The sequence below is a fragment of the Uloborus diversus genome, chromosome 6 (assembly GCF_026930045.1).
Source record: "Uloborus diversus isolate 005 chromosome 6, Udiv.v.3.1, whole genome shotgun sequence".
NCBI classification, from domain to species: Eukaryota; Metazoa; Arthropoda; class Arachnida; order Araneae; family Uloboridae; genus Uloborus; species Uloborus diversus.
Window position 1 is genome coordinate 24,846,756 of NC_072736.1, and position 288,358 is coordinate 25,135,113.

Below are 288,358 nucleotides of genomic sequence, written 5' to 3' on the forward strand. Positions count from 1 at the left end.
GAAAAATTTCTGAAACTGCTTTGGGCGTTAATAAAAAAATACCAAATCGGCCAGGAATAATGCATCTAATTGAGTAAAAACGTTACTAGTTAATTTCATCTTTTATCTTAACTAATAAAAAAAGCTGAAAGTCTCTCTGTCTGGATTTCTGGATCTCTGTGACGCGCATAGCGTCTAGACCGTTCGGCCGATTTTCATGAAATTTAGCACAAAATTACACTGGTGTAAGAAATTAAGAGAATTTTCAGTTTTAATCTATTTCCTCAGAACTACTGGACCAATTTTAATGAAATTTGGTATGTACATACATTGAAACTATACAAAACAAATAACCATCTAAAATTTAAAATACATAAGCATGATCATATATAACACTCGTTAGAGTCGGATGGTATGAAACAGGAATTGCAAAATTCCAAAAAAAGGGGGTTTAGTAGGGGGTACGGTCGTTTCTAACAGACATGTAGGCCTCGCAATGTGACTCCATACTTGAAATAAAGCAGTTCATGGAATCCTTAAGCAATTATTTCCACTCGTTCCACAACGCCGTTCTCAGGCTAGGGGTGTTGCGAGTTACTGTTGCCCTCCTGAGAGCGTTTCAGACATGCTCTACAGGATTGGAGTCTAGAGATCTACTTGGCCAGTCCATCGAGTGAATATCCTCCCCTTCCAGAAATTCGTTGACCAGAAGAGCTGTATGTGGTCTTGTGTTAACATCCATTAAAACTAACTCGGGGCTAACAGCGCCCCTCAAGAGGGGATCTTATTGCTCCAAGACCACATCCCTATGTCTCGCAACTGTCACAGAGCCTCTCTCAAAGACATGGAGGGGTGTGCAGCCATCCAACATGATGTTATCCCAGACCGTCAAACCACCATTGCCAAAATGATCGATTTCGCGGATATTGGAAGGCAAATAGCAAGTCGTTTCAGCTTAAACGACTATTCTTGTCCTACGTTTACATGGATAGACGCAGGAACCTGCTACCTACCCTCCAATATCGGCGAAATCGACCATTATGGCGGTGGTGGTTTCACGGTTTGGGCAGGCATTATGTTGGATGGCCGCACACCCCTCCATGTCTTTGAGAGAAGCTCTGTGACAGTTGCGAGACATAGAGATGTGGTCTTGGAGCCCTAAGATCCCGTCTTGAGGGGCGCTGTTAGCCCCGAGTTAGTTTTAATGGATGTTAACACAAGACCACATACAGCTCTTCTGGTCGAGGAATTTTTGGAAGGGGAGGATATTCACTCGATGGATTGGCCAAGTAGATCTCTAGACTCCAATCCTGTAGAACATGTCTGGAACGCTCTCAGGAGGGCAACAGCAACTCGCAACACCCCTCCGGGGACCATCCATAGCCTGAGAACGGCGTTGAGGAACGAGTGGAAATAATTGCTTAAGGATACCATGAACTGATTTATTTCAGGTATGGAGTCACACTGCGAGACCTATATGTCTGTTAGAAAGGACCGTACCTCCTACTAACCCTCCTTTTTTTTTTTTTTTTGGAATTTTGCAATTGCTGTTTCATACCATCCGACTCTAACGAGTGTTATTTATGATCATGCTTGTGTATTTTCAATTTTAGATGGTTATTTGTTTTGTATTGTTTCAATGTATGTATGTACCAAATTTCATTAAAATCGGTCCGGTAGTTCTGGAGATAATTGACCAAATCTGAAAATTCTCTTAATTTCTTACACCAGTGTAGTTTGTAGCGTGGGGGTGTGAACCTAGAATTGATTTTTCGAAAATTAGATATTGTTCTTTTTCTCTATTCCAATTTTAAGAACAATTTACCGAGCAAATTATCATAACGTGGACAAACAAATTACCGTAACGTGGACGAGCAAGCTACCATATGCGACCATGGGCGAACAAATGAACATAGGAAATTGGCGAGAAGTTCATCATCCATTATTGGTAAATATACAAGCGAACCAAATAAACTTTTAATTTTCTACTTCGGCCAAAGCCTTGCGGGTACCACTAGTAAGCAATAAAAAGACGTACTATTTTAAAAATGTACTTTTAAAGTTCTTAATGAATTTAAAAGATAACTTACTGCAATCGTCTACTTTTTATTCGTGAATTGTTTTATCACGATGTGGGAGTATAATAGTGTCGACGGTTTAGGGAGAAGGGTCATGACCGCCATGAACCTCCCCTCCTGCTAAACGATCGAGCCACCTCAAACTCTTGTCTCGTATTTATCACATTAAATACTAAAACTCAGTTGATATTGTTTTAATTTACAAAAAAAAAAAAAAAAAAAAAACAGTATTATTTGCTTGTTGGAAATTCTTGAATTTCGGAAAAAAAATGTTTTATGTTTCCTTTTCTGCTTAAGTAGAACCTAACCACTTCATAAAACACTCTCTAGTGCTCATCAGCTACACATTTCAACCTCACAACCATAAACTAAATTTTAAACCTTCTTTGCAAATTATTTTACACTAATTTTGCAAAAGGAGGACATCAAAGTTCAACACTACTGAAATGCAATTAAAATTCTTATTCGATGATTGAAAACTTGAGCAAAAAACTTTTCTCATTCAAATCTAAAACGACTGGAATTCAATCATTCTCAACGCTTGTTTATCTTAAGTTAATAAACTATGAAACGGAAAAATGTCTCTTTTTAAGACGATCTGTGCGATATCACTGGCAGTAGCGTTTTTGAAATAAGATTGGTCGAACAGTTTTGAACTTATGCATAAACAACGCTTTATTCCATTGCAACTTTTATTGCGATATATGCTATTAACCTAATTCAGACTTTGCTTTACTGCAAATAAGTATTCACAAGTAAAATTGTGCGCCATTTTGGATAGAATTTATGAATTATTTTCCACAAACTTTAAAATATCTTGCGAAGAATTTAAAAAAAAAGTTTGAGAAGTAAATATTTCTTTTTGTAATGGGGTCGTTTCCAAAGTTTTGAAAGTATTTTTTTCTGAAAGAGCATGCTTAAAAACATAGGATCAGACCATTTTTTAAATAATTTACTTAAGTTTAATATTTTTAAAAAATTACTTAAATCGTTGCGCTTTCATTGTTTACACTTCTGTCGTGTGACATCACAAATGATGAAATGCCATTCAATGTTGCCATTCACAGAACAAAATATTTAATTCGCATCTTTACTCACGTGTATTGGCAACGATATGGTTGGTAACAAGCGTAGAGCACAATTTTAATTCGCTGCTTGATTATCATAACGTGGAAATGTAGTAGAAAGATGCGCCAAATTGCATCATTTGTGACGTAATAAAGACCACGCCTTGTTTGAAAAATCAGACATTTAAAAAAATTAATTTAAAAAAAACTGTAGGGAAATGAAAGTATTTTCTGGGTCCATGTATTTTTTTTTTTTTTTTTTTTTTTGCTCATTCTATCCATTTCAATGACTAAAAGTAGTACTTTTGACTGAAGGAAACCACCCCATTGCTTGTACTTGTTAGATTTTCTTCTACATGCCCCTGCTTTCTATTTTTTTATCAGTGTAACATGTAATTATTACATTGTAATACATAACTTGGAATGTCACAATTACTTTCTATGTGTCCGCGAACGTTTTATACATAAAGCATTTACTTTTTAAATCCGAAAACGCAATTATTCCCTTACATTGCTCATACATTTACAAAAATGTTTGGTCACGGAGAGTCAGTGTTTGAACTGGAAGCGGAAACAGACCACCTCATTTAGTAACAGGTAGGATCAACGAAGATGCACAAGCACTCAAGTTTTTACTGCTCGTGCGGTTCTCACTCATCTTACTTATTACAAAATGAAGGGTTTTGCTTTCTCTTTCAATTCGTGCGCCTTCTCTCTGTGGCACAACTATATTTGTGTGTCTGCGTCTGTTTTGGTATTTCTAAACATTAAGGTCTAATTCAACTGGAGAAAGGAAAGGGTTCAAAGTGATATTTACTGAAGAGAAACGGCTTTAAAGAACGAAAAAAAAAGAAAAACAATTTTTAAGAAAGGAATTTAATGATTTAAAGACCCTTTAAATCACTAAATACGCAAGACTAAATTATTTTTTACAATTTTCTGTAACTTAAAAAAAAAAATTCTGAAACAGTCATCTACGTGTGGTATTTTCCGTCACTGTCAAGGTCCATCGTCGTTACTTTATCATTATGTTCAGAAATTTTACTGTTATTTCATACCAGCTAGCTTATGAAACAAGAGAAAGAGACACTTCATAAAAGTTGTTGCGAAATTACATCAACATTTTGCTTTTTACAGTTTTTTTTTTAAACCGAAATGCGACATGTCACCCCTATTGTTACTCTTTCCCTTCACCATGTCACAAACTCACAAACTCCCTCGAATTGTAACATCACTCGTAGACAACCCCTAACTGTCCTTACACACGCTCTGAAAAATTAATCGGTTCAAGTGCCCTTCGGTGACGCAATACGTCACCAAATCACCGTTTATTTTATAAGACAACTGTAACAACATAACTGATTTCGGTCACGCCACAGACCACAGAAAAAACAAACAGAGAGAAAGCATTAAATTTTTATCTTCGCAGACGAAATCAGGCAACACCAAATCTGCCATAAAACTCCACTATTAAAGAGACATAAAAGCTTTCATTAGTCGAGAGCTATTGACTGGATTGCTTTGATTACATATCCCCTGAATATGAATTAATGACTTCGGGAATAAGTGGAGTATCCTAAGGTCAGAGGCGACTGACATGCCCGAAAACCAATCGTGAATATCGGAATTGAGGATATGGTGCTGTGGTGGAAATTTAATAAGATGCTACAGGAAATGCTTCATTACCTCCTCTTGGTCTGTTAGCTAGTGTGTGACATAGAAAACTAAGGCGTAACTGCCTGCAGGCCTTGCTGTTGATTTCGTATCTTTTCATGCATTTTATGCTGTCTGATGCTATCACGATAAAGCATGTGAACTTTTGTTACAAATGAGTCATTTGTTGGGTAGATGGCGAAATATTGCTACTTCTATTGGTAATGGCAGTTCTGTGTAGCAAATAATGTAAAAATTATGGGGGCTAATCGATAAAGGTAGACTCTTTCGTAGTGAATAAATCTCATTAAAACTATATTTGCGCCATGGAGTAAAGAGATATACATAGAGAGGCCCCGTCTATGGTAAAAAGGAAATGAAATTGAAACCGGAATTATAGGGGGATTATGGGATACAGTGGTGCAATTATGGGAATGGTTATGAAAGCAACCAAATTCGGAACTCCAGTGCTCGAATACGCTACCTTGCGGTGATTTACAAAACTGCAAATGAAACTAAAACATTGCCACGTTGCGTTCCACGTGTGTCTGTTGACGTAAACACAGGCAGTTTGTTCTGAATATTTATTAACGCAATCGATGTGTCTTAGTTTGCTTTCAGCTACAGAAATTAATTCGTCCCTTAGTAGTATTCTCGAGCTTCTCAAAATAATGTTAGTTTTCATTATTTCCTTAATAATTGGTGAAAGCGAAAATTCTGGATTAACAAACTTGGATAACGTTATAAAAGGTAAAAATTTTTATTGTTTTGTATGAATTTGTAAGAATATGGGTTTTTTTTTTAATCTTAAATTAATTAAACTTACCATATTTTACAGCAGCATTTAGTTGGAATGGACAGTATGCAAAATATTTTCTTGAATATATTATCGTAGAACAAAATGAATAACCGAGAAAGAATTTACTTTATTCCTTTTATTCTCAGCTGAAAGGTTTCGCCAAATTTGTTTAGGGTTATAGTTTTAGTATAGTGCGAGCAAAGTAGCCTTGGCGAGATTTTGCGTTTTTAGTTAAACCATTTTTAATTTTTATCATGAGTGGAATAAAATGGTAGTAAGATTACAGAATTCGATAAGTGAAAAGAAATAATGGTCAATCAACTGAAAAGAAAACTACCACCATATATCCGTGAGAATTTAGTTGATGATTTGCATAACATGACACAATTAAATCGTAACTCAGAAATTAGAAAAATCGAAACAGAAAATTTTTAAATTAACCGATTCGGGAATTCGAGAGAAATAACTCAGCTACAAATGGAAAACAATAAGCGCTAGCCAAGCAAGGCAAAAAAGTATCATCTTCTTTCGATAACAATTTGTAATGTCATATTGAATTTTCTAGCATTAATTGTTATTCTTGTCAGGCCACAATTATTATTTAGTTTTATCAAGAATTGATAAATATCGAATTCAACATCGTGGAAATGGCTGCTTAGAACTACGAACTACGTAGTTTGCATTAATCTTTGACGTTTAGTAATGCTTCTTGAATTCTCATTTCTTTCTACGTGGGCCAGAATATCCACAAGACTTTGAAAATTAATTTAAAAAGAATAAAGCGAAAAAATCATACGTACGAACAAAAATCACAACACTTTTAGCATTTTCTGTGCGTTTGTCGCAAATGTGCGTTTGTTTTAGTTTTTAAGTCCGCCATTAGACAGTGACTTCAGTGCACCCTATAGTTCGTTGGAGTTGCGAATAAAGTAGCTGGTAGATTGGTTTACATTTTAACTTATGTTGTATTGCACTTTCAAAAGCGTGCTTCATAAACTTGCAAGAATATCTAAGTTTAAATTAACTACCGATTGAGATTCAGTAATGGAATGTTTTGAATCAAAATGTATCTCAAGATATTTAGCATGAAGCTAAGGATCTTGGGATACAGCGGTGCAACTTCCGGCTTCAATTTCTCTGTATAGCGGGGCCTCTCTATGTAATTTCTTTACTCTATGATTTGCACCCAGTTTGAGAACCCCCGCGCTATACTATAAGGCTGCAATAGAGTCTTAAAATGCGAAAAATCGACCAAAATTTCGATTTTCCATTTGTTTTGTAAAACTCATCTTTGAACTGCGGGTTATTCATAGCAAAAAAAAATTTTTCAATTCGGACTATTTTTACTGAAATTACAAGCTGTTCTGTCAGTGTGATATTAAACATCTTATGAACGAATGTTTCATTTAAATGCAAATATCTCATAATTGTAAAATTTGAATTCATGTGTATTTTTCTAATGCTCCCAGCAGTTCAGGATTTGTTTAATTATTTTGAGTTTTTTTCAGATTGATAATGAGATAAATTTTTTTTAAAAATTAGAAAGCAAATTGTCAAAACCATCATTTCTTTTTTTTTCTTTTTTTTAATCAGGCTTAAATCTTAATTTTATCGATTTTTTTTTACAAAAATTCGAAATTTTATCAAAGACTCTGTTTTTGACAACTTTTGAACAAAATATTGTGGTTAATGAAATTTTGCTCCCCAAGTTTTCTTTAAATATAAAATATGCATCTAGAAAAATAGAGAAAATCAAGTTTAAAAAAAATGGTGCTCATGGAGTGATTTTTGTGGTTCAAATATTTACGAGTAAACCAAACAATATCCTCTGTATTTAAAAAAAAATATTCAGAACTTTTTAACAACACTTTACATATTACATCCCCTCATAAAGGTCTACAACTCATAAACATTTCAGAACTATATCTTCAAAATTTAAAAAAAAAAAAAAAAATGATTTTCTTACTCCATTGAAGCTTTAAAAGTCAATTGCGGGTTTACCATGCCGCAATGCCATGGGTCCCCACGACATAGAGTCCCCAAAATTAATCCAAAAAATCAACCGAAATATATATACAGGTGTCCCTCGTAAAACACGTTAATTCGTAACTAGTATCGAAACCGTGTTATACGAGACTTTTTATACAAACTAGTTTTTTACTTATTTTTTATACTAACTAATCACGTACGTAATGTAAAGCAGGTCAGTATCTATCGTGCTTAGTGATTGCAATACCGGTATACCGAATACCGGTATTTCAAGCAATTTTGCTATTTCGTAATACCGGTATTTGCTAAGGTAAAATACTGGTATTTTCGATATTAGATGAAAATAATAAATAGTTTCAATAGAAGAATTTTCAACTTAACTTATTAAATTTTTTGCTTGTATTGGAAATGTACATTCCTTTTTCCGTGATACAGAACCAAAATCAATCTATTGATGTTAAAAGGTGGCTTCAAAAGCACGAACTAATAGAATAAAATAAAAGTAGTTGAGAGATTGCAAAATGATAGTATCATTTCTAGATGGTGAAATGATTCGCATTTTTGTGCTCTTTTGTGCACCATGTTTTTATTAATTCCATTCCCCTGATCAGTCACTTTCTCTTTTGTAAAAGTTAATTTAGAGTGTAATTTTGAATGCATTTGTCCTATGAACAGTTTATTCCAACCATCTATTGCAGTAGTAATACTTTTTAATGATTTGTTTCAACTGTACTAAATTTTGAAAAAAAAAAACTTGGTCTTATTATCAATTACAAATGGTAATTTGTTGTCACCAGTATTGGTTAGTTGTCCTGTCTCACTATTTGGCTTTATTCTTGGCAAGATAATATTTAGAAATTATACAGTGCCTTGAAAACTTGCATATAGGTAAAGCACAATCAATTGAAACATATTTTCAGATATATACATAATTATAATTGTAAAGAATTTTGAAAAGAAAGCGAAAACGAATAAGAGAAACTAACAAGATCAAATTTAGTCAAGTTTAACGTAAATTTCATACCAAAGGCTTATAAAAAGCAAACACAAACCTCTCCATCTCAAGAGAAAATGGTATTAATATTGGAAAAGTACCGTCTCTCTGAAAAAAATTACAACTAGTTATAAATTTGAAAAATAATGATAATACACACAATGCAAAAAAAAAAAAAAAAAAAAACACACACACACACAAAAGATTTATCTGAAAATGATTCGCAAGAGACCCAAAGTTATTTGAAGATGAAGGTTGGTTGGTTGATTAAATTTTAATGGCGCAAGAGCCCTTGTGGGCCATACTGCGCCAAACGACTCTCCATCCTATAATATTTATTACTTCCTTTTCCAAAAAAGGTAGTATTACGACTCTCCATCCTATATTATTTATTACTTCCTTTTCCAAAAAAGGTAGTATTGTATTCGCGAAAAAATTTTCACTCAAAAATCGGCCTTAATTTCCATTTTGCTCACCCCCGAATGAATGTTGAGTTTTTTTTCAACCCGACCACACGCGGATAAGTGCCTAAGAACGTATAAACACTCGAAATATCCCTTTTGACATTCCCCGAGTTAATTACAACGACTTTTCTCGTGACGTTCGTATGTAGGTATGTATGTATGTGCGTATGTATGTCGCATAATTCAAGAACGGTATGTCCGAGAAAGTTGAAATTTGGTGCGTAGATTCCTAGTGGAGTCTAGTTGTGCACCTCCCCTTTTGGTTGCATTCGAGTGCTTCTAAAGGGGTATTTTGCCCCTTTTTGGGGGGAATCATTGCTAATTTCGATGTATACTTAAGTGGTGTTATAATTTGGCGGACACTTGGTAATACATTGCCAGTCTTTTGGTCGCCAAATTTTGTCGCCAACTTGGTGACAAATTTGGCGGTTTTTTTAAAATCTAGTTTCAATTTGGCCACTGGTGGTGATACTTAGAGAGTAAACTATCGAATCACATTAAAATTTCTAATAATGGGAAAATGACATTAAAATTGGAGTAAAAGGAAGTCATGTGATGCACACATTAGCTCGTTTTTCATTCAAGTTCGTAAAGCCAGGAAATGATAAAAGTAAACGTATCCAAAAGTAAAAGGCACAGAACCTCAAGACGTTCAAAGTACAAAGTCGTTAAAAACATGTAAACATTTAGAATAATAATTGAAACTATATCTTGAAAAAAAAAATTTTTTTTTTTTTTACAATATGAAAAGGACAAAATCACATGATAATACAAACACTAAATTAAAAGGGAGAAATCGATCTCCCGGAGGAAGGAGTATAAATTGCGATGGGGTGGGTACCCAAGCAAAAACTTCAAAGATGGATTAAAATCATTAAAATATTTAAAGCGAATTTGATTAAAATTTGGGCAGTTACATAAAATATGTAAAACTGTTGATGTTACATTTAATACACGTTGGAGCTGGTTCACAGAATATGAGGTATTTATAAGTGAACCTCGTATGACCAATGCGAAGTCGAGCTGGTAAAACTTGTTCTCTCCTGGTGAGATGTAATAATCTAAAACCTTGAGTCGAGGGCTGAATCGGATGTAATTTATTTTGGGTTTCTGAATTCCAGGTCCGCTGCCAATGCGTGTTAAGAGATTCAGAAATGGCGTTTTTGATGTCAAATTAAGGAACACTATCATCGACCAGAATTCTTGCGGCTCTGGCAGCTGAGTCGAGACCCACGTGATAACAGACCAGACAACTCCTCTCCCCCCCACTTCGTTACGCCACCAGTCGTCGATCTTTGAACTTGGCGCGAAACTTTGAAAGCAGTGCAGTTTGCAAGCAAACATAATGCTGCTTGGTTGAAATAGATGAAATAGGAAATATGTAACTTCGGATGCACATTCTTGAACAGAATACTGTTGGATTTATCTCATCCTTTAAACGTACCGGAATGTAGAGGCAATTAATATATATATATATATATATATATATATATATATATATATATATATATATATATATATATATATATATATATATATATATATATATATATATATATATATATATAATAAGTCTTGTAAGTGTCTGAGTGTCTGCTGAGTGAAGTGAGTCAGCGATTTGCGCTACCGAACAACCTGCATGAGAAGAAAAAAATCGGGCGCCTCATGGAATAAATTTTAAAGTTCGGAGGTAAGTACTTTTCTCAGATAAATAAATTAACATTTTATGCTTCATGCAGTTAAGGTTACTTAACTTTTCCTCCATTACACAAGCAATTGTCAGTTTCCTTTCTGATATCTTTGTCTGTAATATATAATTTCAGCATACTGCTTTAATATTTGAAACGGTTAACTTGCAACTTTTTATTTCTTTATTTTTTCAACCTTGTACACGCATTTATTCGAAATGGATTTTCCAAGCTGACGATATACATGTGTCAAAATTTTCTGCGAATATACTTGTTGCTATCAGAAGCAACTAACTTGGTGTTGATATTCAGTTAATATGTAAACAAGTTTATTGAAACAGGCTTTTAACTGAACTAGTCTTATATTTTCGGTTTCGATTAAATTGTTTCATACGCTAGCATGTGTTATTTTGATCAAAAAACATTCCTTGTTGGGCTTCCGTAATTCTGAGGTAAGAAGATTAGCTTTGAACGCCAGAGGTGGTGGGTTCGATACTCAAACATTTTCCCCCAGACTGTAACATAAATTGAATTAAAGGGCTGTCCATAAAGGATGTTGCAAAATTTTGAACAAATCCCCCCCCCCTCCTTGTTACAAGTAACGCTGTTCAACATGAGCATATTGTTATAAACAACGCGTGATGTCACACTTCTTGTTATCCTCTCCCTTCCCCCTGTCACAAAAATGTCACACTGAATTCCTAAAAGAGCCTACTCAGCAAAATGTTGATTTAAATTTAACATATATGAGGTTTTAAGTATTGAAGAAAGTTGATAAAATGGTCATTCTATGAGAAGTTTTTTGAAAAAGGTTACTTTGTCATCAATTAATGATCTTTAAAATAATTTTTCAAAAGCCTAAAATGATGAACTATTAAAGCCCCCCACCCCACCCCACCCCACACAAGAATCATTAGCAGCAGAAATAGCTGAAAATGGAAAAGTAGCCAAATTCCAAAAAAAAAAAAAGCTGCTTTGATATTGAATACATTTTTTTGATGTACAACATACAGTATTCATGATGCTGTATAATTCATTCTTTAATTAACGTTTTTCAAGTTGAATTCCTGTGTAACTTTTCGAGAGTGCCCATCGAAGGGGGGAGGGGGAGGAATCATAGTTTCATAATAATGATAGCTTTTCAACGGCTATAATTATAAATAACTGTGCCCTTGGAATTTTAAGGGAGATGGGGGAGATGTTTATGGGGTATTTTTCTTGAAGTTTTCATAATTGAAGGAGGTAGGGCACCGTTTACTTTGGGGGATGGCAGCCAAACATTCATGTCTTTTTAAAAGTATAAATTTGCTAAGCTAAGTTAACATTAATAATCTGGTATTATGTATTTATTTTGATGTTATGTCTTTGAAACATATTGCAGTTATGTTTCTCGTTTACTTTAGTAAAAATGTTTATTTATATTTTAAAATTTCATTTTATTCTTATTCAAATACAATGGTAAAATTATTTTTTGTTTTGATGTAATTGTAAAATGAAAGTTCATTTATTTATTTGAATACTTCTTAAGACTTAATGTTTCAATACAATATACGAGTAGTTAAAATGCGATTAGTGTTAAAAAAAATTTCAAATGAAAAATAAAACTATGTTTATTTATTACTTTGTTTTTACAAGATTGTAAAATAAAATTGTGTTTAGTTATTTGAATACTTTGTAAGACTTATAAATGTTTTTATGTGAAATACTATGAATTAAGCTCAGTGTATTTTTTAATGTATGATTATTGGTTCCTTTTTATGTTTTCAAATGAAAAAGTAGAAGTTTTAATGCTACTAAAATAGTAGAAGACAATAATAAATAAACCAAATAGTTTAATTAAACAAAAATACTAATCGAAGCTCTCACTTCCCAATATTCATTGTGGATCGACGAACGATGACGTCATTTGCTAGTTGGATGGCCTTCCTATCTCGAAGGCCTCGGCTGAGTTGGTTGCTTCATTGCGTGCAATGCCCGCATGACCAGGTATCTAACAAAAGAGAAATGATTTTGCAAAAGATTTTTGTATAAATGATATGAATGGATTACTTGATTGGATGACTATAGGGTGGCTATTGTTATTGCAGTGTACGATGGCTTCCACTGAACTCTTCGAATCAGTGTATATTACCCATTTTTGGTGGTTTGATTGGGCTATTAATTGGAGGGATTTAAATATAGCTTTTATTTCTGAGATAAATACTAAGCAAGATGGGTTCAGTTTTTCTGCGGTAACTTGATCATTGATTATTGTAGCCAAACCGACGTGATTGCTTGCTTTTGACCCGTCGGTGAAAATAGTGTAACGGATTCGGTGCGACTTCCACTTTCTTGAAATGAAGACACAGTTCTTGATAAAAAAAAACACAGGAGATTTATTTACACTATATACAGGAAAGATCTTCAACAACTGCTAAATTATTCATCAGCAATTAAGCAATTATCACACAACACCGTAAACTCAACGTTTACACACGTATTTACTTCCAAATACGAAAACAACACAGCGAAATGCCTCGCTATAAACAGAGCAAAAATCTTCTCAGTTCGAAATCTGAATCGAAACTGACTGTTTATCCATCGCTAACGGCTTAAGTACACCGAAAAGAATTTTCTCAAATATTCCACACGCTTCTCGAAATGCGTTGACCGTTATCAAATTTTATCAATGAACAAAAAGGGAATAGGGGTCGTATATTTTAGCCATATGAAAAAGGGGTTGTATATTCATTACGGGAAACTATTTACAGGTTACGTTACTACAATAATTACTATTTACAGGATTTGTAACATTGCCCCCTTCCTAAGGACTGCACGTCCCGGGCAGTACAATCCCCAGAAAGGGTGCCAAACTCCTATCACATGTTCACAAATATACACATTAATTAATAACTAACAGATACAGAAAATACAATAATAACAAGAAATATTACTAAACATTAAAAGCAAAAATTATCTACAACTTTTATGTTATCAACCATGGTTGTTTACGTAATACTCATGAACTATGGCCATAGTATGGGGCTAACCTATCATAATGTACAACCCTAGGTTTTGCATTAGGTGATTTTTGGATCCTCACTACGACGTCATTTAGTCGGTTAAGGACTTTGTAGGGTTCATCCCAATGCGACTGCAATTTGGGTGACAGACCTTTCCGTCGGATGGGATTCCATAACCAAACCTTGTCGCCTTCGTTGAATTCATGTCCAGTAGACCTTGTGTCGTATCGGGTCTTCATCTTCTCCGCCGCGATGTTGATTCGCTCTCGTGCGAAGTTATGAACGTCTTCCAACCGGGCCTGGAGATCCTGGATGTACTCCTCAGGCGATGAAGGCGCATCCGGAGGACGACCGAAGACGAGATCACAAGGTAGCCGAAGCTCTCGTCCGAAGAGCATCTGAGATGGGGCGAATCCGGTAGTCTCGTGGACAGCACTGCGGTAGGCCAGCAGGAACAAAGGTAGCTTCTTGTCCCAATCCTGTTGATTTCTGGATACCATAAGCGAGAGATTATTTAGGATTGTGCGGTTAAATCTCTCCACCATGCCGTCCGATTGTGGGTGTAGTGGTGTTGTCCTAGTTTTCTCAATTCCGAGAATTTGACACAGGCCCTTAAACACAGCAGAGATGAAATTCCTCCCTTGATCGGAATGAATCTGCAAAGGTGTTCCATATCTCGAGATCCAATGTTGGACTAGAGTCTCTGCTACGGTGGTAGCCTCTTGATCTGGAATGGGATATGCTTCCGGCCATTTGGTGAAGTAGTCGATGGAAACAAGAATGTATTTGTTCCCATCAGCAGTTCTTGGTAGAGGACCCAGGATGTCGATCCCAATTCGTTCGAAAGGAGCTCCAACGTTGTACAGATGTAGCTTCCCTCTGCTTCTCTTCTTCGGTCCTTTACGAGCAGCACAGGCGTCACAAGAATGGCACCACTTCTCCACGTCATCCTTCGCCTTGCTCCAGAAGAAGCGCTCCCGAACTTTATTGAGGGTTTTCAAGACACCAAAATGTCCTCCAGTCGCACTACTATGTATTTCTTTCAAAACATCTGAAATCCTTGATCGGGGAAGTAGTAACAGCCACCTAGATGTTTTGCCGTCGTCAGATTCCCATTTTCGGTGTAGCACGCCGTTCCGTAAATGGAGCGAGTTCCATAAAGCCCAGTATCTTTTTGTTGCAGGACTGAGGATGGAAACGTCCTGCCAGCTAGGTCGCCGACTGTCACTCTCCATGAATTCCAAAATTGGTTTTATGTCGGGGTCTTCAAGTTGATCTTTTCGAACTTGGTCGTCACTCCATGGATCAGGTTCTGATGATGTTGAAGTCACTGTCACCTGATAGGCAGTAGGGCTAGTCGTTCCATACCGTTTCTCGATTCGGGAACAATAGTGGCAGTTCTCAGGACAGGGTCTCCTTGATAAAGCGTCAGCATTACCGTGAGATAACCCTTTTCGATGCTTGATCTCCATGTCATATTCCTGGCGCCGCTGTATCCATCTGGCTATCTGACCTTCCGGATTTTTGAAGTTCAAAAGCCAAGTTAATGAGGCATGATCTGTCCGAAGCAGAAATTTTCGGCCGTAGAGGTAATGATGGAAGTGTTCTACAGCTTTCACTATGGCCAGTAACTCCTTTCTGGTGACGCAGTAATTTCGCTCCGACTTTGATAAGCATTTGCTCCAGTAAGCGATGACATGTTCATTTCCGTCAATTTCTTGGGATAAAACAGCTCCGATGCCCTCGTTGCTCGCATCAGTGTCCAGGATAAAGGATTTTTCAGGCTGAGGATAGGCGAGGATAGGCGTTGATGTTAAAGCCTCCTTCAGTCGTAGAAATGCATCTTCGCATTCTTTGGACCATTCAAACTTTTGCTTGCTCTCCGTCAGCTTATGCAAAGGTCGTGCGATGTTGGAAAAACCCTTTACAAACTTCCTGTAGTACGTGCAGAGCCCCAGGAAACTTCGCAGCTGATGGATGTTTTCGGGACGACTCCAACTTTTGACCGCAGATACCTTTTCTGGATCGGTTTGTACACCTTCAGAAGAGATGATGTGACCAAGGTAGTTCACTTCTCGGCGGAACAAATTACATTTGGACGGGCTTAACTTCAAATTGGCTTTTTTAAGCTTTTGCAGCACCTTCCTAAGGTTTGCCAGATGTTCTTCGAAACTGCGTCCCACGATGATGATATCGTCTAAGTAGACAAGACAGGATTCGTAGGAAAGTCCTCTTAACACTGTCTCCATAAGACGCTCGAACGTAGCTGGTGCGTTGCAGAGGCCGAAGGGCATCACTTTAAACTGCCATAAGCCTTGTCCAGTTGTAAACGCTGTCTTCTCTCGGTCATCAGGGTGTATCTCAACCTGCCAGTAGCCGCTCTTCAAGTCCAGGGTCGAAAACCACTTGTGTCCGGAAAGAGTGTCTAAGGTGTCGTCTATCCGTGGAAGAGGGTAACTGTCTTTCTTGGTGATTTCATTCAGTCGTCGGTAATCGACACAAAATCTGGTGGAGCCATCTTTCTTTCGGACCAAGACGATGGGAGAGGCCCAAGGACTGGATGAAGGTTCGATTACATCATTCTCCTTCATCTCTTTCAGGAGGGTTTCAACCTCTTCCTTCTTAGCGAACGGTAGTCGTCTTGGATGCTGTTTAATAGGGGGGTGTTCTCCAGTGTAGATCCTATGCTGCGTTAAATTCGTCCGACCCACATCCTCCGATGTAGATGAAAACAGATGCTTGAAGTCGTCCACCAATTGTTCCGCAGCAGTTCTTTGATCTTTCGTTAATGGTGCACTCCCAATTAACTTCGATGTCAAGGACTCAGAAGACACAGTCTCGGGGGAATTGATTCTTCTAATGATGCAGTTTACTGGAGTACAAGTTGCTAACTTTTCACCTTTCCGGATATTCCTTGGCCTTTCACTCACGTTGGCGACTCTCACGGGAATTACATCCTTAGAAAGGTCCACAAGCGTAGATGCTACCAGCACTCCTTTTAGGCTATTGCTTAGGTTAGGGTATTCAATGAGTCCAAATCGAAAACTATTGGTTTCTTCAATGGAGCCAGGTATTAATGATTCTGACCTTGAGGGAATCGCTAAATCTGTTTGGGCTATTATTTGATGAGCGGATTTTACATCACTTTCTGCAGGGAAAACGGCTATGTCTTCTCTCATCGAGTGCAGCTCATTAGTCTTGAAGTCGAGAGTGAAGTCATATTTCTTCAAAAAGTCCAATCCGAGAATGAAGGGGTCCGTGATATCAGCGACGAATGCCGTATGATGGTAGGTGGCATTCCCAAACACTATTTCCAAGTCCACTTTACCGTCAATCTCGATTTTGTCACCTGTCACAGTCTGGAGACTTACGCGTGGCGATGTCCACAGCAGTTTCAATCCAAATTCACGAGCCACATCTGTCCTAACGATTGTCACATTGGCTCCAGTGTCGACAATCAGTTTGCAAGGATTCCCATTTACATGGGCGTAAATGAAAAGTCCATCACTGCCACTACTAAAAGAGGAAATCTGCAGAGCTCTGGTGGTGGTGATTTCATTCCCTCGCGTAGCTTGGCGAGCCGGACAACTCCTTCGCAGGTGTCCTTCACTACCGCATTTCCAGCACTTCTGCTCTTGTTTCTTTTGGGCTGTTATGCTGCTCAGATGTCTTGCCAAGTCACCGAGTTGTCTCTCGAGTTCAGCGAGGTGAGACGACCTGGAATCAGACTCATCAGCTTCCTGAGTCCGGATTAGATGGCGATCCACACCGGCCTCGTATCTCATCGCATACACAACAGCAGAATTCAGGTCTTTGACATCCGCCATCCGTAGAGCTTTCTGGATTTCCGGATCTCGAACCCCGTCGATGAAGTAGTTGAGTGCCAGGTTGTCTCGAACGTCCGCAGGACAGTCACAAAAAGCAAGATGAGATAGTCTCTCAACGTCCGCCGCTAGCTCTTGCAGGGTTTCCCCGGTTTTCTGGAAACGGGACTTCAACTGGAGTCGGCTGAAATCTTTCTGGCACTTCTCACCGAAGCGAAGCTCCAACGCAGATGTGAGGGCGGCGAAATCCAGGCGCTGGCCGTCCGGAAGGGTCTGAAGAATGTCCGCTGCATCACCTCTCAGGGATGCTGCAAGATGGCAGGCCTTGGTAGCAGAGTCCCATCCGTTCGCTTCCGCCACTATCATGAATTGAGTTTTGTAAACCTGCCACGAAGTTTTCCCATCAAATGTGGCAAGTTTAATGGACGGTCGAGCAACCGATGTGGGAGCGCCAAACTGTACAGAGCTGCTTTCCGCGGTCGCCAATCTCCTTTCCACGTCCTTAATTATTTCTTCCTTAAATGAAGTCAATTTCTTGTCCTCTTCTTCCAACTTATTTTCCATATTGGCGATGCGCTCTTCCACAGTATCAAATTTTTCTTCCAGAGCATCGACTTTATCTCCCATGGCGGTTAGTTGATTCTCCATCATGGTTTTCATCGACGTTAGGTCACTTTTCATTTCATCGTGACTTGTAGTAATTTTAGCAGTTAAATCACTATTTAACAGTTCTTGGTTAGTCGCTAATTCATTTTTCAATTGTTCTTGATTAGCCGCAATGTCATTTTTTAATTGTTCTTGATTTGCAGTAAAACTTGCATTCAAATCACTTTTTAATTGTTCTTGATTAGCCGCCATATCATTTTTTAATTGCTCTTGATTAGCCGCCAAACTTTCAGCCAAGTCACTTTTCGCAGCATTAATTGCTTCCAGAAGTTGTTTTAATTGGCTATCCATTGCGCGAGTAATCACCATAAAAACAAAGTCTATAAATTCAAACAGTCTTTATGAAAAAATGTCCAAAGTCACACTTACTCCAAGAAAGTCCAGAAGAAGCCCCACGTTGGGCGCCAATTGTAACGGATTCGGTGCGACTTCCACTTTCTTGAAATGAAGACACAGTTCTTGATAAAAAAAACACAGGAGATTTATTTACACTATATACAGGAAAGATCTTCAACAACTGCTAAATTATTCATCAGCAATTAAGCAATTATCACACAACACCGTAAACTCAACGTTTACACACGTATTTACTTCCAAATACGAAAACAACACAGCGAAATGCCTCGCTATAAACAGAGCAAAAATCTTCTCAGTTCGAAATCTGAATCGAAACTGACTGTTTATCCATCGCTAACGGCTTAAATACACCGAAAAGAATTTTCTCAAATATTCCACACGCTTCTCGAAATGCGTTGACCGTTATCAAATTTTATCAATGAACAAAAAGGGAATAGGGGTCGTATATTTTAGCCATATGAAAAAGGGGTTGTATATTCATTACGGGAAACTATTTACAGGTTACGTTACTACAATAATTACTATTTACAGGATTTGTAACAATAGAATTGTATTCAGAATATTTGCTTTTATGTCATAAAAGATTTGTTGGTAAGCTGTAATGTTAGAATTTTCTTTGGGGAGTTTATCCAGGTCTTTCATTGTAGATGGAATTACTTCACACCAAGGTTTAATTGGTTCTATTGTGTTAAGAGTTTGCAAATCCGATATCTGCAGGTCTGAGAGCACCCGCTGCATTCGTATCCCAAATTTTGGGGTCATAGAAGGACGGTGTAGAAATAAAGCAACATTAGATGGATTAAAAAATATGGAGATGAAATGGGTGATCTGTGCAAGATATTGTTTTGAAATAAAAATTTAAAGAAATTTTAAGGCGTCTATTGTTTAGAGACTGTTCGTGTGCAAGGATATGAATAGTGTTAATAGGCGAAGCTCGGAAGGCTCCTATGCAAATGCGCAATGCCTGATTATGTATTGAATCCAGAGCTTTCAGATAGGTTTTTGCGGCGGAGCCATAAATTTGGCATCCATAATCAAGTTTTGAGCGTACCAGAGCCCTGTATATTCTTAACAGAGACTCTGTAGCAGCACCCCAAGAAGTGTTCGCTAAGACTTTAAGGATATTTAATTTCAATGAACATTTCTGTTTTAACTCTTGTGTATGCGGTATAATTTAAGTTTATTATCAAGTGTGAGACCAAGGAATTTTCCTTGATCTTTTACAGCTATTGGTTGATTGTTAAGGAGAAAATTTGGATCAGGGTGAAGCCCTCTTTTACGTCAGCTTTGAATGTCCAAACCGCTGGCATTTAAAGCACCGGAGCGGATTTGGAATGTACACTCTCACTGGACAAAAAAGATAGCCAGCTTTGACACGTGGAGGGAGGACAGGTGTACTAAACGTTAAAATAATGTGTTTTGTATTTATCATCTCACTATTACGTTTAATGGTGATTCTCTTAACTCCGCTTACGTGTTGGTCCTGTAATTGCTTTAATTCCTGTAGTATTTCACTCTCTGGAGTACAGAGAAGGTCAGGCTCAGAAATTATGCAGCGTGAAAAATTAAGTGTTGATGATCTGAGACGGTGACTAGGTATGATCCTATTTGTTTCATTGACATTATTTTTAAAACTTGTTTGGTGTCTTTAATTTCGACTAAAAGTTCGCCTTTACGTATTTTTTTAACAGTTTGAAATTCACCTATCTGATGGACCAAGGCTTTATTGATGACAAAAAGGGATATTTTTGTAAAACTTAAATTATGGTCACTTCGTTTTATGCGAAAGAATTACGCCGAGCTCGAATATACCGTCTGACGCTCCCCACAAGGGGGAGAAGTGTTCATTTTACTTTCTTCCATAAAAGAACCAGAGAACTGAGGGGAAAAGTGGGGTCTAGCCCCTGTCTAGCCCCCCTGCACTGGGGTGAGGCTTATACACCCGGGTTCGCCTGCTATCCCTGACGTCAATCATTTGAGGCACCGACTACCCCCGGTACCACGCAGCCATCGGCACGGTAGAGACACCTTAGCTTAGGGGTTTTTGTCTGAACTCGGTAAATGTGATGGGGGAAGGAAGGGAACAAAAGTTCCTTCCCGCCGATATTCTGTTTGAGCAACTGGGGGTTCACTACTCCGCCCAAGAGTTCGCCCCGAACTCACCACACCGTAAGCCCCCACCAAAAGGTAAACAGACACGGGGGGAGGGGGGTGAAGATGAAGGACTTTTGAACAATTCGAGGAGGTGTATATCTCATTGTTAACATTACCACCGACCTGCGTGAATTCAGAAAGAGTATTTTCAACTGTAGGAAAGTTGAGCACTAAAATGAGTTCCAGGCTTAGAGACAAATCAATAGATGCATTATGTTCTTTATCTATTATTGATTTTTTATTGTGACATTGTTCCTTCATTTTATATTTGTTCACATTACGCGCGTTTTCATAAATAATACAATATTTGTACAAAATTATGAAATGTGGCAACCAAACAATATGTTTTCAAGCATCTCTTTAAGAAATTTCAAATACCGGTATTAATACCGGTATTCCGGTCTCACGTTTTAAAAATATCGAATACCGGTATTGAATTTTTCGTCCGGTATTGCAATCCCTAATCGTGTTGTATCGAAACTTGTTTCATGTTATATCGAAACCGTGTTATATCAGATTTTGAAATGTTTAAATCAAGCAATGTGTACCGCGTTGTATCGAAACCAAGTCTTAAGGTACAAATTTTGTAATTGCGGAAATTTTATTTCATTGAAACATACAAACAAAATCTGGGAACCAAAATATACAGCAGCCCTCTGATCAAAATTAAGATTTGCTATAAACTATACCACTTAATGGGGTCCTTTCCGAAATTATTAAAACTATTTATCTTTGAAAGAGCATGCCTAAAAACACAGGATCTGACCATTTTTTAAATAATTTGACTAAGTTTAATATTTTTAAAAAATTATGTTAATCGGTGCATTTTTATTGTTTACGTTTCTGCCGATGACATCACAAATGACGAAATGCCATTCACTGATGCCATTCGTAGAGCGCAATATTTAATTTGCATCTTTACTCACATGTGCTTGTGCAGGCGACGTTACGGTTGATAGCAAGCGTAGAGCGCAATATTTAATTTGCTTCTTGATTAGCGTTGGGAAAATGAAAGTTTTTTTTTTTTTTTTTGCTTATTCTATCAATTTCAGTGACTATAAGTAGTACTTTTGACTGAAAAAGAAACAACCCCATTATTATTCATTTTATTTCATATCTTGTTTTGTCTACATTTTTAACCGACTTCAAAAAGGAGGCGGTTATCAGTTCATACCGTATGTATGTTTTTTTTTTTTTTTTTTTTTTGTGTGTGTGTGTGTCCACTCACAGCGTCTCACCCAGTGAACCGATTTTGATGATTCTTTTTTTAATGGATAGAGGATGGCTCAACTTAGGTCCCATTACTTTGTTTGACCATATTTGTCCTTTAGAAAAAAAGTTATGGGCAAAAAACCATAAATTTCATGCAATTTCCCTATTCTATTCAAGAGTCACAACTGACTTCAACTGTATTTATGTCGAGGACTGCATACTAAGTGCCTTGCCTCCATTATTTTATATACCGATAGATGGCAGCACCATCACCGGATCGAACAGTTAATGAGAATTTAGAACTGGTCCAAGAGCTAATAGCTACCTGGTACTAGCACCCCCAGAGGTATCGTTTCACTTGGAGGACATTGGACAATTTCCCTATTAAATGATTAAATTTAAAACCCATTGTTATGAAAGTTTGGTGCCATACGACAGTAACATTAACAGTAATTGTAATGATAATTTTGAATGAAGGCTTCTCTGAAGCAAGCATCAAGTTTCTTCAGGGGGATATTTCGATAATAATAGGGAATCTGGCGCTGTCGTCTCATTTTTTGGCGTAAATAATTTTATTTTGGTAACCTTGCTGATTTATAGTAACAATACGTGAATTATCGAAATCTTCCCTTCTTCAGTGCTATTGCTCCATAGTGGGGGTAAACTTAACCTGGAAGCGAGGTGATGCAGTGATTAGGATCTGCTTAGCCTTCACAATGCTGCCATTAGGTTTGCCTCAACTACGATTTCGATTTCAATTCCGAGTCACAACTGACTACAACTGTATTTATGTCGAGGACTGCATACTAAGTGCCTTGCCTCCATTATTTTTTATACCGATAGATGGCAGCACCATCACCGGATCGAACAGTTAATGAGAGTTTAGAACTAGACCAGGAGCTAATAGCTACCTGGTGCTATCACCCCCAGAGGTATCGTTTCACTTGGAGGACATTGAGACCACGAGCATATTTAACGTTGCCCAGTCTGCCTCAACTACAGTAGTATTTTTTCCGTTATCATCTATGCCAATAACAAATGACGGGAGCTAAGTAAGAAAATACAGAATTGCATCATGAGCAACTTAAATGCTGTGAAATGTAAATTAGTTAGTAAAAACGTAATACTTAAATGGTTATAATTAAATTAACTACACATAAATTCCAAAGAGGAACAAAGATAAGTTTTTAGTGCCAATCGCTTGAAGTTTAACGCGTGTTTATAGTTTTTTTTTTAGTATGGAGCATTTTCATGAAAAAAATAAGGTGAAGTTTCGTGATGGTAACTTCTTACTATTTCTGAAATACCTACGTTTACACTAAAAAGAATGAAATAAAAAAATGTTGAAAAAAAAATAGAACCGACTTCAAATTTGCTCTAAAAAGTGAAAAATAATTTTATTCTTTAAACACCATCGATAATGCTTTTAAACATAATTTTTGAAGTTGGCGCAAAAACGATAGATAAAATCATTCACAGCCATAACTCAACTACAACTATAAATTTAACCAGGCCCAGTTTCTTCACTATCACATAAAGTATGCATTGATGACAACATATTTGAATAACGATATAAATGTTTCGTTCGTAACTTTGGATGCTTTTCTGAAAAAAATATGAACGAACCATGGTTACACTGGATTTTACGTTTTGTTTTTGCGCCAACTTCAAAAATTAAGTTTAAAAGCATTATCGATGGTGTTTAAAGAATAAAATTATTTTTCACTTTTTAGAGCAAATTTGAAGTCGATTCTATTTTTTTTTCAAAATTTTTTTATTGTATTTATCGTTTGCCAAATTTTGCTTATGTTTAATCATAACGCTTTTTTTTCTTACAATGCCTTGAAAACAAAATAATTTTCTTCTTTTTGCTTTTCACTGATGAGAAAAATATAATTTTTTAAAGTTAAAAGTTAGTGTTACACGGTCCAAACTTTCGACCCAGAGACAGACACAATTTTTCGTATCAGTTTCATAAAAACAAAGAAAAATCTTTTTAGAGATATCATCCATTTTCTTAACAAAGTGTATAGTACAAAAATAAAATTCAATCTTTTCAAGTTTATTTTACGTCAAAACCATGTAATATTAAATTCAAGTTTTAAAGTTCAAGTTGGCCAAATTATTAGACTAAGACTGTTTTAAAAGCAAATTCTTTATTGATTACATAACTATAGACACATTAACGAACAGTGAAACAATTATCTAATATTTAGTATGCATTCCCTTGTTCTTGATGAGCATTTTAAGTCTTTTTGGCATACTTTTCACAAGGTTTACACCATTTCTTAACACTTTTTTAAACAGGAGGGGAAAAATTGTTTATACTCACTATTATATATACTCACATATACATACTCACTAATAACCTAAAACTAACTTTGAATATAACAGAACACACTAATAAAAAGAACTAGTGAACTGTTTAAGCTGATTGAGGTTATGTTCCTGGTAGGAAAGAACATAAACAAAGCAGACAGTGCTGCCACCTGCAAACATTAAATTATGCTAAAATAACGTAATAATCAGTGTACAGTATGTACTGTACTTTAACAGTAAAATAAATAGTATTTTAGTACAAGTAGTGTACAAAAAAAAAAAAAACTCTTTAATCTAATAATTTGGCCAGCACTGTACTTTATGGATCGTTGCATCAATAAATTAGTAGTTTTATTCTCTTAAAAGGAAAGAGCGGAGCAAAGTTAAACGGTAAAATATTATATTCCGTTTTCACCACCATCTACTTTACTTTAGTAACTTTTTAAAAAAATCATTTTCAAACTTTGATGCTCAGATTCTAATATTTTTTTCTTATATCAAAAGTAGTTTTTGTTTTTATGAAGTCATAAAGCTCTTGTTGTTAACATTTTTAAAATTAACCAAGATCTATTGATGTTCAATATTCAGTGCAATACTTATTCAATTAATAATAGGCATGTTTTAATTTAAATGTTCAGTAAATTTTGCCAAGTGCATTCTGGGCAGTAAATGGAGCAAACCGAAATAGTTTATTTATTCATCCTTTAAAAAAAAACATTTACTTCTTAGTTGAATAATCATTTATTTACACATTCATTCCCTTACTCATTTACTTATTTGGTTTATTTATTTATTCCTTTGTTAAATTATTTACGTATCTATAATTTTTTTACATTCATTCATTTATTCGTTCACTTATCGATTCATTCATTCACTCATTTTCTATTCGTTCAATAATTTATTTTATATCCACCCATTTATAATTTCATTTATTTATTAAATTTTTTATTCGCTCATATTCATTTATACATTTCTTTCTTCATTCCTTCATTTATTATTTCATTTATTTATTTAATTTTTAATTATTTTATATCCATAAGTTCATTTTTTTTCATTCATTAATTTATTTGTTCATTTAAGAAATATTTTTAATAATCAAATAGAAAATTATTCTTTAAAAAATGCTTTGATTATCGCCATTTGTTAAAATTTGTTTGTTGTGTTGAAAGAAAAACCAGTTTGCTCCTCTAATAACAGTTATTGTATCAACATAAACGTTCCTTCTTTTCCTCCCCAAGCAGAAATTAACTCCTCCAAGGTCAGACATTTTGTTATCAGAGCCATAATACACACTGCTCCAGAAGTTAAATTTCTGCACAGAGCACCTGAGAGGAGAAACAGGGGCGTAGCTAGGGGGGGGGGGGTTGGGGACAACCCCCCCCCCCCCCCGAAATTTTTGTCTCAAAAGAAAGGAGAGAGAGAGAAAGAAAGAAAAGAGAAGAGAAAGAAGAGAGAAGAGAAAGAAAAGAGAAGAGAAAAAAAGAGAAGGGAAAAAAAGAGAAGAAAAAGAAAAAAAAATCAAAACGACTTTTTTCTAAATAATAATGGTCAAAAATTCACTTCGCTCCCCCCCCCCCCCCCCCCCGCGTGCCATTGAAAATCAGCTCCATGAGTGACCCTCAAGCGTAAAGACGCCTCACTCCTCTCTCTGCTGCGACTTTTTTTTGATAATTGAGTGAAATTTTACACTTCGCTTTAGAAATGAGATTGATTTGTTAAATCCGCGTATATGTAGCTTTTTTTTGTCATAGATTCTGCAAATTGTTAAATATGTTTAATTTTATGAGCGGCGCAGTGGAAATATTACATACAGTTGAATCTGTATACTTCGAATTTCACAGGAAAGAAAAAATTGAGATAAAGAGGTTTTAAGATACGGGAGCTTTAAAAAACTTTATAGAAATTTGGAATATGATGGTGAAAATTTGAAATCTATACTAAAGACAATATGGGCTCTTGATCAAAATTACCCCGTATTAATTTTGTTAGGTCTGAATTCTATTTTTACATTATTAAGGGAAGTCAGAACCCCGTATACTGTCAGTGTTAATTTGCACAGGTTTTTTGAAAATCTATTAAAGATACAATTAAGAAATTTTTTTCTTTACCTTAAGTAGACTCTTTTCTCTATACTGAAGTAAAATTTTACAGTAAGAAAGCTTAGTTTTTTTTTTTTTTTTAATTCTAATGTGTAAGTCAATGTATTTTTTTCAAAAAATGCTATTTTGCAACACGAAATCAGCTCTATAAAAAAAAAAATCGAATATGAGAAATACAGTAAAACCTGTCTACAACGATACTGTTTGGACCTAAAAATACCGTAATAGACAGGTTATCGTTATAGACAGTTTGATTATTCATGCTGACATTTTGCTGGGGCCAAAAAAAAAAAAAAAAAAAATATAGACAGTTATCGTTATAGTCAATATTGTTATAAACAGGTGTCACTATATTTTACTTCAGCATATGCAATTAGATGTATGAAATAGGTGGTAAAAATTTCAAAGCCTAACACAATTTAGTTTTGGAGAAAAAGGAACATTTAGTTTCAAAAATATGATTTCGAGATATTGCAATTTAAAGGGGAAAATCATACCTCAACAAAATAGGTTTATAATTTTTTTAAGTTTATTTAGACTTACTTCTAATATGAGCACGATCAAGAAGTTTGTATCATTAAAAAAGTATTGAAATAGAGTTTCAAAACATATAAAAATAAAAGAAAATTGAAATTTTGAAAGTATTTAGGGTACTGACTCCCCTTAAGGGCTTAATTGCGAATTTAAGGAATCATTTTGACAGTAAAAGAAACTTTAAGCATATCTTTTTCAAGAAAAAGTCTTTTTTTTTTGCTTTTTAGTGCCTGATTTTTTTTTTTTTTTTTTTTTTTTTTTTTTTTTGATTCATTATCTATCCTCTTGAGGTTAGCAATTGCTGCAAATCTAACCTGGCCAATATTCTAGGATTTTCCTTTTTTCATCACTTGAAAAAATCTTAAACTTTCTTTTCACTCCTATTATCGCGGTTTTCTGTAAGGAATCACAATTTTAAGAAAGAGAGCGACCAAAGAACAGTACTAAACCATATAACAGAGCAAAATGGCTTTTAACTTGAATGACCTTTAACCATGAACCTGAAATACTCATCCATAATGCAACTAATACTCAACTTGTGAATTTCACCAATTTAAATGGAGAAAAAAGGAAAAAAAAAAGTTAAATTTTTCAAAACATTTAAAAAAAATAAATAAATAAAAAATTTTTGCTTTTGTTTGACACAAGTATCGAACTTGGGGCACCCCATTCCAAAGTATGTAAGATTCACTTCCCTCTTACTATTATTTTTTAATACTAAAAAAAGTTTATATATATATATATATAAAAGAAGTAACCCCCCCCCCCCCCCGAAAGTCGGGTCTAGCTACGCCTCTGAGGAGAAAAGTATGTTTTCTGTAATACGACAAAGAAAACATAGACTGGACGAGTTTTGATGTTGCTTAATTTTCTTACTCCTTAAAATACAAGGAAAATATTTGCTTACAAGCTCTCAAAAAGCGAATAAGAACTTGATTTATAACTTAACTTTCAAACACAAAAATAAAAATTTGATTTAATTGCACTGATCTTATAAAACAGACTCGAATTTTCTATCAAAGAAGAAAATAATAATAAATAAAACGCATGCTTTCCCTAAACAAAATTAACATTACCATAGTTTTTAAGGAACAATTACGGAAGTTTCAATGAAAAAAAAGCAGATAAAATCTAATCTAAATATGAAATTTTTTTTCATATCATCGTTTGGAATTTAAATAAGGTGAAGTCAGTAAAAGCCAGTTAAAGCACACAGTTTCGGTAGCAACTTATAATATTTACGATTTTTTCGCTTCCACTTGATGTGCCCATCTGTATGCCGAACATGCCACCTCTTTAGATGGAACGACTTTACTTTTGTTTTGCACGTGAATAAAATACAACTAACGCTTTTTAATTCAAATCTTAAAATAATAAAAATTCAAATCGTCTGCTTTCTTTATGTTTCATATGTAACTTTTCTTTGATACTTCAGACCACTATGTTACAGTCTAATCAGTTAAAGAATAAAATTTGAATAACTTTTATTGTTAAGAAAAAGAACGCAGGTGTTCAATGGTGAGATATTTTTTAAGATGCAAAACTTGTTTTTAGGTTGAGGGGAAACTGGCGGGAATCTTAACGCTGCGAGCGACAGTTCTTTACTCGTCACATGTGCAACCAGACGAGAGTTTGTAATTCTAGTATTTACATATTTAAAAACATGTAGCGAAACATTCTGACGCCGTAGGAATTTAAATTGCTACTGACGGAATTTGACAGAGTTGAGAATTTTGACAACTGAAAATTCTTAAAATTGAGGAAAAACTTAAAGGGACTGGAGAGAGGCCACCGGGAAAAAAGAAAAAGAAAATTGGGAGATTCTCCAATTAGTTAACTCTCCATGCCCGCAATAAAAATGTCTCTAAATATAAAGAAAGAAATGTTCATTCATTTATTTTCTATTGGGTATTTATTTCTACATTTGTCTTTTAAATATGCATATTGTTACGAGTCCAGCCACTTCAAGAAATTCTCTAATGACGACATAGTCCTTGAGAAAACACAGGAGATTTATTTACAAATATGTACAAGAAATATCCTTCGCAAATTTACCATAGCAATTAGGCAAATATCAATTAACACCGTAAACTCAACGGTCCCACACGTATTCACATCAAAATACGCAAAAACACAGCGCAAAGGCTAATTAATACACACTTCCAGCGGAACGCTGAAAACGAGACTCCACAGTTAGAAAACAAACAAACTGACTCTCTCATTCAAATGCCACACGGCTTTTATACTGCTTTGGAAAGTTCGACAAAATTCGAAATGCTTCTCGATGTTTTCTTTTTATTCCTTCACAAATCTTATCTTTCAGAAATGGGGGGACCATATACTTCATTCGAATGTAAGGGGGTTGTATATTCATTACAAGAAACTATTTACCGGTCAAGTTGCTACAATAATTTTAGATGAAAGATACTGGAATAAACGCCAAATTTAGCCAGATTACAACAAATTAATCATAAAAATAATTACTTTTTACGGAATTTGTATCAATATATTTCTTTAAAAAATATACATAGGGGAGGGTGGCCCAAAGCAGGTAGGTTTTCGAAGAAAGCTCGAAAATTGTAGTTTTTGGATTTTAACCGCAACAATTTCGATTTTATTTCCTAGCAGGGTTCTTGAACTTCAAAATAAAAAGTGATTTTTACATTATTTCAAACCCAATATTTATTTATTATCAAAGTTTACAAACATTTGAAAAACCCGTTTTACCCTACCAGGGAGCCCAAAGCGGGTAAGCTTAACTAATTGTGGTTTAGTACATTTGCCAATCAAATATGAAATTATAAATGATTAAAATAGTTGACTAGCTACCTGCCATTATATAAAAAAATGAAACTTACTTATCCAATTTAAAGTCAGCATATTTGTTTATAAAACATAAAGAAATAACTGATTAAATTAATAGACAAATTAATTGCCACCCTAAAAAATAACTTTTTAAAGGTATACTTATCCTATTGAAATAGAAAATCTAAGTCAGCACACGAGTCAAGAAGTTATAAATAAATATATGATTAATAAATCCTATACCCGCTTTGCCCGAAGGCACGTTTTTTTATTTCAATAATTATAACCTTAAATTTAAAAAACAAGCAAACGAAATGACTATCGTAGTTTGTAGGTGGATGGTATCAGAATAACGAAAAATTATTGCCAAGCAAAAAAATAAGCTGGTCTTCGACTAATCACAAGCTACAGAACTTCATTGTTTTTTTTTTTTTTTTAGAAATGTATCTTTTTATTTTATTTTAAGCCTGGTTGCGCCATGCGCTTTACTGCTGCTTCGCTGGAACTGATTAAAACTCGGGGGGGGGGGGGGGGGGGGGGGGGTCATGTAAACACGACATACGTATGCATCGCCGCTTACACACCATGGGGGGGGGGGGGCATACGACGGCCTACCCGCTTTGGGCCACCCTCTCCTATGTATTTCACAAATAGGGGGACGTGGGGTACTTTGGACCGTGGGGCACGTTGGACCGTTCTCAATTATTTTAATATTATTAATATTTTTTATTTTATTTTATGACCAACAAATAGCACCTATGGTCCTACAAATCCTATAATGAAATCACATGGTGCAGTTATATTGAACACATTTTACTCCAGAAAGTGTTATTTCAGTACTCCTGACTAATTTTCAGAAAACTGCAACTTTATTTTATTTTATTTTTTTAATGGTTTTCATCAAGATTGTGGGAAAAAAATTGAACTCCTTTCTAAAAGTAAGTTTTTTAGTTCACAGTAATTGGCATTTTTTTATTTTTTGTCAAAAAGAAAAAAATTAGGACATCACTTCATCAGATCAAAAAGGTGGGGTAGGTTGGTTCACTCTTTGTGGGGCACGTTGGACCCGATCAACCTACCCCACATAATTTAAAAACTTATTTTTTCTCTGAAATCTCAATAAATTATAACAATATTCTAAGTTTTTCTATATAATAAATTCATTTCATCCAAAATTTTACTTAATTAATTTCACCAAAAGATTTATTTCATATTTGCACTTTTTTACTATTTATATTTTCAAATACACTTACAAATTTTTGCAAGCAATTGTTTTCTAAGAGTAAAATATGTAATACATCCTATAATAAAGCTCCTGTATTAAACAAAATAAACAAACTTGTTTGTTAAACTTGCTTAGCAAAACAATTTTGCTAAACAAGCATTCTACATAGAAACAAAATAAAACAAATAATTGATTAAAGGAATAAAAAATATACTTTTACTTAAGATTATTTAATTTTGATTTTAGAACACAAAGATATGCCAACTTAAAGCTTTCAGTTTTATTGTACTTTTTCTTTGAAATATATGTATTAGTATAACGGGATTCTTTTCTTTCTGGAGTTGTTTCATGCAATGCAATGAGGAAAAAGAGCTTTTTTTTCTCCCTAGCAAATATTGATGTAACTTTGCATAAAAGTAACATATAACTTATCCTTCCGAAACCCAGTCCAATAAAAAAAGCTACTTCCAAAGCTCTGAAAGTAGCACTTTTATATTCCCAAATATCATTTAACGCATCTTTAGTTAACTTTAATCTGCATTAATTGTCTCATGAATATTCAATAGTTGATACTTCTTTTGAGTTTTAAAAAATAATTGTGTAGAATTGGTGAATGCTTATTGCTGTTTTTAAATAAAGATGATTTATCAATTAAAATGAATTTAATATGTTATATTGATCTTTAAACTCCATATTTTTCACTGTACACACAAAAAAGAATAAGGTAGTTACAAAGTTTGATAGTATTTATCACTAAAATTATAACAAATCTTCTTTGAGTAACACGGTTCAACGTGCTCCACCAAGCAAACCAACGTACCCCACCCGTGGGGCACGTCGGTCCACTTTACGAGGTTCCGTTAAAAAATTATTGTAAAAAAAAGTTTGTCAATTCGACGCTTCCAAAAAAATCTGTGGTATTGAGAAGTGTTTAGTGAAACTTATTGTAGAAAATCGAACTATTCATTAAGTTTTTTTGATAAGATAAAAAATGATAACTAAAAAAGCGAAACAACGTGTCCCACCTCAGCTTACAAACGAATCTCGTTTATCAAGCCTTCATTAATCCGGATCACCGTCTTTCTCGGATCAAATTTGTAAATTGAAAATGAATTTTATAAATAACCGCCCCCTGCTCGCTGCCGCTCACCAATCCCCGAAGATTGCTTCGCTTTCTTAGTTGGTCCACGAAGATTTAAAGTGCCTGTTTAGAAGAATCAGTTACAATACGCGTTATCATTAGAACGAAGTAAAAATCACGCTCCCCTTCCCGTAGGAAACAGAGTTTTAGTAAAACACTCATTAAACATAGAAAAATATTAAAATCCCACTCCATCCCGAAGACAGAAAGATCTTCATAAAAATACGTACTAACGAAATTGTTTAAAAAAAAAAAAAAAAAAAAACGCTTCAAAAAGCGCCCCTACCCCAGTCCAAATTAACTTGTACCAAATTTCATAGCTTAAAGGCCTCCTGAACGTAGCAAAACGGCCGTTTAGTATGTTTTAAAAGTCGCTTTCAAATTCGTGGTCTCCAGTAATTTAGGATGTCCGAAAAGTCCTTAACACATTTAAAAAATTTATAGAAAACCAACAAATTGTAGTATGAATTTGCGGTTTGTACCATAATGCTTCACAGGTTCAAGAGTTTTTATGACATCAAAAAAAAAAAAAAAAAAATGAAAAGAGGAAAAAAAGAGAAGAAAAAATGCAGTTCGCAGCCAGGGTGTCAGTATATAATATGCTTGTAATTCTACGTTTAGTAATTTTCATTCCTTTTTGCGTTTTCCCATGTCAACAAACACGATTTAAAAGTAACTTTTAAGAAGTAAAATATATGACTGTGTTAATTTGAAACTGATAACTACAAATTAAAAAACCTTGATAGCATCAAGATGAAGCTATTTCCTCCAAGCCTTCCAATGCTATTGAAAATCACATTGTTATCTGTTGTTAGTTTTGATCGAATGGGAGAAGGAACTACAGTTCCTTTAGCACCCCCCCCCCCCCCCAACTCACCACTAATACGCCTCAGTGTATATATTTTTAAAAATATAATGCATATTTAAATTCGGAAAAGTATTGAAGTATTTTGAAATCTTTGAAATTTCGGTTTTGTTATTTCTGAACTCATGGAGGGAAGGGGGGGGCTATAGCCCCCTTAACCTGGGAACGAAGTTAATTGTATATGGTTTGTTTAATTTGAAAATTATGATTTTCAGATTTAAAAAAAAAAACGATTGCAGAACGAAACTGTTTCCTCCAAGCCTTTCCATTCCATTGCAAATCACAATTTAATCTGTTTTCAGTTTTAACCAAATGGGATAATGGGCGGGGCTACAGTCTCCTATTCCCCCCCCCCCGCCATCTATTAATATGCCACTATACATTGTAGTTATATTTAAATTTAATGAATATTTAAATTCTCAAATGTATTGCAGCATTAAAAGTATCAGAAATTTCGTTTTTATCTAGTGTAAGTTCGAACCTCAAGGGGGGGGGGGCTATAGCCCCCTTAGAACCCCCCTTTGATCCGCCACTGTGCAGGGGTGCCCACAAAGAGGGTGGGAGGGATTATGGCGCAAGTTACGTTATCAAGATTTTGGGGTGGGTGGTGTTAAATTTTTTAATTTATTTATTTGAATTCATTTGTTAATTTATTTTTAGTTTAAACTGTTTATTTTATTTTATTTTTATGTTTTTATATTTTATTTTAATTTAATTTTATTTAATTAATTATTTCGTATGTATGTGTGTGTTTGTGTGTATGTTATTAGTGTAGCAGGGAACTTTTCAACCAACACAATAATAATAATAATAATTTGAAATAAATAAATAAATATTTAAAATATATTTTTTAAAAAATGAATAAAATAAAAAAAGGGCAAAAGGGATGAGAAAAACTTTTTTTTTGGGGGGGGGGCACCCCTGGCTTTATGAAAAGATAACGACTTTCATTTTAATCAGGTTGTTCAACTCACTGCGACTGTAATCTTTGAAGAAAAAAACTCGAATTCAAAAATTGAAAATCGTCAATAGTAAAACACCTTAATCCTCACTCTCACCCTCCTGACCTTCGTCTATCTTCACCAGGAATAAACCCGGCTTGTAATATGAAATGAAGTAATTATAAACACCTAGTTACATCCATCCAGCGCTGTGAGAGGGCACGGTCAACGAACTTGGAATTCACATAATTTCTTTTTCCAGAAGATGTAAGTCGAAGACAATGCTTTTACCCTTCAAACCAGTTAGGCATCTTGTGTATTAAAAATAATAAAAGTTCTGAGAGTTGATTCTATTTGAAGCTAGGAGTGTTTTTATGTTTGCAGTGTGGTCAATTATAAACACGTTTTGCGTCAGTGTTCTAATCAGCTTGATCAGAAATGAACACCCCTGAGGGCTCGGGTGGCACTTAGTTCGTGGAATTGCCACCACAAATACATTAAATGAAAGCGAACTTATTACTTAATTGATGGTTTTATTGTTTCCTGATAGAGGTTATTTTAGCTGTCATTGTGTCTACAAATAGATATTTGGACATATTTTTCCGAAAATATCTTTTAGTGTTTCCCTAACTAAAACCAAACCAGTCCTTGCAAAATTCAAAAATTGTTTGGCGGACTTCTTTCTATTGCAAGAATAATACGAAAAAGTCCAAAGACAAAAAGACTAAAATTTTAATATTAAACTAATAAAGACTAGTGGTTAAACCAGTAGACAACTTTTAATGTTCAAGTCAAATCATTCTTTGTAAAGTTCGAAATTGTTACGTAGATTTCTTTCTATTGTAAGAATAATACAAAATGTCTATTTTGATGATTTGAACGTTTGGTACTGGGGTAAGTACTAACACACAATCATTGTTTCAGAATTTTGCCTTCGGAAAAGAAAATAACTAAGAGCAAAGCTGAACGATTTGTAACTTATTGTTTTAAAACACATCTCATTTAATCTTTACTAATAATAAAGCTGAAAGTCTCTCTGTCTGTCAGGATCTCTGTGACGCGCATAGCGCCTAGACCCGTTCGGCCGATTTTCATGAAATTTGGCACAAAGTTAGCTTGTAGCATGGGGTGTGCACCTCGAAGCGATTTTTCGGAAAATCGATGTGGTTATTTTTCTATTCCAATTTTAAGAACAAAATTTTCATAAGATGGACGAGTAAATTACGAAATTATCATAACGTGGAACCGTAACACGGGCACAAGCCAATTGGCGAGATACGAAATTATCATAACGTGGAACCCTAACATGGTTACAAGCCAATTAGCGAGAAAATTCACCATACATTATTTCCTATTCCTATTCAGAGTCACAACTGACTACAACTGTATTTATGTTGAGGATTGCATACTAAGTGCCTTGCCTCCATTATTTTATATACCGATAGATGGCAGCACCATCACCGGATCGAACAGTTAATGAGAATTTAGAACTAGTCCAGGAGCTAATAGCTACCTGGTGCTAGCACCCCCAGAGGTATCGTTTCACTTGGAGGATATTGAGACCACGAGCATATTTAACGTCGCCCAGTCCCCTTTAATGACGACGGTGGGTCTTCGACCATCGAGGTTCGAACCCAGGACCCTCCGGCCCCGAATCCGACACTCTACCGATCGGGCTACCACGGCCCCCATACATTATTTGTAAATTCATACAGGCGAACCGAAAGATCTTTTAATTTTTCTATTTCAGGCAAAGCCGTGCGGGTACCACTAGTATATAATACTTTGAAGGCTTGGCGGTTACTTCAGCTAAGGTGTCAACGGTTGGCTTGACTAACACTAAAGCAGCATCTTTTTTTTTCACATCTTGAGCAATTCCATTTTGATAGGCGTATCAATGCTTGCATAAAACACCGCTATAATGATCCCAAGTATAGTACTGATTCCTTGTTTCACTGCATGAAAATTAGGAAAAACATAGACTCTGATTCTATATACTGTTAAATTTTGAAGAATAGGGTTGAATATCTTTTCTGAAAGACATGGGGAAACATTTATCTCAAAAACATGGGGTGAGTTTTGACTTATTTTCTCTTTTGAAAAATAATCTTAAAGACGTTCAGTCGCTGTTTTCATTTTCGCTGCTGACGTCACAAGTAAACAAGTCGACAGGACTACCAGAACAAAGATTCAGGACATTGCCAAACTTCGCCAAATAATCTTTTTTTTTTTTTAAACTAACAATTCTCTTTCCGCTAATAAAGGGAAAAATAACCAAAAGGCAATATCTTACCAGAAAAGACAATCGCGCAATCCGATTCAAGATCGCTCTCTTCACTTGTGGGCGTCACACGATGAAAATCTTGTTTGAGAAATCTGACATTCAAAAACTTTTATTAAAAACTAAATGTTGGGAAAATAAGTTTTTTGGGGGCTCCAATGATTTTCAGGGGTGATTGAGAGTTCATCAAAAAATACCTGAAAGTTTTTTTTTTAAAAATAGGGGGGGGGGGTAATCTTTGGCCCCTATTACTTAAGTGCACCTTTGCCATAGTATTAAATAGTTCTGAGTCAAAATATTGTGTGTACATTTGATTAAATTTTTAATGGGTTACAAAGTTACTTTTGAGCTGGTGTTATACAAATTATCTTGACATTTGTACATCTTAAGGGATAGGTGTCCATCTTAAGGGCTCTTACAGTTATATTTGATGAGTATTATAAAATTAAAAGAAATTGCGGAGGTTGGGAGATAAAAGCACAACAAAAAAAAACATAATTCCGGTATTTTCGGACATACAAAATACCGGAAATACGTCCGAAAAATACCGGAAATTCGGTAAAATACTGAAACACAATCACCCCTGGGTTTTCTCTTTTTTTTTTTTGCTTATTCTATCAATTTCAGTGACTAAAAGTAGTAATTTTGACTGAAGGAAACACCCCCATTATAGGGAAAAAAAATTAATTATATCTTTTAGCTCAGTAGCAAACGTAGCTTAGGAGATGCGTCCGTTACTGAGAAAAGATATATTAATTAACGATTGCTTCTGAAAATCTTCAAAGTATAGTTGCATTTTGAGAAATAGAGTTCATGTTCTTCCTGAAGTTCATTCAATGAAACAAGGAGCTCTAATACTATTTTTGGCGTCTTTATAGTGCATTTTGTGCAACAATGGGGTCGTTTCCAAAATTTTAAAAGTATTTTTTTTCTGAAAGAGCATGCTTAAAAACATAGGATCTGGCCATTTTTTAAATAATTTGACTAAGTTTAATATTTTTAAAAAAATATTTTAATCGGTGCGCTTTCATTGTTTAACGTTTCTGCCGATGACATTCACTATTCACTATTCAAGAGTCACAACTGACTTCAACTGCATTTTTATGTCGAGGACTGCATACTAAGTGCCTTGCCTCCATTGTTTTTATATACCGATAGATGGCAGCACCATCACCGGATCGAGCAGTTGATGAGAATTTAGAACTAGTCCAAGAGCTAATAGCAACCTGGTACTAGCACCCCCAGAAATATCGTTTCACTTGGAGGACATTGAGACCACGAGCATATTTAACGTCGCCCAGTCCCCTTTAATGACGACGGTGGGTCTTCGACCAGCAAGGATCGAACCCGGGGCCCTCCGGCCCCGAGTCCAATGCCTTACCGATCAGGCTACCACGGCCCCTGCCGATGACATCACGAATGAAGAAATACTATTCACTGTTGCCATTCAGAAGAGCACAGTATTTAATTCGCAACTTTACTCACGTTTACTGGCAACGATATGGTTGATAGCAAACGTAGAGGCAATTTTTAATTCGCTGCTTGATTATCATAACGTGGAAACGCAGTGAGAAGTGCGCCGAAGACATCATTTGTGACGTCTTAAAGACCACGCCTTGTTTGAAAAATTGGACAGTTAAAGAAATTAATTAAAAAATAACTGTTGGGAAAATAAAAGTATTTTCTGGGTCCATATTTTTTTTTTTTTTTTTTGCTTATTCTGTCAATTTCTGTGACTAAAAGTAGTACTTTTGACTGAAGGAAACAACTCATTGATACGTCTGTTACCGTTGGAATTGTCCGTTCTTGTTCAATGAAAATGTTTCTGCAGAGGCTATATGTCTTGTCAGTAAAATACATGTGAAGGGAGAGAGCGGGCGGTTGCTAGTATTTTTTGCCATGCAGTGTTTTTGTACACAAGGATATAAAAATTTTAGAAACTGTACAGATAATGTTATAAAGTAGTCACAATATTAACAGAAAAAATCGTCTAAAATTTTATGGTTTCAATAAGAATAGTTTTTGAACGTGGACAGGTAAAATCTATTTTCTAAATATAATTCTAAGAGGGGGTTTTCTTTTAAATAAATAAAAAAAAAATTCCGGTCCTTTTTGAGCCAATGAAACACAAAAAGAACAACATTTGTTGAAATGTTAGAACTACAAAACAGTTTAAAACATCCTTCCCGTAGACAAGAAGCCATTTTAATATTGAAAGTAAAGCACATCCTAGATAACATCAGTAACAAAATCTTCTGGAACAAAAATCACCTGTAAGTTATGGCGTGCAATATTAAACGTCAGAGAAATTTTACGACCTCGCAGCAAAGAGGTCGGCTTCCATCGTGCAAAAAACACACTGGCACTTTTTTTTTTTTTTTTTAACATGGTGTCGCCATTAATCTCCGTTGATCCCTGATTTCGATCAAAGTTTGTAACCTTTTCCTCTTCACTTTCCATAGGAGTAGATTTAACGGGAGTAACTTAAAAATGGGCCAGAATGACGGAAGTTATCAATTCGAGGCAGGGGGTGCAGCGGGGTTTTGAAACACATTACTAGAACAATGTTTTCCTTTGACCACGGTGATTCACCACATCTTGACAGGTCGCGAGGGGGATGAAGTTTATGTGTCTAGGTAACCTGACCCTTACCTGTAGCCAGAAGAGAAGTGATTTCAGTTTATGAAGCTATTATCATATCTTTCGTAATAGATGTCAGAATTAGTAGCAATTTACGTGACGAACGAAAATGTTAATGTAGTTTCGTGATATATGTGCAAATTTTTATGGCGTGCTATGCAGAAAAAATTGCCGCTTGATAAATTTTCAGTTATAGATTTCTTTTCTGCCATGAACGGCATATTATTGAACAGTTATTGCAAACAAGTTCGAAAGAAACAAATATTCACTGCTCTAGAGACTGAATGCGCTTGAGATGATTTAAGAAGGTAACAGGTGATCGTCTTAAATTAAAAATTTAAAAAAACCCCGACTGAGTCGCAAATGTAGAATCAGGAGGGAAAATTTAAAATCCTTTTAAAAGCCTTAAACTGTTAAAAATCAATTACAAGTATTTTATTTGTTAACAAATAGAAATCGACAACAGATAAAAATTTTAAATCATTACTTTAAATATCCTTGCCGACCATAGAGTAAAGAAATTTACATAGAGAGGTCCCGTCTATGGTAAAAAGGAGTTGAAATTGAAGCAGGAATTATGGGATACAGCGGTGCAATGATAGGCGGAGTTTTGATAGCATGATTGCTTCGCGAGAATAGTTTTCTCCAATCTTGGAAAGGGACCGAGTAAAGTAGCTGGCGGATTGGTTTGCATTTTAATTCATGTTTCCATACAATTTCAAAAACGGGCTTCATAAACTTGCAATAATATCTAAGTTTAAATTGACAACCAATTGAGATTTAGTAATAGAATGTTTTGAATCAAAACGTATCTCTAGATATTTAGCAACAAGCATCCTGGGATACAGTGGTGCAATTTCCGGCTTCAATTTTTTAGTATAGCAGGGCCTCTCTATGTAATTTCTTTACTCTATGTTGTCGACCAACATTGAATTCGGTTACCAATCGCTGAATAAAGGCGAAGCCGATTTAAAATCTGCTTTAAAAAAGCGTTATAATTGAAACCCTATATAACATGGAAGTTCCAAACACATTCTATCAGACGCAGAAAAAAAAACTCTTTATTTTGGTTTAAATTTTTAAACATGTTTTCACTGCAAAAATTCCGAAAAACCATTTAAAGATTATTAATATCTTCGTTAATTGATGTCATCCGAAAACGCAACCTAGCTAAGAGCACTCTCGATCAACTCTCATTTCGAACATTTTTTTTTTTTTTTTCAAAATTATTCCATCCGTTTAGGCGCTAGAGTTCCACAGACATACACAGACACGTCAAACTTATAACCCCCTTCCTTTGTGGGTCGGGGATTAATAAGAGGTACAGTACCCGACCACTAATAAAATCACTGGATTATAAAATCAGCCGTTTTTTAAAAATCAAATCTGGAAGAACAGAATCATTGCAATACCAAAACATGTTAAAACCATCTATGTAATAAAATCACTATCGCCGTTTTATAAAATCAAACTTTTGGACATCATAGGTAAAAAATTGTTAAAGAAGCACCAAGAAGTGAAGGAATCGGTCTTAGAAGATGAGGAGATCTCAGAGTCAAATTTGCCTCTTCAATAGAGGTCAGAAAAGCGCTTGATAATGTACGATGCACTTTAGAGCAAGGAGGAAAATATAAATGTTGAATGTTACAAAAAACTTTGTAAACTCTCAAATGATATTGAATCTTTGCTCTCCTAATACTGTTAAGCAAACAACAATAAGCCTATACTGCCATGTGCAGGTAAAGGGCAGTAACTGCAATTTTTTCATTTTTCATTTTTTTTGCATTTTTGTCATCTATTGATACGTTATCTTTATTGTACAAGCTCGCTTATTTGGTTTCCGCTTTAAAAAAATGCGCAAAAAAGACATCTCATTCCAACATTTTTTTCTATTGTTAGTATTAAATCCAAAATACGTTTCTCCAAATACCTTGAAAACTCATTTCTGCAGATACTGCTGTTTACCTCGACATGGCGTTATAGTGTAAGATTCTAGTGCAGATAATAAAAAAAAATGTACCTTGTGTTTAATTGAAATGATAACTGTATTTTGAAATACTTAAAACAGAAATAAATAAAGTAAATCAATTCATTTTTAGAGTATTTAAACATCAAAAACCTTTCATTTTTTTAATGTAGAGGTATGCCGGTTAATGAAATCAGCCGCTTTATAAAATCAAATGTCCTCAGAACGAATGTGATTTTAATAAGCGGCGGACACTGTAAAACATTTCAGTTTCTCTCGGGTCAAAGAGGTAAGAACATTTCACTTTTTCGCGGACAATGCACGTCTCATTGGACAGATCATTTCCTACGTAAGTGGCTCGACCTTGATTTTACTTCTCACAGCCGCACAGTGGAGTATTTGACTGAAAATCCTGGCCAAAACTAGTTTGAAATTTTCACCCTTCTGAAGGCGACATCCTTGTGTGCGTTTGTGCGCTGTACGGCGAAGCTATCCCACTTATAGACATGAAACTTGGTATACAAGTTGTCTGAAATGTCTAATGTTACAATTTGAAACTCGATTTTTAAAATTTGAATTAGAAAATGAAATATTTAATATTTTATCCACGGTTTAGACTTTTTGCATGTTTACGACCGTAAAAACGATCCTAGTAAACGTAGAAAAAAACCCAATGCATCACTAGATAGGAAAAATATTTTTCTTCAAGATTATGGTTTGTTTGAAGATCAAACGTAATTAACCGAATTTCTAAGAATTTACAAAGGGAGGTCACTTTTTCGACTTTTTTCAATTATTCAATCCATGTAAACTAAAATTCTTGCATCCAATATTCTAATAATGTTATGGCTCTGAAACTTTTTAAGGAAATAATATAAACACCTTACCTTCATTTACAGCGAAAACGGTGAAGTTATGTTCTTTCACTGATTTATAATGAATTTTTTTTCAATGAGTTGAAATAAAAATTTTCAATAATTTTCACTCGATCCGAAATGAATGCCACGGTTGGCTCTTTGCCAATAAAGCTTAGACAAGTAATAAGTAAACATGTTCGATGCGAATTGCTGTTTTCCTTTGAAGATATGTAATTAAGTGCACTGTTCGAGGGGGGAAAAGAGCAAAAAGCGGTTAAAAAAATCCTAGTATTCTGTACAAAACACTAATTTGAAACCAAAAAAATAATCAATTTTATTCTTTTCGTTTGGTTTCAATTATTAAAACCCTGAGTTACTCATGCACAAAAAGAATTAAAGACAAGGGTTTCGGGGTTACAAAGAACCTTTTTTCTATTGAAAAAATAAATAAATTAATAAATGAACTAGGATATTATAACTGTAAAAACACTCGAAAATGGATATTCAAAAGCTCTTTGTTTTTGAATTGTATATAATTGTACTCGTACCTTGGGTCGATCCTTAGTTTTACATCGTGTGATGTGTCCCGCTAAAAATTGTACAAACAAATTTTGGAACTAAAATTTTATATAACTTTAATTTCACAATGAGTAGGTAAAATGTCTTAAATATGGATAGCTCGCTGCGTAGGAACGTTAGGAGACAATTACAATTGTCTCCTAACGCTAGCAAGTGTGTGTGTGGGGGGGGGGGGTATTTCCCCCTTTTTGCTACGTATAAGGGGGGAAAGACCCCCCTCCCCCGGCACATTATTTGCAGCAATGATCTGAAAAAATATAAATATTTATTTATTTTATCTAAAATCTATCTCAATTTTAAGGAAGAGCAAATTTTCTTAGCGAGATCACAAATATAATTTAATTTATTAACTCATTAACGTACATGAGAAAATTAACATAGCTGAACGCAAACACATGTTTTAGGGGTGCAGTGAATCTCTTTAGCGATGCATAAAGGTAAGCGTTTTCGAAATTAATTGGATGATTCTCATTCCATAACTTATATCTTTACACATTGATGAAGCGGTTTCTCATAACCATGAAACTCGTGTCTGAAATTTTATTGTTGTTTGTGCGCTCAAATATGTCGATCTTTTCATTCAGTAGTACTTATGATAACTTTTTTGCAAATTTATTAAATCTTTGTAGGTAAATTCAGTTTAAAATCATGACTTGTCACAAAAGATCGGATTATGCACTTTTTTTTAAAAAAATCATTTTAAAAAAGGGCAGTTGTAGGCGGAAGATTTTTTTGCTGAAATTAGCACTAGAGACTTTGCCAAATACGATGCAACTTTCAAAACAGCCCGACCAAGCCCGACACCCATTTAAAAAGCTTTCTCTAGTTATAAATTAAGGCGAAAAACCTTTAAAAATCTCACGTACCAAGTTTTCTTTATTTTTTTCACTAAAAGAAAATAAAAATATTTACTTTGATTTATAATTAGCACTAAGCCCTGGCATTTCTTTATACCGTAAAATTGGTTTGGTTCAATTCCATTTATTTAGAAAGCCACAAAAAAATCTACATTGAAACGTAATAATTAAGCTGAAACGTAACAAAAAAGCGAAAATTCTTATAGAAATCTCATCTTTCACTGAGGCTATGAGCAATTGTATGTGACTCAAGTTTCCAAAACAGGTGCCGATTGATGCACCAGTTAGTCAACTATCATGGAATAAATTTTCATAAAAATCGGGTAAATTTTTAATTTTGGACTTTTGGCCAGGATTTTCAGTCAAATACTCCACTGTGAGCCGCCAAGAAAATGTGAAGAAATCACTTGTAAATTTCTTTACTCTATGAGGTTAATCCACTTTAGTCAACACCACACTACAGACAGTCTCTAGTGTAGTGTTGGTTATATGCTCTCTGAGTAAACGCCACAGTAGCATTCAAGGTTTCTATTATTCAAACTTTCCCAATTTGCCAAGCATGAGCAATATATTTCTAGTACGGAGTTGGTGTGAGACAAGCTTGGTGAACTATGTAATCTTTTAGCAAAGTTACATGCAAACCTACTGCTTAAACACCTCAAGTTTTTCCTCTATTTGATAAATATTTGCAGATCAAGTTGAGCCTCACAAGAAAATTTCTCGTAACTTATTTATGAATCTGAGAAATATTTTGCTTATTGTTTTAAAGATTTGAGTTCCAAAATCTTGGCATCAATACAAAAGGTTCAAACAAACATTGTAAGTAAGCAAATTATCTTAAAAGGTTTTATGATTTTACGTTGAAACATTATTCCTAAACACATACATAACTTTGAGCTATTATTATTATTTTAATTCCACATTTTAAAGTTTTCAGTATATTTTATGGAAGAATATTCAGTCGGAATCTTTCTTGTGTAAGAAATTTATTGTATTATTATCTTTTTTTCTGTAATTTTTATTTTTACTTTCCCCAACCCAGGTTAATGTGGTCAAGTATTGGTGTATTTCAGTGCATTTTAGTTATGTTTTTTTTCTTTGCTTTGTTTATTACATTTATTGGCAATAAAAGGCAAGGAGTGTATCCCACTTTTAGCAAAGTCTTTTGGTGAGGAAGTTATCAACATTTAGCATGCCAAATTGGGGAAAATATTTCGGGGATTTATCATACAGTTGAACACTTGGGGCGTTTTCAAAAATTTTGCCAAACCAGTCAAATCGAAGTGCTTATCTGCTTGTTAAGTGTTGCCAAAATCAGTACTACCGAGCTTCAAAATTTAATATTAATATACTTTTTTTACCGTTTAAAATTACATATTAAAATAGAAAAAAAATCCTCCAAATGATTAAATTAAACAATTCAAATCTTTACTATTAATAATGCTCAAAGCCTCTCTGGATGTCTGTAGGATGTCAGTGACGCGCATAGCGCCTAGATCGTTCTGCCGATTTTCATGAAATTTGACACAAAGTTAGTTTGTAGCATGAGGGTGTGCACCTCGAAGCGATTTTTTCGAAAATTCGATTTTGTTCTTTTTCTATTTCAATTTTAAGAACACTTTTCGGAGCAAAATTATCATAAGATGGACGAGAAAATTACGAAATTATCATGACGTGGAATGGGAGAGCGAATGAACATAACCAATTGGCGAGAAAATCGTCATTCATTATTTGTAAATATACAGGCAAACCGAATGAACTTTTAATTTCCAACTTCGGGCATAGCCGTGCGGGTACCACTAGTATTAAATATTCCGCTAAATCAATAAAGCAAATAATTAACTAGCATGAAAAGTTCCATTAAAATGCAAAAGTAAAGCATGTGGAGCAAAAATGTCAACAGCTACATATTTGAGCCGTGCATGGGATATTTTTTGCCTATATGGCATGCTCCACATTACGATAATTCTCCCAAAATTTATCATTGCTAAAATCGCTTTGGCCATTCCGACTTCTCATACTTCATGTTATGGGGAAGATTTGGGCGTGTTATCGTAACGTTTGCCGCGTTTTTGAAAATTTTCGCCAAGCAAGTCATAGCAATCGTTACAGATATGCGCTTTTGCCTCTTAATTATTAAGACCCAATTTTGTAAAAACAACTATTTGTTCACGCCAATAATTTTTTTTAATCTAAAATATATTCGATCTATATTATCACTACAAAAATTAAGGGATTATTTTTTTTTACAACATAATTCTGCTCTTACCATTTTGCTTAACATTTCCGGATGAAATAAACACATTTTATTTTATTTTTTTGTTTTCCGTCATTTTTAATTTAGAGAATGCAATAAGTTAATGAGGCTCCAGTGACATTATAAACCGCTTGCATCAAAATCCGATGGCTATTTTCCCTTCTCCCCTGCTAGGTTCATTCAGATGGAATCGCCCTAACTTGGCCGCTTACCAGATTCCATGTCTTCGGTGGTCGGACTGTACCTCCAAAAAGTGCCATTGGAGGGAGCACTGCTTACAGTAATCTCAGCGGCAATCAGACAATGGCATCGCCAAGTGTTAGGCTACTTTCTTTACCTGTGCAATCATTTCTCGTGAAATGTGCTACAGCACAAAGCTGACAGAAGTTTGTCCTTCGATGGCGAAACAAGATGGCGCTGGCGCTTAACCGAGCCTTTACAATTTATAACTTTTCTGTGCTATACCGATGCAGCTCATGCATCCACCAATCAATGCCAGCGTTTCAAAGTTTGTTTATTTTTGATTGTACATTGCCCATTTTGACCGCAAGAGGCGCTGAATGAAACCCCTGCATCCACCAATCAAAAGCAACGTAATGGAAACTTTGGTTTCCTGTAGCTCCCTCTTTGTTGCCATGAGTTCCTGCATCCATCAATCAAAGGCAACGTAATGGAAACAGTGGATTCCTGTAGCGCCATTTTTGTTGCCATGAGTTTCAGCAATTACCACGACCTGTAAGAATTAAGTAGGGTCATGGATTGAGCAAATGTATGTAGCTTTACATATTGAGAGGTAAACGCGCAATCGCCGTCAACTTTCTAATTCTAATAACAGATTTTTTAAAAAAAAATACTAAGCACTTTTCATAATGCACTCAAAAGGACAAAATAACTTTTCTGGGTCAGAAAAGACAATTTAAGAATTCCTGTAGTTTTCGAAAATTCCAAGAAAATGACACCACAAACGAAGAAAAGTAAGGCTCAAGTCATGGAGAGAATCTCTCTCTCTCTCTCTCTCTCTCTCTCTCTCTCTCTCTCTCTCACACACACACACACACTCTCACACACACATACACACACAAACAAACATTTAGTGAAATCCCGAAGTCTCTAAGTGGTCTAGTTGCTGAGATATAAGCAAAACCAGGCCTCAGATTTCTCCGTGACAATCAGCCCAAGTATAATAAAAGTGCTTAATAAAAAGAGTTTCATTTTCTTCGTAGATGAATCGATTGGTAGTTCCCCCACAAAGACACTGATTGAGTGACTATGCCTAAAAAATCCAAGGAGCAAACAGATTATTATCGTGATCATTTGAACTACGGTATTGACGCATGGAAAGGAGATAACTCTCGCAGAAAGGACAGCAACAGAAGAAATACAAAAGAAGACGTATCAATGCCTATGGATAAATATGGTAACTAAGCCAGATCACTAATTGGGGATTATCGCTACTGAACACTAAATGTTTTTTCTTTTACGACGTTCTGTAACTTTACGGCAACCTTAGCATTTGCCACCAGTGTTGGTTAGTTGTATTTGAACTATACTTGTTTGGCGATATCATACATTATTTTTGTCCTTTTAATTTACTTGATATACCACTAGTTAAAAGTTCCTTCAAAATGCAAAAAGATTCCTCCAAATAAAACCCTTCAAAAACCATTAACATGTAGAATAGTTTGCCGAATAATTATATCAAGTTATTAAAAAAAAAGCTTTAAAAATTCCATTAAAGGGTAAAACTAAAAAAAAAGGGAAGCAAACATGGCGGTGAAACAAACGAAACTTTTTGTTTTCGCCAAAGTAAAAAATAAGCAGGTGAGCTGATGAACCTCTATTCCACACTCTCACTATTATGCTCGTACTGCTCAAGTACATCCAAAATAACTAGAATAGTCCAAAATAACTAGAAATATTCTTAAAATTTGATGAATTTATTCCTGAAGATGCGCAGTACTATAGTCCGGTCAATTTAGACAATTGAAATAACAAAAATTACGGGAAAGCTAAATTTTTTGTAGAGACCTTGGGTTTTAGCATTACAAATAAAGTGCCAAAAGTCCCCGTCGATCCCATGTGCGCTAAAAAAGTTATTCGGGGTCAAAGGTCAAAATTTTAGGTTTTTTGAATTTTTTCTCAAAAATGGTAAGTTTTATCGAAAAGTACCTCAGACCAAAGTTGTCGATCTCAAAATTCTCTATAATAATGGTCCTTATGATTTTTATCTCGAAGACCAAACCATTTCCCAGATATTGCGTACTCTCAAAAGACAGCCAGTCACTTACAGAATCCCCTCTACTCGCATGGCCTAGAATAACGTCTGGCTATTCTAGTCCGTGTGGCGTCGTTCACATACCCAGGGGTGCCCCAATCCACTAAGGGCAATGGGGCGCACCCCTCAATATCGCGGAGCGCCCCCTCAAAAGCAAGAGCCCCCCCCCCCTCCAAAACTGGGAAAAATACCCCTTAAAACAATCCCCCTAAAAATTTCGATGGCGCAGTCTGGGCCATGACCCCTTCTAGGTGGGCTGACGTACATGCTTCTTTTAGAGTTAAACGTGCAATTCGAGTGAATAAACGTATTTATTACACGCGTCTACTGTTTGTGCTGATCAATATTTAAGAAAAAAGTCACAATTTTGCTTTATTTGCAACAAACTTTTGACTGAAGGTGAAACTGTTGTGCTGGGCAGCAGGGTCGGATTTGGAAGTGTGGAGGGCCCCGGGGCAACGAAGGAGTGGAGGCCCCTAATCAGGGTTCGAAAAATCATCATATTTTCGAAAATATCCGATACATTGATATATATCCGAATATTTTGATATATATGTATATATCCAATATTTTCGACCCGTGAAAGTTGGGATATCTTGTAAAAATTTTACTGTGGGGGCCCCTTTGTTGTGGAGGCCCAGGGGCAGTAGCCCCGCCTGCCCTCCCCTAAATCCGGCTCTGCTGGGCAGTCGTGGACTGCCAACTTTAATCGATGCAAGTGTCGGGAGAAGTTATAAGAATGCTGATTATTTAAGAAGTCAAAAGTCCGTTACAATTCGCGTGAATTGCAAAAAATCATATACCCGGAAAAGGTCAATCTCTGCAGCAACGTGAGGATTTAATTCCAAGGCCAAATACTTCAAAAGTAAGTCCTCCTCGTACTGTAGCACGATTAAGTGAATTTGAATCCAGCTTTTGTTTTCAAAAACACCGCTTTTTTTGTGGCTGTGAAGCGGATGAGGAGGCTGAGAAGAAGAAAGCGCAGAATTATCGCAGAAATATTCGTAAAGCAGCGACTAAATCATACTCAACATTAAAACGTGCAAGGGCAGCTCTTGTTACATCTCCGAACGATCTTTAGCTAATTTTAAAAGGGATTCTTTGAATGCAAGTGTAAAAAATTTAAGAATTTTTCTGCGATAATTCTGCGTTTTGTTCTTCTCAGCCTCCCGCTTCCTCGCCACAAAATAAGCAGTGTTTTTTACAACAAAAGCTGGATTCATATTCACTTAATACCGCTCTAGTACGAGGAGGACTTACTTTTGAAGTACTGGATATGTTCATTAGGGTGGATTGAAAAAAAAATCAAAATCTGATAAACGCTAAGTAATAACCCGGGAAAAGTTGCCTTTTGTAGAGATATTTGTTTATGCAAAAGGATTTCGACCGCAAAAGGGTGTCGCTCCGCCTTGAAGTTGATCATAAATGCATAAAAACTAGAAAAAGTTACAATAATTTCATCAAGTATCAAAATTTGATAAATTTGATGTTATCGCTCTTAAGAGCAGGCTTAAGAGCAGATATTTCAGGGGAAATGAAGAAACGAAAAAATGGTTGAAATTTACGCTATCTACTGGAGTTTAGGGTTCATCCACTGGAGTTAGGGTTAAAATTTTAACTATCAAAATATCACCAAACAGGCAATTGCTTCGTTCAAATGTAGAAGAATAGAAGCAATTTTCACCCGTCATACCTTGAGGGGCGACTTTCTAGTTCCAGAAAAAAGAGGGAGGAAGAAAAATCCTGCGGTTTATAAGCAATTGTTTTCCGGGGTAGAAAAACTTCATTTGAATATGCAGGGTCCGGCATGTCAACCTCTTGTATTTTGAGAGGGCGCTGTGTGGGTTGTGTTAGGAATGGTAAAAATGTTAATAGACTACGTGCTATTTGCAGTACTAGCAATGGCATGACTCTGTGAGCGTGTTCGTGTGTTGTGGAAGATTATGTTTGTAATGGTGGTTCCTTGAAAACTCAGCGAGCATTTCGCATTCGGTTCTAACTTGGCCGACATGATCCTATTCGTCTAGAAAAAATAATAGTTTAAAAAACTAACAAAACACGCTTTCGTAGCAAAATGAAATAAAAAGTGAAAAATAATCTTTGGATGATAGTAGTTGACCAATCACTTAATTTTAATGTAATACAAAAAACCGTGGGGTGCTGTCTATTTACATTTTTGCTTGGACATCAAATGGAAGAAATTCAAGACAACTGATAAGAAGCCCCCCACGCTTTTTTGTATTACATTAAAATTAAGTGATTGGTCAACTACTATCATCCAAAGATTATTTTTCACTTTTTAGTTCATTTTGCTACGAAAGCGTGTTTTTTTTAGTTTTTTAAACTATTATTTTATTTTTCTGTTTTTTAGTCTTATGTTGGACAATTATCAGGCGACGAAATTATTTATGAAACGAGTGCGAGGTAATATCTTTCATATTTATATTACTTTGAAAATTTGAGATGTATTTGAATAAAAGTTTTGTTCTACAATGGTCTGATCAGTAATGAATTTCCAACTGAAAGCTCGCCTAAATTTTGGCGCGAAATTAGTTAAAAACAATCATATTTCGTGTTCTAATTACCTTGGAACATTGGAACAAATTTTGTCTGATGCAGAAAAATTAAAGGTTTTTGTAGATATTTTTAAATAATTTTTGCGAGCATTTTTTAATGTATTTTTTAAAAATTTTCCTTTTCCACAATGTTGGGTTTATGCCAAAATATTGATTAAAATTGGAGGAAACTAACAATTAAAAGAGTTAATTAATTAATTTGATTATAGAGTATTGCATTGTCATCGGGTCTGAGGTCGCGTGCCAAATTTCAAAAGAATCCGATCGCAGGAAGTGGGCGAAATTTGAGCTGCAAAATTCCGTTACAAGATACATACATACATACATACATACAGGTGAAGCTAATAAAAGCGTGTTAAAAACTATTCATGTTGTTAAGACTACTGTCCAGTATTTTTCTTACATTCCGATCAGAAAATCGCTGGCTAGCTGCAATAGACGCTCCCACTTGTGCCACATTTTTCAGCATTGTTACTCTCTGGAGTCGGACAGGCGCATTTGTTTTCAGTGAAGTACCTATGGCTGTAAAGTTTGATACCCGAACGTGAACTTTGTTCATCTGAACCAGGATCATGTTAGCCAGATTGGAAAAGGAAGCCAAATTCTTGCTAAATAGTAATAAATATCCAAATTGCAGTGTACCCCAGTCTTCAGGATTCAACCTTATTAAATAAGGTTGAACCTTAAAACCTTACTCAATGAGGTTGCAATCCGCCTGCATTTATTTTTCATAAATTTGAAAAATGGGATACAACTGCAATTTGGAAGAAGTAAACAAGAAGAAGCCGTGTTTTCACTGTTAAACTACAGGTTGCGATTGGCACTTTTCAGGGGTGAAAAGCTTGTTCACCAGCGGCACTCAATACGGAGCCGGAAGTGCCACCTCATACTGGGTGAAAAATAGACAATGTTTGAAAGATAGACAGCGGAGGTGAAAAGAAGGAACCTTCGGAGAGAAAAATGGCACCCCTTTACTGATTTCTACTGTAGATCCTCCTACCCCCTCTCCTGTATTTTGTGTTTTTGAATACAATTGTGCAGCTGTTTTTTTTTTTTTTCCTTTTATAGTTTTGATTAATGATTTTCTGCTTTTTAGACATTTATCACATTGAATTCAGTACTAGAAATGATTAAAACTTGTAACTACAGCATTTGATCATATTTCAGAGTTTTCAACATAGTTAAGAAGTGCTCACTGTTTTAATTCATCTGATCGTGCTCTAACTCAGTGTTTCTCCACCTCTTTTTTACCCACGGGCCGGTAAAAGCAAATGAGAAAAATTGCGGGCCAGTGAAATTTTAATCCTTTTCTTAAAAATAAATAAAATAAGTAACAATAATAACTCTGAGGCCGTTTAAAACTTGTCAAAAAATTCTGCGTACTGATGAGATTTTTTAGTAATATTAAAAATAAATAAAACAATAAATATCTACCCCCCTTACTTGGCATCAAAGAGCTGTCACAAATATATTTAAATTTAAAGACGAGTAATTATTTCAATAATCATAGTTAAGTTAATAATCATTTGTAAGAAATTTCTGAAAAATACTCGATTTATTATAAAATTTATGTAAAAAAATAAAATGATATTATTATTTTTATTCTTTAATTTCTTTATTTTCTTTTAATTTACTCATTTACTTATTTATTTTGAGCAAAGAAATAGCAACATGGATGAGGAAAAACCTCTGAGGACCGGTAAAAAATTTCCGAAGACCGGTGCCGGTCGAGAATCGCTGCTCTAACTCCCCACTTGGATTGCTCAAATATTTTAATATGTTATTGACATTTGCTACAGCATGATCCGTACCGAAAATGATGTGTAGAGGTACTTATGAATTGTTTACAAGGAGAGCAAAAAACATTCTGGGATATTACAGTTACTGATAAACAAAATCGTTTCACAAACGTTCACAATTTCAATCAAGAGTAACAAAATAAAATGCACAGAAGTTTTTCGACAGCTTAAAAACCAAATGAAATTTCTAACGCTATATTATCGGCTTCACAAAACACCATCGAGATACCGCTAACAGGAAATGATTCCAGCACTTGAATGAAAAGCAAAAAAAAAAGGTAGACGGAGAGAGATTTTTTTTTCAGTTATGTTTTTTATGTTTATTTTTTCCCACTGTTGTATTCTGTCATACTCTACGAAGCACAAGAATCATTTTTATATTCAGGTTCTCACTTGTTGATTATTGATAATCTTATTGCCGGTTATTACTTTGGTGATTAAATGTTGCTTATCGAGTACTCAAGAAAATAACGATAGATACTTTTAGTAGCGTTTTGAATGACGGAAATAGCACGACAGTAACGGTTGAACAATAAAAAGCAGTAAACGTACTTTTAATTGTGTTTGAAAGCCCTAAAAGCTACAAAGTGATCAAAAGCTGTACTTACTTGTTATTTTGGTGATTAATCCAAGAAAAGTTGAGTCTTAATCCAATATTTTAGTTAATTCAATTTGAACGCCACATCGAGCAAGTTGTCTTACGTCCGCCATATTGAAGTGGTTGAATGAATGTCAGAGTCAAAGCGCATGCGTTACGATTCATTCTGCGATTGCCTGCTGTTTTGGCACCCCTGGTCTATTTCCTGGCCAGCATGGCATCCTTGAGCATCATGCTTTTACCTTAGGGATAATATATTCACTCGTCTGGAACCCCTGGTTATAACAGTGTTGGCTTACTCTGTTTTCTATTATCAACGCGTCAATTGTCACAGCTTTATCATTCAAGCGAAATCAATTTTACAGACAAACTACTTTTTTTGCAGACGTTGCACTATCCACCTCTTATGAGGATGTCTCACGGGACACAAAGAACGCGCACCGGAAGTCCAGAGATGTGGATAAAATCGCGTACCCAGGAGAAGCGTGGAGGGTCGACGACTACCCAGAGAAGGAGCTCTCCAAGAGAAGAAGTCAAGATTTGGTGTACAAGGAGAAGGTCAACAGGCACTATAGAGCAGACACTCCACAAGAACCGATGGGCAGGTACCGCATGGCACACGAATTCGATGTCAAAGAGCCAGAAACGACTAAGCAATCGCGAAGCAGAGAAATGGCCGGAAGAGAAGTCTGGACACATCAGGAAGACGGCGGGAATGATTTCGAAACGTATGTCTACGAATATAAGAATGATAATTATCAGTCACCTAGAGTCAACAGACATGGCCGGGTGAATGAGTACGGAACCAACGAGAGAAGGGACTCGTACAATGCTCGGCGATATTCACCAGAAAATATGGACAGGAGGCACCGCAAGGAATCTGTTAGGCATAATGAAAGAATGCCTTTACAGGTAAAATCTTTTCAGAACTTTTTCTTGTAAATTTAAGAAATCGCTTTTACTCATTTCGCAATCGTCAAGAATGATTGTGCAATGAATGACGGGCCTACGCAGGCCCATCATTTCGAATTCTTCCGGGGTGGGGGGGGGGAGGTTGTGTGCTCAAGGTAAATTCTTTCGGAAGACAGCAGAAGCCACGCCCACTTGCAGGAGAAAATATTAATTTTTCAAATCCGGGGAGGGGGCAATTCACTCCCCGAAATGACGGGCCCCTGTCTACGACTAGGACATGTGCATCTCGTTAGTAGTCAAATGCTGAACTGATCAGCGTTGCTTGAATCTACTTTTTTTTTGTAAAAGGGACTGAGTGCTTCAAAGTTCAGCACGAAAGGAAACAATTTATTCAACCCCGTTGAAATCCACAAAACTCAAAAACAGCCTAAGAATATTTGGATGCCTCAGTTTCCAAATCGATTAACTCCACTTAAAAAAAAAATCCTTATTTCTGCTTGAATAGTGCTTTATCAATGCTCAGCATGTGAATTTATATTAAAGTTTTGGTTCGGTACATTTCTGATCTTGCGATGGCAGAAAATGTAACACGAGAGCCCATTCACTCCTATGCATAACACTATTTTCTTCATCACTTTTCTCGACTTTTTGTTTTATGGAGATAGCCGATTTGGAAGTGAAGCATCCATTTAATAACTATTCATCCAGCAGGTTCATCAGAACCATCAGTGATGAAACAATCATCATTAAGTTCGTTACCATAAGTAATTCATATTACGGAACAAAACACTTCTAGTTCCCGAGGATTACTCAGAACCATTAGTAGCTAAACGCTCATCAAGAAGATAAATTTCATCAGTACTCATATTCAGGTGCAAAATGCATCTGATCACCGGGGATTTATCAGAACCGCCAGAAGCAATGACTATCAAGTGAATTTCCATAAGTAACTTGTATTCAAGTGCAAAATGCATCTAATCACCGGGGATTCATCAAATCACGCAAATTTAACGTCATCCTCAATTTTAGGATCCTCGTCAATTTTTTGGAACATTGACCGAAACGAAAACCAGTGTTTGATATTTCCGTCGAATTCAGTAAGTTGCAGTTTCAGTAAATTTATACTCAAACGATTTGTTGACGGGGAGCTGTTTTATTCTTGCTGTGCTGGATTTTCAAAAGTTTTAAAAAAGTCTTGGTAATGAACTCTTGCAGAGGTGAAAATGGAAGTGCATTCTTCCCGAGCGCTAATAGCGCTCTCTACACGTAATGGGGAAGATGCAAAATAAGTTGTTAGCCATAAATTAGTTTAAGAAACCTTTAACATTTAAATAGTTCTAATTAAATTAGCACACAAATAAATTATAGATAGGAACAAGGATTAGTTTAGTGCCAATTGATTCAAGATTTAGATACGTATAAAGGTGGGGGGTTTTTTTCTTTTAGTATAAAACAATTCGCAACTCCAACAAACTATAGGGGACGCTGCAGCCACTGTCTAATGGCGGATGAAAAAGGTAAAACAAATGCACGCCGTAACGTATGTAATATGCTTCTAAGCTTAGTAAATGACAGAAATTTTTGTTCGTATGTATGATTTTTTTTTTTTTTTTTTGGTCTTCATTCTTTTGAAAATATTTTTCAAAGTCTTTTGGTTATTCTGACTCATATAGAAAGAGATGAGAAATCGAAAAGTATTACGAAAGTAAAAAATTAATGCAAAACACACAGAAAGTTGTTCTGAAGCAGCCATTTTCACGATGTTGAATTCGATATTCATAAATTTTTTGTTCACTTCGAACAACATTTTAATTTTGTACTGTTTTTTTTTTTTTTTTACTGTTGCATTAGTACTTATTATGTCCAGTTTCGTGATATTTCCGGCATTTGTTGACATCATTGACACATAGTGCACATACGTGACCTTAAGACTGTCAAGAGTAACATTCAATTTTAGATAATTTGCTAGCAAAAATACCCGGCGTTGCCTGGGTCAATAATAATTATGAGAAAAAATCGTTACTTGCTTTTGTTTTCTGTTTAAGTGAAAGAATTTAAAACACGTCTTTTTTGACGTGATTAAAAATCGAGTTTCTTCCTTACCCATAAAACTAAAATAACAATAAGTATAAAGAACGAAATAAGTATTGATTTAGAAACGAAAGAACGATATTTAAGCATATACAAATTTCCACAGTATGACCATGGAGTATAAAACATTCTCTGTATGGCTATTGAAGTACGAAGTGTTTAAAAAAAATGTAGCTGTGCTCGTAATCTCCTCTTATACTTGCTTTAGTTATTTTGGGAAATTTGAATCATTGTGGGCTCTTGGTGCGATTTTACCGAATTTGCGGGAATCGTTTTGGGATACCTTCGATGATGCTCCCCCTCCTTTCCTTACTTTGTAAAACGATATGATATTAATTTTCGTTACAGAGATATTGTCACCAGATGCTGAGATACTTTTGGCCACCATAAAATGGCGCTAAAGAGTTTCATCCGAAATGCTCGCAAAATAAGTAGTAAAATTTGGCGATTGTTTGAAATTGTGCAAAAAGGAAAATTAATGGAAGTTTTTGTGCTGTTTATGGATTTGCCTAATTTAGTTGCTGGATTTTTTAACACAATAAAAAAAAGTTTTTTTTTTAAGATTCTTTGATTGGCGATATTTTGTTTACATGGTGAGAGCTGAGAAACATTATGACGCAGTCTTTGACTTCAAAAACCGCGACAGTTGAAAAAACTGCCAAATGCATCCGCTACTGAAGTCTTTCTGTATTAATTTTGGCGAGGTTTCTGCTGTTAGATTGGATAATGATTAAAAAATCCAATCAGCACAAATAATAAAAGAAAAGACCCATTAATTACACTAAAATTACGTTTAAATGGAAAACAATCAATGAAATCTAGTATTATTAGTCAATCTTGGGATAAAAACGTTTCTTTAAGATTTGACTTGAGAAAAGCCTCAAACAGTCAGACGAAACACAAAAACATTCAACAATTCTAACTATGAACTGGGAGTTGAGATGATACACTAAATAATGAATTGGGTTGAGGAAGCCTTCGAACATGGACCAAAAAAAGCTCATAACTCGTTTTTCATACAACTTAGAACTTTCTAACAGATGCCATCTTCAGCAGAAAAATAAGCGCTTTCGATGGACACACAATTTTAATATGTGCACGTATTTTTTCACCGTCATATTGGGGATTTATGCGAAAATTTGGGCAAATTAGAATAAAAAAGGAACTATCAATCGGATTTTTTTCGAACTGGTCTACAAACCTCCCCAGTACCAAAAACAACAAACGGTGAAAGTTTCAGCCAAATCTGCCGGGTAGTTTCTGAGATCTTAGGGAACAAATTTACCAAACTCCATTTTTATGTATACAGATTTCAATGACTATATGATTGAATATCAAAAGAGGAAGACGATATTTCATTCTTTTACTTAGCTGCCGTAAATTGTTTTATTTACTTAAGTGAGTTATTTCCTCGAATCAGTTCGTTTTAATTCTCGCTGTTTCATTGTTTCTATTTCTCAACTAAATGATAAAATTCGGTCATTCTTTGCTGTGTGAATCATTTACAAAATGCTCACGGTTATGTAGTGGTAGTACTGTTTTAAATCATCATGCATTTAATTCATTCGTCATGGAAATGATTTTAACTGATAAGCGAAATCTTGTCAAGATACGTTATTCTTTCCCACAATACTAAACCATAACCATAAACAGATTTTTGGTGAAATTCTTTTACCGAGCTTTTCTTTTTTAGTGTTTAAATTCTTAACGTTCTTTCTGGATTTTTCAATCCGTTCTGCGATAAATATTTTCAAGAATATTTACAGTGGCTCCCAAAAGTGTTCGTACACTTTGAAATTTTTTAGTAAAACCAAAATAACTCGAAACTGAATTCAAATATGGAGTCTAATATTTTTTTACATCATTCCTATGTCATTCTAAATACAACCCATTGGTTTTTTCAAAATATTAACAGATCTACTTTTTGAAATGGGTCAGAAAACGAAGAGACAGAGAAATAACACGCCACAAAAGTCATCGTACACTCAAATATTTTCGAATAAATTCATGATTAAAATTATCATATGCCGTTTATTAATATTTTTGCATTGTGTTGACCCTTATAAGTCATTTGGCTTTAATTTTTTGTTTATTTATTCCTTAATATTGTGCTTATTGCTATAAAATCGCTGGTATTCGTAAAAAACCGCAAACACCATTCAAAATTCGAATTTGTTTCCCACAGTTGCGGTAAATTGGTTTGAAATGACTCTAAATTAGTTAATTTATTTGTTTGTATAGTAGAGTTCTTGATAAAATGCTTTAAAGAAAGGAATCGGACCGAAAACAAGGTAAGAAAAGGTCATCCGGCAAAGTTGACAAAACGTGATCGGAGATTTAAAGTTGAAAAACTTATAAAAAAATACACATTTGAGTGCTGTAAAAGTTTCTACAGAGTTAGAAGAAAAGTTTTACGTTTAATTTTCACCTAAAATTGTTCACCAAGTTCTCTGATTAGCTGGATTAAATAGGGCCTCTTTCCGCAGAAATTTTCTTGTTCGCACGAAAAACACAAAGCTTACGCTTTTCGTCGCAAAATCAAGGATAAATAAGCGAAAAACGTTTTAAAATTACGTCTCATTTACAGATAAAAATGAATTTAACATTTTTGGTTAAATTGTTGCATAATTGTAAGTAGAAGAAAAAAATAGGAACTTAATCTTAAGAACTTAGTTGGATCAGTTAATCACGACGGTGGAGGTGTTCTAGTGTGAGGGTGCATATCAGCATCAGGACTTGGTAGTTTGGAATTTTTTGATGAAATAATAAATCATACTGTTCCTTTAAATATTTTAAAAACCAATTTTGAACTCTTAACCAAAAATTTGGTTATTGGAAACAACTTTGTTTTTTATCAAGATAACGATATGAAGCACTCGGTTTTCAACGTTTGCGTCTAGTGCCTCAAAAATCGTCCTAAAATTCAGAAAATACCCCCTCAATCTCCAGATTTGAACTTAATGTAACGTATTTAGAGATATCTATAGGCTAGATTACGAAAATACGGCTTTAAAACGAAAATAGAGCTAGAAACAGTAAGACTCGAAGTGTGGTTGAACACTTACTCAGAAATTACGCAAAAAAAGAAAGAAAAAGAATGAAATCTATTCCCAGGCATTTAAAAGGTGTTATGAATACTGTATGATATTCTACTAATTAATAACTTAATAAAAAAATTTGATTATTCAATAATATATAGAAAATTTTAAAGTGTACGAAGACTTTTGGGACATGGAATTTCCGGCACCTTTTGGTTTTTGATTTTTTTAAAATTAACTTTTAATATTTTTGAAAAACTTTCCATGTAGTTTTGTTAAAAAATAATCATAGATCTTATAAGTAAATACCTATTCCGAAATATTAATTCTAACCAATGGATTGGAGCCTATTTCGTTGAAAATCGTAGGTGTACGAAGACTTTTGGGAGCCACTGTATTTGCATACTGTCCATTTCAGTTAGATGCTGTAGTAACAAGGTTATTTAAATCAATTATGTGGAATTAGGTTAAGGAAAAGCAGTAATTTTTCAGCATGACCCTAGTGTCCAGCCAATGTTGTTAAGTTCGCTTCTTTTTATCGAAATAAAAAACTAATATTTATTCAAATTCACTCAGAACAAGATAAATAAAATGTGTAGTCAGTTTTTTAGCAGATATTTTTGATGTAACGCTGCTGCGAATGACGATTCCAAATGATGAATTACGCAAAAAAAAAAAAAAAAAAAAAAAAAAAAAAACACTTAACAAACTGTTTGTTTTGCCCAAAACGGAACACGTGGAACGCAATGTTTTACCTTTTTCGGCAATTTTATAAATCACCGCAAGGTAGCGTATTCGAGCTCTAGAGTTGCGAATAAGGCGAAATTTCGTGGTCGTACATTATTCTGTTTCTGAAATATATTTACACTAAAAATAATAAAAAAACATTTTTTTTTAAATACTAAGCACTTTTCATAATGCACTCAAAAGGAAAAAATTACTTTTCTGGGTTAGAGAGGACAATTTCAGTATTCCTGTAGTTTTCAATTATTCCAAGGAAATGACATCACAAACGAAGATAAGTGCGGCTCAAGTCATTTCAAATTAAAACTTTCCCAATACGAAAAATATGCAAGTTTCAAAACTCAAAGTTATGATTGAAAGCTAGATAATGATAAGAAATTCTCCTCATGACTTGAGTCGCACTTTTCTTCATTTGTGGTGGTATTTTCTTTGGAATAATTGAAAACTACAGAAATATTTAAATTGTCTTTTCTGACTCAGAAAAGTTATATTGTCCTTTTGAGTGCATTATGAAAAGTGCTTAGTATTTTAAAAAATAAAATCTGTTATTTTATTACACAAACAATACGTTTTTATTGCACTAAGAGAGGAAATGACCTGAGTGGAGTCAGAACCCCCCAGAACGCGAATCTCACTCACTCCCAAAGCAATAGCTTCTTCAGCTCGGCTACCAAGATCGGTTTACGTTCCACTAATAAGAGTTTACCTGCTCTGCGCCGATTCTTATTTTTACGCATGCGCTTTGAGTTTTACTCAAACCATAATGCAAGGTTCTTCCGACAATTCCAGTTTTTTAAACAATGATGCTACTCAGAATTCGTATAACGTTACACCCATTGATAATGGAAACCTTACACATTTTTCTTAATAGTGTGATGGGTCGGTCAAAAATTTCATAAAGGGTTTACCGCAATCAAATGAAACGGCATTCCTACCCAACAATAGCAGTAGATATAATATATACAGGATTTCCAGAAATAATCTGACTGATTTCAAAATTTATAACGGAAAAGAGTTAATGATAAAAAAACAAATTCTTGTCGAAAATTCATGTGGTGGACCGTAATTTTTTTCTCCAGAGTTACAAATTTTAGTGCGAAAATTTTTCAATAGATGGCGCTGCAGATAGTAACCTTTTAAGTCAAAAAAGAAGGATTGAAATTCACCGATTTTTCCTCCGATTGCAAAATGTGGTTGAGCCCGTGGTAGACATTTTGAAAATATTGTTGCGTAATTTTGTTTATTAAAAACATTTCACGAAAAACGATGATTTAATTTTCTATTTTTCTTTGATTTATTGTAAGATCTGTGTAGCGCCAAAATTAGAAAATTCTTGAACTAAAATTTGGAACTCTGGGGAACAAAACTTATAGCCCGCCACATGGATTTTCTGCAAGAATTATTTTTTTATCATTAACCGTTTTCCTGCTATAAATTTTAGAAAACAGTCAGTCGACTTCAGGACACCCTTTATACTAAAGTTCTTTTCGAGACTTCACCTGAAATGGCAGGGCATGGTACCATCGCACGATTACAATATTAACTAGTATGTTGTGGCCATCACGAAACTTTCTTCTATAATTTTTCCTTTTTCTGATCCCTCCCCATGCTTGACGAGGAAGCAATATTCCTAACAAAAACAAAATTACACATGCAAAAACTTGACGACCATCCCAATGTCTGAATTATTGTAAAAACAAAACAAAGAGCGCAAATTGAAAGTTACTTTAAAAGCCTTACTTGAATTAATTAAAAATATTTTATTTATTAACAAACATAAGATGGCAACAGTTAAAAATTTTAAATCATTGAGATAATATTTCCGATCATTTCCATACAATTAAAATCACGAGAAATACGCAGACGACAATCTATTACGATTTATCTTTCTTATTATATTGTTGCATTAATAAAACTATTTTTATTCGCAAAAAAAAAAAAAAAAAAAAAAAAAAAATCAACACCTCTTGGAGCGATTGGAGTCAAAATTGAACCAAAGCCTGTTTACGTATGGATTCACATATATTCCAAATTTCAACCAGAACGTAGCATTACTTCTTGAGATAGGGCACTCACAATGGAAAAAAAGAACGGGCGATTGCGCTACCCCCTTTTTACTTTCTTCTATATCTAATATATAGAAGAAAGTATTGGATTCGTGCAAATTTTCGAATTTCGAATTTTGACGGATTCGTACGTTTTGATGTGCGCTGAGTCCATTTCGACCATTTTTGGAAAATGTCTGTCTGTCTGTGTGTATGTGTGTGTGTATGTATGTATGTGTGTGTGTATGTATGTGTGTCACGTCTGTGTGTGACCAGTTTTTTGTGGCCGCTCTACAACAAAAACTACCGCATGAAATCGAACGAAATTTTGTACACATATGTGCCCCTATGTGAACTTGTGCCCATTAGTTTTTGGCGCGAATTCCTCCAAGGGGGGTGGAGCAATGGGACGTTTTTCGAGTTACGCGTGCTTGCTATTCCTCAGGAAGTAACTGGCGGAATCAAACAAAATTTGGTCCATATGTTGGTATTAACAGGAACAGGTGCTGATTCAATTTTGGTGTCAATAACTCAAACGGGGGTTGAGCTATAGAACGTTTTTTGTCGTCAATTGTGACTGCTATATCTCAAGAAATAATGAACGGAATGAAAGAAAAATTTATCGGCAAGTAGCCCTTAGTGGGTATAAGAGCTGATTTTATTTTTGTGTCAACAGCTAAAAAGGGGGTAGCGCAAACACTCGTTCTTTTTTTCCATTTTGAGTGCCCTATCTCAAGAAGTAATGCTACGTTCTGGTTGAAATTTGGAATATATGTGAATCCATATGTAAACAGGCTCAGGTTTAATTTTGACGCCGATCGCTTCAAGAGGTGTTGATTTTTTTTTTTTTTTTTTTGCGAATAAAAATATTTTTATTAATGCAACAATAAGAAAGATAAATCGTAATAGATTGTCGTCTGCGTATTTCTCGTGATTTTAATTGTATGGAAATGATAGGAAATATTATCTCAACTAGCAGCGTGCCCGGCGTTGCACGGGCTACCTAAAAAATGTAAGAGCAGTCCAGTTGATGCTTTTGTAGTACACTGACACTAGTTTCTAACGCGTTAAGGAATAAATAAATGCGCGTAAAGCAAGGTTTGCAAAACACCAGTAAAACATATTTTTGCCAAAACACCTCATCAACGTTAATAATCGTTATCAATGATACAAGTTATGAGTACATTTTCAGTCAGCACAAAAGGGGAAAATTATCAACTATAATCTTTACTCACGTTAAACTGAATTACATCCGATAGACTATATCGGAAATATTTATGCACAATAACAATCCGCTTTTTACATAAAATAGTCTACTACCCGGGTGTTTATTAATGCAACATACCACTCAGATAAATATTTGGATGGATTCTATCCACATGGTCGTACAAGAATTACATCAATCCGTTTTCCAGGTACAAACCCTCAAAGAACTCAAATAACTTGTAAATCACTCATTTACTTTACGACGTGCACGGTCCTCCTCGAAAATGAAAGTTATGTCATGTGACGCGTATTTAACAATCAGGCTTGAACAAAAAAAAACAGCAAAATTTTGCTGCAGATTACGGCAAAATAATCGAAAAGTAAACAACTTAAACACCCTGATTACAGGAAAAGCCTTAAAACAAAAGCCTAATTTTATTTCTTTATATTCGAGAAAAAAAATGGCAACAGATGTTTCTTTTCAATGATTTTCTTCACGCTGTAAATTTTAATAAAAGCGTTCATCCGGAAAGTTGAGTTGAAGCACTGAATAATAATTTGAATGGAGGAAAGCCTTCGAAAAATAGGGATTTGATTTTGAAATCTAAGAGTCATAATTAAAAGTTTTTAATTGATATCTCCGCTAATTATTATCGGAGAATTATGTTAAATAGCCAAACATGAAGACGGGAGGATTACGAATCCATCGATACCTGGTTCGATGGTCAGTTCACTGTCGTTCGGGAGAAGAAGCTTGGACATAGATAGATAGATAGATAGATAGATAGATACTCAGATTTTATATGTATAAGATGATTTAAAATTTTTAACTGTTGCCATCTTATGTTTGTTAACAAATAAAATATTTGTAATTAATTCAAGCAAGGCTTTTAAAATAACTTTCAATTTTCGCTCTTTGCTTTGCTTTTTAGCTGTTGACACCAAAATAAAATCAGCTCTTATACCCACTAAGGGCTACTTGTCAAAACATTTTTGTTTGATTCCGTTCGTTATTTCTTGAGATACAGCAGTCACAATTGACGACAAAAAACGTTCTATAACTCAACCCCCGTTTGAGCTATTGACACCAAAATTGAATCAGCACCTGCTCCTGTTAGGGGCAACATATGGACCAAATTTTGTTTGACTCCGCCAGTTACTTCCTGAGGAATAGCAAGCACGCGTAACTCAAAAAACGTTCCATTGCTCCACCCCCCTTCGAGGAATTCGCGCCAAAAACTAATGGGCACAAGTTCACATAGGGGCACATATGTGTACCAAATTTCGTTCAATTTCATGCGGTAGTTTTTGCTGTAGAGCGGCCACAAAAAACTGGTCACACACAGACGTGACACACATACACACACACACACACACACATACACACACACACACATACACACACACATACACACACACAGACAGACAGACAGACATTTTCCAAAAATACTCGAAATGGACTCAGCACACCTCTAAACGTTCGAATCCGTCAAAATTCGAAATTCGAAAATTTGCACGAATCCAATACTTTCTTCTATTAGATATAGAAGAAAGTAATAAATAGGTCAGTCAAATATCATAAATGTTTCACCATACCAAACTAGTATGTTGTGGCCATCACGAAACTTTCTTCTATATTTTTTTTTTTTTTTTTTTCTGATCCCTCCCCATGCTTGACGAGGAAGCAATATTCCCAACACAAACAAAATGACACATGCAAAAACTTGACGACTATCCCAATGTCTGAATTATTGCAAAAGCATAGCAAAGAGCGAAAATTGAAAGTTATTTTAAAAGCCTTGCTTGAATGAATTACAAATATTTTATTTGTTAACAAGCATAAGATGGCAACAGTTAAAAATTTTAAATCATTGAGATAATATTTCCTACCATTTCCATACAATTAAAATCACGAGAAATACGCAGACGACAATCTATTACGATTTATCTTTCTTATTGTTGCATTAATAAAAATATTTTTATTCGCAAAAAAAAAAAAAAAAAAAAAAAAATCAACACCTCTTGGAGCGATTGGCGTCAAAATAGAACCAAAGCCTGTTTACATATGGATTCACATATATTCCAAATTTCAACCAGAACGTAGCATTACTTCTTGAGATGGGGCACTCAAAATGGAAAAAAAGAACGGGTGATTGCGCTACCCCCTTTTTAGCTGTTGACACAAAAATAAAATCAGTTCTTATACCCACTAAGGGCTACTTGCCGATAAATTTTTCTTTCATTCCGTTCATTATTTCTTGAGATACAGCAGTCACAATTGACGACAAAAAACGTTCTATAGCTCAACCCCCGTTTGAGTTATTGACACCAAAATTGAATCAGCACCTGTTCCTGTTAATACCAACATATGGACCAAATTTTGTTTGATTCCGCCAGTAACTTCCTGAGGAATAGCAAGCACGCGTAACTCGAAAAACGTCCCATTGCTCCACCCCCCTTGGAGGAATTCGCGCCAAAAACTAATGGGCACAAGTTCACATAGGGGCAAATATGTGTACTAAATTTCGTTCGATTTCATGCGGTAGTTTTTGTTGTAGAGCGGCCACAAAAAACTGGTCACACACAGACGTGACACACATACATACACACACACACATACATACACACACACACACAGACAGACAGACATTTTCCAAAAATGGTCGAAATGGACTCAGCACACCTCAAAACGTTCGAATCCGTTAAAATTCGAAATTCGAAAATTTGCACGAATCCAATACTTTCTTCTATATATTAGATATAGAAGAAAGTAAAAATGCAACGGCGCGGTGTTTTCTCCCAAATGAAGCTCTATATATTTATAACACAACTAATAAGGTCCTTTTCGAAATTTCAGCCCCGAATGTCAAGACGTGGTACCATTGCACAAAATGATCCAGGCTATTACGATGACACTGGAGCCATGGTCAAAGCAGCAGTGAAAATACAATCTGCTTTTAGAGGATATAAAACAAGGAAGGATTTCTGGAAACAAAGGGTAATTAGCATTTTCTTTGCCGGTATTTCATTTAGAAAAGTCTTGAAATTATTTCAACAAAAAAAAAAAAAAAAAAAAACAACAATTTATACTGAAAGGCATTCACGGTCGTAATTTTAACGTGAAAGCATGACAAGACAAATCTTTAATGACCTTAATTATTTTTCGAATAAATGAAAGAAAACAGAGTGAATGATGAAAATGATTTCATTTGTGGCTCATATTGGTCAGTTCAATTTGCCATGAAATAGTTATCAGAAAGAGAAAACTATGAAGTTTTGCTACATTTCCAGCATCAAACATTACGGAAAAACTCAATATCCCACTTCAACATTAACAGTTGTAAGAACAAGACACGAGATACAATTGCACAACAATTGCATGCTAGGAGTATCAGTAATGTCGCAATACCCACTGTTGAGATTTTTTGTCTCAAGATTAATAGTACAAGAAGTATTTGCCACATTTACGGTTTTCTCTTCTGTATGGCCGATTCTCTTCGTATTGAACGAAGGTTAGTTGTTTAGCAGGAGGGTTTCGCATTAGCCAAAGCTCTCATAACACATGAAACTTAAACAAAATCAAAGTTTAATCTTTAGTCCTACAAAAGAAACTTTTTCCCAATGCTGTTTTTGATTCGATTTTAAAAAGACATGTTAGAAGTCAAATAATTTTTATGTCTCTAAAAAGTTCTATTGCCAAGCAAACAACGGTATCGCCGAGTTTCACGTTACTCCGATTATCACTTTTCGTCAAATATAATATTGATCCTATTTTTCAGGAACGCATGCGTCGGCAGAGCAGCATCCATGCCAAACAACAATACAGGCTCGATGAGAGATCGATCCCGAGCGTCACCTCCATCGTCGACGATGGGAGTGTCTCGGCTCTGTCCACAAACGCAGATCCGAACATTGGACTCGTTCCACCCCTGCCCACCTTGGACACCACTCAAAAGTAAGAAAGGAATGAGTCATTTCTTCTTGGTAATGCATTGTAGACTTCTCATTAAACCCGACCGGCGAACCATACGATGATGGGGAAAAAAATTAAACTTAGTTGCATTCGAAAAAGCGTAGTAAAGTATGTTCTGGACGTAAATTATTTACCTTCAGGTCTTTAAATCAGAAGAATTTTTTTAGAAATGCCTCCAAATACTCTTTCACACACTTTGCACATAGATATCTTGCCACACGCAGACTGTGAAATCTAAAGGTAGCTTCAATTTCTCGCCAAATCTTTAAATTTAGCGCTTTTCTTGAGCTTTCAACAGATTTTAAGACCTAATATCTGGTATCTCTGAAGCACCTAATGCAACTTGTACCACCGAAGCACAGTAGGTTCCAAAAGTAAACACCCGCTAAGAGCCGGGTTGCGGTAGCGTAGTCGCTTGGCGAGTTGACAAACAATAGAGTTACGGAAATATTTTACATTTGAACGATACTATTTGATATCTTTTTTTGGTTATTTGTTGAAACATTTCAAATTGCTGATAAAAAAAAACTTCTTTATTCGGTAAAGGGCAGGATTACGGTAGCGAGGTTGCTTGGCGCGTTAAGCGATGTTGAACAATGATTTTGAGTTTTAAAGCTACTGTAAATATTTTAAAATGTTTTAGCGAATAGTTTTAAATTTCAAAGAGACTTTAAAAGGTTTTTTTGAAAAATGATCATTTCACATTGGGGGGGGGGGGTGAATTTTTTTATTCAACGGGCTTCCTTTAAAGTCTTAGCACGGGCATCGCCGTGCGGGTACTGCTAGTTTCTAATAAAAGAGGAATGTCACTTTTTTCAATTAATTGTCAAAGCCTTAATGCTCATAGCCTCGATCCTATTGATTCGGTCTCTCAACGCTGTAATATTCTTTTATTATGTAAAACATGGTTTGAAAATGATGATACTAAAATTATTCCATCTTTTAAACGCATTGTGCAATAAAAGCGTCAACATATAAGAGCAGGAGGCGTAGCAGTTTATCACAATGATCTTGATTGCATAAATATTGACAATCCAAATATAGAATTACATGTTTATAATGCTACAAGCTTTAATACGGCTACACAAAACGATATTGGTGAAATGTGTATAGTGGAATATCTCAATGAAGCAAAGCAACAAATTATTATTGCCAACATATATATATATCCAAACAAAAGTATTTCAAGTATTTTTCAATTTATTCATAAACAGCTTTTTAATTATACACAAGATGGTTCTGCTCTAATAAATGAAGATTATTACACAATTCCTTTAATTTTAACCGGAGATGTTAATGTTAATTTTGTTTCTGATCGAGCTAAAAATTTAGTATCGTTTACAATCCAAATTACAATTACAAATGATTAATAAGCCAGAAGAAGCTTCACTACAAGTCACGGAACTGTATTTGATGCAGTCTTTGCAAGATTTTTTGGTAACATACAATGCAAAAATTTCATTGCTTATGATAGCTACCATAAGCCAATTGTTACTTTCATAGGATTAAATTATGATAATAATTTAATCCTATGAAAACTATCACTTCTGCTGACCGTCCCCGTAACGCATTTTTTTTTTTTTTTTTTTGAGCAATCACGATTGCTTATTGTTCTCATTTGTCGGTCCTTGGCGTTGTGGTTCCTTTTTCAGCTTGGACGACGGGCCTCAGCAGCACCACCGCCCACCGGCCTCCGGTCCTGATCAATATCCCCCGGTAGCCGCTTCTCCTGGTCGCTGCCGTCCATATCCTACACAGACGCTCACACACACGCATCGTTACGCACATACACACTCCCACACAAAAGCCGTTACACACATACACACATGCCTAAGTGCATACACACAGGTCTACGCAGACACACAAGCCTACACATGCACACACGTGCGCCTGCATACACATAACCAACTATAGACGCGAAACCCCCAGGAGGAACGGCAGGCTTGGGGGGACAGGAGTCGTTTCTAGAAACAATAAATCCAATGAGTAGGGTTCTGTCGTGATTGCGAAAAACATAATTTGAATTCAAAATTATAGAATTCAAATTAATTTCATCCTTTTATTTTTTTGAGCAATCACGATTGCTTATTGTTCTCATTTGACTGTTTTGATGCCCTATCATTTTATTTTCTCACCGCGCCACCCTCCGCACCATCACCGTCGACCGGGTCCTCACGATGCTGTTCCTATAGCGAAAGCCGTCTCCGGGTTGCATCCATGTCCTACACACACGCGCATACATACACAACTACACACATGCACGCACACACACACAAACACACACATACATCTGCACACATATACACAAACACATACACACAACTACCCTCACATTCATACCTACACACAGACTGAAACACATGCCTACACACACATACACATACCCCCCCCACACACATTCATACACACAACTACCCACACACTTATGCCAGCACACAGACACAAACACACACACACCCTACACACACATACACATACCCCCTACACACAAACACACATACCCCCCACACACAAACACACTCCCTACATACACACACTCGTGATTGCGAAAAACATAATTTGAATTCAAGATGTCAAAATTCAAATTAAATTTTTTCTCTTTTTTTTTCTTTCTTTCTAATGAAGCTGCGATAGAGGCCTTTTGCAGACCTAGTGCGATCCCCCGGCATTGCAACCACTCTTTCACGTGGCACCTCTATTGGTGGGATGCCACTGCTCCGAGAATTTCAACGCCCAGTTTCCCCACTAGATGGAGGAACCTGGGCTCTATTTGATGCGAAACAGCACTAGGAATTCAATTTTGCCAAGAGATACTCCATGCCAAACGAGTACTCGAGGGATCTTTTGCGTGCCGCATAATCATACGATATGAACGCTGTCGATTTTCTGCATCTTGAAAATCCACCGACGAGAACCAGGACCGAATCTTCGCCTTTGGGCGTAAGAGACCAGCATCTAACCACTACACCACTTTGTCGGCACATTGACCATATATGGTGGTATAAATACCACCATATTAGTTTATAACGATTGGCCGGAAAAGATTTTTAACATTGAGCAGATAGGGGAGAAAAATCGATGCCTTAGAAAACAGTCATTAATGGAGTGGGGATTGCGCGGAGCCTGATAGGTTGAGAATCCCCGATTTAGCACAATAAGAGCTTCAATGTAATTAATTGATACATCATTTCACTGAAGATAACTGAATGATGAACATTTCAAACAGTTTGGGGGGGGGGTGCATCTTAGAATTAAAATACCGCATGAAAATTTTTCTTTTTGTTCATTTGAACCAAAAGTGCAAATTTTATCTCCCCTCAATTCAAAATTTTCCAACGCCCCCACCCCCTTCTATTCCCCAATGGCATTCGCTCCACCCTGGTATGTATACATATTACATGAGGGAAACAAAAATATTGCAAAAATTCCTTGTAAAAAATAACTGAAAGGGATAAATTATTTTCGTTATTTTAATTTCAAAAGCAATTGAATAAATTATATGTTACATTATTACTGACGCTTTAAGATAAGAACCCTTAAGGTTTCCTTTCCTTCCAAAGAAGAAAAAAAAAGACCTGTGACCCACTTCCCCCAATTAACTCTAATTTGAATTCCGAAACTTTGAATTCAAATTATGTTTTTCGCAATCACGAGTTGCGACAAGACCCTACTGATTAGAGTTATTGTTTCTAGCAATGGCTCCCCCCCCCCCAAGCATGTCCCTCCTCCTGGGTGGTTACGTGTGTACAGGGCCCGATTAAGACGTCGAGGGGCCCTAGGCCAAACCCTTTTTCAGGGGCCCCTGTAATCAAACATTACCGTTTTTTTTCGTTAGGTAAAGCAATTTTAGCAATTTGGGGGCCCCTAAAGAGCGGGGGCCCTAGGCCAAGGCCTAGTTGGCCTATTCAGTAATCAGGCCCTGCGTGTGTATAGTCGTGTGTGTGTGTGTGTGTGTGTAGGGTAACGAGTGTGCACGTAGGCGTGCGTATGTGTGTAAAGGCGTGCGCGCGTAGGCGACTGTGTATGAGCATGCGTGTGTAGGACATGGACGCCACCGCCCAGCAAAAGTGGATTCCGGGGGGCAGTGTTCAGGACCAGCCGCGCCGCCACCGGTGGACGTGGTGCTGCAGCCCTTCCAAGCTGAAAAAGGAACCACAACGTCAAGGACTGCCAAATGAGGACAATAAGCAATCGTGATTGCACAAAAAATATTGCAAAAAAATGTGAGTTATGACCACCACAGAAATATCCAAAGTCGATTTTATAATATGACCAATCGGCGTATCTCTACAATAAATATTAAAAAAAAAAAAAAATATGGACTTTGTTAAAATGCAAAAGGAACACATTTTTCCTGAATGTGCGCTGATGGTATCAGTTGGGTTTCTAATCAGGTTCATCATTTAAAATTTTCCCAAGGGGAGTGGTATATGCTCAATGCATGGACTATTTAGAAAAGTCTTTTAGTTGTTTAGAAAAAAACTTATTTCATTTTAAGGATAAAAAGTTATAGCACTGAAAGTAAAAACAAAAAATTAAAACCTGGGAACCGCTTCTCCCAATCAACTCTTAATTTGAATTCTGAAAATTTGAATTCAAATTACGTTTTTTGCAATCACGAGTTGCGACAAGAGCCTGCTCATTGGAGTTATTGTTTCCAGAAACGGGTCCCCCCTCAAAGCATATCATCCCCCCTCCTGAGTGGTTACGTGTGTATAGTCGTGTGTGCGTGTGTAGGCTTACGTGTGTGCAGGTAGGCGTGTGTGTGTATGTGTGTAAAGGCGCACGCGTGTGTGTGTATGCCTATGAGCATGTGTGTATAGGACATGGACGCCACCGCCCAGCAGAAGTGGATTCTGGGGCGCTGGGGGACAGTGCTTAGGACCAGAGCAGCCGCGCATGCAGAGGACGGTGGGCGGTGGTGCTGCAGAAGCCCCTGGTCCAAGCTGAAAAAGGAACCAAAACGTCAAGGACTGCCAAATGACTGCCAATAAGCAATCGTGATTGCTCAAAAAATATTGCCACATCTTTTATTACTATTCTTTTTTATTTTAAAGTACATTGAGTTCTACTTCTTTTATCATTTTCTTTGTAAGCATTTTTTAAACACTCGCATTTTTTGGAAAGCATTTCCTTTGATGATTTTTTTAAACATTTACTCATTTTACAAACCTCACATTAAGGAATACTGCCTTGAGAGAGCTAAAAGCCAAGCTGAGCTTTGAAGAAATAGCCACTACAAACCAATTACAGACAGAAGCATCACCGACCATCGTTCTTCTAGGTGGCATCAATCCCCTTGAAGCAAGAAACTACACTTTAGGTAAGAAAAAACTCGATTTTTCTTTCTTTTAACTTCTACCTTCTGTGTTTGCTTTTTTCATTGATGTACTATTTCTTGCAATGTCTTCAGTTTATTAGGGGAAAAAAGTTTTTTTTTTTTAATATAAATGTACGATTTTGCTTTAACGGCACACTAAATCAAGTTTAGAAACAAAATATTCTTCTCTAATAAGGCTGGTTTCTCTCTCTCTTTCTCTTTTTCTCTCTTTGGTTAAAAAAACAGTTCCATGTTTTTATTATAATTCACTTACAGCAATATTTAAATGTAAAGAAAATGAATCGTGGTAATTTATATAGCTGTGCCAGGTAGAGATGACACATGAACTGGAAGTGGAACCAGAGCACTTCATTTTGCAATTGGTTAGAACAGCGAGAACGCGCAAGTGGAAATTTTTCTACTACTCGCGGGATCTCGTTGATCATACCTACTACAAACTAAAGTGTTTCATTTCTGCTTCCAGTTCATCCGCCATCTCTCCGTTATCTAGCCATACATAAGTGAATGAGATTTTGAGAAAAATCACCGAAAAATTCTAAGGTAAGTAGAAGAAGGGATTTAAAAAAAAAAATGTGACATTTGCTTACGTATCGAGAGGGTGCTATAAAAAGTAATCATAAAATTTCTTTAGAAATATCTAAACAGTGTTGGTATTATTTTGTGAAGAAACAAAGTTTTTTGTGTGCGGTTAGATAAAAATCTCCACCTACTGGTCAAAATTTTCCGATTAATCTATTCACATAATGCTATTTTAATTTTTCATCGTAAGTTTTGTTGTATATCATGGTATTTTAGCGTTTTAATGATTTATATTTTCTGAAATAAATGCCAACAAAATTTATGATGGTACTTTTTGATAGGTGGAATCATGTTTGTTTACAATGTGCGAAAGGACAAATGGTTTTTCGGGGGAACTATGCCGGAACCACGGAACTATCACGCAGCAGTGTATTTGAACGGCAAAATATACGTTACAGGTATAGTGATTTTCATACTATCAAATAGAGTTTCTTCAAAAATGTTGTTCTTCGCCTTCTACAAAAGCGTTAAAATGAGTGCTGCTTCTTGAAAAGCTAGTTCCACTACTTACTGGAAGCTCTAACCAGTGAGCCATCATAACATCATGTTTCACAACAGAACGTAGAGTATCTATGGTTCCGTAGCAGCAACCACTGCCCCCCCCCCCATCGAACGCGTGCATTTGACGGGCAAAAGTGTTGCCCACCCGATCGGTAGAGTGTCGGATTCGGGGCCGGAGGGTCCTGAGTTCGAACCTCGATGGTCGAAGACCCACCGTCGTCATTAAAGGGGACTGGGCGACGTTAAATATGCTCGTGGTCTCAATGTCCTCCAAGTGAAACGATACCTCTGGGGGTGCTAGCACCAGGTAGCTATTAGCTCCTGGACTAGTTCTAAATTCTCATTAACTGTTCGATCCGGTGATGGTGCTGCCATCTATCGGTATATAAAATACTGGAGGCAAGGCACTTAGTATGCAGTCCTCGACATAAATACAGTTGTAGTCAGTTGTGACTCTGAATAGGAATAGGAATAGGAAGTGTTGCCCACCCAGGATGCAAATGCAACCACTGATCTCCGATGGATGCAATGTTGATTGCATCCTCAACAAGAGTTATTTGCGTGCATGCGCTAAGCCGCGCCAAGGGTCACCCGAAGTGCTGATGGCGTCCTGAGCGAAAGTGTCCTGGCGCCCCCCCCCCCCCCCTTCGATACACCAGGAGTTAGTTATAACATCAGTGAACGCGTCATACTTGCGTTTTTTAAATATTAACGAAGAAACTAATCAGAGGACTCGGATAATACAATTTAAAACGCAAGCAATGAATCTGTTTCTAATATTTGTTATACATTAATATTTATACATACATATACCCTTCCCCTCCCTCCCCACACACACACCGGAATGATTATGAACTATCTGAAATTTTGCTTCCAGGTCTTCAATTTCACGAAATTTCCGGAGAAAGCCCCGAAATACTTAACAACATCAAAAACCGCTCAGAATTGCGTTTTTGGAGCTTCAATTTCGAAAAATTGCTGGCCCTAATATTACAAAACATGGCCGTACAATAATATTTTTAAGACTTGAGTTTCAGACAATATTCGGGCAAGGATTCCCATACCGCCTTTTGTTTCACAAGCAATGGGTTTTTTAAACGACACTTACAAAAAATTTAAGTGGAATTAGCCCCTGAATATAAAGCAATGTTTAAGTTTCTTGGAACAAAGTTTTGAAAAAATTTCCAGGGAAGAACTCCTTGGCATAAAATTTACCCAGTTTGTGTAAATTCATTTTTGAAACTGTATTTTCGAAAATTTGCAGGGGAAGAAGGAATTGATTTCAATCTGTTTTAAAAAGAAAATTGGTCGGGGACAGTCTCTGAGCTTCATCTCTTACCTTATCGTCAATAAACACGGCCTATAATCGCGTTTTTAATGTTTCAATTTCAAGAAATTTTCGCTGAGACTCCTTTACCTTTTCTCCCCGAAGCTTCTGCGAAGAAAAACTAAAAGTACGTTTTTTAAACTATAAGTTTCAAAACTTTGACCGGGCCCCCTTTTCTTATCAGATCAATTTTTTTTTAATGTGCCCCCTAAAATTTTTGTTTGATTCAAAACAGTTATAATCTCAGAATTTGTATTTGCTTCAATGATGCAAAGGAAACGAATGTTTTGGAATGTTTTCGTATACTTTGAAAAAATAGAGAATCATTGCAATGATTCTCTATTTTGTGTGTCTACGACTGTGAATCTATGATACACGAAGTGAGGGACAATTGCCCCGTTCGCCCCCCCCCCCCTTTCTGACGGTTTTGAAGCACTGACAGCGCCATCTATCGGCACATTTTTACGCTATTGTTTTTCATTCGCCAAACGAAATTCGATGTCTTCACGATTATTCTGGTGAAATATCAAACGTCATTCTGACAAGTAGTTTTAAATTGTAACTTCAAGTATGATTACCCTGTATTTTGTGGAGATTTTATTTATCATTATCATGATTGCTAATTACGCTATTAACTCTTACACTTTTGCTCTGAGATTTTTCAAACCCACATTTGGGACTTATTAACTTTTTCTCCAGTTTAATTTTAAAGCCCAATTGATCATTACTTTAAAACAATTTTCAATTATTTGTTTTCTGCATTGATCGCTTCAAGCTTTATTGTTTAAATACCACCTTCTTACGTAGGTGGCTACAACCCGCTTCAGGCGGTGCATGGCCACATGATGTCGACCTCGAGCACCCTGCAATTGACTGTCCGGTCCAAAAGGTGGAGAAAGCGCGCCGATATGCACCAGGCACGATCCTGTCACGGATTGGTCCTTATTGGGGAAACCGTGGTGGTTCTGGGTGGCAGAGACGCCACAGGAAAGTAAGTTGATTATTGTTCAAACCAGGACAACCAATTTCAAGTCATCTCCGAATATTTAACCGTCTTACTTTATTAGTGACTAGCGGTACCCGCATATCTTTGCCCGTAAAAGAAAATTAAAAGGTCCTTTGGTTCACCTGTATATTTATAAATAATGGATGATAAATCACCAATTTGCTATGTTCATTTGCTCGCCCATTTTACGGTAGTTTGCTCGTCCACGTATAATAACTTGCTCGTACATGTTATGATAATTTTCTCGGTAAAATGTTCTTACAATTGGAATAGAAAATGAACAACATCGAATTTTCGAAAAATCGCTTCGAGGTACTCACCCCTATACTGCGAACTAACTCTGTGCCAAATATCATGAAAATCGGCCGAACGGTCAAGGCGCTATGCGCGCAACAAACATACAGACATCCAGAGACACTGACTTGCAGGTTTATTGTTATTGAAGATAAAGATTTGAAATCGTTTAGTTTTCTCTCAAGTCACCGGTGAGTTTCAGGCAGTTGGGTTAAAAACAACAACGTTTTATTATGACAGAAACCGACTTGATACATTTTTTTAAAAGACAAGATTTAAATCCTTGAAGTGCACTGTCGGTCATAAGCAGAGGAAAGGGTATACCAAATGTTCCAAATGTTCCATAAAGAACTGGTCAAATTTACAAGCAATATTTTTTTCCAAATGACATTTTTTCATGTAGTTAAAGATTATGGAAAATATTGCATGTCGGAATACAGCCCATAAACACGGGGCTGCAGTAAATACTTTTATGTGAAAAGATACTACACAGATTTTCAGTATCAGCTTAAGGGAATCTGGATTACACCCGAGTTAAAGGTGCGTTTGAGGCAGTGAGAAGCACAGGGATGTAAGTGCAGAAACTAAAAATTTGGAGATACTGTTTGAGTGCGGATTGTATGTAATTTGGCAATCTGCCAAGTAGAGACTATTCCATCTGAATGAATCTAGCAGGGGAGAAGGGAAAATAACGATGGAATTTTTATGCACGCGTTTTATAATGTCACTAGCGCCTTATTCATTTATTGCATTCTCTAAAAAAAATAAGGGAAAACAAAAATAGTTATGATGGAAACAACAAAAAGAAAAGAAAATGTTTTCATTTCGTTCAGAAACGTAAAAGCAAAATGTTAAGCTCAAAACTTTATTGTGAATAAATAAATCAATTACTTTTTTCCGAGAGAATATAAATCAAATATACTTTACATTAAAAAAATGCAAATTTTTTATTTTTACAAAACTAAGACTAAATAATAGGCAAAAGTGCACACCTGTAACAAACCAACTAACACCCCTATAAACTAATAGATACGCCGATTTCCGCCTATAAACCGGATATTAGCCTTTCCATGCAATCGATGGTCAGACAGTAATCAGTACAAATGGTAGGAGAACCTCTCCTCAGTTTCAGGGCAAGAGATGGTACAGTGAAACCTGTGTAAGTTGACCACTCGCGGGGCAGTATTTTGGCGGTCAACTTAGACAGGTGGTCAACTTATAAAGGGCAGTAATACTTTTTTCTTTTTTTTTTTTGTCATTTCTTGCACCATGTATTCATTTTTTGAGGAATTCACCCTTACTCTTTCTGTTCAGCTCCACTTTCATTTTTTAACATTATTGAAAGTCAAACAATAATTAAAAATACTATTCAAATAATTTTTTTAGTTTTTCCTTGTTTTTAACTATATTAGACACTTTAGTTTTAGAAATTCCTTATATGCCAGCTAATATTCTCTGGCTTTTTCCATTTTCAATTACTTTTAATATTTCATACTTTTTATTGATCTCAAGTTCAGCTAATTTTCTTTTGAAGCCTTTTTATGTAAAACTTGTAGCACAAAGAGCAACAAGTTCGACTCTCCCAGTTCATAAAGGCAAAATCAAAATGTCCTATCTCTTAATCCCTTGCACCAGAAACATGTAACTTTACTCATTAGCAAGCCCAGATCTGCGGACCCGCAGTGCGAGAGGCCCGCGTCCTAAAAGGGGCTAACGGCCCTAGAAATTGAAGAAAAAATAGAAAAAAAAAACTAGTACTAAGACTTACTCACTTTACTAAGAGACACTGCTGGCCTGTAAGTATGAGCCCTACATATTTTGTTGCAGGGGAATCAAAATGTATAGATCCGGGCCTTCTCTTTTTAGTACAGTTCCTGTGTTGTCACAACAATCGCAACTGAAAGAAAAGACTTTGAACTTTACTACTGACACCTATTTTCATTGAACAGAGTACAAAAAGTTATTTCAAATAGAACAACAAATGAAAAACAAGTTTGGAGAATAAAGAGCAGCATAAGCTTTATGCTGCTGTTTAGTTAGTAAAATGTTTGTCTGTCATCAAAGCATTAAAAACATTTTTGGGAAGACATCAAAAAAAAAGAAGAAGAAGAAATAATAGTAATAATAATAATAAATAAATAAATAAGTAATAAAATAAATAATTTGCTGAAGAAAATTAAAAAAAAAAAAAAAAACAAGTAGTCAACTTACAAAGGGTTTTTTACAATACTCCAAACCAAATTTGGCGTACATTAGTGGTCAAGTTACAGAGGTTTTCCTTCATTATATGAGATAGGACTAATGCCGTTCCTGACAAAAGCGGTCAACATAGACAGGTGATCAACTTACAAGTGTAGTCAACTTTACAGGTTTTACTGTACTAGCTGCTCTGGTGGATGCTGCTGCTGTACTGCATGATTTAGCAAAAAATTTCAATGAAAGCCTACCTTGTATCTGAACTTTAACCACGTTTTATTCAATAAATTGTCCACTTGCATCCCTCTGGTTCTCACTGCCTCATGTGTCTTCCACGGAACGAATGCCGATAACCGATAAATTCTTATTTTCAATAATCGGCTACTCTTCTGTATACGCCATCTAAGGTAGAAGCTTATTCCTTGAACAGGAAAAGCATAGCGTTGTCTTTATCATGTTGAAATATAAATTTCAGAAGTGTATTAAAGGAAGGACAAAACTTCCAGATTCTAGAAATAGCTCGTTGTTAATATTGCGACGCAGTTTTCATTAGCGGACATACCCAGTTAAGAATACGCAACATTTAAACGTTTCATGAACGTTTTAAAATGGTTGTCACTACGTTAGCAACCGTTTTAAAACGTTTATGAAACGAAATGCTACCTGGATAGTTTGTGATGCCTTATCCTCGTATAATAAACAGCCAAAACCACTGATCGAGTAACACTCTGACGTTACCAACAATAACTAGTATGTTGTGGCCATCACCAGGGCCGTATCCAGAGGGGGGGGGGCCTGACGGGCCCGCCCCCCCCCCGAAACCCAAAATGTTTTGCACCGTAAAACAGAAGGTTTTTTTTTTTTTTTTTTTTTTTTTTTTAATTCCTAATGTCAGAAAAGGAAAATAACAAAGTTTTTTTTATTCTTAATTTTTCTACTATTCAAAATTTATAATATTTTGAAGAAATACAGAAAAAGCAGTTCTAGTTCTCATTAAGCCGCAAGGCACACTTGAAATTTAGACCTTTAATTAGGACTTCCTGCTCTCTTTCCCAATTCAATTCAGTGCAGTCCAGGGTTAAGACAGACCCTTTGTCAGTTCGTTGTTTTTCAAGTCCACCAAACTGACTTCTGTGCACTTCCTCCTCCAGGGGCGTGCACAGAAATTTTGGGGCTGTCACGAATGTCTTTTTTGGGCCCCCTCCATATTGTTTACCCATATTTTCAACCCTAGGTTTAAAAATATTGGGCCCCATTTAAGCTCGGGCCCGGGCCAACAGGTGTCCTTTCTCCCCTCTGTGCACGACCCCGCCCTCCTCCCCCTATAACTCTTATACCACTTACACTGTACTGATTTCGAGGCGGGGACTCCCCAAAGGCTGGGTCCCTATTTTCCGATTAGGCGAGTATCTTGTTACCAAGATGTGTCAAATTCAGCTCCTTGATACATCCTGAGTAAAAAATGCAAAAATCACGATTCTCGCGTTTTTGTAGCATAACTTTCAAGATCATTTTTGTGACTGATATGTTTCATGTCTTGCATTTATTTAATGCCGAATTCAGTATCATGGAAGTTCTTTTGTTATTGCTTGTTTTTTTTTTTTCTTACCTCTACTGCATACTGTTAATACCTTAAGTATGAGGGGAAAAAAAGCAAACACTCTACTCTCTTTCATTTTCTGCACTACTTGTGATTGAAAAAAAAAAGTTTGTTTCGAGAAATATTTCGTGGCATTTATTTTTTAACTTAAAACGGGTGTGTCTTACAAAGTTATAATCATTTTGTAAGACTGTACAATCAACTTCTGAAAAGTGTAAATAAAGAGCTTCAAATAATTTCAACTGTTCGAGAGTCTTTGAAAATTAAGTTTTTGAAATTCCTTGAAAAGTTCTTCAATTTTGTATCTTATCAAGAAAATAAAGTATGAATTGTCCAAATGGCCAGAATATTACTCTTCTGTTCTTATTTTCTGAATGTCTACACCATTTCTTTTAAACTATTTTGTAGAATTTTCATACTGTAGGACATTAAATGAAAAAAAAAATGGGAGTAGGGTTAGTGATCAAAAACAAACTTCACTAAAAGCCGATATGAGCAGATGACTGGGTGCTTCTCTTTTCTCCTCTCTCGTTTTTCCTCTCTGTCCATTAATTTCCATGATTTGTCGAGCAAGCAATTTTTATTTTGTTTGATCTTGATTTGCAAAAGAATGTATAACTTTTGAAAGACTTTGTTTGCCTATTTTTTTTTTTCAAATTTTTGTAGTCTCAATTACTTAATATAAGGCCTCAAAATACAGATTTTTTTTTCAAAAATTTCTCGGGGTAAAAACTCCCGGACCTCCTGAAATTATGGATGTTCTACATCCGACTTAAAGGGACACTCTCCTGTTATCCTTACCACTACAAGGTGAATAAGAAAAATAATAAGAAATTTAAAATAAAATAACAGTCCAAACAATGGAATCATTAAAAATCGAGACAAAAAGTCTTCTATGTTAACATTTTTATGAGTTTGGTGTGTCTATGTATACTATATGGGTGTGTGTGTGTTAGGGCAATGTGCTAAGCCGGGCCCCTCCCGAAAAAAATTTCTGGATACGGCCTTGGCCATCACGAAACTTTCTTCTATGTTTTTCCTTTTTCTGATCCCTCCCCATGCTTGACGAGGAAGCAATATTCCCAACAAAAGCAAAATTACACATGCAAAAACTTGACGACCATCCCGATGTCTGAATTATTGCAAAAGCAAAGCAAAGAGCGAAAATTGAAAGTTATTTTAAAAGCCTTGCTTGAATTAATTACAAATATTTTATTTGTTAACAAACATAAGATGGCAACAGTTAAAAATTTTAAATCATTGAGATAATATTTCCGATCATTTCCATACAATTAAAATCACGAGAAATACGCAGACGACAATCTATTACGATTTATCTTTCTTATTGTTGCATTAATAAAGCTATTTTTATTCAAAAAAAAAAAAATCAACACCTCTTGGAGCGATTGGCGTCAAAATTGAACCAAAGCCTGTTTACATATGGATTAACATATATTCCAAATTTCAACCAGAACGTAGCATTGCTTCTTGAGATAGGGCACTCACAATGGAAAAAAAGAACGGGCGATTGCGCTACCCCCTTTTTAGCTGTTGACACCAAAATAAAATCAGCTCTTATACCCACTAAGGGCTACTTGTCGATAAATTTTTCTTTCATTCCGTTCATTATTTCTTGAGATACAGCAGTCACAATTGACGACAAAAAAACGTTCTATAGCTCAACCCCCCTTTGAGTTATTGACACCAAAATTGAATCAGCACCTGCTCCTGTTAATGGCAACATATGGACCAAATTTTGTTTGATTCCGCCAGTTACTTCCTGAGGAATAGCAAGCACGCGTAACTCAAAAAACGTCCCATTGCTCCACCCCCCTTGGAGGAATTCGCGCCAAAAACCAATGGGCACAAGTTTACATAGGGGCACATATGTGTACCAAATTTCGTTCGATTTCATGCGGTAGTTTTTGCTGTAGAGCGGCCACAAAAAACTAGTCACACACATACGTGACACACACATACACACACATACATACACACATACACACACACAGACAGAAAGACATTTTCCAAAAATAGTCGAAATGGACTCAGCACACCTCAAAACGTTCGAATCCGTCAAAATTCGAAATTCGAAAATTTGCACGAATCCAATACTTTCTTCTATATATTAGATATAGAAGAAAGTAAAAAGCGGACGATAGCATGCGTGACGGCATTATTTCATTGTTGAAGCACCTAAAACTCAGTAAGTTATTTATGATTTGATAATATTTTTTGGCAATGTTTGACATGTAGGAGAATGCTTTATTTTGACAAGGCTGAACTGACTGATATTGATAAGACTGTCATTTTAGGAGAATGAAGAAACGAAAAAATGGTCAACAATGAACGCTATCTACTAGAGTTTAGGGTTCATCCACTTTAGTTAGGGTTAAAAATTCAACGACACTGGCCTCAAAAAGTTAAGGTACAACCGATTTTTTGTGTCTAAATTGCAAATGATTCAATGTAGAAAAAAAAAATTTGGAGGATATGTGCATTAAATAGATTTTTATTGAATGCGTCATAGAAATTTGTATAAGTGTGTTGCAAAAACGATTTATAACAAAAAAAAGTAATCTTTGCGGAAAAGTCCATTTTTGGAGAAAACAGAACATCACAGTGTTGTGTAGTAAAATGTCATAGAAACAGTACAAAAATGGGTTCTAATAAGGAATGTGTGCCCCCCCCCCAACTTGGATGCATTGACGGCATTGATTTTCCATGCTGTTTATTAATTTGTCGGATACCGGAATAGGAAGCGAAAATCAGACATAGAGTAAGCCTTGTTCCAGCTCATGCAACGACCTTGGGAGGAGGATTTAAAGCAACAAACTGTCTGCCAAGATAGTCAAAAAATTATTCTATCAGATTCAGGTTTGGAGATTGAGCTGGTCATTCCATTCGTACCAAACCGTGATCCTCAAGATATTCCTCAACAATCCGAGCTCGGTGAGGTCGTGCATTATAATCCATTGAAGTCTCATTGCCAATAACACCAGCATATGGGTGGACGTATGGATCAAGGATCTCATCGCGATATCTCAGTCCAGTCAGAGTTCCTCCATGAAACACATGCAGGTCCGTGGGACCACCGAGAGAGATCCCTGCTCAAACCATGATTCCACCACCTCTATAACTGTCTTTCAACAGCGTTTGTTTTATGGTATCTAGTGCGCTGTTCCCGCCAGATCAGTAGACGCCCTGAATCACTCTCCAATGTAAATCTGAACTCGTCTGTGAACAGCACAGAAGCTTCGAAAAGCATGTTGTACCTTAACTTTTTGAGGCCAGCGTATCAAAACATCACCTAAAAGGAAATCGCTTCGTTAAAATATAGAAGCAATTTTCACCCGTCATACCTTGATGGGCGATTTTCTAGTGAGACTATTATGCTTGAATAACATTGAAATACATTTGTGAGCGAAAGATTAACGAAGTACCACTTTTATTAAATATTAGGTTTGCGAATTAAAGAAAGTGATGACAGGTGATCATTGTACCACTTGAAATGGAGTTTCCCGAAACCATTTTTCACTTCTAATCGGATGCTTCAATTGCCAAATCGATTAACTCCACTTTTTAAAAAAATCCTCATTTCTGCTTTAATAAGTGCTTTATCAATGCTTAGCACGTGAATTTATATTAAAGTTTTGGTCAGTACATTTCTGACCATGTGATGACAGAAAATAACACGAGGGCCTATTCACTCTTATAAATGACACTATTTTCTTCATCACTTTTCTCGACTTGTTGTTTTATAGAATTAATCGATTTGGCAGGTGAGACATCCAATTAATACAAACTGATCTTTCTGTATAGGAAGAAGAAAACTGCTAAATTTTAAAAATATTACAATTTTATTTCCAGATTGCTGGCAACAGTGGAACGGTATTTTCCGAAGCGTGATCAATGGGCGCTCATGAAGTCGATGCCCGAGCCCATCATGGGGATGGCCTGCACCGTCTTGGACGGCTGCATCTGGGTTATTGGGGGAATCGTCAATGATGGCCACCCAACAAGATATGCTGTTTCGAATCGCTGTTACACATTCGACATCGAAAAACAAACGTAAGAAAAAACTCGTCCTAATATATTTACGTTCCTGGTTTTTACTGCTGGATAATTTCTTCTATTACTGGATTCGTATGCCACAGAAAATACATCTGCTAGTCATCATCATCAGCATTGACTTTTAGCAGCATTAGTCGTGTTTTAACTTTCTAATGCAATAAAACAGATTATCCTGTCTGAGTATGAGAGCGAACATAATTAATGTTTCGATAAAGTGGGGAAAAAAGAGCGAGTCTGCTCCAATCGAACAGGTCCAAAACTATATTGACTAGAAAGTGCCAATCCACAAAAAACGATGCCAATTGTACAAACATGCATGGTCGTTTTCAAATTGATCTTCCACGCCGCTTTGCCCCATTCTTAGCAAACAAAATCACTTAATCCTTTCGCCCATCGAAATTCATCATACCAGTTCCAGACCACAGATCTTGAACAACTGATAAATAGAGAATTTTATTTTCAGTTGGTTCCGCCAACTTCAGCTACCAGAAGGTCGCGCCTTCAGCTGCGCAGCCACGCTGAAGCGCGAAGTGTGGCTCTGGTGTGGGGTGAAGGACGCCCTGAATGAAGACGGATATCTGATGAGCACCAACACCGTCTTCGTCTATAACCCGGAGCAAGTCAATTGGGAGCAACATTCGTCAATTGGAACTCCGAAGCATGCTGCGACATTGGTCAAAATGGGTATGTCTTTTTTTTTTTCCTGGTCATATTTTAAGGAAGTATAACTACTTTTATAACATATAGAGTTAAGAAAACAATAGCTCCTGAGTAATTGAACTGATCACTTTGTTGCAAAACAGGTAATATAAAAAACATCGTAAGCCTACTCCTACTTAGGCCAGGTTTGTCGCATAAGTGAAAACCGTATTTATACTGCTCTAAAAATTGGTCATACAATCCACGCTTCTATCCATATGAACGTAGGACAAGAATAGTCGGTTAAACTGGACAAGCTACCTGCCCTCCAATATCTGCGAAATCGACCATTATGGAGGAAGAAGTTTTGACGGTCTGGGCAGGCATCATGTTGGATGACTGCACACCCTTGACAGTTGCGAGGTATAAGGATGTGGTCTTAGAACAATAGGCTCGATTCTTGAGGAGAGCTGTTATCCCTGAGTTAATTTTAATGAATGATAATACAAGGCCACGTAAAGCTCTTTTGGTCGACGAATTTCCTGAAGGGGAGGGTATTCACTGGATGGATTGGCCAAGCGAATCTCTAGACTCCAGTCCTATAGGGCATGTCTGAGACTCTTCTTGGAAGCACAATAGCAACTCGCAACACCCCTCCGGGAACCCTCCATAGCCTGAGAACAGCGTTGTTGAACTAGTGGAAACAATTGCCCCAAAATCCCATAAGCTGCATCATTTCAAGTATGGAGTCACACTGCGTGGCCTATATATCTGTTAGAGGGGACCAAACGCCATATAAACCCATTTCTTTGTTCAATTTTGCAACCGCTGTTTCATATCCTCCCACTCTAACGAGTGTTATTTATGACCATGCATGTGTATTTTAAATTTTGGATGGTTATTTGTTTTGTTTTGTTTCAATGTATGTACATACCAAATTGCATTAAAATCGGTTCAGTAGTTTTGAAGGTAACTGACCAAATCTGAAAATTCTCTTAATTTCTTGCATCAGTGTATTCCGTGATCTGGTATTATATTGGCCTGTTCAGACAGAACATTGCGCAAGATGATCTCATTTGGGTAATAACTAATGATTATGGGGGACCAAAGCACTACGCAATGACGCGGATGATGCTTTTTAAGAAAACTCAAATTTTTTTTCCAAACAGCTAACCTTGGAGGCCGAATCGTCAAGTGTCGTGTCCCTACATGTAAAAGTTCCAAAATTTCAAAAACATTTAGCTTAAGTTCAGCTGTTGAACATTTCGTTTATTTTCCCTTACCATCCCATATCTATACCGCAGAGCCAGAATGACGTAAGCCAAATTATGATAATTTTGCAGTACAGAGGGGGAACTTTTGATGGGACGCGTGCTCTTTTAACCGTGGTAAAAAATTGAAAAGGATTTTTTTTAAAGAATTACGTACACATGGCTCGATGCGGAATAAGCTTCTAAACTACATACACTGCACCAATAAACAGAAAATCGCAATGTTTGGACTTACATCACTTTGTTTCTGAGGTACAGATATTAGCATAAAAAACCAACTAAATTTTTTGCTTAAGATATCTAATGACTGTCTTCTGAAATGTTCATTAGGCAGACGTATTTTCATCCTGGGCGGCATGACGAACGCCTCTGGGTCTAAAGAAGTTCTGAACGAAAACGACTTTTACGACAGAGAAAACGACAGATACATGGAGGGAGCGCCACTTCCCTTACCACTGACGGGCGCGGCTGCAGTACCTTTGCCCATAGACTATGTCGCAACGAGCGATCCCAAATGGGTACGTGCAAAGAAATATACTACGGTCGGATCTCGATAAATCGAAGCTTATAATTCGAACATGCCTTTACCACAAAGTTTTCATTGAGTCCCAAACTCTTGTGACTGTTGTGGAAACTCCATAACTCGAATTAGAGCCGCTACATAGATAGGTCGACGCATCAGCTTAAGTTTAGCCATTTTGGATCGGATTTTTCAATGTTGCGGAGCTACGGTTACCAGAGAAAAAGTTTCGGATTTTGTCAAATTTGCCGAAAATATTATTTTATTTAATAAACAGTTCACGTGCCGCTAATTGCTCACAGTGAACAATCACCAAACGCGATAACTCGCCAGAAAAGACAACTACTCAAACACGCGCTCCGATCCAAAATGGCTAGTCTTAAGCTGATGCGTAAGTGTATTCGGTGATATTCCGTTCGTGTATTCTTCTTGTATATACGGGCCTTAACTCGAACGGCTTAGTTGGTCCCAAGGGAGTTATCGAGAGTTGACTGTACATGTACTGAAATAATGAAGTTCAGAGAAATTCCCGTATCGGTCGAACGTCTTCCCCTGCCGTTTTCAGCCAGTCACGTGGACGAAGTCGCATCCGGTTTACAGCAGTGGCAAGGGTATTTTTGTTTATCAATAATTTATGATTAGTATAGAAGCAGTTTCAAATCGCTGTTATTTTTCGATGTTAATTTCAAAGAGATATTTTGTGAATTCCTATATTCTAAAAACAATAATTTCAAAAATAACGAAAAAGTACTCAAATTAGCAGAGTCAAAATGGCTCCGACTAAGTGGTACTCAAATTTGAAACTTTCAAATTCTCATCAAATATTCAAATGAACATATGCTCATTTTTGAGGTATTTGTGCTCACTTTTGAATATGTAGTTATTTCAAAATTGAGAATTAAAAGAGTAATGTACTCATTTTTGAGTATGAAATAATTCAGCACACTATTTGAGAACGTGGGTACTCATATTTGAAACAAAAGTTTTCAAGAAAATTCGATAGCACGAAATGTACTCATTTTTTGAACACTTCATTTTTCTCAGTGTGCCTAAAATTTAATTCTTATTTCAAGTCAGCATCAAATACACTCAAGTTCCTACATTCTTGCATATAATAATATACTAGCTGACTAGCTCACCCTCATCAAATTTTTAAAAAATCTGATTTTTTGAGTGCAAGTTTTTGAACAATAGTTAAAATTTGACTAGATTTTATTTTTCGACAATGGGGTCGTTTCTGAAATTTTAAAAGTATTTTTTTAATAAAAGAGCATGTTTAAAAACATATGACCATTTTTTAAATAATTTGAAAAAGTCTAATATTTTTAAAAATATATTTTAATAGGTGCGCTTTTATTATTTACGCTTCTACCGATGACATCACAAATGATGAAATGCTATTCACTCTTGCCATTCGCAGAGCATAATATCTAATTCGCTTCTTTACTGACATGCGTTGGCAACGATATGGTTGATAGCAAGTGTAGAGCGCAATATTCAATTCGCTTCTTCAATATCATAACGTGGAAACGCGGTAGACAGATGCGCCAAAGTACATCACTTGTGACGTCATAAAGACCACGCATTACTTTCAAAATCGGACATTTAAAAAAAATATTTTTTTTTTTTTTTAAATAGCAATTTGCTGTTGAGCAAAATTAGTCATTCAAAAACTAGCTTTTCTGGATCTTGGGAAGTTTCTCATGGGGGGAAAATCTCTCATGACTTTTCCGTTAAAAGTACGACGCTCTTACCAACTGAGCTAATCTTCGGATGCAATACACTAAAGCAATGCGTAATAGAGCAGCAAATGAAATTGAAATCGATGTTTCAAAATTAAAAAAAAAAAACTTATTTTACCACGTTAAAATTGGTGTTTTGTTTCCTGATTTTAACAACAGAACTGTGTTTCACAACTCTGCAATGAGTTTAGATAACATATTCATAAAAAATTCGATCGGAAATCTGTTGAAAGAAATGAGGTATTAAAACGGCTTTTTTTTTTTTTTTTTTTTGGTCCCATACGGATCTGAACTCACGATCTTCGCATTATTAGCACGACGCTTCTATTAAAACAATGGTCTTTCATTTCGGGATGCTATACATTAAAGCAATGCGCAATAAGAAAAAAAAATCGTTTTATTTTCGACAAGACATCAAAATCCTGAACTGTCTGTTTATTTTTCTGTTTATTTTATAAAATATATTCAAAACATTACCTTACTTAGGAAGTTTGATGAAGAATTGAGAAAGTTCTTGCACAAAAGAAAGCAACGTGGTATCCATAGTAGTTTCTTCAAACTGAGACTACATCTGAAACTACTTGGTAACATTTGTAATTTCAGCCTTATTTTCTTTCTTAGGGCATTTTATGTCCCTCAAAAAAATATAATGATGATATTAATAATTATAGAGATTATGATTTTAAAACGACAAACAACTCTGGTATAAATTTTCTTATATTTTTGATGTCGTTTCTTCTCGTTTCAGCAATATGATAGTTTGAATGATGAAGTACTACATGAAGCTGCGACAAAAATTCAAGCTGTTTATCGTGGGTACAGAACACGAAGTTTAATTTCAGAGAATAAACTACCCGTAAGTATATTCGTAAGTTATAAATGAAAAAAAAATGCTTCTTACACAGTTCTTGCTGATATTTATGCTAAATGTTCCCCTGAATACAACGGGCTCATCTGAGGTGTGCGCCACTGGGGGAGGAAGTGGGGAGGAAGCTCTTCCCTAACACAAGACCAGCGAAGCAGAAAATTTGTCCCCCCCCCCCCCCCAGTAAATCTGCATGGGAACGTATTGGTAACCCCTTCCTTGTTTGGCGAGGATTTCTTGACCGAATGACTTGAGCAGCGAAAAAGTTGCCAATATGATTGAGAATTAGTTCAGTCAAAATACAATATTTTTAAAACTCATTTAATTAATTTTGCTACTTTAAAGTATAAAAAAAATGTTTTTATAGTCATTTATAAATTACTTATAAATTTAAATACTTTGGTGAGACAGTTTGAAAAAAAGAGCTATCTCAAAGATAAAATCTCGTAGGAGTTTTTCTTTTTCTTTTTGTTCTTTTTTTCTTTTTTTTTTTTACTTCCAAGGATAAAAGTCATAAATTTAAAATTAAATTGATTCCTACACTTATATTTTTGAATTCATGAAAAAACTAATGATTTTAATGGTGTTCTTGTTTTGTGGAGAGAGATCAATAAAATTACAAATTAATCTAAAAAAATAAAGGAAGACCAAAAATGATATGACACTACAAACATACGTATCATTTTTGAATAAGAAAATTCAACAAATGTTCGTTTCAACAATTTCATGATATTAGAAGATAAAAGAATATATGTGTCAGGATTATTATCAATAACTATTGCATACGACATTTTCTAAAACACAAGACACAAAAACCTACAACTGTAATATTCGTGATTTTTTTTTTTTTTTTTTTTTTGCTTCGTCATAGTTCGAAACTCGAAATACGGAATATATATTAATGCATATGCTTATGTGCATATATAATCGCACATTTTTACTCTTTTTGTCGTTTAATGCATATAAATACATAAAAAACGGCACATTTTAAAACAAATGCCTATTACTGCTTTTCCCACTGGATTTTTTTTTTTTTTTTTTGACGAAAAATAAATTTAAAAAATGAACATCTTGTTCTTTACAGAAGAAAAATCAGATGACCAATAGAAAACTTTCAAAGAAATAAATTACTGATCCTACTGGAAACTAATGAGAAAAAAAATCCTCATAAATCACATGAAAGTCGACGCCTAATTAGAGAAAATATTGAAGAACAAACACATTGATTTATTGTACAAAAAGCAATAAATGTGCATATCATTTTATTTTTGAACTAGCCGCCTGCGGTGACCAGTTGGTCCGCCTTTTTACGCCATCCGCCTTTTTGCGCCAGAGTTGCCGCCTTCGGCGGCTGCTTAGACAATTTAGCGACGGTATTAATCAATGTTTTTCTCTTTTTTCTAAATATTATCATTCGCCTTTTTACACCGATGTTGCCGCCTTCGGCGGCTGCTTAAACAAATTTCGTGGCGGTATCAATCAATCTATATCTATCTATATCATTAGTAGTTTGAATAAAATATTTTCTAGATCTATCTCCAGTTCCGTCGTTTGGAATATCTTTAAAGGATGGGGAGACACAAACGAAGTACTCTTCATGCAAATTTTGTCGAAAAATAACAAAAAGCACTTCCACTTTTATGTGAAAGCATTTTTTTTTTTTCAAAGTCATGGTGTGTGTGTGTGGGGGGGGGGTGGCACTGACACCCCGTTGAAAATCCTTAAATGACGGGCATGCCTCTTTTTTTTATGTCCATCTACTATATCGAACTCTATATTTGTCTATCTATCAATCTATACGATCTGCGCATATCTACCTCCTGACAGTACAATCTTTTTTTATTTATATAAGTATTAATTCGAAAACAAAAACATTTTTTGTCCACTCAACCTCTATCTATCTCTGTATCTACCTAACCTAACCGTCAATCCGTAACAAAAGCAAAGATCATGCAAAAAATCGCTGGCTTTATTTATTTAATCAAAATAGCCCGCAAAAATAATGGCTCTATGTTCCCCGTAGTGTTCAAAAAGTAGCGCTTGCAAAAAAAAAAAAAAAAAAAAAAAGGTGAAGAGAAGGCAAACGATTTCAGTTGGATCACGTGATGAGGTAAGCTCGGAACTCAGCCGGCAAGCGAACAGCTCGCGTTGTGTTCTGCCATTAAAAAAATTGTAAAAAAAAAAAACTATTGCGTATTTTTCGAAACTTTTTTCTTCTGAAGGGGGCAGAATGTTTTTACTATTACCAACTAAAATTTTAAAATTGAGGGTTCAATACTTGTCGCAGGATGGGTTTCGAAAAAAATTAAACCCAGAAAAAAATGCAAAATAAAAGTTTTTTCAAAAATTTATAAAAAATACAAAAATTGCTCTATCTTCAAAATTTTTTCATTCATTATATTTAAAATTAAATTTCCTACACTATAGTACAAAAAATATTTGTGTGGCGCGATTGGTTCGGAGTCTGTGAGGTTAAAAGTGCAAAAAAAAACCACATAAAGCATTAAATAACTTTTTTCTAATTAAAATATCAAAAATCGAAGCCCGAGGTGCACATTTTCGGCAAAAACTGCACCTGTGTACCAAATTTCATCTTTCTAGGCCTTTCCGTTTTCCCAGGATGCGCGCCACACACACACACACACACACACACACACACACACACACAAACATCTTGTTTTATTATATGTATAGATAGAAGATAGATATGTATAGATAGAAGATAATAGATTTAATATATTTTTACTGCCTTATTGACAAAATATAGAAATAGAAAGGGCGATTATTTTTTACAAGACATTGTGACACGTTTTCCCTATGTCGGTGAGTAATTAAAAACAACGTGCGGGGGGGGGGAACCCTTCAAAATGCTTATGACATAATTCTTGCTGATTCCTATGCAAGAGTGATGAACAATATGGATGGTTTATCCCCAGAAATGTAAATATACATTACTGCAAACTAAAAGCATATACTTAATTTCATCTTAAATCTTATTTATATCTGTGTATGTAACTTGAATAAATATAAATAGTAGAGGTGTTTCATTTCTGAAGATCTGAGATGCGACACATATGCAACATACGATGCTCACAAGATGTTTTTTATATATTGTAACGGATTCGGTGCGACTTCCACTTGCGATGAAGACACAGTTCTTGATAAAAACACAGGAGCTTTATTTACACTATGTACAGGAGAAATCGTTAACAACTGCTAAAATAATCACCAGCAATTAAGCAAATATCACTCAACACCGCAAACTCAACGGTTACACTCGTATTTACTTCCAAATACGAAAACAACACAGCGAAATGCCTCGCTATAAACAGAGCTAATACACACTCTCAGTACAAATTCTCAATCGAAACTAAACTTTTTATCCATCGCTAACGGCTTATATACACACCGAAAAGAAATCTCAAAGATTCCAGAAAATGCTACAACGTTCTACAACTACACTTTCATTGATAAAATCAGTGAATGAAATAAGAAAAAAAGAATAGGGGGTTGTATACTTTAGCCATATGTTAAGGGGTTGTATATTCATTACGGGAAACTATTTACAGGTTACGTTACTACAATAATTACTATTTACAGAATTTGTAACAATATATAACTAGAAATTATACACAGGAGGGAGACCCATACTCTGGTTTTAGACCGGAAAAAAAAAAAAAAAATCCTGGAGAAAAAAAATCGTTTGATGATTTTACATTACATAACTTTTTTTTTCTCCCCCCGTTGTAAAATCACGGGGTTTTTTGAGGAAAATCGCCTGTACAGGTGAACTTAATAACAAAGCTTCATCTAAATGCAAAATTTCCGGATTTCTATTTCCCATCATTTAAGACTGATAAGAAATAAAATTACGGTATACGCTGTAAATAATCTTTATGATAATTGTACGAATGAACATTGGCCATAATAACCATATCTTTATTACCGCTTCATGATATAACTATTTCTTTTCTTATATATATATATATATATCCGTAGCGTCAATGACCGGGTACCCGGGTACCTTTTTGCGGCTTTTATTATAATTTTTACGCTTTGTAACAAGGTCTTTTTAAAATTGCTTTTAGTCCTTGTTATTTACATGAATCTGAACTAAAGAAAGTTGTTACCGTGTTTTCAAAAAAAAAAAAAAATTCGGGGGAGTTTTTTAGCCTTTAAAATTTTTATACCTAGATTCAATAACCAGATACCCGGGTACCCATTGCACTGCACGTCAAAAAATACCCCTTCAAAATGCTTCTGACACCAATTTTTGATGATTCTCATGTAAAATGAGCCTTTGAATCAAAATATGACCACCGTTTCCCCCCCTAACTCCCCTCTTCCTTTGACGTCGCGCCCCCAAATTGTATAACGCTTTCGGCAATTACATAGTAATTATTTATATTTGATAGGGAAAACAGCATTGTATTAACTTTAATATTCTTTTGAAGGGTTAGAGAAGAGTATAGTTCAAAAACATGAACATTTGTAGCAAGTTGGGACACTCCAAGCGCTAACCCCCCCCCCCCCCCAAAATGTAAAATTTCCTCAGAAACGATTTTTTTTTCGATAATGGTTCGTTTTCCAATTTTTTCACATATTTTCTGGTGTAAAACCGAAGAATTGAACTCACTTCCCGTGTCCGAAAAATTTTTCGCGCTGTAAAAAAAATAAAATAAATAAAAATTAATAAACACTTGAAAACACTGCAATTGCACACGAGTCACACTGCAGATCGTAGACGCAAAGAAAGTTTCCGTATAATTTACATTTATTCAAATTACATTTACAGATATAATTAAGATTTTAAATTAAATTAAGTATACTCATAAATAGTTCACAGGGCGCTACACCCGTTGGTTTTCACCATTCGATCAAATGCTTCGAAATCATCAAAATTTGATCAGTCGTGTCAACACTACATTTCGTTTTGTTATAAAACGAAATAGTTGTGTCTTTTGGTTGCTAAAGAACTTCTTTTGTTATGATGTGAAGTGGAAAACAATATTACGGCCTTTTCTCTTTTTGTTGTGTACGAACATATTGTTACATCATCAGTGATACCGAATTAGGAACTATGTTTCTCTCAATATGTAGACAATATTTCAGTTGGAATATAATATCTGCCTTTTTTTCTTTTTCTTTCTTTCTTTCTTTTTTCTTCTTTTTTTCTTTTTCTTTTTTTTTTTTCTTTTTTTCTTTTTCTTTTTTTTTTTCTTTTTTTTTTTTTTTTGAGTATACTTACGAATGTCAGACAGCATGACAGCAAAGGTTGAGCAAATGATAGTGAGGATAAAATTACAGATACTATTTTTTGGAACAACAGGCATATGTGTATATGGTATGAATTTCGCGGGCCTCATGTGGTCCGCGGGTCGTAAGTTGAACATCACTGGTATAAATAAATGAAATACTACGAATTCACTATAAAATACCAAAGTGTAAAACCTAATACATCCAGTATTACGAAAAAACTGGAGAAACACATTTGTTTCTAACAGACAATTTAGCGTGAAACTTAAACATAAAACGCTGGAAAACAATAAACTATTTCGTTTTTTGGTAAAAACAGGATACACAAACTTCCCCAGATGAGGGTGGAAGAAAACGTTTCAATTAAATGGAAGAGGTGTCAGAAAAAAAATTATTTTTCTGCTCTAAATCTTCGAAATTCAAAATGGGTACCCGGGTACCCGGTTATTGAAACTAAGGGAAACGTTTGGTCATTGACGCTAGGGATATATATATATATATATATATATATATATATATATATATATATATATATATAGTCCTCGCATTATCTAATCTAGAAAATCACCAATCATAATATGACGAGCGCCAATTTTTCGCCATTTCCTTTCCATTCCATTTATAAAAACAACAAACCCAACGAGTAGGATCCTATCGCAATTCTTGTTTGCGAAAAGCATAATTTGAATTCAAGACGCCAACATTCAAATAAATGCCAGGGGCTGGATGCCGGATGTTTAATTTTTTGAAATACTGTCACGATTCAACTTGAGAAAAATGTTATATTATCTATAACGTACTTTTTATTTTAGGTTTTCCTTTCACCCGCAGAAATGAGAGCAAGATTAGACTCCTACGGACGTCCAGAGCTTATCAACAATAAATGGAAACTCTTCCAACGTGTTCAGATCGATGTAAGTGAAACTAACTTTGAAGGAACCACTGCTAAATAAAAGGATTTTGTTTCATCATGTCAGGGGTGCCCATCCCCCTAAGTTCGATGGCACAAATCCTCCCCGTCTCAAAAAAAATTCTCATGTCTTTATCCCCTTTTTTTATTTTGTCATTTATTTTATTTATTTACTTCAAATTACTTTCATTGTTATTATTATTTTGTTAGAAAAGTTCCGCGCCACACCAATAACACACACACACACACTTACCCACAAAATAATTAAATAAAAAAATTAATTAAAATAAAATAAAAATAAGATGAAATAAATAGTTTAAACTAAAGATAAATCAACAAATACACTTGAATAAATAAATTTAAAAAATTAAAAATTCCTCCTCCCCCCACTAAAAAAATCTTGATGGTGCTATAATCCCCCCCCCCCCCACCCTCCCGAGGGCACCGCTGCATCATGTTTGAATATTTCGCAGCAAAACATTGCAAATAGGCTCATGCAACGGCGCAGCGAAGGAAGGGGGGGGGAACACCCCCAGAGACATTAGTTTTAACATAAATGCAAATTCCAATATAATACAGTAGTATATGTATATGAAAGGATTGTTTTGATTTAAAAAAAAACCCTTCAGAAAGAATTTTTGATTAAAAGACCCTTTCCAGAATGTATTTTTGATCACAAGAAACACCCCCTACAGAAGGTATTTCTGGATGCGCTAGTGGGCTCGTGATAAATTATTACTGCTGGATATTTGTTTCTAGGGAAGGTTAATGTGTATGCGTTCGATATTGTCATAAATGACTGGAAACAAGATCTTTACATTTTTGTTGGAAGTCTTAGGACATGGGGTAACGACCCCAGTAATTGGCACTTTAAGAGTTTGTCCTTTAAACTTACCTCTGTTTTCATTACTTAGAAAAAAAAATATTCACTTGCAAATATTTTTGCATTAAAGAATGCACATCTGTGCATCTACTTAGTTCACTAAAATCAAAAATATTTGAACTGATATTTTTATAAAAATATGTGTATAAAAAGTTACCGAAATAACCAATAATTGGCACCTGATACCCCAGTGTATGACACCTTGAGATCCAGTAATTGGCACATGTTAATAGAACTGGAAAATCACTTTATTTTTCACTTTTAGATTACATACAAATTTTATCACAATAAGAAGCATAATTCATGTTAATTTAAAATAGGTAATTACACATAAATTAATGTTAGATTAAGCATTTTGACGTTGAAAAAGTATTTTAGAGAAATAAAATTAAATTTGAAGTGTTGCATAGAAAAAAATATCGAGATTATTGCTGTTTCATTAGTCGGTATGCAGTTTCGATTTTACGAATTATAGCTGTTTCCATAGAAAAAGGAACATTAGGAACATTGATCCGATGAATCTAAGGGACCATAAAAAATGAACCGATTTTCCACTGTCGCAATATCGTAGCCAAACATATTTGTTTTTTATTATTTCTCTTAAAATTTTAACAGTATATTCTGTAGGATTCAAATCAATAGTAGAACCCATGTAATATAGTTGCTGCAGAAGTATCAGAAATGAAACTAGCGACATATTGCACAACACATTAGTGTTTATAGGCACATGTGCCAATTACTGGAAACTAGCAAAACTGAAGCACCACTAAATGGCATCCATCATTATTTCAAAAATCCAACAAGAAGTTCTGTCTAGAACTAGACGAGCCTACTTTCCCTTATACCCATACTACTTTCTAGCACCTGATCAATATTCTCAAAAATAGCTAAAATCGCAAATTTTTTCAAACATATTTTTAAAATACTTTAAGCTGATTTCTAGGAATAAAATATTCCTCACTCATCTAAAAAAATTAGATGCGTAAAAAAAAAAAAAAAAAAAAAATTGCAACTTTTAAACAAAGCAGCTAATACACTTTTTTCCATTAAAAAATCTTTAACAGCTTTCAAAACGAAAAAATAATAATTAAAATTAATAAGCTCATTAAAATAAATACATCATATCAAAAAAAATTTTTTTTTCTTTTTCCCCTGTTGCCAAAAACAATTTTTTAAATGAATTAATGCACTTACCAAAATAAATAAAAACAATAAAATGTCAACTTAAAGTAATAATTTTCATTGACAAAAAAAATCGTCTGCGCATATCTTTATGTAGAAACATAAATGACTTCGAGTTTATTCGCCGAAAACTGAATACCTAAGTTAAAACTTCAGCGTAAAATAAAAACAAGTCAAATCAACAATAATTATTTCACAGTCAAAACCATAGCTGCGGAGTCGGAGTCAATCTCATTTTGGGGTAAAGGAGTCGGAGTCGAATATCTAAGAATCGGAGTCCGTCATTTGTCCTCCGTGTATAAATTTTTGCCAAAGTTCCGAAGTCAGAGTCGAAGTCGAGGAGTCGGAGTCCGATTAATTGTCGGGCACAGGAGTCGGAGTCGGAGTCAAGTGCCCCTAAATTCTCGGAGTCGAAATCTGGAGTTTGGCGTCAAGAGCTATTTCCAACAAAATTTGTTTGAAGTAAATCCGCCTTCAAGTACGGAATCTACATTGACTTTCAGTTTCCCCGTAGGCGCTAATGTTAAGGGAATTGAACTGATCAAAATTGAACGGAAAATTGTTCAAATCAAAAAGATATTTTATATACAAGTTTTTCATCAAAAGCTTTTTTCTACAAAGTTTGTTTGAAGCAAATTCGCCTCACAGTTCGGAATTGCCTTGAATTTCCCAGTAGGCGCTAATGTTAAGTTTTTTTGAACTGTTCAAAATTGAACAAAAAATAGTTCAAATCAAAAAGTGAAATATGGGAATGAGGTGTCCTCGCCGAGATCTTTCGAACAAAAAAAAGTTTGTTCGAATCGGACTATTCATTCAAAAGTTATTAGGGGGGGGGGGGTCCGACAGACCGACAGACCGGCAGACATTTTTCCCCATCTCAATACCCTACTTTCCAATTCTTAATTTTTCAATATTTATTTAATGATTTTATTTATTTTTGACTTTTTTTGTTTTTCGCGATATTTTTAAGATGCATTAAGCCTTCTTTCATGCTTTTTTCTTCTTTTTCTGACTTTTACTGGGAAAGTAGGCTAAAAAAGGACAAGAATATATTTCTACCCACTCAAAGTAACACCTTTTAACTAAACAAAATTTTTGACAACGAAAGTTTAAAATATATTTTAAGTCAGATTTTAATGGATTGATGCGTATGCTTCCCTTGGGCCAGAGAAGAAGCTTTTGCAACAAGAATGGCTGATTTGACACAAGCCACAATTTTTTATCTTTCCTATACACTGCTAACATTTAGTAACATGAATTGAAATTATAATCTTTAAAGTAAATGTACATTCAGTTAATATATAGCCTTCTACTTTTAAAAGATTGGATATGAATCCTATTTTAGGATATTTTCCTATTTTTGTAGGAAATGCCAATCACTGGTGACCTGCCAATTACTGGGGGTGTTACCCTACTTACGAGTGTTTTACTTTATTCACACAGCTGAAGTGTCAAGAACTTTACCAGAATTTTAGACTTAATTTTCTAGACTTTCAATAAATTGTTCAATATCATAAAAAGCCAATCATTCATAGCAATGTAATATGAATTTTTAATTGCTGTTCCTTCCAAGAATTTCGTTTTCGCGCAAAAAAATTACAATTAAGTCATTTTTTGGCACGTTCAGAATTTTAGGAGGCACAGTGAATAAGGCATTAGGATCGGAATCGGAGTGTTCCGGGCAGGGCCGCGCCAAGCCTGATCGGTGCCGTCGTGCAAATTTCTTTTGAGCGCCTTTTTGCAGTGGTGTTCGGAGAAAATATGGTTAACAAATGGAGTGAGGTTTAGTAGACAAATATAATGTGGGAAACAAAACCTTAGGCATTTAATTTATTTCAAAAAACAATGTGTAGGTAAACATTCGTGCTTTTCTAAAAGGTATATTTATACATTTGTTGAAACATAAATTTTTATTTATTTATTTATTTATTTATTTTTGAAAATAGCATTGAAAGCAATTTTATGTTGTTGTTGTTGTTGTTTTTAATCTCCCTTTGATCTGACGGAGTCAGACCAAATCGATGAGCCGTTGACCCTTATGAAATCTGACACTAGCAGTGGACTGTCAAATATGTCGTTCCAGTCCAATCCCAAGCAGCTCAAGATATGCTGTGGTGATGCCTGGTCTTGTTGGCATTTAGGGCAGATGGGGAACCTCTTGGCGCTTCCAGAGAAAGTGAGACTTTTCAGATGTCCACTGGCGAGGCGAGACAGAAGGCCCTGGCTACTGGGCGGTAATTTACTGAAGAAGGGTGTTAGTCTGCCTGTCACAGGGAAGGGCAAGAGATTGTTCTGGCCTTTTGCCTTTGTACCAATTGTGAGATGGAGGTATTAACCATTTTTCTTTATTGTTGGCTTTTTGCTTGGAGAACAGTTCTAGATAGGTGAGCTCCGAGGTGAAAGGTGTTGGTTGGGCTAGACTCTCTTTGGCAAGAGTATCGGCCAGCTCGTTACCATAGATATCGACATGGGAAGGGATCCGTTGAAAGTGGACTTGATGCTGAAGGGCTATGAGCTTTACTTTACGTAGGATTGATAGGCTAGTTTTGTCTTCTATGAGGGACCAGTTTCTGAGGCGTTGAATTGAACTTTTACTGTCAGAAAGTATCCAAAGATCTCCGAAGTTGTTTTCGCAAATAATTTTCTCCAGTCCTATGTGAATAGCAATTAATTCACTTCGGAAAACTGAACAAAAATCTGGATTTCGTTGCTTTAGGAAGAACTTATCTTGAGGAGTTTTAATGTAAGTTCCACTACCTGTCTGAATATTCATTTTGCTGCCATCTGAATGTATTTTAATATCATTTGGAGAGATTATATTGATGACTTCCAGGACCAGTTGTCTAAGAAGTTCAGGAACACATTCTTTCTTATTGAGGGTGGTAAGGAGACCATCACAAAACTCAACATTGGAGAGGTCTGTACAAGTATTTAAGTTACAATGAATATAGTGAGGTTCCAAATTTGATGCAATTAGTTGTTGTGATTTTATCAATGAAAAGGGGCTGTTTCTCTTTAGTCTTTTATTGCTTGTCCAACTGTTTAGGTAGCAAGCAGTTTTGTTTCCATGATCTATACTAGAAAGTTTATTGAAGTATTTGACTAAACTGGCCTGGCATCTCATAGAAAGAGGCTGTAGGTCTGCCTCAAAAAGGACGATTTCGGATGGACAGCTGCGTTTCATTACAGTAATAATGCGAGCAGCACTCAACTGGACTTTTTCCAGTTTATTCAAGTTGGTTTCAGATGCACAACAATAAATGGGATATCCATATTATAAGATTGGCCTAATAAGAGCCTGGTAGGAAGTCTTAAGAGTTTTTGCGTCTGCTCCCCAGTTTCGACCTGCAATGTGTTTCAAAATGTTGAGGCGCTTCCTGGCTTTCTGGACTATGAAATCAATATGTTTATTACATAAAAATTCTGGATAAAGGATGAAGCCCAGGTATTTTGGGTGTTTCTCGTAGGTGAGTTTCTGGTTTTTGAGCATCAATGTAGGTTGATAGTTATAAAGCTTTTTATTAGTGGTAAAAAAAGTGGTTATTGATTTATCTGGGTTGAAGTTCATTTTATGTTCATCTGCAAACTTTGAGATGGCGTCCAAGGTACTATTGAGTTCTGATTCAATTTCATCGATTGCTCTGCCTGAGCTTCAGATAGCAATATCATCTGCAAACCTTCCAACAAGAGTCCTCGGGGAAACGGTTTTTTCAATTCCGGCCATAAACAGAACGAAGAGAGTTGGGCTGAGAACGGTTCCCTGGGGAACACCCTGGCCTAGGCTAAAAGTATCGGACAGGGTTCTATTGAACTTAACTCTAATTGTTCTCTGTTTAAGGTAATCAGAAATCCATACTAAAGTGTTTTCCCGGACTTTAAAGACATCGTACAGTTTTATTATAAGTTTATCCTTCCAAACTCTATCAAAAGCCTTCGTAAGGTCCAGCAGAGCTGCGACGCTGTGGTGGGTTGGCCTAGAGTTTTGGGCATCTCTGATGGTTTGGGCAAAATACAGTACTTGAACAATCGTGCTGCGACCTCCCCGAAAACCAAATTGTTCTCTAGGGAGTAAATTATTTTTGCTCAAGAAGTATTGGAGTCTGATCGAGACCATTTTCTCCATGATTTTGTTTATGGTACATGTCAATGCTATAGGTCTGTAATCACCAGAAGAACAGGTATTATTATTTGGCTTCTTTATTGGTATGATAGTGGCCCTTTTCCACTCTTGAGGTAATCGTCCATTTCTCCAAGAAAAGCTGAAAAGGTCAAGTAACTTTTGTTTTCCAATGCCTCCAAGATTTTCAATCATATGACCGTGAATTCCGTCTGGGCCTGGTGATTTGCTAAGGTCAAGAAGGGACAAAGCGAGCAAAAGTTCTTGGTTGTTAAACTGAGTAGTCATTGTTGGGTCTCCATGGTCCGAGCTACGGCATCCATGAACAATGTTTCTTGCTTTAAGCAAAACATGTTTGTCATCGATTGTGAAGTTTAGTCTGCTAATTTGTTAGTAGTGAGCAGCAAGGCCATTGGCGGCAGATTTATCATCTGTAAACATTGGTCCATTGCTGTCTTTAATTGTTTTGCAGCTTACGTGCTGGGGTTGTTCCTTGTTAATGCCCTTAAGAAGTTTCCAAAGTTTTGTGTCCGGCGTCCTTGCGTCAATATTACTACAAATCTCATTCCATCTATGCCTTTTGAGCTGAGAATAGGCTAGTTTAATTTCTGCGTTAATTTGGTTGATCTCAGTTCTCCCGTTATCATTTGGGAGACTCTGGTAGAATCTAAAAGTAGTTTTCTTTTTTCAAATAAGGGTTTTAGAGTGGTCATGAGTTGGGAGTAATGAGGGATAAAATGTTTTACATTACCCCTAGGGACAAAGGACTTTGCATGCTTAAGTATGATATTTCTGAAAATCAGCCAACGTTGGTCGATTTCTCCTACAAATGTCGATGAGTCCAATTCTTTATCAACAGCCTCTCTAAATGAGGTCCAATCAGCTTTTTTGAAATTCCAATATTTTTCACTCGTATTCCAGGCCTTCTGTTTCTTCTTGAGTTCTATCATTATTGGTAGATAGTCGCTTCCAATATTGTCTTGTACAGTCCAAGAGCACTGGGAAAATATCTCACAGCTGGTCATGGTAATGTCAAAGGCCTCAGAGGTGTTATAACTAAAGGAGGTGTGTGTAGGTGCTCTTTCATTAAGTATCATAAATTCATTGTCATCAACGATCTGCAGGATATCTAGTCCTCTGTCATTATCTCTAGAACATCCCCAGGAAGAGTTTTGCATTGAGATTACCAAGATAATAGTATCATTGTCCATAAGGTTGCAGAAAAAATCAGGTAAATGTTTTTGGTTGGAAGGACAGTAAACATTGAAAATACTTAAGTATTTTCCTTTCCAGCGTGTTTTGATACCCTGAATTTCCAAATCTGTAGCTGCATCTGAAGGAATGTCTAAACTTTGGTAGTTGAAATCACGGATGAAGAAGGCCAAGCCTCCTCCTCCCTTAGTAGATCGGTCTTTCCTGTATATATTGGAGCCTCTGCACTTCAAGATTGTTTCCGTCTTTAACTTGGTTTCTTGCATAGCAATAATTTGGACTTGGTTTTCGTCTGCCATTTTCAACAGTTGGTCCAGTTTGACTCTAGTAGCAGAGGTGGTTAATCCGTTGACATTACACTGCAGGATTTTAAGGGTCTTCAGTTTAGGGGGAGACTGTAGCTCACTTTTCGAACGAGGCCCTCTGCCTAGACCTCGAGCGCGTGCCGGATTATTCTGCGAGACGCACGATGCAGCATCAGGATCATCTGTCAACATGTTCATGGGAGAGAAATGCAGCCTCCGTTATCCAAAGGCTGGAGCACCCGAGGGTATAGGTCTGTCTTGGCTCCATGCCTGTTAGTGTTAGCTGGGAAAAGATGGTAAGATGGAGTGGCCTTCACGCCTTGGGTGACCCTACCAGGAGTATATACTCCCGACGTACTTCACCCACTCCTCCCAGTGACACCCCCTTGCCACGATGAGGCCACTAACAGGACTTAAGGGGGAGCAAATTTATACATACCGAAGACATCTTATGCTGAATAAGTGACGCAACCGGAAACTTTTTTTATGGGAGGGGGCGGGGGCACTTATTTTTTCCCCCCATACAAACTTAGCTTCAATTCTTCATCAGCCTAAACACGCAATTTTATACGATCTTTGAGATGTAAGGGGGAAAAGAAGTTCCGAGAACCTCTCCAATATTTTCCGAAATTGATGTCTTAAAAACGCGATTAGACGATCTTGTTGCCGTTAGTTAAAGTAATAGGGCTTAGGGAGTTTCTGATCGATTTAGCGTCCCCTCCCAATGTTTCGAAATTTAAGTCCTAAAAATGAAGATTTTAGACATTCCTAATGGTATTATGTAGAAAAGATCAGAGGTTCTCCCTCTTAATTTTTTTGAAATTGTAAATTTTAAGAACTCCATTTTCGTCTTTCTTTGGTGGCATAACAATGTTTAGGAGCATGAGTTGAAATTGAATACTTAAAAACGCAACTGTAGACCGTTTTTTAGTAGGGGTTAGGGTCCCGGCAATTTTTCGAAATAGAAGCTCCAAAAACGCAATCTTAGACAATCTTCAAAATTGTTTAGAGCACGAGATGTTGGGGGCTTTCCTTAAATTGAGGACGATCTGTAATGATTTTTTTTTGGGGGGGGGGGGGTTGAGAGGACATCCAGGACTTGGCATTTTGAATTTTTTTTACATTTGGATACGGTTTAAAAGGGGTAATAAAAGGAGGGGGGAGAAAGAAAGAGAAATGTGATTGAAACATAATTAGCTGACCAATAATCTGCAACATGGAAATTTTTAATTTAAAATTATATAAAATTAGTTTATAAAAGTATCATAAAACATTTCACGGGGAGAAACAGGAAGTTAAAATTTTTATTAATTGACTAATACTACTTACTCACGAAAATTGTTCATATGCGTTTAAATCACTTTCGAGTATCACCTTCGTTTTCAGTGCGAGGTGCATTCCGACCCTTTATTGACGTTACGGATTTATTATACATCTGAAACCGCTAAAGTAAAAAATATGAACCATCAATACATGCCAAATGTAGCTCCAGCTGGTGGTGGTACTCTCTACACTTTTTATTTACAAAAAATAATCTAATTTGAAGAATACAATTTGGCCATTCCACGGAAAACGATCATTTTGTACCGGACGTGTTCCTTATATAAGTTATTAAAAAATAATACTTTAAAATATTAAAGAACAAATCTTTTCTGCACAACAAATTACAAACTTATGTGTGATATTTTAAGCAAAAAATGTTGTCATTCCCCTTTAAAATCATTACTTTTTAATTCAATATCTGAACCATCACGTGTGGGACAAGCGGTTTACTTTTTCGTTTAATGACCCATTTAAGACATAATGAACGAATGAAAAAAAATTCCTCTGGTTTTCCGAAAATACCCGAAAATCGGAACATGGCAAGCATTTAATTTTGGAATACGGTGTACATTTTTACTTCATATCTTGAAGTTATTTCGAGTTCAGTAACGAAAATGGGGAATAGCAAATTTGTTGCGCCTCGTGTGCTAAACCAGAGACACACCGGAAAAGCATTCACGGCTCCACATTATTAGGAAGAATAAAGCTAATTTTCGCATTAGTTAGCATCAAGTGTTTTCAGGTGTAAAAGATTGCACTTTTGAATATCATATGAAGACAATAATTCTTTCCTTTCAGATAGGCAGCGAGACGGATTGCTTGTTTCAATGAGCAGTATCACTTCACCGCCGCCATTTAATACAATGAAAAGTTCTTTTTTTTTCAGTTGGAGATTTTTTTTCCTCCTATTTGTAACATTTTTGATCGATAGAGCTTGACGCCTTTTTGACTCTGGCGCCGTCGTGCGCCGCACGACCTTGCACATTGGGACGGCGCGGCCCTGGTTCCGGGTTCGGAGCCCGACACCGCCAAGTACCCTTCGAGTACGTGCGGGATACGCGCTCGTTAAATCCGTTGGTCTGAACGTCCTGTGATTCTGTAGCTAGGAAGTACCATGTTCGTACTGTCCGCCTCTGGCAAGTTGAGCTCCGCTGCCCGACCAATTCAACGATTCCATTAGTTGAAATGTGGGTGAGGAAAAACGGTTTAAAACTTGCGGATTTAGTTGGCAGTGATATTGCCCATTTGGCAAACAGTATTATTGTGAGGCTCTGAGAAGTTGAGCTCCGACTCTAACAATGTTTACCTCTGCTTCGGTAAATAGGGAGGGGTAATTGGCACTAAGTTGAGTTAAGAAACTTCCTTAGTAGCTTTTCAAAAATATTCCAACTAAAATCCGAACCAATAACACGTCTATTTTTCACTAAACTCCCCTAAAACAGGTAAACAAAGTCAAGGTCACAGCTCAACTAACCAGAGCTGCACTATACTATTCAGGTAAAGAGGAGCAAGCAGTAGAAATAGACTTGCTCAAGGCCATAGCTCAACTTCTCGGAGATGGACTACAGAATAACTGGAGGTTTAACCACCCCTTCAGAATTATGCCTGAGTTCTGGCGGTTGTGCTGCCACCTATTGAGGGTAAAGTTGCAATCCTAACCATTAGGGGACCTCACTTTCTCAGGCTCTCATAGGCCTCTCCCTTCTGCCTTAAATACATATTACTCAATATGGGAATTGAGCTTGAGTCTCTGAAGTTACAGTAACAACAGCAGTTTTCATTGTATTTGTGATATTTTCTTCAAACCCTACGTCTGATATATTCTTGCTCATATTTTTCGACATTTCCAACTGAATAAAAGAAGATAATCCTGTACTTTTGAGGCACACTAAGGCAAATCCAAAAATGGCGATTTTCAAGTTATTAACTGCATTGTACGTAAAATCCTATTCCGCATCAAGTCATATGAACATATTTCTAAAAGAAAAGAAAATCCTTCATAATTATTTACTAGTGGTAAAAGAGAGCGCGTCCCAACTTTTGGGTTCCAGACAATCGTTTTTACGCCCTCCTGAAAAGTAGTGGCAATGTGACCTACGTTATTCTGGTTTTGAGGTACATAATTTAACCTGCCAAGCATAAGGGAAAAAAATTAATAGAAGATTTTAAATTATTTTTAAAGATTCTTCAACTTCCGTAAACAAAAAAAAAAAAACTTTTACCATCTAGCTAGCAATGCAGCTACTCTTCATATATATAATAGCGAATGATCGAGTAACCCGTATGTTTCAACAATGAAACTCGAGCCACGGCATGATAATTTGATAATATGTTTTGGAAATATTTAACATGCGGGGAAAAGCTTTACTGTGACAAGGCTGAACTCGATCCGGTCACTTAACTGTTTCACTGGTAAGACTCATTTTAGGGGAATGAAGACACAAAAAAATGGTCAACAATAACCGTTACCTACTGGAGTTTAGGGTTAATCCACTGAAAGGATTACCATTTCAACTATCAAAATATCACCGAACATGAAATGGCTTCGTTCAAATGTAGAAGCAATTTTCACCCGTCATACCTTGACAGGGCGGGGGGGGGGGGACTCGAGCCCCCTCCCCCCTTGAAACTAGAACTTCCCTGCTTTTAGTACTTTTTTCTTTGCAAAAATGTAAAAACATTTCTTCTCCAGCCATTAATGAATAAGTTATTAAAAATGTCAAATTTTAATGACTCTAATCTATCCTGAATCGGTTTCTACGGGGGAAATATCCAGCTAAACCACGGGGAAAATATTCGAGCTCCCTCCCCCCCCCCCCCTGCAACTTTGCATATGGGCGCCCTTGACGATCGACTTTGTAGTAGATATAAGATTTCTGACAATTTGAGAAAATCGTTCGATCTCCTTCCCGTTTCAGGAGTGGCCTCCCATCCCCAACCCGCAGCAGTCGTCTTCGGACATGCACATCAAGCTGGGCACCCAACCCAAGGGGTACACAGTGTCAGCCAGCTCAACTGCCGGCAGGATGAAAGTGCGCCGCCACGTCGCACTGCCACCGCACGTGGACCCCAACTTGTCGATGTGTGGACACATGTGCAACATTTACAAGAGAGCCAAGTGAGTCCTGCGAGCGAGATACAGGTGTCCCTCGTATAACCCGGTGCTTCTACAACACGGTTTCGATATTACACGGTACCAAATTTGCGATTATTATAACACGGTTTCGATGTTACACGGTACACAACTTTGCTTCATAACTACTGTCCAACCACGGATTGTATGGAATTGGCAAACGTCCAGTTAAGAAGAGCCTATCCGAATGAGGGAGAAAAATAAAAATCTGATGCGCGTGTTCCGCTCATTTGAATGAAAATCTGCTTAATTTAGAGGCTAACATACATCTGAAAAAGCTGACATCCCTAAAAACTAATAGATACGTCCATTTCCGCCTTTAAACCGGATGTTTACATTTCCATACAATCCGTGGTCAGACAATACATGGTTTTGATGTAACAGGAATTTTAAAAGAAGGAATTCAATTTTTTATCAATACACTGTTAAAAAATTTATGATAACAACTGTAATAAGCTTTAACTCTGTTTGTATGAAACTTTTACGAAACATTGTCTGTCTTGGGCTCAAAAGTTTGGTTTTCCCGTGTAACACTAACTTTTAACTTTTAAATACATACTTGATTTTTCTCATCAGTGTTCTGAAAGTAAAAAGGTGAATATTATTTTGTTTCCAATGCATTGTAAGAAAACAACATTAGGATTAAACATAAATTAAATTTGGCGAACGATAAATGAAAAATGTAGTCAAAACAAAATATGAAATAAAATAAATAGAATCATTCTATTTATTTTATTTTAAATTTTGTTTTGTTGTTGTTGTTCAGATAAACTTAATGGCTACAGAAAAGCGCAGATATTTTTTCTTATAGAATGCGTTTTGTTCTTAGTACTGAAAGAAAAGTGGATTAAGTTTCTTCTTGTTGTGCATAACAGTTTTAATTTAAGGTATGTAAAATGATTAAGTTTAATCGTGTATAACAACTCTTATTTTTAAATCAGTGGGTCTTTGTATGTCCTGGTTGCCAGTTTTCGTTTATATGTTCTATTGAACCGAAATTTCATCCATTATAAAATTTGCACCTTAAGCCGTGGTTTCCTAGGAGCGAATCGCCGATCTTCGACGTCGCTCATCGACGTAACGCTGAAATCAAAGTCAAGTGGATTCCGGCGTGACCACTCAGGACGCCGAATTGGCTCGGGCGCGCATGAGCAGAAGAATCAAGATTTCGCCTCGGCGAGGAGCGACGCCGACGCTAAGCGTGTTCGCTTCTAGGAAACCAATGCCTTATGAATTGGTTTCGATATAACACGGTACACATTCCTTGATTTACATTATGTCAAGGTCTCGTATAACACGGTTTCGATATAACACAGTACATATTGACATGATTTATGATATGTACGTTATTAATTAGGTTAAAAAATGAGTAAAAAAAAACATTTATAAAAAAAAAGTCTTTTATAACACGGTTTCGATGGATACCTGTACTTGTAAGGAGAGGCAGCGATTGGGACTGAAAAGTGAGGTGGGGGGGGGGGGAAATAAAAATCTATATATATAATTCTCTTACGTGCCGGCAAATGAAGGGGTGAATTTCTAAACCTCTGTTGGCAACACTTCGCCGATAAATCATGTAAACAAACTTCTACGTTGTTTTGAAATCTTGAATCACAGAATACTCAACGAACTTTTTTTTTTTTTTGAGATGAGTTTGAGTCGGGCTGTGGCCCATTTCAACCTTAATCAGCAAAGAAAAGCTCAAAGAAGGCAGGAAACCGTTCTTGAATCCAATTTAAGACGAGCCATTTCCAGAGTTGTATTCTCTGATTCGCTGCCGATAATTTTTAGCGGCTGGGGAATTTTCAGTCAGCAGTTCCTTCAACAGATCAGGTGCGTCACACAATGCCGGTAACCGCACCTTTCCGTCATGGCAACATTTAGTATATTTATTTGCAGTATTACGCTCTTTCTGCCAATAAAGAGCACCACAAAATTCGCATTCTTCACACATTGCTCCACAATCATGTTCATCGGCAATGTTGTTTTGAACGCGTAGGCGCTTTGAGCGTCGTCTATTCTCTGCTTCAGTACGACAGTTCAGTTCAAAATGAATAACCGAGAAAGAATTTACTTTATTCCTTTTATTCTCAGCTGAAAGGTTTCGCCAAATTTGTTTAGGGTTATAGTAGTTTTAGTATTGTGCAAGCAAAGTAGCCTTGGCGAGTTTTCGCGTTTTTAGTTAAACCATTTTTTGTTCGTGACGTGGCAAGGATTCAGAATAACAACAAGAAGGACAAACGTTTGAGAAAATATGTTTGGTGCTCTCTGAGCCTGTTTTTAGTCATGGCCAGCTCTATGTGGCATTATCAAGAACAAGATCTTTTGAAGCAGTGTCAGTTGTGGCTCCCAAACGGGACATTTTTAATTGTGTATATGAGGAAGTTTTCTCAGATTAGAATATATAAGAGTGTAAATATGTAAATATATAAGAGTGTAAATAATGTAAATACATCCCTCGGGGGAGCCTGTAACCCCTAGAGGGCGCGTCCCCAGGTGGCGGATAGGGGAATGCCTTCATTGGTTTTCCAATGGGTGGTAGAAGGGAAATAAAATACCTTCCGCGGACCAACAGGTAGAAGTGCAATCTCTCCAAAGCAATGACAGACACTTTTGTATCTATAATGGTAAAGTTGTGCACATTGCCAAGGCAGTCATCTTACATACAGCAAAGTTAAACTGTCGAAAATCTGGCTAAAGCAGACAAATTAACATTATGAACGTAATTTTCATATTGGTTAAATGGATGGTGACCTAAATGCAATTACCAACTTTAATTTTTACGGAAAATTTTAGCTAGGCTAATGTATTGGCATACAGCGAGCGAGCGAAGCGAGCATGGATCGCGAAGCGATCCACAGGGAACTGCGTAAGCAGTTCCGGGGGTTGGCGAGCGATAGCGAGCAGGGGGCGATAGCCCCCTAGTGACAACTAAAAGCCGTAAGACTTTTAGTGGCAGCAAAAAAAAATTAAAAAAAGGGGACAAAATTTTACTAAGACTGGTTTTGACTTAACTCACTATAATTATGTACACAATAACTTTCCCCGAAGAAACACTTATTGAATTAGAATTGCATTATTTACTCCAAAGTATTTCGAGATGTCACAAGCACTTGGTACTTGGTATTAATTTCATTAAACAAGTATGGCTTGCTTTTGTAAAACAATTGATTTACTAATATCTAAACAATGAATACATAAACTAAAAGTTACTGCTTGTGCTAAATGATGTTTCGTAAACAGATGTACTAAATAAAAACAAATAATTATGTTCTGAAAATTTTGACATTTCTGCTTTTTTTTAATAATTTCTAGTTTTTGTTTCTATATTGAAAAAAAAAATGAAGAAACCGTACCGTGAATGTGAAAACTCTATACCGTAGAGTTTTCACATTCACATAAGGTGAAGAGAGGAAACCTGACGTGGAAGAAGAAAAGAAACTGCAATTTTATAAAGTCAGCATGCCTCTTGACTCTAAAACAGTTTAAAAATATATCTTAGCAGAACTTTTGCTAAAAATTGTTCCCCTGTGTGATATACATTTTATTTATGTATTTATTTTAATCTTAGAAAGATCATAGGCTTACGCAAGGTGGAAAACCTTCCTGCTTTTGCTGAAAATTTGGTCACAGTTACCACTCTGCAAGATGACTCCGTACCTGTTATATTAATTATGGGCGGTTTACAACCAAAAGATCCAGTGAATTTGAGTAACGGTAAGTTCATGAAACGTATCTCAATAATACAGTTGGTTAAGTTTTATGGAAGACAGATAATGATTGTTCTACATTTGGGTAAAGAATTCTCTTTTCAACAATATCTCGAAGTAAAAAAGATTTTTACCATTCAGAATCCAAACAAACGAAAATGTGAAAATTTAGAATGCTATAGTGTGACCCTGATAAGTTGAGCAATGACCTTGACGATATTTACCTATTTTTGGGGAGGAGAAGGGTAGATAACACTGGTCTGCAATCAAAAAACTACGTGGGATTTTTTTAGTTTCATATAGATTTTTAATTACTGAAACCGGAAAATATAGCAAAAAATTTCCATCGCGTCATTTTTTTTTCTTTTTTGCAAGACTCATATACAGTGGCTCTCTCTATCTGAACACTCCCTAATGCGAACACCCGGATATTCTGAACACATTTTGATGGTCCCGAAGAAACTCCATGGAATTGAAATAGGCTCACCTCTCTATACTCTGAACACCCTATAATATGAACACCCCATTATTACGAACGCCATTTTTAACCCCCTTCAAATATTACCTCTCTATGTACTGAACATATTCACAATCAGTACTCGGAAACCTGAAATACCTTCACAGTTTCTTCAAAGTTTGAGGAGCATTATGATGAAGATTTTCATGAATATTGCTGCGTTACATAAAATCCTCCAGCTGAAAAATATGAGCCTGAAGTTTCTGCCTTCTGACCTGCGTATTTCAAGAAGCCATCCATTGTACGCAATATGTGCGGCTGAGAACCGGCACCTGAAGAGCGTTTCACTGAAACAACTGGATGATAACACGTTCCTTGCATGAGAATACACAATTCCGAAACATATTTAAACTACTCTTTTCTGCAGGTACCGATAACTGTTTTGTAATATTTTATGGTTGAATATTAAGTACAACTTTTTACTTCCTTTTACAAAAAAGGAAGTATTGTATTCGCGAAAAAAATTTCACCCAAAAATAATTTCCATTTAATTTCCATTTTGCTCACCCCTCAACGAATGTTGAGTTTTTTTTTCGACCCGACCACACGTGGATATGTGCCTAGGAACGTACAGACACCCGAAATATCCATTTTGACGTCCCCCGAATTAACTACAACGAGTTTTCTCGTGACGTATGTATGTATGTGTGTATGTGTGTATGTATGTCGCATAACTCAAGAACGAAATGTCCTAGAAAGTTGAAATTTGGTACGTAGACTCCTAGCGGGGTCTAGTTGTGCACCTTTCTTTTTGGTCATTCGTATGTTCCAAAGGGGGTCTTTTGCCCCTTTTTGGGGGGAAATCATTGTTAATTTTGATGCAAACTCAAGTGGTGTTAGAATTTGGCGGACACTTGGCAATATATCGCCAGTCTTTTGGTCGCCAAGTTTTGTCACCAACTTGGCAACAAATTTGGCGATTTTTTTTTTTTGATTTTTTTAAAGAATTTAATTTCAATTTGGCCACTGTTGGTGATATTTATAGAGTAAACTATTGAATCATATTAAAACTGCCAATAATGAGAAAATTACATTAAATTGGAGTAAAAGGAAGTCATGTGATGCCATCAGCTCGTTTTTCTTAAACGAGCTGATGTGTGCATCACATGACTTCCTTTTACTCCAATTTAATGTCATTTCCCCATTATTTGCAATTTTAATGTGATTCAATTGTTTACTTTCTAATTATCACTAACACTGGTCAAATTGAAACCAAATTTAAAAGTTAAAAGAAAAATAGCCAAATTTGTCGCCAAGTAGGCGACCAAAGGACTGGCGATACATCGCCAAGTGCCCGACAAATTATAACACCACTTGAGTTTACATCGAAATTAACAATGATTTCCCCCAAAAAAGGGGAAAAAAAACCCTTAGAAACATCCGAATGCAACCAAAAGGGAAGGTTCACAACTAGACCCCACTAGGAGTCTACGTACCAAATGTCAACTTTCTAGGACATACCGTTTTTGAGTTATGCGAGATACATACACACATACACACATACGCACATACATACGTACATACGGACGTCACGAGAAAATTCGTTGTAATTAACTCGGGGGTCGTCAAAATGGATATTTCGGGTGTCTGTACGTTTCTAGGCATATATCCACTTGTGATCATGTCGAAAAAAAATCTCAACATTCATTCGGGGGTGAGAAAAATGGAAATTAAGGCCGATTTTTGAGTGAAAATTTTTTCGCGAATACAATGCTTCCTTTTTTGTAAAAGGAAGTAAAAAGAAAGAAAGAAAGAAAGAAATGCAAGATTTTAGGTCCTACTGATTTTCATTAGACATTGCACTAGCAGCCAATTCAAAATTCAGCACCTCTATCTCAATAACTTGTATAGCTCTGCTCAGTAGGCAAAGTAAAGAACATAGTCCATTTAGGATACATGTACATGCATTTCCAGTATTTCTCTATAATCAGGGTTGCCCTCCCCCCTACTAAGAGCAAGGGCACCCCCCCCTTCCCCCGACCGACCGACCGACTATCGAGCCAGAGACCTCCATTGTGCGAAAAATTACTGGCCGCGTAGTCGAGTGAAACCCCGATTTTGCGTTTCTCATGGGACTGAGTTAACGTAAAAAAATGAGGAAAACGTAAAATACGGGAAATATATAGCAGCAAAACAAATGATGGGACCCGATGAAAAAGCGTTAAATGCTGGGTTTCACCGAATATTCAACTTTAGCTATGCATTCGATCCAAGATTAAATTTTGGCTCAAGAGAAAAAAAAATATCTTGAGAAAACAAATTTATTATTATCTTTTCTTTTTTCAAAGGAAAGCTCATTCTGCGTTATCACATCCTGAAAGACACATGGGAGTATTTTGGAGCTTTGCCTGAACCGAGAAACTACCACACTGCAGTGTATTACCACGATCATATTTATGTAGCAGGTAAGTGTGGTTGGCCACTACTGTCCGACCACGGATTGTATGGAATTTTCAAACGTCCAGATAAGACGAATCAATCTGAATGAGGGGGGAAATTAAAAATTTGACGCCGGTATTCCGCTTATTTGAATGAAACTCTGCTTCTGCAAAAGCTGATATCGCTAAAAAATAATAGATTCGTCCATTTCCGGCTGTAAAACGGATGTTTGTCTTTCCATACAATCCGTGGTCAGACAGTAACTGCGTCATCCTAATACACTGGTGTGCAAAAATTAAGGACGAGACGGTTTTTTCAATATAACTTTGTACAAAAGCTTTCCAAATCAACACATTTAATACCGTAAGATCCCCAATACGTAAGGACATGTGTAATGTAAGCAACACTTACTAAAAGAGAAATCAGAGGGATAAAATGAAGCTTTATTGAAAAAGTACCATGGAGCGCAATGCGACTGAAGGCCGAAACATCCCTGTGACGGGTGTCCAGCAAGAAACATCCGGTCTTTAGTAGGGGATATGATCTCCCCCGACTGCCAGGCAGGTTTCACAGCGTCTGCCCATGCTGAGAATGAGGGTGTCAATGAGTTGTTGAGGCATTGCTGCCCATTCGTCTTGCAGCGCCAATCGAAGCTCCCGAATCGTTACTGGTGGTAAGGTACGAGCTGCCAAGCGTCTGCCGAGAAAATCCCACACATGCTCGATGGGATTGAGATCCGGAGATCGTTCCGGCCAATCCATGCGTTCAATATCCTCACTCTCTAAGAGTTGTTCGGCAGCTACTGTGCGATGACATGGTGCATTGTCGTCCATGAAAAGGAACTGCGGACACATAGCGCCTCTAAAAAGACGCACATATGGAGGAAGAATCTCGTTACAATAACGGGTCCCGTTGACTGAACCTGTGTCGAAGATGTGAAGGTCTGTACGACTACCAAGCATGATGCCTCCCCAAACGAAAACACCGCGACCTCCATACCTGTCCCTTTCAATGATGTTCGAGGGATGATTGCGGCTTCCCCGCTCTCTCCAGATGAGTATGCGATGAGAATCGCTACTCAGACTGAATCTGCTCTCATCTGTAAAGAGTACTCGTCCCCATTCATTGTCTCTCCGATTCCGGTGTTCCCGGCACCACAGAGAACGCCTTCTCCGATGGGCAGGCGTTAGAGGTACACACCGTATAGGGCGTCGTGCAAACAGACCGCCACCGTGCAGTCTTCTGGCCACGGTAAAACGCGATATCGGCCGTCCAGTCGCCTGTGTCGTGTGTCTAGCGATTTCTCTCGCTGTTTGCCACCTGTTTCTTCTGGCCACGGTAAAACGCGATATCGGCCGTCCAGTCGCCTGTGTCGTGTGTCTAGCGATTTCTCTCGCTGTTTGCCACCTGTTTCTTCTGGCCGGTAAGACAATATACCAGTCATCTGCGGGTGTGGTTCCTCGTGGACGACCACTACTGAACCCCCGGATAGCTGTTCCTGTAGTTTGAAATTGTGTCCAAAGTCGTGAAACGATGCTGTGAACAATTCCGAACTCTGCAGCCACACTTGTCACACTGCGGCCTTCCTCCAACTTCCCGATGATTCGACCTCGGGTAAAAGCATCCAGATGTCGTCTAACAGATTGATTATTCGCCATTTCTCGCTGATACAGAAACTCGGTGTGATTTTAACTGCTATACGGCGTGCAATCTCTTTGCCAGAAATACTGATCTTACACCTAAAACATGCTTTATACTACTCAGACACTCCCCCATTACGTCTGCCTGCATATCTGCGCATGTGCTACCGTACATCACCTTACTTAATCTCCTGAATGGTCTTTCTGTCCGCTCTGCCTCTTCGTTCAGCTGATATGCTAATTTTTCGACTTCGTCCTAAATTTTTGCACACCAGTGTAGTCTAAGATCCCACTAGGCTTGACCTAACCACATAGAGTTTCCAAAAATTGCTGCCATAGATGAAGAGTAAAAGTTGTAAATAAAACGCAAAAGTAAGAATTTCTACCTCTTTCACTTGAACTTCAAAGTAACAGGGGTTGAAAAGTGCCTAAAAATGAGTAATTTAGGCTCATCGAGTTTCCGAAAACCATTATTATAAATGAAGAGTAAAAGATGGTAATAAAACGCTTAAGTAAGATTGCCTACCTTTCTTGGGTCCCTAATTAGGTTTGTCAGGGGCTAAAAGGTTCCCAAAGAGGGAGATAGTTTCTCCTCACCGAATTTCTGGAAATTGTTGTCAAGAGTAAAAGCTGTAAAACAAACCCGCTAAAATAAGGTTGTCTACCATTTTCCGGTCCCTAAGCAGGGTCACTATTGGTATACCTTTCCTTGCAAAGAAAAATATGTAAAAGGATTAGCTGTAACATTTTACAACTATGCAGTATTATTAATTTTACATTTTATTTAATTTCTTGCAATTTTTCTTTTTCGATCCGTGTTTTGCTATGAAATTTACATTTCTATTAAATATTAAGTTACCTCAGTGAAACACCTAGAAATACATTTTATACACTATTTTGCTGATAGCTTCTGGTAGTTTTTTATCCTCAGAGAAGTGAAATGCATTTTGAAAAGGTTTTTAAAGTGTTAGCAAGTAAGTCTTAATGTTGGCGACAATTTTCTCCCGCCAATTTGAAAGATCCCCTTTTTACTTTCTTCTATATCTAATATATAGAAGAAAGTATTGGATTCGTGCAAATTTTCGAATTTCGAATTTTGACGGATTCGAACGTTTTGAGGTGTGCTGAGTTCATTTCGACTATTTTTGGAAAATGTCTGTCTGTCTGTGTGTGTGTGTGTATGTATGTATGTGTGTATGTATGTATGTGTGTGTGTATGTATGTGTGTCACGTCTGTGTGTGACCAGTTTTTTGTGGCCGCTCTACAGCAAAAACTACCGCATGAAATCGAACGAAATTTGGTACACATATGTGCCCCTATGTGAACTTGTGCCCATTAGTTTTTGGCGCGAATTCCTCCAAGGGGGGTGGAGCAATGGGACGTTTTTTGAGTTACGCGTGCTTGCTATTCCTCAGGAAGTAACTGGCGGAATCAAACAAAATTTGGTCCATATGTTGCCATTAACAGGAGCAGGTGCTGATTCAATTTTGGTGTGAATAACTCAAAGGGGGGTTGAGCTATAGAACGTTTTTTGTCGTCAATTGTGACTGCTGTATCTCAAGAAATAACGAACGGAATCAAACAAAAATTTTTTGACAAGTAGCCCTTAGTGGGTATAAGAGCTGATTTTATTTTGGTGTCAACAGCTAAAAACGGGGTAGCGCAATCGCCGGTTCTTTTTTTCCATTGTGAGTGCCCTATCTCAAGAAGTAATGCTACGTTCTGGTTGAAATTTGGAATATATGTGAATCCATACGTAAACAGGCTTTGGTTCAATTTTGACTCCAATCGCTCCAAGAGGTGTTGATTTTTTTTTTTTTTTTTTTTTTTTTTTTGCGAATAAAAATAGTTTTATTAATGCAACAATAAGAAAGATAAATCGTAATAGATTGTCGTCTGCGTATTTCTCGTGATTTTAATTGTATGGAAATGATCGGAAATATTTCTATTTCTATTTCTATTCAAGAGTCACAACTGACTACAACTGTATTTATGTCGAGGACTGCATACTAGTGCCTTGCCTCCATTATTTTATATACCGATAGATGGCAGCACCATCACCGGATCGAACAGTTAATGAGAATTTAGAACTAGTCCAAGAGCTAATAGCTACCTGGTACTAGCACCCCCAGAGGTATCGTTTCACTTGGAGGACATTGAGACCACGAGCATATTTAACGTCGCCCAGTCCCCTTTAATGACGACGGTGGGTCTTCGACCAGCGGGGATCGAACCCGAGCCCCTCCGGCCCCGAGTCCAATGCCCTACCGATCAGGCTACCACGGCCTCCTTCGGAAATATTATCTCAACTAGGGGGCTATCGCCCCCTGCTCGCTATCGCTCGCCAACCCCCGGAACTGCTTACGCAGTTCCCTGTGGATCGCTTCGCGATCCATGCTCGCTTCGCTCGCTCGCTGTATGCCAATACATTAGCCTAGCTAAAATTTTCCGTAAAAATTAAAGTTGGTAATTGCATTTAGGTCACCATCCATTTAACCAATATGAAAATTACGTTCATAATGTTAATTTGTCTGCTTTAGCCAGATTTTCGACAGTTTAACTTTGCTGTATGTAAGATGACTGCCTTGGCAATGTGCACAACTTTACCATTATAGATACAAAAGTGTCTGTCATTGCTTTGGAGAGATTGCACTTCTACCTGTTGGTCCGCGGAAGGTATTTTATTTCCCTTCTACCACCCATTGGAAAACCAATGAAGGCATTCCCCTATCCGCCACCTGGGGACGCGCCCTCTAGGGGTTACAGGCTCCCCCGAGGGATGTATTTACATTATTTACACTCTTATATATTTACATATTTACACTCTTATATATTCTAATCTGAGAAAACTTCCTCATATACACAATTAAAAATGTCCCGTTTGGGAGCCACAACTGACACTGCTTCAAAAGATCTTGTTCTTGATAATGCCACATAGAGCTGGCCATGACTAAAAACAGGCTCAGAGAGCACCAAACATATTTTCTCAAACGTTTGTCCTTCTTGTTGTTATTCTGAATCCTTGCCACGTCACGAACAAAAAATGGTTTAACTAAAAACGCGAAAACTCGCCAAGGCTACTTTGCTTGCACAATACTAAAACTACTATAACCCTAAACAAATTTGGCGAAACCTTTCAGCTGAGAATAAAAGGAATAAAGTAAATTCTTTCTCGGTTATTCATTTTGAACTGAACTGTCGTACTGAAGCAGAGAATAGACGACGCTCAAAGCGCCTACGCGTTCAAAACAACATTGCCGATGAACATGATTGTGGAGCAATGTGTGAAGAATGCGAATTTTGTGGTGCTCTTTATTGGCAGAAAGAGCGTAATACTGCAAATAAATATACTAAATGTTGCCATGACGGAAAGGTGCGGTTACCGGCATTGTGTGACGCACCTGATCTGTTGAAGGAACTGCTGACTGAAAATTCCCCAGCCGCTAAAAATTATCGGCAGCGAATCAGAGAATACAACTCTGGAAATGGCTCGTCTTAAATTGGATTCAAGAACGGTTTCCTGCCTTCTTTGAGCTTTTCTTTGCTGATTAAGGTTGAAATGGGCCACAGCCCGACTCAAACTCATCTCAAAAAAAAAAAGTTCGTTGAGTATTCTGTGATTCAAGATTTCAAAACAACGTAGAAGTTTGTTTACATGATTTATCGGCGAAGTGTTGCCAACAGAGGTTTAGAAATTCACCCCTTCATTTGCCGGCACGTAAGAGAATTATATATATAGATGATTTAAAATTTTTAACTGTTGCCACTTATGTTTGTTAATAAATAAAATATTTGTAATTAATTCAAGTAAGGCTTTTAAAGTAACTTTCAATTTTCGCTCTTTGTTTTGTTTTTACAATAATTCAGACATTGGGATGGTCGTCAAGTTTTTGCATGTGTAATTTTGTTTTTGTTAGGAACATTGCTTCCTCGTCAAGCATGGGAAGGGATCAGAAAAAGGAAAAATATAGAAGAAAGTTTCGTGATGGCCACAACATACTAGTTTAAACTGAAAACAAGCTTGAATTTTAATTCTATCTTTTATGTACACATACTGTCTTTGAATAATTCGTAATTCCATGTTGAAATTCTAAAATTTCCGAGATTGTTAAATTTGATTTCTATTAATTTGTGATGACATCCGTTTAGTAATGTTTTGACGTTAATTAGACAGTTTGAAGCACCAAATTCGTTTTGAGAAGACAATTTATTGCTATCATATTGATTTAAGAAAGTAAAGTGGGAAAATAACTCAGTGTTTAGTTTACTACTGTGGCGAATTTCTAACTTGGCTACTATCTAGTAGTTACGGCGGACAACTTCCGTAGAGAGCAAATTTTTGAAATTCTAAATCCCGTCAGCATTCATTAGAAACGTAGCATCCCATAATTTCTTTCACTATTGCAAGAAATGTAGTATGGGCAGTATGTTTCAGCATAATATAGACAGAAATTTGTTTCAACTTGCTTGCGGCGAATACTTTTAGTTAACACATAACATTACACTTAAAATGATCAGTTCCAAATTAAATAAAAGTTACTCAAAACTGTTATCTAAAACTAATTACTAATGTTAAAATAATTCATGACTAAAAGAAAAGCAGTTCAATCTCTGCACCGGGGGGGGGGGAGAAAAAATAAGCCGCCATCTATCAAGCATACCGCCAAAGTTTTCGCCAAGCTCCCACACCATACATGTGTGAAAAATTTTTCTTCATGAGCAAGCCTGGGAAAGCTCGGTTTACTCTCATTATTAGTCTGTGGTTTGCACAGGAAAACATAGAAGAGAGCTTTTTTTTTCTTTTTCTTTGTGTGTGTGTGTACTATTTAATTAAATAAAGCGCGCGGTTTTTTAGTAATCTTTGTTTTTGTTAGTTCATATTTTGGAAATTCTTCAAATTTTTATTTGCTTCAATTCGTGCTTTCGTTTCTAAATGAATACTCGTTCTTTCTTTATACTTATTGCTATTTTACTTTTATGAGTAAGGAAGATCCTCAATTTTTAATCACGTCAAAGCGGTGTGTTTTGAGTTCTTTCAGTTAAAACAGAAAACGAAAGAAAGTAGCGATTGTTTCTCACAATTATTACTGACCCAGGCAACGCCGGGTATTTTTGCTAGTTAGCAAATAAAATACTTGACATTGAATTTAAATAATATAAGGCTTTCAATTTCCCCCTCTTGATTCTACACAGTTGCCACTCGGTCGGGGTTTTTTAAAATTTTTAATTTTATCGTTGATTTTACATACTGTTTTTGAGCAATCACGATTGCTTATTGTTCTCACTTGACTGTTTTGAATTCCTATCATTTTATTTTCCCACCAGCACCCGCTGCCAGCACCACCGTCGCGTCGACCGGCCTCACGATGCTATTCCTCTTGCGAAAACCGTCTCCAGGTTGCGTCCATATCCTACACACACACGCCTACACACACATACACACTCATGCCTGCGCACAGACACAAACACACACACACACATACACATACACACACTCATGCCTGCACACAGACACAAACACATATGCCTACATACACACACACATACACATACACACACTCATGCCTGCACACAGAGCACTGCATACACAACACGCACACACATACATACATACACACACACGCGCACCCACACACATGCGCCTACACAAACACACACGCGCATTCATACACACACACGCTCGTGATTGCAAAAAACATAATTTGAATTCAAGATGCCAAAAATTCAAATTAATATATATATATTTTTTTGCTAATAAGTAAATTGTGTTGTCTTTTCATCTGTGGTTTCCAGGTGGCTGCGACCCTGATCAAAGGAATGGCGGAGAAATGGTCTCCACCAACACGGTGTACTGCCTGAACATTCACTCCAGCGAATGGGTACAGAAAGCCGACATGCACTGCTGCAGATCACATCACAGCCTCGTCGCCGCATACAACCGGCTGTTTGCAATCGGCGGGAGAGACCACAACGGAAGGTGAGGCCGGCCTAAATGCATGCTTTTGTAAGCAAACTTGCGGAAATTTTTCGTTTCCTAAACAATATAACATGTCGTCAAGTTTTGCCTGAGGGCAGTAGGACGTAAATATCAAAAGTATCTTTTGAACCCCTTTTGATTTTACGTTTCTCAAGGGACTGGTTTAAAAACGTAAAATACGGGGGAAAAGTAAAATACGGGAAATACATAGCAGCAAAACTGATGGAGGGACCCGATGAAAAATGTTAAATGCGGGAAAAACGTAGGTTTTGGGGGCGTAAAATTGGGGTTTCATTGTATTATCACACAACAAGTCACATCACACTCCAAGTCCCTTGCACTTAGTACTATTTGAGGTTTCACCGGTTGGATGGGGCAATGAAGACAGTTCTGTTCTTGATCTGAACCAAAAGCCGAGCAATCCCTGGTCCAACACCCCAGAAGTGTGATTATGTCACTATTAACGAGCACGGAGGATCTTCGACCAGCTGGCATCGAACCCGGAACTCTTCATTTACGAGTCCGAAGCCTTACCGATCAGGCCATCACGACCACATTCACCCTAGTACAGAATTACCGCGTTTACACCAGACTTTTGTATTTCGCCTTTCCCCGCTTCAGCTCTGAAAAAAACCAGTTGGAAAATTCACCGTTTACATGCGAAACGAGTCTGTACCCTGTACCCATGTGGTTTTACCCAGCATTCTTAGCGGCTCTACCCAGCTAGTAAACAAACTCGTTTCGCGAAGTGTATTCTGAGTAAAAACCCAGCATTTGCTTCAGTCGAAAGCAGAAGGGAAAAACATTCCGCAATTACCCGGGAAATAACCAGAATGCGGTTTAAAGCTGGATTCTTTTGGAGGTAGAAAGGGTCCATGTGAACCGGGCTAATGTTTAAGTGTGATCACAAATAGCTGAATGTGAACGTGGGTACAAATGGAAGCACATAAAACTGGACCACAAATGGCGGACGACGCGATTGACTTTTTCTACCTGAGTGTCTTATTGCATTTCAAGCATGAGTAGCTTGAGGCTGATAATGGCTGGAAGGTGAAACGAGAAGACGCTGAAAAAGAAAAGAATCAATAACGGGTACCAAACAGATCGAAATCGCTTAAGGCTACGTCTGAGCTCTGAGGTGGATAAGGCCCCGGGTGGATGATATTGTACAGCGGTCATGGACAGATACGACGACGTTCATCACGTAGTCCTACTGTGGATGAGACAGCAACCGAAAGATTTTTATGAAGCTGGAATTGGAGCTCTTATAAAATAGATGCATCAACGTTGCTGGAAATTAAGCCGAAAAATAAAAATTGTTTCTAAGATACTGTCGTGGTATCTTTTTTTTTTTTTTTTTTTTTACCAGTTAAGTAAGTCACAAAATTACTTACTTAACTACTTTCCCTTGTAATACTTGCAACAATGCAATTTTTTTTTCTAATGGGGGCAGCGTTCTAAGGCTATTTAGCCTTTAGCAGACCTAGTGCAATTCCCCGATACGGCATCCAGTCTTTCATGTGCCAAAATTAAGGCGCGGATGTCAATGACACGGATAATTTGGACGCTCAGTTTCCACCAGATGGAGGCACCTGGACTCTCGATGCGAAATTGCACTAGAAATTTGATTTTGCCTAGGGAATTCTAAGCCAAACGAATACCCAAGGGATCTTTTACATGCCGCATAATCATACGACATGGGCGCTGATGATTTTCTGCATCTCGAAAATCCATCGACTGGCCACCCCAGATCAGAACCTGAGTACACAGGCGTAGAAGGCCGGCGCCAAACCATCACGTCACCAGCCGGCCATATTGTGCAATATGAAATCAAAGTGATTTTTTCAAAATTTCTGCTACAGATTTAGTGGCTCCTAAATTTTTGAACCTTGGGCCCGTGCCTTAATCCGGCCATGGATCCAGTTCGTTATTTTAATCATTTCCTTTGTTCTAATCTTACAGGTTGGTTGCGTCCATCGAATCGTACGACATCGAGGGCTCCTAAATTTTTGAATCTTGGGCCCGTGCCTCAATCCGGCCATGGATCCAGTTCGTTATTTTAATCATTTCCTTTGTTCTAATCTTACAGGTTGGTTGCGTCCATCGAATCGTACGACATCGAGAAAGACAAGTGGTCCATGATGAGGCCAATGAGTAGTCCCCGCATGGGCATGGCCTGCGTAGTGTATGAAGATCATATCTGGTGTTTGGGGGGGATAGGAATCAGCGAGGATTCGGACACCGTGTCTTACCCGGTACTGTCGAGTGTGGTGTCTTACGACCTTATCAACGACAGGTGAGAGCTCGCTGACAAGTCTCAGTTTGAACTTCCTTCTTTCTTGAATATTTACACAAGGCATTGCAGCCAACATTGAAAGCTGAAAAATAGGGAGACTTACGCATCTCTTTGTATGAATAAATTTAACGACAAACATTTGAGAGTATAAGGGATTTATAAAATGTAAGTAGTGATTTCTTAAATGGACCCTATTCACCTGACGTCACTGCGGGTATTAAACGTATTGTACTAGACGTAAACTTGATTCTCCAGTGTCTATTAACACAAGCATTTTTGAGACTTATAAACTCTTCTTTCCATTAAAAAAAAAGTTTTTAACTCAGAAATGTAAAAGAATGATGAACGATTCATTTGGTACGAAATATTCTCTCCTGATTTTAAGCCTCTTGATTTCTCATCAGAAACATGGTATAAAAACTCATTCGCTTTTTATTTATCCCTTTTTTCAGCATTTTTCATGCAGTCATAAATCTGTATAAACCCTACGCATGTTGATAATGTATTAAAGTCCAGTGATTATTAAATAAAACGAATTTCTATGGCACTTAACACTTGAACCTTTCCCCTCTAAAGTCTGTTCACATATCGGCCGTCCGTTCCGTCCATCACGGTTTTTTGAACCTTTCCCCTCTAAAGGCCTGTTCACATATCGACCGTCCGTTCCGTCCATCACGGTTTTTTCCTCCCGAAACAAGTTTTCTTTGCTGGTTGCCATGACAGCAAGCCATCTTGGACGGGACCGGTTTCAATCAGAAGAACCTTGATATCTGACGGTCGTCAAAAGTAGAACAGCATTTCATTAGTTTCCGCTAAGCAGCGTGCTCTTCTCTCTGGCTGGTGAATTCAGTCACGTGATTGATGTACGGCGACCGTATGTGAATGCTACTCTGCTTTCGTCGGCAGTCCGTCACATAGACTAATAAGAGTAGACCGAGCTATGGCAACCCTTTTGCTGCTCATAAACCAAACCATGTGACTGGTGGATATCCTAGCAACAGCGGGCGTTGAGCGTAGCAGACGATCAACGCTCGCGAGAAATAAAATAAATAGAATTGATGGAACACGGAAGAATGATCTTTTATGGAGTCCGATTTGTAAATTTGTTATTCTAAGATGTAAATATTTTGTTAATATAGTGAGTTTTTCGTTTAGATAGTACTGTGCACTTTCTTTAGTCAATTTCAATAACTCTTTTAGCAATTAAAAATGCAAGAGCCGAAAAAGAATCGGCAAACGGTAAGATTTTTACCTACAATTTCAATTTAAGATACCGATTAGTACATATTTGCGTTAACGCAAAACGTTTACGCCATTCCGTTCACGCCAACACTGACTTAGCACTTCCAAAAGAAATAAAAGTTACTGAAAACTGTGATCAAAAACAAATTACTAATGTCAAAATAATGCAAAACTAAAAGAAAAACAGTTCAATCTCTGCACCTGGGGGGGGGGGGGACTTATAATGAAAACACATTACGTATTAAAATTTCGTGTCGAGTTCCAAACCAGAGATAATGTTGCCATCTAGCAACCATGCTGCCAAAGTTTTCGCCAAGCCTTCCACCAGTCACATGATGTATCCATGAACCAATTTTTTCATCAGCAAGTCTGAGAAAGTTCGGTCTACTCTTATTATTAGTCTATGGTCCGTCACGTCAAAAAACGAGATGGACGGGTCGGACGGCCGATAAGTGAACTGCCCTTAACTAGGCCGCGCTCGCCCATCACCTGAAAACTACGTCACAGCAAGAGGCTGACGGAGAGGGAATTGCACGATGAAAATCACCTGAATTTGTTAAGAATCAGCAAAGAATGTTGATAGATTTTCTACTTTGAAGGCATATTATGCCACGCCGTGTTATTTGGCTACGTATCCCTGTTATTTAAAATTTCCGAAATTCTGCATACATTTTCAGAAAACTTGCTAAATTTAGCCAAGTGAAAAAGTTTCAGAAGCTTTTAGATGGATGTCCTCTCACATTCCGACCGTGAGATCGCGTAAATTCAATTTCTCACAAAGTCCTTACATTTGACTTTTTCTTAAAAAGATTTAAGATCCAAATTCTCTATCACGAGGATAAATAATTTTTGCGTCAAAAATTGTTCCGATACGCTCTTTCGATTGCTATATATTACGGGTTTTCTTACAACACTACTCGTGTGGTTTTCTGATGGTTAGGAGCAGGAAACCTCGGAAGTCATAATACATTGGCGTTTACAGATATTCAATTTTCATATGCTTCTGCTCAGGGGCGTACATAGAAATTTTGGGTCCGTGACAGATGTCTACCCCCTACGTCCCTACATTTATTTCGCCCCTCATTTCGGAAATCTTGGACCCTTATCAGGTTTGGGATAACAGATGTCCCTTCCCCCCTTTTTCAACTTCGTTAATCGTATACGTAAGGAATTTTCTCACGAAAGGAGTTGCTGAGCTGAAGAGCTTAATTTTAGTAGAAATACTCTGCCAATGCTCGAGTAAACCGCGAGTTTCAACAATGAAACTTGCGCCACTGCATGATAATTTGATAATATGTTTTGGTAATGTTTAAAATGCAGGGAAAGGCTTTATTGTGACAAGGCTGAACATCGATCCGGCAACTTAACTGTTTTACTGGTAAAACTGTGTCATTTCAAGGGAGTGAAGAAACGGAAGAATGGTCAACAATGAAACACTACCGACTGGAGTTTAGGGTTAATCCACTGGAGTTAGGATTACCATTTCAACTATCAAAATATCATCAAACAGGCAATGGCTTCGTTCGAATGTAGAAGAAATTTCCAACCGTCATACCTTTGGCGGGCGATTTTCCAGTTTTTTTAAATATTGTTCGCAACAACTGTGCACCGGGGTTCAAAGCGAGTGAAGCTCCGATAGATTTTGTATTGTACCAACCAAGTATCTACGTCAAATCAGGACTGTTTGTGAGCGAGTTTGACAGGGGTGCCCCCCCCCCCGAAGGGCAAGGGCGCATCTCCCTAAACATCGCGAAGCCCCCCCCCCCCCTCCCAAAGAAAAATACCTTTTAAAATATCCCGCTCCCCCAAAGCTGGGCACCCCTGAGTTTGATCACATATTTATGTACAGATCAGTCTTTTAACGTGTTATTTCGCTTTCTGTAGCTGGATATCGCGCCCACCTCTACGATGTCCCCGTGCTTTCGCGTCATGTGTGGTTGTTGACAACTGTCTTTGGCTTTGCGGAGGAGCGTCAAGGGATCGCATCAGCAACTGTTTGATCAGCATGGGTTCAATCGACAAATATTATCCGAATGAAGCGGAATGGATCAGGAAAACGCTCATCAATAATCCCAGACATTGCGCAGCCGTTGTTGCAGTTGGTAAGTGAAATTTTCTTGGAGGAACCATAGTAGACGAAAACCTGGTACTACAGCGGTTCATAACACTTGCTTTTATGCGGCTTATGCACTCTTCTATTTAACAAGAAGTTCCGTCTAGAACTAGACGAGCCTACTTTCCCGTATACCCATACTACTTTCTAGTACCTGATCAATATTCTCAAAAATAGCTAAAATCGCAAATTTTTTCAAACATATGTTTTTTAATATTTTAAGCTGATTTCTAAGAATAAAATATTACTTACTTTTCTTCAAAAAAACGAACAAATAAAATAGCAGCACCTTTTAAACAAAGCAGCTAATACACTTCTTTCCATTAAAAAATTGTTTTAACAGCTTTCAAAACGAAAAAATAATAATAAGTTCATTAAAATAAATACATCATATAAAAAAAATCGTTTCTTTTTCCCCTGTTGCCGAAAATAATTTTTTAAACGAATTAATGCACTTACCAAAATAAAAAAAAACAATAAGTTATCAACTTAAAGAAATAATTTTCATTGTCAAAAAAAAAAAAAAAAAAATCGTCTGCGCATATTTTTCGAGTTTATTCACCGAAAACTAAATACCTAAATTAAAACTTTAGCGTGAAAATAAAAACAAATCATATCAACAATAATTATTTCACAGTTAAAACCACAGCAGCGGAGTCGGAGTCGGAGTCAATCTCATTTTGGGATAAAAGAGTCGGAGTCGAATATCCAAGAATCGGAGTCAGTCATTTGTCCTCCGTGTATAAATGTTTGCCAAAGCTACGAAGTCAGAGTCGAAGTCGGGGAGTCGGAGTCCGATTAATTGTCGGGAACAGGAGTCAGAGTCGGTGTCACGTCCCCCTAAATTCTCGGAGTCGGAGTCGGGAGTAGTTCGTCAAGAGCTATTTCCAACAAAGTTTGTTTGAAGTAAATCCGCCTTCAAGTACGGAATCTACATTGACTTTCAGTTTCCCCGTAGGCGCTAATGTTAAGGGATTTGAACTGTTCAAAATTGAACTTAAAATTGTTCAAATCAAAAAGATATCTTATATACAAGTTTTTTATCAAAAGCTTTTTCCTACAAAGTTTGTTTGAAGCAAATTCGCCTCACAGTTCGGAATTGCTTTGAATTTCCCCGTAGGCGCTAATGTTAAGTTTTTTTGAACTGTTCAAAATTGAACAAAAAATAGCTCAAATCAAAAAGTGAAATATGGGAATGAGGTGTCCTTGCCGAGATCTTTCGAACAAAAAAAAGTTTGTTCGAATCGGACTATTCATTCAAAAGTTATTAGGGGGGGACAGACAGACAGACCGACAGACAGACCGACAGACAGACAGACAGACAGACCGACAGACAGACAGACAGACCGACAGACATTTTTCCCCATCTCAATACCCTACTTTCCAATTTTTAATTTTTCAATATTTATTTAATTATTTTATTTATTTTTGACTTTTTTTTGTTTTTCACGATATTTTTAAGATGCATTAAGCCTTCTTTCATGCTTTTTTCTTCTTTTTCTGACTTTTACTGGGAAAGTAGGCTAAAAATGACAGCTTTTGGAAGTTTTTAACTAAGAAACGTTGTAAAAGAATGATGAACGATTTATTTATACGAAGTATACTCTCTTTATAATAGTACTAGCATTCCCGTATTCGGCATTGCTCGGGTAATGGAATTAGCAGGGGTTAACAGTGCTTGGTGCACCTAGTTTCGAAAATCCCCTATAATAATTACTTATTACCTATAACTTTTTCTAATTTGGGAAGGATCCCGGGGTCCCTGGACTCCTTACATATATGCCCTTGTCCTTAACCGATCTGTAACTGTTATTAACTGTCCTTTTAAAGTATTGATTATCTTTGCAAACACAGGCCATCCACATTTCATTGATATACCTATGTTTAAGCAAGAACTTCTTTGTATACAACATGTTTAGTTTTTTTTTTTTTTTTTTTCTGTTGCTAAAATTATTAAGCTGCTTGATGAACTGACTTTGGAGCAAGCTACATAACATTGGCCGAGTGAAAAAAAGTCTTCTCTTAAATCGATCCCTGCTACTTTTAATGTCTGTCATTGTGACTTATTAATGGTTATTGCAAAGCAAACTTTAACAGGAAACTGCACTCTTCTAAATTCAAAAGGATAGTCCGCCTGTGATAATGTTCTTAAAAACTTCGTTTCTAGTTTTGAAAAAATGAAAGCAATAGACAGAAACATTATGATTTGACTTGAGAAAAGCCTCGAAGAATCACGTGAGAAACAAAAACAATATCAAATTTATAGTTCGCTATCGACCAAAAGTTGAGATAAAGTATTGAATAATGATTTGAATGGAGGAAAGCCTTCGAAAATAAGGGATTTGAATTTCAACGACAGGTTTTAATTTCTCAGGAATTAATGGGTTTTAATTAATTTCTCCCGAACTAATTGAGATTTCGAAAAATCCTTTCTTAGTGGTTACTTTCGTAATCATGCGGATATGCCTGCCAAATTTCAAGTCTGAAGCTACAGTGGTTTTGGCTGTGCGTTGATATATATATATATATATATATATATATATATATATATATATATATATATATATGTTATCTCAGGACATTGATTTTTATATATTAAGATTTTCATGGTTTTAAGCCTCTTTGGTTGCGTTCGATGAGCGACCGGTAGCTCACCGGTTAAAATAATGACGTCACGTGATCAATCAACCGCGTCGAAAGTAAGCTTTGGTTCCTCATCAGAGAATCACGGTGAAAACTCAAATTCTCTTTTTACTTTTCCCTTTTCTCAGCATTTTTCATGCAGTCATAAGTCTGTATAAGCCCAAAGCATGTTCATGAGGCGTATGAAGTCCAATTATCTTTACAATTTTAAGAACATTTTACCAAGCAAATTATAATAACATGGACGAGCAAATTAATATAACGTGTACGAGCAAATTACCACAACATGGGCGAGCAAACTAACATAGCATATGGAGAGAAATTCATCTTCCATTATTTGTAAATACACAGGCGAACCAAACGATCTTTTAATTTTCTACTACGGGCAAAGCCGTGCAGGTACCGCTAGTACTTAAATAAAACGACTTTATTTTAGCACTACCAACACTGCGTAGTTGGTCAATATACGCGCAACCAACAGCTGAAGGGACCGTTGCCAAACGTGACTAGGGTCCATTTTGAGTTAATGACAGAGTTTGGGGAGAGTTGAGGAAAATCGTACAGCTCCAGATGTATTTAGGCAGGTGCCCCAAACAGGATGAAAAATACTAAAATTGCATGGATGTGTAAACTAACCACAACACTGTTAGTATATTGTACTACACCTGAAAGATCTACCATGTATTTTTATCAGTTGGCATCCTAAAAGGGAGACTTACTTTAGGCTTTGTTGTATATTTTAAGAAAGAGAGGTCGCAGATTCCTTTCCATTATCTTTTTCGCTGGGGTCAATTTTGGACTTTATTATGGAAAGGATGGCTTTAGTGCTTTTCTGTTATTCTAGAGACAAAGATTAATGCTATCTTTGTCCACGCGAAAGATGGTGGGTTAGGGGCCCTCACCCAAAAAGTTTTCGAAATAAAAGTTTTAAAAACGCAGTTTTAGGCTATTTATGGAGACTGTAGATGAGAGGGTAGCTACCGACAGATCTCCAGCGGACAGTGGCAGATTATCTAAAATAAAGGGAATGGCATAAACAAACAGCCATTACCCTCGATTTTAAAAGCCTTGATTGATTAGGAAATTTACAATGAATTATGAGGACTTTTAGAGTAGACATGATGAGGAAATTCGAAAAAAAAAGAAAACATTTTGTTAAATTCTGTAAGTAGTTATTATTTTTGTGATTAATTTGTCGTAATCTAGCTAAATTGGGCGTTTATTAAATTATCTTTCATCTAAAATTATTGTAGTAACGTAACTGTAAATAGTTTCTTTTAGTGAACTTACAGCTCCCGTACATTCGGCTGAAGTATACGGTCCCCTCATTTCTGAATGATAAAATTTGGATGGAAAGAAATAAGAAAGTGGTAGAACGGAGTAGGATTTTCTGGAATATCTGAGAAGCTCTCTTTCCATGTCTATAAATAGCCGATTTTTCTTTATTTTTTTTGTTAGATACCAGAGTGACAAAACCCTGCAATTTGGAAATAACTAAAAATAGGTTTTATGGGTAAATGTTTGAAATTTCCCCGGAAAAAGTATTTTTTGCCACTTAAGTTTAATTAATCATTATTTCAAAACCACATATTGAGTGTAGATTAACTTTTCGAGGTTTATATCTGTCAGGGACTGATTACCGCACAGGCCTAGGGCCCCAAATTACTTAAAAGAATTATGCATAGCCATTACAACTAAACAAAAAATACACATATTTTTAAAATAATAGCGTTCAGGGGAGCTCCAAATTATTGTGGGCCTTGATCACAGTAAATTGTTCAATTAGCATGTTTGCAAAGTTTCAAATCTTTGAAGTTAAAACCTTTTTCGCTAGAGCTGTTGGCGTAAATAAAAACTTGAAAATGTGTGGTTACGAGAAAATCAAGAAAGAAAATAAATTTCAGTTGTAAGCAGTACATCTGAGTTTAGTAAATTTCTTCTAGTTTTCTAAACAATTTCGGATTTAGAAAGAACACTAGAGCTCTCTAAATTTCTCAAAATCGATTTTTTTTTTCAAAAATTAGGGTGTTCGCCTATACTTGAATGGATGATACATTTTTGGATAAGTTCAGGGTCTATTTTATACCAATATATCCATCTTGGATGGCGAATTTCAACTTGATTGATGTAAAATGTCTGCTGTAAGTTACCCATTAAACCGTCTTTTGACTGGTCCTTTTCAAGTTTCAACAATTTTGGATTCTTTTACTACAGGCATGATTTCAGAAATTTCATCCATCTAGCTCAGTGGTGCTCAACCTTTTTTTTTTTCTCGTGGGCCGCACCTCATATTAAGATTATCTCGCGAGCCAGAACAAATATAAAACTTACGGGCCATAGGTTGGGCACAACTAAAGATGAAAACAATCGGAAAAAAACCGGAAAATTTCCGAAAAAAAAACGTTTTTTTTTTTTTTCTGAAAAGGTTTATTTCCACTTCGGAAAAATTGAAAAAATGAATGAGTTTTAATTGAAATTTTCAGCAAAAAGTGATTAGAAATTTCTTATACTTAAATTCTGATGCAATCCTCCACCCTTATACAGGGTTGCCAGACGTCCCGGATTTCAAGGGACAGTCCCGTATTTTGAAAAATTGTCCCGCGTCCCGGAGAACTTCCATACGGGACGGCTGAAGTCCCGTATTCTACCTGATAACAATAATTTACAGAACGAGACTTTATTTTAAGGGGAAAAAAATAAAACAACACGTGTGAAATAATGAGCTATAAGAAAATCATGTAGTAGCAAACGCAAAAATTATTTTCCTTCCGATTTGGTTTGTATGTTTTTGTTTTGGTGGCAGACCATGAGGAACCGAATGGTTGCTTCCAGGGGAGGGTACAGAAATAATTTTTGGAGGGAGCCCGGAAATTGCATAGTCCCCTCCCCCCATACAACGTTTCAAAACAAAGTTTTCATGACTTTATTTCTAAATATTTTTTAGGATCCCTTGAGTCCAAGTAATCTTTTTTAGTACATAAACATTATGCACTTATATACTTTGAATGTGGAATAAAAATATGAATTTATATTTTAACTATAAAATATTAAGTAATTAAAAAAATCATAGCTTCATAATGTATAAATTTTATTTAACAACTAGGGGGCTATCGCCCCCTGCTCGCTATCGCTCGCCAACCCCCGGAACTGCTTACGCAGTTCCCTGTGGATCGCTTCGCGATCCATGCTCGCTTCGCTCGCTCGCTGTATGCCAATACATTAGCCTAGCTAAAATTTTCCGTAAAAATTAAAGTTGGTAATTGCATTTAGGTCACCATCCATTTAACCAATATGAAAATTACGTTCATAATGTTAATTTGTCTGCTTTAGCCAGATTTTCGACAGTTTAACTTTGCTGTATGTAAGATGACTGCCTTGGCAATGTGCACAACTTTACCATTATAGATACAAAAGTGTCTGTCATTGCTTTGGAGAGATTGCACTTCTACCTGTTGGTCCGCGGAAGGTATTTTATTTCCCTTCTACCACCCATTGGAAAACCAATGAAGGCATTCCCCTATCCGCCACCTGGGGACGCGCCCTCTAGGGGTTACAGGCTCCCCCGAGGGATGTATTTACATTATTTACACTCTTATATATTTACATATTTACACTCTTATATATTTACATATTTACACTCTTATATATTCTAATCTGAGAAAACTTCCTCATATACACAATTAAAAATGTCCCGTTTGGGAGCCACAACTGACACTGCTTCAAAAGATCTTGTTCTTGATAATGCCACATAGAGCTGGCCATGACTAAAAACAGGCTCAGAGAGCACCAAACATATTTTCTCAAACGTTTGTCCTTCTTGTTGTTATTCTGAATCCTTGCCACGTCACGAACAAAAAATGGTTTAACTAAAAACGCGAAAACTCGCCAAGGCTACTTTGCTTGCACAATACTAAAACTACTATAACCCTAAACAAATTTGGCGAAACCTTTCAGCTGAGAATGAAAGGAATAAAGTAAATTCTTTCTCGGTTATTCATTTTGAACTGAACTGTCGTACTGAAGCAGAGAATAGACGACGCTCAAAGCGCCTACGCGTTCAAAACAACATTGCCGATGAACATGATTGTGGAGCAATGTGTGAAGAATGCGAATTTTGTGGTGCTCTTTATTGGCAGAAAGAGCGTAATACTGCAAATAAATATACTAAATGTTGCCATGACGGAAAGGTGCGGTTACCGGCATTGTGTGACGCACCTGATCTGTTGAAGGAACTGCTGACTGAAAATTCCCCAGCCGCTAAAAATTATCGGCAGCGAATCAGAGAATACAACTCTGGAAATGGCTCGTCTTAAATTGGATTCAAGAACGGTTTCCTGCCTTCTTTGAGCTTTTCTTTGCTGATTAAGGTTGAAATGGGCCACAGCCCGACTCAAACTCATCTCAAAAAAAAAAAAAAAAAGTTCGTTGAGTATTCTGTGATTCAAGATTTCAAAACAACGTAGAAGTTTGTTTACATGATTTATCGGCGAAGTGTTGCCAACAGAGGTTTAGAAATTCACCCCTTCATTTGCCGGCACGTAAGAGAATTATATATATAGATTCGGAAACTATTTCTTTTGCGAATTTCAAAGCAGCTGCTGATTTATTCTTAAAGCTATGATACAGTTGAGGTAACGTTTTGATACTACATGACACTTGCATTACTAATATGGTTTCCTTTCATTTTGTATTTTTCATAAGCTGAAAAAGAAATTTATTATTTCACAAATTGCTTCCTGGATCGAAGTGACTCTTCTAGGTTGTTTACTTTTTTTTTTTTAAATGTTAATAATTATTGATTAAATCAAAGAAGAATTAATGGACGAATCGCGATATTACATTCCCTTAAGTTTGAAACCAATGAGTTAAATGCGTTCTGCTGCTCTGGCCTCTGAGTCCAATATTACTTCTTTAGCAAACAGAAATGTTTTTATTCATATGAACTTTGTGTTCTTTTTACAAAACTAAATAAAAAAAAATATTTATGTTATAGAGAAGTCAACTAAAAATAATGAAATTAGTTGATCCCTTTGGGAGGGGCATGCCCCCCCCCCCTCCCTAAAATCCGCTACTGGTTGCTTCTTTGCTCATTGATTAATGTTGGAAATAAATCTCTGCGCATGCGTCGTCAATCGCAATGAAAACGATTTTTATACTTTAAAAGGCACATTTTGTGAGGTTTAATGCTTTGTTGCGAATGAATTTTTCAGATTTATCATGAATAGACGTCTCAAAAATCCCCCCCCCCCTTTTCACTCATAGAAAGCCTGTCCCGTATTTACTGTTCCTAATTCTGGCAACCCAGCCCTTATATGTTAAAATACTGTTCAACTTTGATAATGCAAGTTGTATGATAATATAACACGCAAAAAACGTTAAATTCTTTTCGCAAAAAAAATTAAACCCAACCCTGATTGTGTGAACCAAAGGTACAGGGTGCGGCAAAAAAAAAAAAAAAAAAAAAAAAAAAAAAAAAAAAAAAAAAAAAAACAGGCAAGCAATTTTCCGTATAATTTTATTAAAATTATATAAATTAACAAAACACAAATAATAATATGAAAAGACTTTTAGCAATGAATAAATTAATTGGTTTCAAACTGCCCGCCTTTTGAAGTAAAACAAAGGTGCAAGTGATTGAAAATTTTCATTCAAGGGCCGCAAGTCCTTTAATCAATCCTATTCCCTATAAAGCAATTGCTTTAGAGAGTCTAAACTTATGTGTAGTTTAGGGTAAACCTTTGAGTCTATACAGTGTAACAGATGTGATTGAGGTCTAGCGAGTAAAGAGTCCACTCTAAAGATAATATCAAGTCGAAAACAATGCGCCTTGCACCACTCGTCTTTTCGGCCGTGTGTGAATAAATTGAAACTCCAGTTTAAGTTCTGGTTAAACTTTAGAAATCATTCCGCAGTTTTGGTTTGGGGTTTCTGTTGGAAAGGAAAAGAAAAACCAATTTAGGACTTAGACTGGATTAGAAAAAAATCAAAATCAATAGCTTTCATTTTCAGACACTAAAGTTACATTGTAAGGAAGGGAAATAATACTTATTTTTCTTTCAAACAATATCGATCATGTTTGAAAATCAAAAATTACAATAATTATTTCAAGTCAAAAGCAATCTAAAATAGAAAATGTAATTGTTATGACCAGACACATATTATATTTTATGATGACACATATTATATTTATATCTTATTTGAATGAAGACTTGACTTATTTTTGGTGTTTGACCAAGAAAGCTCTCAGTATATAACAAAAAGGTTTTTTTTTTCTTTGTTTCTTTTTCTAATGAAACTTTTTTACGCGCAATCCTGTCAAACAGAAAAAGAAGATGTGTAAATTGCATATATTTTTTAATGCTTAACCCTTTATATGTTCCCAGAAACACAGAGCTATTAAGAAACCCAAATTAAAAAATCAATTTTAAGAATTTAAAACCCCTCATTAAAAAATCAATTTTTCCCCGAAAAACCCCGGTAAAAAACTGTTTTTTTTCCACCACTTCAAAATTTCCGGAAATTTTACATTTCTAGGCACAACTGATCTGTTCATTGAAATTCCTTTTTTTTGGCAAGAGAAAAATATTTGTATCTAATGATTATTTCATGTCATGACACATGCCTTCTAGAGTGCAAACGCTTTTTTTTATTGCCAATGCAACAGAGACATAGCGAGCCAGTTTTGCTGTGTACGAGCAACTTCCACATCCTATACTTATAGTTAGGACAAGTTTTTTAATCAAATACTTTCCTGTAGATACGAGCATCAGCATCGAAACTATATAACGCTAGAAGAAAACTGTGGACTACTTTAAATTTTTTTTTCAATCTAAACTTCTTTTATTAAATTATTTGCATATCCTATCTTAAAAAAGACCTGTGGGAACTTTACAGTCAAAGTTCATTACAAAAATAAAACATGCTGGGTATGCAAGAATTTTTAAATAATAACACAAGTGAAGTAAGCGATTGTGTCCAAGAATTATGCTAAAAAATTAAAACTAAAAAGCAAAGTTCCCATATATTTAATAAGGAAATCAACCAAGCTTTCTAAAATTCCACTAGTTTTAAACCCCCACCCCTAAAATCACTAAATGAAGTGAATTACATTAATTATCAAATATTTCACTATGTATATTTCTAACTTTTTCTTTCCAGAGAGCTGCATCTACATATTTGGTGGAGTGAGCAGCCAAGAATGGAGCGCTGTATCCAAAAATGAAATGATAGTAATCAATGACATTAGCCTACACAGTACAATAGAACTACCGATACCTCTAACAGGATTGAGTGCAGTGGCAATACCTCCAGCATCACCATCTCTTCGTTCAGTGAGTTTAGCTATGCTTTTACACAACAAGTTGACATTTCACTGACAAGAATTTGACACCTTTACATTTCATAAAAATGGCCAAAATTAAGAACTTCATATAAAAATGGCAACAGTTAAATTTTTTGAAAATAAAATAGTTATAAGAATTAATATTAAATTAGATTTGTTAGTGGTGTATGCTATCTTCATGAATGTTGTTTGTTAACACTTGTCATAACCCTCATCAAAATAAAGAGAATGAAATAAAAATGCATAAATGATCGAATGAAACAAATCCACTTGATGATAATAAAGCATTTTATTTAAGAAAAGTTATTCTGCCTTTTTCTTGAATACTTTCTTTTTTGGTACTACATGCCTTTGACTTTTCAAGATAGCACTAGCTCTCCTCAAAGCAAGCTGAAAACAAAAGAAGAGTGAGTTTAGATATAATGTAGATTTAGTCACAGAAAAAAAAAAAGACTGTTTTAATAACATGGGTAACCTGTTAATCTACCAGCAATGAAAAAATGCGCAGCTGATAAAAGTTTTAAATGATGAACTGAGTCTTCAAGTGACTTCCTTCGGCACCAGTTTTCATGATTGATTTATTTTATGTATTTAAAGACTTAATGCAGGACTGCCCAACTGCAAAGGGCCACGGGCCAGAATTCCGGTCACTGATCCCCTGGCGGGCCGCAGTTTGAAAAAGTTGAACAATTACCTCTTATACAATAACATTTAATAGTTGAATTATTAATTATAAAACAATGAAACAGAAGGATTACAAAACAATTTGCTGACATTTTAATGAGAAAACTGAGGTCGATCTGCCTTCTTTTTACAAGGGCAGGCGTGTCAACATTGATACTTGTCATTCCCAGCCGAAGAAGGTCTAACAATGTGTTTAGTTATGTCGGAGAGAGCTCCTGTAACGATTCTTGATAAAGTGTATCTCCGAAAAAGGACTTTCGCATAAACAGGGACCGCGTTAAGCATTCGCCAAGCGCCAAATGCGATAAAATCGGCGAACAAAATTCAAATTTGGCGAATTTATTGGCTCCTTTCAGATGTCAATCTTGATAAAAATTAGGTCTGTTCACAAAATTTGGACCCCTAAAAACGACAAAATTCTGACCCCTAAAAACGAACCTTTCACAAAACTCCCAGACTAGCAGTCACTGAAAGTTGTTTTATCCTTGGACTACTCTGAGCAGATTGAGGTGTGCGCAAGTGCGTTAGCATTGGATCGGAACGTTACCGTCCATCGGATCGGAGGAAGGATGACGTTTGCCTCTCGCCTCTTTGTGCCACTGGACTTGCGCCTCTCGCCAATTTATCGAGTGCGGAGCGTGGGTACCGAGTAGAAAGTGTTGGCGGATGCCTTGTTGAATGCAGCGTTGGTTTCATTGTGTTCGATGTCTGAAACATCGGAGTAAGATTGGAATGCAGTCTTTATTTCGTTAAAAGCTTTTTATTTCTACTCTCAAATTTATTCAAGAATGATAAATATCACTTTAAGTTGTTTTTAGCCATTTTTTCCTTTGAAAAACTACATATGATTTGTGGAAAAACTACTTAATTTGCAATTTTTTTCTCACCAAATTCCTAAAAATGGACAAAAATTCCTGGATATACCCCTGCCCTTATCCTCAAAAAATTGTCAAAAATTAAGTTATACTTCACTTTCTGATTAAATATTTCTGCAGACAAAAATACATTAAAATGAGTAAAAGTTAGTCTTTGACTAAGATTTTTGAAATTTGGCTAACATTTTAAAAATTTGGCTAATTTACTGGCGAACAATTCGAAATCCTAAGCGCGATCCCTGCATAAATATATGCTTCCAAACATGGTTAAACAAGTTATTTTCAGTCCAAAGTCAGGCAGATTTGGAAACCATCTAGTTGGAAGCAACTTAAAGAACTCAGGCTCCCTCTGTTCTTGTTTGAAAGAACGGGTCAGCCTGGAGATCACAGAGCTCTATTCGTAGGTTGGTCGGTTGTTCTTTAATGCTTGCTGTGACTGGGTTACTAAACAGAGCCCAGGGTTGCCACGGAAGTTCAAGAATGAAATTCCCTGACATTTCCAGGTTTTCCAGGTGGTTTTGAGAAAAATTCCAGGTTATCAATCTCCACCTTCATTTTGCAACATTAATATATACATCTCAAATTTTGATAAAACTTACCTCATTTTCAAATTTTACAAACAATGGCTACCAAATTTAATTTACTCAAGCTGAAATAATCAAAAATATGTACTAAGGTGGTTCAATTTTTTTTTCTCTCTCGGCTAGAGGCCAAGACACCCCTTATTTTTTTTAGACTTACTAATAGTATTGTGCTGTAAAAGTTTTAGCTTCTTGCTCAAATTTTAAGAGGGTGCTCAATGACCCCTCCATTTAACATTAGCTCTAGCATAGAAAAAGTCAAATTTAGAAACATTTAATTTCCCCAGCTTTTTTTTGGGGGGGTAAGTAATTATTTTATTGCAATGAATATGCATATAACTCGTGTAGATTATAGTATGTAACATTGTTTTTTCAGTTCAATGAATTTTTTTAACCCCCTCCTCATACTAATGAAGTTTGAGGGAGGGGGTCGAGCACCCTCTTTCAGTTGGAATAGGAAGTTAAAATTCCTCCAGTATTTTACTATCCACAAGTCTAAAAACATTGAGTGGTGTCCTGTTTTCTAGGAGAAACCTTTTTTTTAAAGTGTATTTTTGAACTACCCTAATGTACTAACACAAGTGAAGCAAATCACTGTAATAAACAATTAATGTAAATGTAGCATATCTAATTTTCAATAGCGAGGAGCCACTGCCTTACATCAAGTGAAAGAACTGCAGAATTAGCAATTGTGACATCTGTATCACAAAAATAAAGTTAATTGCTAAAATAATCTGAACTAAAAACTTATGAAACCTAAACTTTTTCAATTATTGCTTTCTACCCCTCCAATCCATTAAACTCAAAGCGCTTTTAGACTTTGGCCTGTAAAAAAATCATGCACCTTTAAGCTTCACATATTTCCCCTGTTTGTTGCTCATAAAACAGGGGTGCTCCCCCCCCCCAAGTTCAATAGCACAACCCCCCCCCCCCCCCAATATTTCTGAACGCCTTAGCGCTTTTTTTATTTTTAACCCTCTTTTTTAATTTTTTTTACCTATTTATTTATTTTTAATTATTATTGTTTTGAAAAAAAAAGTGTGCTCGCTCCCCAATAAAATACACACGCACAGATGAAAATAATAAAGTAAAATAATATGAGTAAATAATTTGAATAAAAATAAAGTAAAATAAATAATTAAAAAATCCCCCTCCCCCCCCAAAAAAAAAAAAATTTGATGGCGCAACTTGCGCCATAATCACTCCTGTGGGCACCCTGTCATAAAGTTAAAGTTTGAGCATTGATCAGAAACTTCTCTGATGTGCAGATTTTTTTTTAATCGGATTACTTTTATTTTGAAAGAAAGAAGCGCATTGGAAGTCTTAAAAGATCACTACCAAAATACTAAAAGATTAGCGATACTTCTGTAAAAAAGAAACTTTCTAAGTTTAAAATTGTCTAATGAATTAAATTTACAGAACAAAATTGTTTAGAATAATACGATTTCATTAATTAATTTAAAGAAATAATATAAAATATGAAAAGATTATTGCAGCTCATTAAAAACTTCAGTCGGCACTCCCAGACAAAACAACGTGCTGTGCATCATAACAACTTCAGAACTGCTGACGTAAACAAGCAGCGCTTAAACAGAGCCCGCTCAAACGAGGAAGAAAAGAAGTACCTTCTGCGCATGTCCGCCGCTGACTGCGCTGGTGCACGCCGACTGCTATGGCGCACGTGCCAGTGGCAGAGTTGTTGATAAAAAGAACTGCAGGGGGAAGAAGAAAGAGGGGAATGACAAAACGACGAATGGGAAGGGAATGGCGGCGAAAAAAAACAAGGCAGAAAGTTTTTTTTCTGACGTCATAGACCGCAGGCCGCGCTAAGAACGATCGGAAATATGCAATTTTTCATTTTCCCTGACATTTCCCTGATTTTCGGCCATTTTCATTTTCCCTGACAATTCCAGGTTTTCCCGGTGCGTGGCAACCCTGAGAGCCACATCATTCTTGATGATCTCAAAATCTGAAAATCTCGTAATGAATTCTTCAATAATAGCCTGCCACTCAGGGCAAAATTCAGAAAAACAAGGTACATCCTCTCTCTGATGCCAAGCGACTGTAGCTTGGGAGGTGAGATCAGTTATTTTCCTCCAAAGCTTCCTGATAAAAATGTGAAAAAAAGAAATACACGCTAAATAAGAATTTGGCGGGCCGCCAGTTGGAGAGCTCTGCGATCAAAATACGCATCTATAAAAATGTACATGCAAAAACTTTATAATTTAAAATATTTTTACTGAGAGTAACTATTTTTAACATAACAGGTATAAAAGATAAACTCTTTTCAAAAAAATAGAAGATTTAAATCTTACAATAGAACTCTAAGCATAAAAAAAACCCTGATAAATTAAAACTGAATACAATAGGGAGGAATGAGCTCAGCATTGATATTTCCATACAATTTACCTTATTTTAATTAACATTTCATTTTTTTTTTTCAAATGTAGAGCTAGAACAGTGATTCCCAACATGGGGGCGATTTGGCTTCACAAGGGGGTGAAAAACTTGTGAGGGGCGATGAGTATGACAAAATAATAAAAAGTCAGCGATTATTAAAATTGAAAAAGTATATGAACTTAATTGTCAAGGGATCATAAGTTTAAAAAGGAACAGTTCAGGAGCTTCCTAATCACACCTCAGTTGAACTTTGAGGAATTATTTCATCATTCTTAGTCAAGTTTCTGATTTTTCAAATTTCAATGATTTTTAAATCTTGTGAAAGAGAAATAAACGAACCAAGTTGTTAAATAATGCACTAAACCTAGTGATGTAAAATACCTGGGTATTTATTTTTAGGGGTAAATACCCAGGGTATATACCCAAAATGGGTATTTACCCGGGTATTTATTTCAAAAATTTATATTCAACTAAAATACTTATCTGTATGTATTCCACTATGTATATATACAGGATGTTTCGTTTTAACCTTCAAAAGACCTCTTTTTTTGCAACCGTTAGTCCTAGATGCATACTTCCAATTGCAAAAATGTTCAAAATCAGATGAAGACTTAAGATATTGAAAATTTGAAGTAAAAATAAAAATGTGTAAAAAAAATACAAATTTTAACTTTTTACACGGGCTCCAGGTCCTCCGACTTATATTTAGGGAAATAATCTCCATTGAAAAACAATTCGAACAAAAAAAGTTTGACATTAGTACGACCAATATTCACCGAGATATGAAACGCAGCGTTTTGTGACTTACGCCACTTAACACTCGCCGTCAGTAACATCTTTTGGGGGAAAATACAGCAGTTAATGAGTGTTTATATAAAATTGTGTGTTTTTTCAAATTGTTCAAGGTTTTGCAGCGTGTTTTGCGTATCACAGCATAACATTTGCATGAATTTTTGAATAGAAATGAAAAATGTAAATACCTTGTGTTTTTTACTTTGCCAACCTGTCATTCTTCTGAAAGGGTAATAAGTTCTAATCTCATCTTCTGCATGGTCCCTTAAAACTTTCAAATGGAATATCTCCTTGAGTTTTGATTGCACAAATGACAAGTTTTTTTTATGTCAGTTTTAAATGCAGATCATTTCTCTAAACATAAGTTAGGGGACCTAGGGCCGTATAAAAAGTTAAATTTTGTAGTTTTTGAATCATTTTTATTTTTGCTTCAAACTTTCAGTATCTTTACCCCACATCTGATTTTGAATATTTTTGCAATTGGAAGTATACATCTAGGACTAACGGTTGCAAAAATAAAGGTCTTGCAGGTTAAAACGGAACACCCTGTATAACCAACCATATACAAAACAATAAATTTTCCCCTAAAATTTTTATTTTTATCACATATTTAAAGAATTATTGTGTGAAACAACTCAGCAATCTAATATTCACATTAAATGTGTCGGATATGCCTAATCAATGTTGATAGCCAAATTTCAGATATAAAAAGCCATTCTACAAAAAGTAAAAAGCTGAACTGGTTACAAAAAAGAAAGAAAAAGCAAACATCTTCTCCAATTATGGCATTGAAAGGAAAGACTCTTTGGTTCACAATATGTTTTTTACATAATTTCATTAAGTCTTGCAATAAAAAATATTATAAACTGTGTAATACATATGTATGTATCAGTTTTACCAATTATTTCATATTCAGATTTAAAAAAAAAAAAATTCTCATTCACTTTTTGCATTTTTTTTTTGTAAAATACCCAGTTTTTGGGTATTTACCCAGGTCTTGGGTAAATACCCAAAAAGTATTTACCTATCCGCTGGGTATTTACCCGATCCACATCACTAACTAAACCTGACTTAACTCTGTAAAAAAAAAATGGATTTTGGACAGAACAGGGATCAGTTGGGATCCCTGAATGTGTTCAAACAATTAATGTTTACAAAACAGCAACATACCATCTTCAAGTCCTTTCTGTACTTGTTCTGTTTCACAAACTTCTTAATAACAGTCATTGTTCTGCGAGCATTTCTCGTAAGTTGCTCACGCTGCAGAGCTTTTACAGGACGATTCTGATCTATATATGTAAAAAAAGAATACATACATGAACAAAACTTACATAATATTTAAATTAAAAAGATAGTATGCAAACAGTGTTATTAATGTGTAAAAGCACAATTACTAAATAAATCTTTGCCATTTTCCCAGAATTTTTTTTGAGTACGATTAATTTGGGTGTCCTAGGTTCCCAGAACCCTAAGTTATGCAGAAGTTGTGTGTCCTTATCTGGTGAATAAGTGTAAAAAACCGGCTATAGCGAGTAAATACGAAAACTGGCTAACTATATTGCAAAATGTACAGGCTTCAAGACACTATTCATTACTGAAGATTTGGTCGAACCAGGGAATACAATAGAATTGGCAATTTAAGTCAAAAATACGGGTTCTGGACCCCAGGAAGAGAAAAATCTTTCTTTTAAGCTCTGATTCTTTTAAACTATTTGTTCTTAATTTTAAACAATCAATACTTGATTTTTCTATTTAATAATTTTTAAAACAAATCAAACATAAATCTGTCAAGTCTACACTTCATCAATGTTAAAATTTTAAATTCTACATTATTATTGAGTAGAAACACCTAATTTTACAATAGAAAATTTGGTATTTTCTATGATCAGTAACAAATTGAAAATTTTAGTTACATTCTGCAGTGATGCAATCTACATTTGCTGGCAATCAATACAGGTCTCTCACTTTTAGTAGCCAACAGTTTTTAAATTTAATCATTATACCTAGAAAGTTAACCAGTTACATGGTGGGAACAAAATCTGGGAAATCTCCCTTCTTCACAGGTTGGGATAAATTTTTGTAACACTGAAAGAAGTGTAAGCATTTTAAAAAAATTTTTCCAAGTTTTATACTGCACATTAACAGCTTTTAATCTTTTATTTGAGCGGCACTTTTTCAACATTTGTTATTGATTTTTCATACAACTTACTATTTCCTGAACAGTAGACAATACAAAGCTGACTATGTAAAAACAATGCTTTTTCTCAATTTTGATCATTAAGGTGTTTTGTTCGAAAAAAAAGATATCTTTCATTTTGCTCAATGACTCCCGCAAAAAAATTACTAAGATTAGCTGATTTAGCGACTGCAAACGATCATTTTTCCCTGATATTAGGAGCAGGGTTCGTACTCAATTTCAAAAATAAAATGAAGTTTTGAAAGAGTAAAATGAGATTTTGAAGGAATACTTTTGGGCTATCCTTAAATGTTCTCACACTTCGTTTTCAACAGATTTGACCCCCTTCTCCTTTCGTCACACTTTACATTACTCCTTCCCTTGTCACATGTCAAATTTTTCATAAACATATTGTTATAATAACTATGATGTCACTTTTTGGCACCCTCTCTCTTCCCCTTGTCACAATTTCAGAAGTCCATCTCCTCTTTAAGGCATGACATTACTTGTGGATGACTTTTTACAATGTCAAAACTGCAAGTGATTGACATTTCAACAGCCAATGGAGTGGACGGTAATCGATGTAAGGCAGGAACACGTGACCTGTCACAGCTGTCATTGTTCTGGAGGGAAAGAAACCCCTAAATGACCCCCGTCGTGAAGAGCAATCAAGGAAATTAGCTGGCGGCCGAAACCCCACTTGAACAGTACCGATGCGAAGGTTGAACAGAACAGAAAATAAAGTCAGTACCAAAGGGTCTGCCGTAATTTTTGAAACAAAGTTTTTTTTTTGGATATGCGTTCCCAGATTTTATATTCATGAAAAATTTATGAATGAAAAGAAAATTTATCATAAATTGAACAGGAAAAACGATTGTCTTATTTTTTTTTTTAAACGATGTTTTCAATTGCCACGTCCGAATCTTATTTCGTTCATAAAGCTAATTAGTTTCTTGTCTGATGTTTAATTAAAGAATGCAATTTTTTGCGTTAGGATATGATTATATATATATATATATATATATATATATATAAAACAAGAGGTATAAGCTTAGTGTAAACCTGTGGTGTAGTCCCGGAAAAAAGGGTGAGGGGTGAGGAGGGAAGATTACATATCGGTTATCGGATATTTACAGTCAAGAGGTGGAACGATGCTGATTTTATTTTTAATTATTGTGAGAACGGCAGAAATGTCGTAATCAGAAAACAATTTCATATTAGGATATGGTTACATTTCAAAGAGGGGGGGGGATCCCGCTATTTTTAGTATATATGTATATATATATATGGTCGAAAAAGGAATACTTCTGCAATTCGATGGAGGATATGCAACGCTGAACTGACATTTTTGTTAATTAATCAATTACTGTTTTAGATATTTATTTATATTTTTCCGGTGATTCATCATGCGCAGGGCTGCATTTGTTTACTATCAGTAAACAAATCATCCCGCAAAAACATAGATAATCAGCATGGTGACTAGAGCAGCATACACAAGACTAAATGATTAATATACTTCTTAAAATTGAAATTCTTTTTCAAAAATAATAATAATAATAATAATAATAATAATATTTTACGCATTAGACGAAAAGTGCAACAGGCTATAATAATAAGTAGTTGGTAAGTCTTTTATTGAAGTGTATTTTCGAAGCAGCAGTTATATGATGTTTGAGAACATTTGAAAATACATTTCGTGGGTGGAATTACACGAGCAACAGGGAATTACTTGCAATAATGTACTTAAATTAAAAATACAAGCTGCAGTTTACTTGCAGTACACTTGGAACAATGTACTTCGACTTATTCAAATGCAAAATGTTAGGAGGAATAGAATAACTTTTTAAAACTTTTGATTTTTTTTTTCTTCTCAGGTCTTTTTTTTCCTAATGGTTTTCAATTTTTGGTTACATTAGTTATGCATTGCTTTCTGCGATTCAAAATAGTAATAATAACAATAAACATAATCAGAAATGCTTTCCTTTCTGCGGATACTATGGTGAGAAAAGCAACGGCTAAAAGCATAATTTTCAGAAAATTCATTCATGCTCGCATTTCGAAATTAAATGAAACCTCTTTATTACCACACAATGTTGACAGCTTCGTGCAAACGAAGTCCTAAACTTGATAGCTGCACTCAATCAAGCTTTCATTGATGCAAACTATTGCAATCAATCAAACAATCGTAACAATTACGTGGAATATTCCCTATTTACGTCAATTGTTTGCTTGTAAGAATGTGAACAATGTCTTACATACGTAATTTATATTCAGAAAAAAATATCAGAATTGAAAATATAATTCCACATTTGCAAATCACACACATTAGTATACTATCCTTTAAATTTTACAAATATTTCAATTTAATTTTTCTCTTTTTGTATAAAAGTATTCATGAAGCATAATTTATAAATTGTTGAGTGTACTAACATTTATTGCTCTAATTTTTCTTTTTTTTTTTTTTTTTGATCTCTTCTCGACTTCCCGGAGAAATTTTAAACTGTTAGCAAAATTAGGGTAACTCAAATAACTCCAGAACGTGGAAGAGAAATCTGTCAGGCCCAATAAAAACTTTTGAATGATGTAAAAGACAGAAACACATGTATCTATCTCTATTGATAAAGATGTTCTTAATAACCCCGAAACAAGTGTAATTTAATTTGCACGTTTTTACATTAAAATAGTGTAATTTCTATGTCAATAAATGTTAACATTTAAAATCAACAAAAGTTGAGAGATGTGCGCAAAGTTGCGTGAGACTAATACCAATCATTCGCCCTCGAATACCTTATTGCTTGACCAAGACCAAATATATTCTTTTTTTGAGCGACCACAGTTGGTTATTGTTTTCACTTGTCCGTAGTTGATGTTCTTTCGACTTTAATTTTCTATTCTTTTAATGCAAACTCGTCTGTTCCACGTGTCTTCGCGAGCATGTCCCTCCTCCTGGGCGGTGAAGTTCATGTCCCCGCCATCGATTTTACTTATTCCCGACCCTCTCGATTTTACACAATACTTTTCAGACAAAAACAGCATTCAGTCAACAACGTCCAGCATCCAGCCCCTGGAATTCATTTGAATGTAGACATCTTGTATTCAAATCATGACTTTTACAAATATAATTCTGATAGGAACCATTTGTAGAAATAAGAAAACCAACGAGTAGGGTTCTACCACAATTCGTGATTGTGAAAAACATAATTTAAATTCAAGACGTCAAAATTCAAATGAAAGCTATGGGCTGGATGCTAAATGTTTCTTTCTTTTCTGTTTGGTATTAATTTTTTTTTTTTTTTTTTTGAATTTTTCCCCCCATTTATTAATAATATTAAATAATGATAATGTTTCAATGAAGCTTTAACACCATTTTAAATCGGGTGTTCCAAAATAGCTTCAATTTTTAAATGTGTAAATTGTAAATAAAATATGGACTTCAAAAAGCATGAGCTTTGTGCAAGAAATAGATAAAAGTCAAAAACAACGTCTTAAAAGCACAAGTAAAAGATGTAAATTATAAGTGTAGAAAATGCATTGCTTGATTGAAAACTTGTGGCTATGTATTTGTTTTTTTATCCAGGATATTAAAAAACTTTGACCTTTGACACTTTGAATTAAAATTCAACTAGAAATTTGGTTTTTCGTACTAATATTCAAGCCGTATATATCGTATTTATGGTTCAGTTCCCTTCTTGTTGTTTACCTTTTTATAGCGAAATTGAGGCTGTATACGAAATTGTTATTCGGTTCCTTAGACTTCACTATGAACAGACGCGACTGCACAGTGCATACACACAAATATATATTGATAAAGACCGGCTAAAATTGAAAAACCTTAGGTTTCGGGGAAATGTTTTAGACGTCAGACAAATTATTTGTCTGAGCTTATGAAAATTTCAGTGTAACACGACTACCGAAAGATTCTTAGAACATGGTGTATTCATCCAGTTAAAAACAAAATGGTCAGTGTTCTCCCCCTTCCCCCATCAGTTCTCTAATTATCTGTAAATTTAAACCAGTGGTTCCCAATCTTTTGCACGTTGCGACCCTTTTTTGACTAAGTAAAGGACCTGTGATCACGTAGCCTACATGTCAGTAAAGTATCGCAAGGTGTGGACCTAACCTGGCAACATTGTGAAAGCTACGTTAGATCCTACATTACAAAACTGCTATGTTAGATTCGATCCACCCCCAACTATACTGTGGTAGGAATAATGTTTCGACCGAAGAAGAAACGCTACACGACCCCATTTGGGGTCACGACCCTGGAAACCCAACCCTGCTTTAAAACAATTTTTTTATACTCATTCATGCTTTAAAGAAATGCAGGTATGTATCATTTTTCTCCTTAGAAAGTCTTCAAAAGAAAAATTCAGTGAAATCCTGTTACAACGTATATCAGTATAACGAAGTACCCGTTTCAACCAAATAAGTTTTCAGTCCCGATTTTGAAGTTCATTGTTACTGGATTTCACTGTATTATGAATTACATGATCAATGTGTACATACCTTGTAAAGAATTTTTTACGAGTTTGGCTCGAGAAATTATTTTCAAAAATGTTTGTTGAGCTGTGGAAAGCATTTTATGCGTTTACATTTGTAGTAACATAGTATAATATAGACAAAAATAGAATCCAAATATCTAGTAAGTATCTAGAATACGGTTTTGGACTCGTTTTTTTTTTTTTTTTTTTTTTTTTTTAGAAATGGTCGCTTTATTTCGAACAAAGTCTCAAAAGAGTGCTGGAAATATTTTGCCAGATTTTTTATGGAGCAAAATATCAAACAGTACCTACCACCTATTTCAACAAAATTCATTTTTTCTCGAATTTTAAACAATCAAAGAATGGATATTTCAAAAAAGGAAAAAGTACACGACACAGATAGAGGCTTGAAAAATACCCGGAAAAAAATTTACATGAAAACTTCAAAGGAATTTGTAAAATCTTCATCCAACTTTCCCCGCAGGTTAACATTGGATCCGTAGGCTTTCAGACTCTCAGTGAAAAGCATCCTTAAATTTGCTTATAAAGTAGCATTAATATACATATTTATCTTTCTTTGGATGCACCAGCTCCATTGTTTATGCCTTCTTGATGTTGTGAAAAGTAATGGGGGTAGTGCATCCCCAGAAATAGAAATATTCATTAATGCTATATTATAAGCATACTTAAGATAATTTTAATCTTAATTATATCCGTGAATGAATTTGAATAACACGAAAAGGTTCTTCACTGAAGGTCTGCGATGCAACTTTACGCAAAATGCGATACTTCCTTTTTTTTAAATTTACAACGTGAATTTTTTTTTTTCGGATATAGGGTTTATAGGTGTGAGTCCTATACTCTGGTTTCATGCCAAAAAATAAGGGAAAAAATTGTAAAACAAACCCCTAGAAAAAAGGATGGATTTTGATGATTTTAAAAATATAATAAGTGGTAATACCCCCCATGAGTTAACCAATTTCCTTCATATGTTCTTGCGTACAAACGTAGCACCTCTCTAGCCCCTCAGAAAAGTATTAATGTATAATATAACGATAACTTCCCCTCCAAATAAAAATAATGGCTATGAAACTCAAAAACTGAAAAAAATTGCGGGCGACATTTCCAAAAAAGCGGGACGTGTGAATGGGAAAAGGTGGTCATATTTGGATTCAGGAGGTCATTAAGCACAAGAATTCACAAGAATTATCTCAGAAGCACTCTTTAAAAACTATATCCTTTCTAAACACAAATCAAATCGTGAAGATGTTTCCAAGCATGTGGATTCACTTTCAAAAGCACTCATTCATTCCTTCATTGAAAAATGCCTCCGGAAAAGAGGGGAGTAGTAAATGGAAACGGTCGTTTGCGCTAATGATCGTAAATCTTATACACCTCACCCGGTTTTTCCCCTCAAGAAAGGAGGGACTAGTGAAAGGCGTGGCTTAGTAGAGAAATTGAGCTTTTTCGAAAATATTTCAGATGGTTGGAACTCCGATATTTTTTTAGAAATGGTCGCATCATTTCAAACTTAGTCTCAAAAGAGAGCTGGAAATATTTTGCGTGTTGGGGCGTTCTTAAAATTTCGATAGCACGATTTGCAGCTTTTTTACAGAGCGAAAGGTCCAACAGTACCTTGTTTTCGAAGAAATTCATTTTTTCTCGAATTTTAAAAAATCGAAGAATGGACGTATCAAAAAAGTAAAAACTAATATACACAGACATAGGCTTGAAAAATACTCAGAAAAAAAATTGACCCGAAAACTTCAAAGGAATATTGTAAAATAACCTTTAACTTTCCCCGTAGGTTAGCATTGGATCCGAAGCTTTCAGACTCTCAGTGAAGAGCACCCTTAACATAAGCACATCTACTTATGTATTTTTAAATATTAATTAGACAAAACTTTTGCCGCTGAGAGTGTGGTGGAGGAAAAAGCAATAATCATAAAACTTGAAAAAAATAGCCAAGCACCATTTGATTTACTATATTTATAAAATGTCTTTATCATCTATAATAAAATTTTCACGTTCAACTTTTATGACTTCTATACTCAATTTGTAAATCATATCTTTATGGGGAAATATATCAAATTATTACATTAAAATCACTCTTCCTTTGCCCTTGTGACGAAGTCAAGTTGTTGACCAGGGGCGCCGACTTGCAAAAATTATTGGGGGGGGCCGGACATCACCAGGGGTTTAGGGTGTTATGTAATCCCTCTGAGGTCCCCCAACCCAAATAAAGGTCAGATTTTTGTACCTTGAAAATGCCATATTTTCTGGTTATTTTAACAAATAAACAGTATGTGACACGGCGTTTTCGAAGTAAAAGAATCTAAAAATTGGATTACAAATTTTCTGGTTCAACTGTTAAATCCTATCACTTGTCTTAGTAAGAGGTTTTTTGTTCTATTTTATGGGGAGCCGTGCAGTGCCGTAGTTAAGCATTGGTATTATAAGGAAGGACACTTGACTTGAATGGAAAGGCACTCCCAGAGACGCAGACTTTTAAAAAAATGGGGAAGGGGGGGAACCGGGGGAAATTTTCTAAATTTGAGATGAAAAATAGCGAGTTTTAAAGTTTTTTTAAAGCATTTTAAAGTCATATAATCAACATTAGAAGCCCAAAAACTCGACAAGCCTGACACATATTTTTTGGCTTTGAAAAAAGGAATTATAAATACAAACACGCACAGTATTTTCGTAAAAAGGTAATTCAATTTACGCACGCTTTTTTTTAAGACCAGTTTTTTCATTAGTTATACCGTCTAACATATTCAAGTGTAAACGCAGTCTCTCAATGTCTAGGTTATTTTTGAAAACTCAATTGATTTTCCAAAATTTGTTTCACCTCTGTTTAATAAAAGCAAGCACTCTTGTTCAACTGCAATGTTCTGTGCGAGTTCAGTTGATGTAAACCGCCCAATAATGCAAGATTGCACCATTTCAGAAACCTCAATGTAAAGTGCCTTTGGGATTTTGAAAGCATGCGGTGAACTGGCTTCGTTGTTTTCATACTTTGGTATACGTCGATTCCGAGGAAGCGAAGGATCATCATTTTGTGAAGATTTTTCTTTTAAACACAATTCCCAAAAGTACTCAAAACAATCACGCCTCCCATTTAATATACAAATCAAACCCTCATATATTTTTTCCAGATCAGCAACACTTAAATGAGCTCGCCGCAGCGCTGCCCACCGGCAACAGATTTGACCAGTAAGTTAGAGCACTGGGACAAATTTTAAGTGTGCTTGCAGCATTATAACACCATCATTATTCACACTCCTTTTCAGTTAACCTGCTTACTACCGTAATAATTATTTGTTTTAACTAATTACTGAATGTATATTACAAGGTAAACTATCTTCAAACAAGGAAAATAAAAGATAAATTTATGAGTTTAGAACACATAATATAACTAATACTTTTCTTGATTTATTGGGGGGTCTCTGCCCCCTCAAAAATATTTTTGAGGGGGCTCGGGCCCCCTCAGGCCCCATGGAGTCGGCGCCACTGTTGTTGACTGAAGTATTTTAAATTACTGTCACAGAAGACGATTATGGAGTCTAGATCTAAAAAAGAAGGAGTTTTGAAGGAGTTAAAACCAAAATGAAGGAGTTTGAAGGGCCCTTCAAAAAAATTTCCTAATTGAAGGAGTATAGGAGTTTTGAAGGAGTATAGGAGTTCTGAAGGAGCGTACGAACCCTGTAGGAGAAATTTTTAAAATCCTCTGATAATTTCCCTGATTTTCAGGTTGTGTTGCCCTCCTGTTCGATACCATATTGTTCGTCTAATAATAATAAAAATGAAAGGTTATTAACACTTTACTTACGGCGTGCTTTCTTGAAAACAAGATTAACCCCATTATTTTGGGCATGAGGTTCGACCATGATGGCCTTCTTTTGAACTAAACCACAAAACCTAGGAGAGTGGATATTTTTCATGTTGAGAGGATCCTGTGAAAAAAAAAAGGAAAAACAGAAGTATGATTAATATGGCAAGTAAGGACAGGAAATTACAATGTTAAAAGCTAAAACATTAATATAAAACCATACATGATACTTTTTAACTTGCAAATTTTAGGCGTAAATTGATTACAGAGGTGAAGTGATTTTATTCCCATCATGAGATGATTTATTATGCTTTACAGTTATTTCAATCTATGAAATTTTCATCCATTCGGCAAAAGAAATGATAGTACACAGAATTAAACAAGTGCAACTTTTCAGATAGGAGCGAAAGACATAGGAAATTCATCAACAGAAGTCAGCTGAACTATAATTTCATCACTAAAATTGCATGCTTGTTTCACATAACATTAGGTAAAAATGAAATATTGCGTGAAAAGAAAATTGTTGAAAAATTCCGTCTTCTATTCGAAAAAAAAAGTACAATTTGATAACATCAGCAACACAGTACTAAAGCAACACATTTGGCTCCTACAAAAATAAATAAAAATCAACTAATGTAATGCAAAGATGTTACAGGACACATAAACATGGAGTAGCTCCTCGATCACATTACACTTATGTTTAGGTATTCTCCACTTTTCATTTGAAAAAGGTGACAAATTGGTAATATCAGCAACACACACTGTATCACTAAGTACCGAGTGTTAGACACAATTGTGTGAAATGCACTAAGCATGAATTTAAGAAAGAGTTTATTGTATGCATTAAAAGTATAAAACTATTATGCTAGCAAAAAAGTTTGAAAACTCATGAACTTTGCGTCAGAAAATAGTAATATCACAAATGTCATTGAATTGGCTCTAATAATCATCATGAAGTCCATCAGAGGATATTTAAATTAAAATTTTTAATTATTTTTATTTGGCTTCAGACTTAACATTGTCTAACATGCAATATTCAGACATATGCTTGTCAAAATGATCATCACATGCCAACTTATTTTATGATGTAGCACTACGATGAGTGAAGCAAAAACATTTCTAACCAAGAATCGGAGAAGAGACATGATTCATCGTAGTCATAGTTTTTTCCTAACATGCAATACTCTCTGGTAAGTTGCCATGATGACAGGTATGGGGGATCTCTGTGGTGGCAATATACAAATTTGGCAAAATGAACATTTTCATCAGTTGATACAGAAACACAAGTCAATTGTACAAGAAATCATTTGTCATCTTATTAAAATGCAACATTGGCTTTGATAAGATGACACAAAAAAATGGTTCCATGGGTTGCCGAGTCCAAATAGTAAATGAGCCAGCCTTTAGAAAGGGTACGCATGCAAGTAACTTTTGCTGTTGCCTACGCGGATGCAAGCAGCATTGAATCTACCATAGATTGGTGGTTGCATCCTCCTAGACTATGTTTTTGCCTATGTACTATGCATGTTCAATGCATGCCGCTAAGGAGTTGAGTATCTAGTTACAGTACATCTATGGGTTTGTATGAATAACTAAATGCAAAATATTGTTTACTTTCAGATCACGGTAATTCTGAAACCAAAAGCACAAAAAAAAAAAAAAAAAAACACCCATAGGATTAGTATATTTACACTTTTGTCAAATACTACATTATAATTTAATATCTTGTTAAATCTGAAATGCCCATGAGCAAATTTCCTGCGCAAATAGCTACAGTTGACGATCTTTTTTACGAACCTTTAATTTATGAGCACTGTTGATTTTATTAAAATGTCTCTTATTGAACAAGTTTGAATGCTTTTCGCCATTCTGAACAGTTCGCAAAATCACAATCGTCAATTATATAATTTATAAACTGTCTCTTGGTATTAATCTAAGCGTAAAATTCAATATAATTAACAGTTCAGGGGGGTAAAACTATTTAAGGGTCAAAAATACTGACTTTACTGGCCAAAAATTTTAAAATACTGACCAATACTGACTAAAATTAAAAAAATTAACTAACTATGGAGTAACGAAAAAGAATATCATACTTAGTGAAATAGATACTAGCTTTGTTTGTAATATGCAGCAACATAATGCACAGCTAATTTGGTACAAATTTTGACTAAAAGTTTAGTTTAATTCATATGTTGATTGAAATAAAACTTCTCTGAAACTTGGGATAAATAAAAGATCTTGTTTCAAAAAGTGATTGAAAGTAGTTTTTTTATTCACTTTTCTTCTTTAAAAACTCCGTGGAAAACAAATTTCAGAAAAATTCTGAAATCAGGAAAAATAAAGCAAAAAAAAATACACAATTCATACATTTAACCCTGTTAATTTTTAATTCCCTGAAAACCATGTGTTTGAAGTAAGGGTAACAGAATCACAAGTTCATATTAACATTTGAAACTGTGTTTCTCAACCTTAAATCACATTTATAAATTAAAAAGCATAGGCAGATCGAAAGGGAGACAACCGCCCCCTCACTTCCAAAAATAAAGGATCCTTGACTCCCCTCCCCCTACTTTATAGAGTAAAAATTTAGAAATCAATATAAAAGTAATTTTTTAGAGTGGATTAATTTTTTTCACAGAAATAAAGACTAAAAAAGTACAAATAAATTGACTTTTCTTATGCTAATTCATAAGAATGCAACTTTGAATTGGAAGGGATAAGTTTACGCTTTTTATCTGTTCTAATTTTTGAGGCCACATTCCATACTTTTAGAGATATTTTAATCAGTAAACTAACGCTACTATCTAAAAATATAGCCTAATTTTACGAAAAAGAAAAAAAAATATGGGTTACACTTTTTCTCCTAAATAAATTCAATACAAAATGCAGGGGTGCCCATTTTTCTATGATCAATGGCACATCCTGTATAAATATCACAAAGGTCCCCCCCCCCCTACCCCTCAAAATAAACCCATCTAAAAAATTAAATGGCATATTCTGTGTCATGACCCCACTAGGTAGGCACTCCTGCCTGATATTTTTTCTAATTAACTTTACTTTGTGCTTTAAGTACTGTTTATTTTTAATATACACATATGAAATTAAATGTCCTACCATTCATATTTTTACTGAGAATTGTATTCTGAGAATGTTTCTGTTTAAATTTTTGGGACAGAATTGTAATTTCACTTATACTGCAAGAACTTCTGAAGAAAGTTAAAGGCAACAATTAAAATAAGAATTTAAACTTAACAAATGTTTACTAATCTTGATATTGTACACAAATGTAGCTGTCATGTCTATTGTATACCTTAATGCTTAAAAAAATCATTATCTTACCTTGTACTTTGAGCAAAAAGAGGAAAATGTTTTTAAGAATGTACCCAATATCGAACAGGTGTGGGGGGGGGGGGGGGGGGGGCGTTGGAGCAGGTTTTCCCATAAAAATAGTTCATCTCAATCCAATGAAAGAATAGCAAATATTTTTATCAAGTAAAAGTCTACCAGGTTGGTGAAATTGGGCTGCTATAATAGCAATTTATTGCTTTTTTGGTATTTTTAAAAGTTTATCAGAAAATGAAAACAATATTGATCGTGAATATTATCTTGAAATTAATTGGTAAATTTGCAAAAAAAAAATGACTATTGACTTTTTTATAAATACTAATTTTTAAAATAATGACTTTAACTGACTAGTTTTATGCCCTGAAGTTATACATATTTAAAGCTTTTTTCTCACTTCTAATATTAATTTTACACAAAAAAAGTTGCTCAGTGAAAAAAAAATCATCAATGTGAGGTCAGTTGAAGAAATTCATCCAATATACACCATATTTTCATCATTGCAACAAAAAGATCAATTCATTGAAAGATCTATTGAAGAAAAATGTGAAAGATTCTAATCATCATTAAAGCTACTTATAAAATTAAACCAAAAGGGGATTGAATCAATCAATGCATTTGCTTTGCAGAGATAAAGATATAGTAAGTTCCCTATTATCTGCAAGCAAAAAATTTTCTCTTTCAACTATCCTTTGAATGAAACTTATTTTTGAAACATAATATACGGTTTTGACTTTTTTTTTACCAAATATATATTTTATTTAAACCAGACTCTTGTGAATGTAACACAAAGAATCTAGGCTTGGGGCATGCAACCCCCAAAGCAGAATACTACTTAATTTGCAACATACGTCGCAGAACAGATGCCTGAACTGCAGAACAATGCTGCTCAAATGTGAGAGAAAAAAACTCAAGACAAATTTTCTGCAAATATCTTCCAACTCAAGATAACATTTTTTAAATTCTGCAGATTTCTTTAAATTACAAGAAAATCTAAAATTCTTGGAAATTACAATAACTTGGAGGAAAACTCACAAAAAATGTTGAATTTGATAAGTCATGCAGGGACTTAAAATTTACTTTTAACTTAGAAATCGGCAGAATTTCTGCAGAAAGCTTCTGTAAAAATTTCATATTTTAAATCTGAGAAGATTCTGATTTTTCTAGAGTTTTTGGTTCCCTCTTTCCTTATTTTCCTCAATCGACCTGCATCCACTGCAATTTCCTCCATAAACGTATGTTTTGGAAACATGCCAACGTCTATCGCCAAAAATGATGTGTCTTGTTTCATATTTCAATCCTTTTGCATCCTGAAAATAATTCAGTTATTAAGAAAGTTTTGAAGTGTTTTATTATTTGCTACCCTGACTTGACTCATTTCACTTATTATTCAAGTAATTTCTTTATTAACCTTATTTTAATTTCTCCTTTATGCCAACCAAAACAACATGGTTTGACACATGGGTTCAGATGTTTAGAAAATTTTGTATCTTTGCTCTTTCTATGCATTTTAGAAAGCATGTAAAATATTTTTGGAGAATCTCCATCGGTTTAGGTTCAACAGATGCATAGCCCCCCCCCCCAGCAGTAAAATTTAAAAACTGAAAAAACTCCTGTACGAAACTATTTTGATTTAGGATTCCTGATCTGTGGAAAAGTCACCGTTGGTTGCTTGTATATACAATGCTTGAAGTACTTGCAGAACAATTTTGGTCAAATGATTATATGTTGCAGAACATCGTCAAGTATTCTGCTTTGGGGCAAGCAACTAATAAACAAATGTTAAACAAAGCATTCAGTAAGAATTGAAAGCAAGTGATTAATATGAAGTTTTTACCGCATGCTTTAAAAATATGAAAGTTTTATCCAGGCAAAAAGTTTGAAAACTCATGAACTTTACATCAGATAAAACAGATATATCACAAATCTTATTGGATTGGCTCTAGTATTCATCATTAAGTACATCAAAGAATTTTTAAATAAAAAATTTAATTGTTTGGCTTCAGACTTAACATTGTCTAACATGCAATATTCAGACATATGCTTGTCGAAATGATCATCATAAGCCAATTCATTTTAAGCTGGAACAGTACGAGTAAAGCCAAAAAACAGGGTTCAGAATGTAACGTGCTAATCAAGATTCATACGAACGAGACATGATTCATCATTGAAGTAGATTTTTTTCCTAATATACAATAATACTCCACGGTAGGTCTCCCTGATGACAGATAGGGGATCTCTGGGGTTACAATATTCAATACTAGTTTAGCAATCAGACAACAATAATCATTCATTTCTAATCAGCAGACCGTCGTTTGTTGTCATCATTCTAAACCGCAGGATATTCATGATTCCTAAGTGCTTAACTGCCGTGCTAAGTACTAAAGTCGTATCTGCACTTTTTATCAAAATTGAGTTACGGTCCATCAGGTGATTCTTTGCCACTTATTTTACCTAAATTTATGGTCATTTGTGAATGGGAAATTTTTTTAAATTTCAACCATATCATGTACACGGAGGCACACAACTTCAAACGGCAATTTCTCATTTTGAACTCAGATGAACATACGACTGTTGCGCTTAGGACCGCAATAAAGTCATCGACACAACAGCCTATGGTGGTCAAAACCTAATGTGCCCATCTCAATTTTTGCGACTCATGGATATGGGCACAAGGCAGATGTTCTGGCATGACTTAGAAGGACGAAATGCTGTCACTAAATCACTGGCTTCTTTAGAATTATTAACTGAATAAAATAATCACGGCAAGACATAATAGTGAAATAGGTTTAACACAAAAACGCTTAACATGAAAAATTTGGTTGATACGAAGTGATATAGTACCCTATGCACTTTAATACAAATCTTATAACATAAAAAACATTTTCAGTCTCTTCAGCTTCGTGTTAAAATGTTTTCCACTGTACTTAGTTGAAGCTTAATTTTCCATTTGAGAGATAAGACAACTTAATAACATCAGCAACACATTCACATCACTTAAATCAGAAACACAGACCAATGTAATTAATCATCATGTGTTATCGTATGACACCCAACTTTTAAAAATTATCGTGATTTGCATTAAGCTGGACGAGCTTGTTATGAATAGCTAAAGGAAAAAATAAAGATGAAATAGGATTATCATACTATTGTGTACTACTACAATTACACTAAATTATTCTTTACATGGTTGCTTTTCTTGGAAATAATGAAACGCATATTTAAGCAAATTTCCTTTGCAACTACAATTTTTCTTAGACATTACTAATCAAGAGCCTTATTCAGCACACTACCAGCTTTTACAAACTGTAACACAAAATAATTATTAATTGCTCAGTAAGAGATATCATCAATATGAGTCAGTTGAAGAAATTCATCCAATATACATCATGGCAAAATAAAAAAAGAATCGATCAACTAGTTATGTTAACAAATGTTTAGAACTGTAAAAAAAATTCTTTTTCAAATCTATGTATACAAGCCAAAACAGAACTAAAACATTTAACTTGATGCTGTTGCACAAATAAAAGACATGCATTAAATGCATGAAACTATTGTGCAAGCAAAACTAGTCTGAAATCTCAAGACTACTTACGTCACAATGTAAAATTTCCGAAAAATTTGAGGCTCTCAGAAAAATTGCTCCCCAGAATAATTCATTTTTTACAAATTAAAAATGTATTTAATTGCTAGATTTTTTCACAGAAAATTAAAATTATAAAACAACTTTGGCTTCAGAAATTAACATTGTCTAACATGCGAGATTCAGACATATGCTTGTCAAAATGATCATCATAAGCCAATTAATTTTTTGTTGTAACACTTAAGAGTATAAGAAAAATATGGCTTAGAATTCAACGTTGTTATCATGTAAGATACATACAAGACTCCTCATTGCAGTTATCTCTGCGAATAACAGAATACAATCAGACAATGATAAATAGCCTTTCATTAAGATTCATTAGACAATTTGTTTAATACAGTGGTGCCCTTTAAAGGCTATTTTACCATATTTTATATTATGACAAAGAAAATCACTGCACTATGCAGAAACAGCTCCGTGCATTGCAGAAGTCTTTAAACTTCTTAGTTTGGGAAGAAAATTACTTAAAAAAAAAAAAAAAAATCTGAAGTTTGAGCTAATGAATATTTGTACTGTATTTTCTGAAACATAATTCGCAAGTTGCCAGCACTTGTCAATTCACGGAAGCTGTACTCCTTTAACTTGAAGTTTTCATTGGGTCCTAAGCTTTTGAGAAGGCTGTAAAAAATTCTCTACCTCTAACTGTCAATAACTGGAACGTTTTAGCCCATCCCGTAGAAATTTTGAGTATTGGAAAGTCAAATGTAGCATCTTCATTTAATGCCAGTTTATCTTGCAAACTGTTTTGATCTTTAATCAGCATCGCAGACTGCTGGTAAATATTCTGCAACTGGGGCACTGGATTTTAAACATGCGAAATATCTAAAGGGGAGAGGATCGAAGCGGGAAAATAGCCTCTGAACTGTGGTGAATCCGTACCGAGAAATGAACCACCACAAGAGAAATGGAAAACTTATGTTAAATAGGCAAGAGAATAGGGGAGAAAAAACGAAACCAGTAGATACTATTATCATTCCACTTAAAATAGACATTGTATTTAGTACCGTTCGCTATGGACTTTGTCCAGGGCTGACCCCTGGGTTATTAAGCTTCGCAAGCAATTAAAATAAAAACATATTGAGAAATTACATGATACCGATTCTGTGGAATTAGGTACCAAAATTTTTTGCTACTTACGGGTGGAGCATTCAGGGCATACATTCCAAGAACGAGCCTACCTTTGACCTTTTAACTACATCAATCAAGTTAATAATTATTTTATTCAATTACTCACATTACACTAATATGAAGAGTTAGCTCTTCAAGCGAGCAAGATTATGGAGCAGATTTGCATTTATTAGAGCTATAACGCAAGATGCATTTGAGAGATAATGATCAGTTTACTTACCGAATTGAAATATTTCTTAACATTTCGCTTTTTTATCATAAAACTGGAGCGATTTCGGATTATCATCCAAGTCAGATGGCTGGACATCTTTGAAATGTGCTGCAGGAAAAATTAACGAACATGAAGAGACAGAAAGTTACAGCAGAAAAAGCTCTTAAAAGAGAAATATATTATTATATCCAAATTTTATTATTTTAATCAGTAACAAACATTAAAATAACATACCACGTGGATCCTCTTGTGACACACAAATGGCGATTTTAGGACTCGATGTTGTAACGCTACAGTTACAGTGTAAAAATACGTGTATTTGTACTTTAAACTTTTTAATATAAATCTGTTCAAGAAAAATCAATCATGATAGGATTTGAAGTAAAAAAAATACTTCTAATTTTATAACAAAAGATTTTTTATTAAGCAAGTAGTAGTGAAAGCTGCAAGAAATCGCAAACTTGATATCTTTTATGGCAACGATTTAGCAATTTGTTATTTGTTTATAAAAATTAAAACATGGCCGGTGTCACGCGTTTAGGATTTTATAATTTGTATTTAAATCAAACAGCTAGAAATGTTTTTTCTTCTACCGGCTGTCATGTGCGAATGATTACATCTTCTGCTCATAAACGTAAAATATTTAAAATTCAAGATGAAACAGACTTTGAAGAAAGAGTTGTTAAAAGTGATGTTCCGGTTGTAATTGATTTTCAAGCTAGGTAGGTATGTTTTCCACTACATGAAAAAAAAATCATTTGATTAGGAAAAGCCCTACTGCTATTGAAAAAGAAAAGCAATTGAATAATATAATAGTTCAAAAACTAAAAAAACACGCTTTCGTAGCAAAATGAACTAAAAAGTGAAAAATAATCTTTGGATGATAGTAGTTGACCAAACACTTAATTTTAATGTAATACAAAAAAGCGTGGGGTGCTGTCTATTTACATTTTTGCTTGGACAACAAATAGAAGAAATTCAAGACAACTGATAAGAAGCCCCCCACGCTTTTTTCCATTACATTACAATTAAGTGATTGGTCAACTACTATCATCCAAAGATTATTTTTCACTTTTTAGTTCATTTTGCTACGAAAGCGTGTTTTTTTAGTTTTTGAACTATTATATTATTTTTCTGTTTTTTAGTCTTATGTTGGAGAATTATCAGGCGACGAAATTCTTTATAAACCGAGTGCGAGGTAATATCTTAAAGTTAAGACAAGGGCTCCCCGATGGGAAGCTACTGTGAGTCATCGATATATGTTTGCGGAAATCATATTTATATTACTTTGAAAATTTGAGATGTATTTGAATAAAAGTTTTGTTCAACAATGGTCTGATCAGCAATGAATTTCCAATTGAAGGCTCACCTAAATTTTGGCATGAAATTAGTTAAAAACAATTATATTTCATGTTCTAATTACCTTGGAACATTGGAACAAATTTTGTCTGATGCAAAAAAATTAAAGGTTTTTGTAGATATTTTTAAATAATTTTTGCGAGCATTTTTTAATGTATTTTTTTTAATTTTTCCTTTTTCACATTGTTGGATTTATGCCAAAATATTGATTAAAATTGGAGGAAAGTAACAATTAAAAGAGTTAATTAATTAATTTGATTAAAGAATATTGCATTGTCATCGGGTCTGAGATCGCGTACCAAGTTTCAAAAGAATCCGATTGCAGGAAGTGGCCGAAATTTGAGCTGCAAGATTCCGTTGCAAGATACATACATACATACATACATACATACAGGTGAAGCTAATAAAAGCGTGTTTAAAAATAAATTAATTCCTCTCAAAAGTTGCCACGGTTCTTTAAAATCCTATGAAAATCCAGTGGTGGCGCTAGGAAATCCTTGACGGGTAGGCAAACTTGCCTGACAGGGGGGCATAGCCAATTTTTAGTTAGCAAGATTCCCCCCCCCCCCTCCTCCAATTTAGGTGACCAAGAAACTAATCATTCCCCATAAAAATTAAAAGCAAAAAATAAAAATCTTAAAATAGATAAAATGATATATATAGGAAAAAAATCAAATTTAAAATAAAAAACATGAAACTAAGCTTTTGTGAGCAGGGTCATCGCGAGATCAATAAATTAAAACTGTCTGAGAATCAGAATTTGACGAAAAATCTGAGTATAATGCAAAATTATTATAAATGTGTGCTCTACAGAGTTTATGCAGAGAAAGAAACTTAACAACAGGAATTAAGTTGTTAGTGTAATGCTGCACTTACCGAAATTCAGGGAGGTCCGGGTATTTTTTGGAATGCATCAATGAGTGTGTCTGCACACTTGACATGCTGAAGAGCTGTTTAGCAAATTGTAATAGAAAAGGAAAAATCTCCATAGCATGTTTTCTCACTGATGACCCCCTCGCATCTCCTTAGCTCATCTCGTCCTGGCTATTGTCATTCAGTAAGGAATTTCTCTCGTAAGCGGGTAACCAGATGACGCTGCCTTAAGTCATCTGGTTACTTAAGGCATTCACCACTACATTCAGAAGGGACGGGGATGGTACTCTTTTAGTCTAAGTGGACACCCTGAGGTGTCAAAACCAGCTCATTGACAAACAGAAACTTCAAGTATGAAAACACACCATTTCCCCCGTAGCAATAGCTATCCCTTCTTTCGTCACCATCTGGAAGACCTTTTACGGACTGGCTAAATTGCGGGTGACAAGGTGGGTGGCCTCGAAGGGGATTGACAATTTAAAGGGGATGATCAACTTTTTAGTAAGAAAAACATTTTAAAATAAAAATACTAAACAAATTTTAAAAAAACTGAAAAATATTAATAACAATTAACAATACATTTACTTACTAATTATAAGAAAATAATAATTATAACAGGGGATCTGGCCAGGGGATATTTGGGTCCGTTAACGGACCCTTCACAAAAATCCGATCAACCATAACGGACCTTTCACAAAATCCCGATCAAACAAAACGGACCTTTCACAAAATCCCGATCAAACAAAACGGACCCTTCACAAAATTCTGATAAACAAGATCGGATCTGTCACAAATTGTTTATTGAAAGAGCAAATCTGAAAGCAGAAAAACGCATATTTCTGTGTATAAACCGATAATTTTTGGAACCTTTTTTTAAGTCAAATTAGAGGGATCAGCTTATACAAAATCGGCTAATTTTGAAAAAAAGAAAAAATCGGCACTCTTGCGATGCTCCTGCAAGTGATAAATAATTGCTACTGCCAAATAAATATAATGGTTGTTTGTTTTATCACAGCTAATTAGCAGCGGTGTTGTTGTAAACTTTTTTGAAAAGGCATTGGTAAGCACTTTTCTCCACTCATGATTTAATGAACAATAATAATATATATATATGCGAAATGAACTTAGAACTGCAAAGGGATAGTAAGGGTGAGGAAAAAATATGATCGCTTCAGATAGGGTTATCAACTTCAAAACTATCACCACTTAGTGTCTGGCGTTGAACCTTTATAATGACTTGATTAGAAAATATTCTCATCATTTTGTCGGCTTGTCAATATTTGCGTTTTTACGGTGCAGTGCGATGTTTGATTGTTACTTTGGGAGAAAATTATATGGGTTTTGATTTTTCGATGCTAACAAGGATGATTAACTTTAAATAAACTCTTTTAATTACCGTTTTTTTTCTTTAGATGTCTACATTTTGAAAAATGCAATTCTTTTTAACATCCGATATGAGAATCATATTTTGTTCTTTTTTCAAGCTAACTTCGCTTTATTAGGATTCAAATAAATGAAAAGTCTCTTTATTTAACTCTCATTTCAAGTTTTTAAAGCAAAATTCCATTTTCTGTAATGAGTCAAAAATAAAAATGCTGAATAGATGGTTTATTTTATTTTATTATTATTTTTTGGGGGGGGGAGGGGGGTCAACTGTGTCCACAGATATTAATGATATGTTATCATAGGACTCTAAAAATGAAATTTTAAAATAATTTTATTGAAAATATTTCTTTTACAAGCCGTTTTTATACTTTTGATGCCTTCACTTTGAGAATTGCGATCTCTTTGCATCCGCTATGGGAATCCGATTTTTCGAACTTTTGATGATTATTACGCTTTCTTAAGAGGTAAACAATTGAAATATCTTTTTATTTTTGTTAAAATCACGGAATTTATAAGTTTTAAACGAAATTCTGTGCTTTTTAAGAGTGTCTTGGGTCAAAAAGTTGAATGCCGAACTCTATTCTGAATTTTGTTTTATTTATTTTATATTTTTGTTACTATTATTTTAAATACTGTACAGAAATATATCTAGTATAATTTAACATAATGCAGAATTGTAGATAAATATTGATACTTGAATGAGCGATTGCCCCCCCCCCCCCCCCCCGCCAAATATCAGAAAAAAAATTCAGAATGATTTTCTCGTCATAGAAAAGGAAAACACTCAGCTCTAAGTTTAATTGATGCAGTTTGTGCCATCTCTAAATTCTAAAATTTCGTTTTAACATTTTTTTTTTTTTTTTTGCGAAATTTTTTGATTTTTCACAAAATTAATTCATTTTTCACAAAATTATTTGATTTTTCACAAAAAACGGACCCTGTGAAAAATCCTGGACAGACCCCTGTATAAATATGTACTTATTTTTTAACACTTAAAGCATTTTACACTTATAACAATATTACGGAAAGCGGCTATGAGAACTGTTCACTTGTGCCCCCAGATGTTGTGTTTAAAAGTGCCCCATTGTCTACTTTAGAGCTAACTCGCAAAAGGTAAGAATTTTTAACTTTATAAAAAAATTTGAACATTGTTATAAATTTATTTGAATGTTCATACAATCATTCGTGACACTTAGGTTTAACATAGCAGTTAGTTTTTAAACTGTTTTCACTTGAAGAAAACAGTGATACAAATTTTTCAACATCTGCTAAAAAAAGAAGTTCTCACCACACAAACATGAAATGGCTCATTGCTCTAAATGTTTGTCCAAGAGGTACAACCAGGGGTTGCCAGATGTCCCGGATTTCAAGAGGCAGTCCCGTATTTTGAAAAATTGTTCCGCATCCCGGGGAACTTCCATACGGGACGGCTAAAGTCCCGTATTCTAGCTGATAACATTATTTTACAGAACGAGTCATTATTTTAAGGGGAAATAATAAAATGAAACAATGATCAATAAGAAAATCATGTGGCAGCAAACGCAAAACTTATTTTCCTTCTGATTTGGTTTGTTTTTGCTTTGGCGGCAGACCAAGAGGACCGAATGGTTGCATCTTCTTTGCTCATTGACTATTGGAAATATAATCTCTGCGCATAGCGTTGTCAATAGCAGCGAAGACGATTTTTGTACTTTTAAAAGCGACATTTTGCGAGGTTTAATGCTTTGTTGCGATTGCATTTTTCAGATTTATCATGAATAGACTTCTCAAAAATCTCTCCCCCCCCCCCTCCCATTTCACTCCTAGAAGCCTGTTCCATATTTACTGTTCTTAATTCTGGCAACCCTGGGTACAATTGGTACTGTCCTTATTTGAGAATTTTTCCAGATTTTTTGCTTGAAGTAAAACATACCATGTTCACATCTGCCCCGTGTTCACATGAGTCTCCTTTCCCCTACCTATTTTTACCCTGGTGTACACCCATTTTACCTCGTGCTTCGGGATAAATCATTATATGCAATATACCAGGCTGCCCAGTTATCATATCCAGAGACTGCAGTTATGTTTTTAATGAACTCCTCAGTCTGGAATTGTGAATAACCCAGCTGGAGCTAGATGTAATCTCATTGAAGCTGAGAGTCAATAAACTGGTAGATAAAGTGAGTTTATCTCACCAGCGAGTGTCTGAGGCATAGTGTGATTCGACTCGTGAAAGCTTTACCTTCAATTCACGAGACTGTAGACTTTTTACTTAATGGCCACTGCATATGGGGTGTATCCAGAGGGGGGAGGGGTGTATCTGCTCTAGTAATTTCTGATTTGGAAAGTATATTCTTTGGGAGCTTGTTGAAAAGGAGACGGTATTTGTGTTATGTTGGATAATTATACCATGTATAGGTTATATTTAGATATTTGGTTTATATGTTACTGTGAAAGACTGAATTTGGAAAATGTCAACATTCATCCGAAAAATTAGAACTTTTGGCGATGTTTTTGCTGTGTGAATGTTGACATTCACCTTTAAATATCAATACATACCAGGTTTTTGTCTTTCGTGTAGGAACGCCGACAGCCAAGGCGGCCCTCGTCACTGGTTGCCAGGCTTCCCTTTCCCTATAAAATGTATAATACTACTTGTACTGCAAACCAGGCCTCTAGTTTCTGACTAGGCTTACATAGCCTCTCATAGTCCCTGCTTTCATGGTAACTGGTGTCTTTTGGCCAGGGCACCGACATTTGGGAAAATGCCAGTGAACCACTTTAATTTTTAATAAAAGACGGCAGACCGTTTCATTTTTTTCTTTCCTTTTTCGTGTTGCGTATTTTTCATTGTATTATTTTTTTTAATTGAAAAATGTAAAAAAAAAAAAAGAAAAACCTATTTAAACCTGCCCTAAGTCTTATTTCTCTCTTACAGACAAAAGTTGCTTTTGCCACTTCTTATCTTTTTTGAGTGACAATTGTGGGAAAGAAGGGTCAGCGACTAAAAAATATTTTTGTTTTTCATGTGTGACTTAGAATTGCTCCAGAACGTTGTAACTCACATGGGAACATCTTGCTATTTTTGTTTCCAAAATTACTTCTTTTTCAACTGCACCATTTTTATTGTCCCATGCAGGGACAATACAGGTTCTTAATTTTTTCAATTTGTTGCTTCCCCTAAATGCATGGATGATGTAATTTTTATCAGAACTTGTCAGCTGAAGCATACTTTTCATGTGACAAAAGTTACAGAACAATTGGTCCCTTATTTTTCTGGATATTCATAAAAATGAATTTTTAAGAGTGGTGCTTTTTTTTTTTTTTTTTTTGTCTACTGCTATGTATCTTTTACTACAATCCTTTTTTACGACTCAAGTTCCCAAAACCTATCCGCCTCAACGGTATCGAAGATTCAAAGAGCTGAAATCTAATTTTCTCTTTGACTCTACAGCCCTGATTATTGCTAACTAATTTTTAGGGGAGTACATAAAATTTGTCTCCAACATATTATTGTGTAAAATTTTAAATTTCTTATTGTAATTATTGCTAATTTTACAGTTGGTGTGGGCCTTGCAAAATTCTTGAACCCAGGCTGGAGACTGTAATTGGTACTAAAAATGAAAAGGTCCATTTAGCAAAAGTTGATATAGATGCCAATGCTGAGATAGCTATGAAATATGACGTAAGTTTATTTGATTTTCTCAGATGTGTGTAAGTAGTGTTTTCTTTTAATGTTACTAGGGGCTCCGCCCCTGTCCTTCTCAACCGGATTACAATACTCCTCCTAAAATCATCTGTCTGCTGGAAGTGCTTTCTATTGATGGCGGTCTGGCATTCTCTCTTATTACAGTGCCCGCCGCTTATTAAAATCACATTCGTTCGGAGGACATTTGATTTTATAAAGCGGCTGATTTTATAAACTGGCACTCATGCACTGAAGAAAAAAAATGTTTTTAAGTATACTCTAAAAAAGAAATAAATTATGATTAGATGTATTTTATTTTTATTCTAATTGTATTATTTTAGTTCAGTTGCAAAATACAGTTGACATTTTAACTTACATAAGGTACATTTTTAAAATTTCACAAGGGTCTTAAAATATTGACTTATTGTTGTTTGAATAAGAGAATTTGAAAGTAAAGTTTGAGAAATCCCTAATTTAATTGCTGATCACACTAACTACATTTAGGAAGCTTGTCTTATTCAAAATTTCAAATTAATCTTTCACACTCAAGTCGTCACGACTTGCTAGCTAACAATTTTAACTCAATTGTAAAAATGAACTGTCAACCCCTGTAGATAGCTGAATGAGCACGAACTGATTGACTCAGTGTTCAGTGAGCAGGGCTGTCGAAACAGTTCTGCAAAGTGGAAACATGCAGCACCAACTAAATATATGACTCTGAAACAAATCTCTTGAGACTGCTTCATTCTTCTTTTTTTTCATTCAATTCCCCAAGAAAAAAAACGTACAATCTTCACCTTATGTTTTTGTTTATGTGGAATTTGTAATTTTATTAGTGCTGCAATGTTTTAAATCCTTGAAAGAAGATATAAAATCCTGTTTCTATGCAGAGAAGAATTAACATATGCTCTCCCAAAGTTTGATTTTATAAAACGGCGAGGATGATTTTATTAAAGGATAAACCTAACATGTTTTGATATAGAAATGATTCTGTTCTTCCAAATTTGATTCTATAAAGTGGCTGATTTTATAATCCAGTTATTTTATTAGTGGCGGGCACTGTACAAGTATCCTCCAAGACACAAAATTTCTTCGATGATTCGCCTTGCAGAAATATTGGCATGAATATTGCCCATTATACAAGTTCCTTCTTTTCTAACTTACTTCCTGTGCGTTGGAGACTACTCATTTCATGTTGTTTGCATGACTCAGTGATGTCCGTCTGCCTTAAAATTTGCATAAATTTCTGACCACGCCTTCTTGCTGTAGCATTTTCAATGTCGAACAGTATGTATTGTGGCGGCACAAAATGCCATTCAAATGAGCAAGCCAAAGGATAGTGAAGTGAATTGAGTAACTTTTGACTAGAGGTCAAGGTGAAAAGAACAAATGTGCCAGAAGCTGACGTTTTCTTAGCCATGGATGTGTAAATGATTTTTATCGGTTTTTATTCAAGTTTTTACCTTTTATGTTCTTTTAAAACTTTTACCATTTTATTGTTCTTACAGTAAATGTTTAAATGTGAATTGTTTCCTGTGATGAATTGTCGAATTTGCACTAACGATAACTCTACGGTGTGGCATAGAAACCCTTGGTATACATGTAAGAAACTCGTGTACAGGGAAGAGCTGCAAGTATGAGCCAATTAATTATTTTAATGTTGCTGTGGAAATGAAATAGACAGTCAGAGGGTTAATAGTCTCAAACCAACAGAGCTCCAATGATTGCAAATGGCCGTTAGTAATTATTTTCAAAACTTCTTCTGGAATATTTCTCCCTAATGTGTTTTTGAGTGCTTTTTATCTTTAAAATAATTGTTTGTTTTTTGGCTTTCTTTCTTTAAAGGTGCAAGCTGTGCCACACGTAGTAGGTTTCAAAAATGGAAAAAACTCAGAAGAGCTTCACTGGAGTAAAGGACGAAGATCAGTTAGAAAGTTTTGTTAATCAGCTAATTGATGCTTGAGCTTAATGTTTTAATTTCTACTTATGAATTTTTTAACTGCTATTTTTCGAATTTTGAGAGGTAAACTGGTTTACTCTGCATTTCCTAATTTAATGACCATTAGTTAGGTAAAAAGAGCCTCAATATTCCATCGTGTGTAAATATTAGTGAAATATTTTTCTTTGAATATTCTTAATGATGAATAAAATTTCTTTATAAAATGTTTCCCACTTTTCTTTTTTGTTTATATCATCACTTCACTATATCACAAACAAATATCAACTTCAAAAAACTGCATATACATAGGCGGATTTAGGACCGAGTTCCTGGGGGGTCAGGTTTTTTTTTTTTAATTTTTTTTGTGAGCAATGTTTTTAAATGTTCTCCTCCTCCCCCCCCCCCCCCCCCCCGCCCTATGTTTTTGTCTTTTTACTGTGTATAAAGCTTTTTCAATTTTGTAAGAACAAATAGTGCAATTTTTGGTGAGTTGGGGGCCCACCTCAAAGCAGGGGCCGTAAGCTATTGCTTGGTTAACTTATAGACAAGTCCGGCCCTATTTGTAATTCACTCTAACCAGCAGATTTTTGTTTGATTTTTTGTAACTTTGCAAAAATTCGTCAGCGTTTGCAGATTTATAAAGGATTTTTACAATTCTACCAATCTATATTAGGTTTTTATCGGTTTTTTTTTTTCATTAAATTTCAGTAAATTTCCCAAAACATTTGATGGCTAAATTATTTAGGTTTCAATAATGACAATGACTAGCTAGACATTACTACTTCCTTACTTTTAAACAGTATTTAGAAAGTAAGTAAAATGTTACTTTCCCTCTATGTAAAAAAATCAATTACTCAGAACGCTCAGGTAACTAAAATTTATTCAGTTTGTGATGGCACTTATTTTTTTCTGTCTCTCTCTCAAAAACAAAAAAAAAAATAAATAAATAAATAAAGCTTCCAGCCGAAAATTTTCTGAGCGCATGATGCACAATTCTAACTATTAGTTTCATTGACATACTTTTCTCCTTTAAAAAATAAAGAAAACGCAGGTAAAAGAAACATTTCATTGGGTAATAAAGCTATTTTGCAAGATAAGTGCAAAACTTTTGTGTCGGAAATACATCTCCCTCACCGTTTCTTTTATTCAGACATTTTCTCTATAAATTCTAGAAAATCTGAAATTTAATTTTGAACTGCTTGGTAGTGAGATTTTTTTTTCTTTAAAAAATCTAGATTGTTTATAGTGCTTTAACTTTCTGTGCAATGGTTGGACAATTTTTCCAGATTTTTGATTCATTGCTACATAAATTCGTTGAGTATGGTGTTAACTGTTACATTTAAAAGTATTTTGCTGCACAAAAACCTTTTAGCTCTGTACTTCTTTTGCAATAGCATTCACTTCAAATCAGGCCAATTTCATTTGAACACTTAAAACCAGAAGATTCTTCAAAATCTTTCGTCTACATTATAGATGAAAAATTTTGAAAAAACAACAACCCAACCCAAAATATCTTACTTTTTAAATCATGCAAATTTAAATTAAGCATTCTGAAAAGAAAGAAAACAAATCATAACGAGTAGATCATTCTGTTAGCAATAAGGGGGGGGGGAGATTTTTTTTCTTTTATTTTAGGTTTTAATTAGGTAAAGTAATAGTGGATTATTTGCAGCTGAATGCATAGCTCATTTAGCCTATATTTTCATTTATATACTTGCCCATTGTTTTCAGTCCTAAATAGTAAATTTAGATATTTTTAGCACACCAGTGACAGCTTTACTATTTGTATTTGATATTCGATGGTTTTTTCTCTTTTCTCCCATCAGTAAAGGACACTGGCTATTCTCTTCATTTCCCCTTATAAATTATTCAAAGAAGAAAAAAAAAAATCATGATTTTTTGTTTTAAGATTTTGAAAGAAGCGTTGTTACTACTACATAAAGTCTTCCCGAAACTGGGGGGCATTGCCCCCTTCTGCCCCCCCCCCCCCCCCCATAAATCCGCCCATGTAGCATATATATTTTTGGGATTACGGAGAACACCTTTTAAGCCTGAAAAATGTGCCTTCAATTATTATAATTGCTATCTGTGAAACTTTAAGATTGCTTCTTGTTTGTTACTATTTGTAATTGAGACTGTCTTTTACCTAAACTGCTTTAACAAAGACTATGATGGGGTTCTAGTATTTTGTAAAAGTGCTTGGCTATCATCTTGTAAGAACTGCTTGCCTTTCATTTTGTTTTGGACTTGTTTTTTATGCAAGTTGAAACACATTTTATGTTTTCTCTCCCCAACTTTTCCATCCTGTTTTTTGAGCAATCATGATTGCTTATTGCTTTCATTTGACTGTTTTGATATGCTATCATTTCATTTTCCCGCCCGCACCCTCTGCAGCATCACCGTCCACCCGCTCCTCACGGTGCTGCTCCTCTAGCGAAAGCCATCTCCAGGTTGTGTCAATATCCTACACTTACACGCGCGTATAAACAAACATATCCGTACACATATTGGGTTGTTCGGAAAGTCATTTCGTTTTTTTTGGGGAACATGAAAGACAGTTTTCGTATAATGAATAAATATTTTATTAAATTATATATTGGCCATTCTGGTCCAACACCTTTTGCCATCTTTCTGGCAGTAACATAATTTCCCTCTCATAAAAGTTTTGGTCCTTGCTGGCAAAAAACTGGTTCAGGTGGTTTTTGACATCTTCATTTGAGGTAAAGGTTTTGCCATCCAAAAAATTTTGCAGGGACCGGAACAAATAGTAGTCGGAAGGCGCCAGATCTGGAGAATATGGTGGATGTTGCAGTACGTCCCATTCAAGCTGTGAAAGTTTTTGGCGAGTGACCAAACTTGTGTGAGGCTCCGTAAGGACATGGGGCACCCACACATCGAGCTTCGAGGTTAAGCCCATGCCTTTCAAATGGCCATAAACAGCCGAATTCGACAAATTTAATCTCTCACCGATCTCTCGTGTGGTTATTCGCCGATTTGCATCAACTAATGCCTTTATCGCATCTTTGTCAGCTTCGACCGGCCTTCCAGACCGTGGTGCATCTTCGACATCAAAATTGCCGGATCGAAATTTTGCAAACCAGTTCTGGCACTGGCGTACTGTTAACACGCCTTCTCCATACACATCCGTCAATTTTTTTCTCGCTTGGACAGCATTTTTATCTTTTCTGAAGTAAAAAAGTAAAATATGACGAAAATGCTGCTTATTGCTCTCCATATTTAAAAGGGCACCAACCAAAAACTACTGCGTAGAATTAATAGAACTTTTTCACACACAAGCCTTGCAATATCAGCTCTCAAGACATATAATGGTTATGCGGCTTAAGTGTGAAGTTGGTTTCGAAAAAACGTAATTCAGTAATCTGACGGGAAAAAACGAAATTATTTTCCGAACAACCCAATACATACACCTACACACACAACTACCCACACAATCATACCTGCACACAGGCACAAAAAAAAACATGCTGACATACACACACACACACTCGTGATTCGGAAAAACATAATTTGAATTCCAGATGTCAAAATTCAAATTTTTTTTTTAAACTGCGGATTAGCAACTAGTTTCCACAGCTGTTATACTTGTTTACAGCTCTAACATAAATTTTATAAAATAATCATTTCTGTGATGTAGGATTTTAAATTTGATGCCAATTAAAAGTTGTATCAATCCACAAGATTCCCTTATTATCAGCTGGTACCAACCAAAGGGAAAATGCATATTTCTTTTCCCTTCCAATGAATCTGGTGCTCTGAATTCTAATAAAATCTACTTCCTGATACAGTGAAACCTCTCAGGAGCGACCACTCTCCGTTCCTGAAAAAAGTGGTCGTTAATGGAGGTTGGTCGCTCTTAGAGGTCATTAGGTCATTTTTTAACATGCAAAGGTAATGTAACACTTATGGAAATTATTCATATTCTTCCTGCAGGGTAATCAAAAACAATAGAAAAAGAATGTTTAAACAAAGAAACTTTTTTTTTTGTTGAAATTTTTAATGCAAAATATACTTTTTATATAATTTTTACATTTAAACACTATTTAGTAGCGCTAAAATATGTAAAGAGATTTCCCTGCTTCAGGCTTTTTGTTTTCTCTGAAACAACTTTAGATTCTATTTTAGCTTTTAGTTGTAAAAATAAATTATTAATGTCCTCATCATTAGTGCAATCTGAGTGCAACATAAGATTATCTATCTCTGTTAAAGTTTGTTGAGCTGTGACAGCCTTGGTCATACAGCATCCGTCAACTCCACGTTTTCATCACCTTCATTAAATGTATAACATCAATACGTTTCTCGAGCGTGAGATAAACTTGATTTTTTGACATTTTTACTGCGATGTTGATCAAATGCAGATCCAATGCAACACTGTAACCAATACTTTAGCTATTCGAATGAGCTGTAGATTTTGTTCACTCTAATGACCTAGGATTGGACAGTTCCAACACTCCTCTCCCGTAGTAACCAAGAAATTCCAAGAAGCAATCCTTTAGAGAACTTCTATTCTTATCACCCTTCCTCAATGATAATTGACGTACGCCTGACTTGACTGGTGATATACCTGTGCAACCTTTTAACTTCCCAAGGATCCGAAAAACTACGCCTTCCTTTTTGTGACATTTTTGAGGTAGAACAGGAGAAGAAAAGAAAAGAACGTGTTTGAAACCACCGGAGAATAGATTTTAATCCCTTATTCTGGTTTCTTTCTACTTTTGTTAACAAGAGAAGACTGATATGTGTGTAAACTAAATGTTCTATTGCTTTTCATTTGTTCTCTCTCTCTTTTTTGGTTTCTAACGAAAAATTCCTAGCATTTGTTACAGCTGAAGTTTTCGATATGCCGGTCGTTGTGAGAGGTTTCGATGGTCTTTCCCAGAGGTATTTTAACATTAGGTATATACTGGGGAAAATCGGTGCCATAGAAAATAGGTCCGTCAATAGAGGTGGTCGCTGTATAGAGGTGATCGTTCATAGAGGTTTCACTGTAATATGAAATAATTTTCCAAATATCTTTTTTTTTTTTTTTTTGAGCCATCAGTTTTTTAGGTGTTAATAGCTGAATGCTAATCATTTAGTAACTTTTGTCAAAAGATTAACATTTCAATTAATTTCTCCCGGAACACTACCCATGCAAGTACTTCTTCAGCATTATGTGAAAGTACACATATTCGAAAAATGTCCTTCAGTGGTGGTTCGTCTTCCATGAAAAGACTCAAGAAATTTAACAGATAAATTTTGCCAGGCATAGTTACCTTCAACTGAGTCCATTATTACCTGAAAAGCAGTGAAAAAAAAAAAATGCTGAAAAAAGAAAACACAACTGAGAGTTGCATAAAAAAAATACAAAAACCATCATTGAGTGCCATGTGTACTCCCTCTAAGAGAACCCCTTCCCTAAATATCGCGAAGAACCCTCAATTGTAAGAGCTCCACCCCCAAAAGAGTGAAAAATACCTTTCTACCCCCCCCTAAAAAAATTTAATGCCAGTCCTGCGCCATGACCCCCCCCCCCCCATTGAGGAAGGACATAAGCACAGGGTGACCTAACGATGGTGCTTGGTCAAAGGAAAAAATATTTGAGTCAGAAAAAAAATATCTAATAATTATAAAACATCTAGCTTCCAGTCGTTGCCTAGCATTCATTTGAATTTTAACGCCTTGAGTTTAAATTATAATTTTCAAAATCACGAATTGTGAAAAGACCCTACTCCTTAGGCTTCTTGTTTCTACAAAAGGAATGGAAATGGAGAAGAAAACCGCACCCTTTATATTAGGATAGGCCTGAAAAGAAAATGAATGAAGGCAAACCGCAGCCGATTTATATTCAAGGGTATGTTAAAACCAGTGACTGATTAGGTTACATCGGTTACTCTACTCGAACATACCTGTTCCAAAAGTTGACACCTTGGCGATAAATTTGGCAGAATGAAAAAACAGATGAATCATTTCACCCAATCAGATAGCTCCATTTTTCGGAGATTGCTCACGCATGCTCAGTGCTTGATGAGCAACATATCGGTGCATTTGACACTTATTCTGTGCTGTGCATTTAATTTTTTCCTAAATGGAAATCATCTTTGTTGATTCAATTTTTCCATTTTCAAGTTCAACATGAGTGGCTTTTTATGGAGTTTAACTAATGGTGATTTAGACCAAGTGAAAGATTTTGTTGAAAATCAGGTAACTTTTCAGAATTAATAAATTTTATTGCTTAAACTTTGAAACTATAACAATAATTAGGCGTTGGTCCTTCTTGTGTTTATGGATGTCTAATGCTCTTATTGTTCATGAATTAGAACGTCATAAGTTAAAACCCTTAAAATTAAGCTAAAATGTATTCATGTAGAAATTTGATGGATTTCAAGACTTCAACTACGTTTTATTGGGAGGAAAAATATTTTACTTAAATCCACCCTTCTCAGTATGATTCTAAATTCGTAAAAAATAGGGTAAAATTGCCTGAAACTTGAGATTATAAGTCAGTTTGCTGTTAGTTTATTGCAGGCGAGAAATCTATTTCTCAATCTTTCTTTCTAAGTTTATAGGTGCCAAATGCCGTCACAAGTGCATTTGTCTATTAGGTTACCTTTTCGCCGACACGAAATTTCTTTCCCCTCTTTTACAGTTTCAACTTTATCTTTGATTAGCATTACCCGCACGGCGGTGCCCGTGCTAAGAATTTAAAGGAAGTCGTTGAATAAAAAAAAATCCACGCCCCCCTCCCCCCATGTAAAATGATCATTTTTCAAAAAAACCTTTTAAAGTCTCCTTGGAATTTAAAATTATTCGCCAAAACATTTAAAAAGATTTATAGTAGCTTTAAAACTCAAAATAATCGTCCAACTGTATAGTTCATCGATTAAAGCGCCAAGTAACCATGCTACCCCAGAGCATTTTTTAAGGAATTTTTACTAGGTGACACAAGTTTATCATAAAGGCTGTAACATTCCCAATAATGTTCCTCGTTTTTCAACAAAGGTGTGCATATATCGTCGCCTCAAAGTGGTATTTCTGTAAGTACTGTTTGTTCTGACGTGACTCTTATAGAACTTCTGATTTACGAGGAAGCCGATATGAACCTACCGTAAATATAATAATAATAATTACAAAGTAAAGGGGGTCCGGGGGTTTCTCCCCCGTAAAATTTTCAAATTTGTAGTTTTAAAAACGCATTTTTGTCGATCTTAGGTAATGTTAGGAAAGAAAAGGTTTGATGGCGCTCACTTCAGGGTTTGTTTTTGGACTGTCCAAAACTGGTTTAGGACAGGACAGGTGGTTTTTACCATCCGAAAATGTCCAAAGCTATGCTAAAGGCGTGTAATCTAATCAATTTGTTTTACTGCAATATTTGTATAGATATTAATGAGGTTTAATTAATGAGTATTTGATAATATTTTTCTCTAAATGTTCATTTCAAAAATATTTTACTGAAAAAAATGCCAGTAACTAGTATAAAACTTCCTTATGTAACAGTTGGTAGAGTTATGAAAAGAAATACACAACACTACCAAGACAATTAATTTCAGTTCCATTTATAACTCAAAGGAATGTTATTAAATGTGCAATAAATATTGAGGTGAAAATAAAAGCTTAATTTTTTTAATGGTTTTTACAAATAATTTTTACATAATGAAAATTACTTTTGTAATCATAGATTAAAAAACAAGAAATTGATGATTATACACTTAATTATAATACTTGTGCTATTCTTTTTTAGTTCATATTTTTAATATAATGCAGTCTATCTACAAAAATTTAATTTATTGCATTTAAGTCAATTATTGAACTGTATTTTGAACACTTTCTTTTGCACACATGCATAAATGTCAAAAAATTTAGTTAATGAAAAAAAAAATCTGCACACAAATTGAAATTTTTAGTGAAGAAATTAATTTCTACGTAACTAGATTAAAATTAGCTGCATAAATAAATTATATATATATATACTTGAATATCCGCATTGAATAAATTTATTAAATAGTCCCAAAAAGAGTTTTGACACATTTTGTTCCGTTGTTGATATTTTCTCACAAAATATAGTTTCTCAAAAAATAGTTTTGAACACTTTCGGATACAAGGGTTTTGAACAGGATGGTAAAAACCTTGCCAATCCTACTTTCATTTGCACACATGCATAAACATAGGGAAATTTGGTTACTGTTATCAAAAAAATAAAAAATAAAATAGACTCATGCATACAAATTGAAATTGTAATCAAGAATTCATCTTCTGTATAACTAGATTAAAATCAGCTGCACAAATAAGTTGAATGTTCTTATTGAATAAATGTTCAATCTAAAGCATTACTTTAATACATTTTATTCTGTCTTTAATGTTTTTTTCACAAAATACAATTTTTCTAAAAACATAGTTTTGGACAGGACGGTAAAAACCAGGGTTTTTACCGTAGTGTTCAAAAGCTTGCCAACCCTGAATGTGATTAAAGTTAACATTGTATACTTACTTTCATTCATTTAATTGAGTTGTGAACTGTGAAAAATGGAAGAAAAAAAAAAGAAATTTATAAATGTTGTTTCTGAGTGTCTGTAAATTAAATTATCTATTTTATAGGGTGTAGATATTAATGCAAGTATTGATGGCCGTTTACCCATTCATTATGCTGCTGATTATGGACAGAAAGAAGTTTTAAATTATCTTATCGACAAAGGAGCTAATATAGATGTGAGTTTCTTGTAAAACATATATGAATGTGTGTTAAATGCCGACATTTATTGTGTGTCATGTTTAACGCAAGGCATTCATACATTTTCAAGTTAATTATTCCTCAATTACGCTACAGAAGAAAATAAAAATGTAAAAAGTAATCATATTGTTTATTTGCAATCAGGGTTCACTGATATATATCACGATAAAAATCCGATATTTATTTTGAAAATATCAGGATATTTTTGATATTTATTTTGTCAACTAGGGTATTTTCAATATAAAAAGTAGTATATTAAGCATAGTAATGTTGTTCATTTATGAAGGTAACCAAAAAGTTATGTGCTATATTTTTATGATGTATTAGTACATCAATAATATAACAAAGAAATACAATATTCTTTTTTTACTCGTATTTTATGTTCATAAAATTATTAGAATGTAACAATTTTAATTCATATTAAAAGTGCCTAATTAAATATCAAATATTGCTCAGAAAAAAAAGAATGCTTAGACAGTGCACCGAATAATGTATATTAGTTATTTCTAATGCATCACATAACTGTAAAAGTAGCTGAAAATGAAGAAAAATGTGTAAAACAGCTAATGCTACATTATGAATGTTTTACTCATTATGATGAAATACATTAAAATTGATAGAAATGTAAAATAAAATATTAGATAGAAATGATGAAAGGAATCTTAATTTTAAATCTATATATTGCATTTACAATATAAAAAAATAAAGTTTGATTTGAGGATGCATTTACTATTTTGAAGACTTTAGTTTGTGCTAATTGAAAATATCGGATATATATCAAAATATCGGATATTTTCGAAAATATCATGATATTTTTGAACCCTGTTTATAATCCTTTTTCACTTCTGAGATGTTCTGGAGTTCATAATATTTGTGCTGGATTGGTAGGAGGACAAAAATCGTGATTATAGAGTTTATCAAATTAATTTTTAGATTTTTTAACTGAAGGGGCTGCTGCTATTTTCAAAAATTACAAAGCTTCAAATATATTAAATTTCCATCTATAATTATGGGGTGCATCTGCTTAAAACTGATTGTAAATATTTTTTTTAATTTTTTAGTTTTAATGAATTGTACGTATTACGGATTGCGGGAGCGTCCTGGCTGCTAAGAAAACCAAATGTCAGCCACTAACAAAGCCAAATATCCACCGCCAAGAAAGACGAAAGAAATTAAACATGCGACTAAGGTCAGTTTACAGGACAGAACAAGTTGGGGTTTTCACCCCTCTGTATCTCAGCCTCATCAAGAGCCCCGGAGTTGATTTTTGGTATACTCCATCCTTTGTGGCCCCTGACGACATATACTACAATACAACTCCCAGGACCATCAGGGCGAGGAGGAATTTAAGTTAGGAAATCACTTTTCAAAAACCTTTTTGTGTTATTTGACAGGGCTACAGCCCAGACAAAAAGAGGAATTGAACTGAAATCTCGCACACACATTCCTTGTGCCCTACTGAAGTGCCTTTTGTGCAATTTGACCCCCCACCCCCTTGTTTTTATTCCCCAAATCATACCTTCCCAGGGGTCTGTAACAGCCCCCCCCCCCTCCGGGTCTCTGTTAATGATTTTTGTATACATATTCTTGAGGGGCCATTCAAAAATTCATCCTCAGGGGACATCATAGGCTGGAGTAATTAAAGTTTGAAAATTACTAATTCCCCCTAAATTTTTATGTACTTACTCTCAGCTAATAGGGTTTGTTAATCTATGAAATTGCAAGGCTGAAACAGATCTAACATTTATTCAAAAGTTGTCTTAGGAAATGAAATACAATCAAGACTGAAACAAATCCAACAGATCTACAAAGATCTTCTGACACATCCAAGTTTAATGTATTTAATGGCTTAGTTTTTTTTCTTCGGTGTTACCATATGTTATTTCGTCTCTTTAATGTACTTTTAAACAAAACAAGGTGTAAAAAGTTTTATTAAAATGAAAAATAATTTACCAAATAATTAATATAAGCAGTTAAAATGTAAAATAATCCTCCATGTAAGAACAGAAGCCCTTAAGTGAAGTGAAAATCTCGATTAAAATAACCCCCTCCAGCATGAAGACTGCTTTGTACTTTTCAGCTACAGGTACATTATGCAGCTGCTTTTTAACCTTTTGGAGATTATTTTTATTTTATTCATATTGCCGCCATTACATGTTCAGCTGTACCATACGGTATTTTGTGTTGAACTTAAAAAAGAAAAATAAAGGTGTTAAACAAGACGAAGAGTTGCATTTAAAAAAGGGATAAATCACCAAACAACTAAAATTAGCACATAAAATGTAAAATAACCCACCATTCAAGAAAAGAAGTCATTAAATAAAGTGAAAAAGCCAGTTTAAAATAGCCCGCAAGCTGCAAAACATTTTTAAAAAATGTCATGAAATTAATCCATTAAATAAAGAAACTATGTAATAGAATTTATTGCCAAGTTGTAAAACAAACAAAATAATTTAGAACATAGTATTTTATTATCAAAGCAGTTTTCTTTGCAACAGAGAGGATACAAGGATTGCAATAAATTTAAACGGCTGAACTCTCGCCAAATAAACATAGAATCTTACTTTTCCGAAAATAACATGACAGCATGATGTAAAATTATGCTTGTCATTATTGTTCCTTAAAAACACAAAATACGTTGTTTTAATTGAAAATATACGATTTGAAATTCTCAATTTTAAAAACACAAAGTAATAATATCTATGCAAAAAGATTTAATTCAAAGGATCTATCCTCACTGGTAAGGAGTTGGTGGTGGGGGCAGTTTCTAGCGAAAATAGTTGTGATGAAAGAGGAAAACAGAGAGGATGGTAGTTTGGCAGATACTTGGCGGGAAAACTAGATATCATAACTTTATAATGCTGGGGGGTTTTTGGGTTCAGGATGAATTCTTTCTTTTTTGCAGGGAAGAGTTAAAGGTTTTCTTGGCGGGGAAATTTTTACAACAGGGTTGTTTTTGATGAGATTTTACTTTACATAAAGTAGCGCATAAAAGATATCCAGGTTTATGCTAAATCATCTTTACTATAAATTTACTCTTAAGCATTTACATTTTAAGAACAAACACAAACACCTGTAAAATATGTAGTGGTTAAAAATTCTTTTTCATTTTGTACTTTTCTTTATGTTGACATAACCTAAAAAATATATTTTTTTGCAAATGATTTATAAAAATAAAAGGCTTAGTGTTTGTAGAAATATTGTGAGACTCTGAGAAGTTGAGCTCCGACTCTGACAATGTTTTCCTCTGTTTCAGTAAATAGGGAGGGGTAGTAAGGGCTAAGTTGAGTTGAGAAACTTTCTTAGTAGTTTTTAAAAAATATTCCAACTAAAATCCAAGCCAATAACACATCTATTTTTCACTAAACTCCCCTAAAACAGGTAAATATAGTCAAGGTCACAGCTCAACTAACCAGAGCTGCTCTATAAATGAATTATATTTGTAGAAATGAGGAAATAAAAGTTCATTTAAATAATGCTTATTATTTTTCTTACATAGGCAAAAGATAAATATGGAATAAGCGCTCTATTAGCAGCAATATGGGAAGGACACACTAGTTGTGTAAAATTGATGATTGATAAGGTGATGTATTTATATATTTTTTTTACTTATTATCTTTGATTTTTCATTTGTGTAAGTTTTGGAAAAGTCTTCATACAATTATGCATAAATTTCAGGAACAAATGGTATAGGTTATGCTTTATCATACCTGCAACTTTTTATGCTTAAAACATAAAGTTAGCCTTTTCGAAACCTTTCAATGTTTGACGGCGCTCCTAGGTGGGAAAATCTTGCATTAGAAAATCGGCTGTATATCAGTGTATTTAAAAGTATGTTCCCAGGCAAAACTACTACTGTGGGCGCTTTTGAACGCATTAATGTATTAGGGGCGTTTTTAGTAAGGCTCCAGGTAATGATTCCCAAAATGTGTGCCTCCTAGAGGAGCCATGATTCCCCTACAAGGGCGCCGCCACATTTTGCAATAACGTTGAAAATAATTACCGTAAAATCCCGAAAGTAACCCCCCTATCGATTATAGCCCCCCCCCCCCCTTTTTTTGTGAAAAGTGAAATCACTTTAAAATCCTGAATATACCCCCCCCCTTTTTTTGTGAAAAGTGAAATCACTTTAAAATCCTGAATATACCCCCCCCCCCCCCTTCACCTGAAACTTTTCCGATCATCTTCATTTGCCACTCCCTGCAAAAAAAGGATAACATTTTCTGCTTTACTTGGAAAGCATTTACAAAGGTTAAGTTTCCCCCTCCATGTGCAGTTTTGCTTTTCTAAAAAAAAAAAAAAGGAAAGAAAGAAAGAAAGCACAATTATTTAAAGAAAACAAAAATGGTCTCCATAGTTTATTCCTTCCAAAATGTCTAGACTCCTTTTGATGCAAGGGAACCCTTTTTTTTTGTTCATAAGTATTACAAAAGAAATTTATACGATTGTACTGCTTTTTATTCCATTTGGAAGGAGCGTTTTTGTTCTGATTGGTGAAACTGAACGATCTTCAACACGGAGCCATTTTGAAAACGTGACACCATTTTGGAAACGTGTTGCTTAAAAGGTAGCACGAAACTTAAAAATAAGCTTTTTTAAAGGAGAAATAATGTAACTGAACGAGTTTAGGATCATCAGAAATGTAAACTTTACTAAATCGAGTAAGAGATTTGTCTGTGTTTGCGTTCGCGATTTTTGCAAAGCTCAGTTTTCGAAATTACAATCTTCGTAACGAATTTGCGGCCGTGATTGCGATTTTCGCTTCTTTTCTGAAACAAGAACATTAAGATTTTAATTCTTTTACTGTAACCTTATTACTTTCAGTACATAATGAATTTTCAAGCGATAAATTATATGGGTTTTGCCAACTTAAGGTGCAAAATCCTTTCTTTCGAAAAAAAAAGTGCGCCCTCATGCAATTTATTACTACTAAAAAATTATGACAAGTTTTTATTAATTAATTTCTCTTTCTTAATTAATATTAACTCTTATTTACTTATTATTTCTTTTCTGTACTCTAAAATTAATACTACTAAAAACAATTATTTTCACTAATTTTTCAGAAAAATCTCGATTATAACCCCCCCTTTTGAAATCAACAAGTTTTGTTTTGAAAATAGGGGGGGGGGGTACTTTCGGGATTTTACGGTACAAATTTATTAATGAATTGTTTCCATACTTCGCTGCTCCCCTAAATGGCGAAAACTTGCTTTAGATAATCGGCTCTCTATCACTGGTTAAAGAGAATGTTCCAAGCCCAAACAACAGCTGTGAGCGCTTTTAAGCGAATTAGGGGTGTATCTGTAAGGCTCCAGGTAAAGATTTCCAAAATGTGCACCTCCTAGAGGAGCCATGAATCCTCTACATAGGTGCCGTGAAATTTTGCAATATCGTCGCAAATATATAATTAGGTACTTAGTAATAATAAAACTTTTCAATATTTTGCTGATCACCAAGATGGCAAAATTTTACTTTAAAAACTCAGCTCTATTCACTACATTTTAAAAAACGTTGAAGAACTTCCCTGGCAAAACCTCATTCCACATCTGTGAGCGTTTTGGAATATATCATGGGTTAAAGGCATGATTCAAATGGGATCCGACAGAAGGTGATAACTAAAAGGTCCGCAGATAGAGTATACACGTACGTCTAAAAGGTCCGACACACATAAGGTCCAGCGGACATAAGATCTATCGGATATAAGTTCCAATGATAGAAGATCCTAATCATTGAAGTAGAAGGTCCCGATTTTCGACAGCTGGGACATTAGGTCAAGTTTTCTGAGCAGCTGGGCATAAGGTTCGGATTTTGAAGTTTAACCTTTGCCTCAAACTAATTATGTTAAATGTTAAATTGAATTCCAATTGATTTAGTGAGACCTGACAGGCAATATTCCCCAAAATGTTTTTCCTGGGCAGTCCAAAAATAAGAAAAATATCCTCAAAATGTTATGCTTCGGAAGCCCCCCCCCCCCCCCAGCCAAAATCATTAACGAGCGCCTCAAACCTTGTTTCCAGGGGTTCAATTTTGTAACATTTCCAGGGGGAGAATTACCAAACACCTTGCCTTCAAACAACATCGAAAATTGTTTAAGACTGCTTTTTTGAAGCTGCAGTTTTGAAAAATTGCAGAGTCCGGAATGTTACCAAATATGGTGTACAGTCGCGTCCTAAGACTTCAATTTCGGAAAACTTCCGGACAAAGGCCTCACCCCTCGAACCACTCCTTCTAATATTATACAAATGGTCGAAAATTGGATTTTTAAAAATGAGAATTTGTTGAGGTGCTTAGCACGCTATCCTCTTTATATAGAGTGAACCGATGTGCCAACCGTATGTAGCCTAAAAATGAAAAAAAAAAAAAAAAAAACTATAATTCCAAAAAATAAATAAGGTGGAGACCTTTAAACTCTTCACCCTAGTATGACTCAATATCGCTTAAACAAGATAATAGTCACATCATTGTGAATGCGACTAAGTTGTGTGACTTCCACGCCAAGAAGGTCAACTTTCTTGTGACCTTTCTATGACAACGCGGTAAAACTGCATTGTGATTTACAAGGGAGGTTACCGTGACGTAGATGCGACTAACTTATGTGTCCGAGTGAAAGTCAGCAACTCATTTCTTTTCTTCTGTTTCCTTCGATTCCCAGCTAGTCTAGTGGTTAGGATTCTTGGCTTATTTTCAAGCGGCACGGGTTCGATTCGCGATGTGGGAAGATGGGCTCCCCGGTGTAATGATTAGCTGTATGGACTGTAAATCTATTGAGCTCAACTATCAGTGATTTCAAATGCATGTAAAGCCTTCTTTTTAATTTAAATTTTTTTTAATTAAATGAATAAATAATGCTGCAAAGTAACGTTGCAGCAACTTCACATGAAAGTCACAGCTGGGTCGCAACGGTAGCTGTGACTTCAATGTGAGGTCAGAAAACCCGCACTCAGTGACATGGGTTGCAATATTGTTATTGGACATCATCACTGCAATGTCGCACTGTGTAGGTCACTGCGAACTGACATTCGTAAGTTGAGATTACCTGTTTGCGACATCGCTTGTGACGCATGCGAGGGTTACAAAAGCGTCACAACATTGCTGCAACTTCACACATAGGTCACATACAGGTCGCAACGGTCGCTGTGACTACCATGTGCAGTCAGAAACGGGCGCTAGGTGACCTGGATTGCAATTTTGTTGTCACTCTGACATCGCACTATGTACATCGCCGCAAACTGACATTCGTAAATTGCGGCCACCTGTCGGCGACTTCACTTGTGATGCACACCAGGGTCCCAAGAGCGTCTTATTTTGATCATGGTGCTATAAGGGTACATTTGATTTCAAACATTTTTGCAATTGGAAGTATGCATCTAAGAATAACGATAGCGAAAATAGAGGTCTTGCTGGTTAAAATGGAACACCCTGTATATAACCCCCCTCCCCCCCACCTTTTTTTCTTAAAGAAACTGTGCGCCTTTGGGTTACTTGTCCACCGCCCTTTTAGGGGTCTCAGTCCGTCCCTGAACAGGAACTATGCACAAACTCAACAAGGACAAAGACAAATTACTGCCTCAGAAGCACAAGCTTTAGGATGGGAGGGTCCATCGGGGAAAACGGTTTTGTTTTTTTATCGGAAATTCTTTTTAGCTACGTGTGAAACATTGTCGCTATTTTTGGTCATTCACAAGATGGAAGTAGACACGATGCTTAAATGCATAAGTTTCCAAAAACAAAGCAGAATTGGATGTTTTCTTTAACTGCAACTAACAAAAATAACATAAATTGCGTGTGTGTGTGTGGTGTTTTTTTTTTTTTTGCCTTGGACGCAAATGTGCTAAAAAATTTCAACTGAATGGTAGTTTCATGAAGATTTATTATTTTTGAATTGTTTTCATGCTACAAATTCAAAATTATTTCTTAATTTTTGGCGTAGCCGCCATGATTGGTCATTTCCAAGATGGCAGTACACAAGACTTTTTTAAGTGACTAGGCTTCTGAAAACGGCATTGGATGTTTATTGCAATGCAAACGATTGAAAACAACACAAAATGTGAGTTTTTTCAGATAATTCATAATTGTTTTCTGGAAAAATACGAAATTTTATATTTTGGTTATTTTTTTTTCTAATTGATTTAGATGCCTAAGTGTTAAAACTGACTCTTTTGCCTTCATTGTAGTTTTCTAAGGATTTTTTATTATTTATAACTACTTTTATGCTACAAATTTAAAAAACTTCTTGTATTCTTTGTCGCCATATTTGGTCGTTTGCAAATTTAAGTTGATGTAAATTTACAAAAACAGACTTTACAACAAAAGGCTGATGTGCATGACACTTAGCATCAAAGAAACGGTAAAATAAGTTGAAAGTACTTTGTTTTCAACAAGTTGTAAATAAATAAAAACAATTTTGAACAAAATGTTTTGTAAAAAATAAATTTTGACAGCAAAAAGAAAAAATTTTCAAGAATTTTTTTTATTAATTCAAAAGGGGAAAAGTTTCAGTTCTTACGCATTGCTACTTCAAACAATTTTGATTACTTTGAAAATATAGTGAAGCACCGTTTTTCCTTTTTTGAAGGGACCCTATGAAAAAAGCGTACAAATGAAAAAACGTATAATAGGTATTCGTTAATGTGTATTAGACTCTGCAGGGACCAATTTAAAAAATGTGTAGTTGATAAAAATGTATAAAAGAGAAACATACAAACTGTGCTTCACTGTATTGTTATTTAAACTTAATTTTGAATGAAACAAGTAACCTGGAATTTTCTAAAAAAAACAACCTGGAAAACCTGGAAAAGTCGGAAATTTTTTTCACCACAAGTGTATGAACCCTTAATGTTGATATAAAGATTTAAAGTTACCATTTTAATTTGACCGTAGTACAAGCTAATAATGCCTTCTTCGTTGATTTTTATTTTCTATTAGAAAATTGCCTCTCAAGGTATGACAGGTGAAAATTGCTTCTACATTTGAATGAAGCAATTGCCTGTTTAGTATGTTTTGATAGTTGAAATTGAAACCCAAACTCCAGTGGATTAACCCTAAACTCCAAAGATAGAATTCATTGTTAACCACTTTCTCGTTTCTTCATTACCCTGAAATGAGTCTTACCAGCAAAACAAGTAAGTTACCGTATCCAGTTCAGCCTTGTCAAAATAAAGCATTTCCCTGCATCAGGGTTCACTTTTCCAGGTTTTTTTTAGAAATGTTCAATATTTTCAAAGTAATTAAAATTGTTTGAAGCTGCAATGCATAAGAACTGAACTTTTGCATAATGCATAAGAAACTTTTCACAATAAATTTTTTAAAAAATCTTAGATTTTTTTCTTCTTCTCCCAAAATTTAAGGTTTTTTTTTCTTCATAATTGTTTTTATTCATTTACTACTCATTGAAAACAAAGTACTTTCAACTTATTTTAGAGTTTTTCGATGCCACATGTCATGCGTAATAGTAGAGTTTTGCTATAATCGTGCAGCCATCTTTTAGCATCCGCTTTTGGTTTAAAATACTTTTTATTTTCTTATTAGTATGTAACACAAAACATATTTAGCAAAATTTTTTTTCAAAATTCATATTTTTTTGCACATTTTATTTTATTTTCAACTAGCAAAAATACCTTGCGTTGCCTGGGTCAGTAATAATTATTAGAAAAAATCGTTACTTGCTTTTGTTTTCTGTTTTAAGTGAAAGAATTTAAAACACATCTTTTTGACGTGATTAAAAATCGAGTTTCTTCCTTACCCATAAAACTAAAATAGCAATAAGTATAAAGAACAAAGTAGTATTGATTTAGAAACGAAAGCACTATATTTAAGCATATACACAAATTTAAAAAACATGAAATTGATCTTCTCATGTTTAAAAAGATTAATCTGTTGATACTTTTTTTTTAACATGGAGTCTAAAACCTTCTCTGTATGGCTAATGAAGTACGAAGTGATTAAAAAAAAGTATCTGCGCTCGTAATCCCCTTATACTTGCTTTAGTTATTTCGGGAAATTTCAATCATTGTGGCTCTTGGTGCGATTTTACCAAATTTGGGAAAGTCGTTTCGGGATACCTTCGATGATGCTCCCCCATTCTTTCCTTACTTTGTAAAACGATATGATATTAATTTTCGTTACAGAGATATCGTCGCCAGATGCTGAGATATTTTTGGTCACCATAAAATGGCGCTAAACAGTTTCATCCGAAATGTTACCGAAATAAGTAATAAAATTTGGTGATTGTTTGAAATTGTGCAAAAAGGAAAATTAATGGAAGTTTTTGTGCTGTTCATGGATTTGCCTAATTTAGTTGCTGGATTATTATTTAATACAGTAAAAAAAGTCTTTTGAAAATTTTTTGATTGGCGATATTTTGTTTACATGGTGAAAGCTGAGAAACATTATGACGTAGTCTTCGGCTTCAAAAACAGCAACGTTGAAAAAACTGCCAAATGCATCAGCTACGGAAATCTTTCTGCAAATATTTTGGCGATCTGCTGGTTGTTTGGATAATGAGTAAGTGTTCAATCAGCATAAATAATAATAAAAACCATTAATTACATTAAAGTTCCGTTTAAATGGAAAATCATCAGCCAAATCATGTATTATTTGCCAATCTTGTGCAAAAATCTTACTTCAAGATTGACTTGAGAAAAGCCTTGAACAATCACGAAAAGCAAAGAAAGTCAGCAATACAACAATTGTCGCTATCGACAGGGAGTTGAGATGATACACTAAATACTGTATTGATTTGAGGAAAGCCTTCGAACATGGATCTAAAAAGCTCATAACTCGTTTTTTATTCTACTTAGAAATTTCGAACAGGTGCCATCTTCAGCAGAAAAATCAGAGCTTTCGATGGACATATAATGTAAATATGTGCAAGTATTTTTTCATCTCAATATTAGAGAATTTATACAAAAATTGTGTTTTATTGCCCCCCTAAGGGGGTTTTGCCCCCCATAACGGGACGAAAACTACCCTATGTGTTATTCTGATGCATAAGCTATATTATTGTAAAGTTTCATCAAAATCCGTTCAGTAGTTTTTGCGTGAAAGAGTAACAAACATCCATACATCCATCCATACATCCATACAGACAAACTTTCGCATATATAATATTAGTAAGATAGTTTACATTGAGATAAACATCAATTCTATTTTTGGAAATTTACATCTAAACTTCCATCTTGCAAATGACTGAAACAGGCGTATAAGTGAAAATTTAAGATAATGAGTAGATTTTTCAATTTGTAGCAGAAAAGTAGTTATAAATAAAAAATCCTTAAAAAAACTACAATTAAGACAAAATAGTCTGTTTTTAGCACATAAGTGTTAAATCAATTACAATTAAAAAAATGTTCTGAGGAGCACATTTTGTGTTTTTAACAGTTTGTATTGCAATAAACATCCAATGCCATTTTCGGAAACCTAGGCACTTAAAAAGCCTTAAGTACTTCCACCTTAAGAATGACCAAACATGGTGGCTACACCAAAAATTAAGAAATAATTTTCTGAATTTGTACCTTAAAAACAATTTAAAAATAATAAATCTTCATGCAACTACTATTCAGTTGAAAAGTTTTTAGCACATTTACATCCAAGGCAATGAGGATAAGATTAAGTTTTAAGAACAAAATTTTTTATTTCTCAAGAAAATTACATAAAAAAAAAAAAAAAAACAATTTGCAGCACATTTTTCTTTACTTTCATATGTTTGCAGTTAAAGAAAACATCCAATTCTACTTTGTTTTAGGAAACTTCAGCATTTAAGCATCGTGTCTATTTCCATCTTGTGAAAGACCAAATATGGTAACTACGTTTCAAAGACTTTCCGATCAAAAAACGATTTTCCCAATCGACCCTCTCATCCTCAGGCTTTTACTTCTGAAGCAGTAAATTGTCTTCTCCCCTGTTGAGTTTGTGCATAATTCCTGTTCAACCGAGGAATTTCTTTCTGAGAAAACTACTGAGAGGCAAAAATGGCGACTGCTGAAGTTTTTTTTTTTTTGGGGGGGGGGGGGGGGGGTTCCCTTTTCTTTTATTGCCAGCATCATTTTGTTCCAAAATGTTTAATTTTTTTCAGGAAACATCGATAAAAATGAAGATTAGATCTCATGATACAAAATTCCCTCAGAAAAAACTGGGATTTTTTTTGGGGGGGGGGGGGGCAAATTGGAAAATTCCCTGACATTTTTAACTATGTCAATTTTTCCTGACAATTCCAGATTTTCCTATAGCGTACTAACCCTGCTGCATGTGAAACATTACCAAAAAAAATATTATCAACTTATCATGCCGTGGCGCGAGTTTCATTGTTGGTCAGACGTCGGTAGCATTACTCAATCAGTGAATTAGCTATTAATATATGAGGATGATACTTTCTGCTGTTATTAATTCTGTTCTCAAGTTCAAGTTCAATCCAAAGACTAAAAAATTAAAAGAAAAAAGCCTCTTAATTACAAAAACTCTGAGTAAGTGTAGCACAATTTTAAAAAAAAGGAAGAAAAAGAAACATAAATATATTTTCTTCAACTGTAAATTAAAATTTATGAACAAATATTCTGCATGAATTGCAAGTTTAATCATTAATGAACTGCTTTTTATAATAGATTTCTCTATCTTCTCTCCCCCCCCCTCTCCCCAGAAAAAAACCCCCAATTACAATGCTGTTGATATTTTTAAAAAAAAATTGATAAAAACTCATCTTTTATCTAATCAAAATCTTTTCTTTTCTAGGGAGCTTCAAAAATTGGATCTACTCCAGATGGAGCTAGTTATATAGAAGCAGCAGAAAAACCAGAAATAAAAGAATTGTTAAAATGTTGACAGAGAAATAAGGAAATATATATTTATATTAACGTCGGAATCTAAAGGAAAAAAAGCAGCATACTTTTTGAAAAAAGTACATCTTTTCGGTTATGTAAGTTTGTTGTGCCAAATCATTCACTTAATAGCATACAATCTTTTGGTATGACTATCCTAAAATACTTGGGGTCAAGCAGTTACTTTTTTCTTACAAATATTTCCCTTTTAAAAAGTTGAGAATACTTTTATGTCCCCATCACGAAAGGAATTTTTGTCTGTTTAATAAAAATTGATTTAAGCTCAGGAAAACCTATTAACTGAAGCAAATGTTTAAAAATAAGCATGATTTATTTTTATCTGTGATACTATGTATGAAAAACAGTCCAAAATATTGATATTGTATTAACATCGTGGTCATAATAGTTTGAATATTTATTTTATAATGTTTACAGTATTAATATCTAAATATTAAGTACTATCTATATAATCAGACTTTATAGTTTTTAACAATTTAGTAGATAATTAAATGCTGTGTCAGAATCCTTTGCATAAGTCTTGGATATTTTGAACTGTAAAAAAAATTTGTGATGTTGAAAGATCAATTCTATTCCATTTTCATCTTCACTTTGCATCTATTTGCACTTGCAGAAAAGCAAATAAAAACTGCAATTTTGTGTTTTGCTGTGTGTTAAATTGAATGTTGTAATACTAATATTTTAATGTTTATTTTAGAATTAAAATTACTTACAATCTTTGTAATTTTTAAGTAAACCTTTTAGAAAATTTGCAATAAATATTTTGAAATGTATATGTGTATTTTTTTTTTTTACAATGTAAAAAGTGCTAAAAATTTTGTTCTAAAATAAATTTCTTTTATTTGAAATGGGAAAATATTCTAGTTTTTTTGAGCAATCACGATTGCTTATTGCTTTTATTTGACTGTTTTGATGTCCTATCATTTTTCCCACCGCCACCCTCTGCACCATCACCGTGGACAGGCGGGCTCCTCACGCTGCTGCTCCTATAGCGAAAGCAGTCTCCAGGTTGCATCCATGTCCTACACACACGCGCATACATACACAACTACACACAAACACACATACATACAAACACACATATACACGCACAAAAACCTACACACACACACAAAAATACCCACACTTTCATGCCTGCACACAGACACAAACACACATGCCTACTCACACATACCCCATACGCGCATACATACACAACTACACACACAAACACACACACATGCATACAGACACTTACACATATACACACACACACAAAACTACCCACATTTTCATGCCTGCACAAACACACATGCCTACACACACATACCCCATACTCACAAACACACATATCCCCCCCCCCACACACACTCGTGATTGCGAAAAACATAATTTGAATTCAAGATGTCAAAATTCAAATTATTTTTTTTTTTTTAAATCAAATTTCAAGTATAGAAAGAGTTGAGCCTTAGTGTACTTTGGTACACATTAAGTCTTGTTAAAACAGTGTGAGCCTAAATCAGCAATAAGCAGCCAAAATGAAATGTTGATCTAATTTCCAATTTTGATGAATACAAAGATCGACTTGGAGCCGATTCTCCCCTTTGCTGCACCACTAGTAAAATTTTATTTAAAACTATGTTTTCGTTGGCTATTGACATTGCACTTAGTTTTACATTTTCAGTACAAAATATTTGGTTTTAACGTTTTTCTATTTTAAAAATTATAAGATATTTATATCAGGTTTTATCTGTAAATCTGCAGTAACTTTTATAAACATTTTTCTAGAACAAAAGGCAAAAAGAAGATTTTATTTGAAAATTAAGGCATTTCCAGCGAGCATAAAAAGTTCTGAAAAAAAATTTAAATAATTTTTTGATTAAAAAGTTCAACCTAATTGTTTCAGTCTGAGGGAAAAAAGGAAATATTGTGTTGTCGAAAAATAAACTTATTTTAGAAAAAGAGGAAATTTTATTTAGGTTCGTTAGGTTTGTCCCAACTTTTGTATATATATTACACACAAAAATTGGGAGAAACCTAACCTGACAGCATCGCAATGCTGTGATTAGGATCTGTGTGGCCTTCACAATTTTATGAAATTTCATTGTTTTTATAAAAAATGGGAATTTTTTGATAAATATCAGTTCTTATTAAAGTATTTTAATTATATAATTGAGTTTTTGTTCACTGAAAAGTTTTATCACTTATTTAACCATACTAAGCAATACACAATTTAAAATTTTTCAAAAATATTTATTTAGGAAATTTAAATGACAAAAAATAATTCAATTTCATAATAAAAATAAACCAGTTAATCTTTCCACTACAGCACTTATAAATTAAACACTTATAAATTGAGGTGTAATTTATCAAAAAGGAACATATCCACTTTTTAGAAAAAATCATTTTATGACATTTTCTAAATCTTTCAGACGACCTTTATCAAATCACTAACTCTCAAGAAGTCTAAACGTGGAAAACCCTCTTTTATTTAAGAGTTAAGTGTGGATTTTTGATCAAAAGGTAACATCTGTCCCCTGCACGTTTTATTTGAACAAAAGGGGATATTTCCTGAATCTGTAGTACAAAGACTTTTAGATCTAAAAAACACATGTCCAACTTCTTCAAATTTTAATCCACTACTTTTAGGTTTATGTACTTCAATAAGAGAATATGAGAAGGTGAAATATTAGAGTTTTGGTGAAATTGGAATTTTCAACCTTCAGGTTTTTGTTCAAAAGGGCACATATCCAAAATTAAGATGGCGATATCTTTTTTTTTCAAACATTTACTCTGGGCAATAATTTGCTGTGATTTTGTGCTCAATTCTGTACCAAGAGAAGTTGATAAAACTGTTTTGCTCTTACCCTAATTTGTTTTTCTCACCTCCTGAACATTTTTGGAAAATGGATATGTCCCCTTTTTATGAATTAGTCCTCAATTATTTCTAATGATAAGAAATAATATTCTGATACAATATGTATAAAAATAGAACTTAAATACTTGAAGTATAAAGTAAAAAAGGGGGTGCTTGGTTTATTGTACTGTCCCCGCTTTGACCACTAGTAGAGCCCAATAACCGAAACGAATTTCAGCAGTTGCCTAACCGATATATTAGGCAATTCCCAGGGATCCACCTAATGGTATCCTAAGCTGCGCAGAGTAGAAGTCGCATTCACACAGCACATGAATTGAGCTCTCCTCAGCCATATGGCATTCTCCACACAATGGATCGTCGGTAACACCCATCAGATTAAGAGGGCAGTGTCCAGTTAGCAACCCAACAGACATTTTGATCTCATTCCTACTCAAATTAAGCAGTTCCTTGGATCTAATCCAGGGAGTCTGCTGGTTGAGAGTCTTGGCCTATCTTCGAGACAATACATATGAAAAGAGAACTTAAATACTTAGGGACCATTCCATGGAAAAGTAGAAATTTTTTTCCTGCACATGAGCTCTATATTTCATTTCAAAACATGTAATAAACAAATTTTTTGTTTATTGAAAACACTTGCGCAAAGTTCAAAAGTCATAGGTGCCCATATGGGGTGGGGGTAAGTAGGGCTCAAGGCACCCCCCCCCCTGAATTTCGAACTTCCTTGCTTTTAGTATTTTTTTTCCTTGCAAAAATGTAAATCATTTCATTTCCACTCATTAATGAATTAAATTATTAAAAATGTCAAATTTTAATAACTAATCTGTACTGAAATAGATTTCTATGGGAAAAATATCTGAGCCCCCCCCCCCCCTTTAAAATTACACATATAGGCGCCCATATCAAAAACACTTGTGTTCAGAAAGGTAAAAAAAATTGTTTGCTACATTTTCATATATTGAATGGGACAGAGAGAATAGGACAATACAAATTCTATAACTGATTTTGAAGCAGCATTCATAAGTTTTGTAACAGCAAATACTCTGTTGGTTATAAAATAGTTGCTAAGAGCATCATCCGTATAGCAGATTAAAGGGAAGGTGTATAGCATTCTAAAACAAACCATTGTTTAAAAACATTTTTGCGCCAAGTTTGTAAAAGAACTAATGAATAATCACAACACAGTGGGTGAAGCAGTTTCAGGTCCAAAAGGTACTCAAAAGTCGGACTGGTCGTGCTGGATCAAACATCATACCATTGTTATGTGTTCACTGCCAAGGTAGACAAACCTAACGCCTTGCGATTTTTTACTGTGGGATTTCATTAAAGACTAAGTGTTTGCCTCCGATTGTCCAAGACTTATTCAAATCCTTAGAAAAAGAGGTCAATACTCTGGAGCTGTCAATAACTGAAGGGCTTGAATCATTAGAAAATATTTTCTATTTGGAGTGACAGGAACTTAAGTACCATAAAGATGTTTGCTATATGACTGGAGAGCCCAGGGTCAAAAATATCCGATATTTTGATATATATTCGATATTTTCAATTAGCACAAACTATAAAGTCTTCAAACACTTCTTAGTAAATGCATCCTCAAATCACTCTTTATTTTCTTATATTATAGTTACAATATGTTGACTTAAAATTAAGGCTTCTTTCATTATTTATATCTAATATTTCATTTTACATTTTTATCAATTTTAATGCAGTTAATTTAGCATTAGCTGTTTTACTCATTTTTGTTAGTGTTATGATTCAGATCTAAATAATGTACATTAGTCAATGCAGTCAAGCATTAGCTGTTTTACTCATTTTTGTCAGTGTTATGATTCAGATCTAAATAATGTACATTAGTCAATGTAGTCATGAGACATTTTCTTTTTTTCTGAGCAAGGTTTAATATTTAATTAGGCAATTTTATTGTGAATTAAAATTGATACATTACTAATAATTTTATGAATATAAAATACAATTAAAAAAAGAATATTATACTACTTTGTTACATTAATAATATATTAATACATCACAAAAATATAGTATACAGTGAAACCTGTGTAAGTTGACCACTCGCAGTGCAGTACTTTGGTGGTCAACTTAGACAGGTGGTCAACTTATAAAGGACGGTAATGATTTTTTTTTATCTCCTTATTTCTTGCATCGTGTATTCATTTTTTGAGTGATTCACCCTTATTCTTTCCGTTCAACTCACTTTCATTGTTTAACATTATTGAAAATGAAACAATAATTAAAAATACAATTCAAATAATTTTGTTATTTTTTCCTTCTTTTTAACTACATTAGACACTATAGTTTTAGAAATTCTAAATATGTCAGCTAATTTACTCTTGCTTTCTCCATTTTCAATTAATTTTAATATAATATTTCAAACTTTTTATTAATCTTAAGTTCAACTAACTTTCCTTCTCAAGCCTTTTTTTGGACAACTTATAGCACAAAGAGCAATAGCGCGACTCTCCCAGTTCATAAAGGTAAAATCAAAATGTCCTATCTCTTAATCTCTTGCACCAGAAACATGTAACTTGACTCATCAGCAGGGCCAGATCTGCGTACCCGCAGTGCGAGGGGCCCGCGTCTTTAAAGGGGCTAACGGCCCTAGAAATCGAAGATAAAAAAGAAAAAAACTAGCAGTAAGACTTATTCACTTTACAAATAGACACTGCTGGTCACTAAGGGGGGGGGGTGAATGTATAAATCCGGGCCTGCTCTTTTTAGCACAATTCCTGTGTTGCCACAACATATTGCAACTAAAAGAAAAGACTTTGAACTTTTCTACTGACACCTATTTTCATTGAACAGAGTACAAAAAGCTATCTCAAATAGAGCAGCAAATAAAAAACAAGTTTGTAGAATAGAGAGCAGCATAAGCTTTATGCTGCTGTTTGGTAAGTAGAATGCTAGTCTGTCGTCAAAGCATTAAAAACATTTTTAGAAAGCTATCAAAAAAATAATAATAAAATAAAATAATTTGCTGAAGAAAGTTTTAAAAAATATACCAAGAGGTCAACTTACAAAGGGTTTTTTACAATACTCCAAACCAAATTTGGCGTACATTAGTGGTCAAGATAGACAGGTGGTCAAGATAGAAAGGTGGTCAAGTTACAGAGGTTTTCCTTCATTATATGAGATAGGTCTAATTCCGTTCCTGACAAAAGTGGTCAACATAGACAGGTGGTCAACTTTACAGGTTTTACTGTATAACGTTTTTGTTATTTTTAATAATAAATGAACAATATTACTATGATTAAGATATTTTTTATATTAAAAATACCGTAGTTGAGAAAATAATATCGAAAACATCAAAATACGAGTATCATGGTATTTTCAAAATAAATCTCGGATATATATCGGCGAACCCTGGGAGAGCCACATATAGATCTATAGAAACTTGATAACTATAGTTACTGTAAATATTATTCATTAAAATAATAAATTAATGCTTTTTCAAATGTGCTTTCCTTTTGTTCCATTCTATATAAAACACCTTGTATTTCTGTTGAATTCAAGTATAGAGCTTTCAAAATTATTCTGAAGAAGACTCACTATTTAAGCTAATACGAGGCGTATCCGGAAAGTAAGTACCATTTCGTTCTAATGCCGCTGCAGCGCTGCTGTCGGCGCTCAGTGCATGCGTACTTGTTTCCTCTGTTCATCGGCTACAAACTCGCGCCATTACAGTTGATTTTTCTTGTGTTTTGCGTTTACTGTGGCCGTATATAATGTTTAAATAAATCGGTGATCCCGCCGACTGTGAAATTCCTTCTGTGATCCGGTTTTTGAATGCAAACGTAGAGGAATGCTCAGTGAAGGAATTGTGTTGCTGCATGACAATACTCGGCCCCATACTGCTCGTGACACTTAAAGACTAATTGAACAGTTCGGTCGGGAGCAGTTTAATCACCCGCCGTACAGCCCAGACTTGGCACCGTCTGATTTCCACTTGTTCCTGCACATGAAATGAGAACTTGGAGGTAGGCGCTTTGCTTGTGATGACGACGCAAAAAACGCTGTAAATTTATGGCTCTCTTCATTGGTGGCAAGTTTCTTTGAGGCAGGTATAAATAAGCTGGTGAGCCGCTACGACAAGTGCCTCAACAATGGTGGAAACTATGTTGAAAAATAATTTAAGATATGATCTTTCATGTAAACATTAAATAATCTTTAAAAAAAATTTTTTTATAGCTTTTTTTTCAAAACGATACTTACTTTCCGGATACGCCTCGTACTTTAAAAAATTAACAACAATAGATTCAGAGGATTTCGCTATTAAATTGAGAAGTGTAAAACTGTGTCCTGTCCTGCAGGTAGCAGATAAACTTCATTTTGAAAATATTTTTTTTAAAAATGTTAGAAAAACTTATTGATAAACAAATCACACAAGTAAAGTATTTACACAAAGTTGAAAAATGTTTTACTTTTAGCTTCAAATAATTGACTTATATACAAAGGAAAATTTAGTACAATTTGTCCAGTACATGACAGTGGAATCAAAATAATTCAATATCAAGATAAAATATTTGATTATTTTAATGATTATGAATGCTATTAATAAAAGAATACAAAAGCTATGTCTTTGAAAAATAAAAGCATTAGGAATTCAGTTTCTTTAAATATATACTTAAACTTCACTTTAAGACTGAGGTGTTTTAAAAGCTTGAATTATTCTTTTAAAATTATTAGTTTTTGGAACATTGAAGTGTTTGAGAAGGATTCTTTTAAGTACACTTCATTATGCCTAATGCAGTGAAGAATACATACATAATGCTCGAAAGTTTCATTTTAATATCTTATAATTTAAATCCAGGTATTGTTTCAGGTGAATTCTTAATTTCAAGTGAATGATTTTGTATAAATTACAAAGAACTACTTTTAAACTGATTATTAAGAGTAAGAAAAATTTGGAAAACAAACAAACAAAAAAAAGACAGGAAATGCACTTTTTAAGGTTATCAAATTACCATATATACTCGCGATTAAGTCGAGAAATTTTGCACAAAAAATGAGGTTAAAAGTTAGGGGGTTGACTTATATGTGGGCAGAACTGCCAAAACCAATTCTTGGAAAAAACCACTGGGAAAACATGAACATTTTCTCGAGTTTTAGTTCAACCCTTTTAAGCAAATGCTGTAGAAGTAAATCCTTACACATTCTGCTATAAGTTTACATGGTCTGACTGCGAAATAAAGACTAAACAATTACAGTAGATACAGTTCGACTTATACATGAGACCCAATTATACACGAGTATATACGGTACTTATTTTCATATAGGAATTAAACTAAATGCAGTTCTATGTACATCTTGCATCTTTTGAGGCCTATATAAATGAAATGAATTTTTAACCAAACAAGTTGTAATTTATTTCAATGAGACTGAAATGTTCAGTTGCTAAAAGGAAGACATACACAAAATTTGCTGCCTTAACACAGCATGAAAAAAACCACAAAAAGGAAAAATTCTTTGAATATAAAATGAAGGCACTTGTTTGAAAACAATTACAGATTTGAAATTTTGAGATAAAATGAACTTGATTGATTTACTATAATTATAAAACGAAAAAAGTAAGTAGTAATAATAAAATTTAGCAAAAATTACTATAAATATATTTAATATAGACAAACAACGATTTAAAACATTTATAAATATTTTGTAACTTAACAACAGCAGTTTTTGAGGTTAAATACAAGTTGCCTTATCAAACAACATTGACGATGTTTTATAAAAATGGCAGCACATGACTTAGAAATATAATACTATGTCAGATCTATAATTTAAAAATATATAAAGCAAACATATCAAGAGTAAAACAAACAACACATAAAATTATCAAAAAATTTCAATAATGAACAATAAGTTCAAGAAAATAGCAGCTTTAATTTCAAAATTATGTTCACATTCAAAATTCATCATGCCTCGTTAAAGCTTCTCCAAAATCTGTAGCTTTGCTTCCCACAAACAAGTCATAATTATCTAAAATTTCTTCTTTAGTCAATTTTTTGTCCTATTAAAAAATATTAGGTGTATATTAAGTCATGATCAATACATAACCTAGACAAGTAGTCAACAATTAAATTTCAGTGTACAGTTGGACCTCCATATATCGAAGTAGCAAATTGCGGGAAAAAATTTCATTACATAGAAATTTCGATGTAAAGAAACAATCTTAGTTTATCATCAAAATCTCCTAAAACACTATAATTAAAGCTAATTTTCGTGTGAAACCAAATTTCTAATTTATACGAGCATCAGATTAAATGAAAGTAAATAAACAAAAAATTAAATGTGAAACATTTGGCTGAGCGCAAGAGATGAGATGGGCTCAGCCTAGGCCCGAAAGCCCGAGCCCAGGCCCGAAGTGGGCTCGGCTCATGGTATAAGATATTTAATCTTTAATCTCCATACAAATACTTTTTCTATTACAAATGGATTCTTGTTTAAAATTTTACATAGCTCTAGTGTAAAAGTGCATGATACTTAAACCATGGGACAAAGTATTTCAATTTGAATTTTAGAATTTCTTTTTTGGGCTTTTCTCTTTGCAATAAACATATGCTATTATTATTTTTTTTTTTTCAAAAAAAAAAAACTATTAGGATATTTGAATTAATATTTGCCTCACATGAAAATTTAAAAAAATGAAACAAAAAAATAATTAACAGTTATTTATAACATGTTTATTCGCGATTACTATTGCAAGACATAACATACTATTTTATCTGAAATAGAGCATTAAGAGAGAAATTTTAATAAAATGACCTTTATTACTAAATAAATTTATTGAAAATGTTTTGAACCAATCACTGTTGCAATGTAAGAACCCATGTTTGGTTGACCTCAGATAAAACAAAACAATAGCTGAGAAACCTTGTCGAACTCTAGTGGGCTCGGTTTTGAGAGTTATTGATGTGGGCTCGGATTTTGACACGAGACAATATCCCTTGGCTCGGGCTTCTAAAATGCTGTTTCATGTTTTTGAGTGAAAGTTTTCTGTAAGTTTCAGTAATTTTATTATGGCTTTCCGATTCCTCTTAATAGCAGGCACTCTGCTTGCGGAAATACTAAATTTACCAGAAATAACATTTTCGCGCCTTCATTCTTTGGCAATTCAACTTGATTCGCAACATTAGGAGATTTTCGTTTTGACAACAAAATTGAAAGAAAATTAAAAAATCAATCTACTCAACTTGAATGGTTTTCACTGAAGCTAAAAAGACTAGGAATGATAATCAACAGACAATAGGGATAACTTGAAACTGACTTTACTGTGTTACTGGTTACAACTACGATTGAAAATATAATTGTGGGAATTTAAGAACAGAACAACGGCCTATCTACACACCCCTCAAGCCCAGATTCCTTCAGAGTTTCGTAACAACCTTTAGCGAACAAAATTTTCTTCCCTAACCTTTATTTGTCATGAGACAAACAGTTTAAAGTGGAAAAAAAAATGTACCAATGTCTCGAAAAAAATTTCGATAGAGATTTTTTCGATATATAGAAACAATTTTTCTATGAAATGGACATGGAAATTTGCTGGGATTTTGATATATAGAAAATTTTGATATGTGGAAGTTCGATATATGAGGTTCAACTGTATTATACAAATAATTAACTGTAAAGAAAGTTGACGTCAAGTATATATAATTCTACTATTCTGTCTTCAAAAACCTTCAAACCCTTTTTTTTACTTCTCACAGACAATGGACGATCAAAATGTTGTTGATTCAGGTGTATTAATAAATTTTGAAAAAGATCAGTCACAGTGCATGACATAAGTAAAACATCCATTACTTTTTCTCTGTGATTTGTAACGGTATTTGCTATTATTTTTTTTCTTGTTGGAATCAATTACAAAATTATGTTAGTTTGTCTTAAACATCCTTCAAACCAGAACTTTTCACTTTTATTTTCTTTTTCTAAAACTGAAATCCCAGTTCGTTTACATTTGTCTATTAGAAAAACTTCAATGATCATCTCCAATTTAATTCTCTTTACCAATTTTGTTATTTCATTAACAAATTGCTTAAATATCTTGTGTAAAGAATAAGAAATATATAAATAAGATTCTTAATTTGCATTTTCAAAATATTTGTCTAGTTTTAAGAACAAATTTTCACATTTCTAGCTTTGTTTCTTTTTAACTTCTTTCCTTCTCCCAGATGGGTATTTTTAAAGCCTGGATAGTTTGTTTCTGTTCTGAAGCGATGACAACACGATGGGAATGAGCTCTGCACAAATTAAATCTAAAGGCCTTACAGGCTGACGATTCATACCCTTATTAGTCAAAAGATATTGTGTATTATAATTAATCAAAACTCATAGTCCTTTAAAATTTCTTTGATAATGATGCAATGGAATTACATAATTCCATTCTAAGTCCTTTTAATATTTCAACAAGAACAGTAAACTCTCAATTATCTGCAGTCTTTCACACTTTCCAAAAAAAAAAAAAAAAATGCACCCATTTCAACTTAACAAGTGAATAATTTTCAGACCTGGGTTTCAGATCTGCACTACTTACTGATTTTTAGACCTGCATTATTTACATGCAAAATGAATAACCAAAAACGTTTTGTTAAAGAAAATTCCCCTCCCTTCCCCTATATGTTTTAAGTGTAATCTAGCTTGACCTGTTTCAGTTAATTTGCTTGCACGATTTGCTGGAATATGTAATCCATTTTCAATAATGAGCAGTCCTTGTTTAGATTTTACATATTTTTTTACATACATTGTTATTGTTTCTAATAAGAGTTTAAATGCATAGGAGAGTTATTGAATTTTTACAGCTATTGCATACACTAGTATCCTTTTTTTCCCCTATTTTCAGGGGTGCCCACCTAGGAGGAGGGGGGGGGGTCATGGCGCAGACTGCACCATTGAGATTTTTAGAAGGGTTGTTTTGAAGGGTATTTTTCTCATTTTTTTGTAGGGGAGGCTCTTGCTTTGGGGGGCGGGGGTCTTTGAAATATTGAGAAGGTGCGCCCTTGCCCTTAGGGGTGTGGGCACCCCTGCTATTTTATAGATTGCACAAAATTATTGTGCCACCCTATTCCATGGAAAATTGGGAGTTTACTGTAGTTTACTTTACTTATTACAAAATAATGTCCCACAGAATCTTCCATATTTTTACCTATTCCCCCATTTTCTTGTAAATCTTCTGCATATTTGGAAAAAGCGATTGGCAGCAATGTAATTGCATGACGCATTATGTACCAGCTGTATGTGATTGCATCACGCTTGAGAAGAAACTAGAGTACTTTTTTGACCAATAAAAAAATAGATTTGTTCTTTTGTTTGTATGTAGACGTGTTTTTTAGTTTCTACTCCTTAGTTTCCTGTTTGAATATTTAAAAATGAGTGCATCAGGAGTTGCTTCAAAATAAGGGAAAATAAAAACTTTATTGACTATGAAAAAATAGCAGTTTGTGTACACACAAAGCACTATTTATAATGCATCTTTCATTGGACTGATGGAAAATGGCATACATGGATGTGCCATCAAATTTTCAATAAACAGCTCAGATTATTGCACATTTAATTCCATCAATAAATTAAAAAGTTGAAAGGATAGTAGATTATTAGGAAAAATTACTTCTTTAGTAGGGTCATGGGCACTTGGAACAGCTTAGCGGAAGAGGTGGTAATGAACATGGGGGTGGATAGCTTTAAGAGGGCCAGTGATCTTCATTGGGGACTTATAAACTGACTAGCACCAGCCTAGCTGGGCCCAGAGCCTGTTGCTAGTCGTCATATTTGTATTTGTATTAGTGCTTTAATATATTACTACATTGTATTTTTAGTAAAACTAATAAAAAAATTCTGTACCTCAAAGCCAGACGAACGTAAGTCACATTATGATAATATTACAGTAGAGAAGAAAAACTTTTTTCTAGCGCATGCAAAGGATGGTAAGCGTGCCCTTTTAACCCTAGTAAAAAATTGAAAAAGATATATTTTTTTTTTAAATTACATTCACATGGCTTGATATGGTTTAGACTTCTACATATAATGCACTTTTCAACAGAAAATCATAATTTTTGGACTTATATCCTTCTGGCTCTGAGGTACATAATTTTGCAAGCATCCATTTTCTTCCGCCCCCGACAGTGATTTTTAAGTTGGACACTGGAATGTGTGACATTACTGACAATTTTTCACTTTTAATCAAGTCAAACTCCTTAGCAACAGTTTTATCTTCAATGAAGGTGCTTTTGTTTTCCCAAAATTTTCAATTTTTAACCTCTTCCTCCAAACATTTTTAAAACTTGAACGTCTTCCCTGAGATTTCACATTTCATATTATCAAAAAATTCAAGAATGTAAAAAAAAAACTATTTTACCTTATTATCATCAGCCTCATGAATAAGATGTCGAGACTCAGCTTCACTATCATCAAATTCACTGGGGAAAATCCACTCTTTGATTTCTTCTCTGTCCATAAAACCATCGTTATTTTTATCTCTATAGGCTGTAAACTGCTCCTTTTCATTTTTAACCCAATCAGGTTCATCTTCTTCACTTCCACTGTACATGTCACCTATGTCATTAGATATAATTAAAGTGTTAATGTATTTAAAAAATTAAAATTTATAACAACTTAATTTTTGATTAGAATTATCAACATTTGAAAACAATTTCACTATGGCATATAGCTCAGTCTTGGTTAAAAAATTAATAAAATAAAAAAATTGGCTGTTTTGTTTTGTACCTGTCATTTATGTTTTGATAAATTAAATGTATCTCCTACAATTTTAAGCTTTACATTCTGCTCAAATGTTTTTCAAGTTGTCAGATTAGGATTTAGTTCATCAAATTTGAAATAAGAATTGAAATGTCTGTCTGTGGTCATAAGCACACTATACAATACCAAATAGCACCCAATGGCAAATAATGCACTCTCATTTTCGGGATGAGTGGAGGGAGTGAGGATTAAGTTCAAATTTAGTTGAAAAAATATATATACAGGGTCTTCCGTTTTAACTTGCAAAAAACCTCTATTTTCACAACCGTTATTCTTAGATGCATACTTCCAATTGCGAAAATGTTCAAAATCAGATGCAGAGTTAAGATATTGAAAGTTTGAAGTAAAAATAAAAGTGAGTCAAAAAATACAAAATTTAACTTTTTACATGGGTCCTAGGTCCCCTAACTTATATTTAGAGAAATAATCTCCATTGAAAAATATTACTAATGATAACTTACGATGTTTAAACGAAAAGCCGAAGGGCTAAATTTCGTAAGTCAGTCAACAATGTTACATGCTTATACAAGCAGAGATAATATCACACAGTGGAAGGTGCAGAATCAAATATTAATGTGAAGAAATGAACATTGAAAACTTGTTAAAATCTTACCAAAAATTTATTGGTCCATAGTAACTAAAATAAATATAACTAACAAAAATAAGTTCTTAAGAATAAAATCCCGGCCATAAGTGGAGGCGGAGTTCGCAACTCCCCAACACCTATCGGACCTAACTCACAGGAGGCTGACGAACACAAAAGAAAAGAGAAAGAACGATTGGAATCGTTCACTATTTATACTTGCCTCATTTGCATATGATTGGGCATCAAAGGATGCCAACCTAAAACTGAAACTTTACACGTGCCGAAAGAGTTGAGAAGTTAAATCTAATTTGAATAAAGTTAATTTTATATTATATTACATTAGGAATGAGAACGCGGATAAATATCGTTTACCGATGTCCATCATATCCCCCCTTCTCATTCAGTAATGTTATTAAACTTTAAATTTTTATACAATTTTAATAGATTCAAAAATAACCCAAAAAAATCCACAAAGGGCCAGGCTTAATCTTTTACAAAAATTTAACAATTCAACAATAAACAAATATGGATATATATCCATCATAATACATCATCCATCAGCAGCTGCAGCTCAATACATCACTGCTTATTTGATTGAAGTCTTTTCTCAAAAAAGTCCTTCTTGCCTATTGATGATCCACAGTCCAAGGAAATAGTAAGTCCAAGATTAACATTTCCACTGCAAACTATCTTGTCAAACTGTAATTGACAAAAATACTCGAAACAGTATCTTTGAAAAAGATGGGCACAATGATTTTACAAAAAAATTTTTTTTCACAATGACAAAATTATTTAAAACGCTTAGTTTCCAAAAATAAACTCTTGTCATTGAATCAAATTCCTCCATCTCAAAGATTAAACCAACGAGAAATTTGAAAAAGAATTTCAGTTGTTACAAAAATATTTATACTTTAATACCCCATTTTATTTATTATACTAAACAATTTCATACCATTAAAAACTAACAAAATATTTGTTCACAAAAACGATTCAGTTCAAAACGGGTCTGCGGCTTCGTAAAAATATCGGCCCTATTGGATTTACTGCCTACATGTTTTACGGTAAAAATGTCCCGTTGAATCAAATCACGAACAAAAAATAATTTTACATCAATATGTTTTGTACGGTGATTTTCAATCGGAGATTTAACAAAGTCAATGGCCGATTGATTATCAACGTACATTACAGATTTAATTTTACTTTTTCTAACAATTCCCCAGCGTAAACATTCGTTTAATACACGGTCAAACCACATAAGCTCTTTAGACACTTCACAAAGGGCCACAAACTCACTTTCCATAGTGGAAAGGCTAATACAACGTTCCTTGAAGGTTCGCCATTCAATCGGCGCATTATCCAACAAAATTAACTGCCCCCCGAGTGAAGTTCGATCATCTCGATTAGCTGCATAATCGGCGTCAGAAAAAGCTATTAATTGGGTTCTATTACAATTCAATTTAAGTTTTAAATCTTTTGTTTGAAAAACATAACCCAGAAGTTTTAAAAGACCGTTCCAATGAATGACACCAGGGTTGCTTTGAAATTGACTGAAGATATTGACCGCATAACAAATGTCCGGTCTCGTTCTGCTCGCAATGAAAGAAAGACAACCCAACAAATTACGATAAGGAATCTTTGACATTTCAAATTTTTCATTTTCTGTATTAGGACAATTCGATTTCGAAAAAACAGTACCTTTACAAATCGGCAATGACGAAACCGGAAAATTAAAATGTTTGAACTTTTCAAAAACTTCAATGATATATTTCGTTTGGAACAAATTCAAACCATTTTCAGTTCTTTCAAATTCAACACCTAACAGTTTTTTCGTTTTTCCGAGAACTTTTAAGTCAAAATTTTTCCTAAGTAAATTTAAAACATGATTTAAATTCTTTTCTTTCCGTGCGAGCAAAACAATATCGTCAACATACAACAATAAAATGACACATGAATTATAAATATAAACACAATTACATTCTTCAAATTTCTGAAAACCAATTTTCAATAAAACACTGTTTATCTCAAAAAACCACATACGGCCACTCTGGTGCAAACCGTAAATTGCTTTATTAAGCTTACAAACTAGATTTTCTTTCCCTTCTATTGCAAAACCCGGTGGTTGTCTCATAAAGATGCATTCTTTTAGAGGTGCATATAAATAAGCATTTTTCACATCGCACTGCAAATCAAACCAACCTTCTGATATTTTCAAGGAAAAGAAAAATCGAACCAATGAAAAATGAATCGTCGGACTAAAAGTCTGATCGTACGATTCAGGGGATTGTGCATATCCCTGAGCAACAAGTCTCCCACGATATCTAACAATTTTCCCCGATTCATCTCTTTTAACATTGAAAACCCATCTCGATCCGATTGGTTTTTCATTTGCAGGCAAAGGTGTTAAATCCCACACTTTTCTAGAATGCATAACCTCTAATTCATCCCTCATTGAATCTAACCACTGGTCCTTCTGCTTAGATTTAAGAACCTGTTTGTAATTCTTAGGAATTACAATTTCATCATCTAGTCATAAGTTACATAAATTTAAATGAACAGTTTGATCAGAAATTTCACCTTGATATAAATTTTTACCATTAAAATCAAATAAATGTGGCTTAAACAAAATAGCATTTTTAGAACAATATTTTTCAACATCATTTAAAGAACGTAATCGTTTAGAAGAATGTTTCTCATAAAAATAAATATCAGTACGAGATTTATCTGACCTTGGGATTGCTTTCCTCACCCATTCTGTTTCACGCAGCTGGGCGCGTGGTGGGTTTTCCCCATTTTCACTCAAGTCAGAATTCGAATCTGATTCATCCCCGCTCGTCTCGCTTTCACTCTCATCAGAAGATAAGAATTTAGACGGCGTACTCGGGCTTTCACTTCCGTTATCCGATTCGGAATTCGATTCATTTTCTGAATTTTGAGAATCTGATTGAATATTTGACCATTTGAGACAGGGACCCAGCACAGCTCCACTAGAGTCACTCTCTGATATATTTTTAAAAGCTTCTTTGTAATACACATTTTCATTAAAATTTACATTTATACTTTCAAAAATTTTTCCGCTTTCGGGAATCCAGATACGAAAACCCTTAGTGTTAAATGCATAGCCCAAAAATATACCTTTTTTGGCTTTAACATCAAGTTTGTGTCTTTGCTGACGGGGTGTTCCAAGATAACACAAAACACCGAAAGGTTTGACGTGCCTAGCACTTGGCTTACGTCCACCATATAACTCAAAAGGTGTTTTAGTTTGTCCTGAGTGACAAATCCTATTCCAAGTATAATTGAAATAAAGCATAGCATCCGGCCAAAATCTTTTACTTAGCCCGCTTTCTTCCAATAATACTGTTGCAGCATTAGCGGCTGAGCGATTGTACACTTCGGCCAAACCGTTCATCTCTGGACTGAAAATATTGGTTAACTCATGTTTTATACCGTTATCCAAACAATAATTGTCAAAAACTTTATTTACGAATTCTCCCCCGTTGTCAGTTCTAACAGCTTTTACTTTAAGATTTAAAAATCTTTCAGCACGCTTTATGTGCCTTATGAAAATTTCTGGTACTTTGCTCTTTTCACTAATTGGATACAAAGCAGATTTACGTGAAAAATCATCAATGACTGATAAATAAAAACGTTCCCCCTTATTTCCCTTAATATTACATGGACCCCACACATCAGCATGAAGTAATTCAAGGGGACATTTAGACCGTATTTTACCTATTGGTTTAAATGAAACACGTTTAAATTTACCAATTTTACAATTTTCACAATCTATTTTTACGTTTTTGAATTTAGGCAGGCCATGGACACACTCAAATTCACCGCTCTTTCTGATACTATCGGTGTTAATATGTGCCAGCCTTCTATGCCACAATTCTAATTTTTCTACATTAGAGCATTCAATTTTCTCATTTTCGAAATGATCATTACTTTTATTTGGTTTTATACTTTCTTGATACGATTTATTATACAAAATTTGAGGTTTTACAAAATAAATGCCATTTCTTAAAATTGCTCTAAATATAAATCCATTTCGACCAGATATCGTCACGGAGCCGTTTCCCCCTTCAAACTTAGCACCCCCCTTATCGAATTTAGTACCCGATAACAAATTTTGACGCAGATTAGGAGAGTACATTACATCTTTTAAAACAATGATAGTATCATCAAACTTTAATTTCACAGTTCCCATCCCCAAAATGGGGAAAGTTTCATTTCTAACGGCTACAGCCATTTCTTTGTTTCGTAATGGTTTAAAGTCCTCAAACGCACTACGAATGTTGACGAAATGATGGGTGGAACCAGTGTCAAAAATAAATTCATTTGGGTCTTCTGATACTTCATTTAGATGTACTTCGGAAATGAAAAAGTTCTGGTACTCACATGTTTCCTTTTCCACTGATGGGGAACTGCACCTCGCAGTTTTCTTGTTCGCCTTCCTCTTGTTCCGGATTGGTGATCTTGACTTTCTGTTTCGTTGTTCGAGGTCCTTGTCAAGCCTCTGTTGACACCCATTTATTTTATGGCCGGGTTTATTACAGTTAAAACAAATTAGTTTCCCTTTTACTCCCTTCTTGTCAAAATTACCCGGTTTCTTTACAAAGTTAGCTCTGCCGATAATTTTATCGTCCTCATTTTTTAGTCGAATTCGCGATTCCTCGGCAATAAGTTCGCTGACTACTTTATTAAATGTGAATTCCTGTGCAGTAGTTCTAAGAATAACTTGACAAATATTGTCAAATTCTGAGGGCAAATGACGCAAAATTTGAAAAATCAAATAATTTTCAGAGAAATTCGCGTCTATAGCCTTAATTCTTTCGAAAATTTGCCGAGTACGGGCAGCGAAAAGATTTATCGACTCTTCCTCCTTTATACGACATTGGGATAACTCTGAAAACAATGTCATGTGCTGACAACGATTGTCAGGAAAGAAGTGATCTTTCAAAGCCTTCCAGGCATCAGCCGCGTTGACCTGATTTTCGATTATCTTTTTGAAATTTTTCTCCAAATTTAAATAAATTATGGATAGAGCCACATCCTGTCGATTTTGAAAATTACGAATCTCTTGCTCAGTAGCCTTTTTTTCATCATTAGAAAAAGGTTCTTTTTCAATTCCATTAACTATCTTCCATAAACCTCGTTCCATTAGGACAAATTTGATATCAGATGACCAACTCACATAGTTGTCAGACCTTAATTTTTCGATAGGAACACTTTGGGATGCCATGATTGATAAGAACATGAAAAACGCCAAAAAAATAAAAAAAACCTAATTGCAAAAAAAACAACCAACAAAATCTCAAAATATCCCCGAAAAAAAAACCTAAATAGTGCAACTGTTACAGCTTCCCCCCTGGAACAAGTCCAGGTCTTCCGCTGAATTTAGCAGCCACTATTCTGCCTAACACCAAACCAACTATATCCCCCCATAAAATGCAAACGAAACGTCTGAGAAAAGTTTACACTACACATGGCTTAAAGATTCGATACAAATTTCCAAAAGGCAAAAGAAAAGCTTCTATTTTCACAGTTTTCATTCAACGCCGATGCGGGGAAAACAATTGGAAAAGATTTCCAAACACTTGTCATCTACCGATTCAGCAAAAAGACAAGTCAGTTACAACATTCCATTTCATCACAAAAACACGAAGTCTAATACTCTACTCTGCTGACAATTCGAAAACATCTTAATACATCATGATACTGAACACGTAATTATTCTGATACAATTGGGTAGGGCTGGGCCCATAACCCTTATGATAACTTACGATGTTTAAACGAAAAGCCGAAGGGCTAAATTTCGTAAGTCAGTCAACAATGTTACATGCTTATACAAGCAGAGATAATATCACACAGTGGAAGGTGCAGAATCAAATATTAATGTGAAGAAATGAACATTGGAAACTTGTTAAAATCTTACCAAAAATTTATTGGTCCATAGTAACTAAAATAAATATAACTAACAAAAATAAGTTCTTAAGAATAAAACCCGGCCATAAGTGGAGGCGGAGTTCGCAACTCCCCAACACCTATCGGACCTAACTCACAGGAGGCTGACGAACACAAAAGAAAAGAGAAAGAACGATTGGAATCGTTCACTATTTATACTTGCCTCATTTGCATATGATTGGGCATCAAAGGATGCCAACCTAAAACTGAAACTTTACACGTGCCGAAAGAGTTGAGAAGTTAAATCTAATTTGAATAAAGTTAATTTTATATTATATTACATTAGGAATGAGAACGCGGATAAATATCGTTTACCGATGTCCATCAACTAACACAAAAAACTTGACATTTGTGCTACCAAAACTCAAGGAGATATTAGAGTTCAAAGTTTTTAGGGACCATACAGAAGATGAGAATGGAACTTCTCGCCCTTCTAGAAGAATGAAAGGTTGTCAAAGTAAAAAAGCAAAATGTTTATATTTTTCAGCACTATTCAAAAATTTTTGCCAATGCTATGCCAAGATACGCAAGAACACACGACAAAGCCTCAAACAGTTTGAGAAACCACACTCTATGCACTAGTGATGGGCATAATCGAGTTCTCATAATCGAATCACTTGAATATTCAGGATCATTCAAGAACTCGATTACCATGAGTTCTCGATTTTCGTATCTCGAGTTCTCGATTATCACTTCTCCAGTTCTTGATTATCACTTTTCGAGTTCTCGAGCAATGAACTTCTTGAGTTCTTGATTATCACTTTTCGAGAACTCGAGAGATCAACTGCTCCAGTTCTCGCCTTTAACTTCTCGAGATGTTGAGTTCTTGAGATATTGAGTTCTCAAGATATCAATAACTCAATTAGCGTATTTTTCAATTGATTTGATAATTGAATGAACCTCTCATTATAATTGATTTCTGAAAGGGGTGCCCACCTGGCGGGGGGGGGGGGGGGAGCATGGCACAGACTGTGCCATTGACATTTTTAGGGAGGGGGTATTCTAAGGGGTATTTTCTCATTTTTGGGGGGCTCTGCGATAATGAGGGGGGCACCTCTGCTTCTGAAGTGATTCAGTTGCAGCTCTGGATCAGTCATTTAGGGGGTAAGGGCTGGATTTGAAAAGTTAATGGTTTTACTTATGAATGGGAATGGTTTTTATTGTCTTCCAAAAAGATTTGCATTGAGACCTTTTGACCCTTCCCCCAGAAAAATTTGGAGTGACAGGCTGCGCTGAGGTGCCCACAGGGGAGGTTGGTCATAGTGCAGACTGCGCCATTAAAATTCGTAGTGGACGTTAGTCTTTTTTAGGGAGTATCTTTCTTGAGGGGGGAGGGTGTTTTGAGGGGTATTTTTCTCCTTTTTTGGGGAGGAGGTCTCTGCGATATTGAGGGAGGGGTGCCCTTGACCTCAGGGTAGGTGGACAATCCTGCTTCTGAAGTGTTTTAGTTGCAGGGGCGGATCCGTCATTTAGTGAGTCAAAGGGCTGGCTTTGAAAAGTTGATGATTTTACTTATGAATGGGCATGGTTTTTCTTATCTTCCAAAAAAATATGCATTGAAACCCTTTAACCCTTCCCTCAGAAAAATTTGGAGTGACGGGCTGCACTGCGGTGCTCACAGGGGAGTTGGGTCATAGCGCAGACTGCGCCATTGAAATTCTTAATGGACGTTAGTATTTTTTAGGGAGTATCCATCTTGAGGGTGGGAGGGGGTCCCTAATTTTGAAAGGTGTGCCAGCACACTTGAGGAATAGATACCCTTGCGAACTAAATGGTGTTATGATCAAATAATTGCCTCTTGAATGTTTCATTCGAATAGTGTTATAATTGAATGTGTGCTGTCGATTGCTTGATTATCGAATGATTCTTTGGGATGCTTTGGTAGTCTAATATGTTTTGAGCGAAAGGTGTTAATGAATGAACACATGGACGGGTCTGGGAGACATGCGCTGTGTGTCCCGGTGGTGGAAGTAAAGGCTGGGGGCGCTAATAAGGTTCTAACTTCAGAGGCATTAAAATTATATTTCAGGTAAAAAGGGGAAATACTTAATTTGAAAACATGAGGGGACGTCTTCCCCCTTAGGTCCACCTTTAACTATAAGGTTTTAGAATCAAATAATTGCTTCACGAGTGCTTTTTTTCGAATGGGGTTACACATGGAAAATGGGGAGAGCACACTTCGTTGAGTAAACGTTTTAAAACGATTGTTAATGCTGTGACAATCAGGTTAAAATGTTTATGAAATGTTTAATCGCAATTAGGACTCGAGCGATGCATCGGCGCCGATGGTTCAACAATTTAGCCATCGGCATCGGCGGCCGATGCTAACTCGCAGGAAACATCGGCCCATCGGCCTTAAAAAACATCGAAAAGCCGATGGAATTGGCCGATGTTTTTGGAAAAAAAAGGACCTTTGTTGTTTTACTTTTTAATACAAAGTAAAGTGAGTTATTGTTTTCACATAAAATTGTTTACTTAAATTTCAGTATGAATTTTTATTTTAATCACCCCTGAAAGAGTTTTTAATACTGCATTTAGGTACCAAACAAGTTAATTATTGCGTTGTTTCTTGTGGTTGGATGTACGTAAGTATCTCTCATAAGTCATAACTCAAAAATGGTAAGCTGTAGAAGGCTAAATTTTCACGTGTGGGATGTGCATACGTTCCAGTTGTGCAATTCCCTTCTTGTTTTCAATCGGATGTTCTAAAAAGCCTATTTACTCATTTTTTGTGGCTATTAATTACTTATTTCAAGGCAAAACTAATACAGCGCCTCAGACTGACGATCATTTGGTGATATATTGCCGAATTGGAGACTATGGAAACAAATATGAGATGGCGAAACCGGTTTTGTTTCATTTTGTTAGATTCTCGTTGGGCCGACGGTAATTTTTAATTTTTCCATATTTGTAATATGAAATACAGTAATGCAGTCTTTTTTGTATCGCTTCTGCGGAGCTACAAGTTTGGGGCCCGTCGAAATACATTTTGGGGCCCTATTTCTCTATCATAGAAAATGTAAAACATTTATCATAAGCATTTTTGTAACTCTGGCCCCTACGGTTATGGGGCCTCTCGTGCAATTGCAATATTTGCTATATTTTAAATCGCGCCTGCGCGTCAAAACAAACTCGGGCGCAAGTTTTAAAAGAGTTTTTCTGCTCAATGTTTATGATTACTTTGAACTCTATTTTTTACGACTATTTTTTGTATTTCCGAGAACACTTGCGTGCCCCTCCTCCCACCCCCTCAATTTCTGAAATTAAACTGTAGTTGCACTTTTGAGTTGTTTAAAAGTAACACCATTCATAAAATTAGAGTTTTTTTTTTTTTTTTTTTCAAGCTTTATTTTTTGTTTAGGAAAAATTTAGAGAATTAATCAAACAAAATTGATTTAAGACGTTTTGAATAGTGACATAATTCGAAAATCAAAGGGACTTTTGAATTTTTTCTTCGTAAGTGCTGAAGTAGATTCAGAAACTCTTCCGAGGTGTTGGTGGTAGCGGTTCTGTACTAAAAAAATGAGGCCAAAAAGTTTAATGTTGTGAGTTACCCCAAAATCAAAGGGTGACCCTCCTAACCCACCCTCGTCGTGTCAAGCATTTCTTACATATTTAACGATTACTTATTTTGGTCATGAAATGTCATTTTGAGTATTTCTTATATTTGTTTCACCTATATTTCGTAATGCGAAATCTTTTTTGCATCATGAATAGCGATCGATTTTTTTTCTGTTATAAGTAACTATTTTTATGTATTTATATAAAATCAATGAATAAGTTATTTTCATTTTCATCATATTTTTAATAATATGTTAGAAAAGTTTAAAGGATTTTCTATTATGCAATTTTTTAAATTTCAGAAAATTATTGTTAAATTGAAAAATTTAATTTGAACTTGTTTGTAGTGCTTCATAAAAGATTAAACAATCAAATTATTCAATATTACGTGTGCAAACATCAGATCAAGTAGTATATGTATTCAGTTATTAACTTGGTGTAAATATTGAGTTTGTTTATTGTAGTTGCGTTTTAAGAACCTTGCTCTTTTCATGGCTATTTCTTTTTCCAGCAAAATTTATGTCACTCTTATAGCTTTTATGAAAAATGCAAACTTTTCTATTCATAAATTTTAAATAAATATAAAAATATTCCTAATATGATTTAATATTGAAATTTATCTGTTAACTTTTTTGTTCAATTTGATGACTAAAAAATGTCTACGTGCAATTTTTCCACTTTGATTGCGTTATTTGTTGACGGTATTATAGTTTTATTCTTAATTTTCATTTTAATGATAAAACATAATTTAATGTTTTTTAACTATGTTTAATGTACCTAAATCCATACATTTTGACAATATTACTGAAATCTTAGTTATATGTTCAATTTAAAAAATCAATTGGTTATCAAACAGTCTCTTTGTTTTTCATCCTTTTTTTTCTTTCTTTCTTTATTTTATTCTTTTCTTTTTTTTTGGTTGTTCTTTGTCTCCCATCATACAGCAGTCAAAAAAGGAAAAACATAACTACACTCTATACAGATTGTATGTACTACGATCCAAAAGTTCGGGGGACAAGCTGTATAAAACCTTACCCAGAATAATTCACATAACCAAAGCACATCCACCTTCAAAAGGTCGCCATGAGGGACAATGATACTTCTTCCAGCGTTCATATAACTTTTGGAAACACTCATGGAAGCCATTTTTCGCTACCTTCTGTGATGAAGCTTTATCTTCTCCTGAGGGAAGAAAGCGGCGTCCATGCCAATCTTTTTTGCAGGGAACAGGTAAAAGTCATACGGAGCTAAGTCCGACGAAACGTTATGTTATTTGTTTGTCATATCAGAGTATTGACAAACCAAACCGTGCATCCTCAGCATTAAAGTCGCCTTCTTCCTCACGATGAAGTTAAAGCCTTACAGGAAGTTGCGAAACAGGCTGCCAGTGCTTCTAAAAGCTATACGAACGTTGGCAGAAGTGCATAGTCGTTCAAAGTGACAATTTTGTAGATAGATGTGCTTCGATAATGTGAACTATTCAGGGTAAGGTTTTATACAGCTTGCCTCAAACTTTTAGATCATACTACGTACGTATGAGTTTTCAACTTACTATTTCATAACGTTTTTGAGTGACGCAAGTTTACGCGGATGAAGACATCACATCACAAGTGAGTTTGCGATAATTAACTAAGGATGATTTCAAAATGGAAATTTCGGTCATCTATATGTTCTTAGGTACATATGCATGTACAGATCTGCCGAAAAAACTTCTGAAGTTTAAATTGGGTGATCGTAAAATATAAATTTAGGTCGAAATCCGATATATATATTTTGTGATTACAATTCCTTATTCGTCGAAAGAAAGTAAAATGAAATGAATCAATGATTCTTTAAACCTGACAATCTTATCAATTTATTTCTGTTTGATTTTTTTTTTTTTGTTTTTGCCATCGGCCAACAACATCGGCCATCGGCAATCGACCATTTGGAGGAAAACAATCGGCCATCGGCCGTCTTTGAACAATCGGCCAGCAATCGGCATCGGCCCATCGGCCAAAAAATGCCATCGGTCGAGCCCGAATCGTAATGTGTTTATAATGCAGTGGTGCCCATCGCCCCTCCCCCCCCCCCATGGTCATGACACTCATCCCTCAAATGCGACGAAGAACCCCCTGAATGAGAGCTCCCTCAAATTAGACTAAAGCCCTCTTAAGTGACCCTCTCCTCTTCAAAACTTCAATGGCGAGGTCTGCGTCATGGATCCGACCCCCCCCCCCTCTCTTGTGGGGACCTTTGTATAATATTGCTTGTTGTCAAATGTTTAGTCATCTTGAGTCTCGGATGATTCGAAAACCGAATACGTAATCTGCTTTTCAGAGAAACTTGGTAATCAATTTAAACCCTTTTGAGGGCCAGCGCACGGGAAATGAAGCGTAGCTACGGAACCTTAAGTTCTGAAATAGACCGTTGTAAGCCAGCATTTTCAGCAGTTTTGCCTCAACTTTACGAAAAAAAAAAATCCTTTTATGAATTTTTAAAACTAATAATTTCCTCCATACTAATTAGCTTTAATGAGCGGCATGACAATAACATATCTAGTAGTGGCGCTTGCTCATAGACTGGTGTGGAAAATCCCTGGAAAATGTTTGGGTGAGTCAAAAATAATTTCTTGAAATTGTTGTATAAACTACAATGACTTTGTCATCTCCCCCACTTAAAATTTTAAAGATTAAACTTCATCATGAAAAACAACTAGTTAGAAAATTAAATTATGAAGGATGAATATTAGCCAGACAATTAAATCCCCCTCCCCCCATGAAAGACACTAAAAAACATACCAATGTATTCTTGAGCAGATATTTGACCATCACCATCTTTATCTATGTCTTCAATGGTTTCCGTTATAACTGTTTCATGCATACGTGGTGAGTCTTCAGGATGAAGGAAATCGGCAAATTCTTCCTTTGATAAATGATTATCACCATCCTTATCAGCAACTTCCCATCTTCGCTTGTCTCGCTGCATCATCTCTTTGTATAGTTTAATATCATTTTCATCATCTTCAAATTTAGTTTCTGCCAATACACCATGAAGAATAGTATACGAGTTACTGAAAATTCACATTAGTATGGATTTGATAACACTACTATCATCACAATAATGGTATTTTTGACAGAAATTGTACACTACTAGCAAAAATATTTACAAAATAATACTTTTACATGAATAGCGCATATTAGATAGAATGTAACTTATAGTTTGGGTGAAATTATTTGTACGACATTAAAATATCTTTACAGAACAGAGAACAAATTTTATTAAGATACCTCGAAATAGGAAATTACTTTTGCCTGTTCGAATTTTTTTTATCGCATCTATCTAAAAGTGTCATTAAGTTTGTAAAAACAATTTCACTTATGCAGGTTTTTGGAATTTCACAGGTACTGCAATATATGATACAAGCTGATTAGTTGGAGGTGGTAAAAATTCACCATTGTATCTTCATCAGAGCCTGCAAAAGCAAACTCTCCACAAGCACAATCGCTTCATACAACAAGGATTCACATCTAGTTAGATTTTCCTAAACATTCAAGTACAGTGAAGAATCATTTATACGTTTCTCTTTTATATGTTTTATCAATTACCCGTTTTTTAAAATTCGTCCTTGTAAAGTCTAATGCACAGTAATGTATACTAGACCAGTGCCAATACCTTTGAAAATGGCAAAAAGTTGGAAAAAGTTCACTTGCACAATTTTTTCCTAAACAGAACCATAATTTTTTACACCGAGTAATGAAATTAAAGATTTTTTTTTTTTAATGGGGACTGAATTTTTGTGGCTAACTTTATCAACTATTAAACTACTTCACGCAACAGAATAACAAGCTATGCATCTTGTACTGTAATATAACGAAATAACCTCCTATAAATAGAATTGCCAGGCATCCCGGTTTGACAGGGACAGTCCCGGTTTTCAGACAAAATCCCGGTGTCCCGGCCAGTTTACTTCACGTCCTTGAAAAAGATAATTTGATTACAGATGACCAAAAAAGTCTAAAAATAATAAACTGTGAAGAATTATATAAAATAATAACTCATTTCTACATCTCAGAGCCAGACTGACGTAAGTCAAAAAATTGCGATTTTCTGTTTATTACTGTATTGTATGTAGAATCCTAGTCCACATTGAAAAATGCAAACATAATTCCAAAAAAAAAAAAAATCTTCTGTAATTATTTACCAGTGTTAAAAGAATGCGCGTCCATCCTTTGCATGCGCAAGGCAAATGTTTTTCCTAGTTCCAGTAAAGTAGCGATTATGTGATTTATGTTAGTAAAATTAATATTGGATTAGCTTGTTAGGATTTTTACAATAAGATTAAAAATAAAAAAAGTCCTAGTCAATGCAAAGAACGTGTAAATATTGTTAAAATTTTTATTTTGCATCTAAAGTTTTTCTTCTTACTAAAGCAACTTAAAAATATTAACATGTAAGAAATAAAATGTTTAAATGTATCTGCTTGCATTATGTATTATTTATTACATCTGGTTTAGGTTTGCTGAGATTTACACAGTGGAAAATGAAAGAGGGCAGAAGTTTAAAAGCATTTAGTTTATTTAAATTCAAAATGTTGAAAATCATGTTTGATATCAACTTCAAGCACAGATATGTTACTAGTGGTTGACTCGCCATTTAACTGAAGACACAAGCTTTTATAAGAATAGAAATGATAATGCTGCAGCAAACGTGTGTGACATCACACTGACGAATTGGCAAGAAAACGTCATTGCCGATTTGTCCCTCGCATTTGCATGAGAAAACATCAAAAACATTAATTCAAGTCTCAACAAGGTTCATTATTAGTAACCATTTATTAATAGCATTGAGAATAAACTACCCTCTAAAAACACTCTCAAAACCAACCAGTGGTGTGCAGTACCCTTTTGAATACTACTCGCTACTCTGGGGGGGGGGGGGGGGGGAGTAGTTTGGCGTCCCGGTTGAACTCTCCAGAAATCTGGCAAGCCTACCTATAAAGAACTTAAAAATTACACAGATTTATTTTTACTTGCAAGTAAAATAGCACAATGTGAGTCTATTATTTATCATATTAATTCCGTATTATAAACACTTAACTTAATTTCTGATTTAATTACATGTGTGAATGTAAGCTTTTTACTGAAAATCTGTGATGCGATTTGTATGCAATGGTTAACACTTCCAGCCCCCCCCCCCCCCCACCTGTTTTAGCAAATTTCTTTTTTTTTTTTGTAGAAAATTATGAATTTGCCTTGTGCGGCATACCTAAACATTTCTTGATTTGAATAAAAATTTGCGGTATATGTGGGTCTGTAAAAACAACTTTTTAACAACTTGACATTTTGAACTTCCAAACTAAGTTCTTTTTTCTTTTTTTTTCGAAACACTACTCTACAGAATTCATACCTCTCCAAAAGAATAGTTATGAATAATCCTCAATAAATCTTTGCTCTTTTATTTTTAAAAAATTTACAGCATTATGGAAAACAGCAGAGTTTAGCAGAATCTTTCCCTTTAGTGGGAAAAAAAATTTAGTCATTAAATAAGCACTAAAACAAGTGTCTTAAAACATATTCGTAATTTTTTTTAAACTAATAAAATAATGAACTAAAATGATAAAATTAGTCACACAGTAAAAAGATGAGAAATGAAAAAATGAATAAATAAAATAATAATAAGCAACAGCAGCAAAAGGTAGATATTTACCATCAATAAAACTGTATGTGACTTTCTTATATGACTCCCAATCAAGTTTCTCCTTTTTCTCTGCATTGTGATCCTTCCATTGCTTGTCCACATCATCTAATATGTATTTCCTTTGAGTATATTTAATCCAATCTTTTAATTCACTTTCAGTGACAAATCCATCCTTTAAACAAATATGGAAAATCATTTCATGCATAATGATTATGTGCAACATTAAATGTTTTATTGAATTTCTTATTTTAAGACATCTTACAAAAAATAGTTTTTGAAAACTTTCAAATTTGAGGAGGACCAGAAAACATTGACAGATAGGGTTCAGAATTGCGGATATATAAGCCTTTCACTAGAAATTTCAAATAAATTACAGTGGTCGGCACTTTTTTCATTCATGTTTGTTTCAAACGGTTTTGATTCAATGAAGCGGCTGATTCAATAATGCAAAAATGATTTTTCTTTCTTTTTTTCTTTTTTTAAATGATGAATTCTACATACACAGGAATTCTACATGTACTTTGTATTTACCTTGTCTTTGTCAATTTTTTCAACAATTTTTAGAAGCCTAGCTTTGCTTTCTTCTGGAGTTAATTGATCAAATTTCCTCGCTTCCTCCTCACCAAGAAAAGCTTCATGATCATACTCAGGATTATGTAATTTATTATCATCAAAATGAGTTTCATCACTTAAAGGCTGAAATAAATTAAAAGCATTAGATATACTTTACAAGAAACTTAAAATCGCAATAAATTAAGTTTGATACACATGCATCGACTTTTTTTTAAAAAACTTTAAATTTCCAGTAACAAGATGATAGCTGAAGGAAATCAAGAAAGACAAAACTAACAAAAATAAATCTATAATTCTATGCATAAAGTTATATTTTAATGTTTTATCAACCAAAACATTTATGGTAATATTTTTCTAACTATACAACTGATTGCTACTTTAATGCACATACTCATTAAAAAAATTATATATGGCTGAGTTTTTGAATCAGGATTTTTGATCAGGACTGAGTTTAAACCGAATTTACCAATAAAAAATCTCAAAACCTTTACCATATTATTTTAAAGTAGAATGCAATTAAAAACTCCAATCACTTTTAACTGTATTCTATGTAAATAAAGAAATTGCGATCCTGTGCTACTAAAATCATTAATTCTTTTAATTTTAATCAAAGTAATTAGTAAGTATTAATTGAGTTTTAAACAAAGAATACAATTAGTAAATCAAATTTTAGTTACAGTTAAGAAAATTTTAAGTTTATAAAAATGGAATATGAAACATTTTAATATGAAACTTTTATATTTTTAGACTGTATAATAAAAATATATGTTCTATCATACTGAATTTTTTGTACTAAATACAGTAGAAGACCGTTATAACGCACACCTTGGGACCAGAGCTTTTGCGTTGTATAGATCATTTCACAAATTTTGAAACTAATTTTCAGAATATATCTATATATTAGCACTTCAGAATGAGTTTTATCTGCAATGAGTATTAAAGCACCAATATTACAATTAGTTATTCACAAATAAGTATGTTTCCCAATCAAAATCCTGCACTTCTGCTAGCTTCATGGTTTGCATAACAGCTGCATTTTCAAGAGCCATCTGGTATTTTCTGTTTACTATGAGCACTAATTTTCTATTTCAAACTTTGAAATAAGATGGAAAGATGAAAAACTTTGAAAATTAAATTTGCCTAACAATTTTTATAATTGCAAAGCAAAACAGAGGGATTTTTTAAACTTCAAACCCTATTGTTTACTTCTGAAAAGTAGTGAGGTTTATAGAGAATTGCGTTATATAAGTTATCTTTATAACGGTCTTCTACTGTAGTGAATAACATGCAGTTCATCAGTAATACACTAATTTACTAATTAAAATGTAAATTGCATACAGTAAAATAATAATACAGTACAACCTTCATATTTCAAATCTCTTGAGAAGGAAAAAATATTCAAGATATAGAGGTTTTGAGTTTAAGGTTTTGAAAATAAAAAAATAAGAGATAAATAAGAAAAAAAAAGTCATTGTAACTCTCACAATGACATGTAGATATATCACATTGCATAAACGACAAAACCTAATAATTCCTTTTAGCAATTTACTAAGTTTTAAACCCACACATTGCTCTACTTCAGGATAAGCAGATTTTAGAATTTTCATTTTTTTTCCAATTTCCTTGATCATAGTTTTTTTTCGATAACTTGAAGGTTTTTTATTATTGCTGAAAGTGTACTGGTAGCAACTTTAAAATTAGCAGCAATTTCAATTTTCTTCATCAGCATGTTTTCATCAATAAACTTTCAATTTTATCCTCAATTGATAACACTTGCTTTAAACCAGCCATTATGCCTGAGTTAAAAATCAGACTGAAGAAGAGCGTGTTTTCACTGGAAAACTGGTCAACTACAATAATTCAACCACCTGTTGTCAAAGTGAGCGTGTGTTCCAAACCAGAAGAAAAGAAGAAGAATCTAACTTTTAGAGGAAACAGAAAATTACGTCAGTACCCCCCTCATACCAACGCTCCCTTATTCTCTTACCCCAATCCTCTATTCTCATACTTTCCAGGAACTAGTATGTTGTGGCCATCACGAAACTTTCTTCTATATTTTTCTTTTTTTTTCTGATCCCTCCCCATGCTTGACGAGGAAGCAATATTCCCAACAAAAACAAAATTACACATGCAAAAACTTGACGACCATCCCAATGTCTGAATTATTGCAAAAGCAAAGCAAAGAGCGAAAATTGAAAGTTATTTTAAAAGCCTTGCTTGAATTAATTACAAATATTTTATTTGTTAACAAATATAAGATGGCAACAGTTAAAAATTTTAAATCATTGAGATAATATTTCTGATCATTTCCATACAATTGAAATCACGAGAAATACGCAGACGATAATCTATTACGATTTATCTTTCTTATTGTTGCATTAATAAAAATATTTTTATTCGCAAAAAAAAAAAAAAAAAAAAAAAAATCAACACCTCTTGGAGCGATCGGCGTCAAAATTGAACCAAAGCCTGTTTACAAATGGATTCACATATATTCCAAATTTCAACCAGAACGTAGCATTACTTCTTGAGATAGGGCACTCAAAATGGAAAAAAAGAACGGGTGATTGCGCAACCCATTTTTAGCTGTTGACACAAAAATAAAATCAGTTCTTATACCCACTAAGGGCTACTTGCCGATAAATTTTTCTTTTATTCCGTTCATTATTTCTTGAGATACAGCAGTCACAATTGACGACAAAAAACGTTCTATAGCTCAACCCCCGTTTGAGTTATTGACACCAAAATTGAATCAGCACCTGTTCCTGTTAATACCAACATATGGACCAAATTTTGTTTGATTCCGCCAGTTACTTCCTGAGGAATAGCAAGCACGCGTAACTCGAAAAACATCCCATTGCTCCCCCCCCTTGGAGGAATTCGCGCCAAAAACTAATGGGCACAAGTTCACATAGGGGCACATATGTGTACTAAATTTCGTTCGATTTCATGCGGTAGTTTTTGTTGTAGAGCGGCCACAAAAAACTGGTCACACACAGACGTGACACACATACATACACACACACATACACACACACACACAGACAGACAGACATTTTCCAAAAATGGTCGAAATGGACTCGGCACACCTCAAAACGTTCGAATCCGTCAAAATTCGAAATTCGAAAATTTGCACGAATCCAATACTTTCTTCTATATATTAGATATAGAAGAAAGTAAAAAAGGGTGAAGGGCTACATGCAGATGTCTCCATAACTGGTTCTGCTATAAAGTTTTCCAGTTGAAAAGCATCAATTAAACCTTGCTTCTGTGGCAAAAATTTCGACATAGTGGGGTTCTGAAAAATAAATTTGGAGATAACTATGGAAAACACTTGAGAGCTTTATGCAAAATGCAGGGGAAAAACTTTTTTTGAGATATCAAGGGTTTCGAGATAAGGAGGTTCGAGATATCAAGGTTTGACTGTATTCCGGAAAAATATTTGGATACCTATGAAGCTATTTTAACAATCGACATTTTTACATGATAGTTAAAGCTAGATAAAACTTGCATGTCAAAAACCTAACTCTGACCTTAAGGGACTTATGGGTCTGCTTAACTTGATTAAAAAAATGCTCTTTAACACTTTATGAAGTTATTAGCTTTTGTAAGAACTTTAAACTAGATTCATTTCAAATACAAATTCTTAAGGCTACATAAAGCAAAAAAGCATTATTTTCCAAAGCCAAAGGTCAAGCAATTCAAGACTTGAGTTTAAAATCCATTTACACACTTGATCAGCTATAATTTAGTCAAATACAAAGTTTTTTCAAGCTGGGGAGTTACAAAAAAAAACTTTACCTTATCAAAAACTCTTTTTCCTGTTTCAGGATTCGGACCAGCTGAAGATATATGTAATAAAATTAAAAATGAAGCTAAAGCTAAAAAGAGAACTTTTGGCAGAATCATCTGAAAATAAATAAATAAATAAATATATATATATATAAAAGGATAATCAATTTCAATACTTTTTTTGCAATTAAATTTACATTAGTTCAATGTAACAACCAATATGCGATTCTAGTTAATAGCATCATTGTAAGAAACTTTTAATGAGGTGGGGAAACAGTCAGAAAAGAGGTGGTGGGTAGGGGGCTGTTTGCAAACATGATTATTGATTTTAACAGAAATTGAAATCAAAGAGCAGCCCGACACTTGAGTCAAAATAAAACGGGAGGAATGTCATTCCAGGGTTCCCACTCTTCCAGCAGATTAAAAAATATCCATTTTCATAGAAATTTTTTTCATTTTTCTAATGTTGTATTATCAGCATGATTATGACACATTTGGGCACACATATTTGACTTTCAATTGATGGCAATTTATTTTTGGCCACTCGGAGTAACATTAAAGTTTAAATTATGCATGATTCCAGTATTGTCTCAACATGAAACTTCGCACAAACAAAGAAAATAACAGTTTATGCAAAATATATTATTTTCAGATTTTTTAAATTATAACTTTTAGAAATACTCAAGGTCAAAGATAAAGTTAAATGATCTTCAAAATGAAAAATTGTTAATTATGCATGATCCCAGTGTTGTCCCAACATGAAACTTGGCACAAATAAAGAAAATAATAGTGTATACAAAATATATTTCTTTCAGACTTTTAGAATTATCACTTTTGGAAATACTCAAGGTCAAAGGTCAATTCAAATGACCTTCAAAAGGAAAAATTGTTTTTTTTTTATCATGTAATGTATCATTTAAAAGCTCTTAACGTAAACTTTTAAAATAAATAAAGTTCAAGTTTCTAACTTTATTTGTTCCAGAGTTATGGTTGGGCAAGTATAAGCCGGTGCAGCAAAACATTAAAATTTCAACCCTTTATATCTAAAAAACTGCAGCAGCTAGAAGGTCAATTTTTTTTTTTTTTTTTTAATACAACTTAGTAAATGGGTATGAACTTGCAAAATATTGTTCTAATCTGTGAGTACTCACTTTTTAGGTGTGTGAGTTGAGTTGACATGGAATGACCCTTTTTAACATTTTGGTCCAATTAGTCTGCTTTTATGCTGTTTTTACTTAAAAATCAGATTTTAAGTTTTCATTACGTTAAAAGATACTGTGTGCTGATGTCTGTTAAGTCCAAACACTATGCCTGGGCTCCTTTTTTCCATTGAACCTGACTTTCCGTTATTATTTTGCTTCAGATTGACGTCATTACCCTTCCTTCAACCGCTGCAATGTGGAAATCCAGGAAATGGAGAGTTTGGGGGAGAAGTTATGGCGTCAAATCGAAGCAGGTTGCTACCGATATTTCTCCAGAGTTTGTACGCCCTTGAAAAATGCTCGAAAAAAAATTCATTTTCAATTGCTAGAAAACCTTGAAAAAATGTAAAAGTTTTTTTTTAGTGCTTGAAATCGGTAGAAAATCATTGAATTGTGCTTAAATATTTTTCAAAAATATTTCATCAGTGCAATTTTCTAAACTTGTTTTCAATATGCACCATCACAAAATATTACTTCCTGTTAGATAAAAATGGAAGAACGTCTAAAAGCACAAAAAGGATAAAAAGTTTTTAAAAACGCAGACATGTTTCGGAGGCAATAGCCTCCTTCCTCAGTGTGAAATGAACAAATGGATGAATCAAGGTCAACGGAGAGTTTAAATGTATAACCGGAAAAACATTGACTAATCAGCTATCAGCGAGTGCTGAAGCAAAATATGACGTATTCTAACATGTAAGATTGAATAAGATTGGAGAAAAATGCGGAACAGCAAAAGACTCATTGCAAAGATTATTTAAGTTTTTATGAATGTAAAAAGATTCCAGAAAATGTAATTCACCTACTGTTGTAGGTCTGCAAATGATCTTGGCTTCCGAAAAGAGAAAATTGTTCCCTGTGTCCCAACAATGTTTAGCAATTGAAGATTTGTTCAGTTCCTGTTTTTTAACGTGGTTTTCATGTTCTTTCAAACGGAATTTAAGTGAACGCATTGTCTGTCCCACGTAACCGATATAACATTGACAAGGAATGTGATATATGCCCCACTGATCAAATGGTTGGATTGGGTCCTTCAGTTTGGAAAAAGAAAGTTTATTTATGGGTCTGTAAATTATGCGAAAGTCAGTGGCGGCGCTAGGCGTCGGCGACGTCGGCAACTGCCGACGGCCTCGCGCAGATAGGACCTCGCAAAATTCTCAGAAGTTTTAAGATATTTGTTTTTGATTGAAGCTCTTATTAAATGCAACAAACGCAAAAGTAATCAAAATAGTGTGATGATGGGAAGACTGCACAGAGCCCAGCCTTAGCAAATGTTTGGCCCAATTCTGTTGTGACCCAGGACTGAATTTCAGAAAATATTCGGGCAAGAGTCCCCATACCGCCTTTCTTTTATATTGCAAACAATTAGGCTTTTTAAACTACATTAACAAAAAGTTTAAGTGGAATGACTCCTGAATATAAAATATTGCTAAAGTTTTTTAGTACCATAATTTTCAAAATTCTTCGAGGGAAGAGCTCCCTTCCTTCCCGTAAAATCTTCAAAGTTTGTCTAAAATTACATTTTTAAAATTTCAATTTCGAGAATTTGCAGGAGATTGATTTTTTTTTTTTTTTTAAGAATCGATCTGGAATAGTCTGACCCTAAAGTCAATAAATATGGCCTATAACTGCGTTTTTAAGGCTTCAATTTCTAGAAATTTCCACCGAGACCCCCTGTACCTTTTTTCCTTTAACATCTGCAAAGAAAGCCTAAAATGGCGTTTTTAAAGTATAAATTTAAATTTTTTTCCGGGAGAGAACCCCCGGACCCCCTTTTCTATCAGGTAATTTTTTTCCGGTCAATGTGCCACCTCCTCTCCCCCCCCCCCACCAAAAAAACTTTTTTTTGACTGCGCTACTAATCACGAAATGTTTTTGTCCTGGCAATTAAATGAATTGGGAACCTTAGGGCCAGTTCGCAACTCCAACAAACTATAGGGGGCATTGTTGCCACTTTCTAATGGCGGACGAAAAAGGTAAAACAAACGCACGTGGTAACAAAGAAAATGCTAATAAGCCTAGTAAATTTTGTCCGTATGCATGATGTTTTCGCTTTATTCTTTTTAAATTTATCTTCAAAGTCTTATTGATATCCTGGCCCACGTAGAAAGAAATGAGAATTCAAGAAGCATTACTAAAGGTCAAAAATTAAAGCAAATTACGTAGTTCGTAGTTCTAAGCAGCCATTTCCACGATGTTGAAGTCGATACTTATCAATTCTTGATAAAACTAAATAATAATTGTGGCCTGACAAGAATAACAATTAATGCTAGATAATCTAATTGTATGACATTACGATTTATTATCAAAAGAAGATGATACTTCTTTGCCTTGCTTGGCTAGCGCTTATTGTTTTGCATTTGTAGCTGAGTTATTTTTTTCAAATTGCCGAATCGGTTAATTAAAAATTTTTCTGTTTCGTATATTTCATATTTCTGAATTATGATTTAATTCTGTCATGTTATGCAAATCATCCACGAAATTCTCACGGATATATGGTGGTAGTTTTCTTTTTAATTGACCTACCATTAATTCTTTAAACTTATCGAATTCTGTAATCTTTCTACCATTTTATTCCACTCACGATAAAAAATAAGTATGGTTTAACTGACATGCGAAATCTCTCGCCAAATGTTCTTTGCTCGCACAATACTAAAACTATAACCCTAAACTATAATCCCACTATTTTGGCGAGGAATCTTCTCAGAGTTAAACATTTTTCATTTCGTTCTACGATAATATATTCAAGAAAATATTTTGCATACTGCCCATTCCAACTAAATGCTGCAGTAAAATAAGTTGGTTAAATTAATTATTTTTAAACTAGGCGGAGATGAAAGCTCTAATTTTTCTGCTAATGTTATCAAATCCTTCTTTCGAACTTAAGATAAAAAAACCCATATTCTTAGAAATTCACACAAATTAAAAAAAAAAAACTTACCTGGTATACCGTTATCCTCTTTCAAAAAAAAAAGAAAAATGGATCGAACAGAGCAAATGCGAAGTTTGTTAACCCAGAGTTTCCTTGTTTTACGCTTTCGCCATTTACGACAATCATCACACTTTTTAGAGGGAAATAATGAAAACTAACATTATTTTGAGAAGATTGAGAATACCATTAAGGGAGGAAACAATTTCTGTTGCTGAAAGCAATCTAAGACACATCCAATGCGTTAATAAATACCCCAACTGCCTGTGTTTACGTCAACAGACACACATGGAACGCAATGTGGCACTGTTTTAGTTTTTTCGGCAGTTTCGTAAATCACCGCAAGGTAGCGCATTCGAGCGCTGGAGTTGCAAATAGTTAGTACAAAAATTAATTCCATGAATTCAATTATTTGTCTGAGAATATTTTATGATTAAAAGGGCCTCGCAAAACTGCATCGCCGACATCTACTTTTGCTCTCGCGCCGCCACTGGCGAAAGTCAAATTTACTGAGAATTCTAGAAATACGAAAAGGAATGTGTGGATAAAACGGTAAAACCACAAAATTTGTAGAAGAAAAACTACGTATGTTGGAGGTTGTATTCCGGGTTGAAAGTTTGCAAAAAGCCCTGTCGATGACCTGAAGAGGATAACCCCTGTCCAGAGCCACGGCTTTCAAAAAATTGAGTTCATTATTGAGAAAGGTCTGATCAGAACATATGTAGATGGCTCGGTTGACAAAAGTATAAAAAGCAGACATTTTTTGCTTCTTCGGGTGGCATGAACGAGAATGTGGGGGAAGACAGACAGCAAATGGTTTTCGGTAAACGGTAGTAGAAAACTTATTATTGTTCTTCGAGATTAAAACGTCCAAAAATGGCAAAGAATTATTGTTTCCAATCTCAGCAGTAAACTGAATATTAGAATCGACAGAGTTAATTAGATGAATGATAGACGGAACAAAATCAACAGTGCACTCTAAGAGGGTGAAAGTGTCATCAACATATCTAAGCCAGAGTGGAAAGTCAAATAACTGAAACAATTTCTGTTGAAAAAAGTCCATGTAGATTTCACTGAGGATGGGACTCAAAGGGTTGCCCATAGCAAGGCCATCAGTTTGTTGGTAAAAAGTACTCTCGAAAATAAAGGTTGAATGTTAAAGACAACATTCAACCTTTGTTGAATCTCTTTGCATCTTGTAAATATTTTGATATTTTTAGCAATCGGAAGTTATTTTGACATACGCCACTGCATTTTAGCTTAATTTTTGTTTAAGTCAGGGGTCAAGAAGCATTTATGAGGGGGTTGCCACATTATCTCTCCATTTAAAAATATATTATCGAATAATTAAAAATTTAAAACACATTGGGGAAAATAGCATCATTTTAGTGTATCATCAATACTTGAGCGCAATGGTGAATCCAGGAGAACAGTTATGGAGCTACAGCAACCCCCCCCCCCCCCCACTCATGCGAGAGTACCTGATCTTCCAACGTCTTTTAAGATTATCTTAAACTTTAGAATAGGGAATTTAATCTGTACAAAAATTTAGCGAAAATGCCCCAAATTCACTCCCTGTAACATCATCCAAAATCATCTAAAATTTTGTTTTTGGAACTTCAGTTTTGAATAATTTCACTGAGAGATTCTCTAAATGCCAACCCTTATCCTGAAAGACATCTTGCAGTTCCGTTTTTATTACTTAATTTTGGAAATATTCCCCCCCCCCCCCCCCGGGGAAGAGCCCTGAACCCCATCCCGTCACCTAGCTTTATCAAAAAAAGCCAAAAATTGGGGTTTTAGGGTTTTAATTTCGAAAAAAAATTCCAGGGAGTGCCTACTGTACCCCTTTACATAATTAAATATCCTGCAAAATTTCGTTTTTAGGGCTTAAATTTCAAAAACATTCCAGGTGAGAGTTTTTAAGCATTTCCCCTTGTCATGTTAACCCGGGAGAACTCGCATCGGGTCTCTCAAGCCCGGCCATTACAAAACTATGCTGCCAAAAATCACCCTGTCAACGGAAATAAATGAGGTCCACAGTAGCTGAGTTCGAAGTGACCTACATACTGACTACATGCTTTTCAGGAATGTACATTCCCCCTTTTCCCCATAAAATTCCGGTTCGAGCCTAAGAGGCCCGGAGCGAGTGCTCACGATTTTCATTTCAGATTGTGAATGCAAAGGAAGAGGTTGTGAAATGCATCGCTATTTAAGCTACAAAGATGAAATGAAGAGGTTGCAGACCTTGTTAGTTGAGGTTTCAACTGATGAGGACTCTCTTAATGAAGATGATGAAGAAGAAGTTGACACAGAACAGTATAGCGATGATCAGTCATGCTTAGAAGAAGATTTCGATTCATGTATCATAAAACTTTCTTAAACCTTACTTTTTAAAACATATTTTAGAGGCTGTTTATCTATTTATAATTCAGTGTTGAAAACACAATTTTTTTTCTATTTTGCAAACTCAATTTAATGAAATAACCACTTCGGGCCTACGGAGCCCCCCGCGAGCTTTCGTGTGACGAAAAGAACCACGAGTTCTCCCGGGTTAAATATAACCTACTACACCGGTGGACAATTGCTAAGGACGGATGGCAATAGCAACGTTAGCAATCACAAAATGGAAGGCAAGGAAACATGGAAATTAGCATATAAGTTTGGGACACAATAAGACGTGTTGTGAGTATGCAAATTTTAGACTCACAACGTTGCTGGTCACGTGATAGTGCTGATAAGCGATATAAAGGATTGGGCACGTGATAACCACTGTTGTTCAAAAGCAAAGTTTGACGGGTAAGAATCAATTGACAAACTTATGTTTTTCGGTATGTCTTCCCGATATCCCTTAGATGATTTATAGGTGGCCATGTGGTTGGCAACAGCAAAGAAGGGCAGAAAAATTTAGGTATTGCCAGAATGCTTGACGTCAGCCACAGGGTTGTTTCTAAAGTTTAAAAATCAATTCAAACAAATGAAATGTGTAACAAATGTTACAACGGAGGTCGTCTACACAATATGACGTCAGCAGAAGCTTATTACTTATTGCTAGCAATGAAAAGGAACCAGCGCAACACAGTTACTGAGGTAGCAAAGCAGTTTCCTGCTGCTTCTAGCAAGCAAATATGCCGAAAAACTGTTGCCAGACGTTTGAATGCAGCAAGACTACATGCTTGTCAGCTTATTTTGTACATCCCATTGTCTACAAGTCAGTGTTTTGCTCGTTTGTAATAATGTCTTCAGCATCACATTTGGAGAGAGGTCTACTGGGCTTGCGTACTAATTTCAGATGAAAGCAGGTTCAGTCTGTCATCTAATTGTGGACAACAACTAACCTGGCATGAGAGTGGTACAGCATATAAGCCGGCAAACCTGGACTAAGAAAATTACTAGTACCCTACAAGTTGCGTCATTGTATGGGTAGGATTATGATCAATGGCCGTACGCCGCTCGTGGGCTTCCAAACAAGACTATGATGGCTAGTGATACATTAATATGTTGTTCTACTGCCTCATGTTCACGCGTTCTGTGGTGCTGTGGGCGATAAATTCGTTTTCAAGGATAGCGGTAATTATTTATTCACTTTTACGTATTCAGCCCAAAATGATCGTTTGTCCTTAGAACACTTTTCAACGCCTTCTAGATTTCAGAGCACCATAAAATATTGCCATTGCAATGTTCAAGAGTTCTGGCACTAGTTTATGTCACTTAGCATCGAATTACACTTGCTTTTTTACCCGCTACATAGCCCATTGAAATCCGTCCTCAGAAATTGTCTACCAGTGTATTCTATTCATTGGACTTAAATTTCGAAAAATTTCCTTGGGAGTACCTATAATCCTCTCTTACATAGCATCATTGAAATTCGTCTAAAAATCATTTTTTGGAACTTCATTTTCATAAAAAATCCGAGGGAAAGGCTCTGAATCCAAACCTGTTTCCTAACTTTTACAAAGATAGCCTATAATTGTGTTTTTAGAACTTCAAATTAAAATTTTCCGGGGAAAAGTCGCTCGAATCTCTTCTCTTCGCTTAACTTCAACAAAAATGGTCTACAATTGAGCTTATTTGACACATCACTTTCATTTTAGAAACATTATGGAGCATTCCTGATTCTTCTTCCTTCCTCCTCCCCATTGTTAAAAATAGTCTAAAACTTAATTTTTAGACTTCAGTTTCAAGAAATTTCAACAGTCTCCGAACTTAAACCGTTCATAAAAGTCCTTGAACCTATCCTGCCGAACATCACTAGAGATCGTGTAAACTGCAATTTTAGAACTACAATTTCGAACATTTTCCGGAAGAGGACCTTTGTGAATGTTAGACTGTAGATTCATTTTGTTAATTCTCTTACTCCGCTTATATAACGCAATTCTCTTAATTTGATTGCCCATATGCTTGTAAGGACACCCTCCCCCCTCCATGCAAAAATCTGGACTCTATCTCTTTATGTCGCTATACATACGTTTGAAAAAAATTGAGTGTTGCCAAATGCCCTTCTTCTAGTTTTTTGATCTCATGATGACCTTCTTAAAATAAATGCCTTGGAAACGCTCCCTCATAAATTTTTTAAATCTTTCGCTTACCCAGGTTTAGACGATTTTTGCTAGAAACCTATGTTAGTTTACTTACATTTTCGATTATAACAGATAATATACTGCATTTTATTTAAAAAATGTTTTAAACTCTTTTTTTTCTATCAAGAGTTGAAATGCTTTCCTCTTATGGAAAAGGAAGGATAATCCGGGGTGAAAGGCCGTCCCTCAACCGCCGAGGACTCTTACAGGGCTTTGGCTGGGACGTTTTTGAACATCCTGTGGTCTGCCTCCACCTCACTCGCAGCATCTTTCATTTGTTTCAGCATCTAAAGTCTTTCCTAGGTGGTCTGTGGCACAACAGCAATAATGAGCTCAGAGAACATGTTATCCCATGGTTGACTACACAGGCGGCAACTTTGTACGAATAGGTATACAAAAACCTGTACCACACTATGAGAAATGCTCGGAAAATCAGGGGAGCAATGTCGAAAAATAGCTTAAGGGTGGTAGATTTTTGTGCAATAAATTTCTTTGCTCTATCTGTACTCGTTTGTTTTTTATTTCAAAACGGAACTTACTTTAAAAACATGATTTGTACATACATATGAAAAAATGATTTGGTTACTTAGCATACTAATAAATGATTGTGTAAAAACCAAGGGCTCTGGGGGAGGGCCTCCTGGCCTCTAAACTACATCTTCTTGCCTTTGTGGTACCTTATATCACAACGAATTCTGTTTAAACTGGTTATGTGAAAATGTTTGTAAATTACTATGTGCAATGATGTTTACTGTAATAACTGTATCTAAAAGGTCTTAACTAGGTATGCACTGATTCATCGGTTACTTAGTTGATTAATCACCCAGTTTTCACCTGTTAATTAGTAGAAAATTTATTTTTTAATTAAAATTATTCTGTAAGATCGTTAGTTACATGCTTGCTTGTGACCCCCCCCCCCCCACCCCCAAATGTTTGGGTAAAAAATATAATTCAAAGGATAAAAAGTTCAGTTGTACAGAAGGTAATAAGGAATTGTATCATTAAAAAACATTTTGGTTAATTATTTTCATGGATTTAGTGCCAGGCAGCTAATTGGTGCTTCCCTGGGTTGGAGAATGAATTGTCCTCCCAAGGTCCTCTTTTTAATCCTAACTGGTACTCTTTAGTCCCCTTTTCGATTGAAAGTGGTCCTCTTTTACCCTTTTCTACGGCTAAAATGTGTCAAGAGACCTGCAGCAGTGTCCCTCCCAATAAGAAAGGTGGAAAGAGTTTTTCTTATATACACATACAGGTATACAACTGGTACTCGCTATAAGGTCACTCTTCGAAATTTCAAGAAAGCAACCTGTGTCCTTATAACCTAATCATACGCTTTTTTTAACAATGAGCATGCATATAAATAGCAAAATTATACTATGTTCCAAATTATCAGTGTATTAGATTGTAGCTTTTTAGCAAATATGTCTTTGCTGTTTATTAAAAAGGGTTTGTCAATTTCTAAAAAGTAGAGCATTTAATCAACTTTTAAGGCTTCTGACAAATAAATACGGCCTTTCAAGGAGCCCCTACGAACTTCACTTGAAATAGGGCCTTTATAGCGGCTTTGGAGCGGCCCATTGAAACCTAAGGTCCCTTTTTGACTACATTACTGAATTTGGTGCTAAATGCTGTTTTGGTATGCTGCTTTTCTAGAAAGCTAGATTCTTTTTTTGCAGAGAATTGGTTATGACTCATGATTCAATTATTTCTTACTGGCATTCTGGTATTTGAAAATTTACGAATTCATACCTGAAGCAAAAATTTATACACTTTTAATGTTTTTTGTGGGGAGGGGAGTATTATGCCACTATCCCTTCTTTACTACATCACTGCTAACAAACGCTGTGGAGAAAACGACTTTTTTTATTTGCTTAGATCTGAACAGGCCCGTAAGGGGTGCCACTAGGAGGAAGTTGCATCCCCCTGACATTAAGAAATCAATTTATTTACATACATGTAGGCGTGGCTTTTTGTGTTTTTCAATATAAAAGGTAGAAAGGTATAACAAGTACCCTTTGAACCCCCTTGGGAAATTTGAATTGATGGGCCTGGATCTCTGATCAAATTTCAGTTGATTAATGTAATACTTAGAACAATAAAAATATAAATATACAAAGCAGTAAATTTCAATCACCGTCTTAAGTTCCCACATCTATTAAAAATAAAAGTATTAAATAGATACTCTAGATACTTCTGTAACAAAATTAATTAAGAGTATCTAAATCTGCACTCTTAGAAACCCATAGCCTATTTACTCCGTAACAGAACAACTAAGGGTATTTTAAATCTACTGTTTGACTTTAACTGTTCAGAATAGGAACCCACGGCACATTTTAGAGTTTTGACAAGAAAAGTAAACTCAATTTTAGTAGACGCTGAAGAACAGAAAATATCTTACTGCTTTTTGAAATTGCTATGCTTTCAGGAATCTTTCTAGAATCACGATTGTGAATAAGGGTGTAAACGCTACAAAGCCACGTATAAAATTCCGCGGGGTCGTGAAAAAAAACAGAAAAAAAAAGAAAAAGAAAATTAGTTTTTATAATGAATACAAACTCTCTTCACTTTAGCTCAACGCGTAGCGTTGCATCCTCGTAGGCTACAGCTCAACCAATGAGGGAAGGGATGCGGACTTCTTGGTTAAAAATTTATAATGAAGAAGAAATCGCAAAAAATTTGAAATCACTCACGACAATGAAAAATTGTAAAGATAACATAATGACTCATAACTATTTTTCATTCTTTCTTTTTTTTTCACTAATGCTGTAAGTTTTTGACGTTTGACACTCAGCTGGCAGCTTGCATGAAAATGCCGGTTAACAACAAAAGCGGGATCGTATCAATATCAATATGAATTCACAGAGAAGACATTTTTCCATACTGACATGAGGATTCTGAAATTGACTGTGTGTAAATTTTATGTTCATGCTCGAAATGACGAACTAGTTTGATTCTGTCTCATCACTACATAACTTCACACGCTTTTAAATGTTTGTTGCTTTATGAGGGGCGTTTCATTACATTGAAGCTCTTTTCAAATGATCGATATTATTCAAGTTAAAAAACTTATAATCGCTTCTTAAAATGACTAGTGCAAAGCATAACTGTCTCATTGTTTTAAGTGGTTCTAAAGAAGGTGAGATAATTATTTTCATTTAAAATGAAAGATGTTAACGGGTTAAGTTTTTGCATAGAAAGCAGGACAAGGGGTCATTGTTTTAAGCTATTCAAATCTCAGGCTAACCTGGAAACTAGGAAAAATGACTTTTTTAGTAGGGTCATGGGCGCATGGAACAGTTTACCGGAAGAGGCGGTAACGAGCAAGGGGATGGATAGCTTTAAGAGGGCCATTGGGGACCTATAAACTAACTAGGACCAGCCTAGCCGGGCCCAGAGCCTGTTGCTGGTGGTCACATTTGTATTTATTTGTCTAATATTGTTTCACATTTATGATATGATCCAAGATAGCCTGAAATGCGTTTTAAAGACTTCGATATCGAAAAAGTTCTGGAGAAGATCTCCGAACACTCACTCTTTTCCTATTACTATAAAAGATAGAAGAAATTGGGCCTTTAAAATTCAATTTCCAAATTTAGCCGAAGAAAATACCCAAATTCTTCTCTACACGCTAAACATCTTTAAACACAAATTTTTGAGCTTCTAAAACTTCAGCTTTTATAAATTTCTGGCGGTTCCCCCGAGCACCTTCCCCTTAGTATCAGCACAGATAGCTTTAAATTTCGTTTTAGAAAATTTTTCGAGAGAATCCCTGAACAGTTTTTCTTCACATGCAACTTAAAAATGACTTTTTGAAGAGATTTCGGGAGGGAAGGAGACCGATAGAGTCAAGAAGAGGCAGAGAGTCCTCTTTCCTCTATCTTTCCCAAACCTAAACCTTAAGTCACATCTTTAAGACCTCAATTTGGAAAAAAAATCTGAATAAAAACCTGACACATCACTTTTGTGACGTTAGGAGGTCCCTCTAACGTTGATGAAGAAGGCATACTGTTGAGTTTTTGGAACTTAAGGGTCAAAAAACTTCCACAGACAGCCCGTGAACTTTTTCCATTTCCCAAACAAAACGCCACCTTTTGAAGACTTAGTTGTTAAAATATTTCCTCCAAAATTTCCCATTTTCTAAATTTAACCAAACATCGACTGAAGTTGCGCCTTTCAGACTTCACTGACCAAACTTTTCCGGAGAGTACCTCCGAACCCTCTTCATTTCCCAAACGTCACCAGTTACAGCCTAATTTGAGTGTTCAATGTCGAAAGACTTCCGGAGGAGAACGACCTAGTAAGGTAAATTGACCAGAAGTTGCGTAAAATTCCTTCTTAATGAAATTTTTCAAAGTAAATCACCAAAGAATTCTCTCCTAATGTGACCAAAGATAGTCTATAATTGTGTTTTCCTGAGTTCTACAGCGAAAAACTTTGCAGAGAGAGCCTCTGGACCTTCCCCATCACCTTAACGTTATTACATAGGGTAAAAACCCCAGTGATTGGCACTTTTAAGAGTTTGTCCTTAAACTTACTTCTGTTTTCGCTTCTTAGAAAAAAAATATTTACTTGTAAATATTTTTTTATCAAAGAATGCACATCTGCGCATGTACTCAGTTTACTAAAAGCAAAAATATTTGAATAGACATTTTTATAAAAATTTATGTATAAAAAGTTACCAAATTCACCAGTAATTGGCACCTGATACCCCTGTGTATGACACATTGTGATCCAGTGATTGGAACATGTTAATAAAACTGGAAAATCACTTTATTTTTCACTTTTAGATTACATACAAACTCATCATCATTAGAAACATTATTAATGTTAATTTAGAGTTGGTAATTTTACTTAAATTAATGTTAAATTATACATCTTAATGTTAAAAAACATATTTTAGAGAAATAAAAATTTGGAATGTTAGGTGCATGAAAAAAAATATCGAGATTATTGCTGTTTCATCAGTCGGCATGCAGTTTTGATTTTACGAATTATAGCTGTTTTCATAGAAATAGAACATTAACTCGATGATTCTAAGGGACCATAAAAAATGAAACAGTTCTCTACAGTTGCAATATATCTGTGATGTCCAAACATATTTGTTTTTTTATTGTTTTTTTTTTTTTTAAATTTAACAGTAGATCCTGGAGGATTCAAATCAATAGTAGAACCCATACAATATTTTTTCTGCAAAAGTATCAGAAATCAAACTAGTGACACATTGAACAACACATTAGAGACTATAAGCACATGTGCCAATTACTGGGGACTAGAAAAACTGAAGCACCACTAAATGGCATCCATCATTTCTTCAAAAACCTAAAAAGAGACAAAACTTTTCTTCTACTCACTCAAAGTAACACCTTTCAACTAAACAAAACTTTTGACAACCAAAATTTAAAATAAATTTTAAGTCAGATTTTAATGGATTGATGTGCAAGCTTCCCTTAAGCCAGAGAAGAAGCTTTTGCAACAAAAATGACTGATTTGAGACAATCCACAATTGTTTTTCTTTCCTATGCACTGCTACCATTTAGTAACATGAATTGAAGTTATAATCTTTAAAGTAATTGTACATTCAGTTGATATATAGCCTTCTACTTTTAAAAGATTGGATATGAATCTTATTTTATGACATTTTTATTGGAAGTGCCAATTACTGGACGTGTTACCCTATAGCATAAAAATGCGTTTTTAACCTTTCGATTGTGCAAATTTCTGGAAAGAGCATTCAATCCCCTAATATCGCCAGTGAAAGCTTGAAATTGACTATAGTAAGGAAAAATACTCTGCAAGGAACCTCACCCTCATCTCACCTAACTTTACCACCAAAATGTTCCAGAAAATTGCGTTTTGGCATCAATTTTTCAAATTTCTACGAGAAGGTCCTGACCCCCTTCACGCATCCGCTTCTTTTTACTACCTTTCTCCAGCAATAGCTGGGGTATAGTGTTTATACCCTAGCTTTTATCTTCACTTTTTCGATAGGGAGACCTTGTTTGCACATCTCTTTCTGTTATGCGAACGTATTTTTATCTACCAATGTGATAATCTACTCAGCTTTACATGAAGTTTTTTGCCTGAACATGTTTTTGGCTACTCCAGACTCATGAGCATAAAGCTAAAACGCAACTGCAATCTCAGGATGCTGTAACTGACCTTTCCGGTGTTAGCTTGCAATTCTGTCTTAGCTCTGGCCATGGGGCGGTAATTTGTAGCTTTATATTCAACTGAGGTGTATATAGTGTTTTCAGACTTTTAAGATGTGCGCGAAATTATTTATATTCCTCAGTATATACTATATAAGTTTATTGTAAGCCGTATTTCTAGTCCTAAACCCCTTTTCGAGAAAATTTAATGTTATTTAAACAGGAGTGTCTGTCCCTTTAAGAACAATGCCCCCCCCCCCCCATGGTCCGATTAAGGTATCAGAGGCCCTAGGCCAAACAGTTTTTCGAAGGCTCCCCTATAGTTAAACCATACAATTTTGGTCATTGGCTACATTTTTTTAGTCAATGGGGGGCTTCTAAAAAGTTTAGGCCCAATGCCACGGCCTATTCAGTAATAAGGCCCTGCCTCCCCCCGAGATTGAGAGTACAGTACAACCTCAATATCTCTCATGACGGGAAAAAAATTCGAGACATCGAGTTTTTAAACTATCAAAGTTTTAAAAAAATTACACTAGAAACTCTCACAATTACACACACGTACGCATTTATATACGTACTATGAGACCACTTTGAATTGCGATCAATAAAGTAGTCTTCAATATTTTATTAGATTTTAAATTTTATAATTGTCGCAAGTGCACAGGAAGAGATTTGGAAATGAGCAACATTTTCAACTTGGTTTTTCACCTAAAAATTTAAAAATTCTTATCTTCAACTAGTAGCTCCCCACATTCAAAAAGTTTTCAGCAGCCATTTTGTAGGCGTTAAAAAAGCAGAATGATGAAAATAAGGAACACGTTATGCGCTTTCACTTGAAAACTGACTGGCGAAAAATCAAGCCCTTTTCCTCAAAGTGGACAACATGTTCCAGAGAAATGCACAAAAATTCTAAACTCTGGGGAAAACACCACCCCTTTCATACCAACACTTCCTTATTATCTTGCTTCAATCCCCTAATCACAAAGTTTCCAAGAAGAGAGATGAAAACTGATCCCTGGAACTGGTTTTACTACAAAAATTGCCAAAGAAAAACAACAACTGAAACTTGCTTCTGTGCGAAAATTTCGACATAACCAGGGTTTTCGAAAAATAAAGTTCGAGATAACTATGGAAAATACATAGGGGTTTTTATAGAAAATGCAGGGAAATTTTTTTTCGAGACATGAAGGGATTCGAGATATCAAGGTTCGATTGTACTCGCAAAAACAACCGAAAAGACCCTCTAAAACAGTGACTCCCTACTTAGACCGATGTTAGCCCCCCCCTTGCTCGAGTTCTAGATCCGCCACTGAATGACACCGTTGTTTTTTGTTTTTCTTCTCATGTTCTTATGGGGGTGCCATTTCATGTGACTGTTTTTAGTTAAAAGATAATAACTTTGTTCTTATTTAAAAAGATTCAACAGTGATGACGAACAAATTCTGCTTTACTCCCATTGGTTTTAAACACAAACCAAACATAGAGCTGCACTAAGTTTTCTAAAAGAAAAATTATATGCAATAAGTAGTTAATTTATAACACACCTTGCATCTAAAAATGCATCACATGTGATAAAATTATATAATTATGGCAGAGAAATATGGCGAAAACAAAATTTTTACTATTTGAGAAAACTTATTGAAAATGTTAAAAAAACCGAAAATTGCGAAAACTTCTAATTTGTGGCAAAGGAAAGAACTGTACCACCCACCTCAAAATTTTTATGGGAGTTTAGTACCACCAATGGCACCTTTTCTGCGCAACTCATCATCGAAAATAAAAACAGACTTTTTTTTACCAATTTTGACTAAAAACATGAAAAAACATTTTTTCAAAACTTCAACCCAATTGCAGCAAATCAAGAAATTGTGCAAAAAAATTCAAATTTTTTGTGTGCACTTTGCTCCATCAATGGTACCTTTTCCACACTACCCATCATCCAAATAAAAAAAAAGTTTTTTGGCCCACCCTACTGTATGTGTTTGCCACTACCGTTATGAATAATGTTACATTATAATGTGATTTCCTTTTATTTGTAAAATAGCACACACACATGTGTCTATCTTAAGTATAGTTTACATGATAAAAAAAAAAAATTTACTGCTTTGAATTAGCTGCTGATTACTTTTAAAAGCTCAAAACGTTTTCTGTTCTTCCAAAATGTGTGTTTCAGTATATTTTTCAAATTTGTGAACAATTGAATGAACAGTTGTAAACAAATTAGTAAATCATCCCCACACCCCTTTTTTATTAAAACTATGAACTTATGAATGCTTTGAATTATGATCATTAAGAATTTTATGATTAGCATATAAAGTGTTCACTTATTCTTTTTCAGGAACATCAGCTCAATCCTTTATTCAATCATTTACAGTTCTACATACCAATTTCACTGTCCAGATTGCAACTCCTGGAGTAAGTGACAGTTTTCAATGTTTTTAACTGATATTTATTTTAAAAATTAGTAATTAGGGAGTTATCATTTATAATCATTGTGGCCTCATCAGAATTTGTGAGATGAGGTAAATATTGTAAATACACCTCATTATATTGTGCTTGTCGGTAGACAACAAAAAAAAAAGCAATAAATCCATAAGATCATTCTGGTTCAATACTTTACCCTCACAGATAAGCAATCAAACTCTCAACCTGTGAATTGTAAATTTTCCAAAAAAATCGGGAGTGCCCATCTGAAAGGGGTCATGGCGCAGACTGTGCCGTTAAATTATTTTAGAGAAAGAGTGTTTCAAGGGGAATTTTTCTCATTTTGGGGGGGGGGGGTCTCGGAGATATTGAGGGAGTGCACCCTTGCGCTTAAGGGAGGGTACCCCTGAATAAATAAATTAATAATTAAGCTCTGTATACGTTATTTTTCTGTCGGTGTAGGGAGAACAACTTGCCAGTGCTGCAGTATGAATGACAGGATTTAAGCTGCTTTCAAAAGTTCTAAAAAAGCTTTAGCAAAACACCAAAATGTTGAAGGTTGATGAATATGTTTACATATCTTTCTTAATGCCTCAACTAGTGATCCCGCTAGACCGTTTTTGAAGGGCACAGCGTCCTGCCCTTTTTCATATCGGCAGAATGCGCCCTACCCTTCATTTAGTGCACAAAATATGCCTTGCCCTTTTTAAAAGTAAGGAATTGCTCCCTGTGTTTTTAAAAAGACATCGCGAGCATCTGATCGAACCCCATGATATCCAGCAATTTTATTTGCCCTGCGATCGGTCACAAAAACGTCTATTGCCACCAGAAATTCACCAGGAAAAAGGTCCCATAAATAAAAGGAGAAGCAAACACCTAGGCAAAGAGAGTAAATGAGAGTCTCAGAATTCAGACAGGCTTATTAGTTGGGTACAAAAGCAAGTTCTTCCTTCTTCCCAAAGGGGCTTAAAAGGGTGTGGAAAGGGGTCCGGTCATTGTCTACGATCTGTGAAGGGGGGAGGGAGAGATTTGTTTCATTCAAGCCCCATCTTTGATCTTCTGAGAATCAACAATGAGAGTAAATACTTCATAGTATTTTCTGCTGTAGGATCAGGGGGTGTCTGTTCCAGGAAAAATAGAAGGGGTTCTTGGAAAAAGTCTGAGTGAGAACGCAAACAACACGTGCCTTCTGCTAAAGGAAATTTAAAGAGTTGGAGGAAAAGAATATAGATGCTGCTAGCAGATAAAATACGAAGATTAGTGATGTTTCAGGCTTTTTTTCTTCTGCAAAATAGAACAGAAGCAGGGTTGGTATGCTCTCGATAAAACTTGAAAAGGGATTAGGAAAAAAGTTCATTTTTAAATGATTGAAAAAGTTCTGAAAGATTACATAGTGCTTGAATTCCTTAGGCATTTGTTGAATTGTGCATTTTTTTTTTTTTTTTAACATTTCATCAATGCAATTTTCAGTTTTCTTCTCATGTGTCAATATGTGCTTAACACGTGTGCATCACAGAAAATCGTCCACCGCGCTTGAGATGTCAATCCTTTTGCATCTTGTAAATATTGTAATATATTTGACAATCAGAAGTTGTTTTGACATATGCAACCCAAGATTAGCTGATTTTATGTTTTATTTCAATAAATCATAACACTATTTTTGGGATGTTTCACAATAAATTACTTCCAGTGTTTGAGATTTCAATCCGTTGCATCTTGTAAATATTTCAGTTTTTTAACAATTGGAATGTATATTTTAACATGCGCGACTTTAATTAGCATATATTGGTTTTCATTTTAAATACTAAAAAAATTATTGTTTTTGTTTTTAGTCTTGTCTATTAATTTTTGCAAGTAGGATTTTAATAATTATTTCCTCATTGGTTACCACCGATTTTTTGCAAAAAATATTAAATTTAAACAAATGATCTCATGGTATTTTAATTTAACGTAGCTTAAAATGCAATATTTTTAAAAAAGTTTAATTTACATTCATCATGATCTTGATGTCTACTAAAATATTTCACGATATAAATGTAGATAAGTAGGAATTTTTTTTTTTAACTCTAGGAAGGGGGAATCAGTAATTAAATACTATTCTTATATTGCAAGTCAAAGGATTTTAAAATACCTAGAGTTTTTACTCTTACAGAATAAGTAGTAGTCACATTTATAACCCAAAATAATGTTGAAAAACACCCAAAAGTCAAATTTCAGCATAGCTAAATGCTCCTTAGGAGTGGGGAAAATGTGCTTGGTTAGTCAAGGGAACCCTTTTCTAAGGGCAAATGACTGGATAATATCACTATATTTAATTCTAAAGTCAGTGGTGGCCATGAAAGAGGGGGGGGGGGAGCTCATGGTGCAGACTACACTGTTTGAATATTTGCAGGGTGTTTTAAAGTGTTATTTCTCATTTTTTTTGGGGGGGGGGGGGTGCAACCGCGTTGAAATAGTGCCCTTTGTATGATTGCAGTGCTCCTTTCAAAGACCAGCACCCTGCCCTTTTTTCCTCTAGAGTGAACACTACCTCAACATGTTTCACCTCTTGTTGAAAACTAAAGTTATATACCTCAAAGCCAGACTAACATGAGTCACACTATCACTACTTTGCAGGAGAGCTTAAAAATATTTAGGTTGGGACACACACTCTTATAACAATAGAAAATAATTAGGAAGGATATTTTTTGTAGAATTTTGTTGTTATGGCTCAATGCAGAATGACATTCTACATACAATCCAGTAACATCCTAAAAATGACCATTTTTGTACTTACGTTAGTCTGGCCCTGAGGTAGATTTCAGCCATGACGTTTCAAAAGAAATAGACCGTTGCTATTTTTTCCCTCAAATTTGAGATGAAAATTTAGAATTGTACTTGCTGGTCAAGAGAACAGAAGTTTGATTTTTACAACAGTACATTTTCCTTCTCCCATAATGCATTGAAGGAGGGGAAGAGGAGGAGGTAATGCCCATTAAAACTAACTTACTTACCATATATACTCACGTATAAGTCAAGAAATTTACTACAAAAAATGAGGGTTAGTTAGGGGTCAACTTATACTCGGGGCAGAATTTCTGCAAATTTTCCCTGATTTTTTCTTTGAAAAAAACACTCGAAAACGTGGAATATTTTCCCGATTTTAGTCCATCTCTTTTAAGAAAATGCTAAAGAAGTAAATACTTAAACATTGTGATATGATTTTGCACAGTCTGACTGTGAAATAAAGAATAAATAATTACAGTAAATGGCCAACTAAGCGAAAAGTGCAAGGAATGCCGTATTCACGATTTTTCAAGAAAGTCGCAAATTAATGCTCATTTTTACTTCCTTTTACAAAAAGGAAGTATTGTGTTCGAAACATTTTCACCCCAAAATCGCCCTTAATTTCCATTTTGCTCGCTCCCGGAGGAATATTGAGTTTTTTTTCAACCTGACCACACAAAGGATATATGCCTAAGAACGTATAGACACTTGAAGTATCCATTTTGACAATCCCCAAGTTAATTAAACGAGTTTTCTCATGACGTCCATATGTACATATGTATGTGTGTATGTATCTCGCATAACTTAAAAACGGTATGACCTAGAAAGTTGAAATTTGGTACGTAGACTCCTAGTGGGGTCTAGTTATGCATCTTCCCTTTTGGTTGCATTTGCATTCAGATGTTCCAAAGGGGGTCTTTTACACCTTTTTGGGATAAAATCATTGCTAATTTCAATCCAAACTCAAGTGCTGATATAATTTGGCACACACTTGGCAATATATCGCCATTTTTTGGTCGCCAACTTGGCGACACATTTGGCTTTTTTTTTTAAATCAGGTTTCAATTTGGGCATATTTCGAGTGTTAACCTTGAATCACATAAAAATTGCCAACATTGGGAAAATTTATCTGTATAAAATGTTTTCTTTGCTTCAATTTGCAACAAACTTGGGATGAAAGCATTTAAAGTGTTTCTTAGTGTACTGTGAGGCACTGTTATTATTAAATTGGAGTAAAAGGAAGTCATGTGATGCACACACACATCAGCTCGTTTAAAAACAATGTAATATGGCTACAGCATAAAATTTTATTGATATAAAATCAAAATAAAAGCAACAATTTTTAAAAATGGTAACATTGATATTGAACCCTTTGCAAAAATTGTGATTGCAAAAGTGAACCCTTTTCGTGCAAAAGAATGAAAATCAGATGTTTTTTAACATAAAAATGTTCACTGCATTTCATTTTTCTTCTTTTTAAATTTAAAATTAGTGGCAAAACGCTCCCGTTTCTCTGGAAAAGTACAAACTGGGTTTGTACACGGATTTTCAATTTTTCCCGATTTTTCTCCTACAAGCATAGGGAGTCGACTTATATAGGAGATTGACTCATACATGAGTATATACAGTAACTTAAATTTAATTTAGCTGTTATTAATCTAACTGAGTTTAATAGTAATTTAAGCATTTTGGCTAAGATTTATAATTGGATCAAACTGAATGTCTTCCTGCTTGCTTGTTTTCTCTTTCATGTCACGCTTCTTTTTTTTTTTAATTTCAGCAAAAGAACAAAAATGCCTTGCTCTTGTTTTGAAATTTAGTGTTTTTGCATTTTACAAAAAATGCGACTTGATACCCTGGTAAATAGTCGTATTTTGTGTGTAATAGATTAAGAGTTTTTGTTAAAAAAATTTTAACATTTAATAATTCTTCAATTTGTGTTAATTTTTTTTTTTTTTTTTGCTCTTTTAATATTACTTTCACTTATTCATGTGATTTTTTTCATGCTGGAACTCAGGGCAAGCCTTTAGAATTTATCAAAGAAGATGATCAAAGCAGAAGATGGTTGAATGAATTCCGTATGAAATCCATAGCAATACCTCTTAGCTTACAGACAATAGATCGTAAGTTTTTTTTCCTTTTAATCAATATGAAGTAATGATTTTATTCTTGTTATTGCTATAAAAGCATTTTTTTCATAAAGCTTTAATTTTCCCCAACATTTGCGAGCCCATCGTAATCTCAAGAATTTAAGCTGTGCAAAATATTTCCAATACAGTCAAGTCTCAACTTACGTGAGGGATTCCTTCCAAGACCTTTCGCATAAGTAGAAATTTTGCGTTGTAAAAAAGTGTATGTGTACGACTTTTTATAAACATACCTAATCATTTTATGGGGATTACAAACAGCTTCATTTTGCAAAATTTAACGCTAGAGAAAATTATTGCTTTTTCAAGAAATTATTTTGTTACTCTTTGTAAATACTATTTTGAATGATCCTATTTTTAGTCTTTTTTACCCTCACTGACTAGAGTCTACAGACCTGTTGTTCTTACAATTATCGTTCTTTTTTTTCCTTAATTCTGCTTTTCTTTTTTACTCTTGTCAATCTTCTGGATATTGAATTTCTCTTATATTAGGCATTTTTTAAAGATGGGAAATTCGATGGGTAACTGACTGGTATTTTTAAAAACAGTAAGGTGAGGTGGGGCATGTTGGTCCGCTTTTTAACTTATTTTTTATCTCATCAAGAAATTTAATGAGCAGTTAGATTTTCTACAATAAGTTTTATTAAACTCTTCTCAACACGACAGATTTTTTTTTTTTTTGGAAGTGTTGAATTGATAAACTTTTTATATTAATTTTTTAACAGAACCTCGTAAAGTGGACCAACGTGCCCCACAGGTGGGGTACGTACCCACTCATATAGGCTAAATATTTCACACTTGTGTGTCCAGTGTAACGATGGTATGCTCAATATGAGAGGCCTCTGCAAAGTGTTGTGGCTGCATGGTTTTTACAAGAAAATTCCTTGATATTTTACATTCACTTTAACGCTCATTTTTTAAATGTATATTTATTTAATGAGTGTTCATCGCTTTCTTCTGCTGGAAACACGTTTCAGCTCAATGCAATAATGCTTTCGTAGGGACTTCTTAAAAATGCATGTGATTATTGAATTAAAAAAAAAAACATATCAACAAATACCTTTTGTGGAGCTCTATAATTATGCAATGCCGGGGTGACACAAGATGGTCTTCAAGAGTTAAAACCATAAAAACATTTCTCTATAACTTCAAAGCAGGGATTTGACGACTGGAAGAATTATTGCAAAACGATTCTCCCAATGGTGAAAAAGCCCATGCTTTTTAGCATTTATGACTTCGTTTGAATTTTTATTCAATTTGTTTGTATTGAGGAAGTTTTTGAAAAATGCTTTACTCTATCAAAACAACTTCAATCCGCTACCTTTAATTTTCGGACTATTCAAGCCACAGTTCAATCTACAATTGATCTATGCTCCATACCACCATAGTTCAATCTACAATTGAAACTGAAATTAGATTTTACATAGATGTATATATCAAACAAGCGTGAAACTTTTCAAGATAATAACTTCCTCCGAGCCAATTTTAAAAAGGCGAAAAAAAAGTCACAAAAATCCACATGATGATGTGGAGTCTTAAAGAATCCGTCTAAAGATTGATTCTATAATATTTTGTATAAAGTAATAGATCCAATTTCGAATGAAATTAACACAAGATTTGATGATAATCATTTTTCTGTATGGTTGGCTCTATATTATCTGAATTGGATTTTGATAACGAAAAATAAAATGTTTCAATTATGAGTAAAATTTTTAGCATGAGGCAAGAAAATTTATAAACAGTATACCGACAAACCGGTTATCGCATTCAGATGCTGAAGTTTCGTTCTTGTCATGGACTCATCAGTCTGGAATAGTGAATAATAGAGCTGGAGGCAGATGACATCTCATTGAAGCTGAGAGCGCCGATGAGACTAGATTATTCAATGATGAAAAATTAAGCGCTTCACAATTTTTGAAGTTGCCTGGGTGATTTTGAAGAGCAGCATATAAAACGTGTTTTCATACATAACTTTGTTACTTCAATTATTTTTTAACTATTCCAATCAGCTCAGCTAGTAGAGAAATATATTTTTTTTATGTCTCAGGAGGTTAAAGAATTATTTTTGAAGCGCAATGGACAAACAATTCAAACGAAGTTATACATGCTAAAGGGCATGAGCTTTTTCACCGTCTTTTTTATTCAGCTGTACTGGCAAAACAGCACGACACTAAGCACTGATTAGTAACATGATTCCCTGTCCTCCTGAATTCCAAAAATCATGCATTAAAATTTTTCCAAAAGGTATAAAAACTTTAGTATCCGAGATGTTTTGCATGATAACTTATTAGAAAGTTAATCAAAATTTTAATTGTTTTTAAACACTAATTTTTATTCATATTAAACCGATTTTATGACCACTTCCTGTTAGTTAATGTGCGTTTGGGACTGCACTGTGCTAATACATATTTAAGAAACTCGACCCCCCAAATGAAATGATGAAATGCCGCCCCTGGATTGTAGCAATGAAAAAAAATCATGTTTCCCTGAAAAATGTATCCATTTAGGCCTATATTAATGGAAAATTCCTCACTTCCATGAATCTCACCTCCGTGACAGACCATTTCAATGTCATTATTTGTGAGCTGAAAATATATGATGGAGGTTTAAATCTTAGGGATTCTACCACAATTATAAATTGCCAGTATGTTCTCAGATTTACTAAATACTACTTTTAACACACATTTGAACTAAAACAATAACTACTAATTAAGCTGTACTCTAACTAAGAGAGCAAAAAATTAAATTCCCACTAATCATTAAAATAGCTCATTGTTTGCACACTTAACAAAATGACTACTTTGATAGTAAATTGGACTCAATTTTTAAACATTTAAAAAAAATTATTTCCTTGAACAAGGCATTTTTAAATTTTTTTATTTATGAGTAAAATAATTGGAACTTATCTGGGCCATTATTTATGGTTACTTCTACTAGGTAACACTTTCATGTAAGAATGAAAAAAAAAAAAGAAAACGAAAGGTTTTGAAACTGAAAAATATTTGCGTTCAAAAGCTACGTTTTCTGGAGAATGACCCATATATATCGCTCCCAGACTGTGTGAACAATTATAGAATGCTCCTAAATGTCCTCGAACTTGCGAAAAACATTTTAAAAAGCAAATCCTCTAGGAATTTGCAAAAAAAAAAAAAAAAATCATTAAAAACCCCATCTTTTAGGCAAATTGCAAATACTTTATTTTATCAATTTAGCTCCCACACAATGCAGAAATTCCACTCCCAGATTGTTTTAACAATTTTAAAATATTCCCAGACATCCTCTAACTTGTTAAAACCAAATTTAAAAACAAATCCTTTAGGCATTTGCAAAAAATCAGTCAGAAAACCCATCCTTGAACAAATCAAAAACTTTATTTTATCAGTTTTGCTTGTACAGAATGTGAAAATTGTACTCCCAGACATTTTGGATGGTTCAAAAATACTTCCAGACTGCCCTAAACTTTCGAAAAATCAATGAAAAAACCAGATCTTCAGGCTCTTGCAAAAACCGATAATTTATAGGCGAATAGGAAATACTTTAGTTTCTTAGTTTACTTCTTACAGAATACAGAACTAGAACTGTTGTTTAGATAGCCCTAAAGTACTGCCAGACTGCCAAGAACATGAAAAAAAAAAATCATTTAAAAAAATCTGTGGGAATGTTTTTAGTCTTATTTTCGCTCTTACAAAATAAATATCACTCTCGGACTGTTTGGATGGCTATAAAACAAACCCCAGCGGCCTCGAAGTTATAAAAAATCAACCAAAAACCCTTCCCTTTGACTTTTAAAAAAATCATTCAATAAACCCATTCTTTAGGCTCCGTGCAATTATTTCATTGTCTTATTTTAACTCTTACAGAAGATAGAAATAGCACTTCCTGACTGTTTGAATAATTATAAAACACCCCCAAACGGCCCCTCGAACTTCCGAAAAATCAACCAAAAAACCCATACTTAGGGCACTTTCTACAAAAATAAATAAAAACCCATGGTTCATACAAATTGGAAATATTTTTTGTTTTTCAGTTTATCCTACAGAATGCAGAAATTGCACTCTCTGACTGTTTGGTCGGAAAATACTCCCAAACTGCTTCGAACTTGCAAAAAAAATCATTGAAAAACCCCATTGGATATATTTTAGTATCTTATTTTCGCTCTTACAAGCATACTGTTTTGGGTGCTTTTTGCCTTAAGTTTTTATTATTATTATTTCGGAACGTGTGTAAAATGAAATGAATGCATAGTATATGAACACTTAGAATATATATATTGTTACAATAATTATTGAGATTTAAGAGAAGAAAGATTTTTATTTAATTATATGGGATAGGTTGGTCTGGACCAACTGATCTAATATTCTTGGTGTGAAAAAGTGCCGTCATATATTTTTCATTTTGACAAAAAATGCCAATTATTACGACTAAAGAAACTTACTAAAACATAGGAGTTCAATTTTTTTTCCCCGCAATCTTGATAAGAAGCAGGAAAAAAAATAAAGTTACAGTTTTCTGAAAATTACTCACAGAGTTCGTACGGGTCATGGAAATCCTGGAAAGTCATGGAAAAATAATAAACAAATTTCAGACCTGGAAAAGTCATGGAAAATTAATATTTTCATTAAAAGTCATGGAAATTTATTTAAAGTCATGGAAAAATGTCTTTGGAAGTAAAAAAATAACAATAGCTAAAAGAGCCCTAGAAATATTGAGTGATTTAGTAATATTGCATGTAAATTGAACGATCTCAAAAACAAATCCGAGTTTTGGAATCCAATTTCATCCGCTTCTGCAACAGCCGCTCGCCTATTTTCGTAATGTGATTTTACTACTGAAGCATCACTAATTTTGAATTCACCATCATTTTCAGCACTTCTTACATTTTATATTCTGTAGTAGTAGACATGCACGTTCTTGATTGTGCCACGCCCCCTCAAAAAGTGCAATTAGATTGCATCCAAGTTCGTTTCAACTACTTGTAAAAAATTCATTACTAATTTCATCAGAGTTTATCTCAATATGTATAAGGCTTTAGAAATTGAAGACTTTAGTCAGGCAATAGAACATGGAAATAGGGGAATTATACTACAGTCGAACCTCCATACATCGAACTTCCACATACCAAAATTTTCTATGTATCGAAATCCCAGGAAATTTCTATGTTCGTTACATAGAAAAATTGGTTCTATATATTGAAAAAATCTCTATATATCAAAAAAAAATTCGAGACATTCGTACATTTTTTTTTCCACCTTAGACTGTTTGTCTCATGAAAAATGAAAATTATGTTCTCTAAAGGTTGCTACGAAACTCATAAGGAATCTGGGGTTGAGGGGTGTGTAGATAGGTCGTTGTTCCGTTCTGGAGTTCTTAACTTCCCTCAAGTTTATTTCAAATCTAAGTTGTAACCAGTAACACTGTAAAATCATTTTCAAGTTATCTTTGTCTGTTGATTGTCATTCCTAGTCTTTTAAGCTTCAGTAAAAATCATTCAAGTTAAGTAGATTGATTTTTTTTCTTTTCTCTCGATTACATTGTCAACCCCCCCCCCCCCCCCTAATGTTGCGAATCAAGTTAATTGCCGAAGAATGAAGATGTATGACGGCGCAAAAATGTAATTTCTGTTAATTTTTTATTTTTCAACTTTCATTTAATCCGATGCTCGTATAAATTAGAAATTGGGTTTTATACAAGAAAATTAGCTTTAATTTTAAAGGTTTTAGGAGATTTGTACGATAAAATAAGATCCTTTTCTATATATCGAAATTTCTATCAAATTTTTTTCCGGAAATTTGCTACTTCGATATATGGAGGTCCGACTGTATTCTAAAACAGTGATGCCCAATATACAACTCGCAAAACTGATCCATGTGGCCAGCTGAAATATCTGATTTAGAAAAATGAATTTACTGAAAAACGAGGCTTTACTTAAATGAACAAATATACGGTCAAGTTACATGGGTAATTTGTGCACTATTGATGCCAAAGGGCGATGTTTTTATGAAGTGAATTTATTATTGAAACTTAGTAATAATGACTCATTCAATTTTTGTCCCATTATTACTATTCTGCCTTATTTATTAAATATTTATTAGACATTTAAACATTTCACGATATTTTTACTTTACTTGAATTTATATGCTAAAGACAAACAAGAATAAATTATTAGTTTCTGCAATGTGCACTGATATTTTTTCATTCACAAGTAAGTGCTGGAATGAGGTAATGACATTCACGTAAAAGTTTTTCTAAAGCCCATTTCCGAAAATTGGAGAGTTTGACATTAAATGGTACTATTCTCTTCGTATAATAAGGTCATGAAAATTTTTATGAAGTCATGAAAAAGTCCTGGAAAAGTCATGGAATTTTTTTATCCAAATTGAGTATGAACCCTGTACTCAGGACTACTGAAATAACACTTTCTGGAATAAAATTTGTTCAATATAACTGTACCATGTGATTTTATTATAGGATTTGTAGGATCATTGGTGCTATTTGTCGGTCATAAAATAAAATGAAAAATATTAATAGTATTAAAATCAAGACTGGTCCAACGTGCCCCGCTGTCCAACGTACCCCTTCTCCTCCTAAATATTTTGTAACGTTCAATGCAAAATTTGCATTATGTATTTTCTGTTGCTGCTGCATGTTTTAAGCTGAATATAATGGTGGAATTAAATTCCTAAATTGCACTTTGGATGATTAAAGAAAATAATAATAAAAACATAACTGACCGACATGTTACATTCAATAGTGTCTGTCAGTTTCTTTAATTTTGGAATTTTTTTAAAAATCTTTCAAAATTCCTTTTAAGAATTCAACTTTACCATAAAATTCAGCTTAAAGCATGCAATAATCCAGGAGGGGGGAGAGGGAGAGGGATTCTTCTGTGTAATGTATATTTTTTATCGAAATGTTAAATACTTACTGTTTTGCTTAAAATGCCATTCAGTTACCCAGACACAATTGTCAAAACTTAATATTTAGTTTTTAGCTCATATGATTGAATTAAATCATTGAAAAGCTAGCTGCTAAAAGTTAAGTTAGTATTTTATAATGTTATTTATTCTATTTATCTATTTTTATTTTGATGCAAAAAGTTGAAAAATATGCATTGTAGTTATATGTTTTTAAGTTTTGCATATTTTTATAGCTCATCGATATTCATGCTTACTTATTCCTCATGCTCCTGGTGCAGCTCATGACCTTTGTGATGACAAGGACCTTGCTCAAATATTGAAGAACTTTATCCAAGAGAAAAGTAATTAATTTTTAATTTAGTACATTACTCTCAGAACTTTTTTGTGAAATACTTTCTATTATTTCATTTAAGATTATTGCAGAGAATTTTTAATTGGTGAAAATTACTTGAATTTTAACATCAGTGTTTCACTGAAAAAGCGCAAGTCAACTCTCTTCACTATAAAATAATTTTTACTTTTTCTTTGTTGAAAAAATGATTAAACACAAACAGTTACTTGTATGTATTTTATGCTTTAGAACAGGGTTGTTTGGTTTAAACCACATTTGTTAAAACCACGGTTTAAACTTTTTTTTTTTTTTTTTTTTTTTTTTTTTTTTTTTTTTAAACCAAGGGGGTTTTTTTTCTGAAAAACTTCATTGAAAAACTTCATTCCCCGAATGTTTTCATAAATTTTATACATTATTGCAAAGAGTAAAATCTAATTGGTGCAAAGTAACAAACAAAGCTTTATAGATAAATTACAGAAATAATAAATTTTGAAACTTATAGTTTTTAAGGAAATGCAAGTTTGCTAAATAGGTTTTCCTTTTTAAATAAATACAGCTTTCCAATTAGGTAAATAAATATACAAGGCAGACCAACTAAGTTTTTCTAAAATTACATGGAGAAAAAAATCCAAGTAGCTCTTTTGTTATTTATTCAATCGTCTTTTTTTTTTTTTTTTTTTTCAGTCTTTTGCATTTTAAAATAATGCAAAAAGCATATTTCAACCAAAACTTCATTTACTACCTAATTTGCTTGATTACTTAAGATTTATTGAGACAGATTATGTACCATTGAAGCGATGCATGGTATACATAAATTTTAATACTAGAACATTTAAATGACAAGAGAAAAAAAATAACTATAAAAGTCCAAGAACACTTAGAGTAGGCATAAAATTTTGCTAATACCTGCACACTTTTTGTATCTCCGATAGACAGTGCAGTCAGAGCAGGAAAATAAAATAAAATTATGTACTAATGTATAAACAGAGTCAGATAAAAATATAAAGTATCTGTGCACGCAACTCAAAAGTATCTGCAAGCTAATGATTGTCTATCATATTAAAAAAAAGGTGGTTCAGATCCCCCCCCCTCTCCCCCCCCCCCAAAAAAAAAGAAAAAGCATTTTTAATCATAAGAAATAAATACATTTAGAAAAAGTTCGTCTGCTGAAACAATGTTATAAAGCACAATATTGCAAGTAATTGCAGGTATATGCTTTGAAGTTACAAGGAACTAATTTTCATGCTCATTATGTGAGCCTATGGATGCAAAGACCTAAGTTAAATTCTTGTGGGTGCAATTGGGTGCTGGCATTATTATGATACTGAAATCAAATTCTAAAAAAGATTAAGTTAAACTTGGAAAATGTTCTGAAATCCTCATGACCAACCATCAGAGACTAACTGTGCTTGAATGGAATACAGTTTATGTCTAGTTTGTAATAACAGGGTTCGTACGCTCCGGGAATTCCGGGAAAACCGGGAATTGTCAGGGAAAATGACACTGTCAAAAATGTCAGGGAAAAGTCAGGGAGTTTTCAAATTTTGTCCTCAAAAAATTTTTTTTCCATTTTTTTCCCAAGGAATTAAGTACTAATGAGATCTAGTCTTCGTTTTTATTGTGATTTCACGAAAAAAATTGTAAATTTTTATCTAAACCGACGCTGGCACTTAAAAACTGCAATCGAAAAATGAACGTTTTTTTTTCACAACGAAAAATGCGCCAAAAAAGCGAAGATTTTCTTCATGGAGTCAGTGAGGGGAACGCATTTCTTTCTACTGCCTAAAGTTTTAGATGGGTTGCCACAACATTCTGTTCGGTTTAGGGTTCGTACGTTCCGGGAAAACTTGGAATTATCAGGGAAAATGACTTAGTCAAAAATGTCAAGGAATTTTCCAAATGTGTCCCCAAAATTTTTCTTTTCCCAATTTTTTCCCAGGGAATTTCGTTTTATAAGACCTAATCTTCATTTTTATCGATGTATTTAAAAAAATTGTAACAATTTTAAAGCAATGAAAAAAGTAGCGACCCAAAAAATCTTCAGCAGCCGCCATTTTTGGCTCTCAGTAGTTCCTAAGGGGGAAAAAATCAGGTGAACAGCAATTATGCACAAACTCAACAGGAGAGAAGACAATTTACTGCTTCGGAAGCACAACCTGTAGATGGGAGGGTCGATCGGGGAAAATCGTTTTTTTTTTTTTTTTTTGATCGGAAAATCATTTCAGCTACGTGTGAAACGTAGTCGCCATCTTTGGTCATTCACAAGATGGAAGTAGATACGATCCAAAAATGCCAAAGTTTCTAAAAACAAAGCAGAATTGGATGTTTTCTTTAATTGAAAACTGATGAAAACAACAAAAAATGGCCTGCAAATTGTTTTTCTGTTATTATTTGAAATAATTTTCTTGAGAAATGAAAAATTTTGTTCTTAAAACTTAATCTTATCCTCACTGCCTCGGACGCAAATGTGATAAAAACTTTTCAATGAATTGTATTATCATGAAGATTTATTATTTTTTAATTGTCTTCATGCAACAAATTTAAAAAAAAAGTTATTTCTTATTTCTGGGCATAGCCGCCATATTTGGTCATTCCCAAGATGGAAGTACACAAGACTTTTTCAAGTGCCTAAGTTCCCGAAAACGGCATTGGATGTTAATTGAAATGCAAACTATTGAAAACAACACAAATTGTGCCCTTTTTTTCCGGATAATTTGTAATTATTTTCTGGAAAAATGCAAAATTTAATCTTCATAACATTTTTTTTGTTTTAATTGATTTAGACTCTTATATGCTAAATACTGACTATTTTGCTTTTATTGTCGTTTTTTAAGGATTATTAATTATTTATTACTACTTTTATACTACAAATCCAAAAATCTACTTATTATTTTAAATTTTTCACTTTGTCGCCATATTTGATCGTTTGCACAATGGAAGTAGACTTAAACTTCCAGAAACAGAATTGGACGTTTATATCAATGTGTAATATTGAAAATAACATTAAATGTGCAAAAAGTTATGAATTTTTGAAAATTGACTATTACTTTCTGGAAAAGAAAGTTTGAAATTTTAATGTAAGCGTCCTTTAATATGTGAAAAAAAAAAAAAAAATTATTGGCATTGGCCTATGATCGGCGGATGTTGATATTTGTTACTATGCATTACATGGTATGCCGATCGATGCAACAAGTTAATCATATTTATACTGAAATTTAGCTTTGCATTTTGCTCAATATGTTTTGTGTAACCTACTAATAAGAAAATAAAAAGAAGTATTGTAAACCAAAAGCGGATTCTAAAAGGCTGCTTCAGGACTACAGCAAAACGCTATAATATTACGCGTGACATCAAAGAAACGCTAAAATAAGTTGAAAGTACTCTGTTTTCAACAAATAGTTAACAAATTAAAACAATTTTGAACAAAATGTTTAAAAAAACTTAAAATTTTGACAGAGAAAACAAACGAAAAAAAAAAACCAAGTTTTTTTTTTTTTAAATCTAAGGGGAGAAGTTTCAGTTCTGCATCGCTACTTTAAACAATTTTAATTATTTTGAAAATATTACTATTTAAACTTAAATTTTGAATGAAGCGAGTAACCTGGAATTTTCTAAAAAACAACCTGGAAAACCTGGAAAAGTCAGGGAACTTTTTTTAACCAAAAGTGTATGAACCCTGTAATATTTCTTTTGTGATTTCTTATTTGTGCACAAAATTTTAAGTTTTTGTGTTTATCATGCAGTTAGTACTAAACCAATCAATAATTAAGAAATATTATAGCATCTGCATTAACAATCATTGGAAAGTTTAAACATCTGCTTATATAGAATGCAATATATGTCTTATTTCAACTGTGTTCAATAGTTTCTCATTTATAAGTTATAGCTTATGTTTTGAATTTTATGTCTAATTAATATTATCTACTAAATAAGTTTTTAGAAGTCCCCACAAATACACCAAATCTTCCACTTAAATAAAAACTCAAAAGGTAAAAGGTCTTATTGAACAAACAGCTGTTAATTTTAATTTCAAGATATTCTCGCATTTTTAGTTGAGGTTTTCCCTTATATCAGAAGGCTATAAAAATGTTCATTGGAAAAAAAGGAAACAAAATTCTGTAAATTTGTGGGCATTTAAAAATGGTTGTCGAAGCAAAGCTATTTAAAATGTCATTTCATTTCTTAGTTAATCAATATTGCCATAAATAATTTTAAATTTCACAAAATGGGATATTTTAATCATTACTCAAATGAATATTTTTTACCCATATGATAAGGATAAAAAAATATTTTAAGATAAGGTTTTGATTTTTAAGATAATGTGATCTAATGTCAAATTTGTGTGATTTTTAAATTTCTTAAATATAATTCTAGAGCCTGTTTGTGCAATAGGAATGGGAGTAGCTGCCTTGTTTTCAGCTAACGAAGATGACACATGGTGTTTCAGTAAATACAGCTTGACAGCAGTATGTGATATACATTTTTATTGCATTGATGTATTTTCTTATGAGGAAGCTGTTGTTCATAATGTATTTGTTTCCCCTTTTCTCTTTATTCTAGCTTTACTACTTTATATATTAAGCCCTTAGTATCAACCAACCCTGTATATATACTTTTTAAATTTTACCAGAGAGACAAAAAACATTTCCCCCTTTGTCCACTAATTTTTTCCAAAAATGTTTTTTTGCTTTGAGAAATATTCAGTGTACTGCTTCATTTTCATTTTCTTTTTGAAAGTTAGCATTTTTCTTCTTTTTTTTTTTTTAAATTATTATTTTTTTTTTTAAGTTTCCATTCAAACTCTTATTAAATTGATGTGACTTCTCACTTTTATGCCATGTACTAGTGCAACCAAAAATGTCAAGTTCACTAAGCAATTTGTCTTTGATGTTCCCTGTATGTTTTTGCAGTAAGAGTATGAATTGAGCGGCTTTCGATACTACACGCCTCACATGTATTCTTTAATGTGTATGGAATTTTCAAGATTGAAAACTTTATTAGGGGTTGTCTATAAATTATAACACCCACTTTTTCAAGAATGCCAAACAGGTTTCGCCGATATATATATATATATATATGTCGATATATATATCATGATATATATCCGATATTTATTTTGAAAATATCATGATATTTTCAATATTTATATTTTCAACTTCGGTATTTTCAGTATAAAAATTATAGTAATCATAGTAATATTGTTCATTTATTATTAAAAATAACCAAAAAGTTATGGCCTATATTTTTATGATGTTAACATTATTAATAGAACAAAGTAGTGTAATATTCCTTTTTTACTTGTATTTTGTGTTCATAAAATTATTAGTAATGTATCAATTTTAATTCATACTAAAAGTGCCTAATTAAATATTAAACATTGCTCAGAAAAAAAGAAAGTGTCTCATGACTGTGCACCAACTAATGTATATTATTTATTTCTGAATCATATAACTGAGAAAAATAAGTAAAATAGTTAATGCTAAACTAACTCCATTAAAATTGATAGAAATATAAAATGAAATGTTATGTCAATTGTACACCATTTCCCCCCCCCCCCCCCCCCCCCCCCTAAGCATAATATGTCGGTATGTCAAAAAGGGCATATCACAGCTGTGAAGTACTTGATTTTCCCCAGACTTATTTGTGTGCTGCATTTTTTTTTTTTTTTTTTTTTTTTTTTCTTTTCTGAAAAATTTGACTAGTTTTGAAAAAGTCTTATCTGGTTTGAAAAAAATTCTTTTTTTAAAAAAAAATTGGCCCACAATTTAGTGAATGGAAAGAATTGCTTGTTCAAGAGTTGGACTTTTAAGAACTTTCGAATTAAGAACTTATTTAGTAAAAATTTATTTTTGGAATCTTTCCCTATGTAAATGTTCAATGGACCACGTGCTTCAGAGAAAATTGCAGCAGATTTCAATACTTTTCCATCTTAAAAATATTTCAATTATTTTCAAAGTTGGAAGTTATTTTAAACATATGCTACCCAATACCTACTTATTTTAGTTATTAAATTCCTGTAGTTACTTTTTTGATGTGGATTGCAATTTTACTTAATTTTAAGCGAATACAGGTGTCCCTTGTACAACTTGGTTAATTCGTTCCATATAGTATCGAAACTGTGTTATACAAGACTTTAAAAAAAAAAAACTTTTTAACTTATTTTTGGCGCTAATTAATCATATACATAGTAAAAATCTTGTCAATATGTATCATGTTGTATCGAAACCATGTTTCATGCTTTATCGAAACCCTGTTATACGAGACTTAAAAGTAATGTGAATCAATGGATGTGTATCATGTTATATCAAAATCAAGTTTCATAAAAGAAAGTAAAAATTTATTAGAGTTATTATCAAACATTAACAGGATGTATTACACAAAATAAAAAGTTCTATCTTTTTAAATAATAACTTTCATATTATATCAAGACCATGAAGTATCATATTCAAGTTTTGTACTGTGTAAATATCTAAATTGTGTAATAATAATCTCAAATTTGGTACCGTGTAATATCAATCGAAACCGTATTGTACAATTACTGTGTTATACAAAAGCCGCCTGTTTAGTCTAAATTATTCAATTTTTCATTTGCAGTATTTTGAATTTTTCTTACTACTATCAATGAGGTTATATCTCAGAAAAATTCCTATTTCATTTTAAATTTCAGGGATGAGAGTTTTCCCTCTTTTGCCGGAATTCTAGCTTTTTCTGTTGACTTTTAAAGCCTTTTCTCCTTTTTTAGCCTCTCTCAGGCCTCATAGCGCTCTTATTTTTCTCAAAAATCGGAAAATATTCCGATTTTTCTTAATTTTCAGTCCCCATTTTCTTATTACTTCTATTTTTCCCAATTGAATCTTTATCCTTAACAATATCTGCCAAAAACATATGTTTTTGAATCATGCCAACGACTTCAAACATGTGCTGCGCCGAAAGTTGCATGCTTGTTTGAGAAAAAATTGACTTCTCAACCGCTGTCTCAAATTTTATTGAAACTTGGCATGGTTACTTTTTTTATGTTTTTTTTTTTTTTTTTTTTTTTTTGAAAGTAAAAAATATTTATGGTGAATCTCAAATAGTGTAGGCTTTACAGCCTGTTAAAATGTTTGGAATTTCATGATTAAATGAGGCAGCTGCAAGTTGTTCTTTTGATCCCGAAATCGTATTAGGAAGTTTTTAAAACCTAATTTTGGGTCCCAATGGAAGAAAAAAGATAACCAATCATTTATATATATATATATATATATATATGGGTCATTCTCCAGAAAACATAACTTTTGAACGCAAATATTTTTCAATTTCGAAACCTTTTGTTTTCTTTTTTTTTCGTTCTTACATGAAAGTGTTACCTACTAGAAGTAACATAAACAATGGCCCAGCTAAATTCCAATTATTTTACTCATAAATAAAAAAAAAGAAAGAAATTTTTTTTTAATATTTAAAGTTCAAGGCCAATTTAATACAGGGTTGGCAAGTTTCTGCCGAGGTGGTTAAAACCACTGGTAGAAACCGGTTGAAACCGGCATGGCAAAAACCCCTTTCTGCCACATTTGTGGCAGAAACTGGCAAAAACTCAAAAAATGACATAAAAGAAATCTTTGATACCCAATAGGAATTTAGCACGGGAAAATAATGAATTGTTAGCCCAAAGCACAATTTAATTACAATATCATTAAAAATCAAACATTATGTTTTTTGCACTCTGCAGCTGTCTCTAAGAAAAGGTAGATTGAAAATGTAAATGATTTCTTTATTTAATATGAATAGAGGAGAAATTACAGAATACTCTTGCAACAGAAGAAGTAGATGGCAATGCTATTAAGGATCCAGCAAAGATTCACGAAACTTTCATCAATTGTATATATTTTTTAAACTGGTCCTTTATGTAGTAACTGGGGTGGTTTTAAAACTTGACTGAAAAAATAAGTTTTGGGAAATAGGGTCAATTTGTTTTGTAAAGCTGTGATATTGGGTATAAAATCAAGGTTACTATCGGCAAGTAAAATTCTGGCATTTTCTTCTTGAGCACATAATAATTTTAATCCCAAGCATTTTAGATGACACATATAAGCTAGCAAATGACACAAAGTAACTGCCTGTTTAAATCTGTATGTCACTTATTTTTCTTAAGTGCCCTTAAGATTCTTGTGCTTTAGATTAATCCAAATGTTACGAGCATCTGCAGTTAAACAGTTCTCTTTCTGATCAAACTAAATCAAGGGCAATGAATTTTATTTTTTACAATGATGAAATGGAATTACATTTTTTTGTTTACTTAAACAAATATCATTTTGTAATTACTTGAATTAATTAGGATGATTTTTAATTTTTGCCAGTTTCTGCCGGTTTTTACCGGTTATAACCAGTTTCTGCCACCGGCAAGGCAGAAACCAGTTTCGGCCGGCAGAAAGCCAACCCTGCTACACACACATACCCCCTACACACAAACACACATACCCCCCACACACAAACACGCACGCCTACATACACACACACTCGTGATTGCAAAATGGAATTACATTTTTTAGTTTACTTAAATATCATTTTGTAATTACTTGAATTAATTAGGATGCTCTTTAATTTTTGCCAGCTTTTGCCGGTTTTTACCGGTGATAACCAGTTTCTGCCACCGGCAAGGCAGAAAGCCAACCCTACTAAACACACATACACACACACCCTACACACAAACACACATACCCCCACACACAAACACACACGCCTACATACATACACTCGTGATTGCGAAAAACATAATTTGAATTCAAGATGTCAAAATTCAAATTAATTTTTCTTTTTTTTTTTTTTTTATTTCTTCCTTTTTGCTGTCTGACCATTCTCATCCCTGAAATTTAATATTTGTGAAATTAAAAAGTATAATATAATAATTTTGAAGTGAAATATATTGTTGGTGAATCATCGATATGCTTCTAGTAGAATATTGTATCCCCCTTTTTTTTAAAGGTTGGTTATATTAATATTCATGTTAAAAGAGTAATATATAATATATGATTTGATTTTCATGCTTGTCTGGTTATTCACATTTTTCTCAAAGTACCAAATATTATATACCTTTTTTTAGACTTCAATTTTTGAACTAGCCAGAAATCCTCATTTTGAAAACATTCCAGTCATTCCAGAAGAAGTGATAAGAAATAAATTAGCTACCTACAGCTGTAAGTATTTAACTCCCGAGTTTAGAGAACTTTTTTTATATAAAATTTTAAATGTTATTTTTTAAATTAAAACTTAAAGTATCATGCAAAATAAAAAGAACATTTTTTTCTTCTAGGTAGTGACCCAGATGAAATACACGTCGTTATAGATCGACATGTAATAACTGGTCAGAATGAGCAATCAACTATTACTGCTGTTCAAAATTTAATATTGATGCACAACCAGAAGTATGTTCGAAAAGAAAAGTCTTTGCATTAAATGGGCAATAACAATAGATACTCTGGTTATATGTATAAAACTGTAATGTAATGAACTTCTTAATTATGAGCTTGTTTATAAATACCAATATTTATAAGCTTTTCTAGTCTGGCAATAAAATATGAGTATATATATTGTTGAGCTTTCAGTTTGTATAAATTCTATGAGATGTGTAAATAAATGTTTATTGTGTATTCATGCATTCTTTACACAGAACTAAACTTCATATTTTTCTGAAAAACAGCGGTGAACTCTTCTTTTGAGTTTCAGACAATGCTCTTTTATTCAATGCAGTTTCAAAATAGCTATATTAACCACTTGAGTATGTCGTTGAAAGAAGCGGCATTACTGGGCTTTGCAGGAAAGCAAAGACTATTCAGGAAGATGCCCAGATACAAAACACAAAGTTATAGATTGGTGACCGCACTCTATAGTTCGGTAAACCTCTCTTGGCAGTATCATGAAAGCTGCGCAGATAAAGATATTTATAAAAAAATTCTTTATACAGTTCATTACACCTCACTAAACTATCCTTAGATCTGAGCTTTTGTTGCAAATAGTTGAGCCATTTTTCTGTGAAAGATATGAACATCACTTTTTTGCTGCATATGTGACAACAAAATTAAAATTAATTTCACTTTTTCACTAATTAAAAACAGTGAGGTAAGTATGTTCTGTGACATAAATTCCTTTCATTATACTTTCCTTTTTTTTTTTTTTTATGTACATAAACTGAACTTTTCAAAAGTTATACATTTTGCCATAAAAAGCCATGAAACTTCAAGGAAGTTTTGTTGAACACTTCTCTGAAGTTGCGACAATCGGCAAACCTAACCTGACAGCGTGGTAATACTGTGATTAGGATCTGCCCAGCTTCCTGAAGGGCCAGATTCTAGCAGTTCTGCCGCCCTAGGCGTTACTGGAAGGTGCCCCACCCCCCTATTGAATAATAATAATAATAGTAGTAATGTAAAATAATAATATATTAATAAAATTAAAATAATAGTAAAGTGCTTAAAATTAAAGTTAGTTTCTAGTTAAATTCCAAACTGGGTTTTGCATATTCAAGCACTGGTACCCACTTTAAATTATCTTTTTAGCATTAAAGTAGTGCACCTTTTGGCACGGAAACAGATATTGACATTTTCAAAAGACTTAAATCATGCAATTTGCCACCTCTAAAATTCAGTTGAATTTCCAGTAAAATTTTGAACTATGTTTTACATATCCATCCAAGCACTGGTACACATTCTTTTTTCTTTTTTTTCAGCATTGAAGCAGTTAATCTTATGGTGCTGAAACAAATATTCATATTTTTTAAAAAAATGTTACAACTTTGACGTTGCCGCCCCTGAAATCTTCCACCCTTGGCGGTCGCCTCCTCTGGAGCCGGACCTAGCTCCTCAATGCTGTCAGGTTAGGTTTGCCCCAACTATAGTTGTCATTCCATTAGTTGGAGAAGAATGTTAAAGATAAAAATTTTATTTCTTTACAAAATACTAAAGTATGGACTTTTAAGAATTCTAGAAGAATTTTAATTTTCTGCCCAAATGTCCACTTTTTCATGTATTGGGCATGTATGGAGTAGTTAATATATGTAGACATATGTAAACAGAAAAAATGGTACATTTCACTTTCAAAACTTCGCATGAAAAAATAAAATGAGGAACAAACTTTGAGTTACACATGTAACACTACATTTTTTTTTTTTTTTTTTGGAAATAAGTTAGAATTGTTGTACTGTAAAAATATTGCTATTTAAAAATACTAGATGTTCTGTGTTATCATACTAATAGAAATAAACTTGAAATAAATTTACTATTTGCAAAGAAATAGCGTCAGAAAGTCTAGCATGTAACACTGGAATGGCTCAGTGTCTTTAATGCAGAGATTCAAACAAAAATTGGTATAAGTAGGCCATAATGGGGGCTAATTAAGCGATTGATCAACTCAGTTCAATGTTTTTCTAGCAGAGTTTTGCCATTACACTTAAGAGACATAGTTCTTTTTGGAGTTCAAGAAGTCAAAGTTTGGAATCTTGCCTGAGCACCTTTAGTCATTTTTTTGCGAAATGTCATGAATTAGAGCATCTTGAATTCTTTTCTTGCATTTTTTTTTTTTTTTTTTGTGAAACAAGTAAGATTAAAAAAAGAAAATTAATAGATTAAAAGTAAAAAAAAAAAACTTTTGAATGTAAAATATGTTCAGGAGGGTGAGCCTATCCCACAACAAAGTAGTTTTAACTTAACTCTGAATGAGCTTTAAATAATAGGAATAAAATAATTACTACCCAACTTTAATGTAAAAAAGCGTGATGGGACTTCATATCCGTAGTCTTAAATTTCTCATCGTGAGCTAGTCGTTGATCCAGAATCCTTGCAAAATGTAAATAGCCCAGGTTTGTTTGTTTTTTTACATCAAAGTTAACTGTTTTGTCAATTATTTTATTCCTTTTATTCAAAATTCATTCAGTAGTTGTGTGATATCCTCTCCCTCTTGAACATACTTCGCATTCAAAGATTATTTTCCACTTTTTAGTTAATATTGCTAGCGTGTTTTTTTAGATTTTTATTTTACTTAATAGCCAGATTCGGACTAATTTCATACTTTTCACAGATGAATATATGTTCTTAAGGATACAAGAACTCCCATTATAAGTAAAAATAAAAATCACTAAGCGCTTGATTAGTGATATTTTTTTTAATGCCAGAAATTAAGTCCTGTTGTCAGATGGAAACATATAACCAAGTCCAATGTAACATCAAACCATTACCCTTCTCCCTACCGTACAAGTGTGGATCCAGCGAGGTCAAGCCTCTCGATCTTTCCCATTGGTGAAGATAAAAATATCTTTGGAGGGGGATGTGGTTAAATTTCGGAGGAAAGTATGGTAAATTTTAGTTTTTTACTTGAATGAAAAAGGAAACATTTCTGATATTCGGAGGGAGATACATAGCCAAAACCCACCCTCGGCTGTGCCTCTGTCCTTCCCCTTCACCTCCTTTTGGGCAACTAAGATAGTCTAAGATGCGTTTCTGGATTTATATTTTGAAGAATTGGCACAAAACCCATCCTTATGATCCAGTCTGAAACCAGAAGCTAAATCTGGGATGGGAATCTTGAAAATGTTGCATACTTTTAATATGCTCGAAGTACAATTCGCTTCCTGCAGCCGAACAAACGTTTGTAACCAGATATGAAACCAGTATATTGTACACAGAAAATTCTCATTTTAAAGAGTGTATACAGGGTTCGTACGCCCTTGAAAAACCTTGAAAAGTGCTTGAAAAAAAAAGGTTCATTTTCAAGTGCTTGAAAACCTTGAAAAAGTTTTAAAACCTTGAAAAAGTTTCTTAGTGCTTAAATTCCCTCAAAAATCAACGAATTGTGCTTAGAAGTTTTAAAAAAGTATTTCACCAATGCAATTTTCTGAACATGTGTTCAGTATGCAACATCGCAAAAAATTGCTTCCGTGTTTGGGATTTCAATCCAATGCATCTTGTAAATATTTTGATGTTTTTTACAACCGAAAGATATTTTGACATATGGTACCTTAGATTAGTTTATTTTTGTTTGATTTCATTAATTATAACAAAGAAATTAATTTGGAAACCATGACAACATTGAACTTACTCGGGTTTCGCGGAAAATTGCTCTTGTGTTTGAAATTTCAATCTTTTTGCATCCTGCAAATATTTAAATATTTTGGCTAATCAAATGTTAGTTTCGCATATGCTACCTTAGATTAGTATATTTTTTGTTTAATTTTAATGAAAAACAAATAAATTTATTTCATGGGAAACATGCCACGTCGAACGAACTCAGACTTTGCGAAAAATTGCTTCTCGTGTTTGAAATTTCAATCTTTTTGCATCTTGCAAATATTTAAATGTATTCACTAATCGGATGTTATTTTCATATTTGCTACCGTAGATTAGCATATTTTATGTTTAATTTCGGTAATATATAAGTTTATTTTATGGGAAACATGACAACATTAAACTTAATTCGCGAAAATTTGCTTCTCTTGTTTGAGATTTCAATCCTTTTGCATTTTGTAAATATTTTTCTATTTTTGGCAATTAGTAGTTATTTCGACACTGCTACATCAGATTAGCTTATTTTATTTTTTATTTTAATAACTAAAGAGTTAAAGAATTTATTACCTTGGTCTTGTTTAATTATTTGCTTATTTATTTTTGCAATTTTGAATCATTACCTAATTTTTGGTCATAACAGATTTTTTTTAAAAAAATTTAAATTTCAGCAGTTGAGCACCTAACAAATTAATTTAAAGTTTGTATTTTAAATATAAAGTTGATTTATATAATTTTATTTATAAATACATCATTTTTTTATGTCTGTTAAAATAAATAAGGTGTATAACAGGGTTGGTTGTGTTATGATTATTCACTTGAAATCCAGTAGTGTTCGTTTTTATGCTTTTACCTCCCTATATCTCCAATTTTCCCCTTTTCCTCAAATGTTCAAAATTACTACTTTATTAAGGTTGTGGGTACTTGGAGCTTACTGAAAGAGGCTTTAATCAGCAAAGAAGTAGATAGCTTAAGGAGGGTCATTCATCTTCATTTGGATCTAATAAATTGACCAGTACCAGCCTAGCTAGGCCCAGTGCCTGTTGCTGGTTATCAGCAGGCACTGGGCATGGTATTTCTATGCAGAATATTTTGACTTAATAAACTATTTTATGAATTGTATGCATAGCAAAAGTTATTGTTGTACATATGTATATTCAAGTAATAGGGGTCTTAGTTTTAAAAATTATTCCCCCCCCCCCTTGCCCCATTTTGTTCTTTGAAACTTTCAGGTAATGAACCTGAATATTATTGCCTTTCTAAATTTAAATTCTAATTTCAACAATAACCCATTTTTTTCCAAAATAAAACTACTTTTGTCATAATATATGTCAACTTCTTGTGAATCTTTTCAATTTCGAAATATGGCTCTATAAATCTGAACTTGCACATTTATTTTCTATTTGCAAGTTAATCAATGAAAGCTGAATAGGCTCAAGTTTGCATTCAGAGTATTTATCGCTGCTTAAGCTGCTTTTGTATATTTGAGGTGTAGAGACTGGACTGTGGACTTCATAAACTTTTCTTACTTCCTAATTTTTAAATTTACTCGAGGACAGTTGAAATGCCTTATTGGCTGAACAGCTAATAAATACATACGAATAATTGATTTGAATACTTATAAATGATTTGCAAACCTAATATTTTTAGAACTTAATAGTGCAAACTGAAGAAACTTTCTGGGTAGTGTTTTTGTCCTAAACGCCCTTATATTGTAATAAACCACTGTATAGATATTGGAAATAAATGTTGAAACTGGGGGGGGGGGGGAGTGACTTCAAAAACTCCTCTCTGGCAATGCCATTGAACTTGGGTATTTTAGTTTCTTCCCATAAAAGTTAAAAGCAGTTATGAAAGGTTTTTTTAATTTGCTGATTCTAGATAATATACAAACCTCTGACTGCTGCAAGCTTTGAAAAACCTCAAAATTAAACCTCTTGGTATCTGCTTCTCTTTATGACCAAACTTTTCAAACATTTTCAGAAAAACTTTCAACGCAGTAGATCTTTCATCAAAGCGTCTCTTGTTGTAGAAAAAGCAATTTTGTTTTCCTATACTTTTTTGTATTATTGCCTTATTTCCATGTGTTTGTAGTAAATGAAATCTGCATACAATATTTTTAGTACAAATTTATGATATTGCCTTGAAAACAAAATTTTTTACCTTGAAAAGTACTTGAAAAGTGCTTGAATTTTTTTCTGCCTAAAGGGTATGAACCCTGGTATAACTAATACATCTGCATAGTATATTCTATGGGCGGTTCTGAAGCTGATGTGTGAGAGGAGCAGGCCCGTGCCCAGGATTCCACAAAGAGAGGAGTTTAAATGTTTTTTCATCTGTTCGTGCATTGTCAGGAAGACATACCACTGTGTCTAACAACTTATTTATGTCTAATGGCACAATAAGGGGTGCAGCAGGAGGCGAGGTTTAAATCCCCTAGAGTCCTTAGTTTTGTGTTAAATTACTAATCCTAGTATAGTATTTCATGTGCATGTAAGGTGAGAACCCCCTCCCCAGCGGATAAATTTTGGCTGAACTACTCCCACAATATACGTTTATTTTACAGCTTCTTTCAAAGCAAATCTCATTACCCGTTTACTACATGATATGATGAAAGGCATATTAAAAAATTTAAAAATAAATTGCTTTTATACTGTACATCAGGTTTTTATATTTTAGAATAATGCTTTAGAATTAAACTAAACAGAAAGGAGTTTATTGCAGGTGTAATTTAAATTGCAAATACAAGCGACAACATTCTTCTCTTTTTTTTTTGTGAAATATCAGATTCATCATAACCTTCTTATATAAGAAGCAGTTGATACAAAGCATTCAATGGTTCTGACACCAGTTTTTCCAAAATATCAATCTGAAATTTAGCAAATAAACGAGCTAATGTGTGCATCACATGACTTCTTTTTACTCTAATTTTAATGTCATTTTCCGATTATTGGCAATTTTAATGTGATTCAATAGTTTACTCTCTAAATATCACCACCAGTGGCCAAATTGAAACCAGATTTAAAAAAAGAAAAACAAAATCGCCAACTTGGCGACAAAACTTGGCGACCAAAAGACTGTCGATATATCGACAAGTGTCCGCCAAATTCGAACATCACTTGAGTAGACATCGAAATTAACAATGATTTCCCCCCAAAAAGGGGCAAAAGGCCCTTTATAAACACCTGAATGCAACCAAAAAATGGAGGTGCACAACTAAACCTCACTAGGAGTTTACGCACCTAATTTCAACTTTCTAGAACATACCGTTCTTGAGTTATGCGAGATACATACACACATACGTACATACAGACGTCACGAGAAAACTCGTTGTAATTAACTCGGGAATCGTGAAAATGGATATTTCGCGTGTCTATACGTTCTTAGGCCTTTATCCACGTGTGGTCGAGTCGAAAAAAAAACTCAACATTCATTCGGGGGTGAGTAAAATGGAAATTAAGGTTGATTTTTGAGTGAAATTTTTTTCGCGAATACAATACTCCCTTTTTTTTTGTAAAAGGAAGTAGAAAAGGTATTTTAAAAGAAAGCACTGTAAGTATTTTATTTTCGTCATTTTGTATTTTATAATTTTCCCCCAAATGGGAGGGTATAACCTCCTCAAACTCTCCCCTGGTTACTGGCCTTGGAGAAGAGTACAGAATAAGTTCTGTAAGTCTAATGTGTAAAAATAAATTTATTTTACCCAAACTAAGGGAAGCAAACCAACCTGTTTGATGAAGATTCATATAGGATTTCAATTTACCCACAGGCTCTATGTCATTTTTTTTTTTTTTATTGTTTTTATGTGGACAAAGAAAAATAAAGTCTATAAAACATGATGAGTTGTCCTGGGCAAGAGTTTACAAGTATAAAACCTGTTTAGTTCAAATAGACTATTCCATCAAACGTTATTAGGCATGGAAAGGGGTAACCTAGAGTAACCTTACCTCCAAATTTTTGATCGTAAAATTTAGTATTAGCCTTTATTTGTTATTGATGACTATTTATTAGAGACTTGTTGAACCTTATTTCATACTTTAAGAAAACTTTCACAAAAAAAGTAAACTAAAACGTACTGTTTGTTAAAGGGGGGGGGGGGGTGCAAGCCCATTTCTCTGAGGGTAACTATCTCAGGCCCGAACTTCGAATTGATGGTCCGACAGCCCGGTCATGTTCTCCAGAGACTGCAGTTTCGCCCTTGCTATGGTTTCATCAGACTGGAATAGACAATAACCGAGCCTCGTCAATTGAAGGCAAAACTTGAATATAAAGCACTACACCTTCCACATAAGTCAAGGGTGGCCCCCTAAGAGCAAGGGCACACCCACCTGAAAATCGCAAAAATCCCCTCCCCCCCCCCCCCAAAAAAAAAAGTAAAAAATACCCCCAGTGGTGGCGCTAGGAAATCCCCGACAGGGTGGCAAACTTGCCCGACAGGGGGGCATAGCCAAATTTTACTTTGAAAGATCCCCCCCCCCCCAGAGCCTGATCATCCTGACATTGGACATGGGGCACATTTCTATTTCAGGAAATTCATTTTGTGTCTCCCCCCCCCCCCATTCCAGCTTTTTTTTTATATGTTGAAGCAATAAAATATTTCTTTCGATACTTGCGTTTTTACACAACCGTACTAAATTTGGTGGTACCTCATATCACAATATAATATATACATTTAAAAAGTAGAAGATATGTAGTAGTATACGATAAATATATAAATGTGGTTAAACTTTGCAATAAACCGTAAATACCAAAATGATCTATCATATAACTTTTAATAGTAAATATAGACTAAATTTGGAGTGGTTTTCTGATTTGCAAAGAGATCACACTTTTAAGGCGAATTTTTAACAACAAATAGATTTTTTTCCTTGTTTTGGTATTTGCAAAACTATCAATGATATCATTGTACTCTAGATTCTGAGTGAAATCATTATTTATTTTTAATTAACATGATAAATTAAGGGTATTTTGGGCCCCCCTGAAATCTAAGAGGAAGGGCCTATGCCCCTGCGGTAATCAGGCTCTGCCCCCCTCCAATTCAAGTGATAAAGAAACCAATCATTTTTTGCTTCTAAGAACACGAATTCCCTATAAAAATTAAAAGCAAAAAATAAAAAATTTAAAATAGATAAAATGAAATATGTAGGGAAAAAAATCAAATTTAAAATGAAAAACATGAAACTAGGCTTTTGTGAGCAGGGTCATCGCGAGATCAATAAACTAGAACTGTCTGAGAATTAGATATTGACGAAAAGTATGACAATGATGTAAAATCATTATAAATGTGTGCCCAACAGAATTTTATGCAGAGAAAGAAACTTAACAGGAATTTAGTTGTGCTTGTAGAAATTAGGGGGGTCCGGGGGTTCTCCCCCGGAAATTTTTCGAAATTGTAGCTCTGAAAACGCAATTTTAGATGATCTTCGGTAATTTCATGGAGAGAAGGATTTGGGTGCTCACCCCCAAAGAATTTTATGAAATTGAAGTCCAATAAACGAACTTTTAGTCGATCTGTAATGGTATTTTATAGGGAGTGAGAGTCGAGGTGCACCCCCGAAAAAGTTTTAAAATTAAAGTATCGAAAACGCAATTGTAGGTCATGTTTGGTAACGTTAGGGTGATGGGGTTAGTGACCGATTAAGATACTGAGGGTCCCCCCCCCCTTCCGTAATCAAACCTTATAAACACACAAATTTACGGAGGGAAACTCCCAGGGCTCAAGGTTATAGCAGTGCTCATCCACTAGCTCAAAATATTTATTGGGGAGCAGAGAAACCCACATCTTAAGTAAACAAAAAAAAAAGAGCAACTAATATTAAGTTAAAAAATTCAAAAGAAACTTGAGCCCGATGCCTAACTTTATATTAAGATGAACCTCGCGAGTCAGAACACGTATAAAATTAAATTTATTTATATTTTCTTTCATTATATTATTTTTCCGGGATAACTTGGGAAAGCATGGAAAAGGGAAGACGATTACAACTACTAAGTTTTGCTAGCGCAAAGCAGAATCAAGAGAAAAAATTGAAAATCTTTTGAAGAGCCTAGTTTGCTAAAACCCATTACAAGTATTTTATTTGATAACAAATAGAAACTGGAAACGGGTAAAAATTCTGCGCTAAAAAAATTTAAAAAGGTGCAAATTTTTAAGATTTTTAGTTAATTTGTATGGTAATAAAAGGTCTACATCGATTAGGCCTAGCTGGTGGTGGATGGAGCTGACGGGCAACCGGGCTAATCAGATAAGTAATCATGATAGTTTCATAGGGGCTACACACATATTTCATTCCTAGATTTTTACAAATATCATCGTACAAAAATCACAGCTATTTGGAGGAAAATGTGTGGGCCGCCGATGCATGTTTGAAATAGAAAATAAAAGTTAAAATGTAGTGAACGAGATTTAAATTATTGAAATGAATAGTCACACCAGCAGTTCTAAGCAAGAAAAATGACAGACTCCGACTTCGGGAATTTTAGAGCCTTCGACTCTGATTCCACAAGAACTGGCAGGGGATTTTAAGGGAAAATGATCGACTCCGACTGCTGAATTTTTAAACCTTCGACTCCTGACTCCGACTTCTTTACCTCAAAATCAGTCCGATTTCAACTCCTCACCCGTTGGTTCTAAGTTTTTGAATGTACTAAACGAAAGTAATGTGTGTGTTTTGTGTAATTAAAAAAAAAAAAAAAAAAAAAAAACCGAAACTTGATAATATGATCGGCACTATGCTAACTCGGTAACAAACGAAGGTGAAAAATCGCGAATCTCGTTTTTCAAATTCAATGGTTTGCCGTAGTACTCAAAAAGGGCTATTACTACTGTACACTCCCGATTATCCGCGGAATTGAGTGGCTCAGGTACCGCGGATAACGAAAGTCGCGGATAATCCGAAAAAGGTTTAAAACCAGAGGTAAAGAAGACAGAAATTATCTTTTGCTTGAGAATGATTGTATTGTAAATAAAACGTGAAACGTTTAAAAGAGATGCGGCATTAAAAAATATGTGTATCTCAAGTTCTACAGAACTAAAATTTAAATCAGGAACTTTCCGTCAACCTAAAACATTCAACAGCCCAGAAGTGAAAACAGTGTGTGACCACAACAAAAAAGACCCCATCAGAAAATTCCCAGAAGACCTGTAGGCGTTTTCCTAACCTTTCTCAATCGGAACAGATGATAAAGATAATGTCTTACGCTCTTTTAAACTAGGGGTCTTCAGTAAACACATGTGTTTTACGGAAATCAGCTGAACGCTTTCCCTTGCAGGGTCTTTGGAACCACCCTGTTTCCCTTGAGGCACGTGTCAAAGAGAAGTTGATGACAATGCATACCGACTTTCACGTTTTTTGAGAAGGAGCACTTGTCGTGGGAAAGGGGAAAAAATCTGGAACGAATTGATTTCAGATCCGCGTTTTTGAAGAACAAAATTTTTCAACTATTTTTTTTTCTTTTTCCGAGACTTTCGCGGATAATCCACTCGTGGATAATCGAGAGTTTACTGTACTTCAAACAATAAGATTTACACTTAATGTTATTTATAAAAATCAAAAAATTGAAAATAACTAAAGTGTCTGGTGGACAAAAATATTGTTTCGGCTCTCCTGAAAAGAGCCAATTTTCACATTCGGTAGTTCAGCATAGTGCCGACGATATTACGTCATAAACAAACTTATTAAGTATCAAAGTGATTAACATTAATTGCACCAGTTTCTTTTGTGTAAGGTTTTTCTCTTTTTTTTTTTTTAAATTAACTATATACCTAACTTTTTTCAAATTTTTTGAAGATTCATAATTCGAAAATACATAACCATTAGTTTCAAACTTTTTATTGAACATGCCAGTTGAAATAGGTCATAATTTCAAATTTCAAGTTTTAATTCTCTTTCCAGACTAAAGGGGGAAAATGTAAATTCAAAGTCTTACCCCAAAATTTATCTACATAGATCATTTTTGCAGATCTACGGAGTCGGAGGGAAAATGGCCGACTCCAACTCAGGGCCGGATTTAGACTTAACGGGGCCCTAAGCCATTTTAGGTGTGGGGCCCCTTTTGCAGTTTTAACAACGTTTCTCTCGGTGGTGTAAGAGAGGCACTTTTTTTTATAATTTTTTTTCTCCTTGACTATGTCTGTCTCTTTCATCTGTTACCAGTGGCGGCTCGTGTCTTAATTTAGCGGGTGGGCCCGCTGTATAAAGTTTTCACAATAATATTTATAAAGATAAAATGAAGAGAACTATAGTTAGTAATGCTGAGCAACAAAATACGTTCTTTTGCAGTTTCTTTATTTCGTGCTTCTCTTCAAGCGTCAAAGTTGAAATTGGTGGTTTTAAAAAAAAATCCACTAGATTATTTTTTTTAAATTTCAAGATAAACAATCTAAATTTAAAGACATCCAACCCATGCAACTAGTAATAAACAACACACAGCATTAATCAAACTACTGCTACACTCTTAATATCAACGCGATCAGTTGATCACGCAGCAGCATTAATTTCGATTTAGCCATGCTTCCTTAGTGCAAATTACGAACGTAACAATATTTTTTTCTAGACACAAACAGTTTCTTTAATTGCCTATATATTCTTCTTTTTCAAATTTAGAATTATCTTTAAGTTTTATTGTGTGTATATTACAATTGTACATCACAGTTGTACATCACAAAAATACATTGGTCACATCTCATTTAGAATTCATTTCTTTTCTTTTTTTTTTTTTTTTTTTTGCATTTTAATAAAATATGTAATTTTTTCAAATCTTTGTATGCTCTTACTGATAAATCAATAATTTTTTTAATGCCATTTAAAAAATCAAAACACTTAAGAATATTTCAACTCTATAAAAAAAAATATAAGGCCTTTTTTTTTTGTTTTTGTACATATTTCAGAAATCTTTTTGCTAAATGATAATCATTTCTAAAAAGCTGTGCATTCGTTTGCTTATTCTATTAGTTAAAAATATTCTGTCGTTAATTATGTAAAAAATCATGAAACTTCCATAATAAATTTTGTTTATAAGGATATACAAAACTTTCAACATTTTAGTAATTTATAAAGTTCTTACCCAATGGCACAATTTTGTTAACTATATTGTACTGACTGCAAAACGTATTACTTTTAAGCTGTATCTTTAATATAAAAAATTCCTTAGCTAATAAAATAACATGGAAACACACACAACAACAACAACAAAAAAAAAGTTTGAATTTTGAGATCTTAAATTCAAACTGTGCTTTTCTCAATCGCGAATTGCGATAAGACCCTACTCGTTGGGTTTCTTGTTTCTACTAATGACTTTTACCGCAATCATAATTTGAATTCAAGATGTCAAACAAATGAATGTCAGGGGTTGGATGTTATGCGCTGGATGTTGTGTGCTGGATTCTATTTTCATGTAAAAAGGATTGTGTTTGTGTGGAGTCGAGAAGGGTCGTTAATAAAAAATTCGATTCCGAAGCGCATGGACACCTGCATTATAAGCATAGAAAAATAAAATCAAAGGACGGATGTCATTCAACGGTCAAGTGAAAACAATAAGCAATTCGTGATTCGTGATTGCTCAAAAAGAAGGTCATCGAGAAAACGCACAACTGCGTGAGTAACCTAAAGTCAATATTTTTTTTAATGTCTAAGCTATAGTGTTGAAACTCCCATAATTTTTGAAACAATCTGAAGTTTTTAAATAAATAAGAATCAATAGTTTGGACATTTTTGAGGTAATGTAGTCGCTATGCCTTTAAGGACTTAAAGCGATGTACCGGGTCAAACTGAAATAATTCAAGTTTTTTCTCGACAGAATACTTTAACATTGAAAATAAATAAATAAAGCCTATTTTACGATTAATACTTATTAGTACTTTAGCCACTTTATCAGAGCAAATAAAATTGAATAGATCTCACCCAATTGAAGCTGTTTTGTAAAAGTTTCAGACAAATTCAGAACTTTTATTAGCATCACACTCAAAACCAATTAATCTGTGCTGTGTGCTACTCGAAAATGAAATCTCTGTTCAGAAATTCCGAAAATTCCGCTCATATTAATTCCAAGCAGAAAATTAAGTAAATAAAAATATGCATGAGTTGCGATAAATCCATAAAATTGTAAATCCCTTTTCCAGACATTAACAGCCGTTTAAGATTAAAGACAAAAGTGGGTCGGAGCACGTGTGAAACCTTTTTTTTATTCACATGGGCTCGCTTTTTTCTGCCCTCCAAACTGTTTTTCGTACAAGTGATGCGCGTAAAATATTTCCCTCCTTCTTTGCCCTAACTGGTATTGGGTGAAGATACTTTTCCAAGGGGCAGGGAAGCTGCTGCCCATACACCAGGAGTCGGGGTGACTCGGACTTGCCGTTTTGGAGCCTGGTTGAATCGTTGTGATTGGTTAGGAGCGGAGGTGTGGCAGGGGGCAACAGTTGAAATGGCCCAAGAATCATTCTCAAAGCTTGCAATCGCGAACGCTAACACATGGAAAACTTGTAATATTTTGTTAGCGATATGCAAAGTGCTGGAGATTTAAAATCTGTTTCACGCCCCCAATTCTTTGTTTTTTGTTTAACTGAAATACAAAACGTTATTTTTGAATAATTTATTTAACTGTGCACAGTTTGTCTGGGTGGGCCAAGCCCACCCGGCCCATAGTGACGAGCCGCCCCTGTCTGTTACATACAGCAATACTTTAATTTTTGATGATCGTGTTTTAATGTGTTTTCCCTGATGTCCTGTGTTGGATTGACCTTAAGAGGGGAAATGTTATCAAGAAAGTCACACATGACTCCCCTTTAAGTGGAGTACAAAATATTCCCAATTGTAGGGGGCCCGGGGATTTCTTCCCCGGAGGAAATTTTGAAAAATAGATATAAAATTCTGCATTTTGAAGCCTTATAAGATGTAAGTTGCAACTACAAAAATATCAGGACAGAAATAGGCAAACAAAACTTTTTTTAAGTTATAAACTCTTTCAAAAATTAAGATAATACACAGTAAAAATTGTTTTTGACCGAAAAAAGTCGACAGAGAGAAACAGCGCAGGAAACGAAAAGATAACGCATTGCTTCCTGCTCACATTGGCTTTCGATACAATTAGTTTTTAATCACAACTCTAACTCACCGACAAACAATTCAACTCCGACTCCTTTACCTTAAAATCAGTTCGACTCCAACTCTCACTCCGACCTCTCACATCTGGAAAAAAAAAAGGAAGCAAAATGTATGTTTTCAATTGCTTTTAACACATGATTTATTTATTTATTTATTTAATTTTGCCTTTTCCAAAAGGTTCGCCCCTCCCCCTCCCCAAAACATTTCTCTCAAAAAGAACCCAAACCCGATGCATTATCAACCCGACGTTTAATAATCTAATGAGTGTTTAGTTGTGCCAAGCCTGAATGTTTAGTAAATCATTCTCCATTCCCAACAAAACTATTATGCAGCCTACAAACAAGATCAATAAGTTTTTGAGAAAAATGTATTTAAAATGTTGAACATCTATTTGCTTTTATTATATTAGTCCAAAGAATTTTTTTCCTGCATTTAGCATTTGAAGACAAGACATCATCGCACTAAAAAATTAAAACATTAAATCTACTTTAGTACACTTCCTTGTATGAGGTAAAAAAATCGTTTACTCATCGATATGTTTTGTTGCAGAATAATCAACAATAATCAGAAAAGTTGTAAATAACTATAATAATAACTTACTTGTAACTTCTGAGTGAAAATAAAGTACTTAAAAACGCATCAATGAGTGCGGTCTGCGTCTGCACACTTGACATGCTGATGAAGAGCTGTTTAGCGAATGTAATAGGAAAGCAAAAATCTCCGAAGCATGTTTTTTCTCCCCCGATGACCCCCCCCCCCCCATCCCCTCTCGTCTCGTCCTGGCTATTGTCATTCAGTACGTATTTCTCTTGTAACCCGATGACGACGCCTTAGGTCTGATCGGTAATCACCCCTGCATTCTGCAGGGACGGGGATGGTACTCTTTTAGTCTAAGTGGACACCCTGAGGTCAAAACCAGCTCATCCACACCCTGCATCGACAAACAGAAATTTCAAGGATCAAAACACGCCATTTCCCCCGAAGTAATAGCTATATTTTGTCACCATCTGGACGACGTCCCAGACAACCACAAATGTCTCTTAGACATCCAAAAAGGTCCATGACATATCCAAATATCCATTGGATTTGCCATACAGCTGATGGATATCCATATCTGGTTATGTCTATGGATATGGATTTCTGGTATATCTTCAAGACATCCAAACGGTTACATGTTTTGGATGTGGATATTCGGATAGCTTATGGATATCCAGGTTTTGGATATGGATTTTCGCAAGTCGTCTAGCTATCCAGATTTCTACATGTTTTAGATATAGATATTTGGATAGCTTGTGGATGGCTGTTCAATAACCTGAATGTTTAAAAAAAATATCCATCTAAGTCTCATTTATGGATATCTGCTAGATATTTGACTTTTGGATATTACTTGATTTGTTTATATTCAGGTCTCTGTGGCAAAATTCTTTTAATTTAAAGTTTTGTTGATTTCAGGTGAGTTTTTTTTAAATTCATTTCCTTTTAAAATGTGGTAAACTGAGAAAACTAACACTTCTTCTTCTAAACTTCATTGTTTATCAACAAAATCGCGATCGCGATACGGCGTGAGTTCGGTGGTAACAATTTTGTACTGGATACTTTTCTTTGCTGTAACTACATTAATTAATATAGCTATTTTCTTTTCTCAGATAAGTGTTTCAGATGCTGCTGATTTTGTGTTTTTCACATTTTAGAACATTTGTTGGTCAGCAAAAGTTAAGTTGTATGTTACCTACCGCTTTTCCGTTTGATTTGAATGTCGGCCATTGCTACTTTGTTTGCTGTTTTAAAAATTTAGTGGAGTATTAAACTGTTTTGAAGTTTTTCTTTTCTTTATTGGTATGTTTCTTTGTTTCTGGTAAATGTTTTTTTTTTTTTACTCAATGATAATTTTTTCACTAATGAGGAGTTAAGTTCACAGGTACCCTAACTTTGATTTCTGTTCGTGTATGTTCGATCTGCATTTCTTCCACAATGTTAACTTTTCATTTTTTTAAATATAAAAATCTATCTTGCAAGTAGGCTAGGTATTAACTTAGATTTCTTTGCATGTGTTGTGTTACTTTGCTGAGAGAATTAAAACTCTAAAGTTGTTTTGTGGAAATGTTTAAGGCTTATTTTCTAGAAATTTTTATGTTCATGAATGTTCAGTTTAACCATTCGATTTAAGCATGCATTCCCCCAAAACATCTATCCAGTTTGTTAATTTTTACAATTGCACATTGCTTGAATATGTGTTTGCATTATAAAGATAAAGATTGCATTTTAGTCTTTCCCCTTGTTGTCGGATGGCACAAAAAGGCCCAATGCTGGGTTTATTATTTGCATTCATGTTTTAGCACCTCTACTTTTACATTAGCAAGATGAGCACTACTATTAATATTATTTCTCCCTAAAAGCTATGAAACCTCATATGCTGGAATTTTGGTTTTACCAATGTATTAAAAGTGTCTCACTTACTCCTCCATAATAATAAGCATTTTTTGGCATGATTTTTTTTTCAATTTCCCGATTGTTTTATTTAAATTCAAATGGTATTATATTTGCTTGAAAACTCAGCCCACTGTTGACTAAAAAGTGGTTTTGTTTAAAAATGCCAGGTTAATGAGAGTGCATATGTAAAGTTTTTCTCTCAGGTGTTTTCGTCCTGCCAGAATGTAGATGAGTTTTCTGGATTTGACGGGGTTATTAAGTATCAAGTTTTTGGAAAATCTAACATATTAAAATTAGTGTAATGTTTTATAAGTCTCTGAATGCTGTAAATTTTGCAACAATTAAATATGAATCCAAGTTAGCCAACTATTACTCATAAAAGTTTGGCTTCAAAATTCACATTGTATGTATTTGATGTGTAGGTTTCACTAGTGCCGTACCAAGTAGCTCTTAGTTCGAGTTCAGAGCATCAACCTTGTTGACATACACTTTACCGAGCACTTAGAATGACACTAAATACTCATAATACAATATACAAATTATTCTTTTGCAAATATTTAATTATTTTATAGTATGAAAGAGAAAATAGAGAATGAGGAACATTTTACCGCGACTACCTAATAAAATTGATGTAGTTTCTTTTTTATGTTCCTTCTCTGTCAAGCCAGTTTTTTTTTTTTTTTTTTTATTGCAGTATCCTGTGTTTGTCAAGTATGTAAATATATAATTCATAAATTGTTATGAAAAACAAGATAGCAAATATTTATTTCTTTATTTTAGCAGAGAAGAAAAAAACCAAGCGGAAAAATTACTGAGAAAAACATTCAGGAGGAACTATTTAAATTAATGCAGTTTCTCTTTTATGTTTGTTCTCTGTGTTTTCGACATCTTTTAAAATTATATCCTTTAACACTCAAACATATAAGGTAAGTATATCTTATAATTTAATAATTCCAAATGTGAAAACACGTGCTTTATGCAGCATCAGTCCATTATTTTTGCAATTTTCTCATTTTTTGAATTAAAAAGTTTTCTTGGCTGTTTTTCAGAACAAAAATTAGAAAAAGGAGATGTTTAATTCAAATATTTTGGAACAGTTTGGACTTTTTGGTGAAAAGGTCTTCACGCCAGTTACATCTGCAATTGTGGTTATGGCTGCAATTTTCTTGAGTATTGTATACTCGACTGCAAGCTTACTTGACAATGGAGAAATAAGATGAGACCAAATGAAGGAAATAGTTCATTGTGTCTTTTCCGATATTCGGGTGAAATTACGCTCTACCGTTTAGAAATCAGATTTGTTCGTTAAACCCACGCATACTACCTTTTTTAGTCATAATTTCTGTCAATCTTTAAATATTTTCAATTTTACGAGCGAAGCAGCGCGGAACATTAAAACCATTTGAATCAAACATGCCAGCCAGTAGCAGCTCATACACAGGTGGTGATCTCCTCTTATTTGTGAAGCAGGTAGGGTGAGGAAGCTAGTAAGTGTGACGTTTTATCTGTTAACACGGTTTTTCTTCTGTGTGTCGTGATGATGTCACTGTCCACTTAAGTTGCAGGCAAGTATAGTTCCAAATGTCATGATGTTATTGTAATTGAAATTCTAAATTTTTGCATTAAATTCTAAGTATTTTTTCCTGCTGTAATATGTATTAACAAAGTTCCAGATGTTGCATTGGCATTGCCAAAATAAGTATTTTTATAAATTGGTTTTCTCCCAGTATTAATCAAAATTAGGGCAACAGGTTCTGCCATGAAAGTTGTGGTTAAAAATTAGTTGCGGCACATCAAAACCAGACTAGATAAGATTAAATAAATAATAATAATAAACCTGAATTTTTGACATCTTGAATTAAAATTAAGCTTTTTGCAATCATGAGTGTGCATGTACTGGTGCGTGTGTTTTTGTGTATGTGTATTTGTAAAGATATGTGAATGTTTGAAGGCGTGTGTGTGTGTGTAAAGACGTGTGTATGTTTGAAGGTGTGTGTGTAGGATACAGAAGCAACCGTACAGCAGGAGCGGATTCTAGTGGTCAGTGCTGCTGGTTTAGACCGTGCTTGCTGGAGAAGCAGGACTTGAGCCAGTTAACGGTGGTACTCCCGAGGCTCCTTTTCAAAAATCAAAGGACTAACATCATTCACCGGTGAAGTGAAAACAAGGAGCAATTCCTGATTGTTGAAAACAAACATAGCTGTTTTGTCCCTGTCAAATTTTCATGCAGTTGTGATGTTTTGTTTGTATGCATTTTTTTAAATGTTAGTCAATAAAAACATTTTACAGTAATTTTGATGACATTAAAGCTTTTTTCACTACGTAGAATTTAGTTAAAAAAAGTAGAGATTTGCTGTGTGTAACTCATGTAAAGGAAGGAACATATAAAGGTAGGTCATTTTGCCTAGGAATATCAAAATTTTATTGAAGTTCAGTTTTCAGATTTGAAATTCGACATCTTTTAAGAGATATGAAACAAAATAAATATTTTCATATTTGTCTATTATTTTTTTTCAGATTATACATGCATTAATCACAATGCATCATAATATTTTAGTGTTATAGTTAATTCTTTTTGAACACTTATCAAATAAACTAAACTTTATTAAGTATTATGCTTTATTAAGTATAAAACTTCCAAAAAGAAAATGATACTTCAAAATTCAGAAAACTAGAATTTGCAAACTAAGATTAAATTTAATTCATTTTTTAGAGGAAATAGGAACCGTTTTGCAGAAAGGAGGGGGAAATACAGTCGAGCCCGCCTATTAGAATATCGGTTAACTGTATATCCTGCTTAATGTAACATTTTCAATGTACAGAACCATTTATGTCTATTTTAATTCTGTTTAATAGAATATCCGGCATATTAGAGTAATTTTTGTGGAAGACTGGCTATTCCATTAGGCGAGTTTGACTGTATTTGGAAAAAATCGTAACACTGTGCAATAAAACATTTTATAGTGCACAAGTGATAAGAACTCATCCTTTGAGGATCATCAAGTCAATAGAACAAGCCTGTAAATAGAATGTTATTTTTATTAAAATTTTTGTGGCATATACTTTAAATCTATAGTCAAACTTACACGTTTTAAGATTGTTTTTTTTTTAATCAGCAAATAAGTTATTAACAAATATTAACACTTTTATTCATAAGTATCAGGAACAGATCTTACTCATGGTGCCAAATAAGTTACTTAAAGTATTAAAGCTTTCGCACTTAACTACAGTTATTAACATTTTTCCGAATTATTATTAGCAGAGATGCTAAATTTAGGTGATTTATTCATCGACACCAAAGAGTTGCTACTTTTTAACTTGTAAAATTGGTTAAAGCAAATTACTTGGAAAGTCTGAAACAGTATGCGAAAAAGTAAAAACTCCTTTTATAGGTACCCACAGGATGAAAACTCATCCTTTGATGATTATTGAAAAATGAAAAGTCTGTAAATAACTTATGAATCTAGACTTCATTTATTACTAAATTTTGTGGAATATATTTTAAAGCTGTAAACAGATTACAGGTTTAAAAATTACAATTTTTTATATCAATAAATTAATTTATTTGCAAATATAACACTTATATTCATGACAATTGGTGAAAAAAATCTAGAACAGTATGCAAAAAAAAATATTTTATAGGTAGGTATAGAATGAAAATTCCTCCTTTGAAGATTGAAAAAAAAGAAGAAAAGTTTATAAATGACTTTTATGACTGAAGACTTTATTTAAAACTTATTACTAATTTTTCTGAAATATATTTTAAAGCTGTAGACAAGTTTACAGGTTTCAAAATCACAATTTTTGTGTATCAATAAATAAGTTATTTGCAAATATAACACTTTAATTCATATTTATCAGTAAAAAGGATCGTCACTGCATTGAGAAAGCAAATTTAAGATATTTTCCAAATAACTTATTTTTTAATACACAAAAAGTTGCGTGTTTTAAACCTGTAAATTTGTTTCCAGCTTTAAAATATATTTAAAAACATGAAATCTATAAAACATCGATTCTAACATCTCCTATACATCTATATGATCAAAAATCCATATCTATAAGCAGTTATAAAGACATCCAAAAGCTTTCTGGACATTACATCCTATGAATAGGAAAGAAATATCCTCTACATGTGCATGAGCTATCCAGAATATCCTCTTCATATCTCTGAGATCGCCGCAGAACGTCTGGATATTTTGGATGTCACTGGAAGTTAAAAATTTTCAACCTTTCGACCACTGGTGGATATTCAATTAGACATTCGGACATCCCATGCACATGTTATGTATTTGGCTCATATCCAGTTCTATGGCTAGTGGATCTCTTGTAGATAACTTTTAAAGATAGGTGGTTGTCTGGGGTTATACGGACTCGGGCTAAACTTGCCTCAAAGGGGATTGATTTTTGTTTCCTTTTATATATATATATATATTGTAACGGATTCGGTGCGACTTCCACTTTCTTGAAATGAAGACGCAGTTCTTGATAAAAACACAGGAAATTTATTTACACTATGTACAGGAAATATCTTCAACAACTGCTAAATTATTCATCAGCAATTAAGCAATTATCACACAACACCGTAAACTCAACGTTTACACACGTATTTACTTCCAAATACGAAAACAACACAGCGAAATGCCTCGCTATAAACAGAGCAAAAATCTTCTCAGTTCGAAATATCAATCGAAACTAACTGTTTATCCATCGCTAACGGCTTAAATACACCGAAAAGAAATCTCTCAAATATTCCAGAAAATGCTACGACGTTCTACAACTACACTTCCATTGATAAAATCAGTGAATGAAATAAGAAAAAAAAGAATAGGGGGTTGTATACTTGAGCCATATGTTAAGGGGTTGTATATTCATTACGGGAAACTATTTACAGGTTACGTTACTACAATAATTACTATTTACAGGATTTGTAACATTGCCCCCTTCCTAAGGACTGCACGTCCCGGGCAGTACAATCCCCAGAAAGGGTGCCAAACTTCTATCACAAGTTCACAATTACACACATTAAATAATAACTAACAGATACAGAAAACACAATAATAACAAGAAATATTACTAAACATTAAAAGCAAAAATTATCTACAACTTTTATGTTATCAACCATGGTTGTTTACGTAATACTCATGAACTATGGCCATAGTATGGGGCTAACCGATCATAATGTACAACCCTAGGTTTTGCATTAGGTGATTTTTGGATCCTCACTACGACGTCATTTAGTCGGTTAAGGACTTTGTAGGGTCCATCCCAATGCGACTGCAATTTGGGTGACAGACCTTTCCGTCGGATGGGATTCCATAACCAAACCCTGTCGCCTTCGTTGAATTCATGTCCAGTAGACCTTGTGTCGTATCGGGTCTTCATCTTCTCCGCCGCGATGTTGATTCGCTCTCGTGCGAAGTTATGAACGTCTTCCAACCGGGCCTGGAGATCCTGGATGTACTCCTCAGGCGATGCAGGCGCATCCGGAGGACGACCGAAGACGAGATCACAAGGTAACCTTAGCTCTCGTCCGAAGAGCATCTGAGATGGGGCATATCCGGTAGTCTCGTGGACAGCACTGCGGTAGGCCAGCAGGAACAAAGGTAGCTTCTTGTCCCAATCCTGTTGATTTCTGGATACCATAAGCGAGAGATTATTTAGGATTGTGCGGTTAAATCTCTCCACCATGCCGTCCGATTGTGGGTGTAGTGGTGTTGTCCTAGTTTTCTCAATTCCGAAAATTTGACATAGGCCCTTAAACACAGCAGAGATGAAATTCCTCCCTTGATCGGAATGAATCTGCAAAGGTGTTCCATATCTCGAGATCCAATGTTGGACTAGAGTCTCTGCTACGGTGGTAGCTTCTTGATCTGGAATGGGATACGCTTCGGGCCATTTGGTGAAATAGTCGATGGAAACAAGAATGTATTTGTTCCCATCAGCAGTTCTTGGTAGAGGACCCAGGATGTCGATCCCAATTCGTTCGAAAGGGGCTCCAACGTTGTACAGACGTAGCTTCCCTCTGCTTCTTTTCTTCGGTCTTTTACGAGCAGCACAGGCGTCACAAGAATGGCACCACTTCTCCACGTCATCCTTCGCCTTGCTCCAGAAGAAGCGCTCCCGAACTTTATTGAGGGTTTTCAACACACCAAAATGTCCTCCAGTCGCACTACTATGTATTTCTTTCAGAACATCTGAAATCCTTAATCGGGGAAGTAGTAACTGCCACCTAGACGTTTTGCCGTCCTCAGATTCCCATTTTCGGTACAGTACGCCGTTCCGTAAATGGAGTGAATTCCATAAAGCCCAGTATCTTTTTGTTGCAGGACTAAAGATGGAAACGTCCTGCCAGCTAGGTCGCCGACTGTCACTTTCCATGAACTCCAAAATTGGTTTTATGTCGGGGTGTTCAAGTTGATCTTTTCGAACTTGGTCATCACTCCATGGATCAGGTTCTGATGATGTTGGAGTCACTGTCACCTGATAGGCGGTAGGGCTAGTCGTTCCATACTGTTTCTCGATTCGGGAACAATAGTGGCAGTTCTCAGGACAGGGTCTCCTTGATAAAGCGTCAGCATTACCGTGAGATAACCCTTTTCGATGCTTGATCTCCATGTCATATTCGTGGAGCCGCTGTATCCACCTGGCTATCCGGCCTTCCGGATTTTTGAAGTTCAAAAGCCAAGTTAACGAGGCATGATCTGTCCGAAGCAGAAATTTTCGGCCGTAGAGGTAATGATGGAAGTGTTCTACAGCTTTCACTATGGCCAGTAACTCCTTTCTGGTGACGCAGTAATTTCGCTCCGACTTTGATAAGCATTTGCTCCAGTAAGCGATGACATGTTCATTTCCGTCAATTTCTTGGGATAAAACAGCTCCGATGCCCTCGTTGCTCGCATCAGTGTCTAGGATGAAGGATTTTTCAGGCTGAGGATAGGCGAGGATAGGCGTTGATGTTAAAGCCTCCTTCAGTCGTAGAAATGCAT

General features: G+C 34.7%; 6 protein-coding genes and 1 non-coding gene across 7 annotated transcripts; 4 read left to right on the forward strand and 3 right to left on the reverse strand.

Moving 5' to 3' along the window:
• The first annotated feature begins 65,451 nt into the window (after positions 1-65,451).
• LOC129224192 (beta-scruin-like) lies at positions 65,452-136,719 on the forward strand. Its single transcript, XM_054858610.1, has 17 exons — positions 65,452-65,574; positions 66,356-66,531; positions 71,733-71,872; positions 72,751-72,867; positions 75,105-75,288; positions 83,264-83,464; positions 83,931-84,151; positions 85,708-85,895; positions 88,388-88,495; positions 94,573-94,674; positions 106,611-106,810; positions 110,397-110,542; positions 113,341-113,457; positions 120,866-121,049; positions 123,139-123,345; positions 126,472-126,689; positions 136,502-136,719. Exons 1-17 carry the CDS (start codon positions 65,500-65,502, stop codon positions 136,717-136,719), a joined length of 2,802 nt encoding a protein of 933 aa, XP_054714585.1. The 5' UTR covers positions 65,452-65,499.
• Positions 136,720-136,955: 236 nt separating this feature from the next.
• LOC129224196 (60S ribosomal protein L28-like) lies at positions 136,956-161,118 on the reverse strand. The gene is made up of 5 exons (XM_054858614.1): positions 161,065-161,118; positions 160,840-160,938; positions 152,507-152,630; positions 143,188-143,306; positions 136,956-137,075 (listed from the first exon to the last, which is right to left on the reverse strand). Exons 2-5 carry the CDS (start codon positions 160,924-160,926, stop codon positions 136,989-136,991), a joined length of 417 nt encoding a protein of 138 aa, XP_054714589.1. The 5' UTR covers positions 160,927-160,938; positions 161,065-161,118; the 3' UTR covers positions 136,956-136,988.
• On the reverse strand, positions 152,892-152,973 carry LOC129225320 (small nucleolar RNA snR60/Z15/Z230/Z193/J17). Its single transcript, XR_008580733.1, has one exon. It is a non-coding gene; the product is annotated as a small nucleolar RNA snR60/Z15/Z230/Z193/J17 (small nucleolar RNA).
• A 223-nt stretch (positions 161,119-161,341) lies between the features above and the next one.
• Positions 161,342-170,282, forward strand: LOC129224195 (thioredoxin, mitochondrial-like). The gene is given in 4 exon segments (XM_054858613.1): positions 161,342-161,552; positions 167,989-168,112; positions 169,961-169,999; positions 170,001-170,282. Coding segments are annotated over 4 exon segments (444 nt in total). The 5' UTR covers positions 161,342-161,349; the 3' UTR covers positions 170,079-170,282.
• Positions 170,283-176,100: 5,818 nt separating this feature from the next.
• On the forward strand, positions 176,101-192,438 carry LOC129224197 (myotrophin-like). The gene is made up of 4 exons (XM_054858615.1): positions 176,101-176,255; positions 178,647-178,757; positions 182,279-182,362; positions 191,506-192,438. The coding sequence occupies exons 1-4, from the start codon at positions 176,187-176,189 to the stop codon at positions 191,593-191,595; spliced, it is 354 nt and encodes a 117-aa protein (XP_054714590.1). The 5' UTR covers positions 176,101-176,186; the 3' UTR covers positions 191,596-192,438.
• Positions 192,439-196,346: 3,908 nt separating this feature from the next.
• On the reverse strand, positions 196,347-236,605 carry LOC129224193 (calumenin-like). The gene is made up of 7 exons (XM_054858611.1): positions 236,483-236,605; positions 225,386-225,493; positions 221,543-221,707; positions 221,021-221,183; positions 218,113-218,349; positions 204,821-205,017; positions 196,347-200,482 (listed from the first exon to the last, which is right to left on the reverse strand). The coding sequence occupies exons 2-7, from the start codon at positions 225,491-225,493 to the stop codon at positions 200,378-200,380; spliced, it is 975 nt and encodes a 324-aa protein (XP_054714586.1). The 5' UTR covers positions 236,483-236,605; the 3' UTR covers positions 196,347-200,377.
• A 290-nt stretch (positions 236,606-236,895) lies between these two features.
• On the forward strand, positions 236,896-264,431 carry LOC129224194 (glutamine amidotransferase-like class 1 domain-containing protein 1). Its single transcript, XM_054858612.1, has 7 exons — positions 236,896-237,220; positions 242,572-242,648; positions 247,441-247,546; positions 254,721-254,828; positions 259,193-259,284; positions 263,895-263,988; positions 264,105-264,431. The coding sequence occupies exons 1-7, from the start codon at positions 237,169-237,171 to the stop codon at positions 264,245-264,247; spliced, it is 672 nt and encodes a 223-aa protein (XP_054714587.1). The 5' UTR covers positions 236,896-237,168; the 3' UTR covers positions 264,248-264,431.
• Positions 264,432-288,358: the final 23,927 nt, after the last annotated feature.

Coding starts and splice junctions, on each gene's coding strand:
- LOC129224192 (XM_054858610.1), top strand. CDS start 65,500: ATGGTCAAAGCAGCAGTGAAAATACAATCTGCTTTTAGAGGATATAAA. Junction 85,896..88,387: donor CAACGAGCGATCCCAAATGG/GTACGTGCAAAG, acceptor TTCTCGTTTCAG/CAATATGATAGTTTGAATGA. Junction 88,496..94,572: donor TTTCAGAGAATAAACTACCC/GTAAGTATATTC, acceptor TTTTTATTTTAG/GTTTTCCTTTCACCCGCAGA.
- LOC129224196 (XM_054858614.1), bottom strand. CDS start 160,926: ATGTCCAGCCATCTGACTTGGATGATAATCCGAAATCGCTCCAGTTTT. Junction 152,631..160,839: donor TTAAGAAATATTTCAATTCG/GTAAGTAAACTG, acceptor TTTTTTTCACAG/GATCCTCTCAACATGAAAAA. Junction 137,076..143,187: donor ACAGAAAGGACTTGAAGATG/GTATGTTGCTGT, acceptor TTTTGTTTTCAG/CTTGCTTTGAGGAGAGCTAG.
- LOC129224197 (XM_054858615.1), top strand. CDS start 176,187: ATGAGTGGCTTTTTATGGAGTTTAACTAATGGTGATTTAGACCAAGTG. Junction 176,256..178,646: donor AAGATTTTGTTGAAAATCAG/GTAACTTTTCAG, acceptor TCTATTTTATAG/GGTGTAGATATTAATGCAAG. Junction 182,363..191,505: donor TAAAATTGATGATTGATAAG/GTGATGTATTTA, acceptor TTTCTTTTCTAG/GGAGCTTCAAAAATTGGATC.
- LOC129224194 (XM_054858612.1), top strand. CDS start 237,169: ATGACTAGTGCAAAGCATAACTGTCTCATTGTTTTAAGTGGTTCTAAA. Junction 242,649..247,440: donor TCCAGATTGCAACTCCTGGA/GTAAGTGACAGT, acceptor GCTGGAACTCAG/GGCAAGCCTTTAGAATTTAT. Junction 254,829..259,192: donor GAACTTTATCCAAGAGAAAA/GTAATTAATTTT, acceptor ATATAATTCTAG/AGCCTGTTTGTGCAATAGGA.
- LOC129224193 (XM_054858611.1), bottom strand. CDS start 225,493: ATGATTCTGCCAAAAGTTCTCTTTTTAGCTTTAGCTTCATTTTTAATT. Junction 218,350..221,020: donor CACATACAGTTTTATTGATG/GTAAATATCTAC, acceptor GTGTATTGGCAG/AAACTAAATTTGAAGATGAT. Junction 200,483..204,820: donor ATGAGGCTGATGATAATAAG/GTAAAATAGTTT, acceptor ATTTTTTAATAG/GACAAAAAATTGACTAAAGA.